General features: G+C 41.3%; 6 protein-coding genes, 1 long non-coding RNA gene and 1 pseudogene across 9 annotated transcripts in view; 2 read left to right on the top strand and 6 right to left on the bottom strand.

The window, feature by feature from the left end:
* The window catches only part of LOC130081983 (uncharacterized), a 75,444-nt gene extending 66,906 nt beyond the window's left edge, over positions 1-8,538 (top strand). The window contains exon 2 of the long non-coding RNA XR_008806730.1: positions 8,338-8,538. This is a non-coding gene — a long non-coding RNA (uncharacterized LOC130081983). The remainder of the gene's footprint in view (positions 1-8,337) is intronic.
* A 7,559-nt stretch (positions 8,539-16,097) lies between these two features.
* On the top strand, positions 16,098-24,235 carry LOC130081769 (8-oxo-dGDP phosphatase NUDT18-like; annotated as a pseudogene).
* A 6,576-nt stretch (positions 24,236-30,811) lies between these two features.
* On the bottom strand, positions 30,812-53,313 carry fhip2b (FHF complex subunit HOOK interacting protein 2B). Its single transcript, XM_056246719.1, has 17 exons — positions 53,159-53,313; positions 51,046-51,124; positions 50,677-50,843; positions 50,493-50,597; positions 49,628-49,747; positions 48,669-48,842; positions 47,054-47,250; positions 46,822-46,939; positions 38,237-38,313; positions 37,932-38,124; positions 37,685-37,854; positions 37,466-37,606; positions 35,667-35,757; positions 35,279-35,419; positions 32,044-32,184; positions 31,799-31,899; positions 30,812-31,093 (listed from the first exon to the last, which is right to left on the bottom strand). Exons 1-17 carry the CDS (start codon positions 53,207-53,209, stop codon positions 30,991-30,993), a joined length of 2,169 nt encoding a protein of 722 aa, XP_056102694.1. The 5' UTR covers positions 53,210-53,313; the 3' UTR covers positions 30,812-30,990.
* A 1,940-nt stretch (positions 53,314-55,253) lies between these two features.
* On the bottom strand, positions 55,254-158,381 carry si:dkey-220o5.5 (actin filament-associated protein 1-like 2). 3 transcript variants are annotated; one of them, XM_056246705.1, is made up of 15 exons: positions 158,128-158,381; positions 114,826-114,963; positions 104,854-104,987; positions 87,801-87,897; positions 87,341-87,552; positions 80,637-80,813; positions 78,809-78,901; positions 78,353-78,446; positions 73,061-73,275; positions 72,329-72,432; positions 72,063-72,183; positions 69,423-69,513; positions 58,406-58,575; positions 56,925-57,035; positions 55,254-56,197 (listed from the first exon to the last, which is right to left on the bottom strand). In XM_056246705.1, the coding sequence occupies exons 1-15, from the start codon at positions 158,141-158,143 to the stop codon at positions 56,171-56,173; spliced, it is 1,800 nt and encodes a 599-aa protein (XP_056102680.1). In that variant the 5' UTR covers positions 158,144-158,381; the 3' UTR covers positions 55,254-56,170. The 3 variants fall into 3 exon arrangements, with proteins under 3 accessions (XP_056102680.1, XP_056102681.1, XP_056102682.1); XM_056246706.1 differs by having other exon boundaries at positions 104,854-104,984; XM_056246707.1 differs by lacking the exon at positions 114,826-114,963.
* Positions 158,382-160,990: 2,609 nt separating this feature from the next.
* LOC130081978 (dematin-like) lies at positions 160,991-251,870 on the bottom strand. Its single transcript, XM_056246718.1, has 16 exons — positions 251,609-251,870; positions 175,240-175,299; positions 171,902-171,949; positions 171,675-171,755; positions 167,767-167,904; positions 167,177-167,221; positions 165,819-165,957; positions 165,684-165,728; positions 165,440-165,589; positions 165,003-165,139; positions 163,815-163,920; positions 163,269-163,318; positions 163,116-163,164; positions 162,046-162,104; positions 161,832-161,912; positions 160,991-161,757 (listed from the first exon to the last, which is right to left on the bottom strand). The coding sequence occupies exons 3-16, from the start codon at positions 171,914-171,916 to the stop codon at positions 161,644-161,646; spliced, it is 1,209 nt and encodes a 402-aa protein (XP_056102693.1). The 5' UTR covers positions 171,917-171,949; positions 175,240-175,299; positions 251,609-251,870; the 3' UTR covers positions 160,991-161,643.
* A 240-nt stretch (positions 251,871-252,110) lies between these two features.
* rsph14 (radial spoke head 14 homolog) lies at positions 252,111-260,522 on the bottom strand. Its single transcript, XM_056246715.1, has 6 exons — positions 260,085-260,522; positions 259,821-259,923; positions 258,680-258,798; positions 258,366-258,591; positions 258,116-258,252; positions 252,111-252,472 (listed from the first exon to the last, which is right to left on the bottom strand). Exons 1-6 carry the CDS (start codon positions 260,281-260,283, stop codon positions 252,234-252,236), a joined length of 1,023 nt encoding a protein of 340 aa, XP_056102690.1. The 5' UTR covers positions 260,284-260,522; the 3' UTR covers positions 252,111-252,233.
* An 820-nt stretch (positions 260,523-261,342) lies between these two features.
* Positions 261,343-266,166, bottom strand: LOC130081768 (dual specificity protein phosphatase 26-like). The gene is made up of 5 exons (XM_056246475.1): positions 265,968-266,166; positions 265,732-265,861; positions 263,078-263,227; positions 261,641-261,849; positions 261,343-261,552 (listed from the first exon to the last, which is right to left on the bottom strand). Exons 1-5 carry the CDS (start codon positions 266,164-266,166, stop codon positions 261,365-261,367), a joined length of 876 nt encoding a protein of 291 aa, XP_056102450.1. The 3' UTR covers positions 261,343-261,364.
* A 10,165-nt stretch (positions 266,167-276,331) lies between these two features.
* The window catches only part of bag4 (BCL2 associated athanogene 4), a 13,232-nt gene continuing 1,205 nt past the window's right edge, over positions 276,332-288,358 (bottom strand). The window contains exons 2-5 of the mRNA XM_056246714.1: positions 282,737-282,856; positions 282,457-282,648; positions 280,854-281,111; positions 276,332-278,925 (exon numbers count right to left, since the gene is read on the bottom strand). Coding sequence (XP_056102689.1) covers positions 278,446-278,925; positions 280,854-281,111; positions 282,457-282,648; positions 282,737-282,856 — 1,050 coding nt within the window. The 3' untranslated portion in view covers positions 276,332-278,445. The remainder of the gene's footprint in view (positions 278,926-280,853; positions 281,112-282,456; positions 282,649-282,736; positions 282,857-288,358) is intronic.

The raw sequence follows: 288,358 nt of genomic DNA, 5'->3' as shown, positions 1-288,358 counted from the left end.
ATCCTCAGTGTCTTGACTTCATGCTGACCGAGTTTCGTGCCGTGTGTTTGAATTCTCTAGGAGGAGTATTTCACATTCCATTGCATGTGTTTTCCAAACAACCCTTAATAGCCGACTTCCTGTTGGGCTGGGGTAAAAAGTAAGAGCATGAAGTATATATGAACCGATGAGATCTATATGTGTACTGAGTTTCATATTATTACATGCAAGCGTGTTTGATTTATGGACCAAGTGTTCAAACCACGTTCCAGGGGGCGCTGTCGAGCCCCCCTGCCACGCCCGGGTACCAGCTTCAGCCCGGCCCTGATGGCCGCGGGTTCTGAGATGTGTGCAAAGTTTCAAGAGTTTTCGAGCACGTTAAGGCCCCCAAAAGTGCCCAAAAGGTAGTAAAATAATAATAATAAATATAGCTGCGAGCAGCGATTACGGGCCCAAGCCGGTGGCACCGCAACCCCGGTTCCTTTAGTTACCTAAAGGCACCGGGGTGGCGGTGCCGCCGGCTTTGGCCCTTCATCGCTGCTCGCAGCTATATTTATATATATATATATATATATATTTATAAATATATATATATATATAAATTATATATATATATAAAATATATATATATATATATATATATATATATATATATATATATATATATATATCACTTGCCTTACCTGATTAGAACAATGAAAACACTAAAAAAATAACTAGGGAATCACTAAACCGAGAGAATTAATCTGTTTTGATGATACACTCAAATTATTACACAAGCAATTCTTTAAATTTAATGATATTCAGAACAGAACAAGAATAAAAAAAAACTATAATTAAGAAATAACCGAAATAATTGAAAGCGAAAGTGAAAGTAGGTGGTGTTTGGCTCACGTAACTCTCTCATTAGAATCAAACTGTTTCAACATTTGCGATGTATTTGGATGCTAAACTATTCTTCATTATGGGCTTTGTACTTCACTCAGGTTTCAATATGTGTGTGTGTGTGTGTGTGTGTGTGTGTGTGTGTGTGTGTGTGTGTGTGTGTGTGTGTGTGTGTGTGTGTGTGTGTGTGTGTGTGTGTGTGTGTGTGTGTGTGTGTGTGTGTGTCTGTGTGTGTGTGTGGGTGAGGTGCGGGTGCGGGTGCGGGTGCGATTGAACTGTTACACATAAAAACATACTCCGTCATTTTGTTCATAGAGGACATCATTCAAACTGCAAAGTGTTTACTTATATTTGTGTACACTCGCAATAAAACACAACAAAGTGCTTTTGTCAAACTATAAACTCTTGTCAAACTGTAACCTACAACTGTCACCCAACTAAAATCACAGGCACACACTGTCTAAAAGCAAAAAATATTTATCCAACCCCATTTAAAACAGTCTGTGGGTGCCATCTTTTGGACATTCACCATATCGCATTGATTTTCATTTATTGTCCTCAGAGCCCTAATCTGTTTATTTTTCAATTACACATTCTACATTGATTAAAAAAGAAAATTCTAATGTGTTTTTATTTTATACAGGAATAAGTTATTTATAATTCAGATGAGAATAAAGTTAGTGTTAGTTCAAATTTTAAGGAAAACAAATATATTGATCTGAAATATAGCACATTCATCTCAGGTTAAATTACCAAACATACAATCTTAATTTAATTTAAAGCAAACGATACATTTAAAATATATGGGTTGTATGCATATTTTGGAATAAAAAAAAAAGATATATATCCAAAAAGACAAGGCCTTAAACTTGAACAAGGGTTAAACTCTTGTCGCTGTAAGAGACACAATGATTCAGCATTTTGAACGAATCGATTGACTCAAAGATTCAATGACCAATCCATAAACATGTATTGTCTCATTCATGAATGACTCAGTCGTTCGAACGAATCATTTGAACGAATGAATCAATGACTCACTCATTAAGACGGTCGCCTGGCGACACCTAATGACGGTTTAGTGTTATGTTTAAAAGTATCATTCTTTCCAACTCATATTTAAAACAATCTCACATTATTTAATGCATTGTTATTTTTCAGTGTAAACGATTTAATTTGATCACCCCTACCTAGAGTAACAGCCATATAGTGTCTTATTATTCTAAATAATTGAATTTATTGATCAAATTTACAAATTAAAAATGAAAGATGAAGCATACATTTAATAAGACTAGACTAGGGGTGCCCAGCAGATATTACAATTGGCAGATTTAAATATACCATGGCCCCCCACCGTCAATTTGGTGTGTGTATAATAAAATCATTTAGTCACTACAATTAAAACTTGAACGTATTTGCTTACTAAATTGTGAGCAGAACGAAAGTTGCAGCAAAGATCAGCAACAGGAGTCAAAATTCATTAATCACGAGAGTGAAGAGCTGACTGGAAAAATTATGACGGAATATTTTGTGTAAAAGCGCCTATATAAGCGAATCTGTCATTTACTCTTTTGTTGTTGTGTTTTCCCTGAAAACCGGAAGCAATCGGTCCCCGATATGGCGCTAATTTTCAAGTGACACTAAAAAGTATGCGGCTGCACTGGAATTCATAACGGTGCGCGTCCATGGCGACGAGCGAGCAAAACAGAGCGAATGTTTTTTCATTTCTACTTCCATAGAAATTCATTCGAGCGCACTGTGAGCGCCACCACTATAAATGTCCGTGCGGACGTCCTTACTTTACTTTCACTTTTAACTTAGCGATTTAAAAGCCCCCGGTGTTACACGTCAAATAACCGGTGAGAAAATATTCTCGGAGTCACATAGGCTACCTAATATATTTAAATACAATAGGCCTACCTGATTTTGAACACAAGAGGGCAGTATAGCCCTATGTATTATTTGATATATTTATTTTTTTAACTGAATAGTGCATCCTGGCTGTTTTTAAACTTGTACATTACTCTTAAATTGAAAACAAGAATAAAATGGGTTTAGTTGTGATATTTGTATAATTTTATCTAGAAATAAATGGTGTATAATTAAATTTTTAGAAGATATGAGGCTTTTAGTGTTTATTTTTTTTTTACATGACTTTAATCCCTCGCCATAGCAAAACAATTAGAGATATTCAATAGATATTCACAATTATGCTTCTTTAATGTATTTCCATCATGTTGAAAAAGTTTGGTGGGAATAAAATAAACCACTTAAGAGGAGTGGGTAAAAATGTAGAGCCTGGTTTTGCAAAACATCCACATTAAGACAAAAATAGCCCACTTCCTGTTGGGCTGGCTTAAAGTTGTTTGGCCCGATGAGATCTATATACCGAGTTTCATAATATTACATGCAAGTGTGTTTGATTTATGGACCAAATTTTCTGACGAAGTTTATGGACCAAGTTAATTTAATTAATAAACTAATTATATAAAACTATTTTCAATGCACTACAATTCAACTGGTTATATGCCTTTACTTATTAATACAACTTATTTAAAAAATACAAGGCGTAAGACATTTATTTTCTTTTTTAATGCAGGCCAAACAACACAGCAGTCAAATGGTTAATCTAGCCCCCCTCCCCCTCCCCACACTCACAGACACACACACACACACACAGAGACGTAGGCTCAGAGAGAGAGAGAGACATAAAATGACAATTTTCAAACCAAAATATCTGACTTCCTGTTGGTTGGAGCTATTGAGTGTAAATTAGAAACTTGTCTGGCTGGAGGAGAACAATACACATACCGATTTTTATTACTGTAGATAAAATTAATCCCCCCACTTTTGACAAAAGGTGGCGCTACTGAGCCCTCAACACGCCCGTTTCTGAAACTTTGCACATGTCTACTGGCTAATAAATGAGATGTGTCTGTCGAGTTTCATGCAATTTTAAGCAATTTCAGGCATGCTAAGAGTCTCAAAAGCATAAAAAAAGAATATTAAAGTTTGATGCGTTGCCACGACAACAGTATCTAAGATATCAAGAATCCATTCACAGGTCTACATCTGCCGTGTGTTTACATTATAGCAGTGAAGTTTGAAGCAAATCGGGTTAAAATAAGAGGGTGATTTCAAAGCATTTTGAAAGTGACACACTTCCTTCTGCCAGTTGGTGGCGCTATAACTTTGACTCACAATAGTCACATCCATGTGATCGGCCTCTTACGACGAACACACTGCTGAAGTTTCATCAAGATCAGTTTATGTATGCAGAAGTTATAACACACTTCCTGTTTCCATTATTCGCCATAAATTCGTTTCCTCGCCACGGCCAAACCGTTCGAGATATGAAAAATCCCCTGGCAATTTTTCATCCTCAATGTCTTGACATCATGCTGACCGAGTTTCCTTGCGATTGGTTGAATTCTCTAGGAGGAGTATATCGAATTCCAGGGGCATACGCTTCCAAACAAACCATAATAGCCGACTTCCTGTTGGGCTGGGGTAAAAAGTAAAAGTACAAAGGATATATGAACCGATGAGATCTATATGTGTACCGAGTTTCATATTATTACATGGAAGCGTGTTTGATTTATGGACCAAGTTTTCGGACCCCGTTCCAGGGGGCGCTGTCGAGCCCCCCTGCCACGCCCGGGTACCAGCTTCAGCCCGGCCCTGATGGCCGCGGGTTCTGACCAGTGTGCAAAGTTTCAAGAGTTTTCGTGCACGTTAAGAGCCCCAAAAGTGCCCGAATAGTCGATAAAATAATAATAATAATAATAATAATAATAATAATAATAATAATAATAATAATAATCCTAAGGAAAAAAATAGGGCCTTCGCCTTTTCAAGGCTTGGGCCCTAAATATATATATATATAAATAAATAAATATAGCTGCGAGCAGCGATTACGGGCCCAAGCCGGTGGCACCGCAACCCCGGTGCCTTTAGTTACCTAAAGGCACCGGGGTGGCGGTACCACCGGCTTTGGCCCTTCATCGCTGCTCGCAGCTATATTTATTTATTTATATATATATATATATATATATATATATATATATATATATATATATATATAAAGCCGGTGGCACCGCCACCCTGGTGCCTTTAGGGTTATTGTGCACGACGTGCAAAAACGTAACCCTGCTTTGACTGTCGAAAAGAAGTGTGCTGTAGAGCTTGTATCAGTGTGGGCTCTGCAAAAGTGTGCATTGAGGGCACATGTCAACCACAAAGTATGCGAGAGCAACCTTCTGAAAGGTCAGGTCTACATCCAGGTCTACATCTGCCGTGTGTTTACATCATAGTAGTGAAGTTTGAAGCAATCAGGTGATTTCAAAGCTTTTTGAAAGTGACAGACTTCCTGCTCCAGTTGGTGGCGCTATAACCGGGGTGGCGGTGCCGCCGGCTTTGGCCCTTTCATCGCTGCTCGCAGCTATATTTATATATATATATACACACACACACACACACACATATATATATATATATATATATACATAAATATATATATATTGTTTTTTTAAGAGACAAGACAGAATATTACTTGCCTGATATGATTAGAAAAATAGTGTTTGTGTGTGTGTGTGTGTGTGTGTGTGTGGCGTAATTGAACAATGTAGACATAAAGACATACTCCGTCCTTTTGTTCATACAGGACATTATTCAAACTGCAAAGTGTTTACTTATATTTGTGTACACTCGCAATAAAACACAACATTGTGCTTTTGTCAAACTATAAACTCTTGTCAAACTGTAAACTACAACTGTCACCCAACCAAAATCTCTTACACACACACACACACACACACACACACAGTTTAAAAGCAAAAAATATCAAACAATCCTATTTAAAAACAGTCTGTGGGAGCCATCTTTTGGACATTCATCATATCGCATTGGTTTTCATTTCTTGTCATCAAACAGAGCCCTAATCTGTTTATTTTTTCAGTTACACATTCTACATTGATTAAAAAAGAAAAATCAAAGGTGTTTTTATTTTATACAGAAATAAATAATCTATCATTCAGATGAGAATAAAGTTAGTGTTAGTTCAAATTTTAAGGAAAACAAATATATGATCTGAAATGTAGCACATTCATTTATAATTCATTCAGGTTCGATTACCAAACATACAATCTTAATGTAATTTAAAGCAAACAATACATTTAAAATATATGGGTTGTATGACTATTTTTTAATATAAAAAGATATATATCCAAAAAGACAAGGCCTAAAGTTTAACAAGGGTTAAACTCTTATCACTGTAACAGACACAATCACACACACAATCACACACACACACACAAGTCAAATCACTTACATTTTAGATGCAATATTGACTTTTTTTCTGTTTCAGCAGCGAAAATAGTTAAACAAAGATCACAGCAGAACCATTGCGCATCTCACAGCAACGCGTTCTCATTACTGAATGATTCAGCATTTTGAACGAATCGGTTGACTCAAAGATTCAATGACCAATCAATCCATAAACATCTATCTCATTCATGAATGACTCAGTCGTTCAAACGAATGAATCAATGACTCGCTCATTAAGACGGTCGCCTGGCGACACCTAATGACGGTTTAGTGTTATGTTTAAAAGTATCATTCTTTCCAACGATTGTTAATTAACTCATATTTGAAACATAAGCTATATTTATATATATACATACATATACACACACATACACTAAAATAAAATAAAAACACATTTGAAACGTGTTTGCTTACTAAATTGTGAGCTGAACGAAAGTTGCAGCAAATATCAGCAACAGGAGTCAAATTTCATTAATCACGAGAGTGAAGAGCTGACTGAAAAGATGATGACGGAATAGGCTATTTTATGTAAAAACGCCTATTTAAGCGAATCTGTCATTGTACTCTTTTATTGTTGTGTTTTCCATGAAAAATAATAGACTATTGAACTCACAATTTAAGCAATCGGCCCCCGAAATTGCACTAATTTTAGTGACACTAAAAAGTATGCGGCTGCACTGGCATTCATAACGGTGCGCGTCCATGGCGACGAGCGAGCAGAACAGAGCGAACGTTTAGTTAATTTCTACTTCCATAGGAATTCATTCGAGCGCCACCATTTCAATGTCCGTGCGGACGTCCATATTATACTTTCGCTTTCAAGTTAGTGTTTTTAAACCCCCCAGCGGGAGGTTTACACAATTGGTTTACACAATCACACGTTGATTAACCGGTGGGAAAATATTCCCATAGTAACATCCCTAATATATAAATATATATAAATTCAATAGGCCTACCTGATTTTGAACACAAGAGGGCAGTATAGCACTATATATGATTTGGATTATTATTATTTTTGACTAAACAACCATTCTGGCTGTTTTTAAACTTAAAAATAATTCTTAAATTGAAAAAAAGGAATAAAATGGGTTTAGTTCTAATATTTGTATAATTTTATATAAAAATAAATGGTGTATAATTACATTTTAGAAAGATATGAGACATGCCCTGATTCTTTTTTTGACATTACTTGAATCCCTCAACCATAGCAAAACCGTTTGAGATATTCAATATCTGTTCACAATTTAGCATCTTCAATGTATTTTCATCATGTTGAAAAAGTTTGGCATGAATAAAATAAACTACTTAGGAGGAGTAGCTAAAAACTCAGAATCTGAAATCCACATTCAAACCAAAATATCTGACTTCCTGTTGGTCGTAGCTAATTACGGTAAATTAGAAAGTTGTCCGGCTCGAAGAGTACAATATACATATCGAGTTTTGTTACTGTAGATAAAACTAACCCCCCCACTTTTGTCAAAAGCATTTAGAAAGTGACACACTTCCTGCTGCCAGTTGGTGGCGCTATAACTTTGACTCACAATAGTCACATCCATGTGATCGGCCTCTTACAGCGAACACACTGTTGAAGTTTCATCAAGATCAGTTAATGTATGCAGAAGTTATAACACACTTCCTGTTTCCATTATTCGCCATAAATTCGTTTCCTCGCCACGGCCAAACCGTTCGAGATATCAAAAATCCCCTGGCAATTTTTCATCCTCAATGTTGTGAGATTGTCCGGAGAGTTGTGAGATTATGGTTTTCTAACACCTACTCCCGTGTAATGGAAATCATTATGAACATCAGCTATGCTAATTATTTCCCATCTGCCTTTCTGCTGTTATCTCGGGACGCTTGTCCCGAGAAAAATGGCGTTCGTAGGCTCCAGTTTGGTATCCTGCCTCTCACGGGGATTTCGGATGCCTCAACGCCTGTGATGAGAAGACCAACGCCTGTGAAGAGACGACTCAACGCCTGCGAAGAGACGACTCAACGCCGGCGATATGTTATCCCCTAAATATTACATGATTAACTAAATGTATTTTTTCCAGGTACTCTCTGATATGGACTTACTGTAAAGCTTCTTTAAAACCCTATGATTGTTAGCCAGAGGAGAACTGGCCCCTGACTAGCCTGGGTTCTCCCAAGGTTTTTTTCTCCATCCAATCTGATGGAGTTTTGGTTCCTTGCCACTGTCGCCTTGCTTTTGGCTTGCTTAGTTGGGGATATTTAATATTCAACAATATTATTGAACTGTGTTGTACTACTTTCATGTTATCACTGTGAAGCTGCTTTGATGCAATCTGTATTGTGAAAAGCGCTATATAAATAAATGTGACTTGACTTGAATGTCTTGACATCATGCTGACCGAGTTTCCTTACGATTGGTTGAATTCTCTAGGAGGAGTATATCGAATTCCAGGGGCATACGCTTCCAAACAAACCATAATAGCCGACTTCCTGTTGGGCTGGGGTAAAAAGTAAAAGTACAAAGGATATATGAACCGATGAGATCTATATGTGTACCGAGTTTCATATTATTACATGGAAGCGTGTTTGATTTATGGACCAAGTTTTCGGACCCCGTTCCAGGGGGCGCTGTCGAGCCCCCCTGCCACGCCCGGGTACCAGCTTCAGCCCGGCCCTGATGGCCGCGGGTTCTGACCAGTGTGCAAAGTTTCAAGAGTTTTCGTGCACGTTAAGAGCCCCAAAAGTGCCCGAATAGTCGATAAAATAATAATAATAATAATAATAATAATCCTAAGGAAAACAATAGGGCCTTCGCCTTTTCAAGGCTTGGGCCCTAATAATAATAATAATAATCCTAAGGAAAACAATAGGGCCTTCGCCTTTTCAAGGCTTGGGCCCTAATAATAATCCTAAGGAAAACAATAGGGCCTTCGCCTTTTCAAGGCTTGGGCCCTAATAATAATCCTAAGGAAAACAATAGGGCCTTCGCCTTTTCAAGGCTTGGGCCCTAATAATAATAATAATAATCCTAAGGAAAACAATAGGGCCTTCGCCTTTTCAAGGCTTGGGCCCTAATAATAATCCTAAGGAAAACAATAGGGCCTTCGCCTTTTCAAGGCTTGGGCCCTAATAATCCTAAGGAAAACAATAGGGCCTTCGCCTTTTCAAGGCTTGGGCCCTAATAATAATAATCCTAAGGAAAACAATAGGGCCTTCGCCTTTTCAAGGCTTGGGCCCTAATAATAATAATAATCCTAAGGAAAACAATAGGGCCTTCGCCTTTTCAAGGCTTGGGCCCTAATAATAATAATAATCCTTAGGAAAACAATAGGGCCTTCGCCTTTTCAAGGCTTGGGCCCTAATAATAATAATCCTAAGGAAAACAATAGGGCCTTCGCCTTTTCAAGGCTTGGGCCCTAATAATAAATAATCCTAAGGAAAACAATAGGGCCTTCGCCCTTTGGGCTTGGGCCCTAATAATCCTAAGGAAAACAATAGGGCCTTCGCCCTTTGGGCTTGGGCCCTAATAATAAATAATCCTTAGGAAAACAATAGGGCCTTCGCCTTTTCAAGGCTTGGGCCCTAAAAATGAAACGTGTTTATTTATATTCTGAATATAATGCTTCTCACAGTTTACGCGTAGTCCTCCTTAACGCACTACATGTTTTCTTTAGCTTAATATGAATGAAGAACAGGATGAAACACGAGACGTTTTAACACGTTTTTAAGGTTTTAACGTTAACGTTTTCTAGGAGAGGGAACGAGTGTTGCGTAAGCTAGCTTACGCTACGGGAAAACCTCTTTTCTCGAGAATACTGAAGCCAAAAATTATCCTTATAATTTTGTATTAATTTAAAACACATTTGCTGCAGCGAGCAGACCTAGGCAAGGAAGCGCGCACGCCTATTGGCTGCTCTGCGGCAACTGCTGCAACCTATGGAGGGACTGCTTGTGACGTAAGCACCAATGAGGGCGCTGGCCCAGCGCGAATCGTCAGTCGTCACGTCCCGCGCGAATGGGCGTGGCTTATGCCTATATAAGCCAGAGCTCGATACGATGTGCCTTGGTTTTCATCAACTGAAGCGAAACCAGATGGCAGCACAAGCATGGCAGGGTTATGCAACACTCGTTCCCTCTTCTAGAGAGAACCGAGGTTACATTAGTAACCGAGACGTTCTCTTACGAGAGTACTCTCGTGTTGCGTTAGCTAGCTTGCGCTACGGTAACCCAATTTAAAACGCCGTGCGTGCTAAAACTACCACAACACTTACCCAAGGGCGAGTGCCCTGAGCTCATATGATATGGGGATATAAAAGCCGACAGGGAATGGGCTTAACAAGAATGATATAAGGCAAACGTGGTTACCTTAAGTGAACAAGGGTGCTTAACACTGTATAACAGTCAGGGGAGGCATTAGCCTGCCTGAACTGAAACTTTGCAGTTTGCGGATGTGAGTCCGGCAGAACTGAGCAGATTAACTAGACTGATAACAATCTAGCTTGAAGAGGACCTTCCAGGTTATAGAACCTTATAAATGTAGACGGAGAGGCCCAGCCTGCCGCCATACAGATATCTTGAAGAGAAATCCCACTGGACCAGGCCCACGAAGAGGCCACGCCTCTAGTGGAATGAGCTCTGACACCCAGAGGGCAACGACGGCCCTTAGATGTATAAGCCACTGAGATAGCGTCCACTATCCACCTGGAAAGGCTATGTTTGAGGCAGCTAGACCTTTAGAGCGGCCACCAAAAGAAACAAAGAGCTGTTCTGACTGTCTGAAAGCAGCCGAACGTTCCATGTAAATTCTCAGGGCCCTAACTGGGCAAAGGAGATTCACGTCAGACTCGCTGTCAGATCCAGAGAGGGCTGACAGGGAAATGGCTTGCGCTCTGAAAGGAGTGGCAAGCACTTTGGGGACATAACCATGTCTCGGTTTGAGGATGACCTTGGAGTCATTAGGCCCAAACTCAAGGCACGACGCGCTAACAGAAAGTGTGTGTAAGTCACCCACCCGCTTGACTGAGGCGATAGCCACCAGAAAGGCGGTTTTTAACGAGAGATACTTAAGGTCCACAGAGTGTAGAGGCTCAAAAGGGGCACCCTTCGTGGCCTCTAGGACCAAGAAAAGGTCCCATACGGGAACCGAGGGGGGTCGAGGAGGGTTCATCCTTCTAGCTCCCCTGAGGAAGCGGACTACAAGGTCATTCCTACCCAGTGACTGGCCGTGCGAATGTTTGACAAACGCAGCAATAGCCGCCACATATACATTGAGCATGGATAGGGATCTACCCTTATCCAAAAGCTCCTGTAGGAAGGAGAGAACCTCTGATACCCCACAATCTTGTGGATCCAGGTTGCGAGCTGAGCACCAACCTGAGAACACTGACCACTTGGAAGCATAAAGCCGTCTAGTAGAGGGCGCTCTTGCTTGCGTAATCGTGTTTAACACCCCGTCCGGGAGATTGATGGGTTGATGGCCCACACATGCAGAGTCCAAAGCTCGGGGTGTGGGTGCCAAATCGTACCCCCGGCCTGTGAGAGGAGATCTCTCCTCAACGGGACAGGCCATGGAGCCAAGCTCTGAAGCTGCATCAGCTCCTGGAACCAAACTTGGTTCGGCCAGAACGGAGCTACTAGAAGCACAGAGGAACCGTTCTTCCTGATACGCTTGATTACCTGTGGTAACAGCGTGATCGGCGGGAAAGCATAGAGAGGGCGGCTGGGCCAGTGATGGGCCAGCGCGTCCCTATTCTTCGTGAAGCATATTTGACACTGAGCGTTGTCTTGAGACGCAAAGAGGTCGACCTCCGCTGTGCCAAAGGTGTCCCACAACAGCTGAACTGTCTGAGGGTGGAGAGACCATTCCCCTGGGGGAACGTTGTCCCTGGACAGCCTGTCTGGACCCACGTTCAGATGGCCTGGCACATGCGCCGCTCTCAGCGAGAGCAGGTTGTGCTGAACCCATACAAGGAGGCGTTCCATGATCTCAGACGCCCTGGCGATTTATGTAGGAAAGCACCGACATGTTGTCCGTGTGGACAAGGACATGGTGGCCCTTTAGAAGGGGAAGGAAGAACCGCAAGGCGTTCTCGACCGCCTTCATCTCTAGACAGTTTATGTGCAAGCTCTTCTCTTGGCTTGACCACAGGCCAAACATCGTTCTGCCCTCGTAGAGGGCGCCCCAGCCCGAATTGGAGGCGTCTGTCGAAACCACTTTCAGTTTCGAGATTAGCCCCAGGTTTACACCTGTCTGATACCAGCTGACCGCCTTCCAGGGCTCCAGAGCTGTGACACAGTTCTGAGTTACCTTGAGACGTAATCGACCGGATGCCCATGCTCGACGCGGGACCCGCGTCTTTAGCCAGTGCTGTAAAAGTGCATGCGAAGCAGGCCTAAACGAAGCCAGTGCCAGTGCATGCGAAGCAGGCCTAAACGAAGCACCGCTGAGGCTGAAGCCATGAGGCCTAGAATCCTCTGAAATCTTTTGAGAGGAGAGACATCGCCTACTTTGAATGACACCGCCAGGCACTGAATAGACAGAGCGCGCTGTGACGTCAGCCGCGCTGTCATTGACACAGAGTCCAGATCCATTCCCAGAAAAGAAGCTTTCTGTCTGGGAGATAGCGAACTCTTGGTCCAATTGACTTTGAGGCCCAGAGCCTCTAAATGGCTTAGTAATAAAGCCCTGTGTGTCATAAGTTCCACCTCTGACTGGGCCATAATTAGCCAGTCGTCCAAATAGTTCAGTATTCGCATACCCTGTTGTTTCAGGGGGGGGGGGGGGGGGTGGCGAGCGCTTCGTCCATGCACCTCGTAAATGTACGAGGTGCTAAGGACAGGCGGAACGGAAGGATGGTGTACTGGTAAGCCTGACCCTCGAAGGCGAATCTTAAAGGGATATGCACCGTGCCCCACAACTGTTTGGTTCCAATCGTTCTTCAAAATATCTTCCTTTGTGTTCAGCAGAAGAAAGAAACTCATACAGGTTTGCAACAACTTGAGGGTGAGTAAATGATGACAGAATTTTAATTTTTGGGTGGAGTATCCCTTTAAGAAAGGCCTGTGACGGGGGGCTATTTGTATCTGAAAATAAGCGTCTTTCAGATCCACTGATATAAACCAGTCCCTCGGGCGAGAATTTGCGCAAGAATTTGTCTGGTTGTAATCATTTTGAACGATCGCTTCATGAGAGCTCTGTTCAAAAGCCTGAGATCTAGAATGGGTCTGAGACCACCATCCTTTTTGGGTACCAGGAAGTAACGGCTGTAGAAACCCAACTCGCTCTGGTCTAGAGGGACGGTTTCTATTGCGTCCTTCAAGTACAGTTTCATTATCTCGGCAGATGAGATACTTTTTGATCTACTGTAGTTTCGACCCGGGCTCGAAAGCGCGGGGGGCGGCGAGCGGACTGCAGTGAATAGCCTCGTTTTATAATGTTCAGCACCCAATCTGACACGCCCGGGATAGCTTCCCATGCTTTTGCATGTATAGCTAGGGTTAGAATGGTATCTGGGTTCTGGTCGCTGTAAGCTAGGGACCCGGAGACCTGATAGGGCTGATAAATTGACACTGTGCTTGCAGTGTTTATCTGAGGCAGCACGCTGAGACCAGCAGCGGGTTGATTTACACATAACATTCTGGTCACGTGGGCCGGGGAATGATTTATGTGTGTGCGCGGCACAGAGGGCGCAGCGTTTAACAGTAAGCGTGCGTGCTGAGAAGCGGGCACCTTCTTTACACTTAAAACACAATCGGCATGAACCGCCTTTATTGAAACAGGCCCTGAATCAGTGTATCACTGAATGGGCCGTGCTTATGTGTAGGGGTGAACACTGGGATGTGGGCACATTTCCTACATCTAAAACACCTTCGGCGAGAGCCGGATAAACATGCTAATGCTCTTTTTGAGATTTATCTGGGTCGCCGAGAAAACGGCGTTTGGGTACAGGCGAACGGGTTGTGCAACTGGCTCGTTGGCTGTAGAATACACATCTCCAGTCACCGCAGCCGCGGGAACTGTGAGAGCGACACGTGCTGATTTCAAAGGCGGTCCGGCCGCAGCGGGACTCGACCTTAGCCGTCTTCCTAGAGTCAGGAAGATTTTGGTGGCACAGGATCCAGCGTGATCTTGGGCCTGGGTCCCCGAGGAGGGGGCGGCCTGCGACGGCCAGCCGAGCTCGAGCGTTGGCGCTCTCTTGGTCGATGACGCTGAGAAGCTGGCGGCGGAGGCGGCGGGGAGGCTGTTTTCCAGGCAGGCGGCTGTTTCCTAGAGCGCCCTGACGCGGAACTCGAGCATCGAGGGATGAGGTGCAGCATAGCCTGCGATGTCTTCTGGACCTCCGAGAAAGCTCAACAAACCCATCAACAGCCTGTCCGAAAAGCCCGGAAGGAGACACTGGCGCGTCAAGGAAGGAGGCTCTGTCAGTGTCCTTCATGTCTGACAGTGTCAGCCACGAATGTCTCTCGACAACGGTGAGGGACGCCATGTTCCTTCTGAAGGCCTGGGCGGCGGACTGTGGCGCTTCTCAAGTCCGTAAAGCTGTCAGGGTCCGTGCCTGCCTCGTCCAAGGAACGGAGAAGGTTGGCTTGGTAAATTTGCAGCACTGCCATAGTGTGGAGTGCTGAGGCGGCCTGGCCAGCGGCGGTGTAAGCGCGACTGACGAAGGTGGAAGTAGTTCGGCAGGCTTTAGAGGGCAAGGCGGCCTTAGAACGCCATCCAGCGGAGGGCGGGCAAAGGTGCGTTGCGATCGCTTCCTCGACCGGAGGAATGGAAACATAACCCTTGTCCTTTGCGCCGTCCACAACGGAGAGCATCGAAGAGACAGATGATCGCAGCCGGCCGAAAAAGGAGCCGTGCAGGATTTAGACAGCTCCTCGTGCAGCTCAGGGAGAAATGGGGCGGGCCTCGTGGGAGGCGCTGCGTGGCGACCAGGGAGAAAGCAGCCGTCGAGTCTGTTGGGCGAACGTTTTTTCATTTTTTGGGCGAACGTGAACTGAACGTACTGTATTACTGCCTGATGAACGTTACGGTGAACGCGTTCATTCTGGTGTCTGTGAACGCACGCTCTCTCAGTTTAACTTCGTTCAATTGGGTGCCAGATTTCTATAGAGCCTTCCAGGCGAAAACCCGGCTAAAACACGGGTAAACAGGCCTTAATATGTAGCGAAAAAACACCCAATCTGGCAACACCAACCACCAGTGTCCCACCCGGTCGCACCACGGCCGCCGCATGCGTCATCAAGACAAAAACCAGCATGTATTCGACAAAGCAGCGAGCGAGGAGGCGTCGTATGATTATTTAAATGAGTTGTATGACAAGGTCGGTGAGGATGGGAAAATTCTTACATTTCTGTGCAAACTTTGCCCGTCGATAAAATAATTGCTGTCTGTGGTTGTATATGGGCTGTGGCAATAATAATTAAAAAAAAAATAGTTTGCAGCAACATATGGAAAAAAAGAACTATGAACAAGTTCATTTTTTGAAGTATGAACTATGAACTGAACTAGTTCATTTTAAAATTTGTGAACTGAACTTGAAAATGAACTTTCCCAACACTTGCCTCGCCTAGGTCTGCTCGCTGCAGCAAATGTGTTTTAAATTAATACAAAATTATAAGGATAATTTTTGGCTTCAGTATTCTCGAGAAAAGAGGTTTTCCCGTAGCGTAAGCTAGCTTACGCAACACAAGAGTACTCTCGTGAGAGAACTAAACATAATTTGTCGGTTTCGACTTTTATTCAAAAGCCGAAACCGACTTTTTTTTTTTTTTTTTTTTTTTAAGATGTGTGTGAGGAGCGTCTGAACAGGTTTGACAGTTTGTTTGTAATTCAAAAGCCGTCCAATAGAAAAACGCTCACCACATTTAATAAATATAGGCTAGTTAAAGATCAGTACACATTATTAATACATATTATTTCTACATATGTTTAGAGCGTCTGTTTTAGGTTCGTTTCATCATGTCCCCGGAGGAGATGGTGGAGAGGGTTTTGAGAGGAGAGGGACTGGAGGTGACAGAGCTTCATTTAGTCCCTGAACAAAAGAAACCAGTCACACGAACAAACACATGTTTTGCTGTCTGTGCGGTCATCTTCAATTCCAAGGTTATGTCACAATTGTTATATAGTGCAAACATTACATCGAAAACGTCTTATGAAATCATCCTTCCAAATAATTCATTTTTAAAGATAACCCTAAAGGCTCGACCATTAGATGATAGATGTAGAATAGGCTAACTTAATACAATTCTAACCAATTGCTGTTGTAAAGTTACTTGGCATTTCTAATAGTCTATATTTTCTAATCTAGCAGATCCTTCTGTTGGTCTGCAAATTTTAAATTGATCAAACTCCTAAATTCTTAATCCTTTGTTATTTGCAATTATATCACATGCATTATTGATAAACCAGTGAATTCCAAAAGGGTTTGTTTATATTTGTGGCTTGGAGATTGTGATAGTCAAGCAGTTAAGACTATGTAGATGTTTTCTCAACTAGTCTACAATTTATTTTCTCCACCTTTAAAGCTACGCTATGTAATTTTTTTATTTTATAAAAAATAAAATGTTATTAATGAGAAAGTGCAAAAAATCAATTTTCCAAACCTTGTCTTAACTTCACCCAAATACACTTTGATAAACCTAATAATGACTTATATTTTAGAGCTGTCAGGACGGATTTTGCAGGAAATTGTGTCATGAATTATCTGTACAGAGAAAAGTAGCTCTGAGTGTGTAGCATGTAAACAAATGACTGACCATGAATCACTCAAAATGGAAAAATTACAGCTTTATTTATTTTTCCCTCCGCTCTGAATAAGATGTCGTGTATCTGTGTCTGCAGTGCCTCCAACCACATGCATCCACGTTGAAAACAATGTTCTTCAGCAAGATGCATGCAGTTTTATTTTTGAATCGCTACATATATAATATTTCGTGCTGATTGTGCATATGTCTCTTTGTTTCACAGAATGAGGTGTTGATGATTCAGGAGACAAAGGCAGTGTGTCGTGGCTCATGGTATCTCCCTGCGCAACATGACATCATGACTTTGCGTAAACATACACGCCACTTTCAAGTCAAGTGGCGTGTTATCTACACGCATTTTAAGGCTATCCGCGTGTATGTCCACGCCGAAATCTTTTGCGTGTATGTCTACGCCATTAAACGTCCGAGTGATTCCGCGTGTATGTGTACGCCGTTAAATGTCCGAGCGAAACGAAGCAAAATCTAGATCTACATCTGTGGAGCGATATTTCTTTTCCTAGGATGGTAGGAGAAGACTCATAAATGGTATTAACCCCAGTGACGGGTAGGTTTAGGGACGGGGTTGGGGTAGGTCATATATTTATATATACATAATACAGTAATATAACGTTAAGTCAAAGGCGTTGATAAACACGCTGAAAAGCGATTATGCGTGTTGATAGCACGCCAAAAATGGAAATACGAATTGGCGTGTCATACATACGCCATTTCATGAGATCAGTCTGATCGTATGGAAGATGGTGAAACTATTGTAGAAGCCCTAAAGAGAGAAGTCAAAGAGGAGGCAGGAATAGACTGTCAGCCAATCACACTGCTGCAGATTCAAGAAAAGGGGCCAAACTGGGTCCGCTTTACTTTTCTTGCCGAGAAAACTGGTTAGATATAGATATGGTGAATGTTTCATGGTTTGCTTGTCACAGTTGCTTAGTGGTTCTTTAATTGCCTCCTCTATCCACCAGGAGGCTCTCTGAAGATGCCAGAACAAGAAAACGCTGAATCACTGCAAGGTCAGTGGTACGATCGCAATTGTCTACCTCCAGATATCCGTAAACATGACATCCTCACGCTCATTGACGCTGAGATCAAATATTGTCAAAGTCAAAAAGGTTCACCGTGTTACAGCCTGTGGACTTACCCTGTGATGTCGTCTGTCAAAGGTTTCTTCTCGCATTCACCTCCAGCAAAGGTAACAGTGATGAGGACCGCTTATGGCTGTTGCAGAGCAAAAACTTCCAGTTCTCTTTCATCATCTCGTTTCGAGATCCACCTATGGGAAGGGCATCCGTACCTGACCTCTGCAGAAGCATCCAATTGCACCAAGTCTGGCTAACAGACAGAAGCGCGCAGCCAATGCCAGGTGAGGCCACACCCCCTTACCTACGGGCATATCACAGCTGGGCGCGCTGCTATTCCTCAGTTGACATTCGCTTCTCGCGATCTCTGCATTGACACAGTTCGGTTGGATTAACGTTACGCTGCTCACTTTCGAGTCTTCAGGAGGACATATCGCCAGATCAGTCTGAACGTACGATCTGGCGATATGTACGATCAGTCGTTTCTTCAGCCTATCCGCTGTGTTTTTTGCATCCGGAGCCGCCCGAGCTCTCGCTGTCCTTCACCTGCTCCTCCTTTACATGGCTGCCCGCCACGGATTTTTCCGAGTTCTTCACCGCTGGCCCACCCATGGCTATGTGACCATCTAAACAGCCGCTTCCCCCGGGGAACAGCCTATCACGATGAGCCTGCCCGGCCGCGTGTGGTGCTCTCATCGCCGCTATAAGGACCCTCTCGTTCTGCGCGGTCTGCTTGGGCTTTGGAGAACCCGGGGAATTGCGGTCATTGTAATTGCTGCCCATGTAGCTTTTACTAAGCCGGCTTTTAGTTGCACGACACAGCGCGCCGTGCTCTGCCTTTCTGACTCGGAGGAGAGACACGGTGATGATGACGCGCTACCGGGGGACTCCCGGAGCGCCACCTCTCTAAAATATTTGAGCTGACATCAGCCCAATCCGCATTCCCTGAAGAGGACATCTTCGCGGGAAAACCTCACTCTCGTTGACGAACCGGTCGGTTCCGGCGACGGGGATGACGCGGTCCTTTTAGCGTTCCCTAGGCTAGCGTTCACGCGGCTTTGCCTCCGTCCATCCTCCTGGAAGTTTGTGAGCGAGCGGCCGTTCGTCTCAACATTGTGTGGCCAGCTCCACAGAGCGCCACCGACCAGGATAGGAATATGTACGACGGGTAAACGCTGGGACCACCGCCCAGTCTGAACGGCTGGAGCGTCCCGCTAGACTGTTAACACGGTCTCACGGGCCTTGATTTGTTACGATTACGTGTTGAGGTTTTCAATTTATGCCTTCCTAGGAAGGCGGTCCCGAACGCAAGCGGCCTGCCTGTTGTTCGACCATTGGGAGTAACGTTAACTAACAGGGTCTCCCACCTACGGTCGGTTAATCCCCTCTCGTGGCTGCCCAGCCCGTATGTTAGTGGACGTTGTGTGTGTGTGTCCCCCTCCCCCCCACAACAACAAGTTACGGGGGAGGGGGCTTTCGTGGGGAAAAGTACATAGCAGTGTTACCACACCGCACGCACTTGGTTCCCCTCACCCAGTTATTAAAGGCTTCGGCCCCAGTGTTTCCCAACACAAAACACACACATTACTAAAGAACACATTTAATAAACGAATCAAATGAATTCGTGCAGATTTATATATCTGCCAGCGGCAACATAGAGAGCAAATCTCTCTGATCCCATGCATGTCGCCCTGAGTCCGTCCACAAGAGGTCGCCAATGCCTCATAAATCAACCAACTGGGCTCACACAGCTCAGTTGCGGCTGTCCAGCCGATGTGTTTTTAGTGGACGTTGTGTGTGTAAGGCCCCTGTGTTCCCCAACACAAAACACACACATAACTAAATAACACTAAAAAAAAAAAAAAAAAAAAAACGCATTAAATAAATCCGTTACAGAGAGAGTATCTCTCTCCGCGGATATTATTTTTCTGCCTGCACTTGAGACTGCCCAGTTCATGTGTTCAGGAGATATGTGTTTTTCCCACTTTTGGGGGCACCTTGTGAGGGAAAGTTCAGCACAGTGGACACCACACTATGTTTCCCTCACTCTGTCAATAAAGGCTTCGGCCCCAGTGTTTGCCCAACACAAAACACACAAAGCTACGAATCAAATGAATTCGTTTTGGAGAGAAGACCTCTCTCCGCAAAGAAAACTTCTCACTGCAGAGAGAGGAAATCCCACCAAACCTCTGCATGTCGCCTCTAGTGTTCCCACTAGATGGCGCCTTTGCATCACAAATGAACCAGCTGGGCCCATACAGCTCCGCTCCGGCCCGAGCGGGGGCGCTCGCGAGTCACAAAGCGGCTTGGCAAGCCGTTTCAGCGCCCGAGTGGGTTTTTGCGTACTGTAACCCAGGGTTACAAGCTGCAGTTTGCAATAAAACCTTCGCATTTCAACGGCGTTCTCTCTTCTCACACAGAAGAAAACGCCTCACACATTCTGAAAGAGGAAATTTCCTCCCTCCTAACAAGGCAGCGATTCAGATGGTGCCACCCAATCTGATAAACCATGGTTTTTATTCCTGGTATTTTCATGTTCCAAAAGGCGTGGCGCCCCCCCGCCCTATATTGGACCTTCGAGTGTTGAACAAACATTTGAGGAAATTCAATTTCAGAATGTGACACAAGCCTCTCTCGCCTGTGCCATAAAGCAGAACGACTGGTTCACATCAGTCGATCTGAAAGATGCTTTCTTTCACATAAGCATCTACCCTCCACACAGGAAATATCTTCGTTTCGCCTACCAAGGCGTTTGTTACGAATTCACAGTTCTTCCGTTCGGCGCAATTTGAGTCCCCGAACTTTCTGTCTGTGTGCGGAGGTGGGCGTGGCGCCCCTGAGACTATCAGGGCTGAGAATTCTGACTTACTGGCTCATCATAGCCAAATCAAAGGAGAAGGTGTCGCTGGACACCGGCCGGGTGCTCGCGCACATCACATCCCTCGGGTTCAAGGTGAATGCGAGCGAAAACAATCTGACTCCCAGTCAGAATGTCATTTTCCTGGGCTTGGAATTGAACTCAGTCTCCATGCGAGCGCGTCTCTCTCAAGAGCGCGTTCGCTCGCTGATGGACTGTCTGTCTCAGTTCAGTGAAGGGGCGAGAGTACAATATCGCACATGCCTCAGGCTGCAGGATCTCATGGCTTCATCTATCCAAGTTGTGCCATTGGTCTCCTGAGAATGAGAACGTTCACGAAATGGGTTTTGTACACTACATTTCAGCCCGATTTGCGATCTCTGCCGCTCGGTAACGATGACGCGCGCCTGCTCGGCGGCCTTGCGCCATTGGGAGAGCGAGAACTTTTACGCACGGGGAACCCCCCCTCGGGACGGTACGATGCGAAAAGTTTTGACGACAGATAAGTCCTTAACAGGCTGGGGAACCACCCAGGAAGGCAGAACGGTGAACGGTCTGTGGCTGAGCAGACTACGTTCAGCGCACATTAACTATTTAGAGCTTTTACTATTTGGAAAGCTGAATCATTTTCTGCCTTGCCTGCAGGGATATCCTGTTCTAGTACGGTGCGATAATACCACGGTAGTGGCTTATATCAACCGTCAGGGTGGCATGCGCTCGTCGAAACTCCACGCTCTAGCTTACAGGCTTTTGGTGTGGAGCAGACAGGTTTTTCTGTCATTACGCGTGACTCATGTCCCGGGCATTCGGAACAGAGGCGCGGATCTGCTATCGAGGGGAAACCCAATCCACGGGGATTGGCGTCTTCACCCGCAGATAGTGGAGAGGTTATGGATGAGATTGGACAGGCAGCCGTAGATCTTTTCGCCTCGCGTGAAAATCACCATTGTCCTATGTTCTTCTCGCTAAAGGACATGGACGCGCCCCTTGGGGCAGACGCACTGGCCCACCCATGGCCCAAAGTGCTGTTGTATGCTTTTCCTCCCCTGTGCCTGATAATTTTCACACTGGCCAGGGTGAGAGAGCACGGACTGTCTCTCATTCTGATAGCACCCAGGTGGCCCAAAGCCCCATGGCTGGCAGAGATAATCCCTCTGTTATACGCCGAGCCATGGCGCCTCCCCCCTCGCACGGACATACTGTCCCAAGCCAACGGGGAGATTTACCACCCCCACCCGGACAGGGTGGCTCTCTGGGCCTGGCCCGTGAGAGGACGAACCAAAATGCACTGGGGCTCCCGCCGCGTGTAATCGCCACTACTCAGAAGGCTAGGGCCGTTTCCACGCGATCCCTATATGGCTGTAAGTGGCAAGTGTTCGAAGGGTGGTATGATGGGCGTGGTTTCACATCTTATCAGTGCTCGGTGCCTGATATTTTGTGTTTCCTGCAAGACCTCATGGAAAGAGGCAGGTCCTTTTCCACTATTAAGGTCTACCTGGCTGCGATTTCAGCCTGTCATGTGGGTTTTGGGGCTCCACCGTCAGGCAGCACCCTCTAACCCGCAGATTTATGGAGGGTGCACGCCGCTCTTTGCTGGTCATCAGGAGATCTGTTGAATCTGTCCCAGAGTGGGACCTCTCCATGGTGCTGGAAGCGCGGTCACTGTATCCTTTTGAGCCTCTGGGGAGTATTTCCCCTTAAGCTGCTGTCCCTCAAGACAGCTTTGCTCTCGGCCTTGGCATCTGCTAAACGGGTCAGTGAGCCACATGCACTCTCGGTTCACCCCTTGTGCGCCAAATTCTCCCTAAGTGGAGATAAGGTTTTCCTTAAGCCTAACCCGGCCTTCATGCCGAAATGCTTCCCTGCGTTCACGTCGGAGGTTTTGGAGCTATCCGCTTTTCACCCCTCCACCCTTTGCCTCCCCAGAGGATCAGGGGCTGAATGCTCTGTGTCCCGTCCGTGCTCTGCAAGCATAATGGCCAGGACCAGTGCTTTCCGCAAGAGCGACCAGCTCTTTGTTTCAAGGGCTCCCCTGCACAAGGGGAGTCCCATTTCAAAGCAATGCCTCTCACATTGGCTTGTGGACGCTATACTATGGCTTAGGAAGCAAAGGGAGTGCAGCCCCAAGGGGCATCAGAGCTCATTCCACAAGGGGCTTAGCCGCCTCTTGGGCTTTGTTCAGGGGAGTGCCACTGCAGGACACCTGCTCCGCGGCCAGCTGGGCCTCTCCTCATACCTTTGAGCGTTACTACCGGTTGGATGTCACCAGAACTTCGGTGGCACACTCGGTCCTAGGGGTAGGGTCCTCTTAGCCCTTTCCCACAGCCCCGTTTGGTTAACCAACGAGGAGTGAATGGGCCGGCTGGCCATGTTCATTCTTGTCACCAAGCATTCGCATTCCTTCTTGGGTTTAGCTATGTGCATTGGTGGTGCGGGGGCCATTATCATGTATGTGTCTCATGCATGTTTCATGCCCTGCTTGTCCACAGCAGTTAGCGTGGCGGAGAACTTGCAGGGTCATGTTTGTGGGACGTGTCAGGCACCGCCTCTCTGAGGTGACCGTCCTTCTCTGGCCTTCAGAACCTCACTGTGAGTGTATTGGGCAATCGGGGAGCTGTCCATGTCTCTCCCATAGGTGGATCTCGAAACGAGATGATGAAAGAGAACAATAGGTTACTGTCGTAACCCCGGTTCTCTGAAACATCGAGTGGAGAGATCCACCAGCTTTGCCCCGCTTGCCGCACGAGAAGCGAATATACTTACTGAGGAATAGCAGCGCGCCCAGCTGTGATATGCCCGTAGGTAAGGGGGTGTGGCCTCACCTGGCATTGGCTGCGCGCTTCTGTCTGTTAGCCAGACTTGGTGCAATTGGATGCTTCTGCAGAGGTCAGGTACGGATGCTCTTCCCATAGGTGGATCTCTCCACTCGATGTTTCAGAGAACCGGGGTTACGACAGTAACCTATTGCTTCCTGTTGCGGTCTCATTCGAAGCACACATTCTCGCATTCAACCCCAAAAAACTGGTTGAGAAGTGCATGCCCTCCATTTATGAGCAGCTGAGTGTGAATACATGTGGAATTTTGGGAGTGCAGCACAATGGGAGAGTTCCTGGCAAAACTGATGGGGTATGTGTAAAAACACTCTTGTGCTATTGGAGTATAAAGAGGAAGAGGAGGAAATCGATCTTAGCAGTCCACCGAAATCAGAGAATGATTGTTTCAGATGGCATGAGGTGACCAATCAGAAGCTGAGGACCGAGATACTACGGAGGATTCAAGAAGGGTCTGTCCTGCCTGTTCAAAGCCTATGAATGAATACACTAAATAGCTTCTCTCAGCTTAGGCTTTGTGTTGTCCATCATTTAGGCGTTAGGTGTGGTTTCTATTTGTAGTGTTTATAAACTTTGTTAATGTTTTAGTAAGTGTGAAAGGAAAACGTGTTTATTGTAACAACTAATTAAATCACTGTAATATTTGCAAATTGCAAATTTCATTTGCTCTTTTTTGCAATAATTTACATACTAAATTGTGATTGGTTGTTTATTTCTTTCCATTTGTTTTGCGGTATACTGGAATTATAACAGAAGCCGTGTTATGTATTAATTTTATGCAAAGCTAAATGAAAACAAGACACACGTCAAGTGCTATACAAGTGTTTTTGACGTTGATGCCACTGTGTGTTTTCTGCAGAGCTGTTTTATAGCTAATTCAACTTTGTTTCATAATTGACAAATGTTGCAACATTTACACTGTTATTGAACCGAATTGAAGTTAATGACACTCTTGTCTTATGTAAAGCTAAAGCTTTAACGCATTGGCTATAGCTAAATTGAACTCATTTCATAATTAATGAACTTTACACAGTTATTGAACAGAACGGAACTGAACAATCACTATATATATATATATATATATATATATACACTCACCGGCCACTTTATTAGGTACCCCATGCTAGTAACGGGTTGGACCCCCTTTTGCCTTCAGAACTGCCTCAATTCTTCGTGGCATAGATTCAACAAGGTGCTGGAAGCATTCCTCAGGGAGTTTGGTCCATATTGACATGATGGCATCACACAGTTGCCGCAGATTTGTCGGCTGCACTTCCATGATGCGAATCTCCCGTTCCACCACATCCCAAAGATGCTCTATTGGGTTGAGATCTGGTGACTGTGGAGGCCATTTTAGTACAGTGAACTCATTGTCATGTTCAAGAAACCAATTTGAAATGATTAGAGCTTTGTGACATGGTGGAAGTAGCCATCAGAGGATGGGTACATGGTGGCCATAAAGGGATGGACATGGTCAGAAACAATGCTCAGGTAGGCCGTGGCATTTAAACGATGCCCAATTGGCACTAAGGGGCCTAAAGTGTGCCAGGAAAACATCCCCCACACCATTACACCACCACCACCAGCCTGCACAGTGGTAACAAGGCATGATGGTTCCATGTTCTCATTCTGTTTACGCCAAATTCTGACTCTAACATCTGAATGTCTCAACAGAAATCGAGACTCATCAGACCAGGCAACATTTTTCCAGTCTTCAACTGTTAAATTTTGGTGAGCTCTTGCAAATTGTAGCCTCTTTTTCCTATTTGTAGTGGAGATGAGTGGTACCCGGTGGAGTCTTCTGCTGTTGTAGCCCATCCGCCTCAAGGTTGTGCGTGTTGTGGCTTCACAAATGCTTTGCTGCATACCTCGGTTGTAACGAGTGGTTATTTCAGTCACTGTTGCCCTTCTATCAGCTCGAACCAGTCTGGCCATTCTCCTCTGACCTCTGGCATCAACAAGGCATTTCCGCCCACAGAACTGCCGCTCACTGGATGTTTTTTCTTTTTCGGACCATTCTCTGTAAACCCTAGAGATGGTTGTGCGTGAAAATCCCAGTAGATTAGCAGTTTCTGAAATACTCAGACCAGCCCTTCTGGCACCAACAATCATGCCACGTTCAAAGTCACTCAAATCACCTTTCTTCCCCATACTGATGCTCGGTTTGAACTGCAGGAGATTGTCTTGACCATGTCTACATGCCTAAATGCACTGAGTTGCCGCCATGTGATTGGCTGCTTAGAAATTAAGTGTTAACGAGCAGTTGGACAGGTGTACCTAATAAAGTGGCCGGTGAGTGTATATTTGACTGACTCAGAAGTTCAGCTTCAGCGCATGCAGCTCAAACAGCAGTGCATGACTAAAAACTGAATAGGGGAAGTAGTCTGGAAACACTAAAAATGACCCGAATCAAATTCCATACTTTTCCTAACTGCACAGGAACCCTGAAAGAGGAAAAAGTCATAGGAATATAATTGGAAAAAGAAGCATTACGATCAGGCAAGAGCTAGGACACGCGGAAATACGAGAAATGTTTTCTAGCGCTGGAGAGACGTTAGAGAGCAAGAAGGCCTGAAAATGGACACGGAGGTTGCTTTGTTTCGCTCGATACTAGAGCAACATTGTTTTTTTGCTGTTTCACAGAACTAAGAAATGCTGTTGTTGTTGTAGAATCATAGCTGATTCATCCATACTTGCGTGAGATGTCTGATGCACCAGCTGTTAGTGGTTGCCTGTGTAGCATAATGTGTTCGTTATTTTGGGGGCGGAGCAATGAAGGGAGGGGTGTGTTTGTTTGGGTGTCGATTTCAAACATCAACAGTGTTTCTCAGAAATCGCTAACTGTACCTTTATACAGCAGCCATATCACCCTGTAGCCCAAGACTGGTTGCCCACTGAAGCTAAGCAGGGCTGAGCCTGTTTAGTACCTGGATGGGAGACCTCCTGGGTTGCTGCTGTAGACTCGGAGCCTGCATCTACTGTCCCCCACCGAGAGTCCCGCATTCTCAGACCCCTCGTTTTTCGAACACAGCGCCTCCTGCTGTTCGAAAGATCGTATAACACCCGCACACAGAGTACAGCGCACACTTATCCAAATGCAATTAAAAACAATAGGATGCAATATTACGGTCTCCAAATAAATGATCCAATAAATATTTGCGTTCCCTGCTTAATGCATGTGCCAAAAAAAAACTCATTGTGATGGAAGGGGGATACAATTACAGATTGAACTATCTTCTGAAAAATAGTATGTGATATTATATTGCTACAATGTTTTTTTATATTTTTTTTATTCAAATTCCAACTTTTCTTTCAGTTCAACCTATAATGGTCTAATTAACATTACCATGCTAACATTACAAAATCTGTTTTTTGATATTTTGAATGCGAAGCAAAACAAATCAGAATAGACAAAACACCAATAATAAACAATTCTGTACTTTATTTAATGATCACCTAAATATCATCTTGCTGTAAAGAAAAAAGGAAGAAAAAAATGTGTTCGTGACTTTACTTTTCGTCTTCAATTCCATTAAAAAAACTAATTTATAAGTCGCTTTGCATAATCATAAAATGATATGTTGCTGGGTTCGGCAGGGGCAACTCCATCGATGTATGGTGTACCCTGGAATAGCCTACAACAGTATAGGCCCGATAGCACATGTCTTATGATGTTTCAAAAAGAAAGAAAAAAAAAGGAAAAAAGATGTTTGCAAATGTTACCTTCATGTTGCACTGCTCTGTTGAAGTGTCCCTTGAGATGTTTTTGAACTTTGGACAACTTTGTGGGTTTGAAATATATGGGGGCCGGGGCACAAAATGGGCAGTGAAAATCACTGCAGCATTTATGACATATCTACAAAAAGTCCAAGGTTAAAGGCTAACGTTAGCTATCAAAATATTTTCGGGGGGAAGAGGGCGAAAAAACATACGGCTCAAATCTTGTTACAAACTATCTTTACAAATATTAAATGGACTATTCATATGTTGTATCGATGAGCTAAATTAATTTTATTAAAAAATAAATCAAACGAGTAGGCTACTACGATTCGCTAAATAAAATTGAAGATAGCCTACTCACGTTTTGGCTTAAGTTCTTCACATGTTCTTCACATGTTTATCCGATACAATTTGATAGGAGGCGCTGTCTCGAAAAACGAGGGGTCTGAGAATGCGGGACTCTGGGTGCAGGGGGACTGTAGATGCAGGTCTCTGAGTCTGCAGCTTCATACTACTCGCTGGAGGAGGTGTTAGTGAGGTGTGAGTGCTCACCCTGTGGTATGTGTGGGTCATAACACCCAAGTGTAGTGATCGGGACACTATACTGTCAAAGACCATCGTCCTTCGGATGAGACGTTAAACCGAGGTCCTGAATCTCTGTGGTCACAAAAAATCCCAGGATGTCTTTTGAAACGAGTAGGGGTGTAACCCCGGAATCCTGGCCAAATTTGCCCAGTGGCCTCTGTCCATCATGGCCTCCTAATCATCCCCATATATATATATATATATATATATACACTAATTAGCTTCATCACTCTGTCTCCTCTCCACCAATAAGCTGGTGTGTGGTGGAAGTTTTGGCGCACTATGGCTGCCGTTGCATCATCCAGGTTTATGCTGCACATTGGTGGTGGTGGTTGAGGATATTCCTTTCCATGTAAAGTGCTTTGAGTGCCGAGAAAAGCGCTATATACACTCACCTAAAGGATTATTAGGAACACCTGTTCAATTTCTCATTAATGCAATTATCTAATCAACCAATCACATGGCAGTTGCTTCAATGCATTTAGGGGTGTGGTCCTGGTCAAGACAATCTCCTGAACTCCAAACTGAATGTCAGAATAGGAAAGAAAGGTGATTTAAGCAATTTTGAGTGTGGCATGGTTGTTGGTGCCAGACGGGCCGGTCTGAGTATTTCACAATCTGCTCAGTTACTGGGATTTTCATGCACAACCATTTCTAGGGTTTACAAAGAATGGTGTGAAAAGGGAAAAACATCCAGTATGCGGCAGTCCTGTGGGTGAAAATGCCTTGTTGATGCTAGAGGTCAGAGGAGAATGGGCCGACTCATTCAAGCTGATAGAAGAACAACTTTGACTGAAATAACCACTCGTTACAACTGAGGTATGCAGCAAAGCATTTGTGAAGCCACAACACGCACAACCTTGAGGCGGATGGGCTATACAGCAGAAGACGCCACCGGGTACCACTCATCTCCACTTGCAAATTGTAGCCTCTTTTCCCTATTTGTAGAGCTCACCAAAATTGGACAGTTGAAGACTGGAAAAATGTTGCCTGGTCTGATGAGTCTCGATTTCTGTTGAGACATTCAGATGGTAGAGTCAGAATTTGGCGTAAACAGAATGAGAACATGGGTCCATCATGCCTTGTTACCACTGTGCAGGCTGGTGGTGGTGGTGTAATAGTGTGGGGGATGTTTTCTTGGCACACTTTAGGCCCCTTAGTGCCAATTGGGCATCTTTTAAATGCCACGGCCTACCTGAGCATAGTTTCTGACCATGTCCATCCCTTTATGGCCACCATGTACCCATCCTCTGATGGCTACTTCCAGCAGGATAATGCACCATGTCACAAAGCTCGAATCATTTCAAATTGGTTTCTTGAACATGACAATGAGTTCACTGTACTAAAATGGCCCCCACAGTCACCAGATCTCAACCCAATAGAGCATCATTTGGGATGTGGTGGAACGGGAGCTTCGTGCCCTGGATGTGCAACCCACAAATCTCCATCAACTGCAAGATGCTATCCTATCAATATGGGCCAACATTTCTAAAGAATGCTTTCAGCACCTTGTTGAATCAATGCCACGTAGAATTAAGGCAGTTCTGAAGGCGAAAGGGGGTCAAACACAGTATTAGTATGGTGTTTCTAATAATCCTTTAGGTGAGTGTAAATGTAATGAATTATTATTATTATTTAACTCTGTTCAAAGAAAAATATGTCACATTATGAACTAAATAACAGGTTACATTCTGTATATTTATGGTTTTGTGTTAGTAAACACATTGATACTAGTATATGAGAACATTCGCTTTGACAAAAGCTATTTATTATTTTACCATTTACAAACTGCCTTTTACAGCAAAAATGTATATCAAGCTACATTTAGTTTCATTTAAGACCATAGAGACATTTGATACAATGAAATCTGCATGAATATTCAAGGAGTTTATTGCTGTGACAACATAAATAAGCCAGGATTGAGTACAGTCGTCACAAAAGACCTCGATAGAAGATAAAGATCTATTGAGAGTACCAGCCAATGACAAATCACAAACACACAAATCTTTGTACCTCTCCCACCCTTAGATTCAGCCATATAACATTCAGAAATAAAACAGCATTGATTATTCACGTTTAAGAGAAGTAGAGATAAATAAAATTATTTTACACACCATAATGATACACTTAAAGTCTAGTTAATATTTCAAGAGAAAAGAAAATTAGAGGGGATGTGCAATAGCTAAAAATCCATAGTGTAAGAATTCTGATCTGAGATAAGGTTTTGAATTGCATATTTGAAAGAAAAAACATTGACAGAGGGAACTGAGCGTAAACCAGGTCTCTACACCTCTATTAAACAACTGGCTTGCTGTGGAAGTCGGTGTTACCAGTGTTACACAGTGGTTGACCATACACCGATTACATTACTTGTCCACAGCGGCACTGCCCCCACTGTCATCTTGCTTTTTTATAGAGATAAAAACCATGTAGTTCAATTGGACAACGAATGCTACAATTATAAACGGAAAGCTGCAGAATCACAGCACACTGCAGCAGAAGTCAGATTTCACTTATTACATGACGAGAGTAAGGAGAGATGACTGACTGACAAGAAATCCAACCAGAAACACTCAAATTCAAAGAGGAGTGAATGTCTGGACCTAAAACTATATAATACAGTGTTTATAGTAAAACTTAAATATTGTGCGAGACAAAGTTTTTTTTTTCTATTGCTTCCACTTAAAGTGAATTGTCATCATCGTTCAGCAAGACGTGCAGCTGTGGAGAATAAGCAGCTTTGTACCTCAGACAGTGTTTGTGAAATCCAGTAGCACATGTCTGAATTTTTTTATTCTTTATTTCTTGGGCAAAAGTTAAACTGCCATCAGACAGGTTGACTGCTCCCTGAAAACAATCATTAAAAGTGACTTGCAAATCTACAAATATCGCCCCTTAACTTTGTTCTGTGCAAATCCATTTTCTCCGAATGACGGAGCCATCCAACAGATGTTGTTGGGTCATGATCCTTTGTATTGTCTTTGGTTTAAGTATCATGGATTCATTGCTCTTCTATGGGTAGTTTGACAAACGCTACGGCAGCCAGTTCCTTGCAGAACTCCTCCAGAACTATCACACCTCTCAACAGAGTCATGTGATCCACCCTGACAGAGAGAACAGACCGATACATAAAGATATTTTATCATTAAAAAGAACAACAATAACAAAACAATAAAAACATTTTGTCAGCCTAACATTTACACATTATGAATGCTTCTTAAAGGGGCAGTTCACCCAAAAATTGTCACCACTGACCCCTTTTGTCTTTCCATTTAAGGCTGGAATACACTACACAACTTTTGCCTAGATGTCTACCCCGATAGAGTCTGTAAGTTGCCCATGCTAGTTGCCGAAATCAGTCTGCAGATTTGAGTTGACGGATATCACAGAAAATCCTGTACTGTATGACAAGCACAAAGTAATTTTTTTAGCTTCAGACTGATTCCAACCATTCGTAGGATATCAAACATGTTTAATATTTTGAGCTGATTTTTAAAACGCATATCTTTTTCATTTGCGCATGTTTCTGTGTGGGTGAGTTGTGTTCACAATAACTTCTGGTAGTGTGTGATCCTCAGTCATTTAATGTATAATGACCAGTTTTTTCTTTTTGTAACCATTTACAAAGTATGTAAGTATAGCGTTTAAAATTTGTTCAGATTTTGAAAAGTTATGTAGCGACTTGCAGAGAATTCCAGTCTTAAACATATCAGCATTCAGGTTTTGTGGGGCATTATGGTGAGTCAATGATGACGAAACATACATTTTTGATGGAACTGTCCTTTTAACAGATGCAGTGACTATCTTACACAGTCTCCTCCTCCAGTCCCATCAGCTGTCTCCTGATCATCATCAGTCTGTCTGTCACATTGTGGATGTGTTGGATCCTCTGCATTAACTCCCCTATCACCTACAGGAAAACACAAAGCTCATGTTTTACAGATAAATGAGGCAGACAGGGCTGCTGTTCTGAAAGTCTGTAGCTGATACATCAGGCATCAAACTTTCATTCACAACAACATTACATACTGTCAGCTTTTAACATGGTTCTCACCCTGACTAGAGTGGAGAAGAGGGATCGTGCTCCAGGGCTCAGGCTGATGTACGGGTCCAGCAGGTACTCATGCAGATGAGGGTGAGGAAACACAGCTAATCTGGAAAGAACTGATGTCACCTGCAGGTTTAGCTCATATGGCTGGCAGAGGGAATCAAATGAAGAATTACAGAAAATGTTATTCTTATTATTCATTCTTATTTAAGATACAAAAGTTATTCAAGATCAGCGAGTGATTTTCTATTTGTCTTTTGTTATTTGATTAACATTAATAACGCAGACAGCAACAGGTACAGTATATTAGGCTGCTGTCACTTGAAGATCGAATGCATGGGCCGAATACACTGACAAACATGGTTTTCGGCCAACTGTTTACATTCACTTAAGACAAACGACTGTGTTTATGTGGATACTCCACACAATGGGCATTTTGACATAATTGTTTGTGTATTTAATTATTTCAGCGCAATAAGCCTCGAAAGAGAACTGAATTCAGGATCACCAGCTGTCTGTGTCAGTCAGCACGATTACGCATTGAGTTCTATTGTTCACAGCTTATTGCGCTTATTAACTCTTTAACATCATGCACGCCCCGCTTTTTATCTACTACGAGGGTGTATTTATATATCACAATATAAACAATACAGCAAAATCTCTAACAATTGATACTTTATATCAATGAGACAATATATATCGTCAGACCGCACAGCCCTAGTCTGGGCAATGGGGCAGGCTGACAAAGACACAAGCCTTTTCTGACCAAAAAAAACCATCCAAGCCCTGCTAAATTTCGCAAAAACATAAGCACAGATCGTTTTTCAGAAATTTAACAGACCGTTTATCCAAAAAAGAGAGTGGGAAAATTGGGAAAATATTACCATGTAAAGATGTGTCAAGCTGATAGACACCTATTCAAACAGACTGACAGCTGTAATAAAATCAAAGGGTGCTTCAACTAAGTTTTAGTTTCAGGGGAGTGCATATTTATGCAGTTAGTTATTCCAAGTTTGTTTGTTTTTTTTCACTGAAATGTGTCACTTTGGTTTTCAGTGGCTTGCATATGGTTATAATTTTTACATTAAACGTGCAAAAGTTCTGCTATGATTTTTCTTTGTTTATATCACAAAAAAACAGCTGTTTTAAGAGGGGTGTGTAGACTTTTTATATCAACTGTACACTGTGGATTATTATGCAAGTGACATATCAGTACGATTTCAGTACAATAAACATTCAGATTTTAGTTTTTCAAAGAAAGTTTGTTTTATTTCTCCATATCTTTTTAGATAACTGGTATCAATCTCAGACAGGTTTGTTAAAGTCCCCCTGTGGTGAAAATCAAGCTTTTAATGTTGTTTATATGTCTGTCTATGTGGTGTTTTTAATATGCTTTAAGACAAACCATGTCTTACAAAGTCAACACCAACAGTATTTTCTCCTTAAAACTGCAGTGAACCAAAGACAATCTCAAAAACAGGGTTTGAAATCGCTGGTGTTTCTGACGTCACAAACCATGTAACCAATCACGTCAACGTGTGATCATCAACTAATCAACTAATATCTCTGACCTGGCGTGAGTGAGTGGAGGTGGGGGTAATTTGCATATTCATAGAACCGCGTATACTAAATGAGGCAAGGGTGTAGTTACATTCAAGCTATTTTAAGGCATGACAAAAAAACTATTCAAGGAAAGAAACGTTTAAATATTTCATTTTGGTGATCAAAGATGAGTTTTAAGGGATAAAATTATTGACTACAGAGGAACTTTAAATAGTTTGCCAGGTCTACTTGGGTAAATGGAAACCCTACTTAAAGTCCCCATGAATTCAAAATTGACCATACTTACTTTGTTTGCCTAAATTGATCGTTTTGTGGTGAACAGTTCATCCATGCAAGTCAATCCACACAAAAAAATTTTTTGGCTTCGTAATCTTTAATCAAAATCTGAAATTTCCCCTCCCCTCTGCATTGGAGGACCTTCCCTGATGACGTAGGTTTGACGGTTTGGGTGTCTACTTAACATCCGTAACCACGCCCCTTCAACTGACAGTAGACAGGCTGAATGACAACACCTACTTTTCTAGATCCAATCAGGTGCTAGTTGGGGAAAAAAGCCACGCCCACTATTTTGCCTCATTTAGTATTCCGTTTCTCTCGGAAATACGTCACAACACTGGAGAAAAGTCGTTTGCAACTTCCGGTTCAAGGGGACTTTGAAGAGGTTGTTTCACATTATTAAGCAAGTCACAGTTCTCATGCATTATGGGGAGGACGAAAGATCTTTCTGAAGATGAAAAGCATGAAATGGTGCAATATTATGCAAAAGGCATGAAACCAACTAATAGTGTGTGAAAACTAAATGGAGATTATCAAACTATCATAAGATTTGTGAGTAATTTACAGCACAAGAGAACTCGATCAGATAAAGGCTTATTAAGGAGAGTTTCTATCAAAACATTTTTTAATGTATTAAAAGGACAGCTATAAAAAAAAAAACTGTTGAGCAGCAAACAGATATTTGAAGCTGCTGGTGTCTCTGGAGTCTCAAAAACCTCTCCATGCAGGCTGGCAGTTATGCGTAAAGTTGCATTTCAAACATCTCTAACCAAAGCTAAAGAAATAATTATTCTTCTGTGGCCATGGAAGACACTTTTCTTAGAATAAATTAATAATCAAAAGAGTTCGTTGGACGAACTGATTAATTGATTGTAATATTAATTTAGCCATGTCAAGTTAATCCAATTAACTGACCCAAATATTCATAATTAATCATAACTCATAAATCAAAGTTATTATTGATTATTAATATTTCCTATAGCTAAGTTCCTTACATCTGATCGAGTTGTCTTGTGCTGTAAATCACTCACAAATCTTATGATAATCTCCATTTAGTTTTCACACAATATTAGTTGTTTTCATGCCTTTTGCATAACATTGCACCATTTCATGCTTTTCATCTTCAGAAAGATCTTTCTTCCTCCCCATAATGCATGAGATCTGTGACTTGCTTAATAATGTGAAGGTTTCCATTTACCCAAGTAGCAAACTATTTAACAAACCTGTCTGAGATTGATACCAGTTATCTAAAAAGAAATAAAACAAACAAACACTTTCTTTGAAAAACTAAAATCTGAATGTTTATTGTACTGAAATCCTACTGATATGTCACTTGCATAATAATGTGGAACACAGTGAATATTCAAGTTGAGAGTGAGGGATCTTGCTGAGAATACTCTACCTGCTCTAGTATGCGTGCAATCCTGTCGAAGAGGGTTTGTAGGAAATGCCCTTCATAGAATTCTGTAGCTGGGTTGTTTTCAGTGGGTTTTGCAGAATCTGGCCAGTTCCAGTCACGTGAAAGAGCAGTACATTCGTTTAACTAGAGAGAGAGAGAGAGAGAGAGAGAGAGAGAGAGAGAGAGAGAGAGAGAGAGAGAGAGAGAGAGAGAGAGAGAGAGAGAGAGAGAGAAAGAGAGAAGGGCAGTTTTAGTGTAAGAATATTTGAAAACCAAACTTAAAAAAGCAAAAAACACAGTTGATAGTAACGCTACATTCAACTTGACTGAGTAACTTGTAACACAAACAATTTGGTTGAACTTTTATTTTGTTTTCAGTGTGCCAACTCACCAGTTTGTGCGCATCATGAACGTATGTGTCATATCCTGCTCCCTGAACAAGATGGGATGTTTTTGCCTCTTGGGGCACTAAACACAAGAAGCTAAGAAAATTAAAAACAAGTTAGAAATTCAAACAATCAATCACATGTTAGACATCCAATATATCAACCAGTCCATTTAACTGTATGATATTTGACCACTCTGAGATTATTGGCACTGTCTAAAAAACAATCTTTTTTTAATTTTATTAAAATCTTTTAATACTTTGTTTTTACATCAAAAATACAGTAAATATACAAATAATACAGTAATACAGTAAAATATTATTAATTTAAAATTACCATTTTCTATTTTAATATATTTTAGGTGGATTTAATATATATTTTAAGTATATTTTATATTTTAATAGGAAGAACAGAATTTATTTGAAATATTTTAAAATCTTTTGTAACATTATAAACGTGTCATTGCCTAATAAAATCTTTATAAAAAGAAAATCTTACTGACCCCAAACTTTTGAACAGTAGTGTGCTTGTGTGTATATATACTACACACTAAAGGGTTTTCAAACTATTTGATCTCAAGTAACCCAAAATGATGATCCCCTTCGCCCTTCCTAAATAGACAGCTCGATATTTTGATGTATACAGATCTAGCTGTGTGAGAAAAATATTAAGCATGATATAATGAAATCATGTTTCCAAGTGATTTTATATTGTCATTTTACTAATGCATTTATGATTGTTATTTACAATTGAACTAAAAATATGAATAAAATGCGTTTTTTTGAGCCTTCATAGGTTTTGTTTGAAGATCTGCTTAACTTTGTAAAAATATGTTACAATACAGAAAATCAGACTGGGGACAAACTCTTTTTTTCACAGTACTGTAGGGCAGTATGGTTATGATGCTTCTATAGCTTTTGTCCTTCAAAAATTCAGTTTTTATACAGAGCACGTGAGCGAAACAGAGCGGTTCATAATTCCGCTCTATGCCAGTGCGATCCGCTCACGGCCCAAGCGATTGCTCACTGGTGAAACGACGTTTGCTCAAATCCCGCTGCGACATGAATTTTCTCTGTACTACATGTCTTTCTCTTTGTAATGAATTTCTTTAATGCCTCTCACTTACAGTAGGCAACAGTTATAATACGCCTATTTGTGGCTTTAAAGCAATATTATAAAGTGGTATAATTAAACGTGACATGACTTGATAGTGCCAAATTGCAAACATATCCACATGGCTATGATCAGATGCTTTCTTTACTGCTGTTTATTTTTCTTGTATGTTTATTTTGTTATTGAGAGGGAAGTGCGCAGCACATATTTACATATTCATCTAAACGGCGCTCTCAGCAGCAAACCTATATACATTTCTTTGATCTGCTGAACTCGAAGGAAGATATTTTGAAGAATGTTTGCAACCAAACAGTTGATGGCCCCATTGACTTCCGTAGTATTTTTTTTTCCATACTATGGAAGTCAATGGTGCCCCACAACTGTTTCCTTCAAAATATCTTCCTCTGTGTTCAGCAGAACAAAGACATGATTACAGGTTTCGAACAACTTGAGGGTAAATGATGACAAAATTTTCATTTTTGGGTGAACTATCCCCTTTAAAACAATATTTGAACTCCATAACATTAGATCCATTGCTTATTTCACAGATTCTCAAAACAGCATATCACAAAGGGCATTCTGAGTTGAGCGAGCGGAGCAGAATCTTCAGAAAGGAGGAAACATTACCGCTCCACTCACATGCTCTGTTTTTATATTACAAAGCAAAAACTTCATTGTCTTCTAATGATACCTGTTGACGAGGTCAGCAACTTGTGTGTGCGCACTGGGTTTACGTCTTTCTCTAGCACTGGGTAGAGACAGAAGAGGCTCCTGGCCACTGAACCCACTGTCTTCATACATGTCTGTGAAAAATGGATCCTCTTCCAGCTCCCTGATAGAGAAAGAGAGTGAGTAATGAATGATGAGCCACTATGAGAAGTAAGAGAATCTGTGTTCAGTCTCTGCTCACTCGGACTCTTCCAGAACATCACTCTCGACTGCATGTCTCTCGTCCGCGGCCCCTGATCCGGACAGCCTGTAGCTGCGCTTCTCAAGATTACGCAGCACCAGATTGGTCAAGATGCTCCTGCTGGGCTTCTGTAAAAGCTCCTCGAAGAGACGCAATGTTGTAATACTGATCTAACAGGGAAAAAGACGTGTTGTAACAAAGTGATGCTCTCAAGAGTGAAAATGTATGAATCCTTTAATCTAGTTACCTCGTCTGAGATGTGGTTGCAGTGTTCAATAAGGCGGTAACGTAGAATGTGTGTATGTGTGTCCTGCTGCTTTTCACAATGTGTGTCATTGCCCAACAGAAACTGAACCAATTCCTCCAGGAGTGCAGGGGAACGTATGTGATGTACAGAACAGGACAGCAGAGCGGTGTGTACCAGGATCCCAACCTCTGACCTGGACAGCCAGAGTTTAAAAAATCAGCACCACTCTTCCTGTCATACTGCGAACTCACAATTCTCATGACAGCAGACAGCAACCTTTGAGGAAGTTTGTGTTTTCTACTCACATCTGAAGCAGATGAGGCTGGATGACTCCTTTAAGCCACTGAAGGTGAATTGCTCTCGCTAGTTCAACACCAAGTACCTAAAGGAAAAAAACATCTATAATTATGTGCAATACGTTTATAATCAACATGAGACCATTTCTATACCATAAAAAATACACTATTAAACAGCGCCAATCTGTCATATACATAACATTATAATGAGAACAATATAGAATTCTATGTGCTTCATTGCCCGTGTTTCAGCGCGTTGTTACAGGAAGAGCGCATCGACAATGGGATTAACACTTTCTGGCTAGCACGTAACTTAGTCCAAGTTCACATGCATTTGCGTCCTTTTGTGCAGATACAAGTTGTAATTAGAGCCCGACCGATATATCGGCGGGCCGATATTATCGGCCGATATTAGGCATTTTCCAAACTATCGGTATCGGCATTTATAATGGCCGATAAATGAATATTTTTAAAAATGCGGGTGCGGTGATTCATGTAAGGGTGGCGCTGCCAATAAAGCACCTAAAAGCTGTCACAAAGAACTGGCAAAAGTAATGATTATGAATACAACAAATATAGCAAGGAGACATTTTAATTGTTTATTAATAAACAAGTGTTTTCAGTCAGTGTCAGCCAAAGATGAAGTTGACGATGCTGACTCGCGATCTTCAGTGAACGCGCGAAAGAGAGAAATGCATATTTCATTCGATTACATAAGTCTGTCTGTCTTTCGTTTTGAATTGTTCTGTTTAAAAGTAGACATTTCAATATAGATATATTTCAATTCTCAGGTCTATACGCTGAGTTTCGGTTCATGAGACGAGCTCCAGTTCACCCGCAGGCGCCTCCGTGTCGAGATTATCTATCGTCTGCTATATTTACTTCTTAAATCCAGGCAATTGGTCGATGAAACATTGATTAAAATTAAGATACAATTAATACAAAACGAAATTCACTTTGAAACGAAAGGTTTTGTGCTTTCTGTTTGATGTCTATGTGAAAGTTTCAAAGCATATTTTAGTGCCGCTTTCAGAGCGCTCACGTCCGTAGTGCTGAACTGTCGCGTCTGTAACATTGTTTTTTCCTCATAAATGCGAACACGAAAAATAAAATAAAATAAAATGAATATTTTATGTAGCCTGTGGAGACTGAGAGCCAACCCTTCTTCATCCGGTGGGTAGTAGCCTACTTGTGATTTGCGCAGCGTAATTCACAGAATTGATTTCTCTGCTACCAGCCTCTGTCACGTATTGTGTGAGCTTGTGACTATTGCAAGCGCGCAGCTGAGAAGTCCTGATTATATTGTCTGCTATATTTACTTCTTATTTATTAAATCCAGGCAATTGGTTGATGAAACATTGATTAAAATGCGTGGCGCGAGCAAATCTCCGACAGTAAACTGATTCTGCTTTGTCTAGGGTAAACAGCTGTTGCGACGCGATCAATAACGGCCGCGTCCGGTGTAGACACAGTGTTAAAGCTCATTCTGCCTATAACGCTACGTTACAACATCAAGCAATATTCCAATAATTTATATAATTATAACACTTTATATAGGGCCATTTTGCATTAAGAGTAGCCTAGTTTCACATTTAGTACATTTTGCTTACTAATTATTTAAAATAGTATAAAAGTACTGTACATATGTAATTAAAAACGTTTTCATTATGATATTATTCATTTTACTTTAGTAAAAAGATCTGAGTTCTTCCTCCACTGGTAGAGATTAGAGGAATTAAGACTAAAAATAGAAGATAATAAGGTTCCCTTTCGAAGGGAACTCAACAATACGTCATCGACGTTATGGGGAACGCCTCAGGCGTGACAGGTGTCTGAAATCACTATCAAATCACGTCAATCACATTGACCGGCGACAGCCCGTGAATCATTAGCGTGAATGATTAACGTGTGACCTGGAAGTATATAAGGGCGCCTTGCAAACATGACAAATCATCTTTTCGTCTTCAGGGACTGTTTTGTCTGTAACTGCTTTGAAAATCAGGTAATTATGAAATGCTTTCAGAAGTGTGCAGACCCGTGCTCAAGATATCTGAAGCCAGGTGACACACGCGAACTGTGCATTTTTCTGTCTGGGAAGGAAGACGCGCACAGGCAGTTCTCGAGGGAACTGCCTGTACAAATTGTGATCGCGCCTGTCCCTCTTCTCGAGAGAAGAGGGTTCAGCGTCTGGATGTCACAGATGAAGCTCGCCGATCGCCTTGAGAGGGGTGTAATCCTCTCAGACGATGCGGCGGCTGACGAGAAGCTGCAATTGGATGAAGTTTTCCAAAAAAAAAAAAAAAAAAGGGAAAACTTAGTCCGGCAGCAAGCGCTCTCCTGGACAAACAGGAGATGGCTGATGAGGGTGGTAATAATAAGATATTTTCCTGTATCTTCTCAGCCACCCTGCCCCGTGTATGCTGAGCTGGTTGGTATTATAGAACGCGCCGCGGACAGGCTGCAGCTGCCGTGGCTGCTCGTTGGGGGAGAAATCGCTCGCGATGAGAGCGGTTTTTCCCCGGTCATAGAACCACCAGCTCAGGTGAGCCTTTCATTTCTTCCCGATCTCATACTGAGATCGAGAGGACATGGAAGAACCCATACTCTGCCTGTATCCACCAACATCAGCAGGCTAGTCTCGCTGATGTTGAGAGGATAGGAGAGCGTGGGTATGCGTCGATGGGAAAACAATCGACACTGAGAGCTCAAACCCTGCCAGTTGAATGGCAGAGCATACACGTCAGCGAGTCAGGCCGGTGCTAACCTGCACATAATGGTGGTGTTGCAGGTACACCAGGCCGATCTGCTGGGGGATCTCGACCAGGGGGCAGGGATGTCCCCTGAGGCGGTGGCTGAGCTGCGCCGCACCACAGATCTGGCTCTCCGGGCTACCAAGCAAACCGCTGCCGCGATCGGTCGGTCGATGGCGGTGATGGTGGCCACGGAGAGGTATCTGTGGTTAAACCTAGCTGACATCGGGGAGAAAGAAAAGACCTTTCTCCTCGATTCGCCAGTTTCGCCTTCCGAACTCTTTGGCACCTCTGTAGAAGAGGTGGTGGGGAAGTTCAGGGAGGCGAAGGCGCGCTCAGCAGCATTTAGGACATGTATACTGCTGAGGTCCGCGTCCGCACCCAGGCAGGCGGGAGAGCCTGGCCCTTCACGGTCTGAGGACCGTAGGCAGGGCCAGCGAGCCAGTGTCGCCTCTCGTGCGCCCCCTCCCTCGAGGAGCAGGTCGCAGAGGAGGCGTGACTCCCGCTACAGAAGAGATTTGAGGGAGCTTATCCAGAACAAACGCTCACAGCGTCGGTAGTGGATAACCTCCCCGGAGGGTCACGAAATCTGCCCTCTCTCTTCTGACCCCCAGGCGTTCATTACATCAGGCCTGGGGATGGGCCTATGGCCCACCTGGGCCTGGTTGGTGGAAACGCTCCTTTCAGGCATGTAAAGTGGCGGTTCCCAGGTTCATAAAGAACTGTCTGGTGAATCTTCGCCTTGCACGCCGCAGGTGAGCTGCTGGTCTTCTCAAAGAGTATTTTTTGTGATTAAAAAATAACATATTTCTCTTTACAGACCTCGTTCCCTGTATAGAGTTATGGGGCCATGTCAAGGTAATAAGGTAAGAGAACTTTATTGGATTATCAGGGCCCTGAAGTTCCCCGGTAGGTGGCCAGAACGATAACTATGTTAGACTTCGGGCTGTTAGCCACCTCAGGGTAGAGTAGTTGGTCTCTCTCTTAAAAAAATGTATTTAGAGTGTTGACTAATGCTAGAGCTTCAGATAGATCTTAAGTCCGGCCCACGGGACCGTTTGACTTTCCTGAGTATTTTCGCCCTTTGAGCTCTGTTTGGGTTTCATTAGGCTGAGCGATTCTGCAGCCTTTTGTATCGAATAATACAGATTTTATTCCTTATTAGGCTGTGGCTCCTCTGAGCCCTCAGATAGATCTATGCTTACAGGTTGGCCCTCACCAGGGCCACCTCTGTAGCTGGCTTAGGCTGTGCCAGGGATATTAGAGGCGTTCTGCTAAAATTAGCATTTCTTCCTCTGACCCTTCACTTTGTGAATGTAGGTTTTTGGCATCCCTGTATAATCAGCCTCCTCCCATGGGAGTCGTTAGGCCAAGGCCCGCCCCCTTCTCTGCATTCCGGGGTGACTAGAGTAATGCAGCGTGGTGCACAGGATGGTTAATAAGGATACAGTAGGCCTCAGTTAGGCCTCCGTGGTATATAAGTCCTTTTGAGCAGGGTTAGGCCGTCTTTCGCTTCACGAAGAAGACTGAGTGTCCTGCCCGACCCTGCCGTGCAGAACTGGCCTACGGATTTAGGCCGGCAGTATAGGCTTCACTGACTTCGCTGAGCTACTGCTCGAGCGCCGGGTTGTAGGTGGGTGGCTTTCATTCAAGCCCCACTCCCCTAGGTTGGGCACAGATACATTTCTGTCGCCCTTAGAGCCGCTGGCAGGCCCGCCCCCTGGTAACCTCAGGGTGAGGTGTGAGTATTCCCCTGTGATTCAGGGTAGGTCTGAGTACTTCACTCCCAGTTCTGTTTATCCTACCTCGCACCACTATGGCTCGGGTCTAAGCCTTCACTTCTTCTTTGGTCGAAGTACGCTCCCCTGTAGCCAGAGCATTGCCCTGAGCTGACGCCCATGCATAGATGGTAGGCCCCTGACTAACTGGGGCCTCCGTTGAGGCAGAGTGGCGTATGTTGTACTTCCCTTGTTTTTTAGGGTGCTAAGCTCTCTTGCTGAGTACACTGCCATGGGCAAAGGTGATTAGGCACCAGGATGCTGTAGGCGCTGTGTAAACAGCTTATCTGCCAACGAAGGCTGCGCCATCAGGTAGTAGGCCTCAGCAGGCCTCCTTGTACGGGCAGCCCCCAATAGGGCGCTGTAGGCCACTTCTCGAGAGAAATGGTTGGCCTTGGTGGTTCGGGCAGTTGACTCACCGGTGGGTAGTAGGCCTTAAACAGGCCTCCTCGGAGGTGAGTCCCAACGTTGTGGGACATACTTTATAGCTGCTGCAGGTAGCTAGCCGTACTAGGCCTCCTGTGGGTGGGCCCAATAGTTACGTTGGTGTAGTATGGTTCCCAACAGTGTTCCTTTGTAGGAATTGACTTGCTATTAGCTGGTAGGCCCAACCGGGCCTCCCTGATAGGCGAGTCCCCAGCTGGTTGGCCTTAACAGGCCGCCTTGGAACTGTCACCCGAACTCAGCTACCAGTTGCTATCAGGACCCCCTCGAAAACGAGATGATGCATCTCAAGGGGTTTATCCTAATAAATAAATTTGAAAATATCAGGTAGTAGGCCACTCAGGCCTCCCTGAAGGTGATTTCCCATTTAAGATGGTTATCAGGTAGTAGGCGTCAACTGGCCTCCCTGAAGGCGAATCCCCACCTACATTGGCTATCAGGTAGTAGGCCTCACCAGGCCTCCCTGGAGACAAGCCCAAGGACAGACAACTGAACAGCTAGCCTGACTTTCTATCGGGTAGCAGAAAATGCTCCCAGATATTATGGCTGTCAGGTAGTAGGCCTCACCAGGCCTCCCTGAGGGTGAGTTCCCCACGTACTATAGTTAGCGGGTAGTAGGCCTCTCTAGGCCTCCCTGCAGGTGACCACATACTGTTGCTATCAGGTAGTAGGTCTTTCTGGGCCTCCCTGATTGTGAGCTCCCAAATATTTTTTGGCTGTCAGGTAGTAGGCCTCACCAGGCCTCCCTGAAGGTGAGTTCCCACATGCTGTGATTATCAGGTAGTAGGCTCCTCCAGGCCTCCTTGAATGAGAACGGTCAGGTAGTAGGCCTCACCAGGCCTCTCTGACGATGAGTTTCCACAGGTTGTGGTTATCAGGTAGTAGGCTCCCCCAGGCCTCCCTGAGTGAGTACGGCCAGGTAGTAGGCCTCACCAGGCCTCCCTGAGGGTCCCCACATACTGTGGTTATCAGGTTGTAGGCCTCTCCAGGCCTCCCTGAGGGTCCCCACATACTGTGGTTATCAGGTTGTAGGCCTCTCCAGGCCTCCCTGTGAGTGGTTTCCTAGCGGTGCTGGGTTCAGGAGGCTAGTGGCCTCTTGCTATCATTTTCAGCTGGCCTTATCAGGCAGCTGCTGAAGGCGAGCTTGCGCCCTGGCTCGACTAAAGTGTACCAGGTGGACCATGTGCTCCCCTCACAGAGGGTCACTATGAGCACGCGGACTCCTGAGTCTGGTCAGACGGTCGTAGGCCTCTCGTGAGGCCTCCCAGTTAGATCAGCCCTTAGGCCTTCACAGGCCTCCTCAGTGTTTGAATCACAAGCACTGGGTAGATCCATGGATCGAGTAGAGAAACTCCCCTCGCTGGTAAGGGTTGGAAAGCACTTGCAGAGTCATACTCTCCGGGATATCCCGTCTCTGAGATCCAGGCCGAGTGGTTCACTGCCAGCTTCGCAGTCCCTCGGGTTGGATGCCTTACTTAAGGCAAGTGTCCAGAGACTCTGTCTTCGGACAGACAGGAAGTGGCCAGACTAAGTGTCTATGCTCTGACGCCAGGTCAGGCCGTCCTGGTGGCACTTCGGGGTGAGTACGTTCCCCTGAATAGTGACTGGCTGGGGTTCCTTCGGGTTCCCTAGCCACATTCCCTAGAAGGGACCCTTTCATTTAACCATGTTTATGGAGGTTTTCCTGCTAGGCTTATAGCTTGGGCTATGACCGTAGGGAATGCTGTCACTGACAGCCCAGTGTGACCTGAGGGTGAGTGGTTCTAGCATTTCATTTGAATTTGCTGGTTCGGACAGTTGTCACTGCCTGAGGGCATGCACTCCCCGCAGCATGGCGGAGTGGGTATTTCGTTCCCCATAACGTCGATGACGTATTGTTGAGTTCCCTTCGAAAGGGAACGTCTCAGGTTACGAATATAACCTCTGTTCCCTGAGAACAGGGAACGAGACAATACGTCTCCCTGCCATGCCTCGGGGCTTGCCTGCCGTACAGTCCCTTCAGACGATAAGGTGATTTGTCATGTTTGCAAGGCGCCCTTATATACTTCCAGGTCGCACGTTAATCATTCACGCTAATGATTCACGGGCTGTCGCCGGTCAATGTGATTGACGTGATTTGATAGTGATTTCAGACACCTGTCACGCCTGAGGCGTTCCCCATAACGTCGATGACGTATTGTTGAGTTCCCTGTTCTCAGGGAACAGAGGTTACATTCGTAACCTGAGACGTTTTGTCAGTGACACTTTTTATATATTTATTGATACAAGTTATGACTAAATTAAAAGACAAAGTCGTTAGTGAAGATTATGCAACAGTATTTAGAATATAATATAATATAACATGCAATGCAAACTAGTTTGGTTACAGCTCAACTGTATAATTCTCATTCTATCATTCCCCCTGCCTCCATTACATATCTGTGTCACACAAGTGTTTGATCACCACATTTGGGTGATCATTGCAAAACGTGTTTATAAAATATATTTATTCTGTTTATACTGTGTAAAGTACCCATCAAAAGTTTGTACACACCAATAGGAAAGTGTCCAAACTTTTGACTGGTATACTGTACTATAATACACATAAATAATATTGCTACTGTATTATAATATACACATAAATAATATCGGCCGATATATCGGTATCAGGCTTTTTTTACTCCCTAATATCGGTATCGGCATCGGCCCCCAAAAATCCATATCGGTCGGGCTCTAGTTGTAATGTTACGTTTATGTTGTGTATCTAGGATTGCTGATTAATCTCATTTAGGATGTGTCATATAGAACAGGCTTCAATTTACTGGTGTTCATTCGCTCTTCAGCTTCACCTCATGCTGCTACTCCTTTTAGATGTTTCTTTTTCTAAAACATTGATTCATTATTGATAATATAGCAGTGTTATTTTATGTAGCTAGTCATATTTTAATATTTTGATAGAAATGTTCATTTCATAATTTTATCAACATTCATTTTAGTAACAGTTTTTTAATTAAAATATTTTCATGATCACCATGATGGACAAACCCCACCCCCGAGTACTCGTTTTTGAGACCTATCAGTAATCGAAATGAAAAATTGACAAAAATGCCCATCCCTAGACTTTTTTCGTATATAATAAATAACTTGCGCCTCAGAGCACAAACGGAACGCCATAAACACGGTCATGTTATCTTGCTTTCGGAGTCATTTTGATGACAGTCTTTGACTAAGGCATGTCAGAATGACCAAAACAACATTTCAGATGCTGTGCAATGAGATCAGTCCACTGGTTAGTCACGTTATGTCAACTCATCGGTCACATGAATTTTTTGATGCGGATCAAGGAATTTATTTGGTAAATGTGTTTCCATCATAGTTTCTGCACGTTTTCTTATCGGATAAAAATGTAAAAAATGTATTAATTGAGTGCATACTTTTTTTTGAGCATTTTTTTTTCACACATATTTTTTATCTTGCCATTTCCATCCACAATTTTTTTTGCGATATCCCGAAATGCGCATACAAATACAGTAGGTGGATGGAAACATTGCTAATGATTTTATTCAGGTCATATTTCAAGCTAATGCAGTTGTACAGATAAAATACACACATGGTCAACACAAAATTAATGATTTTGTCAAACCCTTGGTGCTTCTTTGATGAGCTCATTGCAGTAGTCCAAAAAGCAGAAGAACCTGTGGACGTTCTCACTGCCAGGAAACGACGGGCTCTCCACTGTACTGTCCTGTGTGAACTGAGTCCTGCAAAACCAACAACAGATCCTCAGATCCTCAATAAATGTTTAGAATAAGAAGATAAGACACATGGCTACAAATGAAATATAAACAATTTAGCACTTCATAACAGACACACACCTCCACTGTACACTGGAGTAGCTGTGGATGTCTGCAGGGTCGAGCGATGAGGGTATGAGGCAGTAAAGTTCAGTCAGTCTCTGAGCGAGGAGGTGACACAGTGGAGTTCTCTCAGCCAGAAGATGTCCAGTGTCTTCCTGTGGTAAACTGACCAGCAGCAGCAAACTCTCCATGGATCTGAGCACAACATGACTTTTCTAAGAGAGAGGGAAAGGTAAACACTAAATTGGCCAGTTATCTATTTATTAAACATTTAAAAGAAAGACAAATCCTCTCCAAATACAGATTAAGTGACCATGATCTAGAGATAGAGAGAGGAAGACATAGACAAACATGGACAGAGAGAGAGCAGAGGATCTGTAGACACTGTGATCTACAGCACATAGAGGACGAGGAACACTTTCTGCTCTTCTGTTCCAAATATACTAATATAAGAGAAACTTTTCTGCCCAGATTTGAAACCTTGATTCCATCATTCTTTGAACTGAGTGACACTGAAAAAATGTCCTTCTTACTCTGAGAAAATGATAGTACAGCTGCACTAGCGGCTAAAAATGTGTTAGCTATTCACAACGCCAGAGACAGCTAATTCTCTTGAGACCCACTGTATTTATTCATTTATTAGGATAGATTGTGTTTATTTATCTATTTATTTCTATGCCACATATGACATGATCTATACATATATGTTTTGTTTGTTTGTTTGTTTTATTATTTATATAATATGTTGATGCTTTGGCATGCTAATAAAGCTAATTTGAAATGAAAAAAAAATGAAAGGGAGTCTCATTGAAAACAATGATTCTGAATGTAAAGTTGACTGAGCTTTATGGCCCGTTCACACCAAGTCTGATCCAATAAATGGCACAAAAGTTTACCAATTAGATTTTACACAAAAAAGTTAAATTCATTGGCTTTAATGCTCAACACATCAATGAACCATAAACTGTATTTTTACAAATATGTTGGAAACAATTGTACTGGTTATTGTCTATTGTGGGTCTATATTATTATTTTTGAGGGTCTACTGAGTGTACAAATTTTTCATCATATGTTGAATGGTTAATTTTATCTCAAAAATTGGTGACTCTACTAAATATGCAGTTCAAATGTTAAAAATGGTGCTTTAAACTGTAAAAAAAAAAAGAAGAAAAAAAGAAGCAATTTAGCACGTAATTTATGTTTAGCAAGTTTTTTGTTTTGTTTTTGAACAAACCAAGGGACCACAATGCAATGCTGGGGGTCCACATAATATTTAACACAATGTATTCATTACCAAATTAATATTACAATTGTGAAATTATTTCATCCTATTTTTAAACTAAAAGCTAAGACCTAGTTTTTAGTCCTAGCTTTTAGTTTTTAACAGTAGAGTAGTTTTATGGAAAACTTTCATTATTAAGTGTTAAAAACACTTCTCCTAGAAATGTAAATATTTATTTCTTTTTCAGTAAATGTATTCAGCTACACCATAAGGATGTAATTGTAATGCATTGTGCCTTTTTTAAATTAACTTTAAAACTTGGTGTGAATCAGCCTTTGGGGTACCTCTCCCCAGTCATGCATTCGGTTTAGTTACACATCCAATCCGTCTTGTGTTTTCATGATGAATCACCTCAGTTTTCCCCAGGTGAATGAGTACAGGGATAATGCCTGTGGCTTCCTGAGGTGAGCTGGAGGAGGCAGAACTGGTAGGAGACGGTGGGGAGGGAGCGGTCTCAGGACTGGAGCCCTTCTCCACAGCCTCATCAGAAGGAGAACTGGACTTCTTCTGAGAGTCTTTGGTAATCTTTGTGATAGAAATGTGGGTGTTTGTTATCACTTTTAAAGCAACACTATGGAACTTTTCAACCTTCATAATATATTTCCAAGACCCTTGTGATGGTACATCGACTTACAATAGGTTAAATGACACGTCTGCCATAGCCTGACGTGGTCTGTATCGCTTTTACTCGCACTATGTAACTTCGGGTTTCGGGTAGTAACCCGAGCACAAAAAGAACTACAAAACTCGACTGCTTTACGGCATACGTCACTTCCCCCACCACTTCCTCAAATTGTCTATGGCCATTGCAGACATCCCAAGTCTATAGCGTCTCCCTGATGCCCGCAAATTAGTTCAAATCTGCCGGAATCTAGAGCGCGCATGCGAGACAGAACATACTGCGCGCATAACATACGAGCACAGAGAGGGAGCGAGCACAGAGAGGGAGAGAGCGAGAGACCTTGCGAGTGTGCCTCACGAAAGCTAGTCAACCCGCCACAACCCCCCCCAACGTCAACAATCCAGTCACCAATATATACCTCCCTGAAATGACTTCTTGCAGGTTGGGATGTATGCCATTGTTGATTCCAAAGCCGGTGCTGGATAAACAGCGAGCGTGCGCGTGCGACAGTAGGCTGCGGTAAGCTAAATTATTTACGACAGCGGTAATGGACAATTCCGCTTCCAACCTGTAGGGCGACCGCTGAGGAAAAGTTCCTTGGTGTTGCTTTAAGATTCACAATCTAAATCAGATTCAAACTGAACCACAGTCAACACACTAGTGTCAGAAGACATAATGAAGAAAGTACCTCAAGGATATAGTTGAGGACATAAGGGTCTTTTTTGACTCGAGTGCAAACAGCAAGGAGAAACTGAGACTCCTCTTTTTCCGTCTGTGAATCAGGGAGTCCACACAGATGGATCAGTTTCTATAACAGAGAGTGACAAGAGGGAATAAATTAGACATTATTTTCCACATCAGAGAGTGTAATGCAACCTAATTTCCATTGAAATATTGGATGCTTCATCTCATAATAATTTCCTAAATGTGGTGAATGTATTGCTCTCCAAATGTTAAAAATCAACACACTGGCTTTAATGGAAAAAAATCATGGTGCTTAAATGTGTACAAAATTAAAACGTAAAAAAAAAAAAAAAAATCTAATTATTTTTCATTTCTTGATTGTTTTAATGTCCACTTAATGATATAAAAGCTAAAGCAATCTTCCACCTAAAAGATTCTGCCATTATTTACTTCCGCTACTGTTCAAAAGTTTGGAGTCAGTCATTTATAATGTTACGACAGATTTCTACTTCAAATAAATGCTGTTCTTTTGACAGCAGAAATATCATTCAGCAGTTTTTTTCAATATTGATAATAAGAAATATTTCTTGATCATCCAATCAGCATATTAGAATGATCTTTTTCAATAATAATATTATTTATGATATGAATAATAATAGTAATAATACTTTTTTCACAATAGTTTTTTTTCTTATGGTAAGCATTTCAAAACTTCTTTTGAAAACATTTAAAAACAGTTTGTATTTTTTTTTTTTTTATCTCGTTGTCCCAAACCCACATTTATGTTTAATGTTTTTTATAGGACAATGTTTTATAAAACTTGTCGCAGTTCTTTTCCATACAATAACAGTTCCTACTGACCTACTTACCTGTACGGGCCGATAGACATTGATTAAATGCAGCACAGGTTTCGTGATCTGGCTCAGGACTTTAGAGAAAAACAGCATCACTTGTTGACTCATGCCAGGAGGATACTGTACAAATGAAGCAATATTTCAGTTTTTTGCAGCTTTAAATATTTTTAATCTGTGTCTTGAGTCTGTGTCCTCATACCTGTGCTTTTCCCAGCGTGCAAAGTGTCTCTAGTATTTTGTGCTGGAGCAGATACTCCATGCAGGGACCCGTTTCCTCTCCTTGCTGTTTCTCCTCATACACCAGGATGTCCAGCATCTGTCTGAGCCTCCAAGGGATGTCTGTGTGCTTCACCGGACGAGACTCATCTATGTACAAGAGACAAACATGCAATTGAAACTTTCGTTTAACTATTTTACCTTTCCTCTTAATGTATTTTTCTTTTCTCTTTTTCTCCAATGATCTAAGATTGAAGCATGGCATAATTTTTAGTTTAAAACACTGTTTGTTATAAACACTCAAATACATGAGTAAGCTACTGCTTAATTTGATTTACACTTATAGTTTTACCTGAAGTTTCAATGTAATAGTTGGTTATTGCTTTCCAGTGATCCACAAAAGAGTCCTGCAGGTTTATCGAAGGCTCCCTCTATAAGAATCAGAACAGGATCAACAGTATTATTACTGCAATTACACTTTCATTACTGTCATTAAAGGGTTAGTTCACCCAAAAATGAAAATTATGTCATTAATGACTCACCCTCATGTCGTTCCAAGCCCGTAAGACCTCTGTTCATCTTCGGAACACAGTTTAAGATATTTTAGATTTAGTCCGAGAGTTTTCTGTCCCTCCATTGAAAATGTATACACGGTATACTGTCCTTGTCCAGTAAGGAAATAAAGACATCATCAAAGTAGTCCATGTGACATCAGTGGGTTAGTTAGAATGTTTTGAAGCATCGAAAATAAATTTTGGTCCAAAAATAACAAAAACTACTACTTTATTCAGCATTGTATTGTCTTCCGGTTCTGTTGTCAAGCTGCGTTCACGAGTCCGCAGTGACGCTGATGACGTAAGACGCTGCTGACGTGTTATCTGGTGTGTCTGTGTATTCGGGTTCAAATAAATATGGCTGGGCAAAAAAATGCAAGTCTTCCTCTGTGTCGAAATCCTTAGACATGTTTGCGAAGATTGTTTTGTTTACAGCGGATATACACCAGATAACACGTCAGCAGCGTCTTACGTCAGCAGCGTCACTGCGGACTCGTGAACGCGGATTGACAACAGAACCGGAAGAGAATACAATGCTGAATAAAGTCGTAGTTTTTGTTATTTTTGGACCAAAATGTTTTTTCGATGCTTCAAAAAATTCTAACTAACCCACTGATGTCACATGGACTACTTTGATGATGTCTTTATTTCCTTTCTGGACAAGGACAGTATACCGTACATACATTTTCAATGGAGGGACAGAAAGCTCTCGGACTAAATCTAAAATATCTTAAACTGTGTTCCGAAGATGAACGGAGGTCTTACAGGCTTGGAACGACATGAGGGTGAGTCATTAATGACATAATTTTCATTTTTGGGTGAACTAACCCTTTAATTGTATATGATCATTTAACACTGATTTCCTGTAAATGCATAATCCTTAACATAAAAACGTCTTAAATAGTAATAAGCAGAGGACAAGGACAAATTCATAATTTTATTTTACATACAACTACCATTCAAATGTTTGACAATTATTATTTATTTTTTTCATATTTCCAAAAGAAAAATCTATTTTAATACATTTTAAAATGTAATTTATTTCTGTGATGGCAAAGTTGAATTTCCAGCACTCCAGTCTTCAAAATCATTCCATTTGCTGCTCAAGAAACATTTTATATTATTATCAATGTTTCAATATTTTATGCATTATTATCAATTGATGATCAATATTTTGTGGAAACTGTGATAGTTTTTGTTTTAAGATTCTTTGATAAATAGAAAGTTCAAAAGAACAGTATTTATTTGAAATATAAATATTTTGTAACATTATAAATGTATTTACTGTCACTTTTGAACAATTTCAAAATCCCCCAAATTTGTTAAAGTTATGCCACTTGGTTTGATATTTTATTATAATGCCGATACCAATGCATTTTAAATGTGGCTTACGTCTTCAAATATGATGTACTTATGTATATGCAATGCATGCATGCTGTCAACCTTTTTTTTTAAGGTTCTGAGGACGTTTTTCTCCTGTCAGAAACTTGTCCAGACCCGCGGGTGCATATCTGCACCTTCCACGTGAACACATTTTAGACAAACCCAAAAGTGTATGGCGATCAAAGAAAAACTCACATAAATATCTACTTATATCCATGGACTTAATAAATAATAAAATACAGCAAATCAACGCAATCTATTGATTAGTGTACACTGTACAGTACTCAACTTCTGTAGCACACAAGCTAAACTGAAGACAATGCATATCTTCATATAAAACACTGAAATGCGTGACAACACGTTGACAGTCTAACGTTACCAAATTTCGTTTATGTACAGAAACGTTTATAACACTTTTATAAAGTTTTACAGTATCGCGCAACATGTGTCTCGAGATTTGTTTTCTATACTAGCTCGGCTAAGCTAACAGGCTAGTTTGAAAATATTCAAAAGTCAATGTTTACTTACTGTTTCCAAAGCCTGCTGCAGAAAAGCCGTCACTTTATTAAACACGTCCATGGCTGGATCCCAGCAGATCTTATTAAATTCTACATAACGTTTTGGTCATTTTTATATCGTTATTTAGTGCTAGTGTAGTTTGTAAACATTGTTTATGTGGCTGCTTAGCTGAGTTTTACTATCTGCTTCCAGTGGCGAACACTGACCCCCACTGTCATGACTGTCACAGTGTGACTGAAACTTTCTCAAAAATCAGAAATTACTAAAGTCATTACTAAAAACATATCGATTTTAATTTTCAATTTATATTGTATTTATCTCCATATTAGATATAATTAAAAAGTCCACTGCAGAAACTTTTATAAACAACACTGATATTTGAAAAGCTTAATCCAGGGGTCAACAAACTCGGTCCTGGAGGGCCACTGTCCTGACTCCTGCCTTAATTCTAATTCCACAAGGGTTTTAAAGAAATTTCACGAATAAATAATAAGTTATTTAAAAATGTATTATTTAAAAAAACTTTACTTGTAGATAAAATAATATTACTGAAGAAAAAAAAGGAGATTTTTTTTTTGAAAGAAAAAGTCATTTAAAAGACTAAACTTTCATGACTATGTTTCTCAATACACTTATGTACACTTTTAAAATGTGGACTTTGTAATAATTCTTTAAAGTACATTTTAAATTAAGTTTTAATAATCTTTTTTCATGCATATAAGTACAATAATTTTGACATGTTTACTAACATACTAAAGCAGATGTTAAGTAGCCCACTTGATTATGAAATTAACTGTGATGTGTTATTCAATATTAAATTTAAAGTTGAAGTAATTAAAGAAAAATGTAAGAAATTAAAAGTATGATGTATAAGAAATTAGATTATATTTTAGTTTACATTAAAGGATTAGTTCACTTTTAAAAAAACTTTTGCTGATAATTTACTCACCCCCATGTCATCCAAGATGTCCATGTCTTTCTTTCTTCAGTCGAAAAGAAATTAAGGTTTTTGATGAAAACATTCCAGGATTTTTCTCCATATAATGCACTTTGCTGGGCACCAAACGGTTCAAGGTCCAAAAGACAGTTTCAGTGCAAACTGCAAACTGTTCAAAGGGCTTTAAACGATTCCAGACGATGAATAATGGTCTTATCAAGCAAAACGATCGGTCATTTCAAAAATAAATAACAAAGTTTAAGTTTAATAATGTCAAATGCTCGCCTTGCTCTGTTCTGTGATGCACGTTCGTGACTCTCCTGTTCGAACTCGTTCATCAAAATGAACAAATCTTTTTTCGAGTCATTTGGTTCATTTAACGAACGAAATTAACGAATTGACTCGGAAAAAGATTCGTTCATTTTGATGAACGAGTTCGAACAGGAGAGTCACACAGAACAGAGCAAGGCGAGCGTTTGAGCTTATAAAACTTAAACTTTGTGATTTCTTTTTTAAATGAGCGATCGTTTCGCTTGATAAGACCCTTATTCATCGTCTGGTGTCGTTTAAAGCCATTTGAACAGTTTGCAGTTTGCACTGAAACTGTCTTTTGGACCTTGAACCGTTTGGTGCCCAGCAAAGTGCATTATATGGAGAAAAATCCTGGAATGTTTTCATCAAAAACCTTAATTTCTTTTCGACTGAAGAAAGAAAGACATGGACATCTTGGATGACATGGGGGTGAGTAAATTATCAGCAAAAGTTTTTTTTTAAAGTGAACTAATCCTTTAAGGCTTGTCAGTACATACAGCAAACATTATTTCAAAAACAATAAAAGATATAAAGATGTGTCAAATAAAAGTTTAACTAGTTGCATTTAATATGTTAAGACTATCTCTAGAAAATAATTTCTTTTTTTTATTTCTTTTTTTATTAAATGGTCACCTGTTTTTAACTTGTATTTAGTTTGGATTACTTCTTTCACAGAAAAAAGGTCCTCACTGTTACATTAACCTTGAATGAAATCATCAGAACGCACAAGTGTCACTTTTTTTGCCACATTATGGCAACCATACATAATACAATGTCATACCATTTTACATCAAATTTACTTGACTGTATCTCGAGAAAACAAGCAGACAAAAAAGAAGGACAAGGACAAGTGAAGAAATTATGCTTTATCCAGCATTGCTTTATTTATTGTACAAATACTATGCTCATTAGTGGTGTTTTTGTTCTCCACAGTTATCATTTGTACAGCAACATTAGGCCATTCTATCATAAACAAGTTACCAAACTATACAGAAAAACCTTCCCTAAAGTGGGATCAATACCAGCAAAATCTCTTCAGCTGTAATGACAAATCAATGCTTCATAAAAACATGGATAAAAAAACGTGGTTATGGTACATTATTAAAAAAAGCTCAACACATAATACACTGCGTGTGCACTGATATAAACTGTACAAATGTCGATAAATTACCACAGATTTGTGAGTCTTGTAAAAAATAAAAAATAAAGAGGTAATTACTCTTCAATAATCAATAATCATTTAGCTATAATCATATTGTGTTTGATCTTCACACTGACGATTCCTGATTTTGACCACGACAATGCCTTCCTGAAAACTGCAAACACAGTTTAGGTTGAGTTCAAGTGCAAAGTGATTTACATAAGGATAAATATTGTGCTATGATGATAAACGTAAAAATCCACTTTATTTAAATGTGCCATTCTATACACATAGTTATTCTACCTGAAATGTTGGTGTCAAAGTTATCTTACATGTCTAAAGAAAAGTACATCAGCATCATCTCAACAAACATTTACTAGAAATGTAAAAAATATTTTGTAGTTGCTCCCTATTGATGTGAAGATGAAAGTTTGTATATGAACAGAATCTGGAGCTAAAGAGTTTGTTTGATTTTGGTTATTTTCCTAACAGTACCAAGGACCCCAAAAAATAACAAAGAACTTTAAAAATCCAAACCACTGCATGATCCACATGCTTGGAAAGAATATTATTTTCAGTGCAATAATATACTGACAATATGAGGGGAATGTGGGAGAGTCTTCTCTTCATGTCAACCTGAAGCTTTGGTTTCCCACTCCTACAAAAACAAACAAAAAGAGGTTAAGGGTCATAGCAGTGTTATTTTACTATTATGTATATACTATAATAGTTTTTGTAAATATTTTGAATTAGCTTTTATTTTTTATTTTCGGTAATATTAATTTTAGTAAATTTTTAGTAATTTTGTTGTGTTGTGCTTTTGTCATTGTTCTTAGGTTTTTTTTGTCCTGCCAAATGGATTAATCGCGATAAATCGCATCTAACAAAAGTTTGTAAATATATAATATATTTGTTTGTGTATGTGTGTACCGGTGTATATATATATATATATATATATATACTGTATATGTGTGTGTGTGTATACATACATACATACAGTACATACACACACACACGTATGTTAGATGCGATTAATCAATTTGAAAGACATTTTTTAATATTACTGTTTAGGTTTCATTTATTTTTATTTCAGTTTTAGTTGTTATTTATTAAACTTCAATTAACAAACATTTTTTTTAGATAACAATAATAACCTCCTTTTCTGAGGAGAATTATGTGTTGGTCTTGATCATGTAATTTATGACTCTTGCGTGGAACACAAAATATATTTAGCAGAATGTTTTTGTCCATATAATGAAGGTCAAAATTCTTTAAAGTGAGAGGCTGGTGTTAGTTGTCAGTTCATCTACTGAGTCATCGGGAAATCAAAACCAATCAACAAATCCATGTGGGAGGCTGTGCAGTGTGCTCATGCTGAATCTTACCTTCCTCCTCTGGAAGACCCTGCCATGCTCGATAAACAGGGCAGATGGAGCTTTCTTTAGGGTGCTTTTTGCTGACGCAGTTCTCCTCAAGAGTGGGGTCAGAAAGCCCCCCTTTGAGAGAAATAGAAAAACAGAGGAGAGTGTTCAAGACATTTCCTTTTATAGGGTAAAATGGTCAAATATCCTAAATGACTCAAACAAGAGTCATAGCTGCATCTAAAAACATTTAAAAGTCAGCAGACTCCTCCATTGAGGAACCACTCATCATTGTTTGATAAAGTAGGGTGTAATGGTTAAAACAGCTCTTATCTGTGCGTTATTCTCTGCTCCTCTGGGAGGAAGTGGCTCCCAATCCAACCCACTGTAATTACTGAACTCACAACAGCAGCGACAACTGACAAACAGAGCACCAAACAAGACTAGCCAGAAAAAAAAATGACATCAAAAAACACCTGAAAATGGCCCAAAATTAAACGTCCTCATCTTAGTCTCATGTTTTTGATCTTACAAATCAAAATTAACTTCTTGCAAAGTGTTGCAGTTACACAATCCAAAATACAGGTGGCAGTGTAGCACTTCAACTTCAGCAGTTCAGTCATTCTAGCCAGACCCAATGCCACTTTAAAAGGCTCCTATCAGACCTTACAAATAATACTATGGTATTATCATGTTTTCTGGGCATGTATTAAGATTACTGTGTTTTTCCTGACATTACCATGGTGCAAAAGGGTACTGTGGCAGCACCCGCGATAATGTCGTCAGATGATGTCGTCAGATGCAAATGCAAATACAAGGATTTAGTTAACTAAAACAAAAACCTTTTTTTGTTACTTGAATAAAATAAACGTTAATGGAAATAAAATAAATATTTAAAAAAGTTTCTCATTTCCATCTACTTTAACTTGATGTACAAAAATAACTAAAAGTAAAACCAAAATAAAAATGAATAAAATCTACATAGAAATGTTGAAAATGTCAAAAATGACAAAAAAAACAAAACAAAATTACATACATTTTAAGTAAAATTAAAATGGAACATTTAAAACTAAAAACCAATTAAAAAATAATAATAATAATAATAATAATAAAAACTATAATAGTATCTCAATGGTACAAAATAACACTGATATATATATATATATTTTTTTTATATATATATATATATATATATTTTTTATATTGAATTTACATGGTATTCCAAGAATAACAAGGTACTGTCATGGTATATGTAAAAAAACAACAACAACAAAAAAACATGGTATTACTGGTAATTACTGGTAAATTACACAGTAATACCGTACAGTTCTTGTAAGTATGGATTTCCTTAAAATGTCTTGGAGTACCAAATACCATGATGCATGAATATGGTAATCATCCAGTACCGTGATATAATATATCAAAGTTCCATGGTATTATAATCTGATATCATCACTGTATCATGGTATTGCTACAGTGCTTTTATTGTAAAGGACAGTTGTTACCTGTGCTCGTTCAGTGCAGAAAGCAAGGGACCGTCTGAAGGAATTCCGTTTAGCTGGCTTGGTCCCCACGCTCACGAGGTTGATCTCTGACCCTGCTCGTAACTGCACACGACTCTTTCCTGTCAGGTCCAGCTTCTGCACACCCCTTTCATTCTCAAACACTTTTGTACCTAAAACAAACACACAGGGGATTGGTAAGCTTTTGTAATGTTTTGAAAGTCTCTTATGCTCATCAACCCTGCAATTATTTGATTACAAAATACTGTGACACATTATTACAATTTAAAATAACTATTTTCTATTTTCATATATTTTAAAATTTAATTTATTTCTGTGATGATAAAGCGAAATTTGCAACATCCATTACTCCAGTCTTCAGTGTCACATGATCTTTCAGCCGATTTGCTGCTCAAGAAACATTTCTTACTATCATCAATGTTAAAAACAGAAATATTTTGTAACATTTTAAATGTCTTTACTGTCAATTTTGATCAATTTAATGCATTCTTGCTGAATAAAAGTGTTTATTATTTAAAAGAAAATATCTCACTGACCCCAAAATTTTAAATGGTAGTGTATGTAATGATGATGAATGTAATTTTTTGTATAATAAATTAGGAGGCCTGGACTGTAAAATGTATCCCTTAAAGTTTCTCTGTAGGTGATTCTCTGCAGAAACATTTTTTGTTATGCTGGTTGAAAGTCTCCTCATATCATAGCAATCAGTATGGTAAGCGGTCTAAATGTATTTTTTTATAATTATATGTCGTCTGTGTAAGGCGTAGGGCCATTGAATGTTCGTTCAAACGTTGCATTCAGTCCGAACGGTCCTATAGCATGTGTTCCCTGTCGGGCCATGTACAAAACTTACTGCATCTAATTCCGTTTTTAAAAATGTGTTTATGTTTGGTATTGTAGTATTGTTACTAACTGTATTATAAAGTTTTCTCACCGGTGAATAATACATAATGTATTGCAGTAACGTTGTCTCTGGTCTTCTGGGCTGTGCAGCGGTCATGCTTTCAGGAGGCATGGCTTTGGACGGCGATTTGCAGGGAGGGTGGGACTTACGCTTTTAGTGCTATCAGGCTAAAGTCAGCATTTTCCCAGATGTCCTACTGCACCTTTAAAACTAACCTTTGATCACCAAAATTACATATTTAAAAGTTTTTTCCACAAATTTTTTTTTGTCATACCTTAAAATAGCTTGAATGTAACTCTACACCCCTGCCTCATTTAGTATACGCGGTTCTATGAATATGCAAAGGAGCCCTGTTTCCAGTGACTCACACCAGCTTAGATATCCACTAGTTGACGATCACACGGTGATGTGATTGGTTACAAGGTAGTTTGTGACGTCAGAAACACCAGCGATTTCAAATCGCGTTGTTGAGACTGTCTTTGGTTCACTGCAGTTCCCTTTCGAGCCGGTCTCTCGACACTGTGTCACCGTTAGGTGGCGCTATGGGGTTATCCCTCCTTCTTCGAATCTACTGAAGCTAGCGGCGGCGCTTCTGCCTGGCCGATGCCCTTCAGGAGCAGCACTGCGCGAGTCCGTCTGAACAAAAGAAATGTCAAGAATCCTTCAAAAGGACAATAGTGCGTTGCTTGCCCTTCCTCAGAGCCAGCCAGAATCATGATTTCCCCGTTGCCCACGACGCGCACAGTTCACAGTTGCTCACAGTTGTTGTTGCTACGGCTGCTGACGCTGTGTTTATGTGCATAGTCTGCATACTGATATGTGATTACTGCTGTTATGTTGCCCTGTATTATTCAGTGCAACTTGCTATTCTGATCTGACTGTGTCTGTTCACAGTTGTTGCTGCAACGGCTGTTGATGCTGTGCTTATGTACATACGGATATGTGATTACTGCTGTTATGCTGCCCTGTATTCAGTGCAGCCTGATATTCTAGCTCAGTGTTTCTCAACCAGTGGGTCGTTGTTCGTTCTATAGAGGGTCGCGAGACTTTCTCTGTGTTAACCGGCACAGCCAATAAGTGGGCTTCACAAAAGGCTCATTGCAACAGGCTACGTTTACATGCAACCAAACCCAAATAATCCGTTAGTAAACGCATTGACGGTTCAATCGGACTAAAAAGCCTTCATGTAAACACCTTAATCGATCCGATTGAGCTCGATCCGAATAAAATTTCAATTCGATTGAAAGAGGTGGTTTATTCATTTTCTAATCCAACTGGGAGGACATAAACACTTGATCGGATTGAAAACCGAAACTAAAGGACTGCGCATAGCATAATGATGTATGACGCGCTGAACGAGCTGTTCTTCCTTTTGAGTAAAGTGTCGTATAAATGAGCGTACCATCATTCTAAAATTCTCCTTTCACTCAGCGTCTGTGAAGTGGAGCAGGACAACGTCCCACCAGTCCTTGTTTCAGACTCTCATTCACAGACGACTGGTTTTGGGTGCTGGGCATTTTTACTGCGTGATAAATAAGCAGCACGGCACAACGGTTCATGCTCATTGTCTCCAAATTATGACCAGCAATGGATAAATATTAAGTCTGCTGTTTAAAACAAATAAAGAACCAATGTAAGAGAATAGTTAGTATGCGCAAACAGCGGGAAACTCAGGTATATTCGTGCAGTGTGCGCATGTCAAAAAAATATAATTCGATCTGAATCTTGTGACAAACGCGCACATTAACCCGATCACGTTTAGCGTTCATGTAAACACTATTCAGATTCATCAATCGGAATGAATTCAGTCCGATTGAAACAAAAGTTGTGCATGTAAACGTAGCCGATCCTCCAACGAATCGTAGGCTATTTTCATTCATTGGATTCAAACCAACTCGCAGATTGTGCAACGAAGTTTCTCTTCCCATTTAGCACTAGCCTACTATCTTTGTGAGTCGGGATTTTCAACAGTGACTGCAACGAAAACAAAAAGCAGGAATAGGCTGACAACAGTTATTTGTGTGCGACACTACGAGTCACACTTTTCCAAATTCCACCGCGTCTGGATATGATCTCAAGGCTGTCACATTAACGTGAGTAAAAAAATCAGTTTGCCTCATCTGCCTAATTATTGAAAATGTTTGTGTGTTTTCATGATTATCATTAATTATAATAAGCATATAGGCCTACGGTGCCTAGATCTGAAGAGGAATTTCAGTTATTGATTTATTTAGTGGGTCATATGACTGGCATACAAAAGAAAAGTGGGTCGCAGTAGGCAAAAGGTTGAGAAACCCTGTTCTAGCTGATATGCAAATTCGTGTGTACTTGAGCTGAGCAACTCATTGGTCTGGCCCTGCCTATCAGCTGAGAGCACTCCTACAGGAACGACGCTGTTGGCTGTTGTTCTACTCTGTGATTGGTGTAGCCCTGGCCCGGTATCTTCGGTCTGATCTTCACCTCTCGCACGGCGGGATTGATTTTGTTCCCGCAGCGTCAAGCTGACGCAATACTGAAGTGACTATGCTATGCTATACCGCTACTTACGCTGGTGCTACGCTATTCTCGCCTTCTATGTTGTCGCCTTCACTGTACACCCTGGCACTGACGCCGGCCATAGCCCTCATGATGCACTGACTATACTGCTGTTCCCAACGCTATGTATCTCTGCGCTCGCTCTACGTGACTGTTATCTAGCCATGCCTCAGCCCCTTGCATAGAGCCTGAGCCAGCTACGAATCCAGAGAACGATCGTGGCCGTAAGGCCGCCTTTTGTATTCAGAACCTAGTTGCCTTTGAGCAATTACTGTTCTGTTGTGCGGCGTGACAGCTGTAAGACCCTCTTTTACACCGCATGTTCTGGCTGTGCAGAGGAAGACGGCTGAGTAAGCACTGGAGTGTGTGAAAGGCTTCGTGGCCATGCCCCTCTCCGGCGTGTGTTTCAACTAGGTATAGACCGATGTGCAGTACCACTGCTTGCACTATTAGCTACTGAATATGTAGCTGATGCATTCACAACACAGTCTTCTGTTTTCCATTGTTGGTGCTACGGCTGTAGCTATCGTAAGAGCTGGTTTGAACGCCCGAATGAACGCCCATCAAATTAACGAACAATGTGTACATTCATGAATGTTGAGTGCGGTTATCTCCCCTCTACATGAGTGGAGCGCGCATTCTGGGTGATCGACTGATCATAGTTCATTCAGAGAGTGTATTAATCCATCTCATCTTCTGCTTCCCAGATAAGTAGAACTGGGCCTTGTTGGCAGAGTATTTTGCTATGCTCTCACTGACATGATGAAGATAGCGAGACTACCAGCCCTCTAATGTCTCTTCTCACGTCCCTGCTTGCTGCGGGCGTCAGGAACAGTTAAAGCCTGTGTGTCAGGTTCATTCCGCTGTGCAGTGCACTAAGTCGGAGATGTTTATTGAACATGCTTTCAAGTGGACACATCGGGACAGACCCTCACACAGAGTTGGCCAAGGGACTGGATTATATCAATGTGCCTGAAATATATCTGTTTTTGGTCAGACAGCCCCTATCAGTGGCCTTGTCTTTTGCAAGAGTACTTGGACGGCGACTGTACAGTACTTGGACGGCCCCTTCTACATGGCCGATTCGTGCTGGGCACTCTGGTCAGTTCTGTGATTAAATGTCTCCTCACTCATATCGTGATGTTGCCTTGCATGAGGATTAAATCTACAACGCGAACTGACTTTGTGGGTGTTGTCAAAAAGGTCATGTGACTATTATGACAGTTGTTTACGCCCCTGCTAGTGGTGTTTAACTATGTTGTTTAGCCGTTCGCAGTCTGTTGCTACAGGCGCACACACTGCTGCCTTCAGCGCAAATGGTCACCCTCGTGGGCTGTATATGTGCGCATTCATGCTGTAAAAGCACAGACAAAGAATCTGTCATCATTATGGTTTCCTTTCAGTCGTTCACTTTCAACGTAGTTGATGTCGACTGAATGGGATGACGCTTAGGGAGCCTGTCATCTTCGAGTACTGTTAAAATGAGCCAATGCACATTGGTGTGCGAGATTTGCCTCTGGATGCACGCACCAGTTGTCTTTCGCTTCGGAGCCTATCGGTGTCGATGTCTCTGAAGAGTGTTGAAGTTTTCAACGAGCGAGTGTGTCGGTGTTCTTCTGGAAGACTCTCCCAGTGCTGGTGGTTCTTTAGCGAGATTGCAGCGGTGATCGCGAGCTTCTGAGCTCTCAACTGCTGTTTTAACAGCATCATTTCTGTGTGTTTGTTGGTGGTTGGTTAGAGGGCAAAGAAGTGAGTGCTTTACTGTTTCAGTTCACTGTTCAGTGTTGGCACAGTCATTCCCCTGTGTGCTCCGGCACTGGTGATGTGTCCCATTTCCTGAAAGAGCAACACGGGTGCGTTTGCATCTTTTTTAAGATGTCATTCCATCCGTGCGTTTCTGGATGCGGTCGTTCCCTGTCACAATGGTTGCAACACGTGTTTGAAAAAAAAAATATATATATACAGAACGCTGAAGCAGCTTTTGCGGATAGTTCATGTTCTCATTGTGAGAACATGACTATCGCGGTGTTGAGATCGAGACTCTCCTTCATGCGTGAAGGTGGAGTCCCCATTACCACGGCGCCGTGTGGGGATGGGTGATCAGAGGATCATAGTGAGGCTTCCCCGCCCAGTAACCAATCCCTGTGGGCCCCTCACTCCTCTATCACACCGCAGCCGGTGGAGCCCGCCGTTGGTCCCTCTGTAATGGACCGAGCAGCCATTTCATTTGGGGCCCTTCCAGAGGACAGGATGCCAATTGCAGCATCGGAGGTGAGCTGACCTCTGGAAATGATGACTTGGCTGCGTTATCTCCCTCTGGGAGTGTAACGTTGCCTGAGCCAGATCCAGAAATGTCAGCTATGCTGAAAAGTGCCGCTGACACTGCTGGGCTCGAGTGGAATCCTCCACCGTGTCCCAAACAGTCTCGGTTGGATGATTGGTAATGATCCAGGTGGCAAGCGTAAGGCCAAGCATCTCTGACGCAGGCCACCCAGGGATGGGGGAACAAGCTCTTCAGATGGTTACTGTTCCGCCCCTGGCTCTCCAGCGGTACCCGACTCAAAAGAAAGAGCAAATTCTGTTCCTGGGTCCCAAGAGGGCCAGACTGGAGGTGTGTGACCCTGTAAAGCCTTGCACCCAGCCCCCTCTTGTATCACCAGCCGGAAGCTGGGCGTGGTTCGAGGACCAGGTCACGCCTTCTCACGCACCCCCTGCCGTCACGTGGAGACAGGTAAGTGTTGTGCACCACACTCAGACCCCGCTTTGGGCCACCTTTGGGCCTTCCGAGCCGGGTCCCTGTCCTCCACCTCGCTGCCCCATTCCGGGTACGTCTGTGGTACCTCTGGTTCCCTGGCCAAAGAGAGAGTATAGCTCCTGCCTAGGCGTTGAAACAGAGTGCCTCGCTGACAGATGCTTTAGAGCTGCGGGCTGGGCGACACCTATCACGTTCGCTAGAAAAATAGCCTACGTGTCGAACCTCTGCTTCCCGTGGGCTCCCTTCTTATGAAGCCAGTTTCACTGTAAGCCCGGTTCGATGTGTCGGCTTGCTGCGCCATTACCCTTATATGGACTGGATACGTGCGCAATTCTTGCTCCAGTAGAGTTCCTCTTTAGCCGAACCCTGTCGAGTTCCTCCATACCTTTCGGCTACAGACGTGGCGGAGCGTCCGAAGCCAGGCCTTTCACTCGTATGCACTGGTGGAACCTGTGTTAGGCTGGGTCCATATGTTGTGATTCCTACAGCGATGTGTATTCTTCCACGGAACGCTTTCCCAGTGGTCTTGTGGAACAGCAGTGACTTCCCTGGCCTAAGCCCTGTCCCATTTCCACCTCAAATAATGCGGGGGGATCAGAAGGCTTTTGTGTAGACGTAATCCCTTCGCCACTATTGCTGGACCACCACTGACTCCAGGCTCCGCTCGGTTCCTCAGCGAAAAACAACTGGTGTGTGCATCCACTTCCGTATTTATACCCGCGCCGCGTGGCTTAGTGTGAGATGTAAATGAGCATTGGCTCGTTTTAACAGTAGTCGAAAATGACAGGCTCCCTAACCATGATCCCATTCATTCACCTTGCATATTGCTATGGCCTATATGGTGTTATAACCTGGATGTTCCTTGCAATGCATGTATTGTCAGTAATGGCACCAGTACTTCTGCTGCCTTCGGGTTTCATCTGCATGGTGTTACCATGCTTGTATTATGTTCATGACAGCACCAGCATCGCCGCTGCAGCGGGCATCAGTACTAGGGGTTGGCACAACCTCAGCCATTATCCGCTCTGCGATGTGTTTGCAGTGGCCCATGCTTGAGCAACTTGCTCTTATAGCAGCTATGCTGCTGAGCTTATAGGTCTCCGTTGTATGGAGTTCTTTTAGCTTTCAATAGCTTGGCATGCTGCCGATCTGGACCTTCGCTATCAACACGGCGGTATTTTATAGTGCAACCTAATGGTTAGGTAGTCGAGTCAAGAGACCGACTCGAAAGGGAACGTCTCCGGTTACCTAGCATAACCTCGGTTCCCTGAGAGGAGGGAACGAGACACTGTGTACGCTGCCATGTTACATATCTCAGAGTCTTTGTCGGCCACGCTCTGCTTCAGTCCAAGATTCTGAGGCAATGGCACTCAGCGCCACCCTATAGTGCAGGGGAGCCCGCCTCTATTTTGCGCGCTTGAACGCCATTGGCGGGTGAATTCTCGCCTATGAGATGAGGGCCCTGTCCCAATATCCGCACTTGCGCCCTTGTGCCCCTCAATGCGCGTTCTCGCTAAGGAGTGCAAGACCGTAGGGTGTCCCGATCCTCTAATAGTGTTCCCCAGGGGTGATCATAAGGGCACTTACTGCACCCCTTTCGCAAGTGCGCATCAGACCTCACTTTGCTAGGGGATATTACCCAGAATCCTTGTAGTGTTGTGACGTTTCGAACAGCTAACCAATGGGGGTGCTGTTCAGGAGCGGAGACTCCGAAGATAAAGGAAGACGGTGTGTTGAAGTGTTTTTCAAGGCCGCGAATTTTTAAAAATATTAGAGTTATTGTGTCACGAAATGTAGTTTTAAAAGTTTTTCAGGCGAGAATATAGTTGTTTAAAGCTCAAATCTGTGGTTTATTTATAAAGATAGCGCCTATTTAAAAATTTTATCTGACGTTTTCGGAGTTCCAGGTGATCACCGGGCGCTCAGCGCTCATGTACCCCGCCTGGAACAGCCTTACCTCGGCTAGTCATTCTGACGTTTCCCGCGGGCTCTGTGTCTAGTGGTTAAACATGAGCTATAAATCGGCTTGTGTATATCTAACGGGCGATCTTTGGTCTCATTAATCTATGATTTGTTCCCTGGCAAATCGTTTTGGCTGAGGGCAAAGTGAAGTTTCATAACTTTATATATTTTAGGCTATTTAACTGAAACGTTGTAACGTTAGCCTGTTGACTTATGTTTGACTGAATCTTTTAACTTGCTTTATTTCTTGACTTATATAGCTTCTTATACTTTTTAGGCTACTTATACTTTAATAATGGCTATTATTGATCAATAAAACTGAAATTTAACAAAAAGAGACAGGGTTGTGTCATTTTAGTTCTTATAGCCTATGTAAGACTATTTTAATATATAGCCTATATATAATATATCACCAACACGTCATGTATTTTTTCATGTATGGGATGGGAAGAATGTCATATATCAATTTCCATAATAACATAATTAAAATTGCATTTCGAATCGCTGTGAATACGGTAAGGCAGTATAAGCTCAGGTAAACCTCAATCACAATTTATCTTATCACAATTTATCTTAGCCAAAAACTGTTTTAATATTAATAACATTAACAGAATGGTTGGTAGCTAAGAGTAAAAAAATATATTATTTTTTTCATTCAAAGGATTGTGTCATGTTACAGCTATTATAAGCAGCACACACATTAGCCAAATGAACGGTGTTTGCTCTCCTGATCACAACAGAAGTGACGTAGATTGTGACGTGTGCAAAACTGTCCCAATTTTGCTCTTCGAAGCTTCGGGCCCTTGCGCACTTACTCCGCTAAGTGCACTTTCAACAAGTGTCCACTTCGAGGAAGACCTAAGGGCATAGTGTGGGTATTGGGACAGGGCCTTCATAAGGCTTCAGTAGATTCAAAGAAGGTGGGATAACCCCATTGCGCCACCTAACGGTGATGCAGTGTCTCGTTCCCTCCTCTCAGGGAACCGAAGTTACCTTAGGTAACCGGAGACGATTTAAGGAGAAAATACTCAGCAATGGTGTTGACTTATGAATTTGCATATGGTTTTTCATAAAGCTTTAAATAAAACAAGCACTATTTACTTAAAATGAGGATGTGTGGGGTTTCGAAAAAACTAACCAATAATATGAATTACATGAACAATTTCAATGAAGGGCTGTGTGAGATGTGAGATGTGATGTGTAAAAAAAATTAAGATCAATTTAATTGTGAGCAGAATATTTATATTGTGTGTACTGTGTAATTTCCAATTAAGCTGTTATTTTGTGCGATTCCACCACAGAATTTAAAACACTATACACCATTTGAGATGTGGTGGAAATTAGACTTCATAACCTTCATAAAAAAATTTATTTTATTGAATTTTCTTCTGAAACATGTCAACTGCTGAGCAGTGTTAGTAGGCAAACCATTTGAGTATGAAAAGCATTTTAAGAGTTTTTCTAAAAAAAAAAAATTTCTTATTTTCTAAAAGGTACTGTATGATTATTCATCGTCTTGTAGATGTTCATTCACTTTTCTACTTTTTACCTAGTCTTATACTCCCTGAGTACAGAATGTTATGGAAAGTTGGGTTCAAAAAGAAAACATGATATTCTCATGGTTTTGACTGAAGAATCTTAAAGGATGAGTGTGTGCACACGCATGCCACAATGCTACAACCCTGCACTGTGACCAAAACCACAAGGGAGAAAAAACGCCAGCCGCCACTGATCCCTACCAAAATGGGAGCACAAGAGTGTTGCCTTCCTCTGCTGAAACAGTCCAGAAACACAGTCTAAACCTCACCTCACATGCCCTATAGTACACACTATAAAACACACAGTGCTCACACACTGACGTATTCTAAACACAGCTCCAACACTACCATTCAAAACTTTAAGTGTAAGTAAAAGTTTTTTTTTTTTTAATGAATACTTTCTTGTGACAAGGATGTATTCAATTGATTTATAATATTACAAAAGATTTCTATTTCTACTCATCAAAGAATCCTGAAAAAAGTATCATGGTTGAGAAAAACAGCACTGTAAATCGGTCCATAATCAGGATCTAATAAAATTCAAAGAAGTCTGATCAAAGCCAATAGAAACACCACTTTGCACAATTTGCACAATAAAATATCCGAGCATCTAAACATTCCTTAAGAATGTAATGTTAAAGTGATTTATACAGTCACACTGGCCAGTCACACTGGCCTTATTAAGCAAATAAAACAAGTGAAAAGCACAAAATTATGCTCTGGGATGTTATGCATATCCATAAACCATGAGCATGGAAAGTTGAGCTTTGAGCTTTCAGCCACCATAAAATTATTTAGTACTGTTAAAATTAAAAGCAGATGCCTCTGAATTGTCAAGTATTTGCCATTGACGAGTGAGTGATGGGTTAGGACAGGAGAGCTGTATATATGTCTTAATCATATGTTTTGTGCACAAGTGGGAAATATCCTGTCCTATAGGCAATACAGGCGGTCGTCTAGAGATGGTCTATAAATGTAGATCATAACTTCCAATCCATTTGCATCTCTCATTTTATTGACCAAATGCATTAATGTATTCTTAAAGATTTTTATGAGAGAAAAATGACCTGGAAAGACTGATTATAAGTGACGATGCTGATCTGCTTAAAGCAATGAGGTTAGAGTGAAAAAAAATGACTTTTACAACAATTTGGTGACAGAATGAGTGGGACTAGGCAATGAGAGTAGAAAATGGGATAAAATGAAAGAGAACTATAAATGTACAGTTTATTTTAATCTTAATGCGTTTCCTTTCTTAAAAAGTGCAACTCAGGATTAGGGGCTGGAGTAATACGACTGACTCACTGTGGTTGCTGAAGATTTCATTATTGCTGTAGTTGGCAGAATCCTTGGATGACACCAATTCTCCATTTCCACTAGTGTAGGGTTTCTGAAACTGACAAATGGATGGAACAGATGAATAAGTTAGTTTGTCAGAGTAGCAGTGAACAAGCAACGACTGTCCATGAATTAAAAAAGGCAACATCAAATCAAAATGTACCCTATTTACTATCGTAGTGCACATTGTGAACAATTATGCAATAACGCATGTTATTTAAAATGTTTGTCTTTGTAATCTTTAATCAAAATGTGTTAACTTACTCTGAAATCATTTTCCTTTTTATGGCTGATGTCACCAAGCTCTCTTTTTTTTCAACCCCACACACACATGGTATTGGGCTGATAAATGGCAGATATTAAAATTCTATACTATTTTTTGTTGATATAAATAATATTAACAATACAAAAGTAAAAACTAAACTACAAGTGAATTTAATGCTTCACAAGATTATACATAACAGTATGAAAAATGGAATTTCATTTCCTAAACATTACATTTAACAGTGTTATTAAATTATTAATTTTCAAATAATAACTTTAAATGATTGTTAGATGACAGTAAATGTAATCTTAATGTACAAATATGGAGAAAATTAGCATGATAATTAAATATAGAGTATCAGCTGATATAAATCCAATATTGACTGATACTGATATAGTACAAAACCTGTAATATCGGATGCTAATGAACACGGTACCAATTGTGCGTTAACACGTACAGTTTCATTCACAAGTTTGGGATCAGTACTAATTTTTTATGTTTTTGAATTAAGTCTCTTATGTCTCTTATCACCAAGGCAACATTTATTTAATCAATATACAGTAAAAACAAAAATATTGTGGAATATAATTACAAATTAAAATAACTATTTTCAGTTTTAATATTTTAAGAAGTAATTTATTCCTGTGATGGCAAAGCTGTATTTTCAGCAACCATTACTCCAGTGTTTAAGAAATCCTTCAGAAATCATTCTAATATGCTGATTTGGTGCTCAAGAAACATTTCTTATTATTATCGATGTTCAAAACATAAGCTTTATAGTATTTTGTGGAAACCATGATACATTTTTAAAACATCTTTGATAAATAGAAAGTTAAAAAGAATAGCATTTATTTGAAATAGTACTCTTTTGTAACACTATAAATGTATTTAACGTTACTTTTTATCAATTGAAAGCATTCTTGCTGAATATTAATTTCTTTAAAAAAGAAACTCTTTGACATCAAACTTCTGAATGGTAGTGTACAACCAATTTTATTTTGTTGATTTAAAAAAAAAAGCCTAAACACATTGCATAATTAGTGATATGTAACTTTTAGGGCCGGGACTTGATTAAAAAAATTAATCTAATTAATTAGAGGCTTTGTAATTAATTAATCGAAATGAATCGCATTTTAATCGCATAAATATTTGACCTGAGAACAGTGAGAAGTAATTTTTTTCACATGGATTTTTAGTATACCATTGAATAATGACTGCATACATAAGCTTAAGCAACAAGTCCAGCAGACCAGTGCAATTTTTGCCATTAAGTGTAGCAATAGCATATTGCTACACTAGACTAATAGCAATAGCGAATTCCTTGTTGCATAGCTTGCACACAACCATGCTCTTATCGACGCTTCCATCCGTTCGTTTTTTGTAACAACATTTCCCAGCCACCGGCCAACCAAAGCGATCTCGTCAGCTTCCAAGGGGGTAATCCATCGACCGGAAGTTGAAGTCGGCCGGGTGCCGCCATCTTGTAGCAGAACTTCACTTGCGTTAGCATTTCCATTGACTCCCATTCATTTTGGCGTCACTTTGACAGCGAATAACTTTACATCTGAGGCGTTTAAAGACTCCATTTTTCCATTATTTATTTCTAAAGAAACACGACAATGTATAAAAGGCTCCATTACCTTCTATGTTACGTTATGGCCCCGTAGAAACAGATTTAGTAAAAATAGGCTAACGATTGCGTCATAACCACTCGACTCTCTGTCGCGCTGTACAGAAATTACCGTATAGACAGAAGTAGAAACTCGCGCGCAATCGAGCTCATGGACAGCTAATACTCACGATCTCCGGCTCTGCAAGTTTCGGAAGGGAATGATTCAGATTCCTCTTGGCACAGCTACTAGAAGATTAACGTCTGTCAGACAGGTTGCTCACGTCATCAAGCTTAGTTTGAGTCGGTTTGAGTCTGCGCGTCAGGAACGGAAGTGCTCAAAAATCGCTAAAAAATGGGCTTCAACGGTCTCAACTGAGTTCCAATGAGATGGTTCTGTCCATTTCTTTTACTGTCTATGTCAGCTTCTTCGTCATGAACGCTAGTTGGTGCGCCAGTATAATCGGTCCGCCGAAACTCATCCAGTGAGAAACGTTCCGCGGTGCAAAAATAAGTGCGATTAAAAATAATTTTTTGTGTAATTAATTAACGCGTTAAAGTGTGTAATTAATTAATCTTAATTAACGCGTTAAAGTCCCGGCCCTAGTAACTTTACTAAACTGCAAACAGCTTGCTCAAATCAGATAATTTTTTTTTTTTTTACTCTGGTTACATAGGTCACATACACTTCTTTCTTCAACTGTCTTTTTAACACCCCTCTGCTGGACCGTACCATGTGCTCCAGTATGGATGAGTTTGAATAGATGGGCTGAGAGTGGATTCCACCACACAGCTGCTGAAAGGGGTCGTCCATGTACATGTTTGAGGTGGGGAACTTGCGGCTTTTCAGACCACTGAGGAACAGAGGAAACAGAAGAATGGAAAGAGGATGCGGAAAGAATGTAAGTACTTTTATGAGTGTGTGTGTTGCTCAGTGATTCATGCTTGGTTCATATGGAATGCTGGCAGCAGACAGACAGCATGTGAGTGTGTGTGTACCTCAGTGACTCGTGGCTGGTGTGTTGATATGGAGAACCAGCTACAGTGGAACTCCCATCCTGCAGGAGCTGAACCCACTGCTCTTTATCATCTGCACAATTTGCCTGCACGTTCATACATGTAGAATAACATACAGTAATTCATAAGACAGTGATAACAGTTTAAAACAACAAGAAATCAAAATAGACCATATTTACTTTCATTTTAATATCCCTGCCCTTTATAAGTAGGCCTACTGTTGCAGTACTATGGTACAGTGATGGTATCAGATGGTGATACTGTGGTAATTTTATATATACCAAGGTACATGCATACAAGAACATGGTACCACCATGATACCATGTAAAAAACAAAACAAAAAAACAATAAAAGCACTATGGTACTTTTTGGTATTGTTTAAAACCATGGCATGTGTAAAAAACATGGCATTGCCATGGTACCATGCCCTAAATATCTACGATTACACTTTATTTTAAGGTGTCCGTGTTACAGTGTAATTATGCATTTAAGTACTGTGTAATAATAATGAACTACACGTACTTACTATACGGTTAGGGTTATGATTGGGGTTTGGTTTAGGTTAGTTGCATGTAATAATGGATAATTTATAGTTCTTACCAAATCTACTTTAAATGACTAAAACTAAAACTGGAATAAAAATCAATTAAAGAAATTCCTAAATATTAAGATTTAAAAAAAATTATACAAGCGAATATTGAATCATTATTGTACCTCTAGTACAGCCACCTGGTCTCCGTGCTGTGTTATAGTAATGCGGTAAGCATGTGCTGTATCCGGGCCGGGACGGACCTCACTCCCTCTGAGCTGAACCGTGTATTGAGGGGTCTGTTCTGACTCCTCATCTCGATACATCTTCAGAACCCCGTCCTCCACGCGACACCACAGACTCTGCCACTGACAGTTCATCAGCACGTTCAGGAAGGCCGCTGAGGACAGTGAACAAAGAGTTAATACACGTTACCTGTGCCTGATAATAATTTGTGTTCATGGTATATTTGTGTGTTGCTCATTACATTTCAAATTGTGACCTTGGTTGTTCTTAAAGTTGGCGTGTTAAATTTGACCAATGTTTAAAACTTTATACTATTTCAGCTGAAAAGCAGAGACAACTATTAGTAAGCCACTCTCTTACAAAAAAGAGGGTTATTAGTGTGATATTTGTATACTTCTTTTAAACTTAAGAAATATAACAGCATACATTCAGTCTACTTTTTATGTAACAAACAAGTACACAGAAAAGTCTTCATGTATTTGGCCTATACTTGTTCTTATGATATACTTGATATTTTGATTGAGATATACTTATGAAAGTATAATTATTTTAAAGTAATTAAAAAAAAATAGTGCCCCTATTATGGATTTTTGAAAATGACCTTTCATGTAGTGTGTAACACAGCTCTAAGTGAATGAAAACATCCTGCAAAGTTTTAAATCTGAAAGTGCACCGTATATAAAGTTATTGTGGTGTCTGCGCGCGCAATAAGTGGGCGGGCAATACGCTAATGTTTTTTCTTGACGTCACAACGAAACGGCTTATGACTCGTTTGAAAAACGATTCATTTCATTGACTCAGAGTCGACTCTTACTTTTGAAAGACGGAAAACTTGAACCTCAAACACTGCAGCTGATTCCTGTGGATACTGGACAGCATCATGTCGAGAAGACGTGCTTTACAATGTGACGGTAAAGCCAGTTTCTTTTCCACTGCCCAAGGATGAGCATGTGAAGAATCAATGGTTAAAAATCATCTTTACCACGATACCACAACAGTATAATCCTAAACTTTTGCTGTGTTCCCTTTATTTTACTGACGACTGCTTCTCAAATCTCGGAGTTCAATGCAGGATTCGCAAACCCCTTGCTCTTGAAAGATGGTGTTCAAAAAGTTTTGAGTTTGATATTGTGTTACATATTGTGTATATTGATACAGCTGGTCTCCTGCTAACTGGTTAACTCACATTATTACTGTCTGACTGAAATACTTCTGCTAACCAGCTGTGGGCCACTATTACCTAAAACTGTGTCTATTAATGCAGATTGTCTGTCGTTCTCACTACTTTGAGGAGAGATTAAGCATGGAGCAAGATTTGTTTTACCAACGTTTATGTTACATCAGTCATTCACGCTAGAGCTCAGCTAATGTATGCACTGTTATTGATACAGTTTCCACATGTTCACCGCAATAAATTAGAAAAATACTCGGTAAATAAATAAGTACAAGTAAAAAAATCGGTTTGTTGATGGAAATGTACTTGTTAATGCTTATGGTGAGGAATTACAGTTGCAACATCTCATAATGTACCTCAAACTGAGTAGCTTATCACTGAGAAACGTCCTGCTCGAGTTGTCCTTGCGATGGAGGTTCAGGTTGAAGAACTAGTTCTTCCAGTGTTTTATCATTGGACTCGCGCTCGGATTGATATGGTAAAATGGACGTCATTGTTCGTTACTGTTTAGTTTACGGTGTAGGAAGCCTCAGGACAAGCAGATCTGACGTTGTTATGGCAATGGGCGTTTTTGTTTTCGACACGCTCTGTACACGGTAGACCAATCACAACAGACTGAGCTGTCTGGCCAATCAGAGCAAAGTAGCTTGCGGAAAGGAGGGATTTAGAGAGATGGATTCATCTGACGAGTCTTTTGAGAATCATTGAAAATGTGGTGATGTGCAAATGTATTTTATGAGAAAATGAAACAGTTTTTTTTACTTTTGATGCATGTAAACCAACAGTAGGAGACTCCAAAACAACATTAGGAAACTTTAAAATAGCATAATAGGGGCACTTTAAGTATGGTTGGCTTGTTTAGAGTATCCTACACTTTTTCACACATAATGGCTTCTCTGAGGTAGTACTCCAGCACATGTTTTGTGCTGGAGTACAAAACATGTACTCCAGCACAAACGTAGACAATGTAGACAATATAACATTGTCTACATGTTATATAGACAATACTATCTTTTAAACTTACATGTTCAAATTTAGAGTAACCAGTCAGCTCTGGGGTTGAATAGTTTAGAGAAAATAGTGCAGTACACTGGTGGAACTGAATCTGATCTTCACAGTGCTCTCAATACACACAGAAACAGATAAACATTTGGCTGATTTAATTGACAATTCTTCAAAGATGTCAGAGTATTGTAAAAGACTGGCATCTAGTATAAACCGTTATCAGAATAAATAATTGTACATCTCATCATAAAACTACAAGTATGATGTTAGGTTCATGTAAAGTAAACTACCAATATGCTGGAGTATATAGCTAATAAACTATCAGTAGTTCACATTATAGTTGCCACATACAAGAACAATTAAGACTTAAACTAGTTGTAGTTGTAGGGTTGGGAATTGGATACTTAAGGTCAGGAGTCAGATATTTGTTACAAAATTAAAATTTTGATTACTGTGTGCACATTTTAATGTGATTTTAAACCATGCAAGCACAAGAAGACGCGAAAGAGAACAGCACAGTTTTCTTAGGCTACTTTTTAAATTGTTGCTGTAAGTCATTAATTTGTTTGATATCTTAATATTTGACTTTTTTTTTTTTTTTTTTACCTTATTGGAATCGAAACTGGGAATCAATAAGAATTGTTTAAGCCTCCTGACTAGCACAACACAATGTGATGTATGTTTGGTTCTTCACACTACTAGAAGGTATGGTGGTTCTGTCTATTTCCCAACCAATTGCAGATGGAGGGAGTGTTCAGAAGAACATGCTTGAAAACAATTCAAACAATTTTTGTCATTCTGTTTGCTAGGGGTGCAGAAATTACACACTTTAGATAAAATAATAAAATAAACGTCCGAGTCTATAATCAAAGTATGCTTGTACAAACACAAATAAACAAATAAACTTGTATGAAAGTTTCCCTTTCAAGTTGTTTGTGGAGACACGTGAAGTAGACATCTACACGTCTCTAATCAGTGAGCGCACGTTTCCAATAACAAAACATTAAAACATTACTCAGCAAGTGGTAAGTCGTAGCCACTTCCAAGTTTCAACTAAACTTTTGATCTTCCCCAAAATCTAATTAGCTTATTTATTTTTTATAAAATAAATAGCTTTTCCTGTTTCCTTCATAAACAAATACGCTCTCTGCTTACATTAATGCTGAGCCACTATCAGAAAGTTCACCCAAATATTTAAAATCAAACTTCTGAGTTCACTGCTGTGGTTGTCACCCCAATGTCAAAGGTGACAATAAAATCTCACAGGAATCCATCCATAGACAATGACACAGTGTGGAAAACACCCAGCCTGTGTCCTGTACGGCATGCAGTGAATTTAGCCCCTAATGAATAACACCAAAACGAGTGAACAATGGCACAGTTGTGCTAATAGAAGGGCTAGCAACATATGCAGACCACATAATGGGTATAAAGCATATGTTATTGGTAGACTTCTTTAATTAGAAACAGCATTAGGTTGCGGAAAGACAACAAAGAACTGTGGGAAATGCAGACATTAAACAATGAAATCAAAACCGACCCTATTTACATTCTTACATGATACAATTTTTACATGATAACGGTTTCGTTTTCAAAAACGTGCACTTTGAAACCCGTTTCAAAGTTTGCGTTCTCAAGCCACCAAAACGCCGCTGTCGTGTAAATGAATGGCTTTAACGCATTAAAGGTTTTCAGTTGAAAACGATGTTGTGGAAATGCCCCTAAATTAATAACTAATGATTATTACAATGGAAATGAATCAACGCTGAACTTAACGGTACTTAAACTGGACACTGAATTTCTTCTAGAGCTGCTGTACAGTCAAAACAATCTTTGTTGCATTCATTTCCTGTTATCATTGTAAAGCTGCTTTGCAACAATCTGTATTGTAAAAAGAGCTATATTAATAAAGGTGACTTGACTTGACTTAACATTTTATCTTGATTTTATAGTGAATGATTTATCAGTGCACTTTATTCAAAACTAAAAAAAAAGTTGCATAATTTTTCATCAAAATGTAATAACACATCGCAACCTTGGTAGGCTGGCATGCATAAAGTCGTGATGTAACGGAAGTAGCAAAGATCTTTTCTTCCGCAATGCGAAGCAAATCCGAATGAAACGGTTGTTGAATGAATGGGCAATCAAAATGTAATAACTTGACCCCCCTTTGAAACAACTTTCCTTTATGGCTGACATCACCAAGCTTTTGGTTTATTTACCAAGACAGTCCACTCATATTACTATGAATTGGAGAAATTGCAACACGCAATGTGGTGGAATAAGTCTTGCCTTCAAAATATAACAGCCAATCGCCAATTGGTAATTTTGATTAAAGGCAACGTATGTTACATAATATAGACAAATATTACTAATATTTAACCCGTCCGTAATATTGCTGCAGAAAGAATCAAGCTTTTAGGGTTATTCATGGTCTGTTGTAGTAATTTGTTAATTCTTTACACTTTAAATTTTCCTTTTAATGTTCGATGGTTGAAGGGTGAGTACAATAATGACACTTCATTCTTCCCAGTTTTAAACAAAAAAGCTTATTATTGCTTATTAAGAGCGAGCCTTTCACTGATTGCTTACAGTTTAGCGGAAGTTACTCCCATAATTCGCGCAAAGCATCATTGGGGCATAGGAAAAAGGTGGATAGTATGTAGCATGAATGCAATCCGGACTTACTAGATCCGTCATGTTGTCATTGTCATTTGGCACTGGCGTTCACAAATCTAATTCCTGTAGCTTCATGGGATATTAAAGTGTCCATTGGATGCACACATCAGAATATTGACAGAAGTAGTAGGTCATCCGGGTACTTTTCTCCTACTGTTTTTATGAATACTGTGAATTCAAACATATTTCTCATCTCACATACTGTTTTTCACCTACTATATATTAGGGAAGTGCGTGATTTCGGATGCAGAGAAGCTCTCTTATTTTTAAACCCTTCCCCTTCAAACACTTGGTTCCATTATGGTACGAAACACCCCCTTTTCATCATCCAACTAACTCCTTTGTGTTTCCAAACGCAAGTGTGTCTGCTCACCTCTGTCTTTGTCTTTAATCTCCACACTGCTAATTGTAGATGGAAGACTTGAGATTTTCTCTTCATCCGAGTCTGTATGGAGGACAGTACTTGACTACAGAGAGAAAGAGAGATTGTAAGAACTCGTTAATTGACATAAGCAAGTACAAAATACAAAATATTCTCCAACACAGGTAAGGCAGTCCTTACCAAATCTACAAATTGGCTTAATATGGAACACAAGACTTTGCTAATCAGTTTAGTTCATGGCTCAAGCCAGCAAAACATTCATGAAAGAGACTCTGGAATGGACGTGAGGGAAAGGTCTCCAGATGAATAACCACCAAGCTAATTCAGTAACATCTCTTTCAGAGAAATGAAGTAATGCTGTTACTCTCTCGCTGTGTCCATCACATTGATAATGTTGTTAACATAGAGAACAGGACCTGGCATGGTGTCAGTGAGTGTGTAATTTACCCTGCAAGAGTCCAGCCTCTCGCTCCTCAGGATGGATGAGGAGCTTTGGGATTCAGGCTCGTAATAAGAGGAGCCGCTCACTTCTTCTATAATCTACAAATGAGACAAACAGAAAACAAGTTAGTTAAAGTTACAGTTTAAAGTTGGCATGAAATGAAAACTCCCCCTATGTATTTTCAAAATGCATCTTATAGATCTTATTGTGAACAATTCATCTGTGCATGTTTAATTTTTTAAAGACTTTTGACCCTCGTAATGTTTCATCAAAACATCATAACTGGACCTTCCGGTGAAATGACAGACATCTCTCTGGTGATGTATGCAGGGACCTGCAATCACTTCGTTTGCTTAAACCCCACCCTCACATTCATCTGCCTTCACTTTTGAGTGGAACGGCCACATCGCCCTACATTTGGTCTTTGGTACACTCACCGACCACTTTATTAGGTATACCTTGCTAGTACCGGGTTGGACCCCCTTTTGCCTTCAGAACTGCCTTAATTTTCATGGCATTGATTCAACAAGGTGCTGGAAATATTCCTCAGAGATTTTGGTCCATATTGGCATGGCAGCATCACGCAGTAGATTTGTCGGCTGCACAGTGCACATCCATGACATGAATCTCCCGTTCCACCACATACCAAAGGTGCTCTATTGGATTAAGATCTGGTGACTTTGGAGGCCATTTAAGTATAGTGAATAATAATATTTTGTTACATTTATTTAGCGCTTTTCTCTGCACTCAAAGCACTTTACATGGACGGTGGGAATCTCCTCAACCACCACCAATGTGCAGCATAAACCTGGATGATAAGATGGCAGCCACAGTGCACCAGAACTTCCACCACACACCAGCTTAATGGTGGAGAGGAGATGAGTGAACTCATTGTCATGTTCAAGAAACTAGTTTTAGATGATTTGAGCTTCTGTAGCCGTCAGAAGATAGGTACACTGTGGTTATACAATAAGGAAATATCCCCCACACCATTACACCACCAGCCTAAACCATTAATACAAGGCAGAATTAGTCCATGCTTTCATGTTGTTTAGGCCAAATTCAGACCCTACCATCTGAATGTTAAAGCAGAAATTGAGACACATCAAATTGAGACCAGGTGACGTTTTTCCAATCTTCTATTGTCCAATTTTGGTGAGCCTGTGCGAATTGTAGCCACGGTTTCCTGTTCTTAGCTGACAGGAGTGGCACCCAGTGTGTGTCTTCTGCTGCTGTAGCCAATCTGCTTCAAGATTCGACATGTTGTGTGTTCAGAGATGCTCTTCTGCAGACCTCAGTTGTAACGAGTGGCTATTTGAGTTACTGTTGCCTTTCTATCAGCTCGAACCAGTCTGGCCATTCTCCTTTGACCTCTGGCATCAACAAGGCCTTTTCACACATAGAACTGCCACCCACTGGTAAAGATATTTTATCTTTTCAGACCATTCTCTGTAAACCCTACAGATGGTTGTTTGTGAAAATCCCAGTAGATCAGCAGTTTCTGAAATACTCAGACCAGCCCATCTGCCACCAACAACCATGCCACATTCAAAGTCACTAAAATCACCTTTCTTCCCCATTCTGATGCTCAGTTTTGAACTTCATCAGATCATCTTGATTCTTGACCATGTCTACATACCTAAATGCATTGAGTTGCCGCCATGTGATTGGCTGATTAGATATTTGCGTTAACAAGCAGTTGAACAGGTGTACCTAATAAAGTGTTTGGTGAGTGTACGTCACAATATGGAGGAAAAGATCTGTCGCTACTTCTGTTTCATTGCAACTTTAAGTTTAATGAAAATGTAAGTCTAAGTTTAGACTTGGTCAGACCTTCCTCCACTCTTCGGCCTGCGTGCTGCTCTGGAAGCCCAAGTTGACTGTGTCGGCACCGGCCACCACCTTCAGCTCGTGCTGCATCTTTTTGCTGTGTTTAGATTTGAAGACCACGTAGCAACCCGTGAGGTTTAGCTCCAGCAGAGGGTGTAAGTCTTTAGCACACTTAAAACACTGCCAGGGAAAAATGTATGTATTACATACAGAACAGTTACTAACAACATTCAGTTCTTTGTAAAGATGTAAAAAAATTAATGCAATGTTTTAAGACACTTAACTGCATGTTATTTACAATTAAATGAAAATGTATTGTAGTTGTAATTAGTTGCAATTATAAATGCAATGAGTTGAACTCTAAAAGGCTTATTTGATAGCCTGACTACGTCAGACTTCGTACTTCCGCTCAATTTCAGTTCACTTCTGTACTCAGTCTGAGATAGCGACCTATCTCTCAGTTTTCCTCCGGCCTGAAAACAGCCGGCCAATCAACGAACAGAGGGCGGGCTGAGAGCCGTGACGTAGACGCTAAGCGGCGAATTTAAGATTGTATTTTAGGTTAGGGAAATCGAAAACGACTGCGGATATGGAGATACGGGATGCAATTCGCTCTGTTGTGGAGAATATTCCCGGCATTTGCAAACTGAAGCCCGAACAAGAAGAGTGTTTGTGAGGTGATGTTTAAGTTGGAGAGAGAGGTGATTGCGTTATGTGATTGGCTTACGGGTAACCAATGATTTTATACTTCAGACAAGCGCACACCCCCCTGCGAGAAAGAAAACACTTTTCAATTATGCCATTCCAGACTCTGTCTACGACGCAAAGCGAAGTAGCAGAGTTTGGTATTACCAGGCTACTTATTTGACCCACTTAACTAAGATTTACATAATGTACTTATGTATTTATGTACTGACAAGCATTAATGTTAAACTACAAATACGCACTACACATTTAGAATATCTGACAGATGGATTCGACTAACTCTGGTTAGGTTAGTAACTTTTTTCGGTCAGAATCCGAAGTGCAGATCCATCCAACACTCTAATGGCTAATATTGCCCACAACCCATTGCGCTGTTGGACGAGGATTCGAGAACTACAAACACGAGTAAAAAGTGTTAAAAAACTACATACATGGAGGATGTGCGAGTCCGGCGGTTATGTAGAGAGGTTTAGATAAAGGGGTTTGAGTGATTAATTATCAGTATCTAACCTGATGTAAAATGTATTTATTCAATGTTGTCCACATTATATTTCATCTGCAGCAGCATTGTGAACTTTTGTAAAGATATGTTTAGCCATTAACTTTTAAATGCATCATTAAAAGCGTACATACTATTAGGGCGTAGTATAAGAAGGCAAATTGGGACACAGCATATAACTAATGAAGATGGATGCTGCGTCCCAATTCGCATACTATCCGTCCTAAATAGTATTCGAAAATAGAATTAGTATGTCCCAAATCGTAGTATGTTGAAATGAGTGTTCCAAAGAGACCCGGATGGTCTACTATATCCGGTCAGAATCCGAAGTGCAGATCGATGCACACTCTAACGGCTGATATTGCCCACAACCCATCGCGCGTTGGACAAGGATTCGGTTAGAACTACAAACACGAGTGAAAAGTGTTAAAAAAAACTACAGACATGGGTCCATGAGACGCGAGTCCGGCGGTTGTGTAGAGAGGTTTAGATAAAGGGGTTTGAGTGATTAATTATCAGTATCTAACCTGACGAAAATGTATTTATTCAATGTTGGCTAGATTTTATTTCATCTGCAGCAGCATTGTGAACTTTTGTAAAGATACGTTTAGCCATTAACTTTTAAATGCATCATTACATTCAAATTGCAAAGGAGAGTGTTACTGTCACGATCTGCTCCAAGACACGAAGATGAGATCCAAATGCAGCTCATTTATTGTGGGCAATCCAGAGGCGTAAACCAAAGTACAGGCAAGGGTCATACACAGACAGGCAGTCCAAAACAGAGAAACAAAGAAACAAACAAAACAGGCAGGGACCAGAGGCAAGAGAGTAATCCAGGGAACAGGGCAAGATATCCAAAACCAAGAGACAAGAAAACCATGAGAATGCTCAGAAATGCAGTGTAACACTTAAACAAGACTTCGCGGTGAGTGAATGAATGAACATGGTATAAATAGACAGACTAACAGGATGATGAGACAGGTGAATGCAATCAGTGAATGAGGTACAGGTGAATGTGATCAGTGATAAGTGATGGTGAGTCCGGGCAGTGAGTTATGGGAAATGTAGTTTGTGAGTGATAATAGTCTTATCTGGAGTGCCCTCTGGTGGCTCTCAAGGGCACTCCAGCTGGTGACCGTTACAGTTACATCCGCATGAAAGACCCACGACTGGCAGATGAACGTGCTACATTTCTCTCCGAAATGGTAAGAAATTATATTAGATTGAATGGAGGATTTTAACTGTGACGAGATGATTGACAGGGCAGTTTACGGTGATAGGATGCACGCGGCAGATCTGTCCGTTAAAGATGGCGAAGTAGTATGTCCACTGATCTATATAGAATGACATTATATAGATCAGTGAGTATGTCCCAAAGCTTGCCTACTCTTTTGCTACACACTCAAAAGTATGTACTTTTTCTTCACAAAAAGAGTACATACTTTTAGGGCGTAGTATAAGTAGGCGAATTGGGACGCAGCGGGAGTCTTCATTAGTTATATGCTGCGTCCCAATTCGCCTACTTATACTCCGTTCTCAGAGCCGGTGTTCAACTTCTCAGCGCTGTCAAAATAAAAGTCTGGTATGGTGTCAAAATAAAAGTTCCACTTTCAACACATCAGCCAAACAAAAAACTTATCGGCCGATGCCAAAACTTAACAAATGCCAAATATCGGCAGATATATCAGCCATGGTGATATATCAGTCGACGACTAGTAATTTGTGGGTGGGACATGTCGATATTGTCCCCACCACTTTTCGAAACATCAGTTGACTAGCAGAATATTAGACTAGCAGAATACATTTCATTCGTTAAATTAGTGGCGATATGGTGCTGGAATGTGTTGTTTTTTAAATCATGCTGAGTGTCCGTTGTGTACGTTGTTGCTGTAATCAGACTCTCTATTCATTCAGGTGAAATCACAAAACAAAATGCACACAAATATGTCACTGCTCTTGATATACAATCACTGATGAACATCTTTGGTTTTAATGAGAAGGAGAAAAAAACCTATACGAGGGCGGATTAGAACCTAGAACCTCTGATACACTTAACAAAAGTTCTACCACCAGACCATAAGGGCAAACAAGAAGCTAAAGCGTATTTATGTATTTATTCAAACTCAAATTGTTCTATCCAGACTGGACTATTGTAATGCTCTCTTGGCAGGCCTTCCAGCTTGCACTGTCAAACCTCTGCAACTGATCCAGAATGCAGCAGCGAGAGTGGTCTTTAACGAGCATGTCACATCTCTCATCAACTTGCACTAGCCATTTGCATTAAATTCAAGGCACTGCTGTTTACCTACAGAACAACCACTGGCTCTGCACCCCTGTACCTAAACTCACTACTTCAGACTTGTTTGCCCTCAGAAGCTTGCGTTCTGCAAGTTCTGCATCACTTTCACGGACCTTTACCTTGACTATTCCCTGCTGGTAGAATAAATTGCCTAACTCCACCCATTTTCAATAAACTGCTTAATACTTGAACCATTAATACCAACTCTTTGTTTGTACTGTAAACTTCACTTGTTGCTTCTATTGTTCTCTTAATTTGCAAATCACTTTGGATAAAATGTAATTGTAAATATATAAAATAAAAACAGCAACATTACAGTATAATATAGCAATTGCCTTTAAATGTGGATATTTTTACATATTCTAAATCAGGGATGGGCAACTTCGGTCCTTGAGGGCCACTATTCTGCAAAGTTTTGCTCCAACCCTAATCAAACACACCTGATCCATCTAAACAATGTCTTCAGGATTACTAGAAAGCTACAGGCAGGTGAGATTTCTTTTATTTATCAGGGTTGGAGCTAAACTCTGCAGGACAGTGGCCCTCCAGGACCCATCCCTGTTCTAAATTAATCATTTAGGTATCTTGACAATGTTTCTGTAAAATAACTAATACTGTAAATGTGCAGGTTCCTTTGATTGAAAGTATGTATTCTGTACTTATACATTTAGTTAATTTAACAGAAATTGTCTAACAGAAAAAAGTACTTAATTTAGAGATTGGTCAAATAAGTTGTGAGATTGGATCTGTAAAAATAAAGATTAAACTTAGTTATTGTACACAGAAAAACTATTTTAAAAGAAAATGACTGTAGATAATTTTTTTTATTATAAAAAACTTTATAAAAACCTAAATTTAAAGTTTGACCTAAAAGTAAGTTGTTTTCAATGTAATTTGACATTATTTATCAGTTTTCCACGGTTTAATAAGCATTTATCAACAGTGATACGTATGATGTAATTTCATTCATTTTGACTGCAAAATCTATTCTGTATTTTTACTGTTTTTGCAAGTAATTTTGTGAAATGGCTGTAATTTAACTGAATCCATTTGGAAACTTTTCTGCCAGACTTTTTACAGTTTTTATTTTTTACAGTGTGGATTAAAACTATGGATTTCTTGATTTTAATCGATTCTCATTTTGAAGAACCGATAACGATTCTTAAATCAAAATAATCAATCTTTCAGTCTCTACTGTTTTCAGTTGATGAATGAACAAAGCTTTGTAGCGTACCTCCCATCCAATAAATCGCAAAAAGCTTTGTGCTTTGTTACGTCTGATATGAAACAAAGTCACAGCTTTCAAATTCTGTCAATTTTATTAATAAATTCAAACAATAAATACCGTTTTGGAGCTCTTTAATGTGGTGTGACAGATCACTCTAGCGCCTCAGTTCAAGTGAAGCGGCAGCGCGAAGCTCACGTGAACTGACCATCTCTTTCACATTACTACTAGTTACAGCATGAAATAAACAAGAATGAACATCAGAAGGTATGTTGAAAGATACAGTACAACTTACCAAAATCCGTATATAGTCAGATGTAATTGCTCAATCAGTGTTTTAACCGCAGAAAGACGTCAATAATTGCTTACGGCTTGAAAATAATGTCATGTAATGTTATATTTACCTCAGAAAAGCCATTTCAAACTCATTAGTCGGCTAAAAAAATTAACTCTATGTGAACTATATTGCATGTTCATTGTATTTAAACCTGTTCTTCGATATCTAATTTATTTTTGAATAAATCCATCATGTTTTTATGACAACCACCATTTAAATGTTTATATTTAAATATATATATATATATATATATATATATATATAAGTATAAAATTATTAAACATAATTAAGTCATAAAAGTTTGTCATAAAAGTTTGTCATAAAAAATGTACTATTACAATGCCATTATTCAGTCCCTCCAGAAAAACGCGATTATGCGATCGCTGAATTCAATGCAAAATCAGCCAAAGTCCGCATATTTATGCGGGGGTCGCATTTTTTCAAATACTCCGCAATTTCGCCGCATAAATTGCTGATTTCCGCGCAAAATATGCGGGGCTTGCATGATTTCATAATCCCCGCATTTTCGTCGCAAAAAAGTCACATATATCTTAGCAGAAAGTTGGAAAATGTTGCGTTTGCTTCACACAAGAGCAGCCACTTCCCCCTGTTGCCATGGGAACGCTATGAAGTGACGTAATTACGCGACGTGAACATCATTGAAAAGCTGTAAAACAGGAGCACACTTTATTTTAAAATATTTCATTTATTCATTTTTACTGAAGTTGTAGCATATTCCTCTAGTAAAGCTACAGAACTTGTTTGACTCAGCAATGTTTTGTAAGTTTGATGTGTTTATTAAGGTCTTGTAACGCGTTGTGTCGGGAAGAAAAATAGGGATAGCTCACAGCTGAAGTGATTGCAGAGGCCAGACAGACTCACGGAGGCGATTGGCATCTCACAACTCGCACTTTATTCGCAAATCGAACTCGTAACTGTCTGTCACACGTTCTACCGTCCACGTCGTTACTTAATAAACAAAATAAGATAAAAGAAGTAGCATCAAACAGAAATTACCCGCACACATGGGGTGTTCGAGGCGCATGGCACATATAATACTGCAGACAGTTAGACAGGGAGCGCGCAGCTCTTAAAGGGGCCACACCTTATTTCCACTTGTTACAGTCTGAAATAAAACAAGATGAGAAATTAAATATTTCCAGCACTTTCTGTGATGTAGTATGCTTGCTTATCATAGGAAGTAATAAGAAAGGACTCTTTACATTAAGGTAGTAGCCTGGTGAGAACAGGGTGTTGGGGGAATCACTTTTTTTTCCTCGCAGTTTTTGCAAGTTCCCGCAATTTTTGCAAGTTCCCGCAATTTTTGCAAGTTCCCGCAAATTTTGCAAGTTCCCGCAATTTCATCGCAAAAAATTGCATAAATATCCCGCATATTCAATCGCATTTTTAAAGAAAACAGGCCGCGTAATCAAGGATTTTTGCCCGCAACAATCACAAAAAAAACTCCGCGTTTTTCTGGAAGGACTGATTATTATAAAAATGTCCTTATGTGCAGTTAGTAAGCAGCCTAAAATCAGTTAGTTTTAACCTTGGGATATGCTTGCGTTAACAAAATAGCAAAGCAGTTTTGGAATAGAAGCTTATTTTTAAATGTATGAAACCTGACTGAGGCTCTTACCAGTAGTGAGTCGTGCTTAATAATGAAGAGCTGGCGGGTCCACTGACCCAACCACTTCTTCCTCCAAAGGTATCCGCAAATGCGTGACTCTGGCACGGGTCTTAAGCAGGGTTGAGAGGAGCTCCACTGGATGTAGTGAGCTCTGTCCTTCACAAACTCGTCCTCCTCTTCACCGTACGACTCGTAGTGACTGCTGTCTGAGTCCACTTTATCTGAGGCAAAGATGGGGATTTTAGCATAAAAAAGTTTTTAATCTCACATGTGTCAGTTGTTTTATTAAACTGTTGTCTCTTGTACCGTGTAATAAAGTAAGTCATGCAGGTTTGGAATGACATGAAGGTAAGTAAATGACAACTATCACTTTAAAAATGAACCGCTATAGCAGCTGCTTTAAATTTGTGATAATCATTGTAATATTCAGCTATTTGCCTTATAGTAGTCGGCTGCATGCCACACTGACCTGTAGTCTGACTGGCCGGGACAAACGGTTCTGCCTCCTCGTAACAGTCATCCTCCTCTAAACACGGGGGGTGTTGGGGGACAGCAGAACTCATAGACTGAAGACACACACACACAAAGAAAAGCACATAAGATGTATTTTCCATGTTCAACACCACGTTAAATATCTAATCAGCCGTTCACATGGCAGCTCAATGCATTTAGGCATGTAGACATGGTCAGGACGATCTCCAGAAGTTCAAAATGAGTATCCGAGTGTGGAATAAATGAGACGGTAAGTGATATTGATTGTGGCATGGTTGTTGGTGCCAGACGGGCTGGTCTGAGTATTTACCAGTAGACTGGTAGGGTTAGAATAAGTTGACAAGTTTCAAATTTACTTATAGTCAGTTGAATGACTGTTAGGGGACCATCACAATAAAGTGTTAGCAGATATTAAGCAAACAGTCTACAAATACTCTAATGAGAGTTAGTTGACATACTGTAGGTGCAACGTTACTTAAAGTCAACAGAATGTTCAAAAGGGACCATCAAAATAAAGTGTTACCATATATATATACATATATCTATGTATATATATATATATATATATATATATATATAGCGGCAAAGCCACAGTGAAGACCACACAACCAAAATCGTGACCCTGATCAATCACAGCTCACATGAGCTGCTCACGGCAACCACAAAGCTATAAATGACAACAGCACAGCTGGCCAGCGTGATCACCTGAATGTGCACATGAGAGGCACTGTATCTGAGGTTTACAGAGTGGAAAACAAAATTGAGCTGAAACGTATGGAGCTTAAATCCCAGAGTTTAAGTACAGCTCTGCATTTAAAGGAAGAGAAAGAGAGAGACTACGTTTTTAGTTGTACTAAGGGTCAGTCAGTCCACAGTTTTTATGAGAGCATGGTGCAGACTGTTCTGGAGGAGCACAGCTGAAGGACAATGGCTGTGGTCTGCAATGGGGTCAGTAATTTGTAGTCGGACATTGAGGGCAAATCAGTGGCACTGAAACAAAGCCTTCTGGGAGTTGAAAACAAAAAGGCAAAAGTAGACAGCAGTGTACTCTTCAAGTTGACGTAATTCCCATGTGCCTTAACTTTGTTTTTCAAGATTCAATAAGAGTTTTCCTTAGGACGTGCATTGCTATAACCTCCAAAACTAAAGAAAATAACAAAAAAAGAAAAGTTAAGTGTACTTACAATATGAGCATTTTTAAAATACAATTTTAAAATTGCTTGTAACGCTTGTAACCTGCAGAAAATTAACATCAACAAAAGACTAAAACGGACTGATTTGAAGCAAGTGGGTTAATTTACCCTTTTATATCCCATCTTCATTTTTGTGTCTCTACGTTGGAATGTGGATGTGTGACTCAAGAATTTCAGAATGTTAATTAAGTGTTTCTTCTGTTTTATCTCTTGCATATTTTCATTCTTTCTGTTTACCCCCTCGCGCTCTTGGGGGGAGGCGTGGTGGAGTTTGAGAGCACAGCGTGTACAGCTCTGGGGATCAGATACATATCTGTGAATGAAAGATGAAAGGGGTTTTTGTGTGTTCACGTGTATGTGAGAGGACCAGGAGATAGAGGCCCAGAAAGAAATGTAGATGTTAAATTGGAAAACAAGTAAGAAGTGCCAAAAGCTAATGGATCAAAAAAAAGATAAGAACCAAGTACGTAGATAACTTTGACTTTAAAGAGTGAGTAAAACAACTATTCCCTGAAAATCCATCATTGTAGATTGTGTGCAGAATGTGTACAGTATGTTTGTAGTAGTAGAAAAAAACACACAAAAAAACGTTGTGGCTCTTTTATGATGCGTAGCTGAGGCAGAAAGGGTCCTGAATGCTCACTAAGCCTGTAAACATTTACTGCACACTCCATGTTTACCTCCTTTAATTTGAACAACTCTAAAGATCTTAATTAAATGAAAAGAGCTTCTACTGTTATCACACAAGCAAACACACATTAAAACATGCAGGTCATTTTAACCTTGTCAAATTGAGCTTATGTTACCTCATGAAGCACAAGAGGAACCAATCTAAGCCTGTAAAACACCTCACCTCTTACTAACCCCCATAGACACACACCAACTCCTTTTACGCAAGGATTACTGAAAGAATGACACACAACTAACACATGATCCGTACCTCGGAGGCCCTCTAAAGAGTGCTAAGAAAGACCTATTAACTTATGTTGTAGTCAATGTATGCTTTTCCCTGTGAGCTTTTTGTTTTTCTATATATTTTTTTCCCCAGTTGGATACGTAGTTTTACTTTTACATTTAGATTAAAGGGGTCATATAATGGTACATGCACTTTTTCAAGTTGATTGTACTGAAATGTGTGTTGGCAGTGCCTGTACACAACCATCATATAATGATAAAAATCCATCCAGTGTTTTTGTTTTAATCTCCTTATATGTTTTCCCCTGCCTCAAATCAAGCCGTTCGACCGTGTGACGTCACACGGTCGGACGCCCCTCCCGCGATTGTTGATTGACAGCCGTGTTTCAACACAGACCCGCCCTCGCTCGTGAGCCAGCTGTCAATCATAGTCTGCACGGACCGGCGCGGTCATTGTTGATATGCTGGAGCACTGTCTATGAGCAGAATGGCGTCTAAGCGATTGTGGTGTTCTGTTCTTGGGTGTAATAACGAACACAGCAGTCATTTTAATGTTCCTAAATCCGAACCGCTGAAGACGCAGTGGCTGAGTTTTGTTTTCGAAGGGAATATTCCCCACGAGCAACGTCAATGCGTTCATGTTTGCGCGAATCATTTCTCAGCAGACTGCTTTATAAACGAGGGTCAGTATAAAGCTGGTTTTGCTAAGAAGCTGCTCCTGAATAAAGGATCGGTACCAGCTATTCGTGTTCCTGCTGAACCTCTTGAACAACTGAAGTGAGTGTAACGTTTTATTAACCTTTATATTAATATTTATATCTTTGCAAATCGCTTGCCCGCTTCACGATGAATGAGTCTAAGGTTTACACTCAGGGTACATTACGGCATGTTTTCTATGTACGACGTTCTCAATATAATTCATAATCCCACGTTTATAATGAACAACGCGTTATGGTTATTGTGTTACAAACGTGTACGCACAGAACAGAGGGGCGGAGTGAGCACAGCTCATGATCATTTAAAGTCATATGCACTGAAACGGCGTGCTGAAAACAGAGCTGTTTTTGACCAGGTAAAATAACTGTTTTCTTACAATACTAATGAGAATTTTTAATTAAAGTATATTACAAACTTTTAATTTAGACCCTAAAGAATCATATTAGCTTGTACAAAAATGGCATTATATGACCCCTTTAATGAAGTCTTTTATAACACTGTAATAATTTAATAACACCGTTAAATGTAATCTTTAGCATATTTCTAAATGTATATACATTTTTCATATTGTACATTTCATTATTGTCACGATTATGTTCAGTTTTAGTTTTTTTTCTCTTTTCTTTCTCCCTGCCTGTCAGTTTCGTTATTAGTTACTATGGTTACATTTGATTTGTCATTCTGTTCAGATGTGCGTGATTAATTACCTTTCTTTGTCTCTTGTATTTAAGCTTGTGTGTTTCTGTTCTTAGTTGTCCGGTCTCGTCAATGTTTAACGGTTGTTGCTTTGCCTATTTTCATCTTTGTTACTCTATGGGGATTATTAATTAAAGACTTTTGACTTTCATCATCTTCGTCGTGTATTCTATACAACCAAGTGGAGGTGCCAATATTTGTAAAAATCTGTGTTTTCAAGACAAAAATTGTGTTACTACAGAAAACACTATTATGTTCCAAAAAGCTGTGTACAAGTAAAGATACACAACATATCCTTTCATTTAAGTCCAAAATGAAAGGATTGTTGCTTTCGAAATCTAATAATTTTAGCTCATTTTCATGAATGGTGCCAATAATTTTGGAATTGGCTGTACAGTATATTTATTATATATTTATATCTATTTGTTGCATTATATTATAAGACCAGGAACATGTATTAAGAAAATAGGGTAAGGAAAATTAAATATGATCACAGTAGATTTTATGCTAACTTCAAGAGCTACTCTGTACGATTCACAAATAAGGATAAATCAAGACTTTGATGATTTTTTCCTGGTCATTATCAGTACATACTCTAAGCCCCCTCACATGCCCAGTGGCCGTAACATTGAAATCATCCATAGATGCCCAATCTGTGGGCTCAATGTGCTCATGCTTACAGGACTGAGACCATCTGGTTGGCATGGAAACCCAAAGGTTTTGGCGCACACTTGGCTGGTGACCTCATCGCTCCCACACCTCCCAGGAGATCCTCCTTGCACCATTCGACTTCCTTCCCCTCTGAGCGGTTGTCCTATCAGTCCATCTCTCTATCACTCCATCATTGTCCTCTATCACGTAGACAGCAATAATTATCCTCCCAAAGTCCACTTCCTCCCTTCTTCTTCCCTTCTAGCCAATCACATTGCAGAGTTGAGGCACCGAGAAGGGCCTCTCATTTAAACATGGCATTTCCTGTTAAAGATATGGCCCGTCCCCCTCACTTCCTCCCCCTCAATCTTTTTCAAACAAGCTTTTGATTTTGCTCAGGGTTCTGGGATTAGGTGAACTTCCTATTGCACTTAATTGCCATGATCTAGAAATGTCCACACTGGGTTGTTAGAAGAAAACAGTAGAGAGAATAAAGTGATGTCATTAGAGGAACATTTCACCTAAAAATTTAAATTGCCATTATTTGCTCTCCCTCAAGACATTTCAAACCTGCCTGCTGTTATTTTGTCAGTGAAATAAAAAGTGAGAAATTATAAAGAATCTTTACGCATTACATTTAGCATACAATTACATTTCATAGTCATCATGGTTGTCAAGAAATGAAAAAAAGGAGAGGGGGGGGGGGGGGGGGGGGGCAATAAATAGTCTGCATGACTTGTAAATTATATTCCAAGTATATATTCCAAATTATATTCTGAAATCATACAATAGCTTGAGAAGAACATTCTAGTGTACAATAGTAATATATTTCTGTCATAATTTCTTCAATCAAACTTCCATTCCATTTACTGTCCAGCAACAGGGAAGATTTTCAGTCAAAAACAACGTAAACATCAGTCTGTCGTAGGGCTTTAGAGGACTCCAAATACTGTGCATGCGGGTCTCTTTTTGAGATTGACATCCTAACAATGGGTTTAATGGGTTTCTTTATAGATCCCCAGGGTTCGTGACTCAATTTTAAAGAACCCTTTATGCCAAAAACATTCTATGTAAGGAGAAATATCTTAAATGATTGCATTATACTTTTATATTTAACGGGTTATTTAAATTTGAGTGATAATGTTTACGAGCTGTTTAATTAATTTTTATTTCAAAAATAAAAAAATGAATTAACACAAAATTAGGGTGCTATCACACTGGCAGCTTTGTTCTAAACAGGGCACGGCTTGCATGAAAAATTGGTAATGTAAAAGCTGTCATGCGGACCTGTGAGCGTACTGTGGTACCTAACCCGAGACTACCTGTAGGAGGAGGTCTGAGCTAGGTTGCAGTGGAACTGTGGCTTGATTCACGTGAATGTGAAGCAAATCGAACTCGGGTCCACACTTGTTTAGACGATGTCATTGATTCAACAAAACACATGTACAGTGGTGATGATTTACCTTGGATGTAATTTTCATGTTATCACTGTGAAGCTGCTTTGATACAATCTTTATTGTAAAAAGTGCTATATAAATCAAGGTGACTTGACTGTACATGTGAGTGAGAGTGAGTATAGTGTAATAGTGCAGAATGAGTGCAATCTTAGCGGCAAATGAATGGCTCGCAATCAGCTCTCTCCTCAAAAGAATCTGTTTGAAAACGGCAGAAATGCAACACATACAGTAGATGCAAGTGTCGATCACTCTGCTGCGCCTAATAGAACCAAATTAATCATTAAAAAAACATGATAAACTGGCCAGCATTTTGTTTTCTACAACCCCAAATCCAGAAAAGTTGGGACATTTTTTGGGACATGCAATAAAATCAAGAATCTGTGATTTATTAATTCTCTTCAACCTTTAATTAACTGACAAAAGTACAAAGACAAGATTTTCTAAGTTTTCACTGACCAAGCCTATTTTGTAAATATAAGCACATTTTGATTTTGATGGCTGCAACACACTCCAAAAAAGGCAAGCCAGTCAAGCACATCTCTTCTACGGTGTAGTGTCTAAGAAACCACTTTGTAGAACGTGCAGAATGAGGCCTGGCATTGTCTTGCTTCCCAGGAAAGATGTCATCTTGATGCCATTAAATATCTCTGTACAATCCCAATATACACCTTCACATCAATGGCTATGTTTACATGCAACCAAATAATCCGTTTGTAATCGGACTGACGGCTCAATCGGCCTGAAAAGCCTTCATGTAAACACCTTAAACGCTCCGATTGAGCTCGACCCGAATTAAATTTCGATCGGATTGAAAGGGGTGGTTTATTCCTTTTCTAATCCGATCGAGAGAACATGTAAACCCTTGATCAGATTGAAAACCGAAACTGGAATGGACTGCGCATGTATAATGACGTCGAAATGGCGTAATGACGTATGATGCCTGGAACGCTCTGCTGTCAGTCATTCTAGAGCCCAGAGAACTCGCCGGCATCTCTGCATAGAACTGATGTATAGATTTCTCCTTGCGTAAGAGAGATTCAAATGCCATTTTTTGATGCAGCGTCAGACTGTTAAGTGAAAAAGGTTTTCCAAAGTACTCCTGAGCACATCTGGCTATATTTAACAGAGTAGCATGACGGTTTCTCATGCAATGCCATCTGAAGGCTCAAAGGTCATGCACATTCTTGCCCTAGAGTACATGTAATGAGATTTCTCTGGATTCCCTGAATCTTTTCACAATATTATGAATGGTAGAAGGTGAAAGACCTAAATTATTTGCAATTCTCTAACGATATTTGGCAGAAAGTGATGAGCCATGACCCATCTTAGACTGAGATAATCCTTTTACACTCCATCATGATACCCTCACCTATTACCAGTTTACCTACTTATTGTGGACTGTTTCAAAATAGTTTCACTTGGATATTCTATAAGCTTTTCACTCTTATTTTGCCTCTGTCCCAACTTTTTTGGAGTGTGTTGCAGCCATCAAAATCAAAATGTGCTTATACAAAATACACTTTAGTTGGTCAGTGAAAACTTTGAAAACCTTTTCTTTGTACTTTTGTCATTTAAATAAAGGTTAAAGAGAATTAACAAATCACAGATTCTTGATTTTATTGCATTTTATATTTATGGTATAAATAACATCTAACACTACTTACATTTCTATAGGAATCAAAGCAACGGGGAATTTCACGTGAGGGCAGAAGATTTCCGCACACAGATTTCACTGTTGGTCACACAAATGTTGTGCTTCATGCATCGCTACACTATCAACAATAGACAACTGGACATTTGTTACTGTCAAAATGTCAAATTTTGTTAACACCTTAACTGCTCTAGCCATGAGTGAGTTTTCATAGCGGTTCTTCTTCCAGCTCTGCTCTTCTCTTTTAGTACTTCCCGTCCCTGTTGTTTATATGTGATTGCCCACTTGAAAGACCTCGGTTATGAGGCAAGATTTGACCTCTGACCTCATGCCCTGCACAACCCTTGGGTGAGATGAAGGGGCAAGACCACAGTGAGGCTACGCTGAAGCTGGGAGATACTCATCAGGTGGCCACAACACAAGCTTTGGTCCAACCCCGACGCTCTGGGCCTCGTAACCACTAGTGTGCAGCCTGCCCATCTGCCCTGTTATTATGGCCATAGAGCTAGTGTTTCTTAAAATACACATCACAGTGCAAGTACACACTGTAATGAGCCCTGGAGTATACATTACAACACCATCAAACACTAGTGTACTCTAAAATACACATCACGGCACATACACACACCATTATGTTTTTAGGGTACTCATTACATTATACATCTATATCCCTTATACTGTATGTCTATGTCAAACATATTGAGGCACACCACACATAACAGTTGGGAACATTGCCCCGGAGCCTCGTCACAGGAAGGGACCACTAAGGACCTCAAAAGTACAGGGTACTTATTGGGCCAGGGGAAAAGCATTACAATTTAGTCCCAGGCCCCATTAATTTTACCATGCTCTAAAAATACTTCAAAAGTGACAGTAAATGCATTTATAATGTTACAAAAGATTATTTTCTTTTGAAAGTCCTATTCATCAAAGAATCCTGTAAAAAAACAAATCGACCATTTCCACAAAAATATCAATCAGCATATTTGTTTTCAACATTGATAATTATAAGAAATGTTTTTTGAGCAGCAAATCAGCATATTAGAATTATTTCTGAAATAATGGCTGATGAAAATTCAGCTTTGCCTTCACAGGAATATTTTAAATTGTAATTATTAAATGTTTTATTGTTTTACTGTATCAAAAAAATGCAGCATGTTGACTATGAGACTTTATGGAAGCTTGTTTCCGCCACAGAATGAAAAATAAAAAAGGTAATTGCGACTTTTTATCTCACAATTCTGCCTTTTTTTCTCACAATTGCGAGTTTACATCTCACAATTCTGACTTTATTTCTCAGAATTGCGAGATATAAAGTCAGAATTGCATGATATAAAGTCGCAATTGCGTGTTATAAAGTCAGAATTGCGAGATATAAAGTCAGAATTGATTGATATAAAGTCGCAATTGCGTGTTATAAAGTCAGAAATGCATGATATAAAGTCGCAATTGCGTGTTGTATGGTCGATTTGTTTGTTTCAGAATTGTGAGATATAAACTATTCTGAGGGAAAAAAAGTCAGTCTTTTTTTTCCTTAGAATTGGCCTGATAACTCGCAATTGCGAGTTTATATCTCACAATCCTGAGAAAAGATGTCAGAATCTCGAGATATAAACTCGCAATTATGTGTTATAAAGTCAGAATTGCGAGATGTAAACTCGCAATTGTGAGAAAAAAAGTCAGAATTGTGAGATAAAAAGTCTCAATTCTGTCTTTTTTCTCGCAATGGCGACTTTATTTCTCATAATTCCGACTTTATATCTCGCAATTGCGACTTTATTTCTCAGAATTGCGACTTTATATTTCGCAATTGCAACTTTATTTCTCACAATTCTGACTTCATATCTCGCAATTGTGAGATAAAAAGTCGCAATTATTATTATTATTTTTTATTCAGTGGCGGAAACATAAGACTCCATAAGGCTCATAAGGCTTCCATAAGACTTCTTTCAAAAATGTACATATATATTTTTTTTAACTGTACATTTTCCGTTATTTATTTATATAGAAATGATATATATTGTCTATTGTCCGATATGTTCAGATCACATGTCAAAGTCCAAGACCACTGTCATATTGGCCCAAAGCAACAAACAAAAAATTACAGTTAAAAGTGGAAAAATTATCCATTGAGGTAAAAGCTGTAGATGCTGGTTGCGACAGTACTAATTAACTAAATTCTGTTTTCTTCATTTTTTTAAAACTATGTATCATGCTGCAATTTGTAATAAAGTTAAAATAAAAATAAAATAAAGTTTGCGCACAACACAATTCCCTACTCTTACAACTAATTAAAATTAATTTCACTCATAATTTGGAGGTGGATTCTGTCCTTGAAGCAAGTACTGCTATCGTTGTTTTTTAACCATGAATCACTCGGGGAAGAACTGGAATGTTATTTTTTATTTCTTGTAAATCTGAATTATATTTGTAACGGTCTCATTCTGTTTTGGTTTTGTTTTCATTCTGTTCCCTCTTACAGTTTGCCTGTTAGTTTCCCTAGTTACTTATTAGTTTCACATCTGTTTCTAATTCTGTTAATTACCTTTCCCTGTGTATTTAAACCCTGAGTTCTGTCAGTTCCTTGTTCAGTATCGTTTGAGTTAACGTGGTTTTGTATTTCTGTCATATATCCTGAGTGTTAGTATGGTTAAATAAAGCGTTTCTTTGAATCTTTTACGTTGTGCTCATATCATGTGGGATCATATTTACATTTTACATTTATGCGTTTGGCAGACGCTTTCCACGTTATGTTGTGCTCATATCATGTGGGATCATATTTACATTTTACATTTATGCATTTGGCAGACGCTTTGTAGATGCAATTGGCATTTATGCATTTGGCAGATGCAATGTAAGCAACTTACATTCCATTTCAAGGTACACATATACATTCTTATCAGTTCTTGCTTTCCCTAGGGAATCGAACCCATGACCTTGGCGTAGCAAGCGCCAACACTCTACTGTTTCAGCTACAGGAAAGCCTGTAAGTATCTCCTTACTACCAGTACATGCCATCATTATAATGCATTATGTGATTCAAATATCCCCACATACACATAAAACAGCTTTTAATGCCTGGCAGTGGATGTCCATTTTTTAGACAATGTTGGCATATGTCACAATGTTGTTTTGCAAGGTCAAACAACATATGAGAAAAAAAAAATATTTGTAAATTTGTAATATATAGCTACCCAGACACTAATAACACTTTTGCTGTTGAACTCTTTCATTCACCAAGGCCTGTAGTTGGCTGCTTATGAATGAGACTTCAAAGTTACGTTGAAACTACATTATCATAGATTTTCTATGATAAATTAATAGTTCTAGTCCTGGATGCTGGTTGATCCATACAGTGTTTCATCAGTGTTATATTAAATGATAAAGTAACAGGTTAGACTCCTCCTCAACATTAAATGCTAGAATGAGATAGGCTAGTACAGTAAGTCTGTATGGCTACATCATAAATCTTTGTACCCTTGAAGTGAGTGCAAAAATACTATTAAAATGTATTTAGGAAATATGAAATATTAAAAATCATTACAGGTCCTTCTAAAAAAATTAGCATATTGTGATAAAGTTAATTATTTTCCATAATGTAATGATAAAAATTAAACTTTCATATATTTTAGATTCATTGCACACCAACTGAAATATTTCAGGTCTTTTATTGTTTTAATACTGATGATTTTGGCATACAGCCAGTGGTGGAGAAAGTACTGAATCTCAGTACTTAAGTAAAAGTACAAATAACCTGTTACATGTGTGTCCTGAGTTTCCCCCCGTCACTGTGTATTTGGTTTATTCCTGTGTCTCAGTTTTCCCGCTCCTCGTTAGTTCTCAGTTCCTTCACCTGTGTCTAGTTAATTTGCCCCAGCTGTGTCTTGTTCCCCTTTCTGTTCTCTGTGTATGTAAACCCTGTGTTCTCCTTCACTCCTGGTCGGTTCTCGTTTATGTAAGATGTGTGTATCCTCTGTCTGTTTTCCTGCCTGTACCAGTTTGATTTATTAGTAAAGTATATTGTTTTTGGAAATCCTGATCTCCTCGTGCTTCCTGCCTACACACACCGTAACATAACCAGAGACATATTTACTTTAGTGAAAGTAGAAGTACCACAATGACAACCCTACTTAAGTAAAAAGTAAAAAGTACCTGATTTTAAATGTACTTTAAGTATTAAAAGTACTTGCATAACAATTTATTATCTTAATGTCTATATTCTAATGATTAATAAAACAGTTAATCCTAACTCATTCAACCTAATAATCCTATAATGATGTTCAATAATGATGGAAAAGCTGTTATTTTTTACGTTTTTGTCACCATTTCTGAACAAGCTTGCAATTAGGCAATATGCACATCAAGCTTAATTTGACGGGGTTTGGCTTTAAACGCGATTAATTTATGGCGTAATTCTGAACCTCTTGGCTTGCCATACTAATCCTAACCAAACGTATAATAGGCTACACACGCACCCCACACCACTACTAAACCGCGTATCCTATGCACATAAAAACAAATTTCCGCGTACAAATTCCACGATAAACACACCGCGTGCTATAGAGACGCATTTAGTGTGATCGGGTTGATATGGCAACCAAACTTCACTGGTGAGACAAACGTGCAACGAACGGACGGTCAGGATGACGTTTTGGCAGGGGAAAACTGATCAGAAAATGTAACGAAATTGTAACAGAACGTTGTAGAAATGTAGTGGAGTAGAAAGTATAATAATTGCTGCAAAATGTAACGAAGTAAAAGTAATAAGTATGCACTATTGATTCTACTTAAGTAAAGTAAAGATATGTGAAAAAATGTACTTAAGTAAAGTAACGAAGTATTTGTACTTCGTTACATTCCACCACTGCATACAGCTCATGAAAACCCAAAATTCCTATCTCAAAAAATTAGCATATCATGAAAAGGGTCTCTAAACGAGCTATTAACCTAATCATCTGAATCAACTAATTAACTCTAAACACCTGCAAAAGATTCCTGAGGCTTTTAAAAACTCCCAGCCTGTTTCATTACTCAAAACCGCAATCATGGGTAAGACTGCCGACCTGACTGCTGTCCAGAAGGCCATCATTGACACCCTCAAGCAAGAGGGTAAGACACAGAAAGAAATTTCTGAACAAATAGGCTGTTCCCAGAGTGCTGTATCAAGGCATCTCAGTGGGAAGTCTGTGGGAAGGAAAAAGTGTGGCAAAAAACGCTGCACAACGAGAAGAGGTGACCGGACCCTGAGGAAGATTGTGGAGAAGGACCGATTCCAGACCTTGGGGGACCTGCGGAAGCAGTGGACTGAGTCTGGAGTAGAAACATCCAGAGCCACCGTGCACAGGCGTGTGCAGGAAATGGGCTACAGGTGCCGCATTCCCCAGGTCAAGCCACTTTTGAACCAGAAACAGCGGCAGAAGCGCCTGACCTGGGCTACAGAGAAGCAGCACTGGACTGTTTGCTCAGTTTTGCATGTCATTCGGAAATCAAGGTGCCAGAGTCTGGAGGAAGACTGGGGAGAAGGAAATGCCAAAATGCCTGAAGTCCAGTGTCAAGTACCCACAGTCAGTGATGGTCTGGGGTGCCATGTCAGCTGCTGGTGTTGGTGCACTGTGTTTTATCAAGGGCAGGGTCAATGCAGCAAGCTATCAGTAGATTTTGGAGCACTTCATGCTTCCATCTGCTGAAAAGCTTTATGAAGATTTCATTTTTCAGCACGACCTGGCACCTGCTCACAGTGCCAAAACCACTGGTAAATGGTTTACTGACCATGGTATTACTGTGCTCAATTGGCCTGCCAACTCTCCTGACCTGAACCCCATAGAGAATCTGTGGGATATTGTGAAGAGAAAGTTGAGAGACGCAAGACCCAACACTCTGGATGAGCTTAAGGCCGCTATCGAAGCATCCTGGGCCTCCATAACACCTCAGCAGTGCCACAGGCTGATTGCCTCCATGCCACGCCGCATTGAAGCAGTCATTTCTGCAAAAGGATTCCCGACCAAGTATTGACTATTGAGTGCATAACTGAACATAATTATTTGAAGGTTGACTTTTTTTTTTTTGTATTAAAAACACTTATTTTATTGGTCGGATGAAATATGCTAATTTTTTGAGACAGGAATTTTGGGTTTTCATGAGCTGTATGCCAAAATCATCAGTATTAAAACAATAAAAGACCTGAAATATTTCAGTTGGTGTGCAATGAATCTAAAATATATGAAAGTTTAATTTTTATCATTACATTATGGAAAATAATGAACTTTATCACAATATGCTAATTTTTTGAGAAGGACCTGTATATTAACTGACTTTTCCATTAATGCAATATAGTGGTTTGCATTATGAACAAATTAGCATTATATGATTGATTTACCACAAAACATAATGCCACAATCCTCAGTCACCAGACAAGTCACTTCTGCACTGCATTTCCCATGATCCTTCCTGGCTCCCACCTGCACACTCTCCTCAATCATCCACACCTGCCATCAATCACCTTCATCAGCTCCACTCCATTTAAGCCTGTTTCACACACTCATCAGCATCTGGTCTCATCATTCTACCCTGAACACAAACCTGACTACTAACCTGTGGATACTTACCTGTGTATACTTACCTGTGTGATTCTGTCTCGAACTGTCCAGTCTTCTGTCTTCCTCAGTCTTCCTCGGTCTTCAGTGATCATCTCATCTTCAATCCAGCCAGCCTTCCAGTCACCTGTCATCTCTGCCTGCAAACAAACATTAGCCTGGCAGTATCTTCTCAACTATCTACTTTCCAGTTACTCACCTGTGTTTCTCAAACTCTGTTTGGATTTTTACCTTTGTCTGCATTCTTCTGTTCTATGACAGAAGACCAGACCTAAAATGGATTATGCTGCTCGATTTACAGTTGTGGCTCGTGAAAGCCTGGACTTTGTTATTTTTACTGAGAAAATTTTTTTCTTGCCGTCACCAGCTAGCCTGGTCCCACCACTCTCGTAAATTTCATTTGTACAGAGAGTCTGTCCTTGCTCCATTGAAAAGCGTTAACTTCCTTGAAGGCGGGTACTCTGTTGAATTATTGGATCTGCCCAGAGCCACTCTGGATCTGCCATTACCAATCTCTGACATTTGGTCGTGATGTATGACGACTCAAACCACTCAAACTAGCGTACAACATCAACGTCATCGTTCTCAGCCACTCCCTCTGTTTGCTCATTGGACCGGTAAAAAAATTGACCGGAGAAAACCAAAGAAAACACCACAATCCCAGACGTAGTACTAAAGGAAAATGAAAATTGAGCGGAAGTACGTAGGAGGGTGGAGCCAGGCTAGTCATCAGCCCCTTTGACGATGAGAACCTGAAATCACTGTTCTGGATCGGGGTGAATTACCATCACCCTGTAGACCACCTCTGGGCTGAACCGGAGGGATGCTATTATCCACTGTCTGGAGAGTGTCTACCTCCGATCCAGAACACAGCTGGACACAGAGCCCATTCCACCACCATCGACTACGGAGGAAACGTGTGAGCCCCCCTCAGACAGAGATCTACCACGCGACGCGTCAGCCAGTGCCCGAAGATAAGAGGTCAGCATGGACCCTCGCCCCGGAAGAGGAGCCCCCTGGTGAGTCTGACCAGGGGTGTGAGCCCATGACATGATTGGCTGATGGTATTTTGGTGGATTTTGAGACTGAGGACTGGCTGATTGACTTCAGTGAGGAGGTATTCTCCCCCACTCTATCCCACCCCATTTTGAAATTTTCATCGCTGTTTCTAGACAGCACAGACACCTGCATGGACAATGTATTGTTATCTTCAACCCTGTCTAGCCTTCATCTGTCTCCTGCTCAGCCAGTCCTCCAGCCCCGCCTCTGCTGGAGGTTGTCAGCCCTTCGCCATCTCCTGCATTGCCAAGCACTCAGGTCGAGCTTCAGGTCCTGCAACCACCATCAGCGCCTGAGCTGATAGATCCACTGGCTCCGCCTCTGGCCTCAGATCGTCTCGCCCTGTCGGTTCCACTTTGGGTCCTCTCACCTTCGTCTCTACCAGACACCCTAGGCCTTTTGACTCCCCCAGGTTCACCTCTGCCACAGACTTGCGGATCTTCTGCTACGCTCCATTACTCCACCCCTATGGCTGCAGCAGGCTCCTCCTTCCCCTCGGGTACGCCTCGGTCCTCACACTGGCATCGCCTCAGTCCTCGGGCAGTCTGGCTCCTCAGATCATTGTCGCCTCGGCCTCCTGTGCCAGCAATGTCGCTCTTCTCTGTCTGCGCCCTGGGATCCGTGCCTTCGACTCTGGGTCTGTGCCTTCAGGCAACCTCATCATCATCGCTGCCAGGGTCTCGTCGTCAGGCTGTCACCATTACTCCGACACCTGCTATCAGCATCCCTTCGCCTACTCCTCTTAGCATTCCTGCACCATCTCCACGGCCTCCTCCTAAGCCTCCAGCTTTACCTCATCAAGCTGTGAGGTCACGCCTTCTGGGAAGGGGGGAGTACTGTCACAATCCTCAGTAACCAGACAACTCACTTCTGCACTACATTTCCCATGATCCTTCCTGGCTCCTACCTGCACACTCTCTTCAATCATCCACACCTACCATCAATCACCTTCATCAGCTCCACTCCATTTAAGCCTGCTTCACACACTCATCAGCATCTGATCTCATCACTCTACCCTAAACACGAACCCGACTACCAACCTGTGTAATTCCATCTAGAACTGTCCAGTCTTCTGTTCTCCTCAGTCTTCACTGGTCATCTCGTCTTCAATCCACCCAGCCTTCCAGTTACCTTACAGTGAGGTGTGTATCTCAAAAACCATTGGATTTTACCATTGTCTGCATTCTTCTGTTCCATGACACAATGCTTTCATCTCTGATTTTTAAAATAATTATTATTAAATAATGAAATTGGACAAGTTCAGAACAGATTCATTTTCTGCAACATTTTTTGTGTGTGAATTTGAATGTGCTCAAAGGGTTGTGGGTGACTAGAGGGCGCATAGGATATGTGATGCATTCTTCAAAATAAGCCAAATGAAGGACGCGAAACGAAGGCTGCCTTCCAAGGATACTTCAAATTGAGATGTGCTTTGACGTCACTTGATGACTTGGCAGCCTTGATATGCACCCTGTCTAGGACACAGCCTTCTGATTGAGAAGCCACCATAGAGAATAACTAAACTGTTGAATAAAATGATGCTTTCATAAATAACAAATTGTCCTTAAGTAGTAACTGTTTAAAAAAAAAAAAGTTTTCATTAATTGAAATAAAGCTGAAAAAAATTAAATGTAAATAATTAAATAAAACGCTTAAACTTAAAAGAAATAAAATAAGTTAAAGTACTACAACTGAAATAAAAAAAAGAAAGCTAAATAGAAAACTCAAACAAAAATTTGAATGTAGGGCTAGTGGTGGTTGAGTAGGAGGAGCTGGCTGAAAAATAAAGTAAGGCTAGTGACGTGACTGTAGCAGTTATTACATTGTGATGAAAGGTTAATAAGACATTTTTTTGGAAAACTGACTATGAACAGATAAATGGTGCACAATAAGACTCTGAGGAAAGAGTAAGTAAACAGGGTCCATACCAACTCAAATAATATTTGCTTGTATGTAATATTGGCTTTCAAACAAAACAAAAATCTTTCTTTGATGAGCAAGTACTTAAAGCTGTAACATGCTATTTAGAGCTCATACCATGTCAATAAATCTTTCAGAGTGTTATATCAAATCATGGAGTCATAAGGGCTGGACTCACTCCTTGCTGCAGTCGTTCAGTAGAGGTGACTGAAATGGGTTCCTCTGTCAAATGAGCCTCAGCGGTGGTGCTTTCCCTGAGATCACTGGGGCCTCCAGAGGGACAGTTCATAATCATGTACTCTGCATCCTCTGCTGAACATATAAACACATACAATTTTAATATATTATAAACATTCATAAAATTGTAAGAACCCAAAACCCAAAGTGGAGCTATAAACTGAAGTATGAAGAGGTTAGACATCCACAACAGAAGTCATTTACATATAAAAGTCTTAAGATATGGTGGTAAAGATGACCTTTTTATATAGGTTATATGAGAGTAGCGGTCTTCGAATTTAACATCTGTCCTCCCAATCTTACCATGACCTTCCACTGACTCTCAGTAAAGGTAAAGTTCAGCCAATCACAACAGCTGTAGGTGGATCTGCAGTGTTTCCAGACAGATATGGAAAAAAACTGTATAAAACATGACAGCTTTGTTGGAGCTGTGCTGCAGTGATAGCGCACATATGGGACGTTTAAAGTCCCCCTGTGGTGAAAATCAAGCTTTTAATATTGTTTATACACTCACCTAAAGGATTATTAGGAACACCATACTAATACTGTGTTTGACCCTCTTTCGCCTTCAGAACTGCCTTAATTCTACGTGGCATTGATTCAACAAGGTGCTGAAAGCATTCTTTAGAAATGTTGGCCCATATTGATAGGATAGCATCTTGCAGTTGATGGAGATTTGTGGGATGCACAAAGCTCCCGTTCCACCACATCCCAAAGATGCTCTATTGGGTTGAGATCTGGTGACTGTGGGGGCCATTTTAGTACAGTGAACTCATTTTCATGTTCAAGAAACCAATTTGAAATGATTCAAGCTTTGTGACACAGTGCATTATCCTGCTGGAAGTAGCCATCAGAGGATGGGTACATGGTGGCCATAAAGGGATGGACATGGTCAGAAACTATGCTCAGGTAGGCCGTGGCATTTAAACGATGCCCAATTGGCACTAAGGGGCCTAAAGTGTGCCAAGAAAACATCCCCCACACCATTACACCACCACCACCACCAGCCTGCACAGTGGTAACAAGGCATGATGGATCCATGTTCTCATTCTGTTTACGCCAAATTCTGACTCTACAATCTGAATGTCTCAACAGAAATCGAGACTCATCAGACTAGGCAACATTTTTCCAGTCTTCAACTGTCCAATTTTGGTGAGCTCTTGCAAATTGTAGCCTCTTTTTCCTATTTGTAGTGGAGATGAGTGGTACCCGGTGGGGTCTTCTGCTGTTGTAGTCCATCCGCCTCAAGGTTGTGCGTGTTGTGGCTTCACAAATGCTTTGCTGCATACCTCGGTTGTAACGAGTGGTTATTTCAGTCAAAGTTGCTCTTCTATCAGCTTGAATCAGTCGGCCCATTCTCCTCTGACCTCTAGCATCAACAAGGCATTTTCGCCCACAGGACTGCCGCATACTGGATGTTTTTCCCTTTTCACACCATTCTTTGTAAACCCTAGAAATGGTTGTGCGTGAAAATCCCAGTAACTGAGCAGATTGTGAAATACTCCCTAAATGCATTGAAGCAACTGCCATGTGATTGGTTGATTAGATAATTGCATTAATGAGAAATTGAACAGGTGTTCCTAATAATCCTTTAGGTGAGTGTATGTTTATGTGGTGTTTTTAATATGCTTTAAGACAAACCATGAGCAAAGTCACAAGTCAACACCATTGTCTCAAAAACGTGGTTTGAAATCGCCAATGTTCCTTATGTCACAAACTGCAAATTGTAACCAATCACGTCAACGTGCATTAAATATGCTACAAAGCAGGGAGTCTCAAGAGAAGCCAGATTATTCCGGTTTATTTTTCTGTTGATAAGAAAAATCGTGTACATTTAGCTATATAACGGGTGAATTATGTATATGATGTATAGTACGATGTTATGATGAACGATATGCCTTTCTCCACTGACTTTCTATGATGTTCTCTTACGAGGTTCTCTCGTACTGTGTAATATCTTACGCTAGGGGAAAACCTCTTTTCCTCGAGATATTGAAGCCAAAAAATTATCCTTAATTTTGAATTATTGTAAAACGCGTTGCAGCAGCATACAGACATAGGCAGGCGGCTCAGCGTGCCTATTGGCTGTCCTGCGGCAACTGCAGCAGCCTATCGAGAGCGGCCCTTTGGTGACGGTCCAATGGGGGCGCTTCGTGCCCATCGTGTCACGCTCGCGCCCAAAGGGGCGTGGTCTAGCCCTATAAAGATAGCTTGATGGGCTGATCTCACTGATTTTTCATCTCTTCAGCGAAGCTCTGCATCGCTGGATCCTGAGTGAAGAAGCCGCGCCGTTGAAAAAGCCTTCTGCAGGACGAGCCATCTTCTGAAGCCGCTGGCCTCATCTCGCCGCCTTCAGTCGCCGCTTCCTGCTACGCTATCCGGCGTCTATATATCCTTTTACACTCTGCTCACTGTGTGTTCGCCCCCGCGACTCACTTACTAAAAGAGCTGCGTCTTTTTAAAGATGCCGAGCCGCACTCAGCGACGGGGACCGCCTCATCTGCGTTTCCTGCCTGAGAGAGGAGCATGTAGCACTCGCGCTCGCTGAGGGCGGCTGACCTCACTCCGAGCTATTGCCTATGGTGACTCTGAGGACTCGCCTGGCATATTTCTCCGAGTCTGCACTCCCGCCCGCTGTAGTGCTGCGCCGTAAAGCGGCGTACTCAGCGGGTCCCCGAGCCTTCTCCAGCCCGTGAAAGCTCGCCGGTTCGCCCGCGAGTTTTCACCAGCTTCACTCGAGTCGCTCACTGACGGACAACGGCCGCCGCGCGCCGCCGTTTTCGCCATTTGTGACGAAGAGATAGCTGCATCTGTTGAGAAGGCCAGCTGAGCCGCTAGCTTTCTTTACTTTATAAGAAAGCTACCCCGCCCCCACCCCCCGTGGGTATGCGTCACCGGCGAAATAGGGAAAGAGTGTGTTTTAGTCCCGCCGAGGCCGGACAATCTCCATTTCTCAAACATTTCCCAGCTCCTCTTAGTTGAGCGGCTGAAAATGTCAATATTGCAGCAATGAGCCTGTTGTATAACACGCACACCTGCAACATATGCCGACACCCTAAACTGTGACGCTCCCTTATCTGCTCGAGCTAATTTAAGCTTACGTTGTTTCCCCCCTGTGGCGAAACACAAAGCTGTTCGCGAGGGAGACCCGTGTTCGATCCTGGCTCTCGCAGCAGTTAAGAAATTTAGTCTCGCCACGGCCAGACTTCCTTTTCGCTTGTTCAGTTCCAAGAAAATGCGACTGTTCCAGTGTAATTTGCAGTAAACAAGCCGGTACCACGGCCCGCTTGCCTGCACGCAAATGCCGTTTCCATGGCGACCCAGAAAAATCATAAGCAGTGTATTTTCTGGTATTCCGGCCACAGCCGATAGTGTTATGAGTGTAATACAATGCCCACAGCCCAGTGTTCATTTCTGCACACAAACACAGCCCGTCACGGTACAGGTCTCGCACAAATGAAATCGACGCATGTCAATTGTGCATTGAATGTAGTGAATGTGCCCACGACCCAGTGCCCACAAACACTACACACTACATGTACCATGGTTTCTGAAAAATGAAACCAACACACATACAGTCAGCTCAGGCCGACGGTGTTTTCCAGTGCAGTGAATGTGCACGCTACTCCGCGCCCACATTCACCCACAGACATGTTAAGCCCCACGGGGCTCGCCCCGCTAGCTCTCTCACAGCAAACTGCTATAATGAAAGCGAGCACGGCCAGGCTGCACGCCATTTCAGGCGCGCCCCCCGCCTCACTCACTGTAAACACAGTGCCCATGTTACAGCGCACGAAAGCTCCCGTGTCGTCACTATGTTACGATCAGAGCCCAAAACCCATTCTACCCCTAGCCATTCACGCAAACGCGTGGGGACAGCTCCCGGGGTTTCGAATTGGGTGCTGAACATTATAAAAAGAGGCTATATGCAGTTCGCTCGACGCCCTCGCCGCAGCACGGCGCGCGTCGAATCTACGGTGAAAACAGAAGTAGCACACCTACTTCGAGCCGAAATAGCGACCTTATTGAGCAAAGGGGCAATAGAGCCTTTATCTCAAGCTCAGAGCGAAGGGGGCCTGTACAGCAGATATTTTCTGGTACCGAAAAAAGACGGGGGTCTCAGACCCATTCTAGATCTAAGAAACTGAACAAAGCGCTTATGTAACGCCAGTTCAGAATGCTTACAACCAAGAAAATCCTCGCGCAGATTTGCCAAGGGGACTGGTTTATGTCGATCGATCTGAAGGATGCTTATTTCCAGATACAAATAGCGTCACGTCACAGGCGATTTTTGAGATTCGCCTTCAAGGGCCAGGCATATCAATACACAGTCCTACCGTTCGACCTGTCTCTTGCACCCCGTACATTCACGATGTGCATGAACGCGGCGCTCGCACCCCTGAAACTTCAGGGCATGCGAGTTTTGAACTACTTGGACGATTGGCTGATTCTAGCTCGATCTCAGTCAGAGCTCATAGAACACAGGACCGTGTTACTCGAACACCTCGAGAAACTGGGTCTCACAGTCAATTGGGCGAAAAGCTCGCTGGTCCCCAGTCAGAAAATAATTTTCCTGGGCACAGAGCCGAACTCCAGAGCGCAGAATAGACATTCAGCGCTCCACGAAATCCTTCCGCTGCAGCGCTTTAGTCCCGCTCAGGAGGTTTCAGAGAATGCTGGGCTTGATGGCCTCAGCATCTTCAGTACTTCAGCTGGGCCTGCTTCACATGCGCCAGCTGCAGTTTTGGCTCAAAGCACGAGTACCACCTCGAGCTTGGGCTTCCGATCTGCTTCGGGTCAATCAGGAATGTGTCACAGCCCTGAAACCTTGGAGAGCGACCGACTGGTACCAGTCTGGTGTAAACCTGGGGACTTCCTCGAGTGTACAGGTGGTGTCCACGGACGCCTCCACCTCGGGATGGGGAGCGCTGCACGAGGGCAGACCGTTCTTCGGCCTATGGTCAGAACGAGAAAAGCTCCTTCACATAAACTGTCTGGAAATGTTGGCAGTCGACAACGCGCTGAGGCGCTTCTGTCCCCGAATAAAGGGCTACCACGTCTTAGTCCGCTCGGACAACATGTCGGTGGTATCCTACATAAATCGCATTTTCAGACTGACAGAGCGCATTCTGGTCTGGGCTCAGCACAATCTGCGCTCACTGAGAGCAGCACACGTGCCTGGCCTCCTGAATTTGGGGCCAGACAGACTGTCCAGAAACAATATACCAGCTGGGGAATGGTCTCTGCACCCGCAGATAATCCTCCTGCTGTGGGAGAAGTTCGGCAGAGCACAGGTAGACCTATTCGCGTCCCAGGAGAACGCTCACTGCCCAAAATTCTTCTCAAAGAGCAAGGATGCACTGGCCCTCGTCCGGCCCAGCTGCCCGCTCTAGGCTTTTCCCCCAGTTTCGCTCCTGCCTCAAGTGTTGGAACGAATCAGGGAAACCAGATGCTCTGTGCTCCTTGTGGCTCCGCTCTGGACGAACCAGGAATGGTTCCCAGTCCTAATGCAGCTGACGAGCACTGCCCCATGGCCGAGTCCGACGAGGAAAGACCTCCTCTCTCAGGCCATGGGCTCAATTTGGCATCCTCACCCGGAAAGGTGGGCCCTGCACGCATGGGCCATCAACCGGTACCTGCAAACCTCCCCGAGGGAGTGCTAAACACCATCACGCAGGCCAGAGCACCGTCTACCAGACGTCTCTATGCCTCTAAGTGGTCAGTGTTTGTTAACTGGTGCAAAACCCGAGGTTTTCCACCCACAAGCAGCGGGGTAACGGAGGTACTTTCCTTCCTTCAAGAGCTACTGGATAAGGGCAGGTCCCCATCCACGCTCAAAGTCTATGTGGCGGCCATAGCAGCGTTTACAAAACCTGCGTCTGGCCCGTCACTGTGGAAAAATTATCTGGTCATTCGTTTCCTAAAAGGAGCTAAGAGGATGAATCCTCCCAGACCCCCATCTATCCCCATGTGGGACCTTTCCATGGTGCTAGAAGCCCTGAAAGGATCCCCATTCGAGCCAATCCAGACATCGGATATGAAACACTTGTCTTTCAAAACAGTGTTTCTCATGGCTCTTGCGTCAGTAAAATGCATAGGGGATCTGCAAGCGCTCTCAATAAGCGCAACGTGTCTGGAATTTGGGCCTAACGACTCAAAAGTCATACTCAAACCAAGACACGGATACGTGCCTAAATCCCTCAACACCCAGGGATACCCTTTAGGGCCCAGGTTATCTCCCTGTCTGCCCTACCGGTTCATAATGAGGAGGAAAGCACAGGCCTCCTTTGCCCAGTAAGGGCATTAAAGGCCTACGTATCTCGCTCGTCTGTTTTCAGACAGTCTGAGCAGCTTTTCGTTTCATTTAGCGGTCGCGCTAAGGGCCTAGCCGCTTCGAAACAGACCCTATCCAGATGGACAGTTGATACCATAGCAATGGCATACACTACAAAGGGACTTGAGTGCCCTTTAGGTGTTAGAGCACACTCCACCAGAGGCATGGCCTCATCGTGGGCGTGGTCTAGTGGGATCTCTTTACAAGATATCTGTATGGCGGCAGGCTGGGCCTCCCCGTCTACATTTTTAAGGTTTTATAACCTAGAAGTTCCCGCCTTACAAGCCAAATTGCTGTCGGTTTAAAAGTCAAGTACCACCTGCCCCGTCGTTTCGGCGCAGAGTACTGCACTCGCTTGAGCACCGCTCAACGGGCAGTGAGTTTTTTCCCAAGGGAAAATAATGCCCGTACTATCACTCAGTACAGGCCGAAGTTTTTCTCTTCACCCTGACTGTGTGTGACACTATTATAATGAATAGCCTTTCTTGTGGCTAAATTATTTGAGAATGATGCTGCTAGCCTCTCTTCTCGGACTCTCTGTGAGTTCATGGTGATTATGCACTATATGCGCCCCGGGCACTTGCCCCTTGGGACTTTGGTGTTGGATCCCTACATGCACAGCGTTTTGCATAGTGTTCCCCTAGCGTAAGATATTACGCAGTACGAGAGAACCTCTCGTAAGAGAACGTACTCGGTTACTAACGTAACCTGAGTTCTCTCTAGAAGAGGGAACGAGTACTGCGTATCTTGCCGTGCCTGCTACGAGCTGGTTCGCTTCGGTGATGAAAAACCAGTGAGATCAGCCCATCGAGCTATCTTTATAGGGCTAGACCACGCCCCTTTGGGCGCGAGCGTGACACGATGGGTGCGAAGCGCCCCCATTGGACCGTCACCAAAGGGCCGCTCTCGATAGGCTGCTGCAGTTGCCACAGGACAGCCAATAGGCACGCTGAGCCGCCTGCCTTTGTCTGTATGCTGCTGCAACGCGTTTTGCAATAATTCAAAATTAAGGATAATTTTTTGGCTTCAATATCTCGAGGAAAAGAGGTTTTCCCCTAGCGTAAGATATTACGCAGTACTCGTTCCCTCTTCTAGAGAGAACTGAGGTTACGTTAGTAACCGAGTACGTTTCTAAGGATGCTGATTTTTAGAAGGCAGCTGTCTGACTCTGAGATGGCGAACGGTAACATGGTTTGTTTAACATTAGCAACACATTATAAGCTGTTTGATAACATAGTCAAGCAGCAAAAGGCTGATCATATTAATTACAGTTATGTGTCTGACATTGTAGAGAGCGATATATAAAACACATTACCATTCTGATACATCAACTTGTAGACGAGCCTGTTTAATTCACTCTTTCACCACTTCTTCTGAATCAGTTTCTGGTTCAAACATATATGGCTGAATTGAACCAGTATTTCCATATTTATGGGTCTGCATATACTAAATTAAGCAAGGGTGTAGAGTTACATTCAAGCTATTTTAAGGCATGAATACATTTTTTCACATGAAAAAAAGTTTAAATATGTCATTTTGGTGATCAAAGATGAGTTTTAAAGGGTCATGAAACCCTAAACCACATTTTCTGAGATTTTAACAGAGGTATGTGTGTTGAACAACATTGAAGACAATGTTAGCATCTGTTAGATTTCATAGTAGGGCGAAAATGGTTAAATTTTAGTTTTTTCCAGCTATTTTCGTCTTCCGGGTTTAAAATCTTCATCGCAGGCTGTGACGTGGCAGTGCACAGTGTAGTGCGTTGATGACTCATCGGTCTCTCATAATTATTAATGAGACTGAATTTTTATATCCTATGAGAAGACACGGTCTCTTAATTATTCATGACACCACGTGGATCTTTCCACAGACATGTCAAACTGTGATATCGCGTAACGTTAGTAAAGGAGAGAGACCATCATGGGACGCAAGTGCCGCAAACATTTTACCCGAGAGAGCTTCGAGAATTGGAGAATGGTGGACTTCGGCCTTGTCGATGACCAATGCAAGTTACGTCTTGCGAGTAATGCGGTACCAAGTCCTGAGGACTTTTCTATCCCTTCAGAGTGTGTGTCTAAAATGTAACCCTGGTCATTTTACTTGCCTTTTGTTAAATAAGCGGTCGTTATGAACATTTTAGATATTTCGATAATATATCAATTGTATGCTTAATGCGGGAGACTTGTGAATGTGTAGTGTTGACGTGCGGGCTGGGCGACACCGTGTTGTGTGTGTGTGTGTGTGTGTACGTGCAGGCAGGCGAGCCTGCGAAATGATTCGGGGTCAGAGAGAGAAGCGGTAGGATGTGTGTTTGGACGAACAACTGAAAACTCTGAGATTATTGTTCATTATTGATCGTACATTGTACAGAGGTCAAAATTATTGTACAAATACGATAATTATCGTACATCTGGCAACACTGCTGGCTGATGACAGTTCCCCCTCTCCCCTGCCGTGCCACACCCACTCCCTCCCTTCTTCTCACAGCCATCCACGCCCATTTAAGTTGCATTTTTCAAAAAGATTATGAGCTAGACTTGAGCTGATAGAGGGGGGTTTCATGACCCTTTAAGGGATAAAATTATTGACTACAGGGGGACTTTAACAAAAAAGCACTCTGTACGGTGGAATTTAATCAGTCTGCAACTGTCAATGTTTTGCTACATGGACTACAGACCTTATTGCTTCCTGGATTCTTTTGTTTCTTTGTTTCTTTTGGTTTAGTTTATAGATGAGTTTTTATTTTGTAAATAAACCCAGCATTTGAGTTCATCTCCTGTCTAGACTTATTCTGCGACATTACTGGTTTTACTGTAATTTTGATCAAATTAATACAGCCTTGGTGAGCGTAAAGGTCCTTGCACACTGAGTCAGAAATTTTCGTGTGCGTTTTTTCGTATTCGTCATTCGGTGGCCCTGAATTGTCAGAACACCTCTCAAAATGCTTGCTACGGATGTGAAAAACGCAGAAAATCAAACCCAATCCGAATTTTTTTATGACGAACTAAAGTTTCTGAGGAAGTGTGTAAACGCGATTAACGGCCCTTGCACACTGAGTCCAAAATTCGCGTCTGAAATTTTCGCACGTTAAAAAATAAATACGACCTCACGTTATGTCAATCACAATTAAGGCCCTTGCACACTGAGTCCGAAATTTTCGTATGCGTTTTTTTGCACGTTAAAAAATAAATACGACCTCACGTTATGTCAATCACAATTAAGGCCCTTGCACACTGAGTCCGAAATTTTCGTGTGCGTTTTTTCGCACGTTAAAAAATAAATACGACCTCACGTTATGTCAATCACAATTAAGGCCCTTGCATACTGAGTCCGAAATTTTCATATGTGTTTTTTCGTATTCGTGATTCGGTGGCTCTGAATTGTCAAAACACCACTCAAACACCATTCAAACTGCTTGCTACAGATGCGAAAAACGCAGAAAATGGAACCCAAAAAAGGGCCTTTAGAGTCTTCTTGCAAAAACATGAAAAAATCTTTCCTACTTCAAACAATGGAACGGCAGTGTATACTTACATATACAGTCACACATTTACTTCATATAACCAACCAAGTATTTACCTGGTGTGTCCTTGTGGTCCTGTAGTTTATATAGCAGCTCTGAGATGGATTTTTTCTGGGCCTGAGCAATATAACTGAGATTCTCACTGTCCAGAACCAGCAAGAACGCCTGCAGGTCCGAAACCAGCCGAGCCAGCACTACAAAATCAAAGAAAACATACACATGTATCATCAATAAACACAATTAAATGATTTTTCACATTTTTCATAATTAAAAAAATAACAGCTTGATTGGAAATTTTTCTGTCTTCATAGTCTCATATCTCAAGCACTGAGACTGACACTGTTTATGATTATTTGATGTTTAACTATGCAACGTGATGATTTTTAAATTGTAGTAATATTTGATGGGTATATGATGGATTTTTATTTGTTTTAGATTGAAAGTCTGTACCTGGGACCAAGGTAAAACAATAAAATCTATACATAAAAGACTTTTGAAATTCAGTTAGCAAAAACAGATGATGAAGGCTTGAAGAAAAGTTAACTATCTGCCTGACTAACCTGTTATAACTACAGTTCAATCTTTTCAGGAGAGATCAGTGTTTGATTAATTAAACCACAATAGTAAACAGGCTCAGTTTTCAGATTTTTAATCATTCTTTCAACAGCTGATTTTATGACCGAAGTGGAGGGCTCCTAAACTGCTGGTTTATTTACACTCTAAGTCTAAGCTGAATAAGTGTGTTCTATATTGCTTTGAATTATTTACTAAAGTGACTTTATAACAATGTTAGAGTTTATTCCTGCAGCCGAACCCATTCATCACATTAGACTAATATCCACACAAACATCAGCACATGTGCCCCTACACTGAAGTTCTACCTTTACTGTGGACCTAAATAATTATTTAATATTGAATTAAATACATTTCTCCCATCCTGAATAGCTGAAATTGTGAAATCATGCTGTGCTATTTGGTGACTTGAGAAGGAAAAGAGGCCTTTACCTGTTTTATAATGGTTTAAAGTGAAGTCTGCACTCTGTCTTATCCTTATTATGTTGGCTACAGACAAACAGGCCACTGTTCAAGCCCTCACCACAGTAAACATACAGAGACTCCACACACTGTGTATATTACACAGAGACACATCAGTGGGCCTTTGTGCTGCAGTCAATCCTCTCTCACTCTTTCTCACATATTTTAAAGCATTAAACGTCAGCACATAACTTATTCTGAATAGGGACCATGAACCACCTAGGGACCTGACCCACCTAGCAACCACATAGCAACATGTTAAAAAACACTCAGACCAACTACAACCTTTTGCACAGGTAAGTGTCACTCATATTTTCTTCAGAAAATATAAAAACCTAGTTGCATACCCCTGCTCAACCATCTTTCTCTCTTGTGAAAAAGAAGTATACTTAATGGTATTGAATGTGCACTTGTAGTGTACTTCAAATCTTTTTTTTTTAACTATAGTGGCAGATAATATAATATTAATGAAAGAAAATGTCACTTAAGTGTACAGTTACACTTTCATGACTATGTTTCTTAACGCACTTAAGTAAAAAGTGCACTTTGTAATAATGTCAAACTAAAAGTTTGAATAATATTGTTTTAATAAGCCTAAGTCGTGTTATAGTGGACTTATTTGAAGTAGACTTAGAAGTGTTTTGATGTGTTGATCTTACTTTGATGTGTTGAATAACATATTAAAGCATCTGTAAAGTACTTGATTTATAACTTGACGTTACTTTTAAAGTTAATATAAAATAATTGCAACCTCAACATAACAAATGTGTAAATAAAAAAATACATGACATTCAATTTTCAATAGAAATTACATTAAAGTATATTTTAGGTAACCATAAATGCTTGGCAGTACATACAGCACTACATTTTAACCATATTTCAAAGACAATATAAGTAATAATGAAATAACATATGAAGATGTACTTAAAGGGTTAGTTCACCCAAAAATGAAAATTCTGTCAGTATTTACTCACCCTCATGTTGTTCCAACCCCGTAAGACCTTCGTTCATCTTCGGAACACGAATTAAGATATTTTTGATGAAATCTGAGAGCTGGATCACTCCTCCATACTAGTCCATAGGCTTCTTCAGGGATTGAACTTGCCGACCTCGAAAGGTTATTAAAGACATCGTTAAAATAGTCCAAGTGACTACAGTGGCTCAATCTTAAGTTTATCAAGTGACGAGAATACTTTTTGTGCGCAAAAAAAACTAAAATAACGACTTTATTTCAACTATTCATTTCCTTCTCTGTGGGCCTCGAGTCAGTTCACTAGTGTAATAGCGTAAGCTTCTGTTGTTGTACGTCACACGCATCACGCACATGACCAGCGTCGGCCAATAGGGAGCCTACGTGTGACGTAGCTCTACGGAATCACACTACGTTAACTGACTAGAGGCCTAAAGAGAAGGAAATGAATAGTTGAAATAAAGTCGTTATTTTTGTTTGTTTTTGCGCACAAAAAGTATTCTCGTCGCTTGATAAACTTAAGATTGAGCCACTGTAGTCACTTGGACTATTTTAACGATGTCTTTAATAACTTTTCGAGGCCGGCAAGTTCAATCCCTGAAGAAGCCTATGGACTAGTATGGAGGAGTGATCCAGCTCTCAGATTTAATCAAAAATATCTTAAATGAAAGCGTAAGCGTAAGTTCTACCAGAAAGACTCCATTGCACGTCACTTATTTATAATTCCACGCAACCAATCACAGCTCGACATTGAATATAAAAGACTGATCCTACCGTTCCATGTTGTTGCCCGCAGGTGTCGTAGCAAAGTTTTCGATGCCAATTACGTTTCCATTCAGTTCGCAGAAACAGGCGCTGGCGTTCACTTACTCGCGTTTCGATACCAAACATAACAACACAAGTCACATCGTTGATTTCGATCTCAGCAACTTTCGCGATGCGCGAGTGCGACACACTTGTGTAAGAAACAAACGTGGCAGCTTTAAATCTCATGAGAGTCGATCTCCACTCAGTGTTTTTCAAAAAGTTCCCCTTTTACCACGATTAAACTTCATTCAGGTAAGTATATTAACTTGCTACTCTTCTGTTCCCTTCAAGACGTGAAGTTCAAATGTGGTGATGTGGTAGCTTTAAAATAACTGCCGATACTGCAGTCTGCAACGCAACATACTGCAACGCTTTAAACAGTAAACAGTGGGCCGAATAGCTCATTGAAATGGTAAGTGTATGCAAAGATTCACGTAACGTTAACTACATCGTCACGCACTCACGGCCAGTTGCAAAATACTATCAACTGGGTTGCTGAATAGAATTTAATCAAGCTTAAGAGTAACTTTGTTATTAAATCGCATATGTATATGCCATATATTACAGCTCGCGCTCCTCATCTGCTCACTCACCATTGTGAGAGACGAGACGAATTGCTTTCCATCTTAAAGGAGCAGTACCTATTAAGGCTATTCAACTTGTTTTACGCCCTTCTCTGAATTTGTTATTGTTCCGGTAATGCATTTATGGAGATGTTTTTTCAATCACTTCCCGAGCGCCGGAAAGATCTCGACTTATACCTTGATGATTGCAGACTTCAACTAATAAAAGGGGGCACACTATTTAATCTCAGCTCGTTTTCTGTAAATAAACTATCTCTTATTCGATCATAAATCAACAGCAATTAATAGTAAAAAAAAAATATATATATATATATATAAATATATATTATAATAATACATATAGCCATGTTTTAACAGCGTGCATGGCTCATGCATCCAAGAAAAAGCGTTTCTAACCGTGTTTTACAGGTTATTTGATCAGGGGAATTCGCATCTGTTTCAAAACATTTTAATTTGGCTCGTGGCTTGTCTATTTCCGATTTACGTCTTTCTCCCACCTTTTAAATGTATTTAAGTTTTCGAAAACAGATTCTTCTGGAGTCTCTGGCGTTGTTATATCTAAAGTCTATAATTCCTATTGCCCCTGTACTTCTTTGGTCATATCTCAAAGCATGACCACACTTCAATACTCCCTTTTTTTCATATAAGCGAACGGTCTTCCAATGACAAAGCACTGGTTTTGAACTCATGTAGCTTCCTCCTTAATTCTCCGGTCTTTCTCCACATATATACACTGGGTATTCCTTTCGTATCGGAGCCACAACAACAGTAGCCGAATGCAGCGTTCCCGACTCCCCTATCCAAATGCTTGGCAGATGGTCGTCCACAGCATACAAGACCTACATCAGATCCGACACGTATGTTCTACTAAATGCTCAACAAGCCCTCTCAACCGACATTCGAGGTAAATTTCTTCGCTAGCTACTGGTGGTGGTTAACAATCCATACATCTATCATACGTCCGCTTTTCACTGCTAATCTGTTTAGTTACACGCAGTCAATCGTGGCTTTCTTTATTTCGTTCTTTACCATCAACTCATCCCATAATTGATTAATGAAGAATAGCTTTGAAAATACCATAATAACAACGCTCCAAGGCTATTCGTATCCTTGCTTGCTTATGTCTATCGTAACTTTCGGTTCTGATTGCTGCAATATTTTTAAGCCTATCACAGCTTCTGAAATTCTACGATTACTGCCATTTTATGACCAATCTTGGGCTATTTCATTATGTTATCGAAGCTTTCGACTTGATTTCGTTCTCGACGCACGAATTCTGCCTATCGAGGCATAACTTGCGTGAGCTTTCACGATCGTAATACAAAGCCAAATATTTCATGGCTGATCGCGGGCTTCGTTCATAAATGCATATCGTAGCTTTCCTGGTTGAATCATCTTAACGTTATATCTCTGCCTATTGTGGCTCCTCGGAAAAGTCTTCCTGGCTTCAGCCTTTATCATAATAAAAATAAGGTCAATCATGGACCTATTTTATGAATACTGGTATTGTTTCTTGGCTAAACATAGCCTATTATATTAATGCTATCGAAGCATTCGACTAATCTCAGTTCCGATGCATGAACTCAGCCAATCGAGGCATCAGCCTATCTAGGCTTCACTATTAAACAAGCTTTCATGATCGTACTCTAAGCCAAATATTTCATGGTCGATCGCGGCCTTCGTTCATAAACGCATATCGTAGCTTTGCTGATTGTAATTATCTTAATGTCATTTCTATGCCTCATGGCTCCTCTGAAAAGTCGCCTTGGCTTCAGCTTTTTATCATCATATGTAAGGTCAATCATGGACCTATTTTACGATCACTGGTAATGTTTCATTGCTAAACGAAGCCTATTACATTAATGCTATCGAAGCCTTCGACTAATCTCAGTTCTGATGCATGAACTCGGCCATATCGGGGCATCGGCCTATCGGGGCATCGGCCTATCGGGGCATCGGCCTATCGCGGCATCGGCCTATCGAGGCATCGGTCTATCGAGGCATCACTATCGAATAAGCTTTCATGATTGGAACCCTAAAGACAATTATTTCATGGCCGATCGCGGCCTTCGTTCATACATGCATATCGTAGCTTTCCTGGTTGAATCATCTTAACGTTATATCTCTGCCTATTGTGGCTCCTCGGAAAAGTGTCCCTGGCTTCAGCCTTTATCATAATAAATATAAGGTCAATCATGGACCTATTTTACGAATACTGGTATCGTTACATGGCTAAACGTAGCCTATTACATTAATGCTATCGAAGCTTTCGACTAATCTCAGTTCTGATGCATGAACTCGGCCATATCGAGGCATCGGCCTATCGAGGCATCGGCCTATCGAGGCATCGGCCTATCGAGGCATCGGCCTATCGAACAAGCTTTCATGATTGGAACCCTAAAGAGAAATATTTCATGGCCGATCGCGGCCTTCGTTCATAAATGCATATCGTAGCTTTCCTGGTTGTAATCATCTTAATGTCATATCAATGCCTTTCGTGGCTCCTCTGAAAAGTCGCCCTGGCTTCAGCTTTTTATCATTATATATATATAAGGTCAATCATGGACCTATTTTACGATCACTGGTAATGTTCCATTGCTAAACGAAGCCTATTACAATAATGCTATCGAAGCCTTCGACTAATCTCAGTTCCGATGCATGAACTCGGCCATATCGTGGCATCGGCCTATCGTGGCATCGGCCTATCGAGGCATCGGCCTATCGAGGCATCGCTATCGAACAAGCTTTAAGGATTGGAACCCTAAAGACAAATATTTCATGGCTGATCGCGGCCTTTGTTCATAAATGCATATCGTAGCTTCCTGGTTGTAATCATCTTAATGTGATATCTATGCCTATCATGGCTCCTCGGTAAAGTCTCCCTGGCTTCAGCCTTTATCATTATAAATATAAAGTCAATCATGGACCTATTTTTCGATTACTGGTATTGCGTCATGGCTAAACGTAGCCTATTACAGTAATGCTATCGAAGCTTTCGACTTATCTCGATCTGATGCATGAACTCAGCCTATCGAGGCATCAGCCTATCAAAGCATCACTATTGAACAATCTTTCATGATTGTACTCTAAGCCAACTTTTTTCATGGCCGATCGCAGCCTTCGTTCATAAACTCAAATCGTAGCTTTCCCGATTGTAATCATCTCAATGTCTTATCTCTGCCTCTCGTGCCTCCTCGGAAAGTCGACCTGGCAACTGCCCTCATCATTTATAAATATGTGGTTAATCACGGACCTATTTTACAATCACTGTGATCGTTTCATGGCTATACGTAGCCTATTACATTTATGCTATCGAGCTTTCAACTAATCTCGGTTCCGATACATGAACTCAGCCTACCGAGACATTACAATTGACCGAGCTTTCATGACTGTACGTTAAAGCAAATATTTTGCGCGTATCGTAGCTTCCCTGATAGCAGTTATGCCAATGTGTCATCTCTGCCTTTCGTGGCTCCTCGGGAAGTCGCCTGGCGACAGCCTCATTATTTATAAATGTAAGGTCAATTACGGACCTATTTTTAAAGAAAGACGAGGGCTGGTGCATATGCTATTTAACTTTGCTTTTATTTATTTTCTCCCTATATTCATACCCAGGATGAATGCATCTTAAAATCTCAGCCTATCGAGGCTTCATTTAAAATCTCCATCAAGTTTTGGGGGGAGATGTGGCTTCTGTTCATATTCAGAAGATGAGAATTTCAGCTCACATATAGTGACATTCCCAATTTCGATCTTTTAAAGCTTCTTATCAATTATCTTTATCTCAGTATATCTCATAGGTTTAATCTTTCACACACGGTTCTGACGCATGAACTAAGCCTATCGAGGCACCAGCATGAACTAAGCCTATCGAGGCACCAGCCTATTGAGGTATCAGCCTATCGAGGCATCAGCCTATCGAGGCATTAGCCAATCGTGGCTCATTTCATAAACACATATTACATTTAATCTCGGTTCCGACGTATGGACTAAGCCTATCGAGGCATCAGCCTATCGAGGCATTAGCCTACTGTGGCCTCAGACAATCGTGTCTTATTTCATAAACACATATTACATTTAAATCTCGGTTCTGTCGCATGAACTAAGCCTATAGAGCCATCAGCCTATCGAGGCTTAATGAACAGTTTTAATGATTACTTAAAGCCTACTATCATGGGCAGTCGAGGCTTTCGTATGTATCTTAATAACTCAGCCTATCAAGGCTTCGTTAAAATTCCCATTTCAAGTTTTGCGGCCAGACGCGGCTTCGTTCACGTTTAAAAATAAGCTCTGCCCATATAGAGTGACATTCCTACTCTCGATCTTGCTGAAGTCTCTTATAAGTTATCTTATCTCAGAACATATCCTAGTTTTAATCTTTTACGCTCAGTACCTGACTTTAAGATAAGCAATTAAAAGTCGTCTTATTGTCTTCCCTATTTATTAATCCTACTGTATGCCTTTCAGAATCCTCATAGGTATGTATGGAATTCATCGCATTTTCCTTACTTTTTGGGGGTAGGCTCCGCCCCTGCCTCTAACATCAGGCAGGACCTACAAGCTAACCTTCAGACCCTGACGGAGGACGAGGCCTACGCCAAAGAACTCAGAGACGGAGCTTGTCGAGCATCTACCTTTATTTTCGTCTGTAAACTCCTTTCACAAAATAAATTCTATTTATTTGAGAACTCTTCTGAGTCTTTATGGTAGAAATGAAAGCGTAAGCGTAAGTTCTACCAGAAAGACTCCATTGCACGTCACTTATTTATAATTCCACGCAACCAATCACAGCTCGACATTGAATATAAAAGACTGATCCTACCGTTCCATGTCGTTGCCTGCAGGTGTCGTAGCAAAGTTTTCCCCCATCCTCCCCACCACCACCAGGATGGCTCCCGTCCACTCGTCGGGGGGTAGGCTCCGCCCCTGCCTCTAACATCAGGCAGGACCTACAAGCTAACCTTCAGACCCTGACGGAGGACGAGGCCTACGCCAAAGAACTCAGAGACGGAGCTTGTCGAGCATCTACCTTTATTTTCGTCTGTAAACTCCTTTCACAAAATAAATTCTATTTATTTGAGAACTCTTCTGAGTCTTTATGGTAGAATTCGTGTTCCGAAGATGAACGAAGGTCTTAAGGGGTTGGAACAACATGAGGGTGAGTAAATACTGACAGAATTTTCGTTTTTGGGTGAACTAACCCTTTAAGTCCTAATTAAGTGGGTCAGAAAAGCACTCTAAAGTATATTATTTCCATATACTCTTTTTAATGTATGCCTTTTTAATTTTGTTTTATTTTTTTATTTTATTAAAGTGTATCAAAAGAGTGTTAAAGGAGTCATAATGTAGTATTAACTTTGATACCCACGCTCTATTATAGTCATTTCATGCCCTTCTAAAAAAGAAAAATTGAAAAAAAATAAACACAGAGCTCGTTTGACCCTTATTTCTGAATGCATTATTGTCTCGCGAGATCTGATGCGAGGTTTTGGCTGTCGTGGACGGTCATTTTAATAATGCAAATGAGGGGCGCGTTGATTGGTGGCAGGAAGGAGGGGGCTTGACACCGCAGGTAACTTCAGCATATCATTCCAAAAAGAGATCATGGCGCAAGTTGTGAATGAACCCGACCTGGCCGCGACCTAAGGGATTCAACCGTATATGTTTGAGCCAGACTCTGAACCAGAGCTGGAAACGGAAGAGGAACAACAGTCAATTGAAGGACGTCTACATCAACATGTCTCTGAATGGTAAAGACAATTTTTTTGACTGGGACATACATTAACATCAGTAACGAGCTAAAACGTTTTTTTGCTATTTTCTCCCACATAAGTTTAGCTTTTATTTAATGTAGATTACATTAACGGAGATGTAGTCTACTTTATTTTCAGCTTACAGTGGTTATAGAGATTAACGTTTGCTATAATGTGTTGTTTTTGCCTTTTTTGACGTTGTGGTTTTTTAGATATTTAATAATTTTCATCTGCAGACATGTAACGTTATGTTTTTCTTTGTTTATTAATTCTTGACTGTTTTTTAAATTTATCTATCCTTATCTATTATATAAAAAAATCAATAGGCCTACAATGATATGTTGTCATTGTTATATTATATACGATTATATTAAATAATAGCTAACGTTACTGTAGTGTAAAACAAAGTGGAAAGATGTGGCTAGCATTCGTAGAGTCCATTCCCCGTGTTTACATCACATACATTAACCGCATTAGTAGTTAGCTGCTGTTTGTTACACAAAATATAGTAATAAAAACACAGTCTTACCGTTTCAAATTCAGGCAAGTCCCTGATTGTTGGAATGGCACCTTTTTCCAAACGTAGCTTCGATGCAAACTTCGCCTGATATTGCCCCAAATTTGTAAAAGATTCTTTTGTGAAATGTTTAGCGCAGACACCTAACGTTGAGCAAGTTGAGATGGTTGTTGGAACAGCGTCATTAAAAATAAATTTCATCCACTTGTCCCTTGTAGTTTGGTCAGTTTTGGGTAAAGAAAAAACATTAGAATGTGGATTACAGTCAACCACAGAGCAACTCACGTGTGCACTACGTTTCTGCATCTTTCTTGTCTGAATATGATGGGGAGAGGGGCAGGGCGGGCCTCCTCTGCGGTGTCCATATATGGTATATCCGGCCCCGTCTTGACGTCAAGCCGGGGGAGAAATTGAAATCTCGTATTTGAGTGCGCGTGCACGTTGGCTATTTTAAGAACCCTGGGGTAAACAAACGCTTCACTTTTGAATATCGGCATCCCGGCCAATGTATAATCGTTAGTCAATCATAACATACATTGATTCTCATGGAAAAGTGAAAATTGCACATTATGACTCCTTTAAATCGTAAGGTCAGATATTCCTAGTCCGTCACAATGCGGCAATTTGATCTCTGGTGAAAAACCTCAACACAGGCCAGCTGTTGTGATAGAGCTGAATGGTCCTTTGACAAGCACTCTGTAGGGAACCCCATAAAGACCTACGTAAAGCCTTTGAAACACATGGGTAGTGTTATTTCACTACTCGTTTTAAAATAGAAGTTTTCAGTCAATCAATCTAGTTTGAAACCGCAAACTTAACACATATACACATAAAAAATGTAGTTTTCTTCTAGGAAAAAGTTTGATGACAATTTTTTTAAAGGTAATCATTATTGTGATTATCCTGAGATAATCAGATAATCCTTTTGTAGCAAAGGCTACTACGTTAGAATTATGATACAATAGCTGGATAATTGTCTAGTATGTTTTTGGCTAAGCTAACAAACTAATCAGTTAATGTTATACTAAAGTAGCAGGTTAATCGGCTGATATTAAAGCAAGTGGGCCTTGTTATTTGTTTTCCTCTATAACAAGAAGTCTAATAACTCTTTCTCAATTGCGGCATTAAATATTACACTAGAAGAATTGCGACTAAGCAAGTGCTCTCCAGCGCTTGTGTGATTTACACAAGAGGGAGAAGAAAAGTGTAAACGCTGTTCCTTATCTGAGGCAGAGCTTTTATCATTTGCCAGAGAAAAGATCAATGGATCCAAGAGGTGCTGTTTCAAAGAATGTCCCTTTTTAGTCTTTTTTCAATCAAATCTCATTGAAACCTACAGAAAATCAGCAGCTTTGACAATCAATGACAACGGTCATTACTAATACTACGGTAAGTACTACGGTAAGTTTAAAAAAATAATACGGTAAGTTTATGTGAATAAAACAGAGTTCCTTTTAGACCAAGGTTGGTCAATTTAAACACAAATCAAAAACCAAAATGCACTGCAATAATTTGACAAACTCCTGAGCTTGAACAGAAACTGAACTTACAGTCTATCTATGCAAACCACTGCTCTCAGTTAGCACTGTATGTTTTCCCAAATAGGATACCAGAGTTGAGCATCTTGATTGTGTCTATTCAGAACTCAATCCCATGCATGTCTGCAGGGTGCAGTGGTGGTTTAGAGCTCCAGCTGTGGCTACATCTCCAGGGAGTAAACATCTGAATTCCCATGGGTTTATACAGGGTCATGGGCGAGTACTAGTAGACATCTAACAATGCCTCAGCAGCCTTATTAAAAACAAACATTTCAAGAACATTAAAAAAAGCTATGAGAATGCAGTAAATCCCACCACAACTCACTTAATTTTCTCAGATTGAGAAAAAAAAGAAAAAGGAAGAGAGCTCTATCGACAACCACTGATATGCAAGCTTAGATGGAATCTGTTGACTTGCTTTTATTGCACAGACTTGAGGGAAAACTGTACAGGATTGGCATTTTTATTATGTGAATGGGTCAAATCACAAAAACGAGTGTGCAAGATAAAATATATTTTTAAAAATCTCAACAAAAGTTTAAATTTGATTAATTGTCATGAAATGTTATGTGGAGTAAACATCAAGTAAAAGATAATGCATATTTTCTTTATACATCTTAATTTTTTATATTATTTTCAAAAAAGGTTTTAAATGTAAGGCCAAACTTTAATTATTATAATTATAACATAATTATATCCAAGATTTTGGATAGTCACACCATATGGTATATTGTCAGAGACTAATTGACCATGACACAGTCATGAGAGTCTGCAGGGGTCCTCCCTATGATATAATTTCCTTTTTTCTCCATATTTCTCTTCGTTGGTTGCACCACATGACAATTATTGGTGGACAATAAAATTGCTCCCAAGATGGAGCCTTATGGAACCCCATTGGGGCAAGCAAGGTTAAATAGTGAGGAATTAAATAGAACCTTCAAAAAATTACAATTTATTAAAACCTCATAAATACTCTACAGCTTTTCTGCACTTGGGTTCTGTTCTCCACACTTGACAGAACGAAGCAGCCAGAATTGCTCAGGAGCTCCATGACAAAGTAGTCTCAGCCTCAGACGTCACGCCCACGGAACGTTGGCTAAACGTCTGATGCATATGGTACACTTAACTGGAAACACTTCAGGAATGTCGAAGTCGTCATCTGATTGGTTGAATTTTATCGGATTTCCGGGGGGTGCGAGTGTCGCGTTTATTTTCGGTCTGCCGGGAAACAAAGCGCAGACGTGTGATTGCGGAAGAAAAACTGTTGTGTTTACATGAGTGACAATGAGCATTTATCAAGATCAGCTAAACGTAGGATTCTCAAAAGTATGCGAGGTTCACGGCGTAGACTCTTTAAGAGATGTCCAGGAGTTTTGTTTGAGGCACTTAGTGGAGACAAAAAGAAATATTTTAGCCTGTTTGCCGACGGGATTTGGGAAGAGTATTATTTTCCAAGCCTGGCCGACCCTTTGTCAGCATTTATAAGGATTCCCAGCAGATCCAACTTTACTAGTTGTGTGTCCCCTCCTATCTATTACATAGCTGTCAACCCTCCCGTTTTTCCGGGTTTCTCGCGTATTTTAGCTCTTTTCCGGCTGTCTTCCCGTTTTATTATTTTCCCGTAAAATATCCCGTATTTTTACGCTCTGATTGTGTGAGACGTACATGCTCGGGCAGATTCGGCTTGAAGTCGTTCATCCTCGGATGCGGCGCCGCGCGCGCTGTTACAAAAAAAGCTGTGCACACAGCCAAGCGAAATGGGGTCTTGCCGGTCTTGCGCACCCAACGCGTAATCTTTGCCGCGCTCGTGCGGACGCGTCAAGTATAAACAATTATACTCCGTGTCAGCGCGCGCTTTGATCGGTAAAGGAGCACTGACCTCTCCCTAATCATCTCCAGCAGCCCCCGAAGCACCACGTACCGTTTCCCTCGTAAACTGATATTAGTATTTAAACATTCTCTGATAAAAAATGACACACTTTCTCTAATACACACACACACTGTCTCTTTCTCTCTCACTCATTTGTAGTTATAAACTCTTTAGACTTTTAATGATTAGTGCTTTATTTTTTAGTTTGTGGTGGGTAAGAAAAATTCCCTTATTTTGGGGATGGATTCCGGGAAATCTCCCTTATATTCAATGTTCAATGTTGACAGCTATGATCTATTATGGAAGATCAAGTGAAATACCTAACTGTGAAGGGGATATCAGCCGCGTTTGCGGGCAAACATGAAACAACAGACGCTGACATCGCAGCTGGCCGATTCAGTATTGTGTTCGGTTTTCTTCTCCTCCTTTGATTTTCTATGCTGACTGACTTGTTGCACGCCGGTCTGTTGTTGTGGGGACATTTCCACGTGACGCTGAACGAAACGAACTGTAATTGGTTGTTTGACATGTCGGTCAAACGGCCTTATGGGCGGGCCTCGGCCAAAGAAAGCTGCTATGAGTTCCAGACCTTCAGCCGTCAGTCTGAAGGTCTGGCTACGCGAGACTAATGACAAAGCATCAAAGCTGTGCAATGGTGATACTAAAGAGTTGGTCACGCCGCTGGGGTTGATGCATATGAAACCGCTTCAGTATTGGCTTCAGGCTTGAGTCCTGAGATGGGCATGGTGCCACGGCCATGTGGCTATTACGCCGATCTGTCGTCGCACTTTCAGCCCTTGGTCGGACCTTGCATTTCTTCAGGCAGGAGTTTCCCTAGAACGAGTGTCCAGACGTGTTGTTGTTACAACAGATGCTTCCAAGACAGGCTGGGGCGCTGAATCCAACACATACAACCAGTTTCGTTTCGCATCTTGGGTAATAACAGGTAAAACTCTGACAACTCTGACTTATCTGTAGTGAGTTTGGTGGAGGAACTCACTAATAGGCCCATTATTTGTGGTATGCCCCTTTCAGGTGAGCCCTTGTAATATGGCGATGTGCTCCATATGTAGTGATTCCTTAACAGTGATCCAATATTATGTATTCTTCCACAGTTTGGTTTCCCTATCATCTAACCCAGTCCCTTCCCCTGGACAGAGCCCGCTCTGTCGCCAGTTCCTGTGGCCGGTAGTCTCTCCCTTGTCAGGTAGAACCCACCACAGGGAGGTGAGTCCATAGGATGTACTTTCCACTAACCTCCCCTTTGGGTAGGATGTGGTCTCCGTAGTGTTCCATTCAATAGAGAAGGAGAATGCTTCCCAGCATTAACAACCAGGTGGAAAAAAAATCCATTTTGGAAAAAAACAAACAGAAGAGGCTGGAGTGAAGAGGTAAAGGGGTCCTCCTGATATGGGGAGACCTGAGGTCATTTACCCAAGCGGAGGCTTTTCTCTGCATCTGCACCGCCAAGTCTCATGACACAGTTCTGTAGTTTGGGAGTGTAGTATAGGGACACCTAGTGTCTGTATTTCAACACAATGTCGAAAGTGACCGACAGAAAGGGAACATCTAGGTTAGTGTAACCCTCATTCCCTGATGGAGGGGAACCCTCGTCCTTCCTGCCACAACTCTGAACTGCCACTGAAGTGGTTGAGATGCCGTCTCGGCTCCTCAGCACAAACCTGAATGTGTGGAGCACGCTGGCATCCTTATATGTCTGGGGTAGTGGCCAGACATGCAAATTCCACTTCCAACTTCATTGGACTGTTCTAAATACGTCAGAGGTGTTTGGGGCTCCCAAGAGTGACCCCTAGTGTCAGTATTTGACACAACGCCTTCGTTCCGACCATCAGGGAATGGGGTTACACTAGTAACTGAGACGATTTTGTAGTCACAAATGAATGCAAACAACAAATAAATGCAAAAAAAAGAAGGCGGGGAATGAACAGCTCACAGTTAAACATTATATGGAAAATACCAGAAATCTGTGTTTCTTAAAAAAATTGGGGCTGTAAAGAAGATGGCAAATATCACTGTGGCGAGCAGGACGAGGCAGAGGGTCGTGAGAAAGCAGCTCGACTTATACTTTCATTTTTGTATTTTTTTTTTATTTTTTTTATTAAACTTGTGAAATGTTCGCTGGCCTCCTTCCCATAACAACTGAACTGCGTCACACTGGTGCCGAAACCCGGGAAGAAGGAGACGGGAACCGGCGAACTTTTCACAAGTTTAATAATATAAAATAAAACAAAAACAAAAACGAAAGTTTAAGCCAGCAGCCCCTCGCGGACGACTGCTCCCCACACAAACCAGAAACAAAACTCAACATAAGTTCAGGCCTGTTCCTCTCTCGCTCTTCACTGTCGTCGCTCCTCCTTTATGCCTCGCTCCGCTCTCTCACGGCCCTCGGCCTCGTCCTGCTCGCCACAGTCACTTACATAGTAAGCAGTGCCGATCCTGACCTCCCTGGGGCCCTAAGCTAAATTCTGCTAAGGGGCCCTCTACCTGACCCGTGAAGCCGTGAGCTATGTAAACCATTTGCCATTGCCACAGTCACACCTGACACTTCAGTTCTCCCAATACAATCCTCCCTCCTTTAAACCAAACAGTCAAAGAATAAGTACAATAATATAGAACAGAATGATATTTATTGAATAGAGTATTTTCTATAGAATATTAAGATAACAAGTGAATATTGTGTTGCAGATATCAATAATCCCTGTGAGTGATGACATCATTGAAATCAAGAATTAACTTTTGTACAAGTGAACATGTAATTCCTGATATCAGAAATAGACATTGGTAGATAAAAATGTAACTAAGGGGCCCTACTAGTAAAAAATAATCAAGAATTCACATTGCAAATAGTAAAAAAAAAAAATTAATTCTTGATATAAAAAATGCATAAACTGTGAATGAATAAAAGCTAAAATGGCTTGCCATATGTTAAAGGTTTGTTTTAGTATGCATGTTGAAGCAATTCTTGATTTATGGTTATTATTTACTGAGGGATGTGCATCCATATTGACCAGTATGTCCAGCTAATCAACATTTTAAATTCAATATAGCCTATAAATCAATAGTCAATCAATGTCAAATTGTCAATACATTGCTTTCCATCTTGCATAAGCAGTTGTTTAGAGTTTTTAACTACACATTGACTGAGACTAGATAATCAGTGTCTTGTTTTAAAAGTATGTATAATGTGTAATTTGATGAGGAGTGTCATCATTCAGGCCCAAATATTGTAGGCTACAGTATGTCTGGTCTCTCTCCACATATATTTCTGCTTGAAAAATGCGCGTTTCATTTCGTGCACGCGCATATGAACGTATGATAACACACGCGACGCGGTTATCTTTTCCGAGCCGTTGCACTTTAAAAAACACAATAGAAATGCACATAAACTTAACTTTACTTTGCTGACATCAAACTTGGAGAGGAGAGAACACAAGTTTACCTGATTGTTGTTTCCGCAATTCACTCATGTTTTTCCCCCCTCTTTTTGTGACCAGAAGGATAGTTTCGCTTCATTTTGTCATTGATGTTGTAAACATTAATTGACGCGCTATATGACACGAGGGGGAGGCGGGGCCTTGAGTAATTTGCGGGGCCCTACGCAGCTTGCGTAGTGAGCGTATAGGGCGGATCGGCTCTGATAGTAAGCACCTATTCCAAAAACCTTCCTGTAAAAATGTATGAGACTTCTGTTTTCATTTATTGAAAACACTGACCTTCAGATGTGACAGAGCTGGCGATGGAGTGCTAACAGTAAAGTCATTATGCAAACAGAGCTCCAGCCAGATGTCAATAGCTGCCTGTGGCGAAGGCCCTCTGTCCTTCAGATTGTCATTCTCAAGGTCTCAGTCTTCACACTAGCCTCTTTTCTTCTCCAAACTCCCCCATGTCTCACTGCCACACGATTGGGAACTTTGGAAAGCAATGTGTAGCCTTAATCTGACTATTATGTATGTGATATTTTCACATTTAAATGACATTTGATTCCTTTGATATTCCACTGTTTCTCGTAGACTTGAGCCAATAACAACTGTTCGCTAAGAAGTTGCCCCACCCATTCTCACTTTGTGGAGGAACTGTAAAATGTGTGGAGGATAAATATTGAGCATTGTCATAACAACGTTTCAAAGGTCAAAGCATCCAGCTACTGGCTTCCGTCGAAGTCAAACACACACAAACCCGTATCCTTTATCTCTTTGAGGTTCTAATAAACCTTTCTTTCTAAAGTCCTTTCTTCTAACCGAATTTTCCTTTAAGCACACTACTGTACCTTGCTTTAACTGGGCCCACCTAAAGAGGAAAATCCTTGGATTGATGATGTGTCTAACTGTACCTTTACATTAGTCATTGCTGCCGTGGCATCTCAAACACTCAACATTTTTTCCAACAAGGTTTCACAAACCTTGGGACAAGGCCAAATTATTTTCTTTGGTAATCTACTGTCTGTGCACACTAAAAAGACACAATGATACTTAACATTATAGAAAGTGATGCTGAACATTTTTATATCCATTTCATATAAACCTTCATGAACGGTTTGACAAGGTAAATTACTATACACTTGAACTCTGTAATTTCATTATCTCTATATTTAACCTTCCCTCTCCATAGGGCTGTCACTTTACGTTCGAAAATCGATTGCACAATCGATCGGACCAACCAACACAAGTATCGAAAACGAAAATAGGGAATCGATTTTAACGGCCTTCGATCGGAGCGCGTCCAGCTCGTCACGACACGCCCGCAGCGAACGCGCGTCACACAGACACTGCAGGCTCTGACAAACACACATAACAGCAAACTATACTTCTGCATAATGTCTCTTTTTACAACAAAAATGTGAATTCTGCCGGTATTCAGACAGTCTCATGCATACAGATACAGATTCGGCCTACAATCGCCTACGTAGGCGAAATTTGTTTGACATTTCTAATCGTAAACACAGCCATGTTGAAGCCTGCAGTAATGTTTTTCATTGATGTTATGGCAGTCCACTCTGCTTATTGTTTTTCGAGAATCTTGCACTCCTGTTTGTCATTGTGCACGAAACTTCATGCCAATAAATCATCAGAAATATTGCTGACTTGTGCGCGTCTCAAGCACACTCTTTACGTTCGTCCTAATGCCTGTTAGTTGTCCGTGGATTTGCCTATATTTGGCGCTGAAAATGTAAACGTCTTTAGACATGGAAAATCGATTTTACAATCGATTCAATGAACATTTATGTCTCAAAAATCGATCAGGATTTTTTCACAAAAGTGACAGCCCTACCTCTCCATAACCTAACCCAAAAGAAAAAATAGTTTCATTCTGCAAGTTAAACTTTGAGCATTTGCTTGTAAGTCTCTTTTTATTGATATTACAGTATAAATTCATTTTCGACCAAATACATCTTTACATTACCAAAAAGTTTTGCATTCTACAGATTTTTTGTTAATCAATATGAAATAAAAGTCCTTCATCGTATGTTCTCACACAACAGTGGCTGCATTCATATTAAATGTAAATACATAACCACTTCTAAGTCACGTTCTATGAGGGGGTGAGGCCACCCTCTGCATATGACTCATTAGCAAAACTAATGCCCCGAAGCACATGGGCGTCATCAACATTTCGGAAATGCTTCAAACACCCACTTCGTGTGTTTGTGTTGCTGAGGACACAGATAGACATTTTGCATTCGTGGCCAAAATGGTTCAAAAGGGTGTATAACCTCTGGTCAACTGATTTGACCACTTGTTGACAGTTGACCCTTTTGTCTGACACAATAGAAAGTCTGTCTGAAAAGAAAAATGAATGAATTCTCAAGCAGATGTCAATGGTAGTATGCTAGTTCTCAGTGGGATCAAAAGGTGTCACAACCAGAGGTCACGTTGACCGAATTATTTTTTAGCAGTGACTGAAAAATCTAAAGCCAACAATCATTTTGACAGATTACACTGAGGGTGATCTATTGTAACTGTAATTCCCACCCCTGCCCAGTCCAAGTTATATTTATAAAGTTATAATAATAACTTTATAATTACATAATTATGTTTGTACTACATGTACCCTTCTCCAGAGTTCATTTTTCACATTTATGGTCACAGAATGGCTTTTCTGAGGTTAATAAAATAACAAGGTAGAAAAGGCATCATTAAAGAAATCCAGTGCCTCTTTATTTTATGAACCTTAATTTTATGAAGCGAAGCAAGTGCTTTGTTTGCGCAAACAAAAACATTATTTACCACTTTATTTACAAAGTATTCATTTCCAACGTGCGTTCACGCAACAACGTCTGCTCTCGCGTCAACACAACATGTATGCGTCGTGGTACTCTTGTAAACGTGCGTCGGAGATATTATTTTGTAAATATTTTAGTAAATTATGGTTATGTTTTTTTTTTCTCAAACAAAGCACTCGCACCGCTTCATAAAACTGAGGATAAACCATTGGAGTCACATGGATAACTTTTTTTTGATGTCTTTACTACCTGGGGCTTACTTACACTTGAAAGTGGTAGGTGAGTAGCTGTCAATGGAGGGACAGGTTTAGGGTTAGGGGATAGAATATGAGTTTGTACTGTATAAAAATCATTATGTCTATGGAAAGTCCCCATAAAATATGGAAACCCAACATGCGTGTGTGTGTGCGTGCACTGGCATCATTTTGTCTTAAAGGTGGTGTCAGGATTATGTTCTAGTCGGTTTAGTTTCCTTTGTGTTTCATTTTCATTCTGTTTTCTTGTTCTGCTTTGCCAGAGTTCTGTTTGCTACTTAGTTCCCTTAGTTACTGATTACACTCACTTGTTGTTCATTTAGTTACCTCATTACTCCCTAGCTGTGTTCAAAATCATACCCTCATTCACTATTCCCTACATCAGTCCACTAATATTGTCCACTTGAAGGAGTGAATTAAAACGAGTGAATTCGGACACTGTGCGCCGGAAGGGCTGCCGCTTTTGCACAGTTTGTATTGTTTAATAATTATTTGAAAATTAGCAAACTCCAGTAGTAAGATGAAAAGATTTATCTTGAACTCATGTAACTGTCATGTAAACTATGTGTAAACCTTAAACAATATAATAATCAATTAAAAAGGAATTTATACCTTTATGATATTACACTGTACCCACATTGGACCAGCAGTTTGGAAAATGGATGGATGGATGGATGATTTAGCTGCGGTCGCAGCATTAGCTTTTAGCTTTTGTTGAGACATTCAGTGCGACTCTCACAGTGCATTATGGGTATTCTCTAGCCCTTGAGCATTTATCAGTTGTTATTGTGCTCGTTTACACTCGATGTTCGATACACTTGCACTATTGGGATTGAATGAGTGCACTCGATAATGTCCACTATGGCTTCGGACACCACTACCAATGGCTGTCACCTCAAATAGTGTCCAAATGCAAAATTCACTTTTACGAGGTGTTTGAATAAAAATGTGTGTCTGCAGTGTGTGTACACAACCACCCTATACTGGTAAAAATCCACCCATTCCTTTTTTTTTATCCCCATAAATCATAAGCACTGTGTCTCAGAATAAAGGGTATGCATTGACGTCACTTTCCACCCGGAGCATCCCCCTCAGCTGGACTGACTGGCAAAAGAGCCTGCTGCATGACTGGATTTAAAAGGGGAAACTGAGAAAACACGAGTAAAATTAACGATTATCATTTAAACTAAAGGTTGGATTCGATATAGAGAATCAGGAGTTACGTCACAATGGTTTCACTTCGCGTTGCATTTCGGGAAGGCGCCGCCATCTTGGAAGGATTGACGTACGATCCGCATTGACGGGAATTTCCGATCTGTCCGCTTACACAGCAGGTGCAAATGCACACATCATACAAAGAATGATTCATATAAAGAATTATTTACACATATGAATGAGGCCTGAAAGCGCAATGACTGAGCTCTCGCAGTTTACAGGTTTGTGGGTTTGTAAGTCTTGCACCCAGCCGCAGCAGAATTGTTCATAAGCTTCTAATGACTTAAAGCTTCTGAACTCTTGCATTGTGTAGGCACTGATACCATAAACCAGGTAATTGACTATGTCAGGGTATGTGTAAAGCGGTAGTGCTTCTGGGTCTTTCGTCCATTCTGTAGCTGGCAGGTCGTACGGGTCCATGTTGTTGATGTCAAGCAGTTTCTCTAGGGTGTATTCACACCAGGAAAGTCCGATAGTTCACTTGCTTTGGTCCGGACCAAAGAATTTTTTTTTTTTTTTTTTGGTACGGTTCGCTTTCACACTGCTCTTTTTGCAAGTGAACCAAAATTTGTAAACAAAACGTGTGCTAAGGTCGTCCATTCATTGGACAAGGATTCTCAAGTAGGGAAATCAGGAAGTGCAAAAAAGGCTCAGCATGGAGATATTTCGTACTGCAATATTTGTTATTTGACTAATTTTGTGTTATTCTGTACAAACGCAATATGAAGAAACTGCGCAGAAGACGGATAAGGTATAAAGTTTTCATTCATAGAGAGTGGGGCTATGTTCACACATTCAAATAATGAGATTCTTATTGTATATACTGCTAACAAGTGCTGTCAATGTTAACGCTTGCGATTAAGTTTGTCCAGTTTAACGCAGCGTCATCCTTGTATTGTAACTATCGTTACATTATATGAACTGCAAAAGCTTTTTTTTGCATATGCGCGATTAGACTAAAGAGAACGCTCTGTATGTGAATGTCCTGATGCACACACTCATTCATTCATTCCATTCCAATGACACACACACGGCGCGCAGAAAGACGCGCAACAGTATTGTGTGGCCAGACAGCGCGCCGGAATGGAATTCTCTTTCGCACTTGAACAACAATAACACAAACCATTATGCCAAAATCTCCGACTACGGAAGTCTGTTAACTCAAAGCCGCAGTGCTTTCTTGCAATTGGGTCGGTTCATGTTCACACCGTAAACGAACCGTACCAGAGTTCGTTTGGAACCGTACCGAGACCACCTCTTCAGCTGGGTCTCGGTTCGGTTGTTTGGTCCGCACCCGAGTTCGATTGCTGTATTCACACCTGCCCAAAAGGTCCGCACCAAAGGGGGAAACGAACTAGAGTTCGATTCAATCGAACCAAACAAGGCAGGTGTGAATACACCCTAAATAACGCTGCCTGGCGTTGTTATTTAGTCTTTCCCGATAGAGCCCCTTTTCTTTAGCTTCCTCCTTCTCCAGGCATTTATTCCCAAGAAACTGCGGCGTATCGCAAAAATGCAAACAAATATCAAACTGCTCTCTCTGTCGCTGTTTCTCTCGGTCTCACTGTCGAAGTAACCATGGCAACGGATAGCGTATCCTTCCAAGATGGCGGCGCCTTCCCGAAATGCAAAGTGGAGTGAAACGTGTGACGTCACATTCTTATTCTCTATAGTGTTCCTTACAACTTACCAAAGACCCAGTGGTCCATGGATATTGACATGCAGCCAGGAATCTTGTTTCCTGAGATTTATATGTGCCTGATTTCGACGCCAGGGAAATACATAAAGCAAATTTGTCTGTGAACGGTTTATATAAATACAGTATAGGTAGGTCTAAATCCGGGTGATCACTTAATATCAATGTTATATATATTTTTACATCGTCCAGCCCTAAAACTTGTATAGTTTTTTGTCAGTGTTTAAAGCACTTAAAGTCCGTAGCTTTTTTGGGTAAAAAATGATCTAAAATACATATTTGATTAAATACATAACCAGCCAGTGTTCAAAACTATCTACTTGCCTTAGATCGATTCAAAGCGGTAAGCTTGTAATAATGTTTTTAATTCCAGTGGTACTGGTGGATTTCCGCGGGAGATTCGAGCATGTCTTTGCATCATTACGTCACATCTGTACACATAAAGAAGGAGTCTCGGCTAGTAGGCTATATTGCGTGTGAGGATGCTGGAGGTGGAGATTTATAGCCTTTTCTCACAGCACTTGATATAATTAAACTTATCAATTTGATGGCAGATCCAGAAAGGTTCAAACGACAATCACCAGTGACAACTAGAGACTCACCCGCTGTAAAATGCAAAAGACTTCGTTCGGACTTCGGAGTGGCAACAGAAAAAAAGAGACTGCAACCGGACCCATGCGAAAACAAGGATAATATCGGAAAGACATTACATGTAGTCACGCAATGCTTGCTGACGTTAACATAAACAATTTGAGAACATAGTATAATTTGCACGGTTTTGCGTGATATGATAACTTATAAGCAATTGTTAGATTTAATCAGCGCGATTTACTGCAATGTCAGAACCAGAACAAAGGTGGATGTTTCTTACTAGTTCAGATGACATTTTCCGGTGAAAATTCTTATGTTGGTCATACTTCCAAAAAGAATAATCTGTGATTCTGCATGACAGTCTCCACATCGGCGCGGTGACTGACAGCTGCACAGCACACTCTCCTCAAACACTGTGTTCATCCGCGCTGTGCCGTGTCGAGGGTGTTGAAGTACAACTCACGTAAAGTTGATAATTCTGCGAATGACTGCAATTGCAGATTTCGAACAGAGATGGCGACAAAGAGGAAAAACGCCGGACTGCAGCTTTAAAAAAATATCCAATTATGCAGAATATACAATGGTAAATATTTAATTGATGATTTGTCAATACAATATATAACAATACAATATATAGGGTATGATTTTATCCCAAAATTCAGCATATTGACAAAATAATAAACTACAAATCCTCCTTTCACTGCCTGGAGTCCAGTTGTTTCTATGAATTGCAGTGATCCATTTGCTTCTCTTTTCTTTAGCTTTCGGCAGTCTGTAAAAAATATACCTAGATTTCTTGTCAAATGTTTTAATACAGTCAATCGCAAAACTCTTTCCCATTTTAGATGTGTTTTGTGTGTTTTTCACGGCATTCATGCTGAAAACGTACTCGGTTACTAACGTTACCTCGGTTCTCTCTAAAAGAGGGAACGAGTACTGTGTAATATCTTACGCTAGGGGAAAACTTATTTTCCACGAGATATTGAAGCCAAAAATTATCCTTAATTTTGAATTAATGTAAAATGCGTTGCGGCAGCATACAGACATAGGCAAGGCGGCTTGCGTGCCTATTGGCTGTCCTGCGGCAACTGCAGCAGCCTATCGAGAGAGGCCCATGGTGACGTCAGATCCAATAAGGGCGCTTCGCGCCCACTACGTCACCTCCCGCCAAAGCGGACGTGCCTGGGCCTATAAATAGAGCTCGATGGGCTTTTTATAATCTGGTTTTTCATCGCCGAAGCGAACCAGAGCGTGTTGCAGGCACGGTAGAGGTCTTCTCGGGTCCTAAAAACTGTACCCGACCCGAATCGACCCGAATCACTACTTACCCGAACCCGACGTGCATAAATTATTTTTTTAAAGAAAAACCCGACCCGAGACAGACCCGATAAAATTAGACCCGAGTCCGACCCGACCTGACGCCATTTCCTTTAGAACCCGACTGGACCCGAACGTAAACGGCATTTACATTGTGCACAGCCTGCAGCCCTGCGTTTCTCAAAAATGCACTTAACATACACTCACCGGCCACTTTATTAGGTACACCTGTCCAACTGCTCGTTAACACTTAATTTCTAAGCAGCCAATCACATGGCGGCAACTCAGTGCATTTAGGCATGTAGACATGGTCAAGACAATCTCCTGCAGTTCAAACCGAGCATCAGTATGGGGAAGAAAGGTGATTTGAGTGACTTTGAACGTGGCATGATTGTTGGTGCCAGAAGGGCTGGTCTGAGTATTTCAGAAACTGCTAATCTACTGGGATTTTCACGCACAACCATCTCTAGGGTTTACAGAGAATGGTCCGAAAAAGAAAAAACATCCAGTGAGCAGCAGTTCTGTGGGCGGAAATGCCTTGTTGATGCCAGAGGTCAGAGGAGAATGGCCAGACTGGTTCGAGCTGATAGAAGGGCAACAGTGACTCAAATAACCACCCGTTACAACCAAGGTGGGCAGAAGAGCATCTCTGAACGCACAGTACGTCGAACTTTGAGGCAGATGGGCTACAACAGCAGAAGACCCCACCGGGTACCACTCATCTCCACTACAAATAGGAAAAAGAGGCTACAATTTGCAAGAGCTCACCAAAATTGGACAGTTGAAGACTGGAAAAATGTTGCCTGGTCTGATGAGTCTCGATTTCTGTTGAGACATTCAGATGGTAGAGTCAGAATTTGGCGTAAACAGAATGAGAACATGGATCCATCATGCCTTGTTACCACTGAGCAGGCTGGTGGTGGTGGTGTAATGGTGTGGGGGATGTTTTCTTGGCACACTTTAGGCCCCTTAGTGCCAATTGGGCATCGTTTAAATGCCACGGCCTACCTGAGCATTGTTTCTGACCATGTCCATCCCTTTATGGCCACCATGTACCCATCCTCTGATGGCTACTTCCAGCAGGATAATGCACCATGGCACAAAGCTCGAATCATTTCAAATTGGTTTTCTTGAACATGACAATGAGTTCACTGTACTAAAATGGCCTCCACAGTCACCAGATCTCAATCCAATAGAGCATCTTTGGGATGTGGTGGAACAGGAGATTCGCATCATGGATGTGCAGCCGACAAATCTGCGGCAACTGTGTGATGCCATCATGTCAATATGGACCAAACTCCCTGAGGAATGCTTCCAGCACCTTGTTGAATCTATGCCACGAAGAATTGAGGCAGTTCTGAAGGCAAAAGGGGGTCCAACCCGTTACTAGCATGGGGTACCTAATAAAGTGGCCGGTGAGTGTAGACGCGCAAGTGTAAGCGTGCTGAAGTGCTAAAATGTCAATCACACATCACTGTAACCCATTACGTCCTATAAAATTTGGCATAATGTTATTTACCGGACCATACGATGATTAGAACCACCATTCGTTTTCCCTGACATTTTTCTCAATGTCTGTTATCGCCTCCATGCTTTTCTGACAGTGTCGCGTATTTTTAAAATTGATTGACAGGCCTGGCTAAACGACAATTCAAATACTGGCATTTAGTCAAACATCCATCCACATGATGGCGCACTAGTTCTTCTTGGCAAAGGGAGGGGTTGGTTTATGGGGAGCGAGCAACCGTGCTTATGCTTATAGCCCATTTGCACGTAGAAGCGCGGATTCGCTCTCTCACTTAGAAAAAGTGAGAGAACGGTGTCATAGAGTTGTTTTAAATACTGCAATTTTCTTAAATGCCCAACATAGTTTAAAAGAATTCGGGTCTTCTCGGGTCCATTTGGTAAAGGCATATTTATTTTAAATTACCCGAGACCCGAGGCCACTAATACCGAACCCGACCCGTGTCCGAGACACTCGTCGGAGTTTTGGACCCGAACCCGCTCGGGTCTCGGGTCGGACCTCGGGTTTTCGGATCCAAGTGGACCCGTGAAGACCTCTAAGGCACGGCAAAGATACGCAGTATTCGTTCCCTCTTCTAGCTCTCTAGAAGAGGGAACGAATACTGCGTATCTTTGCCGTACTCGGAGAACGTACTCGGTTACTAACGTAACCTCAGTTCTCTAACTGAGGTTACGTTAGTAACCGAGTACGTTCTCTTACGAGAGGTTCTCTCGTACTGCGTAATATCTTACGCTAGGGGACCACAGTGTAAAACGCTGTGCGTTCTGGGATCCAACACCAAAGTCCCAAGGGCAGGTGCCCGGGGCTCATATAGTGCATAATCACCAGGGAAAGAGAAGAGAGGCTAGAAGCGTCATTCCCAATAAGTTAGCATCCTAAGGGAGCTAATCACATCAACAGTGTTCCACACAGTCAGGGGGAAAATGTTCGGCCTGAACTGTGTAACGGTATGGGTCTTACTTTTGCCCATGGAGTAATTTTATCGATCAGCGAGCGGTGCTCAAGCGGTTGTAGTATTCTGAGCCGAAGCAACGGGGCAGACAATACTGATTTTAGACCGAAAGTAGTTTAGCCTGTAAGGCGGGAACCTCTAGGTTATAAAACCTTATAAATGTAGACGGGGAGGCCCAGCCTGCCGCCATACAGATATCCTGCAAGGTAATCCCGCTAGACCAAGCCCACGACGAGGCCATGCCTCTTGTGGAGTGCACTCTAACACCTAAAGGACACTTCAAGCCTTTAGACGTGTATGCCAGCGCTATGGCATCAACTATCCATCTGGATAGGCTCTGTTTCGATGCGGCTAGTCCCTTAGCACGTCCGCTGAACGAAACGAAGAGCTGCTCAGTCTGTCTGAAAACAGAGGAGCGAGACACATAAGCTCTTAATGCCCTGACAGGGCAAAGGAAGCTCGCGTCCTTTTCCTTGTTGTAAACCGGCAGGGCAGACAGGGAAATAACCTGAGCCCTGAACGGTGTGTTGAGGGATTTAGGCACGTATCCGTGTTTTGGTTTGAGTATGACTTTCGAGTCATTTGGCCCAAATTCCATACACGTCGTGCTTACTGAGAGCGCTTGTAAATCCCCTATGCGCTTCACTGAAGCAAGAGCCATAAGAAACACTGTCTTGAATGACAGATGTTTCATGTCCGACAAATGGATTGGCTCGTACGGGGCACCGTTCATGACTTCCAAAACCGTGGAAAGGTCCCACATGGGGACTGAGGGGGGTCTGGAAGGATTCAGCCTCTTAGCTCCTTTAAGGAAGCGGATGACCAGATCGTTCTTCCCCAGTGACTGGCCAGTTGCGGGTTTTGTAAATGCTGCTATGGCCGCCACATAAACTTTGAGCGTGGATGGGGTTCTGCCCTTATCCAGTAGCTCTTGAAGGAAGGAGAGAACTTCCATAACCCCACAGTCTAGGGGTGAAAAGCCTCGGGCTTTGCACCAGCCAGAAAACACAGACCATTTTGAGGTCTAGTAGATGGCGCTCTAGCCTGCGTGATCATGTTTAACCCTCTGGGGTCCAAGGTGTTTTTGGGGTCCTTGAGATGTTTTGACATACTCTGACTTGTGCTTTTTTCAGTTGCTTATAAACAAATCACTGGCAAAGGTGTAATTACACTCTATTTAGCACAAACAGGGCTACCATAATATGTTATCAACATGTATGTCTACCTAGATGTTGTCGCCTAGAGTTTTTTCTTCAAAATGATCTGAAAATCATCCTGCCTTGTCATTCACAAAAAACAATAGATTGGTTTAAATTTAAAAATGACACTTTTTGTTTGGAAAGGCAATATGCGCAGGGGTGTGACCTGCTGTGATTCACACCTGAGAAGACAATGGGCCCGCATAATAGGGATGTCCCGATACCACTTTTTCACTTCCGATACCGATACCGATGCCGCAGCTTTGGCTTTTGCCGATACCGATATTAATCCGATATTTTTATTTTATTCTTAAACTAATAAAAAATATAGCAATTTTCTCAATTAGCCACCTAAAATATACCTCCTATATAGTCCACAACAACAGTTGATTATGAAAGATTGCCACCCTTTATTCAAACACTACAAAAAAATAAAGAAATATATAAATGAAAGAAAATACAGATACTTCAGTACTTAAAGCTAGCTAGCTACCAACAGATTTAAAGTTAAAACAATTTAAACAGCAGCATTCTACATTGTAAATACCAGTACAGTTTTTGTTTTTTAAATCAAGTAGAATTTCTATAACTGTGTTAAACTGATTATCACTCTTGTGTGTGTTAAACACAAACTACTTAATACAGACAGCTTCATTATAAAGATAAACAACAAATCCCCAAAATATATGATCATAATCTATGACAAAAATGCTATTATAAACTAGATTAGTGGATAATACACATTGCTCTTCTTATTGTTGTAAAATACATTCATGAAAAACAAGGGTAACAAAAATGAAAAAGATAATTATTTTAGATATAGCTAAATCTGCTATAAAATTGAGACATGTTTTAAGTGTATTGCACAGCTATTTAATGAGGCAGCAACATTAATAATTATTAATGTTAATAAGCTTTAATTGTGTCACTGCATTATGATATGAAAGGCTTCAATACAGTGCGGCACAAAGCGCGTATGCGCATCCCGAGCGGAGAATGATGCGCTTGAAGCCACGTGGAGTTACAACACGCAGCGCGTCGAGTCCGCTTTGAAAAGTTCAAAGCACAACGGAGATACATATTGATGGACAGTGTATTATACAGTATCTATCTATGCAATCGTTTATTGAGCCTTTTCTTTTAACAGTTTTAAATTTTAGTTACTGTGCGCGTGAAGAACAATTATAGTGCTCTGACTCTAGTGTTGTGATCAAACCCTATGGATCAAACCGACAGCGTCCGACACCCGGTAGAGAGTAACCCCGGATTTCCACCAACTGCAGAATGGCTGGGGATCGGCTCCGCTGCGCGTCGGATCCGTGCTCCGCCGTCCTTCAATACCTACCAGATACGGATTTGTTGCGGAACGGGTGCGGCCATGACTGACAGCTGAAGTCACGAGGACACACGATATCTCGCGAATTTACGTTTAATCGCGCGATATAACAGGATGTACTTTCTATAAACAGAACCACAAAACCAGCAACAGTTTGTTTCCATCCAGAGGAGTACAGGGGAAACAACTATGTGCTGACCTGCTGATCTCCCTTTTTTGTGGAGATTATTGTGATTCTAATACTATATTTATAATTAAATATAATCAACTTATAAAATGCTAAATGTTTATTTGGGTTCCTTTTTGAATGTATTGGGAAAGTAGTAGGCTGTGTAAATAAAGTTAACTATTGTTCTTGTTGGAAAAGTGAAAACTATATTTTTATTTTGGAAATTACCGGATGTTTTATTTAGTTTCTGCTCGACTTCCTGCGGCGCTCTCCGGCATCCGGCAAAAATAGAAACTCTGCGTATCTTCTCCGGAGGGCTGCGGGACGCCGGAGTCGGAACGCAGCCGTTCCGCAGTCAGTGAAAATGCACACATTGACTTTAATGGAAACCTATTGACTCCGCCGCCGTTCCTGAGCGGATCCGCAGCCGTTCCGCAGTTGGTGGAAATTGGGGGTAACACGATTGAGTTACAGCAATAAAGTCCAGCAAGATAAAGTTGTTATATGCGAAAACATAGACCTTTATCTTACAGATCAAGTATTAACATTGAATCATCTTGAAGATAGTTTCATCATTGACTGTAACCGAACGCGACGCGCTGTTTGAATGCTGAATGGAGAATGACTGACAGCCGCGAGAGGGAAAAGTTTACGTGATCTTGAATTTAATGACTTAAATATTATTTTCTCTCTCACATAATGGCTTCAGAACACTTATAATAAAATGCACGAAAACGTTATGGTACTTTAGAATGTTTTAGTGCCTTTTGTGGGGCTTAACAATAACACATAATAGTATACCCACAATATCGGATTTGGATCGGCCTCGTCTGATCGATGTCTGATCGATACCCGATCCCGCAGTATCGGAGCCGATACCGATCCTGAGTATCGGATCGGGACATCCCTACCGCATAATGAGCGCATAATGGTGCTGCATACTAATGACCCTTTCATTCAGGTGTGTCACTGAGCCACAAGAATGCAATGACAATATATATATATATATGTGCCTATATAATACAAAATTGGTTCACAGTTCCAATTATTTATTTATTTTTCAAATTGTGCTTGCAAATTGTATAATATCAAATGTAAACATTTCTAGTAATTGTGCAGTTAATTCTCATACTGTTTTTACAGAAAGTTTGGGAATATATCCCAAATGTGTCACTAATAAAACACAATACAAATAATTTAAAGAGGAGGCTTATATTGAGCTTTTAAGATTTACCTAAGATTTATTTATATGTAGCCTACATATATTTTTGCTATTTTAATAAAAAGGTTACAATTACAACAACAATTAAAATTTTAACTATATTTCAAATGTAATCTTTCTTTGTATATACTAAAGTATACATTTTGTCATACATATTTCACAGTTGCGGATTAATTAGTTTGAATATAGCCTACAATCGAACAAACACTATAATAACATCTTAGCAAACAAGCTTATTTGATGTGGCAGTATTTTACAGTAAAAACGACATCTTGTCTTTCATATGTAACATATCGTTTTTATGATTAGGACATATAAATGTTAATTTGCAGTTTAATACGTTGCTTATACAAAAATATTTTATTTCAACATATTTCAGTCGATTTTTACTCATCTCAGTATTGGAATATAGTTAGGTAAAAGCTGTTCATTCATTCACACACAAAAATGCGATTCATATTCAAACAGTCTTTTTGTTTACAGACACTATTTCATATCGCGATTAGAACAAAGCACTTGAAAATAAAAAATTTACCTATTCCTCAGCTGGATCCGTTGCTCCTCCAAATGAAACTACCTGCACTTCTGAGGTAATTTTTTCCAGGATTATTATTAAGATAGTATTATTCCTCACAGCGTCGTAAATATGAGTCTCTTTCGGTGGGTTATCCAGCTGATGTGTGGGCGTGGATCGCCTCAGCGCATTTGTGTTTGAATAGAGCGCGCGCTCCGTGGGCGTGGTCAAATTAACTTTAATGACCTGAGACGAGAACGACTATCATCTCTCTCTTTTCGTACAGATTACATAAAATGAGAAAATTTGTTTTTTATATAAATTACTTCATTTAAAAGAAGATAATTCAGGCTTCATGCCTGTGTGCCTGTATACCTGTTTGACTGAGTATTTGCAGAGTTACAGTTAATTTTTCGGACGCGTTTCAGAATGGACTTCACTGACAGAGAGCCAAATCAGGCCCTTGGCCTGAGAGAGGAGGTCTTTCCTCGTCAGTATTGGCCATGGGGCAGAGCTTGTCAGCTGCATCAGAACTGGGAACCAAGCCTGGTTTTTCCAGAGCGGAGCCACAAGTAGCACTGAGCATCCATTTTCCTGATTCGTTCCAATACCTGAGTCAGGAGCGAGATGGGGAAAAGCATAGAGCGGGCAGCGGGGCCAGACGTGGGCCAGCGCATCCCTGCTCTTCGAGAAAAACTTCGGACAGTGAGCGTTTTCTTGGGACGCAAACAGGTCTACCTGCGCTCTGCCGAATGTCTCCCACAGCAGTAGGACCGTCTGCGGGTGCAGAGACCATTCTCCTGCTGGAACATTGTTTCTGGACAGTCTGTCTGGTCCCAAATTCAGGTGACCAGGCACATGTGCTGCTCTCAATGAGCGCAGATTGTGCTGAGCCCAGACCAGGAGGCGTTCTGTCAGCCTGTAAATGTTTCGGGACCTGACGCCACCCTGGCGATTTATGTAGGCCACCACTGACATGTTGTCCGAGCGGACCAAGACGTGGGGACCTTTTATTCAGGGACAAAAAGCGCCTCAGCGCGTTGTTGACTGCCATCATTTCTAGACAGGTTATGTGTAGGAGCTTCTCCCGTTCTGACCACTGGCCAAAGAACAGTCTGCCCTCAAGCAGCGCTCCCCATCCCGAGGTGGAGGCATCCGTGGACACCACTTTCACACTCGAGGAAGTCCCCAGGTTTACACCTGACTGGAACCAGTCGATTGCTCTCCAAGGTTACAGAGCTGTGACGCATTTCTGATCGACCTTGAGGCAAAACAGACCGGAGCCCCATGCCCGAGGTGGTACTCGCGCTTTTAGCCATACTGCAGCGTGTGCATGCGAAGCAGACCCAACTGGAGTACTGATGATGCTGAGGCCATGAGACCCAGCATTTTCTGAAACCTTTTGAGCGGGACTATAGTGCCGCAGCGGAAGGATTTTGTGATGCGCTGAATGTTCAGTCTGCGCTCTGGCAACAGTCGCGCTGTCATAGACAGCGAGTTCAGTTCTGTGCCCAGAAAAGATATTCTCTGACTGGGAGACAGCGAACTTTTCGCCCAATTGACTGAGACCTAGATTCTCAAGATGTTCGAGTAATATGGTCCTGTGTTCTATGAGCTCTGAGTGTGATCGAGCTAGAATCAGCCAATCGTCCAAGTAGTTCAAAACTCGCATGCCCCGAAGTTTCAGGGGTGCAAGAGCCGTGTCCATGCACATTGTAAATGTACGTGGTGCTAGGGACAGGCCGAACGGTAGGACTGTGTATTGATATGCCTGGCTCTCAAAGGCGAATCTCAAGAATCGCCTGTGACGTGACACTATTTGTATTTGGAAATACGCGTCCTTCAGATCTGTTGACATAAACCAGTCCCCTTGGCAAATCTGCGCGAGGATGTTCCTGGTTGTGAGCATTCTGAACTGGCGTTTCACAAGCACTTTGTTCAGCTGTCTTAGATCTAGAATGGGTCTGAGACCCCTGTCTTTTTTCGGTACCAGAAAATATCTGCTGTATAGGCCCCCTTCGCTCTGAGCTTGAGATAAAGGCTCTATTGCCCCTTTGCTCAATAGTTTCGCTATTTCGGCTCGAAAAAGATGGGCTACTTCGGTTTTTACCGTAGTTTCGACCCACGCCGTGTAGCGGCGGGGACGTTGAGCGAACTGCAGCGAATAGCCTCTTTTTATAATGTTCAGCACCCATTCTGATACCCCGGGAAGCTTTGCCCACGCATTTGCATGAATAGCTAGGGGTAGAATGAGAACTGGGCTCTGGCCGCAACGAAGTGGCGACAGGAGAGCTTTGGTGTGCTGTAACATAAACACTGTGCTTGCAGCGTTTGAGGCGGGGGGCGCGCCGATCGCGGCGGGCAGCCTGGCCACGCTCGATTCCCTTATAGCAGTTTGCTGAGAGAGAGTGAGCGGGGCAAGCCCCGTGGGGCTTAACATGTCTGTGAGTGAATGTGGGTGCGGGACAGCGGGCACATTTACTGCACTGAAAACACCATCGGCGTGAGCTGACTGTATGTGTGTTGGTTTCGTTTTTACAGAAACCGTGGGACATGCAGTGTGTAGTGTTTGTGGGCACTGGGTTGTGGGCACATTCACTACATTTAATGCACAATCGACATGAATCGATTTTATTTGTGCGAGCCCTGTACTGTGGCGGGCTGTGTTTGTGTGTAGAAATGAACACTGGGCTGTGGGCATTTTTATTACACTCATAACACCATCGGCTGTGGCCGGAATACCAGAAATTACACTGCTTATGTGGCGAACCGGCGAGCTTTCACGGGCTGGAGAAGGCTCTGGGACCCGCTGAGTACGGCACTTTTTACGGCGCGGCACTATAGCGGGTGGAAGTGCAGACTCTGAGAAAAATGCCAGCCGAGTCCTCAGAGTCACCAGGGCAATAGCTCGCAATGATGGCAGCCGCCGCCAGCAAGCGCGAGTGCTGCATGATCCTTACCCAGGCAGGAAACGCAGATGAAATGGCGGTTCCCGTCGCTGAGTGCGGCTCGGCACGAGCCACAGAAACGAGGCATCTTTAAAAAGACGCTGCTATTTTAGATAAAGAGAGAGAGTGTGAGTCGCAGTGGCGAACACACACTTGGCAGAGTAAAAGGATATAAACGCCGGAAAGCGTAGCAGGTATGGCGACTGAAGGCGGCGAGATGAAGGCCAGCATCTTCAGATGCAAGGCTCGTCCCGCAGAAAGATTTTCTCAGATGGCGCGGCTTCTTCACTCCGGATCCAGCAATGCGTGAGCTTCACTGAAGAGATGAAAAATCAGATTATATCACCCCATCGAGCTCTATTTATAGGCCCAGGCACGCCCGCTTTGGCGGGAGGTGACGCAGTGGGCGTGAAGCGCCCCCATTGGATCTGACGTCACCAAGGGCCTCTCTCGATAGGCTGCTGCAGTTGCCGCAGGACAGCCAATAGGCACGCGAGCCGCCTTGCCTATGTCTGTATGCTGCCGCAACGCGTTTTACATTAATTCAAAATTAAGGATAATTTTTGTCTTCAATATCTCATAGAAAAGAAGTTTTCCCCTAGCGTAAGATATTACGCAGTACGAGAGAACCTCTCGTAAGAGAACCAATGCTACCGCTCAGTCCGCTTGCTACCAATGCTACCGCTTTTGCCACTCAGTGGGCGTAACCGCAGCAACTCCGGCCGACGGTGACGTCACGCGCATACCCTCTATAAGCCGTTTCTATGCAATGTGATGTCACATTCCACAGGCCCTCCCATGACTGCTGACGGACTCAACCTATTAGTATAGACCCAGTCCTGAGTGAGCTGTACACAGTCCGCCATGTTTATCTCCTCGCCAGAGCATTTAACAGCAGCATTCAAGTAAGAAATGTATTCTTATTAAAACTCCTAAAGTTATTCAATCAAGAGCAGTGATTTTCTGTTTTTCTTTTGTTGTTTGGTCCATATTAACAGAAAAAAAGAAGCGTGAAGTACGCACACTGAAAATAGCTCCTCCAAACAAATTGTATTGATAACGCAACGTTTAGACCATCAGGTCTTCATCAGGCACAGTACCCATGCGGAATAAAAAACAACTCTTTATAGAAATCACTGTGACATAATACAAGTCAGAGAAAAGGAAAAAAAGAAAAATATATATACACTATATTGCCAAAAGTATTGGGACACCCCTCCGAATCATTGAATTCAGGTGTTCCAATCACTTCCATGGTCACAGTTTTATAAAATCAAGCACCTAGGCATGCAGACTGCTTCTACAAACATTTGTGAAAGAATGGAAAAGCCTTCCCAGAAGAGTTGAAGCTGTTATAGCTGCAAAGGGTGGGCCAACTCCATATTAAACCCTACGAATCAGGAATGGGATGTCATTAAAGTTCATGTGGATGTAAAGGCAGACGTCCCAAAACTTTTGGCAATATAGTGTACATATACACTCACCTAAAGGATTATTAGGAACACCTGTTCAATTTCTCATCTAATCAACCAATCACATGGCAGTTGCTTCAATGCATTTAGGGGTGTGGTCCTGGTCAAGACAATCTCCTGAACTCCAAACTGAATGTCAGAATGGGAAAGAAAGGTGATTTAAGCAATTTTGAGCGTGGCATGGTTGTTGGTGCCAGACGGGCCGGTCTGAGTATTTCACAATCTGCTCAGTTACAGGGATTTTCACGCACAACCAATTTTTCCCTTTTCAATGGTGTGAAAAGTGAAAAACATCCAGTATGCGGCAGTCCTGTGGGCGAAAATGCCTTGTTGATGCTAGAGGTCAGAGGAGAATGGGCAGACTGATTCAAGCTGATAGAAGAGCAACTTTGACTGAAATAACCACTCGTTACGACCGAGGTATGCAGCAAAGCATTTGTGAAGCCACAACACGCACAACCTTGAGGCGGATGGGCTACAACAGCAGAAGACCCCACCGGGTACCACTCATCTCCACTACAAATAGGAAAAAGAGGCTACAATTTGCAAGAGCTCACCAAAATTGGACAGTTGAAGACTGGAAAAATGTTGCCTGGTCTGATGAGTCTCGATTTCTGTTGAGACATTCAGATGGTAGAGTCAGAATTTGGGGTAAACAGAATGAGAACATGGATCCATCATGCCTTGTTACCACTGTGCAGGCTGGTGGTGGTGGTGTAATGGTGTGGGGGATGTTTTCTTGGCACACTTTAGGCCCCTTAGTGCCAATTGGGCATCGTTTAAATGCCACGGCCTACCTGAGCATTGTTTCTGACTATGTCCATCCCTTTATGGCCACCATGTACCCATCCTCTGATGGCTACTTCCAGCAGGATAATGCACCCTATGTCACAAAGCTCGAATCATTTCAAATTGGTTTCTTGAACATGACAATGAGTTCACTGTGCTAAAATGGCCCCCACAGTCACCAGATCTCAACCCGGGATTTGGGATGTGGTGGAACGGGAGCTTCGTGCCCTGGATGTGCATCCCACAAATCTCCATCAAATGCAAGATGCTATCCTATCAATATGGGCCAACATTTCTAAAGAAAGCTTTCAGCACCTTGTTGAATCAATGCCACGTAAAATTAAGGCAGTTCTGAAGGCGAACGGGGGTCAAACACAGTATTAGTATGGTGTTCCTAATAATCCTTTAGGTGAGTGTATATATATATATATATATATATACACTCACCGGCCACTTTATTAGGTACCCCATGCTAGTAACGGGTTGGACCCCCTTTTGCCTTCAGAACTGCCTCAATTCTTCGTGGCATAGATTCAACAAGGTGCTGGAAGCATTCCTCAGGGAGTTTGGTCCATATTGACATGATGGCATCACACAGTTGCCGCAGATTTGTCGGCTGCACATCCATGATGCGAATCTCCCGTTCCACCACATCCCAAAGATGCTCTATTGGGTTGAGATCTGGTGACTGTGGAGGCCATTTTAGTACAGTGAACTCATTGTCATGTTCAAGAAACCAATTTGAAATGATTAGAGCTTTGTGACATGGTGGAAGTAGCCATCAGAGGATGGGTACATGGTGGCCATAAAGGGATGGACATGGTCAGAAACAATGCTAAGGTAGGCCGTGGCATTTAAACGATGCCCAATTGGCACTAAGGGGCCTAAAGTGTGCCAGGAAAACATCCCCCACACCATTACACCACCACCACCAGCCTGCACAGTGGTAACAAGGCATGATGGTTCCATGTTCTCATTCTGTTTACGCCAAATTCTGACTCTAACATCTGAATGTCTCAACAGAAATCGAGACTCATCAGACCAGGCAACATTTTTCCAGTCTTCAACTGTTCAATTTTGGTGAGCTCTTGCAAATTGTAGCCTCTTTTTCCTATTTGTAGTGGAGATGAGTGGTACCCGGTGGAGTCTTCTGCTGTTGTAGCCCATCCGCCTCAAGGTTGTGCGTGTTGTGGCTTCACAAATGCTTTGCTGCATACCTCGGTTGTAACGAGTGGTTATTTCAGTCACTGTTGCCCTTCTATCAGCTCGAACCAGTCTGGCCATTCTCCTCTGACCTCTGGCATCAACAAGGCATTTCCGCCCACAGAACTGCCGCTCACTGGATGTTTTTTCTTTTTCGGACCATTCTCTGTAAACCCTAGAGATGGTTGTGCGTGAAAATCCCAGTAGATTAGCAGTTTCTGAAATACTCAGACCAGCCCTTCTGGCACCAACAATCATGCCACGTTCAAAGTCACTCAAATCAACTTTCTTCCCCATACTGATGCTCGGTTTGAACTGCAGGAGATTGTCTTGACCATGTCTACATGCCTAAATGCACTGAGTTGCCGCCATGTGATTGGCTGCTTAGAAATTAAGTGTTAACGAGCAGTTGGACAGGTGTACCTAATAAAGTGGCCGGTGAGTGTATATATAAATGTATCGTCACATGACTAAACACAGATCTATTATTCACATAAAATTTCTTTACTTGCTGTTTACGTTCACAGACATAACCGACAGTGTTTATGTGAACTTTGTGTGTTTTTGACATAACCTTGTGTGTATTTGACAGTTTAAGCACAAAAAGACGTGAAAGAGAACTTAGTTTAATACTCACGGGACACGCTATCTGACATCCAGCTTTCTGTGTGTGTGATTTTTCCTTCCACTAAAAACAACATATTATAAATGATCTACAGTATGTGGTATTTTGAGCTGAAACTTTACAGACACATTCTGGGGACACCTGAGACTTGTATTACATCTTGTAAAAGTTGGCATAATAGGTCCCCTTTGTGTATTTAAGCCCTTTGTTTCCTCAGTTCATTGTTCTGTGTCGTTTCAGTTTGTGTGGTGGTCTATATTTTTTGTCTTTTAAGATTTGTGATTAAAGACTTCTTTTGGATATTCCTATTCGTCGTGTTTAATACAACCACCACTTGTGATAGAACACTGAACCAAAGATTTGTTTTAGTGCCGTTTTTTTCTTTTTCTTTTTTTAAAGTATGGACTTACCAACTTTCCGTCGCTCTATATGGAGCAGGGGCAACGGAACCTCGAGGACGACACTACACTGGCATGCCTTTCCAGACCGCTCCCTGTGCTTTTTTTACCAGCCTGAACGAGCGCACAGAGGCAGAGTTTGTGGAGTAGGTGCTGGTGTATAACGGATCTCCGTTCACCATCTGCCCCGCTGAGGAGGACATCACAAGCCCCACTCTGGACCCAGAGCTCAGCCGCTGCCTCCCACACCCTGCACAGAACCTATTGCCAGAGCCCACCGCAGACATGGAGCCGCCAGGTCAGCGCCAGAAAGAGTGACTGAGCCAACCAGCTCCCTGGAGCACGAGTCCAACGCAGAGTCTGACCAGATGTCCTGACCAAGTCTCCAGTGTCTCTGCTGGTTCCACCCAGCTCCAAGTCTCCTGTGTCTCCTCTGGTCCCGCCCAGCTCCAAGTCTCCTGTGTTTCCAAAGATCCTGCCCAGCCACTCTCTCCCACCCCCTCCGCCTATAACAGCCAGTTCCTCGGCCTCGTCTCCGCTGGTTCCCTTCAGTCCCTTGACTCTTCCTATGACAGTCTCCAGCTCCGCCTTGGCAAGAGGATCCCCTAGTTACGCCTCCAGCCACCGAGCCCGTCACTCCACCTCGGCTTGTCGACCAGTTGGCTCCATCTTGGCTCCTCTGTCCCTCGGCTCCACCTGGGACCCTCGTCCTCGCGGTTTCACCAGGCTCCCTCGTCCCTCCAGGTCTGCCTTGGTCAGTCGTTACTCTGCCTATGCCTCATACTTCTGTGCCTTCAGTTGTGCTTCGTTCCTCCACCCCTTCGGCTACGTCAGGCTCCATCTTGGTCCTCAATCACACCGGCTCCGCCTCAGTCCTCTTGCACCCAGGCTGAAAAATGTGGCTGCATGCGTGGAACGCGCACTATACTTTGGGCTTTAGGGTGTGGTTAGACCAAGCGGCAACCTCCCTGTCTCTCTCTTGAAACCAACACGGAAGTGAATTAAACTGCAATTCATCTACTGACCGCTAGAGGCAGGCTGCAAAAGTGAGTCAAATCTGCATCTCCCCCATGTTAAAATGCTCAACTTTACAGCAGAAAAAAAACATGTTTACAGCCTGGAGCAAAAAGTGGTTTTGGTCTTTATAGCTTATTTTGCCCTTCATGACAACTGTGAGGGGGGTGATTTTTTTTTTACAACTCATCCGTTTAAATTATATTAAGCCTGCATAATTAAGGGCGTAGCCACTTGAGTGACAGGTGGATTGCGGCTCCTGTCACTGTCGCACGTGAGGCTGTAGTGTGTGTGTGTCTGTGTAAGCGTCCCAGCCGTCCAGATAGAAAATATGTGGAAAAGTTCAAAAGTGTACCTACCTATGTACCAGACTCGATGGCAGAAGCACGCGATGCAATATTTTCGACAAGATAATTGCTGCCAAGACCGGCAACACGATAAATCTGATAAGGCACTGAAAAGCGCACCGAATACACTTCTGTGATAAAGTTTATCCGTCTTCGACTGCAAGAACTGGAGCGCGTCACAAATGAACCGAAACTCGGCGTATATATTTTACTTGCCTCACAGACATGACGAATAGGCCTATAGACGGTTAAAATATGTCTACTTTTAAACGAAACAATTAGAAATAAATAGTTTGATTATGTAGGCCTAATCCCAATCCTAATGTTGTTAAAACGGATTTCATAAAATTGGTATCGAAAAATGCATCGTTCAGGAACTGGTATCGAAGTCAAGGTATCGGTATCAAAAATTTTGTTATGATACCCAGCCCTACACTTGAATGAGCGCGGATTTCTAGTGCATTTACTTCAACTTCTGAGGTAATATCTTTGGTTTAACCCATTTGAGAAATTGAGAGGCGGCCAAAATCAGATATTAAAATGGACTGAATAAAGCTCTTTACGAACTTGACGTGCGATGCCATGCTGACTGACATGTATGCGCATGAATCACTGTCACACGCACAAGCTCAGAGCAATATTGTAAGTTACTGCATGATAATACATTTTTATAGCAGAATAATAATACATCACGATACACAGTCTCACTTTTAGTTACGTCTTTTAACTATTGTAATATTTCGAAGGGCAAAACATGAACTTTAACTATTGGCTTTACTTCTTCAATCAGCTGTCACTTTAACGCGAGGCCAGTAGCATATAGCATTAGCACCTCAGCTCCACCCACGTCCCGCCTCTTTACCCATTTTAATTTATCCGGTAGTGACGAGAGGTGACGCGCTGCCAAGATGGAGACAGCCGGCCCCGCACACTTTAGGCTTCAAAAAACGCTCTTCAGAAACCTACGGGTGACGTCACGGACACTACGTCCATATTTTTTTTTACAGTCTATGGGTTAGACCTTAGGTCACGAGAGGGGGAGCTGGACGTCAAGCTCCGCCCATTGTCTCTGCAGTGAACAGCCTCTCTGTGCAGCAGTGGTTGTACAGTAGGCATATAGAGTCATTGCATTTATTTGAACCAGCCGACCATTAAGCGAGTCCAGAAATGTATATGTTGCTAAAGCCATCTTCTAAGTCAAGTATGCAGCAACATTATTCAAGTAAAAATATTTCTTTGTACTCAAACTGTGATTTCTGTAATATAGAACTACATTTTTACAGCTAATCAATCCTTACCCTGTCATTAAACCTTTAAAATGTAGCATGTCATGGGAAAAGTATTAGAAAAGCACCACATCCATTTATAAATGTACAGTATATATACCGTCATTTATTTTACCTAAACATAATTTTCATGTAATCTAATGATTTCATGTAATTTGTGTGCTTATTTCTATTCAGGAGAGTGACATATTTGATCTAAATGTGTAAATGCAAAGCATTCTGTGTACTTCATCACTTTAATCAGATTGCGTATATGTACAGTCCAAAATGTGCACACATACTTTTGATGTTTATTGTTTATAAATCCCGAGATGTGTCTTATAGATCACGCCAGTCTGGTCACCCCAAATGTATTTTGTGTTAAATGTATTACATTGTGTTACATGTCAGATTGGGATTTTCCTTTGCGTTGTAATCCTTCCACACTATTTTTTTCAATGGATTAAAAAACAAAATGGTAGGGACAAAATCGATTTTGGCAAAAAGTGGTGGTGAGTGGGAAACTATCCTAACGGCAAATTACGTCTATGTGTGTGTTTGTGTGGGAGGTCACATTCTTGTTTTGACCGATAGTGACAGAACAGGGAAGAGGAAAAAGGCTTGTTGGAAAAAAAACTGCATGACCAGTCTAAATGAGATATATCATTATATATTTCTGTATTTGTTCTAAAAACGGCAAAAAAGGTGTTTAACCAAAAAAGCGGAAATCTTTTTAAAATCAAAGCTTTTGCCTCAAAATAATAATAAGCAGTAATATTTACATACACGACTATTCAAACTTTGGGGTCAGTAAGATTTGTTTTGGCTGTAATGGCTGCGGAAAATTCAGAATTACAGGAATTTAAAATATATTTAACAAAGTTATTTTAAATTGCAATAACAATTCACAATATTAATATTTTATAATAAACACTGTTCTTGTAACTGACATTTAAATCTGTCTTAAGCTCTCATACAACAAATAAATTGACATTAATATTATTGCAAAATGTACCAAGTTATTTAATTTTATATCAGAAACATCTATCATTTTTCAATATTTAGCTAATTTTTTAATATCTTCCAACTCCAGCCAAAAACTTTCACTATAGAAAAATGTCAGGAAAAAATTGCATAGAAGCTGAACAGTAATATCTATGATGTCAGTTTTTTTCCCCAGCACTTTTTTTTTTTTCAGAAACAGAAAGGAGCACAGAAGGAGGTGGAGAAGCTCATTTGCTCCTGTCAGACTTCACACTACACCGCCGCTGGTGAAATTAGCACAGCTCTCTGACCTTTACTTAAACAAACCAAGAAACTCGCTCCTCTCCTGAGATTTAATTCATGGCGGCGTGACTGATGGGGGAAGCTGTAGGAGTATTACTGACATTCCAGAACAATGATCAAATCTGCACGACTACAACAACACTAACTGCAATTACAAGAAATCAACTAAATTCAGCACCTCTCTGAGATTTGAAAGAGCTGCTGAGATGTGTTCAGAAATGGATGATTTTTTACACTGGTGGTGTAGGTTTGCGGATGGTAGTGGAAAAAGGTTGTTGGTTTGAATCCCAGTGGGACTGATTTATTTAACCAAGACATTTAGGCACTTTAATTCACTAAGCCACTTTGTATAAAAGATTTAACTGCATTAAAAAAAAGTTAATGATACTGGACACAGACTTGTGACTTCTGCTGCTGACTTGTGTGAGCTGCTATTCAATATGATTACTAATTACATAGTGATTGGTATTATCCACGGACAGTAGCCTAAGCAACTTAGGATCTTGCTCGATATCTCAAATGCCGTGCCAATGCCACTGCACGTCAACTGACTCCCCAGTTACAGTAACACCAAAAAAAGTTGTTTCATATGGAAAATACATGTCTGAATGATATGTGGATCTGATGTGGCCCATGAAGCTTTCACAGTTACAGCACTCAAGACTCTCATACACACCACAGACTGACGTGACAACAGTGAAATACCTTTTTGCTTGTCCATCGCTGGAAATGATCAAAGCGTTCAAGTGAAATGTTCTCGGTCGCTTCCAGAGTTCATCGCTGAGTCTGTTCCTGGATGTGTAAACGAAGTCAAAGTGAATTTAAGTGCAATTTCGAAGTGAATCAAGGGAGAGTTGCGGGTTAGGCGACAGTCAAACGAAGATAACAGCAAAACTGTCGGAACAAGCGGCTACATTGTCAACATCCACTCCACATCTCTATCACTGAACTCTCCGCCTTCAGCTGTGCGTCTGAAATCCTCTAATGTACAGTAGCTCAACAGCCCCACCTACGCTCTCAATGCGGACAATAGTGGAAATTACAAAATAACCTGTATATGGTTAGCTACTAGTGAATAGTAAATGATTTACCTATGCGAGGAAGTAAATGTTAATTTCATTTATAAAGAGAAACATTAGGTTCGCTCCCAAAACTTTACGTTTCTTCACTTTAGAATCCAAACAAATCCACAGCTATGTTAAGATTACTGCCAAAAACCAGACACAAAACGATGTTAAAATCATAAGCTTTATTGAACTGAATTAATTCAAATGATCTGTTAAAATCATTAGTAAGCCACTTACAAATCAAAATAATAAAACAACAATACCATTGATAAAGTCACAACAATGTACACTCACTTTACTAAATCCATTTTATTTTTTCATTCATCACACTTTCACATAAAAAAGGAAAAGAAGAAATTCACTATTCATGAAGTAGAGAAAGATCAATGTTATGTTAATATTTGGGACATTTTTCACATGAAAATTGTCATATGCATGTAGGTCTACGTGTGGTTAAAAAGAGCTTATTTTCTCACTGTGAAAACATTCAACCTTTTAAGTGTATATGAGTGAATGCTTTAGGATGAAGTATGAGTGCTTTACTGCAAAATATTCCTAGCAAAAAGTATTTCATAAAGATGGCCTGACTTCTGAAGCCACAAATATTTTCAGACCAGAAAAACAACTTTAAACTGTCAAAAAAAAAAGAAAAAGAAAAGATTGATAAGTAGCACAATTTCATGATTATTGTGAAGTGTAAATCGGGTGTCAGATTGTGTTCACATAAAATAAGTTATCATAATACCATTGGTTTGTTAATAGGCAAAAAGCTAAGAATAGCTCTCACATATTTCTTTTTGAGTGCTTCTAAAAAACTGAATGTGGAATGTCTATTTTTGTACTTCTACATTCTCAAGTTGATATGTGTTGCTTTTTAGTGATTGTTTTGCTCTTACTACATTTCCATTCTGTAGGTACAAACTCTAGGCAAAAAGCATGCACTCTATCTAAGCACTTCATTTGGTCATTGGAGTAATAAAAGCATAGTAATTTCATGTGCTCAGAGATCGACACATAATATGTCATCAGAAGTGGGCAAGAAGAATATATGAACTACAGGGATCTGTGCCATTTAGATTTTTAGATTTGTTAACTCTTCCATATAATTATAATTAATATAGTTAATTCATTAACATAATCATGTATACTTTCTTTGTTGCAAAATCTGGACTAATAAAAAACATCTCTGCTGTGTGAATGTGTTGATTTTTAAAAAATTGCAGTTCAGTAAATTCATCTTCCTGTTTTTCCAATTTAGCATCCTGTGAGTCGTGACCAATTCAATTCAAATTCACACTCATGAACTGAAAGGGAGCCAGTTAAATACTGTAAATCAGAAAGCAAAAACCAGGGTTGTAAAATCAAACCATCAGGCAAGCAGCAACCATCAGGTGTTAACGTATGAAATCCCTTTATTTCCTAACCTATCCTTATCCAATAAAACAGGAGCACTGTAAAAAAAAGAAAAAGAAAATTCCAACCAAAAAGAACAAAAGAGGATAGAACCAAAACAGTAAAGGTGCTTTACAAGGCAATAGCAGCAAAATGGGGAAGAGGGAGCGAAAAAGATGTAATAATAGAGGGACCGAGTGAAACTGTTCGATCAATACATCTTGTGGAAGAGGAGAAGTATTGATCACACTCACAATTCACAATGCCTCATCATTGAAGAAAAGCAGGATACATTTGCCATGCAGGATTCATACGCTCATATCCAATATTTAGTAAACTCTCACTAATGTACAGTAGCTCTCTTTGGAACAGCAAACTTTCACTCTGTATCATCCGCTGTTGCCATGGGAATTGTTGCTATATGTGTGTATCGTACCGCTGGTATTTGCACTGGTATTAAGGTATTATATTGTTTGTGTTAAGGTGTAAAAAATGAGGGTGTGCAATATGTGCATCTCTAGTCCCTAGTATAAATTGTACTAATTTCCGAACTATCAACAATAGCTGCTTTGCTTAATTCAAATATCCAGACACTTTAAAAAAATATGGGTCAATGACAAATAAGACTATAAAGTATAATAAATGGTAAGGTAAATGGTTTTATGGTTGATACGTGGTTTTTATATGTGGCTTTTAAAAATGACTAAAAAATGATTGACTAAAAAATTTCATATTTCTTACAAATACTATGAATTAATTATAGAAATATCATGATTTATTCATTCATAAATATAATGACGATTTTGGGAAGTCGCACCACATGACATTTTACAACCATACTAACTGAACTAACCTTACCGCATCATACAAAGGTCAAATTATTTAAAATTTTAAGAACCTTATCAACCTCTATAATATCATTTCCTGTTTTATGTTTTTTCTGCATGGTGGTTGTACTTTAATTTAGCAGACAAAACTTTTTTAAATATTGATAAACAGTAAAGCAGTTTTTTTTTAAATATTGGATATCTTTCTAATAAATAATAATAAAAGATTATGCAAACCTACTTCAGGTTTTCATGTTTAGTATTTCATTCTTTTCATTTGACTTCATTATATCGGTACAGTCGTATCACCCTGACATTTTTACTGTATGCTCCCCAAAAAACATGCTCATCATAGAAGAGGAGTATTGAAGTCACTGCATGTATGAATCACATTTTTTAATGTATTTTAATAAATGAATACATTTGGGGGGCAAAATGAGCGTTATGTCACTGACCCATATTCTGAAGGCTTGGTAATTCATACTTAGCACATAAAGGCTGAAAAGTGTGGCAGTGACTTTATAGTGAATGAAACTCACAGGTTCCTGCTGGTCCATCTGAACTTCTGAATTTGGTCTACTCAAATAACTAGTGCGATTCATATCGGCTTCATGTGTACTGCTAGCTTTCATGTCTGTGTGTATCATTTCAGCTTTATAAAGCACACAGAGAGGAACCTCAGTGAAGTCCTGACAGTAGCTGCAACTAGAAAAAGAGGCAACATCAATGACTCAGACATGATTGTTAGCTGCAATCAGATATGGGGCTTATCAAACGATAAGGATAACTGATTTTTTTTTTTTTTTGCTGGCTCCATAATCACATTCCTTATATCACATTCCTCATCTTTCCTTAACTTACATCGCTTGTACTGTTTTCACAAGTGGAAGTGCAGATGTGTGACAGTGTTTGTAAAAGAACGCATTTCTCTACTATTAGAAGAGAGAGACTTTCTTTTTCAGGTCGTTCCTCTTCCAAAGGGAGAGCCGGTCAAATTCCTCAATGGACATTCCAAAGACATTCCGGAATTCCTCAGTTGACAGGTGCCTCTGGAGAGAGAGGTTCAATGGTCAACCTTTGTTCCCAACAGAACTGTTAAATAATGAGCAAAAACAATGTTTACCTCCAGTCTTGTCCTGTCTACACCAGGTGGGAGTTTGTTTCTGCCTCTGTGGGTCACAATGAGCATCTCATGTGGGTAAATCTGCCAAACGAACACATAGATAGTGCAAACACATAATTAATGAACTTTGACCATGAGCAAGCAGTCACTTAGCAACAATACGTACAAGAGCTCTGATGAATCCCAAACACTCTTGATTAGTTGGCATTTTTACCTTTTGTTCCAGCATAATAGGGAGTGAATTCCCTCTGTCTATCCTTCTGCTTTGGGCATCTCCATTCTATAAAAGAGAGAAGACCACTGTAAGCCTATCATAACCACAACTGTGATTTGTGCAATTATTACAAAAATCTGATTGTAAAAAAAAAAAAAAAAAAAAAAAATTCTTCTGAGACTGAAGGTTGCAAAGCTTGACTACCAAGATCTTTAAAAATATCAGAAATGCTGATAATGCTATTGGCAATTTACAATGAACAGCTTGTTTTGCAGTTTTCCTTATTTCAAGCTGGTTTAAAAAAAGTGTCTGCTAAATGAACTAACTTAACCTGTAATTTAGTCTGTTTTAGCTGTTAAGAATATACATTTATTTGGTTACACTTTATTTTAATGCAAATTGTTACACACCTGGAAATCTGTAAAGAGAGAGAGAGAGAGAGAGAGAGAGAGAGAGAGAGAGAGATTATAATACAATGAGCAAGAGGTATAAAAACATGACAACGATCTCTCCTATTCAATTCATTTTTATTTCTATTTCTTTTTAAAAAGTTGAGAATAGATTACAACAAAGCAGAATAGAATACAATAGGATAGAATCGAATAATGACTCCATGCACTCTAATTAAAGTGTAAATAAACATGATAAAAATTACTTTACTATTTAAAACAGAATAAAATGATGACTCTTAATATAATATATTGTATAAATTATAATATTAAAATAATAATATATAATAAAATAAATAAATAATAATAAAATATATAGAAACCAGTGCTCGTAATACTCGGAAAATGCCCTGCTATTTAGAATAGAAGAGAAATTTAAGTCTAAATTCTGGCACTCTAAATTTCTCAACGATTTATAATATAATATAATATAATATAATATAATATAATATAATATAATATAATATAATATAATATAATATAATATGATATAATATAATATAATAGAATTATGCCTCTTGATACTGAAACTCTGATTGAAGAGTAAATAAACATGACAAAAAAGACAAAATTTACTCTTACAAAAGAATAGAATAGAAATATCGTAATGCCAAAACTTACTTAGACTCCCTTTATCACTGTTTGAAGAGGAGAATTCAGCAGACTGCAGCTGTAACACATAAACACAAGACAATTATATCAGTGTAATTAAGGATGGCTCCTTAATGGTAATTAATTAAAGCTGACATATCAAATCAGATTTTATTTTCTCACCCTAGTAAGCCCAGTCTTAGTGTTGGAAGGAAATGAGGGGGATTTGGAGGCTGTGTAAAAGAAAAGAAACATGTTAATGCACTGGCACAAATAGCATCCAAATACTCATCATATAAAAAGTATTGGATGCAGTACATTTCTTCAACCAGAAGAGGTCACTACAAGGTCAACCTTTTAACTGGAATCACAACCATTTTCAGTGACAGAATTCAGAGTGTAATGCAATAATGAAATTGTTCGAAAAGAGTTCTCTAGACTCTGACCTTTCCCATAGAGACCTATAAACTCTAATCTGATTCAAATCATTGGTTTGTCATCCATAAGCTCTGACTGCAGGTGGAAAGACTGACTCAGATGTCCTCTAGAATAGACACAACAGCTGCTGTTAATAATGCTGCTTATCTCTACGTATCATTGCTCTGTTCTTCCTTAATATCCCCGCAAGGACAAGGATTTCAGATATTGCCTATCTTTGTGGAGACATTTTGTCCCTATAAAGATAGGGAAATAAGGACCCCACACACATACACACACATTCAAATATACCCAGATGCATGGGTGTCCTGTCGGGCAGGGACCGCGTTTTCCTGTGGACAGGGGCCGATCTCTCGATCTCCTCCTTTAGTATCAATTTTCCTAGATTAGACTGAATCTGTGACAAAGAGAGAGAGTGAGAGATGAAGAGGGAGTTTGGGGGGTGAGATGGAAACTGAAACAATATACTCAGGCTGAGAGACTGAATTGATCAGCATGGCTCTCTGTTTCGACAGGAAAGGCAAGAATCCCTAAAGATTTGTCCTTCATTTGAAACCAACTATGGCTTTTACTTGAAGGTCGACTGAGACAAAAGATCTTACAAATAAGAACCAACCCAATAATCTTTTAGCCTCAGTTTCTAAAGAAAATAAGGTTTAAGAAGAACTGTTAATACAGGAAAGAAAGTTAAAATTTAAATGAGTGTATAAGGTGTGTATTTTAGGTAGTGTGGCTGGTCACTATTCATTTTAAAGATTCTCTCAATTTTGAATTACGTTTTTGATGAGTTTGTAGTGTGAGATATTTTTTAAAATATACAAATAGGACATAAAGACTGCATGTACGATACTACCTTTCAAACTTTTGGGGTCGGTAAGACTTTTTAATATTTTTAATTCTCTTATGCTCAGTATACTCTTATGCTCAGTATAAACAGCAATGTGATAAAATATTATTACAATTTAAATAAAATGATTTTTACTTTAATACAATTAAAAATGTAATGTATTCCTGTGATGGCAAAGCTGAATTTTCAGCAGTCTTCAGTGTCACACGGTCCTTCAGAAATGATTCTAATACACTAACTTCTTATTATTCTCAATGTTGAAAACTGTTGTGCTACTTTATGTTTTTGTGGAAAATCAAAATCAGGATTCTTTGATAAAATGGAAAGTTAAAAAGAACAGCATTTATTTTAAATAGATTTTCTATGAAACCTTAAAAATGTCTTTATTGTCATCTTTGTTGACTTTTTTGTTTCGCTGATTTAAATTGAATTGTTTTAGTTGATTTAATGCAAACTTGCGGAACAAAAGTATATATTTATGAAAAATAAAATAAGAAAAGAATTAGAAAAAAGCCATTTAAAATAGTTTAACTGTAAAACTGCAGGACTAAAAAAGTAAATAAAAAAATAATAAAAAAAGAACAGACACTGTATTTCTTTGAATAAGAAAATTTGACAAGATAATTTTACACCTTGTTAAGCTCTTGCTTCTGCATTTTCCGAAGTCTCCACATGTCTTCAGACAGATCATTGTCATCATACTTATCATCCTCCTCACCCTCCTCTCCCTCAGCTGTCTTGGATGCTATATTCTTTCTCCGCTCTGTCTCTGTTGCACAAACACAAGAATATGGGATGAAGAGTGTAAGAACGAGTAGATGAACGAATACTACCACCACGTCATAAAACTGTCCCGACACCAAATACTACTTACATTTGCATGTACTGTTAGTGTTCTAAAATATCAATATGTAGACAGAAGGCATTTTGATCATTTAGAGGCCGTAGAAATTTGCGTATCAAATATAATACAGTAAGCTTTATAGGGCTAACTGAACTGCAGTTGGTGTTTCTCCTACAATTCCTTAAGAGAACCAAAAAAAAATGAGATAGCGTGAGAGTGTATTACCTATAACAGCTAGTGAGGGTGGACAGGGCCAGTATTCTGTCTCTATCTTAGAGGGCTGGTTGGGGTCTGGAGGCTGGGCGGCAGGAAACTTCGATGACTCGATGATTAAATCCTCCATGTGTTTAGAGTGCGGAACAGCTGATGAGACATCTACATCCATTCAAATACACATACATATACTCAATATGCTCAAGAAAATCATTTACAGTGAATCTGACATAAGAGCAGAACTGATATTTCATACCTTGTTTATATATAGGCGGCTTCTTGAACATGTTGCTTCCGTTGTCTGGAGGGAAAAATGATGGTGGATTAGTTGTAGTGTGTGATGTTCCCTGAGGTTTCATTGCTGTGTTTGTGAGGGGCTGTAGTACCGAACCTGGCCTGTGGAAGTGCTGTTGCTGATGTGGGACTTTTGTGCTGACGGTGATGCTTTTACTCAGCTGTGTTGAGGCAGGAGAGGAGCTGCCCGATGACTTCGGCTCTGACCAATCCCGCACGTCCTTTGATAGACTGTTCTACAATTACACGTAGAAGGACGGTGTGATTAAGAATCATGCAGACAGATTCTAAAGCAGATCATAAAATAGTTTGATCTTTGAACAAATATCTGCTGCAATGGTGGTTTATTGCTTCAATATTGAGTTTTTAAAAAGAACAAATCTGATGTTATCAACAGTGTTCTTCTTTCAAAAACTTTATTTCATTTCATATTTTGTTTGATTTATATGTGTGGTATACGTATTTAGCAACACCTTGAGCATATTCGAATTTGTCAAGGTAATAAAAAATACAATTATTAAAAATGTAACTTCTATTGAATCTACATGCCAAGTGGTGACAGTGGTGTCTTGCGGGCTGAATTCCAACTAAAGCTATTTAAAACAGCATTTTTCTAATTCTTGAATAATTATTATATACAGTATACACATAAACTCACATTAATTGAGATACTTTTAAAAATGTACAAATTAATTTGTCACAAAATTATTATAAGACTATTTAAATGAATCAATTAAGTTCTACATTTACACAATCATTCAAATATTTGGGGCAATATTAATATTAATATTTTTATATTTTTAAAATAAATCAATACTTTTATTCAGAAAGGACACTAAATTGATCAAAAGTGTCAGTAAAGACATTTAAATAATTAAAAGATTTCTTCAAATAAATGCTATTTTTATTACTTTCTATTTATCAAATAATCCTGAAAAAAGTGTTACCATTTCCACAAAAATATTAAACAGCAGAAACTTTTTTCATCAGAATATTAGAATGATTTCATGTGGCACTGAAGACTGGATTAATGGCTGCTGAAAATTCAGCTTTGCCATCACAGGAATAAATAACATTTTAAATATATTAAAAAGGGAAGTTTTTTTTAAATTGTAATACTATTTCATAATATTACTGTTATTACTGTATTTCTGATTAAATAAATGCAGCCTTGGTGAGCATAAGAGACTTCTTTCAAAACCATTTAAAAATCTCATCGACTCCAAACTTTTGAACAGTAGTGTACATAATTTGTAACCTAAATGTCTATGTTATTTGTGAATCACCCTGTTTTTATTACACAACAATTCTAATCTGATTGGACAAGCCTCATAACAAGAGTGCTGCTAAAATATAAACAGCATATAAACATGCCATTCAGTTGACAGATATTAGGCTGCATATGACTTATTTGTGATTTTAACCTCACACACAGACATGTACTACACAACTTACCTCTGGAGATGGAGGAGGGGAGATAGAGCGAGGAGATAATGACCTCTAGAGAGAGAAAAAAGAGAGAGAGAGAGAGGTCAGTTGTTGGCAGTAAGTGAGATATCTAGGCATTTCCACAGACAGGTTTACAGAGTTAATGAAGCGTAAAGCTTCCATCACAGGGAAACAAAAAGGAAATTACTGTGGGAGAGCCGAACTAACATGACGTGTGTGTGTGTGTGTGTGTGTGTGTGTGTGTGTGTGTGTGTGTGTGTGTGTACTGATCTCTGTCCAGGCACTCTGATGGGGAGACACCACATTCATCAGGAAACTAACCAGTAAACACATCACACATGCTGACAGACAGACATGTAAGGTGTGCCAAGAAAATCCCAGTAGATCAGCAGTTTCTAAAATACTCAGACCAGCCCGTCTGCCACCAACAACCATGCCACATTCAAAGTCACTTAAATCACCTTTCTTCCCCATTCTGATACTCTGATGCTTTAGCAGATCGTCTTGAACATGTCTACATGCCTAAATGCATTGAGTTGCTGTCATGTAGATTAGATTAGATATTTGCGTTATTGAACAGGTATATATATACATACCTCTGAGCGATCCATTGGTGAATAGCTGAAGTGGGGCTCATACATCATCAGGTCAGGCCTCTCAATGTCTAGAATGGCCTTGTCTTTAGGTATAGCTGCTAGATCCTTATACCCAATCACTTGATTGTCCATTTTGGCCTGTTGAAATCCAAAATATGAAAGGAATTGGGGAAATTATTGGCAACCTCATAGACATTAGGTACAGTATATCTCAATCAGCTCCCTAGCTCCCTAGGTGAATCATATTGTGAACAAGAATTAGGCACTGGTAAGGACAGTAAGAAACTTGGGTCACTGATGATGACAGGACAACATCCTTATTGTATAACGTTTCTACTAGAACTTATGAATGAATAGCAGAACTGATATTTTTCTGACAATTTTTAAAAAAAATGTTATTTAAAGTACATTAGGATAAATACTTTGATTGTTACATTTTCCAACATTTCAGCCGTAAATTAATTTGAAATGTTAGCTATATTATGTTGAGTACCTGAATAGCAATGTATGTTTGCTGAAATATAATTAAATAATGGTTTGTTTTTTCAAAACATCTATTGCATGTCATTATGTGTTGTAAGATGGCTCGCATGATATTTGTTTCGTGCCGAGTGAAATTAATGTACTATATTTTAGTTTGATGTTTAAAAAAAAAATATATATATATATATATATATATATTGTATTTTTAGGGACTTTTATGGTACTACATTTTTAAATATTTAATTAAATATTTATGCTGTAGTTCCATTCCATCTATTTATCACCTGTAAACTATTTTCTGAGCATAGACCTAAAATTTAAATTAAACTTAAACTCATAAATATTGAATGCTTTGAGAAACAGACTTAAGTTTGGTCTCTTTTTAAGACACTTGGCAGATTATTGCTGATGTCAGAGTTGTTTAGTTTTATTGTGTTTTGGTTTCGTTTTTCCTGTACCCGTTTTGCCTGTGTTCCCAGTCAATGTTAGGCCCTGTCCCAATACCCGCACTTGCGCCCTTGTGCCCCTCAATGCGCGTTCTCGCTAAGGGGTGCAAGACCGTAGGGTGTCCCGATCCTCTAATAGTGTTCTCCAGGGGTGATCATAAGGGCACTTAATGCACCCCTTTCGCAAGTGCGCATCAGACCTCACTTTGCTGTGGGATATTACCCAGAATCCTTGTAGTGTTGTGACGTTTCGAACAGCTAACCAATGGGGGAGAATGGTTGCTATGGTGCTGTTCGGGAGCGGAAACTCCGAAGATAAAGGAAGCCGGTATGGTGAAGTGTTTTTCAAGGCCGCGAAATTTAAAAATATTAGTGTTATCGTGTCACGAAATGTAGTTTTAAGAGTTTTTCAGTCGAGAATATAGTTGTTTAAAGCTCAAATCTGTGGTTTGTTTATAAAGATAGCGCCTATTTAAAATTTTGATCTGACTTTTTCGGAGTTCCAGGGATCAGCGGGCGCACAGCGCTCATGTACCCCGCCTGGAACAGCCTTAACTCGGCTAGTCATTCTGACGTTTCCCGCGGGCTCTGTGTCTAGTGGTTAAACATGAGCTATAAATCGGCTTGTGTATATCTAACGGGCGATCTTTGGTCTCATTAATCTATGATTTGTTCCCTGGCAAATCGTTTTGGCTGAGGGCAAAGTGAAGTTTCATAACTTTATATATTTATGCTATTTAACTTTAACGTTGTAACGTTAGCCTGTTGACTTATGTTTGACTGAATCTTTTAACTTGCTTTATTTCTTGACTTATATAGCTTCTTATACTTTTTAGGCTACTTATAATTTAATAATGGCTATTATTGATCAATAAAACTGAAATTTAACAAAAAGAGACAGGGTTGTGTCATTTTATTTCATATAGCCTATGTAAGACTTTTAATATAGCCTTAGCCTATATATAATATATCACCAACACGTCATGTATTTTTTCATGTATGGGATGGGAAGAATTTCATATATCAATTTCCATAATAACATAATTAAAATTGCATTTCGAATCGCTGTGAATACGGTAAGGCAGTATAAGCTCAGGTAAACCCCAATCACAATTTATCTTAGCCAAAAACTGTTTTAATATTAATAACATTAACAGAAAGGTTGGTAGCTAAGAGTAAAAAAAAGATTATTTTTTTCATTCAAAGGATTGTGTCATGTTACAGCTATTATAAGCAGCACACACATTAGCCAAATGAATGGTGTTTGCTCTCCTGATCACAACAGAAGTGACGTGTGCAAAACTGTCCCAATTCTGCTCTTCACAGCTTTGGGCCCTTGCGCACTTACTCCGCTAAGTGCACTTTCAACAAGTGTCCACTTCCAGGAAGGCCTTAGGGCTCAAGTGAGAATTGGGACTGGGCCTTAGTTTCCTGGTTGTTAATTAGGATACACACCTGTTCCCTGTTCTGTTGATTATCCTCCCTTATGTATTTAAACCCCCAGTTCTCCCAATTCTTTGTGCGCTCTTGTTGTTAAAGTTAATTTTTTTCTGTGTTTTTGAGTATTGCAGTTAAAGTCTGTTTATGCTTAAAGGGTTAGTTCACCCAAAAATGAAAATTCTGTCAGTAATTACTCACCCTCATGTTGTTCCAACCCCGTAAGATTTTCGTTCATCTTTGGAACACAAATTAAGATATTTTTGATGAAATCTGAGAGCTAATTTAATTATCTGTCATCTGACATTTTCCAAAACATGTTTTACGCTAAAACTGAGAAAATAAAAGCCATAAATCTAAACAAGCTGTGTTCCAAATTTGAGGTTGATATAGCAAAAAAAAAAGAGCTTCAGTAAGATTTTGTTTGGCACCGTATCAAACGTTTAGTACCAAACTAGATTTGGTTTTCCATAGATTTTCAATGCGGCCATTTTTGACTGTGAGGACTACAAGTGAGACTATTTTTTTGTAGGACCATTTAAAGGAGAACTCCGGCGCAAAATGAACCTTTGGTCTAATTACACATTGTTACCTAGTCAACCGTTATCTGAGATTTGTTTTCATGATTATCGAATGTAAATAGTTTTATCTCTAAAAACAGTTTAGCCTATAAAGCTAGTATAACTTTGAAATACAGCCTTTACCAGTCGATCTACGAACGCCGATCCAAGCCTGCTGTTCGCGCTCACCTTATCATTCTCACCAGCGCACTTGGATCGGCGTTCGTAGATCGACTGGTAAAGGCTGTATTTCAAAGATGGCTTCTGCCTGTATACACGAAGTTGACTGTATGTTTAAAATATCTTCTTATTAAACTGTCTGTACACTTACAAAGTTCTCAATGCTTCGGTTTGAAGGTAGGGACCCTCATTATGCTACCGTGTTAGTGTGGGTCTATTTTCAGCCTTGTTAGTGGTATTAACAAGCAATTTTTATTTGTCATTACACTATGCCCAATATACTAGCGTTATACTAGCTTTATAGGCTAAACTGTTTTTAGAGATATAAAACTATTTACATTCGATAATCATGAAAACAAATCTCAGATAACGGTTGACTAGGTAACAATGTGTAATTAGACCAAAGGTTCATTTTGCGCCGGAGTTCTCCTTTAATGTACATCATGTACATGATTTTTTTTCTGTTCACACAGCAGTGCCAAAACCTTTTACAAGTTTCGTACTATTCCAATGAAGTAAAAAAACTAAATGTAAAAGTTTTCGGTCAAAAATGACTGAAGAGCACCAGAGAGTTAAAATGGCCGACTCCCTGATCAGTGCCCTGACTACTGAACTAAGGAGCTGATTGAGATGCACCCATAAACATACTATGAAAATCTATCTTTTGCTTTGAAAGAACTTCATTAGTTGTTGCACCTAGTTATGTGTGGGCCTTGTTATGTTTATTCTTACAGTAGGCCTATGCAGTAACATCTGGAAAGCGTGCAGAGAATTATATCTCAGCATGCACTACTATACATACCACTATAGTGACTGCTGGGGTTCCAGGACCACCTCCTGCACGTAGAGAACAAACAGTGCCCGGGGAGGTACTGGCCGATTGCTGTTCACATACACACAGGTCAAAGGTCAAACATTTCATTAATCTTTTTATTTGTTTTATAATTATCAATTATCTTATTTTATTATGAACAAATAGGAAATCTACATAAAACCAAATCTGATATAAAACCGTTTGCTTTTAATCACCTTATGCAGCATCATTTTGAAAGAGAAAGCGCTCCCTTTATGAGGTCACTGTGGAAAGAGAAGAAATTGTGGATGAGAACAAGGCTTTAGATGGATGTCAATGGCCTCTAAAAGACTCAAAGCAGATGTACGCCAAGTTAGATTATGTGTATAATGCTTTTCACAATACACATTGTTTCAAAACAGCTTTACAGAAAATGATTCTGTTAATATTTATAATATCTTAATATCTTTACATTTTAATATGGTTTACATTTTGTGATGATACAAGAAATCAAACAGTTATGCAAGCATACTGTATGTATGCAGATATATAATGTAAGTATATCTGACTTTATATATAGAGATAATAGTTTACATTTTGTGATTATATCACTTAGCCGAGATTTGTGTGACCAGGATTGATTTACAGATGCTTTCCAACATCACCTTCACCAACTTTAAGTCAAAAGAACCTAGTAGTTTGCAGAAAGTTGCTAATACACACAAAGTACAGAAAAGTCAGCAGTGTAAGGACCTTAAAACCTTCTGCAGTCAAAAGACTATGAGCACAATGACAGTGTTTCTCTGGGCTTTTCTGATGGATCGCAATACAAAAGCTTTATTCTAGCACCCTGTGAGTCTTTTGTATTCTACTGAAAAGAACACATTTCTTAAAACCCTGCAGCATGCCTGTACAATAAAACACTGCTAAAAAATAAAGGAAGCAACTGGATGGTTCATATCAGAAATACAGATAAATATGCTCATGGAGATCTTGTCGAGCCATCTTAATGGTTCCCAAAATGGAGCCAGCCAGACCCTGTCAGTGTGATGGTTTTTAAGATGGACAGAGGTCTGAATGGATTTCTGAGGCTAATGTATTCAATTAAGAGCTCAGTGAGCGATCTTGGCTGTATGGTGGGTTTTAGGTTAGGTCTGTTCTGGATTTGACAAAGAAAAAAAAACAATGCATAGTCAAGGAAACCAATAGGAAAGAAATATCACAAATAATATCTCTTTTGTATCACAATTGATTCTCCATATATTCAACAATGTCTCAGACTGATATGTCATTTTCTTGTTACTTGTAACTATGCCATTTCTGAATATCTTTAAGCTGTTTTCCTCAGCAAGGCATATGTATATCAAACTAATTAATGTCATAAACTAACCAATTATCAGGAAATTCGTTCTTAATGCATACAGTCAATTTCATTTTAGGGTAAAAAACAAACAAACAAAATGCTTTAAAAAGCTCTAAATATTTACATATTACAGCACTGCTAAAAAGTCTAAATATCTTACGTAACTTTCCTTCTCATGTAAATGTATGTAGTTCTACAGATCTGAGATATTTTCACTTGAAAACAACCCAAAAATACTTATCAAGAAAATTGTTGCACATTTATCCTTACTATTTCAACACTATCTAAATTAATTTTAGGACAAGGAAACCTGAGACAAAATAATACTTAAATAAAACAATGGTGAACTTCAATGGTCAGTTCATTCTTAGAAGGGAGGGGTTACAATGTGAACATAGGTGGACATCAATGACATGCGGAGTCCCACAAGGCTCAATTCTTGCACCACTCATGTTCAGCTGTCCCACTGCCAAATTGCTTACCACAGTTATGAAGATCAGACACCCAGATCTACTTAGCTCTATCGCCTAATGACTAATGAAATGAACAGCTGGATGTGCCAAACCTTTCTTCAGTTAAACAAAGACAAAACTGAAGTCATTGCATTTGGAGAGAAAGATACCTTGACACAATGGGGTCAAAAAAACAAAACATCAAGTCAGGAATCTTGGTGTGATTTTGGAGTCGACCCTTATTTTCAGTAGTCATGTCAAAGCAATAAAAAAATCCCCATACTATCATCTCAAATACAGTTCAGGAATTATAAGTTTTGTTTCCAGTCAACACTTACAGAAATTAATTCATGCTTTTATCCCCAGAAGGGTGGAGTATTTTAATGGACTCCTCACTGGCCTTCCCAAAAAGACCATAAGACAGCTGAAGCTCATACGCTGCTGTCAGGATTCTGAGCATGTAGAACCAGAAAATATGAACATGTGTCCTTCTAATAAAAAACAAAATGGCGGCGTGCAGCAGTTCAGCTACCGGCAATTGGCGTAACGTTACTTACTAAATTAGGTATAGTGAGGTACAGTTTGACTGAACTTCTTCAACTTGGTGTTCCCAGCATGGTGGTTAAACCAGAGTTAAAAGCAATGTTGGGCAGAATGCGGCTCTTGAGGACAGCGGTCTGGAGGAGCAGGTCATACCAGCTGAGGGGAAAGCGGAAGCGGTGTGCACGGATGCAGAAGAGAGGTAAGCGGACTGGCTTGCTAGCTAGGCTAAAGGTTAAAGAACCAAGGGTTCACTCAAAGCACGGCGAGTCCACTTTATAGTTATTACTGTGTGCCTCCCATAGCTGGAATCAGCTTCCAGAGATCAGATGTGCTTCAACAGTAGTCACATTCAATTCAGACTCAGACTTATTGCACTTTATTTTATCCTTTTTTTTATTCTTTTGATTCTAACTGTTTTAATACATTTTAAATTAAGGTTTAATCAATGTGTTCTCCTGTAATTGTTGTGATTATTTTATGATTCTTAAAAAAATATTTTTTATGTAAAGCACTTTGAATTACTACTGTGTATGAAATGTGCTACATAAATAAACTTGCCTTGCCCTCAATAAAACAAACCTTAACTCCATTAGGGTCTTCAAAACCATGTTTACTTTGGAAAGGGAGCAAGAAAACAAGGAGATACAGATTCAGAAGTGTACAAGGAGAAAAAAAAGTAGCGGTCAGGGGTGGCAGAGAAGGGGGGAGGGCAGATAAATAGAAAGGATAGAGACGATGGATAAAGAGAGATGGACGGTTGGGGGAGGGATGTGATGGAGATAGAGAGAGATGATAAAACACATTACATCCCTGCCGTCAGCACAGACGGATAGCGTGACAGACGACTGTGCCTCCCTTCCCCCATTTAACCAGGAACTATGTCAAGTGTAAGCTACAAATCCTGTCAGCTGTCTTAAAATGAGTAAAGTCAGGGTTAGCACTGAGACTGAGGATTAGCGTGAGGAACTAAAAGTCCAGAAAATTACAGGAAAAACATATTTACAGCCCACTCAAATTTTATTTTTTTGCTTCATTAAAATTAGCTAATATGACACAAAGATTATTGTGTGCAATCAGTTTCTATTTGCAAAATTCATTTTAAGGGATAGTTAATCCCAAAAATGAAAATTCTGCCACCATTTACACCCTCATGAACTTTTTTTTTTTTTTTTTTAATGCTTTTTTAGATGTGATGAATAGAACAGTGACATCTTACCTCAGGGGGTGAAAAGGTTCATGACACACATTTACAGGGTCTCCTCGCCCAAGACCATTCCTGAAACACCCAAATACAGGATTTCATTACTCATCATGACATGACAGTTGAACATCAAGTAAATAGTACTGTTCAGTGCAAAGAATTCAGAGTACTTTACAAATGCATTTGAAATATATTTTTCAGCATGATAAAGCTGCTTATTCTAGTAGTCCATAAAAAAAAAGCGAGGTAAACATTCTGTGACAGCCAATAAATGTGACGGAGAATGACAGTGCTCTCTAAAGTGCTTCCTCTTCAAGCAGTGTCTCTGAGTTATTGATCTACAGGCTGAGCTTCTGAATTCACAAAAGTCAAAATCACTCAATTATTCATGCCTCAATGAACTCTGGCCTTGAACTGGAATGTGGATCTCCCAAAAAGAAAAATATGTAGCTCATATTTAATTCAGACCACTAAATAATAATAATAATACATTTTATTTATAATGTGCTTTTCTTATACCCAAAGCACTACAAGAAGTACAGTACAAAAGTGCATCCGTAAAAGAAAATCCAATTCAAAGAAAATCGTGGTACATTCATAATTTAATTTCCAGCAAACAGTCAGAAAGTGTTGTCGAGATACCTGTAATATTAGTTCCCTTTCGTTGTCACTCCGAGTTCCGTCGGATGACGACGAATGGGGTTTCGCTTAGAAAGCCTATCGACTTCGAGTATACAAAACGAGCCAATGGCAAACAAATGCCATGGGTCTGCGGAATTTGCATGGCGCAACTCCGCCCCACCTCGTGGGGATAAAAGGAGAAAGCCGGCAATATGCAGATATGTTTTTGCTTCGGAGCCAAGATGTTCTCTTCACTCCTGCAGTCTATTCTCTGACTATCTTCGAGAATCTTCAAGACGAGCAGCTTCCAGTCGGTGTTGGTGTGATGGCGTGTTCCAGCGAGTTTCACATTCCTGCCTGCTGATCTGAACAGCTGTGTGCTTCTCCCTGGGCGCTTCAGCACTGCTGCAAGCTTTTCTCACACAAAAAGAGCGTGCACGCGGCGCGTCTTTTTAAAGACGATCTGCCCGTGCATTTCTGAGTGCGGTAGTCTGATAGATTCAGCTGATGGGCACGAGCGCTGTTTTGACGTGTTTGGGCTTCGATCACGTTCGAACAGCGCTCGCGGATGCGTCACGTTCTCTAAAGGGAACATGACCATCGCAATGTAACGGTCAAGACTCAATGAGCTCAACTGAGTGAGAGTCCCCTCATCCACACCCCGATCTATTTTCTCCACGTGAGAGAATACTTTGGCTGGTGGCCAGGGTGACCTGAGATGGCCGGTGTGGAACTAAACCGCCGATTAATATCCGTGGTCCACACCCCTCTCTTTAACATTGCAACCCGCGCGGTTCTGAATGAGTTAGCTGGTCAGAGCCGCGTCCAGAGGACGCCGGCGGGCCGGCATCTCATTCAGTTCCCCGGCTGATGAAATCATGTCTATCGCCGCGTCACAAGGTGAGCTGGAGTCCTTTGGAAGTGAGGGCTCGTCTATGTTGCCACTCTCGGGTGTGCAACATAGCGAGTCTGATCCAGAGTTGACAGCTATGCTTCCCGGGCCGCCGCGAGTATCGGGCATGTGTGGATTACTCTGCCATGTCTCGAGCACTCAAGGCTGATGATTGGTTTTGGGGAGGCGAACCCAAAATCCTTTCTACCCGGATGTGCATGAAGAGGTTATGAGATCGTGAGAGTCTCCTTTGACTTTCGCGACTGCTCAGCAGCCTCTTCCACCTTCTCTGCCCTCGAGAGGCCGCGGCCATGGGTACACTGGGGTTCCCCCCGTGGAGTGTTCTGTGGCAGCACGTCTGTGCCCCCACAGCGCCTCCACCTGGCGTGGCGACCCTAAGCACCCCTCCAATGCCTGTAGGTATTTTGTCTACTCCGGTGGCAAAGACCTATAGAGCAGCGGACAGGCTGCCGTCTCACTGCATGTTATTGCCATCCTTCGGGGTGCTCAATGACATGCACGAGGGTAGGGCTGATTCAGGGCTCATCTAAGAGACTGCCTGCCGCCACCGACCTCGCTCTACGAGTGACGAAGGTGACCGCACGCTCCCTGGGTCAGGTGATGTCCACTGGGTTAACCTGGTTGATATGCGCGAGGCTGAGCGAACCCGCTTCCTCAACTCCCCCATATCCCAGGCTGGCCCTTCGGCGGCGCGGCCGAGGACTCTGCCCAACAGTTCTCGGCCGCCCAGAAGCAGACTGAGGCTACCAAACACGTTCTGACCCCGCGGCCAGCTGCTGCCGCCGGCTCAGACGCCTCAGTCAGCTTGCCGCCGAACGCGCCCTCCTGCGACTTTTGCCCCCTCCCGCCCGGCCCCAGCAGCTCCGGGCCGCGCCGTGGAGGTGGTCGCAGGAAAGCGCCCCAGCCCGTACCAGCCCCGCAGCCTGCCAAATGCCGGGCAAAGCGGCGCTCCCGTTACGGGCAGCTCAGAGATGGGTTGCAGTTCTCCAGGAGGTGGTTGCAGGGCCACTCCTTTCCCCGGTGGAGGGCCGGGGGAGAACCTCTTTTTCCAGAGAGCTGACTTCCCATCTCTAAGCACACAGAGTTCTCGGACGACACGGTGCGCCGCCCCCGGGCCGTGCACCCCTCGTCCTCCTCTGTCCCAGAGCCGGATGACAGTGCGCGCCGTCCCCGGACCGTGCCGCTCTCATCCTCCTCTGTCGCCAGACCCCTGGCAGAGTAGACCCCCGTGGAACGTTCGTCCTTCCCTGGTCTCCTCTGTCAGGACGCGGTCTATGACTGTACCCCCCACACCAGGCAGCTATGCCGTCCACGTCTGGGTCAGCCATACCGCCTCGCTGCTCCACCGACGGGAAGTCTGTGGTTTGCGTGACCCCGCTGGTACAGTCCTTGGGAGCCTGGCTAGAGCTTCCCAACCTGTCCCGCTGGGTCGCACGATCGATCAGGCTCGGCTACGCGATTCAGTTCGCGCGGTCTCCTCCCCGCTTCAGGGGAGTCCGCTCCACTATGGTCGGTGGCAATGCCCCTATCATGAGAGCGGAGGTTGCTACCCTGCTGGCGAAGGGTGCGATCGAGACTGTCCCTCCAGCCGAAATGAGGACCGGCTTCTACAGTCCGTACTTCATTGTCCCGAAGAAAACCGGTGGGTTACGGCCAATCCTGGACCTGCGCGTTCTGAACCGCTCCCTTCACAGGCTGCCGTTCAAGATGCTCACCGCCAAACGCGTTTTCGAATGTGTGCGGCACCAGGATTGGTTTGCAGCGATCGACCTGAAGGACGCCTACTTTCATGTCTCCATCCTCCCTCGACACAGACCGTTCCTGCGGTTTGCTTTCGAGGGGCAGGCATATCAGTACGCAGTTCTCCCATTCGGGCTAGCCCTGTCTCCTCGCGTCTTCACGAAGGTCGTCGAGGCAGCCCTTGTTCCCCTCCGGGAACACGGGGTTCGCATTCTGAATTACCTCGACGACTGGCTAATTCTAGCTCACTCTCGAGATCAGCTTTGCGAACACAGGGACTTGGTGCTCCGCCATGTAGCCCGTCTGGGCCTTCGGGTCAACTGGGAGAAGAGCAAACTTTGCCCCTGCAGAGGATCTCTTTTCTCGATATGGAGATTGACTCGGTCGCCATGTCCGCGCAGCTTACGAGTGAGCGCCCGCAGTCACTGCTGACTTGCCTGAAACAGTTCGAGGGCAAGAGTGCGGTTCCACTGAAACTTTTTCAGAGGCTCCTGGGGCATATGGCATCTGTAGCCGCGGCAACGCCGCTCGGATTGCTTCATATGAGACCGCTTCAGCTCTGGCTTCGCGACCGAGTCCCGAGGTGGGCATGGCAACACGGCACCCTCCGAGTACCAGTTACTCCGACCTGCCATCAGACCTTCACCCCGTGGTCGAACCTCAGTTTTCTACGGGCCGGAGTGCCCCTGGAACGAGCTTCCCGGCATATTGTTGTAACGACAGATGCCTCTACCACGGGCTGGGGTGCCATGTGCAATGGACGTGCTGCCGCGGGCTCCTGGACAGGACCCCACCGCCTATGGCACGTCAATTGCTTCGAGTTGCTGGCTGTACCGCTCGCCCTGCGCCGCTTCCGAGCCGTGCTGAGGGACCAGCATGTACTAGTCCGTTCAGACAATACCGCGACCGTAGCGTACATCATCCGTCAAGGTGGTCTGCGCTCCCGCCGTATGTCGCAACTCGCCCGCCACCTCCTCTTATGGAGTCAGAAGCATCTGAGGTCGCTTCGTGCCATTTATATCCCCGGAGCCCTGAACTGTGCAGCCGACGAGCTCTCACGGCTTCAGCCCCTCCCGGGAGATTGGCGACTCCATCCCCAGTCGGTTCAGCTGATTTGGGACCAGTTCGGGGACGCACAGATAGATCTGTTTGCCTCTCACGACTCGACCCATTGCGCCCTGTATTATTCCCTGACGCTCGGCACGCTCGGCACGGATGCACTGGCGCACAGCTGGCCGCAGGGCCGCAAATATGCGTTTCCCCCAGTGAGCCTTCTTGCGCAATTCCTGCGCAAGGTCAGGGAGGACGAGGAGCAGGTCACTCTGGTCGCGCCGTACTGGCCCACCCGGACCTGGTTCTCCGAACTCATACTCCTCGCGACAGCACCTCCTTGGCCGATTCCTCTGAGGAAGGACCTCCTTTCTCAGGGACGGGGCACCCTGTGGCACCCTCGTCCCGATCTTTGGAACCTCCACGTGTGGCTCCTGGACGGGACGAGGTAGGTTTGAGTACCCTACCACCAGCAGTGGTGGCTACCATCACTTCCGCTAGAGCGTCGTCCACGAGACACGTCTATGCGTTGAAGTGGAACCTCTTCGTCAACTGGTGCTCTTCTCACCGAGAAGACCCCCGGAGATGTTCGATCAGTGTTCTGCTTTCCTTTTTTCAAGAAGGGTTGGAGCGAAGGCTGTCTCCCTCCACCCTCAAGGTCTATGTCGCCGCTATTGCCGCACATCATGACCCGATAGAAGGTAAGTCGGTGGGGAAGCATGACCTGATCATCAGGTTCCTGAGGGGAGCGAGGAGACTGAATCCTCCTCGCCCTCCTCTCGTACCCTCTTGGGACCTCGCAGTGGTCTTAACTGCCCTGCGCAGCGCTCCCTTTGAGCCTTTGCAGTCAGTCGAGCTTAACTTCCTGTCAATGAAGACAGCGCTTCTGACTGCATTGGCCTCCATCAAGAGGGTAGGGGACCTGCACGCATTCTCCGTTGACGAAGCGTGCTTGGAATTCGGGCCGGGTGGCTCTCACGTGATCCTGAGACCCCGGCCTGGATATGTGCCCAAGGTTCCTACCACTCCCTTCCGGGACCAGGTGGTGAACCTGCAAGCGCTGCCCCCGGAGGAGGCAGACCCAGCCTTGGCACTGCTCTGTCCAGTACGTGCTCTTCGCATCTATGTAGACAGAACGCAGTGTTTCAGGACCTCAGACCAGCTCTTTGTCTGTTATTGTGGGAAGCTGAAGGGAAAGGCTCTCTCCAAGCAAAGGTTGTCTCACTGGATAGTGGACGCCATTGCTTTGGCATACCAGCAGCAAGGTCGACCGTGCCCCCTTGGTGTGACCGCACACTCCACCCGGAGTGTGGCGTCCTCTTGGGCTTTAGCGCATGGCGCCTCGCTAACAGACATCTGCAGAGCTGCAGGCTGGGCGACACCTAACACATTCGCCAGATTTTACAATCTCCGAGTGGAGCCAGTCTCCTCCCGTGTACTGTCTTTTTCAAGCTAACATGGGATTCGTTAGGTGTCTTCGCTTGCTCGCCATGCCACTCCACGGACTGGATACGTGCGATATTCTCCTCAGGTGAGCTTCCCCGAAAGCCCTGAGCTCCTCCAGCACTGCTGACGCTGGCGCCAGTGTCTATTGCCTGCGCGTCGGCTAGGTGCTTTCCGTGTGCATGGTACCTCCTCTGAGCTACCCCCACATGTGTATTTCCACTGTAAGCCTCTTTGAGCATGTGTCTTTCCCTCGGCAAGCCACCTTGCCACCCCTGGGGTTGAAATATTCCACCTGCGGCTGGACACCCCAGTGATTCCCCATATGCATCCCTCGGGTCATATGTGTATTTTTAAGTCCCCCCCTCTGGGTTGGCAGTAATTGCATACTTCCCTAAAAGATCTGGGATATGCTCCCCAGTGTACCTTGGTATTCCTGTGTTAAATAGGAGTCCTTCGTCCGTGCTAGTCTCACGACAGGGATCTCAGATTTACGCAGGGCACTGGAAGACAGCTGAGAAGTGGCGTGATTAGACTGGTATCCCCATTCGTCGTCATCCGACGGAACTCGGAGTGACAACGAAAGGGAACGTCTCGGTTACGGATGTAACCCTCGTTCCCTGAGTAGGGAACGGAGACGTTCCGTCTGCCTGCCACTTCCGCTGTACCGCTGGAACAGCCGAGTTCAGTCTTGGCTCCTCAGCGAAGAAACATATCTGCATATTGCCGGCTTTCTCCTTTTATCCCCACGAGGTGGGGCGGAGTTGCGCCATGCAAATTCCGCAGACCCATGGCATTTGTTTGCCATTGGCTCGTTTTGTATACTCGAAGTCGATAGGCTTTCTAAGCGAAACCCCATTCGTCGTCATCCGACGGAACGTCTCCGTTCCCTACTCAGGGAACGAGGGTTACATCCGTAACCGAGACGTTTCCGTGCTAATATAGATTTTGGTATCATCAGCATGAAAGTGGAACTCCAAAACATGCTTTCTAATAAATACAAGGAATGCAAAAAGTGCTGCAAGGGGTGTAACTTCAGCATCTCTGTGCTCTTTGGGTGTAGGGATGGTTCCGCTCATGAGAAAAAACAATCCAAGGCACTCGACTGATTTGTTTTTAGAAAAATATAAAACGCACAAGCTACGGCACACCTAACTAGGTGATCGTCGTGTGACTAATTGATTGCTATTTAAAAGAACTGATTGTGTTTGTCACTCACACCCTGATGAAGGCGTAAGTGTGCCGTTGCTTGTCATCTGTTTTTTAAAATCTAAGGCATGAAAGAATAAAGGCGTTTTATATTTTTCTAAAAACAAATCACTCGAGTGCCTTGGATTGTTTTTTCTTACATGCTTTCTAATAATCTGCCCTAGAGGAAGCATGTAAATGTTAAAAAGTATTGGGCCAAGGACAGACCCCTGAGGAACACCATGACATACCTGTCCGACGTTAGATTTATTGTTTTCTAAAACAACAAACTGTGTACGATCACTAAGGTAAGATTTAAACTGGTGTGTTATTTTTTTTTAAATTATTTTATTGTTTTATTTAATATGGACCATGCATATTCATGAACATTGTTGTATAAAAATACACCATGTAAATATGCTAGAATTAGTAAAAAATAACTACTTTTCATCTGCAGTCCCTAGGCCGGTAACATAAAACTAACATAAAGACAGCCAACAATCATACAGCATTCATTCACTATAACAAAACAATATTGTATACATTGACAACAATATACATTGACAAAACAAAAAAACATCAAAACAAAAATTTATGATATACATGATGACAAAGACATTGTTCATCTACCTCTATGCTGCATTTAATTTAACAGTAAAAATGTATGGGTGATAAACGTGTGACAGGTAAAAATGAGTACATCTCTGGTTTTCTAGGAGCCACTGTTTTAAGTGAGGTTTAAAGGTGTTGAATGTAGGACACTCTCTTATTGGGAGGGACAAGCTATTCCAGAGTTTACCGCCTATTATTGAAAATACGTTTTGTCCAAAAGTGGTGCATCTAAATGGTATCACATAGTCCCCTTTTACAGAGGCCCGTGCACTACCTCCGCTTTCAAGTCTTTGGAAAAATAACTGATTGTGTTTATCACTCACACCCTGATGAAAGCTCATTGGCCGCAACGTATAAGTGTGCCGTTGCTGGTCAAATGTTTTTAAAATCTAAGCCATGAAAGAATAAAGGCGTTTTATATTTTTCTAAAAACAAATCACTCGAGTGCCTTGGATTGTTTTTTCTTACATGCTTTCTAATAATCTGCCCTAGAGGAAGCATGTAAATGTTAAAAAGTATTGGGCCAAGGACAGACCCCTGAGGAACACCATGACATACCTGTCCGACGTTAGATTTATTGTTTTCTAAAACAACAAATTGTGTACGCTCAGTAAGGTAAGATTTAAACTGGTGTGTTTTTATTTTTTTTATTGTTTAATTTAATAGGGACCATGCATATTCATGAACATTGTTGTATAAAAATACACCATGTAAATATGCCATAATTAGTAAAAATAACTACTTTTTATCTGCAGTCCCTAGGCCGGTAACATAAAACTAACATAAAGACAGCCAACAATCAAAATTATGTAACACTTTACATACCAAACAAGCACTTGAAACGTTTAAAATTGTCAGAGCTTAAAAATGTAGGCTATGTCTCTCTAAAATATCACAATGGTGAAATGACAATGCCTTTTTATCAAAAGTTTTTATGGCTTTCTTAAATAGAGATTCAATGCTTTTAAGAGTAGATATGCTAGCTAATGACCAATTTATAAAACAATACTCAATATGTGAAAAAATCATAGTATGTAAGAACAACTTGGCAGCTTTGGTGTCAAGAAATGGCCTAACTTGTTTAAAATTCTGAAAAATGAATTTAACTTTATTTGCCACCTTTTTACATGACGTTTGAATGTTAGGGTTGAGTCAAATATGACTCCTAAATACTTGAATTCATTAACAATATCTAGCTCATGTCCTCTAAGGAACACAATAGAATGCGACACCTTCATATTTCGTTTGGTAAATGCCATACATATTGTTTTTTTTGGTGTTTAGGTAGAGACATGACTTAGTAAGCAGTCGTCAATGTGCGCCATTGATAACACAAGAATGATTAACACAAGAAATGCATGATTTCTTGTGAAATGCATGATTGATTGTTCAGGAAGCAGCAGACAAGCGGTGTCTTAAAGGTAAGTTGCTAACTAGTTACCAGTGCGGTGGTGGCATGAGTCTGTTGAATGGTGATTTAACGCTAAGTTACGTTGTCATCTGGTGATATGCAATGCTATAGTAAATAAACAATGTCCCTGTCTTTTACTCTCACAACTAGCTTATCATACTCGTTTGCTACATTAGCTAGCTAGCCATTTTATACCTTGTCAGTTGAGTGGAAACTAAGGTGTGTGCACATCTTACACCTGTAAAAGTTCTTCTTTTGGGCGCAAACACGCATATCTATGGACTGAACACATGATGTGCATGTGCGCGCCATCTGCGTTTGTTTGTTGCCATCGTGGGTTTGCGTTTTTGAGGTTTGTGCAAAGATAACGGATAATCGTTTGCACCTTCGAACCTATTTCAGGGAGTGCGTTCTCGAGACACCAGGCACTGTTTTGTGCGGATGGGCGGCCGGAGCGCGTTAAGAGTTTTTCTGTTAGGGCCAAGGATGCACGATCACCACGATGATATCGGGACAACATCGGTATGGCCGATAAAAGCTTAAAATGACCACCATCGGCATCAGCAGATATGAATATTACTGCCGATGAGCCTTGCCGATAGGGTGGCGTGTCCTATGCGCACGTGATGACCGTGAACGAAGCATGAGCGCCAGCAACTTAAACTTCCAACTAGGGGTGTGCGTCTCACGGTGTGCGTCTCACTATTAAAATGTCTCCACGATCTGCTTTTGAAGAAAAATCATATTATCGAGCATTCTATCAGTTAAATTCTGGCGCTTTCATCTCAACATACTGTACAACGCGACGTACATTCACATCACATCACATCACATGTAAACGCAGAGGTAGAGTTACACTCACGTGACACTGCAATTCACAAAAGTTCATTATTTGCATGTGCGTCAAAGTCTTGCTAGTTAAACATGTCATTCACGTGCTGATGTGCTGTTCTAACATGCGCTTTTCTGAGTGCGTAAGTTACACCCGACGCTCACAGGAACTAAAAGCCTGTCACAGCGCCTGCATACTGGACTAAGTTATCTTTCGAGTCTTATTGCGCTAATACTGTCAAATACACACAAGGTTTATATAAACAAAGTTGGTTATGTCTAAAGTGAAAGCAAACAGAGAAAATCTGCTTGTCAAATGTGTGTATACAAAAGTTTACGCGCCAAATCATGGGCGGCGCCATAACTCTACACAAATGCACTTAATTTCCCGCCGGAAGTGGTTTGCACAGCGTCTGCCGGTGTAAACACAGCCATTAAGATGCAGCTTGGGAACACGGTTCTACTACTTTGACTGGAGATGGCGTTACTATCCCCCACCCAAATTCAGTGCAGACCTGGGAGGATAACATGACGACGTGGCCCAGCATAATGTACAGCAAGATTTGCTCCTACTTCGTGCAATCCATGGCAATAGATGGAAAAGCAATGGACAATCTGAAAGCCTCCGAGGCATATCAATATCTGCACAGCAACAAAGTCGGTTGTGTCATGTCATACGAACATGATCGTTTTGTTTATCTGAAAGCAAATGTAGAGCCTAGCCTTATTTAGATCATGCCAACAGATGTCCGTTGTTTACATAATGCACAATTTACATTATCTCTTTATGCTGTGCAATATATCAGTGTGCCTGTACTGTTTGAGTGAAAATAAAGTTTGATGTAGTTTCATTTAATTTAATTATTGCACTGAACTATGATCATGAAAGATAGGCCTAATGTTCCTTACTGTACGTTCACACATGCAGCTTGGGAACACGGTTCTACTACTTTGACTGGAGATGGCGTTACTAGAATTCAGTGCAGAACTGGGAGGATAACATGACGACGTGGCCCAGCATAACGTACAGCAAGATTTGCTCCCACTTCGTGCAATCCATGGCAATAGATGGAAAAGCAATGGACAATCTGAAAGCATTTGAATTGTTTATTAAAAAACTAGTGTTTTCTGTCAGTTTTCGGTTAATTTATGAGACGCGCTCCAGTTCACGCGCCGGCGCCTCCGTGTCCTAATTATATTGTCTACTATATTTGCTTCTTATTTATTAATCCAGGCCATTTGTTGATTAAACATTGATTAAAATGAAGATATAATTTATACAAAACGAAATTCACTTCAACAAGAAAGATTGCGTATTTAATCCTAACAGGTATTAAAAAGTAAAATACAAAAGCAGCCCACACAATTACATCACTATGAAAATTTTCATATATAATATTAAAAAATACAATGCATACAGTATTTGTTGTGTTTATCTGTATTTAATGAACATCATGGCTGGGTGTTGGTAGACAGGAACACAAGGCAAGATTCTAAACCTCACAAGGCACTCTCAGCCAGGTCCTTGATTCCGAGTCGGTATCAGGCTTGCGAAAAAGTGTAAACAATGGAGCGCATGGACATTGCCTCTTCGTAACTGGATTGTGGTCGTAGCACTCTCTATCTAACCACTCCTTTCAGGTGCTTTCTCGAGTGTTTGCAACCAACTACCCCGAACCACTTTTCCCGAACCACTTTTCTTCATGTTGTAATTGTTATATCATTTGTCACTGCGATATCAGTGCTTTGTCGGCACAACGGAGCTAGCTAGCAAAACAAACCCAGCCCGCCAGAACGGAAGTGGATTGCATCGACGGGAGGAGTTTAGGACGTAGAGCGGAAACGGCTCAAAAACTTGTGTATTGTGTATATTAGACGCGTTGCGTGCAGCTCTTAAAGAGACAGTAATAATATGCTGCCGCTTGTCCTCAAAGAGATACTGCACCCAGAAATAAAAATTCTGTCATTGTTTACTCACTCTAATGTTGTTCCAAACCTGTATTCATTTCTTTCTTGTACTTAAATATACTATGGTATATTTATATATATATATTTATATACTAAATATATACTATACACTGGAGTACAGCAACTGTTTGGTTAGCCACATTCTTCCAAATAACTTTTATTTTCATTTTCAACAGAAGAAAGAAATTGATTTGGGTTTAAAACAACTTGAGAGAGTAAATGATCACTCACTGCTCTTGACTGAGAACTTTAATAGAAGCTTTATTAAGCTTTTTTTGCACTTAAAAAAAAATACAAAAATATCGGTATTGGCATCGGGCAAAATTAGTTTGAAAATATCGGCATATTGAATATCGGCCAAAATCCAATATCGTGCATCCCTATTACAGTTTTTCTCGATTGCTTAAACACTATAACCAGGCTTTTGAACTAAAATTTCAAAACCATAATGCCATTTATCAAAAAGCACACCCATTTCACTGAACTATGAACACTATTACCCTGTTTTGACACATTAGTCAGATTTGTTGAACTGTCACAGCAAAACTCTACACACAAATCCCTTCATTTCTTATTGCCTACACCACGTGGTCATTTAGAAAGCACTAGCATTCAAAATTGTTCACTCAAGTCAGCACAGCTTCAGCTCAGTTAGCACACAATTACCCAGGTGAAAACACTAAGAGTCAAAATTGAACACACATCAGTCAGATCCTTCAATAGATAGATAAAAGGTTATACAATCAGTTTACTGAGTTTTGGAACAATGGATCCACAGAGAAATTAAGCAATATGTCGAGGAGGGAGAGGAAGAGGAGGAGGATGAGGAGGAGGAAGAGGAGGAGGAGGAAGATGAGGAGGATGAGGAGGAGGAAAAGGAAGAGGAGGAGGAGGAGGGGGAGGAAGAGGAGGAGGGAGAGGAAGAGGAGGAGGAAGAGGAACAGGAGGAGGAAGAGGAATAGGAGGAGGAAGAGGAGGAGGAGGAGGAGGAGAAGAAGGAGGAGGAGGAAGAGGCGGAGGAAAAGGAGGAGGAAGAGGAGGAGGAAGAGGAACAGGAGGAGGAAGAGGAATAGGAGGAGGAAGAGGAGGAGAAGAAGGAGGAGGAGGAAGAGGCGGAGGAGGAGGAGGAGGAAGGGCAAGGGCAAGAAGACAAGCAGTCTTGGATGAAATTCAAGCCACTTTAGTTGGCCATGTCCTTGTCCATGGTATGACTGTGAGGGAGGCTGGGCAACGAGTACAGACAAATTTGAGTCGCTTCACCGTCGCCTCCATCATCAGAACCAGTCCTTCAGGAAGGTGTGGTGGCAAACAAATTTATATCACTGAATAAGAGACAAACATTTCCAATTGTCTTTGATGAGGTTTATGTTCTTGCAAAGAAAAGGCCAGCAGTCGTACAGTCACACAGAGCGGCTGCAGAGTGTGACAGTGAAGGGAGGGCATCCTTTCTCCTTTATAGTCTTGACTCCCAGAATGTTATCTTTCTAGGCCAATGATGGTATTTCAACCATATGTGGAACATTCTTAGACTTGTTCATCATATTGTATCCTTGAGTGGAGGCATACCAACACTCTTTACCATTCCAATACAATTCCAGATTTGAATAAGGTTTGTGTGTGCTCTTTTACTGTCATATGATGCTCACACACATCTTACGTACGAGTAGGAGAGAGGGGAAAAAAAAGATGGGGGGGAGGGAGGGCGGGGGACCACAAGCAACATGAATTACCAGTTTTGGAAATGTTGTTTTGAATTTATAGCACCAGTGTGTAAGACTATGTTGTAGTGTGTGTATTTCTGAGGGCTTGTGTGTCCTGTCTGAGGGCAAAGTTTGGTTTTTCAGCAAGAGTGAATGGTTTTGAGTGTAGAGCTTCATTTTGACCTGAAAATAGGATGTTTGGGGAATTGGGTGAGACGTTATGGATTTGTGTTTACTGTTTTGAGAATACGAGGCATAGGTTCAAGAAATGTGTTTAAGCAATCGAGAAAAACTGTAATAACTAATGATCTTCGCAACGGAAGTGAATCAATCAAAACTAAATTTAGCTGGACAATAACTTTATCCTAATGCTGCTGTAAAGCCTAAACAATCTTTTACGGTAATTTCTATTATAACAGTAAACCTGCTTTGAAACAATCCATACTGTTAAAAGCGCTTTATAAATGAAGGTGACTTGACTTAACTTCAGTAATGGCCTCAGTGGCCATAACAGGGCAGGCAGGGAGTTTTAGGACGAACGTTGTGGTCGTAAAAGGACAGGCAGTGAGTTCTAGGGTGACCTCTGTGGTCATGTCAGGGCAGACAGAGTTCATGAGCGAACGCCGCACCCTCGGGAGTAGCTGGAGTTGTCGCCACTGCCTCAGGAGGAGCTTGAGTGGACACCGCCGCCTCGGAAGAAGCTGGAGATTTGTGTGCAGCCCAAACACAAACAGTAGGATCGTGACTGCCATTACTGAAAACGCAGCCGATGGTGGTAGGAACTCCGGGACCACCGAAATTGGGACCACCAGACTCAAATGCGCTGAAACCACTGGACTAGGGTGCGCTAGACTAGGGGATGTTGGCACCGCTGGGATACCAGCTGCTGTCACTGACATCAGCGGTGGGTACGCCACATTGGATGCCAGTCTCGAACACCTAGCTTTGGTAGCTTAAGGTGCAGCGTTCATAATGGCCGGAAACTCTGGCGTGACGTCCATGACGGCTGAAGACTCTGGCGTGGCATCCATGACGTGAAGAGGCTCAGGCTTAGGATTGGTGGCCATGACGTAGAGAGGCTCATGCTTGGCGGCCATGACATTAACAGGCCCTGGCGTGGCAGGCATAACATGAACAGGCTCTGGCATGCTGGCTGTTCAGTTAAGTTCAGTTCATCTTTATTCATTTCCTGAAGGCAATTTGGTTGCAGCATACACATAAGACAAAGTCACACACACACACAATACAAAAAAAGTTTCCATCCTAAAAAAGAATTTACTTAAGAATAGTACTGAGGTCTTAATGCCACAGACAGTAACTCAATGTCTTTTGTGCACACTCTCTCCTTAACGGACACAGATTTGCACCAGTTCTCTCTAATATACAAACATACCCCACCTCCTTGTGCTTTACCGGTTACCGTCACATCCCGGTCGATTCAATTCAATTCAATTCAAATAACTTTATTTATCCGTTAGGAACTTCATTCGTGCTGAGCATCAATGCGTGTACGGTTCCACAAACACAGCACAATATATCACACACAATTCTATATAAATAATAAGTAATAACTAAAGCTTGCAAAGTACAATAAATACATGATAAATAGGCAGTAAACATTAAAAAGGTTGCATTAAAAATAGATAGATAAATAAAGAAAGATAAATCACAAATCCGCACACACGGACATACACCTTGGTGAATAAATGTAATAATAATAATAATAATAATTCATTACATTTATATAGCGCTTTTCTAGTTACTCAAAGCGCTTCACATGGAAGGGGGAATCTCCTCAACCACCACCAATGTGCAGCATCCACTTGGATGATGCGACGGCAGCCATAGTGCGCCAGAACGCTCACCACACACCAGCTTACTGGTGGAGAGGAGACAGAGTGATGAAGCCAATCAGTGTATATATATATGGGGATTATTAGGAGGCCATGATGGACAGAGGCCACTGGGTCAACCATTCATCAACCATTCATGTTTCTAATGGATGTGGGCACAAAATTTGTCATGGCTCTGTTGGTCCTGAATATGAGTGATCTGTATCTCTGGCCTGAGGGTAGAAGACTATACTGGGTGTGCAGTGTGTGAGTGGTGTCTGAGGCTATTTGTGTTCCTTTTATTTTTGTCCTCCTGTTATAAATACTGATAAGTGGTTCCTTCACCTGTCCGATTATTTTACTACGATGATTTTGTTTAGTGTGTTGCGATGGATGTTGGATAGTGATCCAAACCAGGCTGATAGATTGAAGGTTATTACAGACTCAATGAAGCATTTGTAAAAAGCTATCAGGACTGACTGATGAACCTGAAGTCTACGGAGCTTCCTTAAGAAAAAGAGGTGCTGCTGACACTTAGAGAAAATGTTTTCACTGTTTAGTTGGAAGGTAAGTTTGTGATCAAGTATTGTCCCGAGGTATCTATATGATTCAACCCTTTCTATTGGCTGGTTGTTGACTAACAGAGTGGGGATGATGAAAACATCTTTGCGGAAGTCAACAACCAGAAGACAGTTCTGCTAGCACCACTCCGCAAAAATGTCCATCTCAGTCTGTAACTCTCGTAGTGAATTAGTGGTGTCCATGATCACAGTGTCGTCGGAATATTTAGTGTACAGTATATTATACCTGGGTTATTGCTCCTGCAGTCATTAGTGTATAGTGTATACAGAACCGGTGATATTACAGAGCCTTGTGGGGCTCCAGTGGAGACTACCTTAGACGAAATCCGAAATCATCCAGTCATAGGTTAGAATCTGAATCCCCTTCGGAGAGCCAAGTCTCCGTGAACGCCATCACGCAAATGTTCCTGTAATCATGCTAGAATTTCACCATAGCTTGAAGCTCATCCGTCTTTTTCCGTAGAGATAGCACATTTGCCAACATACATGTAATTGTAGAAAGAGGAATTTTAGAAAGACTTAGATTTTTCAGTCTCTGACGAACACCTCCTTTTTGTCCTCTCTTCCAAATTTTAAATGTTGAGTCCTTTTGTCCAGAGCGATTTTATTTTAGCTTGAAAGGTGAAAAACTTCCCAAATCAGTATAGCCACATTCCACGCTGTTGGGCTTATGCCATTGTAAAAGAAACTCCTGGGAGTATTAAATTCTTGACGACTCCTGAGGTGATTCGAACACACACAGACTCAAAGTCAATAAAACAATTACTAGGGATGCACGATATAGGATTTTGCCCGATATTCGATATGCCGATATTTTCAGACTAATTTTGCCCGATGCTGATACCGATATATTTGTGTGTTTTTTTTAAGTGCAAAAAAAGCTTATTAAAGCTTCTATTAAAGTTCTCAGTCAAGAGCAGTGAGTGATTTCCTCTTTGTGTTTTGTTGTTTTATTAACATTAACGAGATAGTTCTCCCCAAAATTTAAATTGTCATAATTTACTCTCTCAAGTTTCTTTCTTCTGTTGAAATTATAAAAGTTATTTGGAAGAATGTGGCTAACCAAACAGTTGCTGTACTTCAGTGACTTCCATAGTATATTTAAGCACAAGAAAGAAATGAATACAGGTTTGGAACAACATTAGAGTGAGTAAATAATGACAGAATTTTTATTTCTGGGTGCAGTATCTCTTTAAGGACAAGCGGCAGCATATTATACTGTCTCTTTAAGAACTGCACGTGACGCGTCTAATATACACGCATTTGACAAGCAGATTTTCTCTGTTTGCTTTCACTTTAGACATAGCCAACTTTGTTTATGTAAACCGTGTGTGTATTTGACAGTATCAGCGCAATAAGACTCGAAAGATTAGGCCAGTATGCAGACTCTGTGACAGGCTTTTAGTTCCTGTGAGCGTCGGGTGTAACGCGCTCAGAAAAGCGGATGTTAGAACAGCGCATCAGCACGTGAATGATATATTTACCTAGCAAGACTTTGACGCACATGCAAATAATGAACTTTTGTGAATTGCGGTGTCCCGTGACCGTGAGTGTAACTCTACCTCTGCGTTTACATGTGATGTGATGTGAATGTACGTCGCGTTGTACAGTATGTTGAGATGAAGGCGCCAGAATTGAACTGATAGAATGCACGATACTATGATTTTTCTTCAAAAGCAGATCGTGGAGACATTTTAATCGTCCACGATCAAAAACCGTGAGACGCACACCCCTAGTTGGAAGTTTAAGTTGCTGGCGCTCATGCTTCGTTCGCGTCACATGTGCATAGGAAACACGCCACCCTATCGGCAAGGCTCATCGGCAGAAATATTCATATCGGCCGATGCCGATCATTTTAAGCTTTTATCGGCCGATACCGATGTTGTCCCGATATTATCGTGCATCCCTAACAATTACCCCCATTTTCTCCATTTAGCCTACTCCTTTTTAAGTTCTTTAGGAAGGTATGGGACAAATCTCTGCGTCCAACAGTGTTGAGGAAAAAATAAAAGTTATTTTAAAGTTTCCTAATGTTGTTTGGAGTCTCCTACAACATGCATCAATGGTCAAAAAACGGTTTCATTTTCTCATAATATACATTTGCAAATGACTCGTCAGATGAATCAATCTCTCTAAATCCCTCCTTTCCGCAAGCTACTCTGCTCTGATTGGCCAGACAACTCAGTCTGTTGTGATTGTTGTGTTGCGCACGTCGAAAACAAAAATGACCAATTTCCATAACAACATCAGCTGTCCTGAGGCTTCCTACACCGTAAACTAAACACAGTAACGAACAATGACGTCGATTTTACCATATCAATCCAAGCGAGAGTCCGATGATGAAACATTGAAAGAACTAGTTCTTCAACCCGAACCTCCATCGCAAGGGCAACTCGAGCAGGACGTTTCTCAGTGATAAGCTACTCAGTTTGAGGTACATTATGAGATGTTGCAACTGTAATTCCTCACCATCAGCATTAACAAGTGCATGTCCATCAACAAATCGATTATTTTTACCTGTACTTATTTATTTACAGAGTATTTTTCTAATTTATTGTGTGAACATGTGGAAACTGTATCAATAAAAGTGCATACATTAGCCGAGCTCTAGCGTGAATGACTGATGAAACATAAACGTTGGTAAATCAAATCTTGCACCATGCTTAATCTTTCCTCAAAGTAGTGAGAACGACAGACAATCTGCATTAATAGACACAGTTTTAGGTAATAGTGGCCCACAACTGATTAGCAGAAGTATTTCAGTTAAAGGGTTAGTTCACCCAAAAATGAAAATTAAGTCATTAATTACTCACCCCCATGCTGTACCAACCCCGTAAGACCTTCGTTCATCTTCGGAACACAAATGAAGATATTTTTTATTAAATCTGAGAGGTGGATCGCTGCTACATAGGCTGCCTAAGGGAATGACACTTGACGGCCCAGAAAGTCATTAAAGAAAATGTTTAAATATTTCATGTGCCTACAGTGGCTCCACTATAAGTTTATCAAGCGACGAGAATACTTTTTGTGCGGAAAACAAAACAAAAATAACGACTTTATTCGAGTATTCCATTGCTTCCTTGTGGGCCTGAGACGAGAGTTCAAGAGATTTCCAGGACGCATGCGCGAGAACTGACATTCTTCTTCTACTACTATGTACAGCACGCGTCTTCCTCTGCTTGTAAGACGCGCACTGTGTAGTAGAAGAAGAATGTCAGTTCTCGCACATGCGTCCTGGAAATGTAATGTTTTGTCTGAAGTTCCCTGATTTCACCACTAGATGGCATTATTTCTACCCAGTTTATGTTTCCTTAATTAATTGGTTGTCATACTCTCACCTGTGTTGAATTACACCTAATGATAAACCCTATTTAAGGCTTCACTGCATTTTGGTTTTTGTTCAGTCCTGATGTCAGCCAAAGTGTTGTCATTTCTAAGAACTTTTGGATTTGAGATGTTGCCTTCTGTTCTGCTCTGGGAAAGTATGTTTTTGTAACCTTTTTTTGTGGACTTCTGATTTTTGCCTCTCTGGACTTATGTTTGAGAAGATATTTTTTCTGGCTGGATTACCCTTTGTGTTTTGCCTCTCAAGGAGAGTTGTTTTTTGTTTTTTCCATCGGAAGTAAAGTGCCAAATATTAAACTAAGACTTTTTGACTGTCCTTTTGTCCTCTGCATTTGGGTTAAACCACCACCAGTAGTGAAGGGGTTAGTGTCAAGGACACACACACCGGAGACCCGAGTTCGATCCCCAGCTGGATCATAACAGTAGGACTGAACCATGGATATTAACCCAGCAGAGGAAACCCAACCCCTGAGTAATGCAGAACGCATCTTAGCTGCTGTTCCAAGCCAGGCAGCCACCATGGAACGACATGAACAAGTCCTTGCACAACAGGAACATGCCATATCAAAACTTAGTCAAGCTGTTACAGAGATCCTACAGCATCTTCAAACCTTTTCAAGCCCACAGCAGGATGCTGATTCTCAACCCCCGACACAATCAGCACTCCCCAGCACCGCTACTAGCCACTCTAAGATTCATCTGCCTCACCCTGAAAGGTATGCTGGAGGTCCTGGTGGTTGTAAAGGCTTTCTTACCCAGTGCTCATTGAACTTTGAATTGCAACCTAATAAGTTTCCAACATCACGTAGCAAGGTGGCCTATATCATTACTCTTTTATCCGGGAAAGCCCTAGCCTGGGCCACTGCATTGTGGGAGCAGTCTCCACAACCAACGATTTGCTCAAATTACACTCGTTTTATTGAGGAGATGAGGCGTGTGTTTGACCATCCGGTAAGGGGACGTGAGGCAGCTAGCCGTCTCCTTCAGCTATCCCAAGGTACTCAAAGCGTTGCGGAGTTAGCAGTGGAATTTCGAACTCTATCTAAGGAGAGTGGCTGGAATCAGGAGGCTTTGACTGTTGCTTTCAATAGAGCTCTTTCTGAGGAACTTAAGGATGAATTGGCGGCCAGAGACCCTGCAACAGACCTAGATTCCTTGATTGATATGGCTATTCGATTAGATAATCGTCTTCGAGAGAGGCGTAGGGAGCATACAGAGTCTTCTAGATTTGTTCCCGTTCAACATCCTGCAGTTCTGCCTTTGCCTCCTGATCACCCTGTCCCGTCTGTAACCTACACCGAGGAACCCATGCAGCTGGGCTGATCACGGCTTTCCATGTCAGAGCGAAACCGCAGATTCAAGGAAAAATGCTGCCTGTATTGTGGCGAACCTGGCCACTTTCGAATTTCCTGTCCAATCCTTTCGGGTAAAGCCAACTCTCGTCCAGTAAAGGGAGGACTGTGATGAGAGAGATTACCCCTCCCAACTCAGCATCTTCTGGGGTTCTCTTGTTTGACCACCTTCTATGGAATGATCAGTCACATTCCCTAAAGGCCTTTGTGGATTCTGGAGCTGCTGGAAGCTTTATGGATTTGGAAATTGCCAGACATCTTCAGGTACCACTGATCAACCTGGACGACCCACTGACCATCACGGCCCTGGATGGTAGACCCCTTGGTTCTGGTCGGGTGAGTCTAAGCACTATTCCTGTACATCTCCGGGTTGGGGGTCACCAAGAAACTATACAGTTTTATGTAATAAAGTCACAAGAATTTCCTTTAATCCTTGGTTTTCCCTGGCTTGTTCTCCATAACCCCCATATAGATTGGTCCTCTGGTAACATTGTCAAATGGGGGCCTAATTGTGATAACTCGTGTCTCTCTACTTCACCTCTTGAGATTGTCTCTCCCAACTTAAGTCAGGCTACCCATGGGCTGTTAAGGACTAATCGGCAGTTATCTGAGACACCTCCAGAATTATCCAGTGTTCCTCCTGATTATGCAGACCTTCTAGACGTGTTCAGCAAGAAGGCGGCCTTGTCCTTACCTCCCCACAGACCTTATGATTGCGCAATCGACTTGCTTCCTGGAATGTGCCCTCCAAGGGGAGACTGTTTTCCCTTTCATCACCAGAGAGGAAGGCCATGGAGGACTATATCCATGAGGCCCTGAAATCTGGCCTGATACGTCCCTCGACTTCACCAGCAGGAGCTGGGTTCTTCTTTGTCGCTAAGAAGGATGGGGGGCTCCGACCCCGTATTGATTACAGGAGTCTCAATAAGATCACCATAAAGAATCGTTATCCTCTTCCACTAATGTCTACTGCCTTTGAGTTGCTTCAGGGGGCAACTGTATTCACTAAACTGGACCTTCGCAATGCTTATCATCTGGTCCGTATCCGCGCTGGGGATGAATGGAAGACTGCTTTTAATACGCCCACAGGCCACTATGAGTATAAGGTCATGCCCTTCGGTTTGGTAAATGCTCGTGAAGTATTTCAAGATTTGATTAATGATGTGTTAAGAGACATGCTGAATAGATTTGTGTTTGTATATCTGGATGATATTCTTATCTTTTCCAAGAACCTGCAGGAGCACGTTCAGCAAGTTCGTCTAGTCCTCCAGCAACTTCTGAAGAACCATCTGTTCGTCAAACTTGAGAAGAGTGAGTTCCATGTTCAAAAGGTATCCTTTCTGGGCTTCATAGTATCTAATGGTCACATCCAGATGGACCCTGCCAAAACCAAAGCGGTTAAGGATTGGCCTCAACCCACCTCCATCAAGCAGGTACAGCGTTTTCTTGGCTTTTCCAATTTTTATCATAAGTTCATACGAAATTTCAGTGCCATTGCTACTCCACTTACGACTCTCACTAGGAAGAATGTTAAGGGCTTTCAGTGGACAGACGATGCTGAAAAGGCGTTCTGCAAGTTAAAGGATAGATTTATTTCAGCGCCTATCCTTACTATCCCAGATCCTGAGCTGCCCTTCATAGTCGAGGTGGATGCCTCTGAGGTAGGGGTCGGAGCTGTACTCTCCCAGCGGGCCAGAAAAGACAACAGGTTGCATCCTTGTGCTTTCTTTTCACACAAGCTCTCTTCTACGGAGAGAAATTATGATATTGGTAACAGGGAGTTATTAGCTGTTAAGCTAGCATTGGAGGAATGGAGGCACTGGTTGGAAGGGGCCAAACATCCCTTTGTTGTATGGACTGACCACAAGAACCTAGCTTATATCCAGGATGCCAAGAGACTGAACTCTCGCCAGGCCCGATGGGCTCTATTCTTTAATCGCTTTGACTTTGTTCTCTCCTATCGACCAGGATCTAAGAATCAAAAGCCTGATGCCCTCTCCAGGCATTTTGACCCACCCAACATGGTGTCAACCCCAGTGATGATCGTCCCCACGTCCAAAATCCTGGCTCCAGTTAGATGGGGAATAGAGACCAGGGTTAGAAGAGCACAGCAGCAGGAAGCTGACCCAGGTAATGGACCACCTGGTCGTCTTTTTGTACCTAAGAGTGTGCGCACTGATGTTTTGCAGTGGGGACATGCCTCATCGATCACATGCCACCCAGGAGTCAGTAGGAGTCTTGAGTTCATTTGCAGACGCTTCTGGTGGCCAAGGATCGCTGATGATGTTAAATCCTTTGTTGCTGCCTGCCCGGTTTGGGCCCAGCATAAAGATTCCAGCATAAAGATTCTCGTCCACAAGGTCTTCTGCTACCCCTCCCCATTCCCGCCCGTCCTTGGTCACACATTTCTATGGACTTTGTAACGGGTAACGGGTCTACCACTCTCCCAAGGTAACAAAGTGATTTTGGTGGTTGTGGATAGATTTTCAAAAGCTTGCCACCTTATAGCACTGCCAAAACTTCCTTCGGCTCCACAGACTGCCGAGATTGTATTGGAGCATGTTTTTAGGTTGCATGGCTTTCCCCAAGATGTGGTTTCAGACCGTGGCCCTCAGTTTGCATCTAGGTTCTGGAGGGCCTTCTGCCAGCTCATTGGTGCTTCAGCCAGTCTGTCATCTGGATTTAATCCCCAGTCGAATGGACAGACTGAAAGAACTAACCAAGAGATTGAGACAACCTTGAGATGCCTAGCCTCAACCAACCCAACGTCATGGAGCAAACACTTGATATGGGCAGAATTTGCCCATAATACTCTTCGCCATTCCTCAACGGGTATGTCACCTTTTGAATGTCAGTTTGGCTATCAACCTCCTTTATTCTCTGAGCAGGAGTCTGAGGTGGGAGTTCCGGCGGCCCAACATCTGGTTCAACGCTGCCACAGAGTGTGGAGTAAGGCCCGAGCTGCACTTTTGAAGACTTCACGGCTGCACCATCTCTTTGTCCAGGGCAGAAAGTCTGGCTGTCTAGCAAGAACATTCCCCTTAAAGTTGAAGCACGCAAACTGGCTCCCAGATTCATAGGCCCCTTCAAGGTTTTAAGGAAAGTAAACCCTGTTTCCTACCGTCTCCTACTTCCCAAGTCTTTGCGCATACATCCCACCTTTCATGTTTCATGCTTAAAACCTGTCAAGTACAGTCCTCTGTCTCCTGCCACCAGGTCAACCCCAGCTCCACAGATCATTGATGGCCAACCTGCATACATGGTCAAGCAGATACTGGACACTCGGCTGGTTCGTGGTAAACGGCAGTTTCTAGTGGACTGGGAAGGATATGGGCCAGAGGAACGGTCTTGGGTCCCTACTCGCCAGATCCTGGACAAGAGTTTGATTAGAGACTTTCAACGTCCTCACTCTACCCAAGCCTTTGGGAACGTCGGGAGCCGTTCCTAAAAGAGGGTTCTGTAATGTTTTGTCTGAAGTTCCCTGATTTCACCACTAGATGGCATTATTTCTACCCAGTTTATGTTTCCTTAATTAATTGGTTGTCATACTCTCACCTGTGTTGAATTACACCTAATGATAAACCCTATTTAAGGCTTCACTGCATTTTGGTTTTTGTTCAGTCCTGATGTCAGCCAAAGTGTTGTCATTTCTAAGAACTTTTGGATTTGAGATGTTGCCTTCTGTTCTGCTCTGGGAAAGTATGTTTTTGTAACCCTTTTTGTGGACTTCTGATTTTTGCCTCTCTGGACTTATGTTTGAGAAGATATTTTTTCTGGCTGGATTACCCTTTGTGTTTTGCCTCTCAAGGAGAGTTGTTTTTTGTTTTTTCCATCGGAAGTAAAGTGCCAAATATTAAACTCAGACTTTTTGACTGTCCTTTTGTCCTCTGCATTTGGGTTAAACCACCACCAGTAGTGAAGGGGTTAGTGTCAAGGACACACACACACCGGAGACCCGAGTTCGATCCCCAGCTGGATCATAACAGGAAATCTCTTGAACTCTCATCTCAGGCCCACAAGGAAGCAATGGAATACTCGAATAAAGTCGTTATTTTTGTTTTGTTTTCCGCACAAAAAGTATTCTCGTCGCTTGATAAACTTATAGTGGAGCCACTGTAGGCACATGAAATATTTAAACATTTTCTTTAATGACTTTCTGGGCCGTCAAGTGTCATTCCCTTAGGCAGCCTATGTAGCAGTGATCCACCTCTCAGATTTAATAAAAAATATCTTCATTTGTGTTCCGAAGATGAACGAAGGTCTTACGGGGTTGGTACAGCATGGGGGTGAGTACTTAATGACTTAATTTTCATTTTTGGGTGAACTAACCCTTTAAGACAGTAATAATGTGAGTTAACCAGTTAGCAGGAGAGCAACACAATATAAAACTCGAAACTAAGTATTTTGAACACCATCTTTCAAGAGCAAGCGGTTTGTGAAACCTACATTGAACTCAGAGGTTTAAGAAGCAGTCATCAGTAAAATAAAGGGAACACAGCAAAAGTTTAGGATTATACTGTTGTGGTATCGTGGGAAAGATGAATTTTAACCACTGATTCTTCACATGCTCATCCTTGGGCAGTGAAAAAAAACTGGCTTTACCGTCACATTGTAGAGCACGTCTTCTAGACATGATGCTGTCCAGTATCCACAGGAATCAGCTGCAGTGTTTGAGGTTCAAGTTTTCCCTGGTGTCTGCACGCGCAATAAGTGGGCGGGCAATACGCTAATGTTTCGTCTTGACATCACAACGAAACGGCTTATGACTCGTTTGAAAAACGATTAATTTCATTGACTCAGAGTCGACTCTTACTTTTAAAAGACAATAACTTATACGGTGCACTTTCAAATTTTAAACTTTGCAGGATGTTTTCATTCACTTAGAGATGTTACACACTACATGAAAGGTCATTTTCAAAAATCCATAATAGGGGCACTTAAAAAAAAAGGAAACAACAAAGCACAAACAAAGCACACCGACACCTGCAGCTGCGAGTCGCCGCGTGCGCATGCGCATCCGCCTAGTCTCTACCTAGTCTACGCGCAGGAACTGCTCAGCAAAAGTGCATAGTCAATATACTCCATCAAAGTTCAGCTGAACTACGGCAGAGACTATTTATATAGAGACATGCCACTTCCTCAATCCTTAATACAAATAGGGAAAACCCGTAACGCCAAAGATGGCGGTTGTATGCACATGTCCCGCTGGAAAGCCAATCGTCTGCTTTTAACAGTCAAGCCGGGAAACATTTAAGCCTATCGTCTGGTTCCACTGACGCATGCGCACAGTTGAGGTTTGCGACAGCGCAAAATACGTTACTGTTTGAAAAGGCGGCAGATTTGATATGCAGTGTATTTGTGAGTTGTGTAAATATCAGACATCAGAAGTCTCCCGCAGATTGATAGTGGCTCCCTGATGCCCGCAAATTAGTTCAAATCTCCCGGAATCTAGAGCGAGCGAGCAAGAGCTCGCACATACTGTGCTTCAAACTGTGTAGCGCGCGCACGACAGAGGGAGAGAACCCTTGCGCATGCGTAGTAAAAGTATAACCTGTGGGGAAAAAGGCGTTTTAAACCTTATTTTGGGGCAAAGTCATCAAACTTTTTCAGCGATTTTTATCATATTTTACTGCTGTTTCTATACATGCAGTTTTAATGTCCCGGTGACCAGTGAAACTGCAGTTCTGACTCTCTGCCCATTCATTTAGATAGGAGCCTAGTCTTGTTAGTCCGAAATAGCTGCCCGGAGGCGTTGCCAAGATGGCGGCCGAGTGGCATGACTTGCCTAAAAGGACTTTGACTACGGTTTGTACTATTTTTGATTTTTCGAAGCAAAAATAGTTGTTTTTTTCGAGCTGCACAAAGGGTTTCTTTGTGCAGCTCGGGTGTCACTTGCTTCTTTGATTGGTTAATCATAATATGAATATTTACATGTGTAGTTTTGTGCATGTTCAATTTCAGTATTAATCCCAGTTCACAAGCACTTTAACTGACCATTCCACAATAATCATAATTTATTTTTATTCCTACATGAGCCTTGTCTATGAACTCATAGGTTTAGGGCTTAGGCAAACGTTTTTGTGAATAAGGCTGCATGTGTTGATCGAAGCAGATCCCTAAAAACTGCTACTGTACAACACTTACAGTACACAATTCAATTTATGAATTTGTATTTTTTATTATTTTTTTATACATTTCACGAGTTCGCACTTACAAATAAGTCAGATAGAATAAATGCGTATTTGGCGTGCTGTCCGAGGAGAGGGCTCCGGGTTAGGTATTCGGCCCGAACCCAGAGTACTCGCCCCGTATTCCTGGCTGTGAAAGAATAAGCCAAGAGTGAGGAGTCGGGGTAGTGGAGGGATGCTGAAACTGTCAAGGAATGTTAGGTGAGTCGACAGAGTGAATATACAGGTGAAACTCGAAAAATTAGAATATCATGCAAAAGTTCATTTATTTCAGTAATTCAACTTAAAATGTGAAACTAATATATTATATAGACTCATTACATGCAAAGTGAGATATTTCAAGCCTTTATTTGTTATAATTTTGATGATTATGGCTTACAGCTTATGAAAACCCCAAATTCAAAATAAGAATATTGTGAAAAGGTTTTCATAAGCTGTAAGCCATAATCATCACAATTATAACAAATAAAGGCTTGAAATATCTCACTTTGCATGTAATGAGTATATATAATATATTAGTTTCACCTTTTAAGTTGAATTACTGAAATAAATTAACTTTTGCACAATATTCAAAATTTTCGAGTTTCACCTGTATATATGCTTCCTCTCGTGCTGATGGGATAGACATGATAATTGTTTGATGACAAGTTGATTGCAATGATTGTTTGAACGTGCTCCTCCCGAACTTTGTTAATAAAACATCATTTATTCACCTTTATTCACATTTATTAATACATTATGTAAGTAATGACATGTGAAAGACTATTATTTATATAGATTAAATATTTGTATTGCCTTATGGTTTTCATAACACAAACTGAATTATTATTTGAAACAATAAAAAATGGCTGGGTCATCTGGGACGCAATATGCAGATTTTCCACCTTTTGACCACAAGATGTCATTAGTGTGCACAGTGTTGTAAAGCTCAGAGTAATGAATCATTTTTTTGATACAGTTGAGGGGAAAGCCTCAATGCTTCGCAAAGATCAATTTCACCATCACTAATCCAAATACCAGTACAAAAGAACCAAAGACGACTTGAATTTACTATGACTATGACCAGAACTTAAAACTGGACTAGACATGGACTCACCAAACAGTGGTTACACAAACAAAGCTAGACAAGAGACAAAGGGAACATGAGGGCTGTATACACAAGGACTAATGACAAACAAGAAACACATGTGAGCAATCAATCAATGAACCAATAAGAACAAGACACAACATGAACAGGGGAAGCACATAACATGATCACATGAGGGCAAGGAAGTCACATGACAAGAAACCAAGAAACATGACTATGAACATTTCAAAAGAAAAAAGATATAAAGACAAACAAAACAGAAACCAATGTGACAATCATGCACAATTAAAAATCAAATGTTGGCTGCTAAATATATCCTGATTATGGAGATTTCAGGGTAGGATCTTTAGTCAGTTTACATTCACCCAGAAAACCCATAGCAGCAGCATGGTAATGTACTAAAACCCACTTAGAATGCATTGGCAACTGCCCTGGCAACCACCAACAGCTCCGTTGCAAGTTTGCACATTCATGTGCACATATGTTTCTGATTTCTCTTGAGGATCCTGACATGTTTGGACCCCTCTTCCCAATATACTCGTGTTTCTTCTCACACAAGAATCAGGCCCACTACCTCATAAACGAGGAGGCAAAAATGAAGGTTCCCTTTCGAGGGAACTCTACACTGCGTCGAGAATCGACACTTTGGGGACGCTCCCTAAGAGGACGTGCCTCTGAAGTATGAATGAAACTAATCCAATCCTGATTGGTGTTGCGTCGTGACGTAACATGTGACGGCTTACCCGGAAGTATAAAAGTGACGCTGTCACAACACACTAGCTTTCGCTCTTCAGCAAGCGCTCTCTGTGAAACTGTCTGTCTTATTTGGTGTTGTTTGTCTGTGACAAAGCTCTACATATGGCGAGTGAACATTACACTAGTGTGTGTACCCCTGCCCTGTATATCTCACGGGCGGGGACACGCATCAGTTGTGTGTGTATAGTTATAGGAGCGCAGCACACACAGGCAGCTCTCGAGAGGGCTGCCTGTGAACACTGTGAAGCACTTCCTAATAGAGTGCTGCCCTCCCGCTCGGCTATAGTATTTTCTGATGATGGCCAGGCTCGCAATCCCTGCGATTCGGCTCCCGCGTCTGTTGAGGCGGCGCGGCGGCTTGGATCGCGGGGATCGCAGAAGGATCTCGCGGATGAGAAACGAGACTGCTGAGGCACTTTTTCGTTCATCATCTGCTGATTCTATAACACTCGTTCATGACGCAGAAGCCCGCGATGCGGTTTCTTCTGCCCGTGACGAGTGCATGTTGCTCGAGCTATCTGTTTCTGAGGAAGTAGATTATGCTCAGCATTGGGAACGAGCAACATGAGTCACACTCGCCGGCTCATGTTTCTGCTTATGTAGAGCTTTTGGAGGTTGTGATGAATATATGTATATATATATATATATATGTTAGCTGGCCACAAAATAAGCAGGATGATCCTTGTCAAAGCAAAAAGAGCTAGACGAGAGATTCCTGTAGCACTATTCACAACCTCAGCGCCGGGCTAACTGTGTTTTTCCCCAAATCTTCATAAAGAGATAGAAACTCTCCTGGGAAAAACCCCACTCTTTTTCATATCTCATCACATTCATTAAATGATTATTTGAATGTGGTGGGTGTAAGAGAGGCGGGTTATGGCAAGGAGCTGTAAATGGAGGAAGCTTTAGTGAGCTATCTTTCTCCTGATGTGGCATCTTCGCTTAAAGTCCCGGCGCTGCCCAACAATCGTGCAGGGACACCTCTGCACTGGTTGGCTGGGCTTATATGGCGGTTGGTCAGGCTGGTACGTTCCTGTACTCTAAGACGATTTTGCAGGCGTACCATGGCACTAAACGTACCATAGCTTATTGTAGCAGTTATGATGGCTTTGAAGAGACATCAGTGGCTAAATTTGTCTGGGATAAAAAAAGGGAAAGACAAATATTTTCTGCTGAACGCTCCGCTATCACCTTCTGGCCTGTTCTCCGACGCTGTAACTTCAATCGTCGACAGGTTTATAAAAAAAATATATATATAATATATATATATATATATATATATATATATATATATATTGTCCCGCCGTTTTGAACGTTTCGGGCTACATCGATTTCCAGCGAACGCACACCGTGGCGTTCACCCCAAGAGTTGAATGAATGAATGAATGAATGAATGAATGAATGAGGCATTTATATAGCGCTTTCATGTGTACTACTGTACACCCAAAGCGCTTTACAATCATATCAGGGGTTCTCTCCTCAACCAGCACCAGTGTGCAGCATCCACTTGGATGATGCGACGGCAGCCACAGTACAACGGCGCCAGTGCGCTCACCACACACCAGCTATAGTTGGAGAGGAGAGAGAGTAATAGAGCCAATTCAGTGGATGGGGATTATTAGGAGGCCATGATTGGCAAGGGCCAATGGGTGGAATGTGGCCAGGGCACCGGGGTTACACCCCTACTCTTTACGAGAAGTGCCATGGGATTTTTAATGACCACAGAGAGTCAGGGCCTCAGTTTAACGTCTCATCCGAAGGACGGTGCTCTTTGACAGTATAGTGTCCCCATCACTATACTGGGGCGTTAGGACCCACAGACCACAGGGTGAGCACCCCCTGCTGGCCTCACTAACACCTTTCCCAACAGCAACCTGGTTTTCTCAGGAGGTCTCCCATCCAGGTACTAACCAGGCTCAGCCCTGCTTAGCTTCAGTGGGCAACCAGTCTTGGGCTACAGGGTGATATGGCTGCTGGCTGACCAGAGCTTGCAACCAGGCACCGACTATGGTCACAAAATTTTTCTAGACTTTTTCCTGCCGGTCATCTGCTTCAGGAAGTCGAGAATAGTGCTCGAGAAACACCCGAGGCCGGTCTCAAGGGGCTGGTTCCCTTAGTAGATTTTGTAGAATGGCAACGCCTTCCAATTATCTATATGGGTCCTGAATATTTTTAAATATGGGTACAGACTGCAGTTCGGATACCGACCTCCCAAGTTTGTTGGGGTCGTACCGACCGCAGTGGTTCCAGAACAGGCTCGGGTTATGGAACAAGAGGTACAGACTCTACTGAAGTTAAGGGGCCATGGAGAGTGTTCCCCTACCAGACAGGAAGCCCAGGTTTTACAGCCGGTACTTTTTAGTTCCAAAGGAGGATGGTGGACTGAGGCCAATTTTAGATCTAAGGCTATTGACTTGTTCTTTGAGGAGATCCAGGTTCAAAATGCTTACAATTTCCATTATCGGAAACCAAATCAGATCCGAGGACTGGTTTGGCATGGTAGATCTAAAAGTTGGGGCTGTCCACTCAGTTGCAGGGCAACCGATGTTGTTCTTGCAGCGGGGCCCGGAAACGATGTGCCCGCTGTATATGACGCTTCGGGCCACATCATTTTCCAGCGAACGCACTCTGCGTCGTTTTTCCTCGAAAAATAAAAAACGAGCATCAGTTATGGTCACGAAAACCGTATCGACTACAGCCTGTCGGTCTTCCGCTTCAGGCAGTCGAGAAGGGTGCTCAAAAACCACCAGAGGCCAGTCTCGAGAGGCTGCTTCTCTTAGATCGGGTTCTTCCGTTCGGCCTAGCACTCTCTCCCCGCATGTTCATGTGTAGGCATATGGATGCGACTCTGGCTCCACTGAGGCTTCAGGGCATCCGTGTACTGAATTACTTCGACGACTGGCTCTTATTGGCCCAGTCTCGAGGAATGGCAGTTCGGCATTGAGGTGTCGTCCTTGGCCAGAATTAGAATCGGGGGTTGAGACTCAACACTAAGAAAAATGTGTTGGACCCAGCTCAAAGACTGCTCTTCTGGGCATGAAATGGAATTCGGTTACAATGCGGGCACGTCAGGGCCGGCCCGTGGCATAGGCGGTATAGGCAAATGCTAAGGGCGCCACCACTCAATAGGGGCGCCAAAATGAGTGAACGCGTGATTTTTTTTATTTGTTTACTAATACTATTTTAAAACCATTAATTCGAAATACTACAAAATAAAGCAAAACAACTCCACAAAAACTTAACTAAGTCCCCCGACTCCGGTCCAGCGGATCAATCTTCCCCCGCCCAGCGAGTGCTTGAAGTGCGCCAGAAACAGAGCGCGCGCGATCAGTTTACTGTTGGTCATTTGTTGTGTAGCGTCGCCCCTCGCCGCATCCAATGTAGACAGCATTGCTTTCGTTTGAGGGCGCTTAACACACTCAAGCACTAGAAACGGGCCTGGCAGCTCGCGCCAGCTCGAGACACGGTAAAAGTTTCCTCATTGTGACGGATGGCCGAATTTTCATGACACATTTAAATTAGCATTATAGCCTGCGATAGATACAGTGCCAAAGAGAAGAGGCTACAAGGGGATAAAGACAGAGGTAAAGTGATGTAATGAATGAACAGTTTATCTAATTGCATAGTAGTAAGATACTATAATTTAATGGCAGTTATTTTTACCTTATAACTTTATGCTAACAGTAGTTCTAAGTTCTTCAGAGCCCCCAGACAATGCGATTTGTAACAATCATGTCAGTCTTTTTTAGAAGCATTTACTATCACTTTTATTAATTAATGTTTTACTATACAGTTGTGCAGTTTTGAGGGGGATATATGGCATTTTTTAAAATTTATTTGCCAAAATTATTAACGATATTTATAGGCTACAGGTTTGTTATGTTTTATGTAAAATTCACATTAAAGAAGACATTTCGCAGTTTCATTTATGTTGAAAATATGAACCGTGCCATAATTTAGTGGAAGATTGCTGCCATCAACTCCCAAACAAACACTTTTGCTAGTGCTCAATGAATGAATGACATTTGGACGATGACATCACTGTTTTATCCAGAGCAAGCTATATATAAATTAGATAAATTAATATTTTTTTACAACAAAATAAACCATCACTGAACATACTTAAGCTTGATTATGACACTATTTTCTTCTAGATCTGCTGTACAGGAGAAGCAAACTTTGTTGCATTATTTTCCTGTTATCACTGTAAAGCTGCCTTGAAATAATCTGTATTGTAGGCTAAAAAGCGCTATATAAAAATAAAGGGGACTTGACATGAATGCTAGATGTAATGCTCTTGCTATATATATATATATATATATACATATATATATGTCTAAATAATCACCAACACAATGATGGGGTGAAATGGGCTGTAATGCATGGGGCACCAGGTAAAATCTTGCCTAGGGCAGCAAATTGGTCAGGGCCGGCCCTGGGGCACGTATGTCTCCCGCTCGTATCGAATCCATCCTGGCCATCACTGTAAAGCAGTTTCAAAGACTGCTGGGCCTCATGATAGCGGCATCCAACATTATACATTTGGGCCTTCTACACATGAGGCCCCTTTCAGTGGTGGCTGAGAGCCAAGAGTTTTTTCCCTCAAGGGGAATCTGTTCCGTATAATCAGAGTTACGCGCAGATGCCTTCGTTCTCTGGTAATTTGGAAGAAACCTTGGTTCCTATCCCAAGGGCCAGTGCTGGGAGCGTCATGTCGCCGGAAAACCGTTTAGACAGTCGCCTCCCTCACTGGTTGGGGCGCGGTCATGGACGGGCGCTTTGCCAGGGGTCTGTGGCAGGACCATCATCATTCTTGGCACATAAACTGTCTAGAGATGATGGCTGTGTTTAGGGCTTTGAGGAGCTGCCTCCCAGACACAGTGATGGGAATAACGGCGTTATAAATAACGTCGTTACTAACGGCATTACTTTTTCCAGTAACGAGCAATCTAATTGATTACTCTTCTCATCTTAATAACGCCGTTCCCGTTACTGCCAAAAAATGCGGCGCGTTACTATAACTGATGAAGCTGGTTTTTTTTTTCATCAGACCAACTAGATCTCTGAGCGAGAGGCAAATACTTTTTTTACTGTTCTTCCTTGGTTAGTGGGCAGAGCACGAGACAAGCGCATAAATGCTGACGACTGAGGTAGAGTAAAATGTCATTGTAAGCCAATCAGATGTAGAGTTGGGCGGGTGTTCGAAAGCACGCATAGTAGTAGGCATTCGGCACTTTTGACTCAGCTCACTGAAAAGAGCCGGCTCTTTTGGCTCACAAACGGCTCTTTAAATGACTTTGACTATAATATTTAACATTTTTTTTACATAATTATTTAATTTCTATAGGCTAAATTTGTAAAAATAGAGTCGGCTCTTCAGATATGCGAGCCAGCTCCCGACGTTCACCTAAAAGAGCCGGCTCTTAGAGTCGCCTCATTCGCGAATCGCGAACGACCCATCAAAAGCTCATTCGCGAACGAGTCGATCCATCATCACTAACGGCTAACGCTCATGAATTGCGAACGACCCATCATAACGCATAGTCGGACAGGACAGGACACACAATGAACAACACAAGCAAGCCAGTCAGTCAACGAGAGACAGGTATGGCGACGAGCTTAACAAGCTTAATTTAATTTTGCCCAGTTGTGGCCTGTTGAGGGGCAATAAATATCAAAAGTTCCAAAACATCTATTGTGTTATTTGCATTGATCCACTATATAAACATAATATCTACATGGCATTTGATTGGAGGCTAGTCTCACTTTGTCCCACAGCAACATTTTTTTTTTTAGATGTGTGTACAATGTTTCATGTTTCTGTTAATAATGTATTGTATTTAGTGTCCATTTCATTATAATATTCAGATTTATCATAAATAATTGAACATGTATTGTAAGTTCCGTTAAAGAGGGGTAGAGGTGGGGTCACATTTGAGCATTTAAAATTTAATTTTACTTGAAAGTAACGCAATAGTTACTTTCTTAAGTAACTAGTTACTTTTAAAATTTGTAACTGAGTAACTAATTTAGTTACTTTTTGGAAGTAGTAACTAGTAACTGTAACTAATTACTTTTTAAAAGTAACTTGCCCAACACTGCCCAGACATCAAAGGTTACCATGTCTTAGTACGATCTGACAATACGTCAGTGGTAGCCTATCTGAACCGACAAGGGGGACTCAGATCGCGCCCTCTGTGCAGACTGGCGCATCAGATTATTCTTTGGTCCCAGGGGAAAATACTGTCTATCAGAGCAATGTATATTCCGAGGGTTCAGAAATCAGGGAGCAGACATCCTGTCGAGGCAGGGGCTGAGGCCTGGGGAATGGAGACTTCATCCAGGTGTGGTGAAGTTGATATGGGAGAGGTTTTGGACCAATGGAAGTGGATCTATTTGCGTCTCGAGAGACGTCCCACTGTCCACTTTGGTTCTACCTCTCACATCCAGCCCCACCGGGCTTGGATGCCATGGTACAGGCCTGGCCGAGGCTTTGCCTGTACGCATTTCCCCCGATCGCTCTGCTCCCGGGAGTCCTGGAGAGGGTCCGTCAAGAGGGCATCAGTCTACTTCTGGTTGCCCCAATGTGGCCGACCCGAGTATGGTTTTCAGGCATAATATCACTCCTGATAGCTCCGCCATGGAGGGCACAATCTTCCACCCTCGCCCGGAGCTGTGGAAGCTGTGGGTCTGGCCTCTGAGGGGGTTTAGTACCTAAATGCTGGTCTATCAGCCGGGGTGGTTGAAACCATACTTAGCTCTAGGGCCCCATCTACTAGGAGATTATATGGCCTCAAGTGGAATGTGTTTGTCACTTGGTGTAGAGAACATGAGTTAGATCCAGTCAACTGCCCGGTGGCTTCAGTTCTGGAATTTCTTCAAGATCGTTTCTCTGCGGGTCTCTCCCCTTCCACGCTTAAGATATACGTGGCTGCCATTGCGGCTTTCCACTCACCTTTAAGTGATGGGCCTCTGGGGAGGCACCAGTTGGTCATTCGTTTTCTCCGTGGTACTCGGAGGATGAGACCGGCAACCAGGTCCAGGGTTCCTGCCTGGGACCTGGCGATGGTTCTTGAAGGGTTATCCCTCGCCCCCTTCGAACCTTTGCAGTCGGCTTCGCCTAAGGACTTAACGCTAAAAGTGGTATTTCTCTTGGCTATTACCTCACTTAAGAGGGTGGGAGATCTCCAAGCCCTGGCAGTGACACCAGCTTGCTTGGAGTTTGCCCCTGGCAGAGTGAAGGCCTTTTTGCACCCGAGTCCGGGCTACGTGCCTAAAGTTCCAACTAATACGGCTCGATCTACAGTCCTTCAGGCATTACATCCTCCACCTCATGTGTCGGCAGAAGAAGAGAAGCTTCATTTGCTCTGCCCCGTCAGAGCTTTGAGCGTGTACCTTGAGAGGTCCTCTTCTTGGAGAAGGTCGGACCAATTATTAGTATGTTTTGGGTCACCTAAGAAGGGGCTCCCGGCATCCAAGCAAACTATTAGTAATTGGATTGTTCAGGCTATTACTGAGGCTTACAAGGTGCGCGACTTGCCTTCACCTTTAGCCGTGAGGGCTCATTCAACTAGAGGCATGGCTTCCTCTAGGGCCCTTATTTCGGGAGTACCTCTACAGGAGATCTGTGAGGCAGCCGGTTGGGCTACTCCACAGACTTTTATTAGGTTTTACAGTCTCCACCTTCCTAGTACGCCTGGCGCACACATGCTCAGTCCTTGCTGAGTGCCTAAACAGTTTCACTCCGGGACAGGCCTATTCGGTGCGTGGCCTACTGGGCATTCGTTCCCCAAAGTGTCGATTCTCGACGCAGTGTAGAGTTCCCTCGAAAGGGAACGTCTCGGGTTATGACTATAACCCTTGTTCCCTGAGAAGGGAACGAGACACTGCGTCGTTCTGCCACGCCCCTTGAGGCCTTAGAGCGTCTTGCTTCATCGCGAGGCTAGTGTGTGTTGTGACAGCGTCACTTTTATACTTCCGGGTAAGCCGTCACATGTTACGTCACGACGCAACACCAATCAGGATTGGATTAGTTTCATTCATACTTCAGAGGCGCACGCTTAGGGAGCGTCCCCAAAGTGTCGATTCTCGACGCAGTGTCGTTCTCAGGGAACAAGGGTTATAGTCATAACCCGAGACGTTCTCTGTGCTTGTGTGTAGTGTAGTTTGTGACCACAAACTTAGTCATAACTATCTTAGTCTTAATTATAGTAATTATTATTGGTCTAATATTCCTAGAAATAGCTTTCTGTTAGCATTCCTGTTCATCTCAGTGGAAATTGTTAATATATAATACTTTCAACACAGACCTACCATGTTCTGTATTGAATACTTTTAATGTGGCAAAGGAGAAAATTAATAATAATAATCATTGTCGAGCATATTAAATATCATCAGCAAACAATTTACCAATAATTTGAAAACTGAAGTAATGATGCTGAAAATTCAGCTTTGCCATCACTGTAATAAATTACAGTTTCAAATATATTAAAATAAAAAACAGTTATTTTAAATTGTAATAATATTTCACAATATTACTGATTTTACTGTATTTTTTATTAAAGGACAAGTTCGGTATTTTACACTTAAAGCCCTTTCAAGTGTCGTTTCTGATGAAATAGAACGGTTAAGATTAAAATTTAGACAGATGCTGCTGTCCCGAGAAATTTCGGTTTCTTCCTAAAACGCATTAAACTTTAGTTTACAAAGACGTGAAACTAACCGAGTGGTCAGGGGTGTTCACTGATATGCTCACACAAAAATCGCTGCAAAAGATGCTTTACAACAGGTTTTATCGTAGTTTTTGTCCAAGTCAAGTCAAATGGAGTTGTTCATGCCCATGTCTACTGTTTGACGGCGCGTGCACACCAGTCTATGGCACACACTGGCGCGGCGCGAGCGGAGCAAACCGAGCGTTTTCAGTTCATTCTTATGGAAGTTGAGCTTGGCTCACACAAGATCAAGTTTCATGAATGAAGTGAAAACACTCGCTAGCTTCACGCCAGTGTGTGCTCGCTGCTATTGTGCCTGTAAAGCGAGGTTCACAACTTCACAGTAGGCTATACAGTAAACGCGCCCTGCTGTTTAAAACGTGAATCGCGATTCGTTTAACATTTCAACCGACTTGAATCGTCACACATTTTTATCGATTTTCAACCGGTTGCGAGTGAATCGTTACATCCCTACCTGTTACCCATGTACTTACTATGTACTTATTATAGTAATTAATTACTGGGTAATAACTAGGTACTAACCCTGAACCTACCCCTAAACCTACCCTTAACCCATGTACTTACCTTATATTAGCCAGTACTTTCTAGGTAAGTACACTGTAAGTACAGTACTGTACTGACATTTTTTTTATTATCATTTCACAGACATAAAGCGAATTATACAATTCTGCAGTTATGAAACAATCTTAATATAACAGGCATTGTACTGGGATGTATATAATAACATGAGAGTAATTAGATGTGTTATTTGGCTTTATACTCAATGACTCCTTTTTAGAACATTTTATCAAGATTTGGCTTGAAACAATTGTGGTTAAGTAATTTTACAAAATACAATTTGTTCTCTGGCTGAGTTCCACTTTACTTTGAATATGTGTCACACCAGGATCAAAGCAGCTTACGAACCAACCAGCTCTCACCCCCTACTAGCACAAAATCTTCAGTATGCTCATCAACATTACTAACTGCTTCTCTGTTAAAACTTCAAGGATGCAATTTAAGACATAAAAAATAATTCTGAGTGAAACAGAAATAATTTCAGTGGGACCAGATTTCAAGTGGTCTATGATATTATCGGTTCATTTCGCCCCACCTCTGTGGCCTCTGTCAATATAAAATGGGGAAAAGGCCAATAGAAGCATGTGTCTCTGTACAGATTGACTAAATTCAGCCTTGTTCAGATGTGTGGATTGCAAAGTGTCGTTTGCCATAGCAACAGATCCAATGTTACACAATACATTAGGAATAGGAAGAGGGCGAGAGGTCTGGCTGGCTTAATGTGGGAGATGCTGCAGGATATTTTTAGGCTTCTTGTGTTCTTCCTCCTCTCTTGAACTGCAAGTGATTCGAGAAGGATGCAGAAGAGGAAGGTACAGGATACACACCAAACTGCGTGTTTTTGCTGTGTGCATACAGTATTTATCTGTTTTTGGGTGACTACTGACAACTCTATACTTGTGTGTTGCTATCATAAATATGTCACCACATGAATGTAAAGATAAGCACGTCTTCCCCATGATTCACATATATCCAATGGCCTACATGGATAGATGTAGATAGATTCAATGACTCTACATAGTTTATTCACTGTTGCACAACGGTTTCCTGTCTGCCTGAGTGGATTGCGTTTGTGGCTTCGTATAGCTTTTTAACCTAAACCGATTTCGCTAGTACAACGCGCTAGCATTTCGGTAGCCTTTTAACCTGCCATCCGTGCTTACCGTCTTTTTTCTTGACCGCCCTCATGCCTTTTACGAGTCCATCAAACAACTGTGGTGCTGATCAGTCAAAAAACAGGGTGAGTCATGTCATCTTCTCCTGTTGTCACTTGCACTGCCTGCCACATGTATAGCATAGCCTTCTCTGTCAGCGACGAGGGTTTCAAATGTCATAAATGCAGGGAGATAGTCAGGCTGACGGATAAGATTTTAGAACTAGAGACACCCATCCAAACTTCAATCAAGGATAGTAAGAATGCAAGGGCTTTAGATACTGCTTTGGATCTGACTAGCTTAACGAACCCTGTACATTGTTTGGTTATGGTTGTAGAGCCCGTGTAGCAGGGCAACTGGGTGAATGTAAGACGGCATAGTCACAGGACAAAACACTGCTGGTTCCTGCACACTTTTGAAAGTCAAATGTAAGGCTTTTTAAGACCTTTTTAAGACCTGAAGAAATCAAAATTAATACCATACATTAGGGCTGTGCAGTATTGACAAAAAAATATCTTGATATTTTCAACGTTTTGTTGATAATAATTAGATGATATTTTACTGATTGTGTTTTTGTGCTGGTGCCATGGCTGGTTTAGGTCTGTTGTTGACAGCTGACTCACGAAGATATTCATATTTTTCATATTCTATGCAGTGGTCAGTTCACAGCAGTGACAGAAATTAATATTTTAATTAAGGGGCAATATTTGCCACCTTAAATAGATTTTTTCAGGGGTATTTTCACCTATATATGAAGAGTTCAGATGCAAAAGCCTCTAAGTGCCATTTGAAATTTTCTTCTAGAATGATCATTTTTATCAAGCTTGTATATTTAAGTTCAGTAATTTCACTCAAATGACAATTAATAGGTAATCTTCATTGCCATTTAAGTGAAATTACTGAACTTAAATATACAAGCTTGATAAAATGATCATTCTAGAAGAAAATTTCAAATGGCACTTAGAGGCTTTTGCATCTGAACTCTTCATATGGACATTTTTTCTAAACTTATTTAGAGTTATGCATCACCTTTAATGTCAAATACTATCATTCAAATTAAATTATACAGTAATTATACAATAATACTTAATTATATAATAATCATACAGTACCACTGTTACCAGTCAAATTAGATCATTCAATCAAAATCCATCTTTGCAGTGCAGAGGTGACAGAAGCGGCATTAATATATTTACACTCCATTTACAACTGCATAAATAAAGCTATGAGATATATATTTTTAAATCAATATTCAATATTTAAATATGAAATGATTTCTAATTTTAAAATTTTATTTAAAGGGTACTTTAAATATGAAACCGCAGCGGCAAATCACTGTCTTAATAAGTGAGTTGAGGGAGTCATTCATTCAACCGATTCGTTCAAACGGCTGATTCATTCGGGAAAGAAGCAAGTGATTCGTTCAAAACGCGGATTTCAGTCAAGAAATCATCGCTGTGTTGCATTGAGACTCTGCTACGGTTTCATTTTGAAATTATAGTCGGCGAAATAAAGGGAAAACAAACAATATTGACAATATTGTGTCTAAAAAGTAACTCAATGTTAACTTATTGTTAATTTAACTGTTGTACAACATAAATATCACACTTGGAATTGTGCATGGGAAAACAGCACTCTTGCTGATGTGATATTCTAATATAAGAACATAATATGATATAAATATAAGACAAAAACTAATTTGGGGACATAACAGTTACACTGCACACATCACGCAGTGAAAGCACGAGACAAATGCGATGTCAGCTCGCAGTGCCTCGTACATCGTTAAAACAATGATTACAATAATAGACAATAGACATCGCACACCATACGCACATAAAGAATGAACTTACAACTGAACTGACATTTACGACCTTTCTTCTCTTTCTCTCCTCTCGCGTACAGGAGACAGTTATGCTGCCGCGACTCGCGAGTGACGCGAAATGTCACGTGAACTAGCAAATCCAATCCACAAAGATAGAATAATAAATAAATAAAAATACGTACGCTAATTAGATAGTTTTAATTTGGAAATCTTTTAGATATGTCTAAGTCAAAGTGTCATCTAAAATTGAAGACCTTTCATAAGTAAAAATAAGACTTTATAAGACTTTTTATGGCCTTAAATTTTAAAAATCTAATTTAAGACTTTTTAAGACTTTTTAAGGATCCGCGGGAACCCTGTGCTCTTCCATTCCGATAACAACATCAAACAGGTTCTCTCCACTCAGTGACGCACCCACTGAGAATCCTGTTGAAAGTCCCCTAGTTATTGGCGATTCTATTACACGGAATGTAAAAATAGACACCAGCCACCAGAGTTGGATATCGTTTGGGATTTTTTCAATACCTGTGCCAAATTGATACTTTTAAAATGGTACTGGTGCCTAAACGGTGCCTGAACTGATACTTAAAAAAAAAAGAGCCTCAAAACGATGGTGAATAACATTAAAGAACGGTGAATGTTATTTTTTATTGGAAAAAAATAAAATAAAAAATTTGTAAAATTCAATATATTAAAATTATAAAGTAAATATATAAATATAAGTAGTCTAAATACAAAACAGAACAAATTTACATAACAAATTCACAATAAAACCTAAGCCACCTAACACAAATAAAATAATTTAACACTAAATAACACTACACTACTAATAACAGCAAAGAAGTCTGTATTCTTGGTATGCTATAGGCCTAAACCAGCTTCAAATTTCAGCAATTCTTTTCACATTTTTTGCCTTCTCTGGCAAAATACGACACCTCTCCTGACTTATTGCATGTCCTGCACAAGGTGTGCGTTATTTTAGAATGCATCACCTTAAATGCCGTGACACGAGCCCCCTCGTGGAAGAACGCCGTCATTTACAACTGTGGCAATGAGCACTCAGGGTCAACTGAAGGCTGGATTTTCAAAAGTATGTGAAGTTCTATTTTTGCTCTATTATTGGAGTAAACTTCCACAACGTTCTTGAATAATTAATTTATTAGATGTACGCCGGTCTGTTATTGTAGGGACATCGACTTTACATTTTCACATTAAACATGACGCGGAACAAAACGAAGTGTGATTGGTTGCATGACATGTCAGTCAGTCTTTGGCTGATATTTTTACTCTTATGGGCCTTTCACACAGGACGCGGAAAGCGCTGCGCTGCGCTATGAAACCCATTCATTTCAATGGCTTGCGCCGCGCGAAGACGTTTTGTTGCTGCGTCGAGCAAAGCGCAAGCACAGCGGTGCGCACCATTGACTTGCTCGCGCGCACGCCGCGGTCAAAGTTCAAAATAGTTTAACTTTTGCCGCTGCGCTCTGTGACGATTATCAGCGCGGCCAATAGAAACGGGACATCCAAACAAACACGGAAATCAAAATGGATGAACGGCTAGTACTGTGTGTATCGGAATTTCCTGAGCTCTATGATACAAGTTTGAGGTCGTATAGGGACATCGGCAGAAAAGCGGTGTCATGGAGACATATCTCCATTCAAGTTGGCATGTCAGGTGTGTTTTAATATATATATATAATTTGTTATTTTGTGTCAGCTTTAATGTTTGAATAAATGTTTTATTCTAAAAAAGAACTGAGCTCATGATTCGTGTGTTGATTTCGATGTTATATGTGTGTGTGTGTGTGTATATATATATATATATATATATAATAAATAGAACTCCCGCTTAAAAGGTTTTTGAAAACTCCGCCTACTTTGCTCTGGCATAGCGCAGCGCAAATCGCGTTGTATCTGAAGGGCAACGCTGAACCCAGCGGCCAGCGCAGCGCAGCACAGCCCATTCCGCGTCCTGTGTGAAAGCCCCTTCAAATACATGTAAGTGAATGTGTTTTGTCATTTAAGAAACCTTTATAATGATCATGATTCATGTTAGTTGATCTATAGAAACCTTTATAATGATCATGATTCATGTTAGTTGATCTATAACGCACAATGGGCGCCATGTTAGTAGGCCTACGCACCACAGTTCAGAGAATTATATTCAGCTTTAGGCCTACAACACATCAATTCATCCACTTCTCCTGAAATACATTAAAGTAAGTGGCTGGTGAAGTGTGAGAAGAATAGAGTAAATTTTATAGTTACCTACACAATGTTAATCTAAACACGTCATCAATTTCGGTACCCAAACCTACCAGCCACCATAGTCACATGTTTGCCAGGAGCCAGAGCGCCTGACATCAAAGCAAATTTAAAAGTGCTGGCTAATGCTAATCATAAATCCTCTAAGATTATTATTCAAGTCGGCACTAATGATGTCTGACTTCGCCAGTCGGAGATCACTAAAATTAACATTAAAGAGGTGTGTGAACTCGCAAGTACGATGTCAGGCACTGTAATTTGCTCTGGCCCCCTTCCTGTTCGCCGGAGTGATGAGATACTTAGCAGGCTGTCCTCACTCAAGTGCAGAATAACATAGGGTTCATAGACAATTGGAATAGTTTTTGGGGCAGACCTGACCTGTTGAAAAGAGATGGTATTCATCCCTCCTGGGGTGGTGTAGCTCTTCTCTCTAGTAATATGGCACATAGTCTTAGAGATGAACCTTGACCAACTGGAGCCCAGGTCAGGAAGCAGACAGACTGGATAAACCAACCGTTTGCTAGCTGTATTATGTCACAGAAGTCAGATAAATCCCAACACATAGAGACACTTTCATCAAGATATCATCACATAGAAACTGTGTCTTTTCCCCGAATAATTAATAACAAAAAATTCTTAAACCCATTTAAGGGTAAAAATTTAATTGACGTTCAACAAATAAAAAACGGATATAATACAGATAAACAAATAATAAAGCTCGGGTTACTGAATATACAATCCCTTTCTTCAAAAGCACTTATTGTGAATGATATGATTACAGATCATAAACTAGATGTGCTAGGTTGGCTAAAACCTGGCTAAAACTAGACAATTACATTACTTTAAATGAGTCCACCCCCCAAGATTATTGTTATAAACACGAGCCTCGTCTGAAAGGCAAAGGGGGAGATCTGCCCTACAAAGGCAAAAGACCTTAACTCACCAGAGTGTGAAACTGAGAAAAATGACTTTAAAGTTTTTTTGTTGTCCAGCCAATTGTATGATAGGTAGGACAATGAAAATTTGCCAAGTAGTTGTCATAATGAATATATTTATCTACATTAAAAAATATTTAGCTCAAACTTGACCTTTGACCCCTATTCGGAAGTTACTGTATTCTGCCTTTGCATTATCTGCAAAACAATAATGGGTCATACAAAGGCAAAATACCTTAACTTCTAATTTATTGACCATTTTGCCTTTTATCACTCTATACAAACATTTCTATGATAACAACGATAGCCTTAAAATAACATTTAGTAAGTTCTGTCTAGTAAGGGTTAATATTACATCAATAGTTACAAAATATTACAAAATAAAAAAATTATGAGAAAGACCTTAACTCGCTAGAGTTTGGAACTGAGAAAAATGACTTTAAAGATTTTCAGTTGTCCCTCCAAATTAATTATAGGTAGGACACTGTAAATCTGGCAATTAGATGTTTTAGTAATAAAAATTATCTACATAAAAAATCTTGAGCTCAAACTTGACTTTTGACCACTATTTTAAAGTTACTGTACACTCTGCCTTTGCATTGTCAGCAAAAAGTGAGAAGTCATGCCAAGGCAAAAGGCAGTAACTTCCACATTATCAATATTTGGTTGCTGATCACCATTAACAAAATCATTATAGTAACACCTGTATAAAATCTAGTGATCATGGCATTTATTTTGTATGATTTACACTTATAGACATCTACTTATTACTACCCTGTGCTTTGGTTGCATTCTGGTGGCATTATTAATACATGAGACATGGCAAAATACCTCCATAGCGGTAAGATCTTCAATTGGTACCGAGTGGCATAAGACTTGATAAACGCGCGTTCAAAATGATCACGATAAAACAGGTCCTCGCGCACATTCGACCCGGGGACTCGTTTATAGTATATTCGTGTTCGAAGGTGTCATGCTCCTCGTACGTTCACGAAAAGTACGAAGTACGAACGCAGTGCTTTCCATCTTGAGACTCGGTGGGGAGCGCGCTCTGGACTACCTAGACGACTAATGCATTTATAGCACAACCTTCTGTGTTCTGCGTCTTTTCAGTAGCGGTGGTTTCAGCTGTCTGCCCTATTATTGTGCAGTGCACTTCGCTCGTCCCGCGGATTTATTCCGGACAGTGTGATTGTAGGTACAACCCGCTTGTAACAGCTTGTCTGATGTTGTATGCACCAACAATTCTTGCTGCATTATGTTGTATGCACCAATATACCGTTGTTGCTTCATTATTATCACTCTGTGATATATTAGTCGCGCGTCGGCTCGACCGTGTTCAGGGCGGAGCTGAAGGCGCCGGCGAAGTTTTGGCACTCTGCCAGCTAGATGCATGATTGTTTCAACCCGATCTGGGTGAGGCGGGGATTTAGTTCTTTGTTGTATTCACCTGCTACGGCGTGTGTAACATTTTTTTCTGTCAACTCTGCATATATCATTCGCGATGGATAGCCTATCGCACGTTTTTCATATGGAGCGGGTTCAGACCATACTAAATGTTCTGACCGCATTTGTGCTGGACAAAGCTCTGAGGACATCAGAAGTTACAGGGACTGATGGCAGCTGTACAAAGTACACAGGCTACATCGTAATTTCGGAGATTTTAATGAAGAGCAAAACAAAGGCAGAACACCGTACAATCTGAAAGGTAGCATATTTGATAGAACCCCAGCACCGTAACTTCATATTGACGCGCGGCTAAACAAAGGCAGAGTACCGTAACTCAAAATGAGGGTTCCAAAACAAAGCCAAAGAGCGGTAACTGGTGTTACGGTGTTCTGCCTTGGTTTCTCACGGGCTTTTGGAAGTTACTGTTAAGACAACCCATTATTTTCTCGAAAAAACGACGGAATTGACTCAAGATACTTATCCACATGATAAAGGGGGTCTTGAATGTGCCAAAAATATAAAAAACTAATTTACGACCAAACACGAAGTTACGGTCTTTTGCCTTTGCACGGCAGAGATGATGTTGTAATTTACAGTAATATCTTCGGTAGAGGTCGACGATTGATCGGACGGCCGATTAATCAGGCTGATTTTTGGCATTTTTTAATTAATTGGCATCGGCCTATTGTGCTGTAAATTAGGCCGATTAATAGGCAGTTGCAATCTACGAGCAGCTAAACATTGTTGTGGAACACGTGACGCTGCCGCGGGTACCAAAACCTGGTAACGAGTCCAGCGGCTAAATTATTATAGTAGCCTGCGTTGTATAGATAAGGTCCTACGTAATCAATTCTGTTTCTGTACCGGAGAATTTCTCTCCCTCTGAGGCTGCATGTGAGACAGAGCAACTCACACCGTGCCTAGTTCACACACAGCTTTAGCCAGTCACGGTTCTACGGATGAGGGTCACCCTCAAAAGAGCACCCTTAGATGATAATGTAATAATATATTGGCAAAACAGATTTGGCAAAGGCTCCCGTGCATTTGTGTTTGCACTCTGGAGAACGTCAAATTAATCTATTTTCAACGTGTTTTTGCAGCAGTGAGCAATGTAGCCAATCACAGACATAGTTGTAGATTTCTTGAACGCAATGGCCAATCAGAGGTGTTTAATGGTGCGTTCACGTGCTATGGTAATTATGGTAAATACCAAAAGCCGACATGGAAAATGCACATGAACACCCCCTCATGTGGTATTTTCCACTGGGCAACTCGTAGAATATTTTGATGCACGAGTTGCCGAGATGAGATTACCTTTGACCTTTTCAAAATGGCGGAGAGCAACGCAAGAGTTGTGAAGGGTAAAAATATGTACTATTCATGATCTAGAAAATATACAGCATATTATTTACCGTTTGAGTTTTGATAAATAATTTTCTTGCTGTAGCAGATGACTTAAGCAATCTAAAATAGTTTTAGCTAAATAACAGGTCTGGATCTCCATCTTTTTACCACATTACGACAACAAAAGCACTTGAACGCAACACACTGGTAAATACCTGTAACGAGGAGGCAGTGGCGTGAGGATCCATATGCAGCTTTATTAAAACAGAATGCAAGTCAAACAGGCAGAGTTCAATCACAGGCTTCAAGCACAATGTAGATAAGGCAGAATCAAAGTCAGAGTTCAGGCTGAAGATCAGGGCAGGTGACAAACACACAGGGTAACCAAATGACAAGGCAGATGCAATCAGAATAGGCAGGCGGCAAAGAATCAGAGTCCAGTAAACAGTCCAGGTCATACACGGGAAATCACACACGGAATAAACGCTTAGAAATGTTTGCATGGCAAGACAAGACTTCGCAATGAGGAAGCTGAGAGAACAGTTTAAATAGAGAAAGTCAATGGGAAACACCTGTGAGTCAAATCAGCCACAGGTACGGGGTATATGGGAAATGCAGTCCAAAGAGTTAGTACTCAGGAGATGGTGACCTCTGGTGGTGAGCGGAGGGAGCCACAGAGGCTGCATTCGTGACAGAGCCCCTCCCCTGTGAGCGGCTCCTGACGCGAGGAGGCAAACGACGCCGGGGTCTTCCTCGAGATCTTGGGGCAGGTTTGTCCGGGTGATCTCTGTGGAAATCAGTAGTGAGTGAAGGGTCTAGAACATCATTAGCATTGATCCAGGATCTCTCCTCTGGACCGTATCCCTCCCAGTCCACGAGGTACTGGAGGAACCTGCCCCGACGACGAGAGTCCAGGATTTCATGGACCCGGTAAGCCTCCTGACCGTCGATGATGATGGGGGGAGCTCTCTGGTCACCAGCCTCATCTAGGACCTCCTCTCCACTCGGACCATCGGCGGGTTTAAGCAAGGAGACATGAAAGGTGGGTGAGATACGGTAATGGTCAGGTAAGGCTAATCTAAATGAAACTGGAGTGATTTGTCTAATGATTTTGAAAGGACCCACGTACCTGGGACTGAGCTTCTTGCAGGGTAACCGGAGCCGTATGTCACGGGTGGACAACCAAACCCATTGCCCTGGTTGGTAGTTGGGATTGGTTCGCCGATGACGATTGGCCTGTCCTCTGGTGCGATGCACTGCTCTTTGTAGATGGACATGAGCATTGTTCCACGTCTCCTCACTGCGTTGTAACCATGAATTAATTGCAGGTAAGTCCGAGGGTTCTCCAGACCATGGAAACAATGGGGGTTGAAAGCCTAGGATGCACTGGAAGGGGGTGAGCCCTGTAGATGGCTTGCGGAGTGAATTTTGAGCGTACTCTGCCCATAACAGATAGCGACTCCAGTCGAACTGGTTCTTCTGGCAATATGAGTGAAGGAAGCGGGTGAGTTCCTGGTTTAATCTCTCCACTTGACCGTTGGCTTCAGGATGATATCCGGATGTTAGGCTGACCTTAATGTTCAGTAGCTGACAGAAAGCGGACCAGACTCGGGAGGTGAACTGCGGACCCCGATCAGAGACTATATCCTCCGGTAGACCATAGAATCTAAATACATTATTGCAGAGGACTTCAGCAGTTTCCAGGGCAGTGGGAAGTTTGGGAAGAGGTATCAGTCTGCAGGCTTTAGAGAAACGATCAATTACCGTTAGAATGGTAGTGTGGCCCTGAGAGAGTGGTAGGTCCGTCACGAAGTCGATGGCGATGTGTGACCATGGTCTTTGTGGGATGGGTAATGGATGAAGAAGGTCGGCAGGTAATTGACGCGGAGATTTGGAGGTATTGCAGATGGTGCAATTTTGAATGAACGTGATGGTGTCCGTTCTTATAGAAGACCACCAGAACTTGTTGTTGAGGAGTTGTACTGTAGCCGCTATACCTGGATGCCCGGAACTAGGGTTATTGTGTACCATTTGTATTACTCTCTGTCTTAGGGCCAGTGGAACGTACATTAGGTTGGGTGGGGTTTCAGCCGGTGGTGGCTCGATGACCTGGGCTTCTGCGATTTCGGTTAGTATGTCCCACTGCACAGGTGCGAGAATGATAGTGGATGGAATGATGGGTTCTTGATCTGGCGATAGGAGGTCTGACTCATGAAGTCGAGAGAGAGCATCCGCCTTGGTATTTTGAGAGCCTGGACGATAAGTAACTCTGAAATCGAATCTGGTGAAAAAGAGTGACCATCTGGCTTGTCGATGATTGAGTCGTTTGGCTGATTTCAGATATTCTAGGTTGCGATGATCAGTGAGAACAGTGAACGGATGTTTAGCCCCTTGCAGCCAGTGACGCCACTCCTCGAATGCTGCCTTCATTGCGAGAAGTTTGCGGTTGCCAACGTCATAATTCTGCTCGGTAGAGTTCAATTTACGGGAGAAGAACGCACAGGGGAAAAGCTTGGGAGGTTCCCCCTGGTGTTGTGAAAGCACTGCCCCAATGCCTGTGCTTGAAGCATCTACTTCCACTATGAATTCACGTTCGGGATCGGGATGGTGCAGGATGGGAGCGGACGTGAATTTCTCTCTTAGTGAACGGAACGGTGCTATAGCTGCTGAGGACCAGGTTAGTCGTTGGGTTCCCTTTTTGATCATGGATGTCATAGGAGCAGCGATACTGCTGAAGTTACGGATAAACCGCCGATAAAAATTGGCAAAACCTAAGAAGCGTTGTAGTTCCTTGAGAGTAGTAGGTTGGGGCCAGTGAACTACCGCCTGTACCTTCTTCTCGTCCATGGCGACCCCTCCCGAGCTAATCACATACCCGAGGAAGGAGATGGTCTCTTGGTGGAACTCGCACTTCTCTGCCTTGGCATACAATTGGTGTTGAATGAGACGTTTCAGAACCGCTCTGACCTGTTTAACGTGCTCCTCATAAGTCTCAGAGTAAATGAGGATGTCATCAATATAAACAATTACACTTTGGTTCAGCATGTCTCTGAAAACGTCGTTAATGAAAGCCTGAAACACGGAAGGACTATTGGACAGGCCGAACGGCATAACAAGATATTCGTAGTGCCCCGTCGTGGTGGAGAATGCGGTCTTCCACTCGTCCCCTTCACGAATGCGGATGAGATTATAGGCACAGCGAAGATCCAGTTTGGTGAAATATCTTGCTTGTCTGAGTTGTTCGAGAGCTGCAGGGACGAGAGGTAGAGGATAACGGAACTTGGTTGTGATGTCGTTGAGAGATCGATAGTCGATACAGGGATGAAGACCTCCATCTTTCTTCTTGACGAAGAAGAAGCCTGCTGATGCGGGTGACGTGGAGGGACGAATGAAACCTTTGACGAGTTCCTCCTGAATGTAGGATCTCATAGCCTCTGCTTCGGGTTGTGACAGCGGAAAGACTCTGCCCTTGGGAGGTTGTGCTCCTGGGAGAAGATCTATGGCACAGTCACTGGCTCGGTGAGGAGGTAAATGTGATGCTTTCACTTTGCTGAATGCCTCAGCTAGATCCTGATAGACACTGAGAAGTGGCTCTGTTAAGGAAGTCTCGCTCCCCTTCTTGACGGGCAAGTTGTGAAGACAGTTGTGAAGACAGAAGTCTGACCATTGAGTGATTTGCTTCTTAGTCCAGGAGATAGAGGGGTTGTGCAGCTCCAGCCATGGAAGTCTGAGGATGATGGGATTTTATGGTGATTGAAAAACAAACAGACGGATGGTTTCAGTGTGGAGGACTCCAGTGCTCAACTGCAGATCTTCAGTGGTGAATTTGATACGACCGGAGCCCAGAGGTCGGCCATCTAGCGCTGCGACTGCCAAGTGAGAGTCATAGGGAACAAGGGGAATATTGTTATTTTTCGCAAAAGACATATCGATGAAGTTTCCTGCAGCCCCAGAGTCAATCAATGCTACGGTCTCAACGACCCTCCCATTTATCTCCAGAGTGACTGCAATCTCTAAACTAGTAGTGGATTTGGGAATTGAACTCACCACAGTGGGATTGCGGGATGGACGAGTAGGACAGGTTGCTCTTAAATGTCCCGGTAATCCACAGTACAAACATAGGCTCTGTCGAATGCGTCTCTCTCTCTCCTCCTCGCTGATGCGTGTTAAGCCAATTTGCATGGGTTCTACGTCTGAGTTAACTGTTGCAAGTGTCATGGAGGAAGTGGACAGACGGTTAGTGCGACGAGATCGAAGGAGATTGTCGATCTTGATGGAAAGCTCGATGTATTGCTCCAGTGATCTCCCCTCGTCACGACAGGCAAGTTCAGACTGCAACTCCATAGACAAGCCTTTACGGTAGTGGAGCTTGAGAGGATCGTCTGGCCACCCCGTCTGAGCTGCGAGAGTGCGAAATGATAAAGCATAATCCGCCGCCGAACCCCTTCCTTGCCGGAGGGATAGCAATTGCTCACCCGCCTCCTTTCCTCCAACGGAGTGCTCAAACACCTCCTTGAAGCGTTGAATAAAATCCCTAAATGAAGGGAAGGTTGGTCTATCCTCTCTCCATACTGCAGTAGCCCAATCCAACGCTCTCCCCATGAGAAGCGAACACACAAATGCAATGCGGTTCTCATCTGCAGGGTACAACATGGGTTGTTGACTGACAAATAGAACATTGAAGTAAGAATCCCTTACATCGGTCTGGAGATCCATCAAATTTTTCTGGGAAGGCGAGACGAGGACTGGAGGTGTTGGGAATAGCCTGTGCCTGAGGCGGAGTGGGGGGTGGAACAGGCTCGCTGGGTACTTGGAGCTGAAGTGATTGTAATGCCTTTACCAGATCTTCAGTAACCGAAGTCAATCGGTTGAGCTGTTGCTGGTGTGTGGCCAGGACCGATGCTTGAGCAGTGACCTCTGTGGTGAAGTGGTAGAATGCTGCTGGATCGAGATCTGGCGAAGTCTTCTGTAACGAGGAGGCAGTGGCGTGAGGATCCATATGCAGCTTTATTAAAACAGAATGCAAGTCAAACAGGCAGAGTTCAATCACAGGCTTCAAGCACAATGTAGATAAGGCAGAATCAAAGTCAGAGTTCAGGCTGAAGATCAGGGCAGGTGACAAACACACAGGGTAACCAAATGACAAGGCAGATGCAATCAGAATAGGCAGGCGGCAAAGAATCAGAGTCCAGTAAACAGTCCAGGTCATACACGGGAAATCACACACGGAATAAACGCTTAGAAATGTTTGCATGGCAAGACAAGACTTCGCAATGAGGAAGCTGAGAGAACAGTTTAAATAGAGAAAGTCAATGGGAAACACCTGTGAGTCAAATCAGCCACAGGTACGGGGTATATGGGAAATGCAGTCCAAAGAGTTAGTACTGAGGAGATGGTGACCTCTGGTGGTGAGCGGAGGGAGCCACAGAGGCTGCATTCGTGACAGAACCAGTTCACAAGTGGAAAATATCATATTTTCCATAGCACGTGAACGCACCATAAGTTAGTCAAGAGTCTCACCGCTCAAAACGCCTGAGTTTTTATTCAGTGCTGCTGAGTTATGCAGACTCGCGAATCCTCTCATTAACAGACACGATGCAAGTAAGAGATTTATTGTGCATAGACCCTATACCGACTAAGCTACTAAAAGAGATACTTCCAGAGGTCATAAATACTCTTCTTAATATCATTACCGTAATTCCTCAAATAAAGGCCGGGGCCTTTATTTACCTGAACTGCAGATGGTAGCCGGCTTTTATTTGAAGCAGGCTTTTATTAGAGGCAGGCCTTTATTTCTAATTCGCGATCCCCGCCCGCCCGCCAGCCAAGTTTCCATGGTGACGCGTCATGCTTGGCACGTGTTCACCACAGCCAAAATAGCGCTATATGACAGATGTAGCGCTTTTATTTCTAAATATTAACAAACTTGCTTACCATGTCATCAACTATCTTCTATTCTGACTCTCAAATCCGTGTAAGTGAGTTTGTTTTGTCGTTTAAAACCCTTTATAAATGATCTTGATCTGTAACGTGAGATGGGCACCGCAGTTCGGAGATTCCTGTTGTATTTGTTAAGTTACAGCGCGTGAATTCTTCAGTTTCTCCCGAAATACATGAAAGTAAGTGGCCGGTGAACTGGGAGAAGAATAGAGTAAACTTTATAGTTACTTACACTGTGTATCTGATATGAATAAAACACGTCGCCAAATATATTTGAATGGATTGTTATTGCTGCTTCCATAGACACCATTGTGTATTTTACAAACTATAAATTTATTGTTTTGCTATAAATCATATCTATTTAAATGTCTGAAACCTAAAATAAACATGTGGTTAAAAACACTTAATAGTTGTGATATATGACAAGCGCTGAGCGCGTCCGTCTTTGAGTGTACATTCATTTAAAGTGTACCTATTCACACTATTTTTTCCCCGGCCTTAATTTGAGACCGGCCTTTATTTGTCCGCGTTGAACACGCCCCCGGCCACTATCAGAGGCCCGGCGTTTATTTGAATACCGGTCTTTATTTGAGGAATTACGGTAATTCATCTTTGTCATTAGAATTTATACTGAAAACTTTTAAGCTGGCTATTATTAAACCACTTATTAAAAAACACAACTTGAATTAGGTCCCACAGAATTAGTCAATTACAGGACAATTTCAAATCTACCTTTTCTACCAAAGATACTAGAAAAGGCAGTATCCTAACAGCTCTGTTCCTTTTTAAAAAGAAAAAAGGTCTCTGAGATGATTTTCAATCAGGATTTAGACCGAATCATAGTACCGACTACTGAGACTGAGATACAAATGATTTGCTCTTATCATCTGATTGTGTTTGTATCTCTCTGTTAGTGTTACTGGATCTTAGTGGTGCATTTGATACTATCGACCAAAACATTCTTTTGAATAGACTCAAATATTATGTTGACAATAGTGGAATTGCATTGGCATGGTTTAAATCATACTTATCTGACCGTTTGATCAGTTTGTAGCTGTAAATGAAGAGATTTCATACAGATCACAAGTTCAGTATGGAGTACCGCAAGGCTCAGTACTAGGACCGTTGCTTTTCACCCTGTACATGCTACCCTTGGGAGATATCATTAGGAAGTATGGCATTAGATGATACTCAGCTCTATATCTATTCGCATTCCGACGAAACCTACCAGTTCACAAAATTAACGGAATGCATAGCTGATTTAAAAAAAAAGGATGATGTAATTTCCTACTACTTAATTCTGAAAAAACTGTTTCTAATTATTGGACCAAAAAACCCTGCACGTAGGCTACTAACCTAGAATACTGTCTAACACTTGATGGCTGCTCTGTTAATTCTTCGTCGTCAGTTAGGAACCTGGATGTGCTCTTTAATACCAATATTTCATTTGAAAGTATTTTACAGATTTGCAGAAGATCAATATGGCACCCTTTTATTTTATACTTTTTGCAACCTCCTCTTGCCAAGATAACAGCTCTGAGTCTTCTCTTATAATGCCTGATGAGTTTGGGGAACAACTGACAACATAATGAAATTAAGTTGTGGAAAATATTCAAAAATTGGGTTGCATTTGAATGAATTAAACTGAACAAGAGGCTAAAATAATTTTTTGTGAATTAAATCCATTTTTTTTATACCGAACATCCATTTTTCACACATAATGTGCCGCTTAAATTCATTTGAAAACAACTGTATTAGTGTTTTATTATTCATTTATTTAGACAAAATACAGTGTAGAATTTTAATATCAACCATTTATCCGTTATTGGCCAAAAAATAATTAAAAATAATTATTGGTATTAGACATAATTTTAAATCTTTGCATCCCTTCACAAGCACACTAATTATTAATATGTTTTTTAAATGTATAGAGACTTGTATAGCACACATTTAATCTGATCAAGGCCGAAAATTAGAAACAATGCTCTTAATGCCAGTAGGTAGAGGACCAGGTTTTGAATGCATTTTTAACAATTAATATTTGCAGACAGAAGGCCGTGTGTGGGCCTGGTTTTGTGAAGGGCAATTCTCTCTCTCTCTCTCTCTGTCTCTCTCTCTCTCTCTCTCTCTCTCTCTCTCTCTCTCTCTCTCTCTCTCTCTCTCTCTCTCTCTCTCTCTCTCTCTCTCACACACACACACACACACACACACACACACACACACACACACACACACACACACACACACACACACACACACATACACCCACACACACACATAATGTGAGGGATTAAGTGTTTTGAGCCCAGCCATTGTGCTGTTGCCCATGGGCGGCACACTGCACAGATTTATTGGATGATGCCTGGGTGTTTAAATCTATGTGTTCATGAGCATGTTGTTATTGTGTGTATATGTTTGAAAACCCATTTAAATATAATTTTCAATTCAAGTACAGCTGCTTTAAGTATGTTGTCAATAATGTTGGTATGTGGGCGTTTTGCTTTAAAAACCAAAACTGAAACATGAGTGCAGATTTGAAAGCTAATGGCCTCACTGATGAATGTTTATGGAAGCATCCATTTTGGCTTTATTGTGTTAGGATGCTGTACTGGCAGCATGGCAGGGCATAAAACACTGAAACACATTACAGATCTCCGGCCAACAGCACCATGGAATCCTGGTACAACTATAACAACCAGAAAAGAATTACCTTATGGAAAGAAAGAGCCTTATTTAAAGAAACAGCTGCAGTTAAGAAGGTTAATATACACTGTGTATAGTAGGCTATATCTACTCCAGTGTGTGGAACTACTGGTACTACTGGTAGATCATTGTGATAAATGTTTGTACAGAAATCGAGCACAGCGTCAGTTCAGACAGGCCACGTAGGCATAGGCTGCGATCAGCTGACGCGGTCAGCTGTCAAATCGCTCCAACCACTACCGTTCTCCTATTAGACCGGAAGGATATACGCGGCACTTCCGCCTGGGAAATATGCTTAAACTGCTCACAACCCCCAAAGACCACTATAAGTATCAAGTATTTTACTGTGCACCTTTTGGCTGTCGTCTTCTTTGTTTCAGATTATCAAGGGTTTCAAGTTCTAGAGTCACGGACATCATCGTGAGAGACACACCCTTCCTCATAGCAAGCTACAGCATAGACGTCCTGGACTTCACTGATACATCTACATGTTAAACCACGGCTTAAAGACATTACTAACTGTCTTAATCATCTGTATATTGCTCAAGCCGATTGTTCCATAGGGGGGTTAATGCTAAAGCTACGTATGTCATTAATTATGGAGCAAGAACCCCCATAAGGAACCATATCACCAAAGATAAATTGTGTTCAATAAACTCAAGTAAACTTGCCAAAGTGGTCTCGTCTGAAGTACTATATGATTTGTGTATTCTAATATGCTGCACTCTAAAAGTATTGGGCTCTTTAAAGGGATACTTCACCTCTGGAAAGATGAATGTGTATTTAAAATAGGTCATTTATGTAGAAGAAATGTATAATTATTTTTGAATTTGGAGCTTTCTAGACTGAGAAAAGCCAGAAAATGTATTTTTAGCTTATGTGGATGAAAGACAACAACTCCCAGAATGCACTTGCTTCGCTGCCCTAGGAGGCCACGCCTACCGGTAAAAGAGCGCAGTAGTTAAACAACAAGTCTAGGCTACTAGTGAGTCTCCGTGATGAGTCTGCCCGGGATTTCGAGATCGCCCAAAATGTCTGGGATTCGGCTTTTGTGTTCTACAGTCGCCATTAATTATGTTTACTGTGGCGAGCAGGACGAGGCTAGGGCCGCCCGCGGGAGAACGGCGGGAGGCCGGTGCCGTGATTACCGATGAGCGACACCTGTGAGACGCACCGGTCTCGTATCTCTCACGGAGGAGCAGGAATTTTCTTAGCAATGTTAAAACGCACATCGACCGATCACTTGTTTAGCGTTCATGTAAACACTACATTCAGATTCACCAATCGGAATGAATTCAGTTAGATTGAAACAAAAGGTGTGCATGTAAACAATTAATGGCGACTGCAGAAATCAAAAGCTGAATCTCGGACATCGACGGCCGGACATGTCCGGGAGAAATAGGATGGTAACCCCTACTACTCAGCTTTCTCCACAGAACAAGAGCCTGCTAGCTTAGCTTCCAAAAAAGATGGCTGACACTATGTGTACATTCTGTGAGTGAGATCCCACCCTCTATGGGCAGGTTGAGAACATGCGGGACAGCCCCTACTACTGGCTGTAGTCTTTAGCCTCTGGCCAAAAAATCCTCCGATGACGCAAAATGACGATTTTTGCGTCATCAGAGGATTTTTTCCAGACAAAAAATACATAAATCTCTCGTTTTAGGGGGATAAGAGGGTGGAAAGCACGGTAATTTAAAAATACTACAGGTTTTCTACTAATACAAAGTAGTGCTATTAATGCTAAATCCTGAAGTATCCCTTTAAGAACGTCCTTGGCCCCTCTGTGCGCATTCTTAACTGAACTATGTTCGCATGTAATGTGTCATGTTTGTGACTCTGTTAATAAAATATCATTGCATTCACATTTGGCGGTCACTGTGTTAATTTATGGGACAAACAACATGGTGTCAGAAGACGGCACAGATTTTTCTCCTGTGAGTGAACTTTGTAGAAAACAGAGACTGCTCGTGAAATTTTTCTCAAGACCACGCAGTGAGTGACAACGGCGGACTGTTTTAAAAGACCAGACCCGCTCACTTTTGATGGAAATATCGGTGACAAAGAGTATGACATTTTGACATAGCTAAACAAAGAACAGAACAACATGATTCACCAACCATAACCAATTGCAGAAATTGTAGAAATTATAATGCAGCACAGAAATGCCCAGCTTTTGGACAACAATGTTATAACTGCAAGAAAATGAATCATTACAAGAAATGTTGTAAAGCACGTAGTCAGTTTGGTCAGAAGAAATTTAACCACAGGAAAGCGGTACATGAACTCGACATAGAAAATTGACCATGACCCTGATCATGATGACACCTTTTATGTTGATGGCATGGAATTTGACAAGTGCCCTCACATCCCAGAGCTGTTAACCGTCACATGCCAGAGTTGGAAGAGGGATTTGTGACTTAACACATAAACAAAACTCCAATTGAGGTGAAAGTTGACACCGGGGCAAAATGCAACGTAATGTCACAAAAACCTTTCGAACAAATTGCCAACAATGAATGGCCAGAGACGCAATCAAAGACACCTAACCTTGTAGCTTATAGTGGAAGTAAAATCAAAACAAAACGCTTTGTCACATAATTGCAGTGTGGGCAAAATTATCATTCTTCTTGGTGGATCAAGATTTGTGCATGGCTTGACATGGGGATCGTTACAATCAGCACGGGTGTGCATCATGTCAGTATGGACGGCAGTACTGAAGACATTCTTACCGAGTACAAATAATTATTTACCACAACCTCGTATTCCATGACAGTGGACCCCAGCGTGTTAAAGCGGCGCAGGACCGCATACAGAGCCTAAGCATCATAACAACAGTCTCAGAACCGACAGATTGGGTCTCGTCCATGGTGGTTATACACAAAAAGGTCAGACAAGAAATCAGGCTGTGTATCATCAACCCAAAAGATCTTAACACTGCCTTAAAAAGACCCCATCACCCTAAGCGCAGAGTACAGGAAGTAGCGTCCCAGAACTCTTTCTGGCATATTCACCCACAAGTCCTCCATGATGACCACATTCAGCACTCCATTTGGGCACTGTAGATTTCTTCATATGCCATTCAGCATAAACTCCGCAAACGAGGTGTTCCAGCGCTCAATGGAGCAGTTGTTTTCAGGATACCCCTGTGCAATTATTGTCGGTGACATAGCAATCGGAGCGTAGCAACGCTACTGAACATGACATTATTCTAAGAAATTGTGTTAAACAAAGCATGTGAGGTCAAACTCAAGCTAAACCCAGTTAAATGCAAATGTTGCCAAGTAAAGGCCTAAAAGCCGATCCTTCCATAACAAAAGCAATCTCTGAGATGCCAGCCCTCAAGGATGTCCCTGCATTACAGTGTTTCCTTGGAATGGCAAATTATCTGGGGAAATTTATCCCAAACTTCACCGACATTGCCACGCCCCCCAGAAAGCTGACACACAAAGATCAAACGGATGGTGTTGGTACCAGCAGCACCAACAAGCGTTTGACACCCTCAAGTCATTCTTGTCCACCCCACCTGTCTTATCATACCATAATGTAAAGAAGCAAGTTACACTAACCTGTGATGCCTCATGCTTCGGGCTTGGTGCTGCATGCATGCAGGAGGGCAAACCAGTTGCGTATGCATCTTGCACACTCACAGACACAGAGACACGGTACGCTCAGATAGAAAAAGGTCTGCTAGCCCCCGTATTTGCCTGTACTAAGTTCAGAGACTGTGTATGGGAAACCTACACTCGTTGAGATGAACCACCAGCCACTGGTGACCATTCTGAAGAAACCAATCCACACAGCTCCTGCACGACTACAGAGGATGATGCTCAGGTTACAGTGCTACGATGTCACCCTGGTGTACAAGAAGGCTAAGCACATGTATCTAGCAGGCACCGTATCTCGAGCTCCAAACATAGAAGTCCCTCCAGACACTGAAAGGTCACATTTGAGGACATGTCTGTCAATTACATCTCCATTCTCCACTGCTCGACTGGAGGAACTTAGAAAGCATAAGGCGGAGGATGAAGTGTTACAGGCTCTCACCACTGTGATCCAATGAGGTTGGCCAATTAAAGAACATAGCGTGTGGCCCACTGTGGGTTGAAGTGGTTTCAATTGTTCTGTAAAATAACTTCGCAGAGATCTTTGATGCCAGAAATATTAGACTATATTAACAAACAAAGCCTAGCATCTCCTGCAGGGGATCACTCCCTCCAGCAGGAGATCCCTTCCTCCTGCAGGCGATCACTCCTGAACAGTGCCCAGCTTGTCACATATATACATACATCCTTTTCCAAAGATGGTCATACACTTATAGATAGTTTTGGGTGAAGGTCTTGTACCATGTGACTTCTCAGAATAGAATTGACATTCAGGGTCTTTTTACAGAAGGTCTTGCAGCTTTCAAAGTCACCTAGACAGAGTCCTTTCAGAGGACTCATACAAGAAATAATTGTGTATTCTTATAAGGCTAAATTTCTTGTTTTCTGAATAATAAAATCTTCAACAGGGTCCATACCTTCCCTACACAGATGAGCTAGCTGTGGAAAATGGAATATTGATGAAAGGCAAAACAGTCATTCCTCACTCATCCCAGAGAAAATACATCAGCATAGACCACAGAGTACACCCTGGTCTGACGCTACCAAGCACAGAGCAAGAGGTATCATTTTCTGCCCAACGATGTCAGCTATCACAGAGGAACTCCTCTCGTGCTCAGTCTGCAACAGCACAAAGCCATATCAACAGAAAGAACCACTAAAACCATACCCAGTTCCAGACCTGCCTTGGTCTACTGTGGCAACAGATATGGATGGCCAAAATGATCTAGTGCTTGTGGACTCATATTCGGGTTGGTATGCAATTGACCTTCTCTGCGACATCATGTCACCAGCTGAGGTGTAAAGTCCAGGGTTCAGAAAGTAAAAGTCCTTGCATATGTTTATTCCACCCATGAAGTCAGCCAGCTGATTTCACTAATTAGTTATATCTCCTGGCTGAAAAACTGTGCTAATTAGCAAATCCACGTGACTGGAACAAAATACTGAGGAGGACTTTTACTTTCTGAACCTAGACTTTACACCTCTGGTCACCAGTAGTCCAGAGTTCCCACAGTCGAATGGCCTGGCAGAAAGAGCGGTTCGCAGCGCAAAACAGCTGATGAAGAAATCTCACAGAGATGGCACGGATGTATTCCTTAACCTCCTAAACCTGAGAAACATTCCCCGTGAAGTTGAGTTTCCCTGCGCAACGCCTGTTGTCACAACAGACACGGTCAGCCATTCCTGTTAATTCTAGACTGTTGGAACCAGCCCCCAAACATGCCCAGCAAGTAGGATTGGGTACCGAAACGCGGTGCCGATAGGGAACCGGTTCCGACGTAAACGGTAGTAACCAGACCGAATAAGAACGAAAATTTCGGTGCCTGATTTCTGAATCTTTTTCTTCCTGCATACAGACATCATCTTGAGATTTGTTTCTGTTTTCGTTCAGTTCACGAGTTCACGCTTTCAAATAAGTCAGATAGTATGGTATGCGTATTTGGCGTGCTGTCCGAGGAGAGGGCTCCGGGCTCGGTATTTGGCCCAAACCCAGAGTACTCCCCCCGTATTCCTGACTGTGGTAGGAACAAGCCAAGAGTGTTGAGTCGGGGTGGTGGAGGGATGCTGAAAAACTGTCGAGGAATGTAGGTGAGTCGACTGAGTGAATATATGCTTCCTCTCATGCTAAAAGGATGGACGTGGTAATTGTTGATGACGAGTTGATTGGATTGATTATTTGAACGTGCTCCTCCCGAACTTTGTTTAATGAAACATCGTTTATTCACTGCAATGGATACATTGCTATAATGAAAGTCATTCATATTCTTAATTGTTTATCTAGTTAATGCCATACCCCAATATTGATCATTGTTAAATATGTTTACTTTCTTTCTTTGATAGGAAGTTTCAGCTAAAGGAAGGGGATGTAGATCATTGTGATAAATGATCTGTATGGAATAGGGATGCACCGAATATTCGGCCACTGAAAATTTTCGGCCGAAAATGGCCCAAAAGTAGCCTGGGAAAACCCAGACAACTTCCGGCAAATTTAGATTTGCTCTGAAAGTTAGTCTGGCAAAGAGCTCATTCAAGCCCATTTCCAATCCGTCGAAATCGGGGCACCAATCAAAAACGTTGGGGCGGGCTTTACACGATGACGACAGCGCTGGGATTTTGAAGCAGATTTTGTAGCCTACATTACAAAGATGGATGCCGCCGTCGAACATCACTTGTTCGAATTAGCTATCGCGTCTGTTTTAAGCGATTTGAACGTTTCCTTTTTGTTAAAAACCGAGCAAAAAACAACACTCGGAGATGTTTCTCCACCGCTCTGCATACGTCATCTCCTTCATCGCTCTGATTGGTTTTAGGTCTATCCGCGACGTCCGTTGGTGACGCCACCTCTGGAAATTATTTGACTATGACGCTTTGCCAGACCATAACTCAGTTACAACTGAGAATGGTCTGGTTTTAACCAGGCTAGCCCAAAAGGGCATTTTCGGTTTTCGGCCGAAAGACTTTTATCACCGAAACAATACGGCCGAAATGTTGTGATGACGCAAACAGAAACCACGACTTGCACGTGCTTGTCTGAAGCAACATGTCTGCGGTGTGAACGTATTTCAGTATATCTGAGAAAGACCCACGGACAGCGATTTGCAAAACATGTAATGCCGAAATTTCAAGAGAGGGTGCATCTGCAAAGACTTTCTCCATTGTCAGGTTTAATTTATCACCTGAAATCCAAACATTCCGATCGCTACGCTGAATATGAGAGGAACGCGGCACAGAAAAGAAAAACGCCTTTGAGCACGTTTTTGAAAAGGCAAGGAAGTTTCCCAGTGATGGTGTCAAGGTAAAGGGCATTACACAAAAGATTATGGAATTCATTGCCTTAGATGATCAGCCATTCTTTGTCGTAGAAGATGTGGGATTTCGTAGGCTGATCGAGCACATTGAGCCCCGTTATGTCATGCCGAGCAGACGACATTTCTCAGAGGTGTGTTTACCTGAGCTGTTTAATGTTGTTGCAACTCACGTCCATGAGCATATAGCTGCAGATATTTCAGAAATCAGTTTCACGACAGACATATGGAGCTCAGACGTCAGCATTACCAGTATGCTCAAACTAACCACACAATTAGAGATGCACCGATTGATCGGCTGGTGACCGGAATCGGCCGATTTTCACGTGATCGGCCATGATCGGCGACCGGCCGGTCAGTCTGACATATGCCGATTTTATGCCGGTCAAATGCACTCGGGCGCCGCATGATTAACACTTTGCGCAACATCAGCATCACACGTGCTCACGGAACGCACATGTAGGAAACCTCGTGAATTACGCCGTTTCACACCGCAAGCGTGAGCAACGGGGTTTTTTTTCTTCGGCGTGCATGTTAATCAATGAGTGGATCCACACCCGGAGCGGGAGCAGCGCGTGAGCGTCGAGCAGGAGCGTCGCGTGAGGAGCAGTGAAGCGCGGGTTTCGGCGCCGAGTCTATTCTGCTCGCGCTCAATTAAAGTGAAAGCACACTTTTGATGGACAAAATAAATATGATTTCACCCAAAAAGTGCCCAAAATGCATAGAATTTGCATGTCTGGTGTGTTTTAACAAGAACTGCAGTAGCCTAGGCTGTCAGAAAAGAAAATTAAGACTAAAAAATATTTATACAAAATGTACCCATTTAAACTTGTTTTTATTATTTCCCAATCGTTTCCCTGCACATGCTCCACTTGTCCTGTTTAGCCTGGCTGGACATGTATCAGAGAGAAGAACTGTTTGAGAAATATAACTTGCCATTGATGTACAAGTGATTGCAATAGGCCTGTGTGTGTGTGTGTGTGTGTGTGTGTGTGTGTGTGTGTGTGTGTGTTGAGAAATATATACTGCAAGGGTATATTTAATTTATTTTTATTTGTTATTTATATATTATTTTATTAGAAAAGTTTAGTTTGCTAAATATATACATTTTAGTTGGATATTGGATGTGAAAAGAAAGAAATGGTTCTTCCATAACACTACACTTTAGATGTGTGTGGATTTCCCACACCAGGAGTAATTTATATAGTGTTCTATTAAAGAGAAGATAGAAAATAAATATTTGTGTGTGCTGTAAAGTGGTTTAAAAAAAGGAAATCGGAATCGGCTAAAATCGGTATCGGCAGGTTAAACTCAAGAAAAATCGGAAATCGGAATCGGCCTAGAAAATTGTAATCGGTGCATCTCTTGGATCGACGCTGATTTCCAGCTGCAAAAGATTCTGCTCCATTCACAAGAGTTTCGAGGGTCACATACAGCAGCAACCATTTCTGATGCATTCGTCAATATGTTCGGTGACAATGCAAGAAATATGACAAAAGCGATAGAAGACAGCCAGCTGAAGGGAATACGGTGCATGGCCCACACACTACATCTGGCTGTGAATGAGGGAGGGTTGTCTCAACGCAGCGTAAGAGACGTACTGGCTATAGGCAGAAGAATTGTTTTCTCAGCTGGCCTATTCCCGCTAGCAGTCTATGCAAGATCAGTTTGGAACACCAATAAAACGGTTCCAGCAAGACTTCACACCAGTGGGTCTTAATAGAGAACATTCTCTCTCTTCTTGCCCCCTTTGAGTAGCTAATTAAAGAGATCAGCTCCTCTGATATATCTGTAGCGGACGTTATTCCTATAATTGCAGCACTAAAGCGTCTCTTAGAGTCTGTCAGCACACGTTTCACTGAGATCTATTCAGATCCTCTGCAATTCATCGCGACTGTACTTGATCTGCGTTATAAAGACCATTACTTGGATGCGAAAATAAAGCGGAGAACCCGCGTGGAGACGGAGCAGCGAACGGAGCAGCGCCCAGCGCAGGAGAAGGAGATCAGAGCGCAGAAAAAAAGACTCGTCTCTCTGCACCAGATGAGGGGCATGCACCCTCGTTGTCTGATATGTTCAGTGAAATCCTGCAAGAAAGTGCCTCAAATAATAATAATAGGTAGGCTATTCTGACTACTATATATGTGACTATCAGATTGTAGCCATATTTCTGCTAGATATTTTTTTTTATTTGATAAAAAAATTTATTTATGCACTGGCCCTATTTAAAGCTCCAGTCGGCAAGTCTGGCAGATTGAGTGGATTTAGGAAAATTTTGAATGTTTACAACTCTCATGCCCCTCCCCCACTATCAACGGATACCCTCCCACCCAGTTCATGCTCGTCAGTGCGTGTGCACCAGATTTTCAGTGAACGCCAGGGCTCTCAAGTGTCACGCATTGAGCGTGACAGTCACTCATTTCGGTCTTTTGTCACGCTCTCCCGCCACACATTGTATTTCTCACGCTGAAAAACTATTTGTAATATATTTAATATGCCGCAGCGCCCAAAACTCTGGCCGCGCCGCTCTCACTGTGGAACCGGCATGAATCAAGCGCGTTTCCTCTGGTGTTGTTCGTCGAGCTACACAATAGCCAATCAGAAAATAGCACTATTGTATCTGGGTAAGATTTAACGCAACAACCAATGACAAAAATGTATCCAACCCCCCGTCGGCTGGGTGTCACTCTTACCTGTCTTCAAAACTTGAGAGCCCTGGAACGCGCCCGTCTCATCAGCATCCATCAACACCATGGAGTATTTGGAGGTATGCTGTCCTGGCTAATCTACCGATAGATTGCAATTGCTAACGTCATTTATACTCTAAATGAGCTTACTTGATTTTCAGCCATCACTCTTCGTTACTGCGCGAACTTCCGCGAACTTCAGGCGTGTGCATGTGATTGTAACGTGCGCGAGGGGTGGCGTGTGCCCGATCTGTGATTGACAGTCAGATCTCACACCCCCCTGCGCTGATTGGACATGATGAACCGGGAGCTGTGGATTTTTGCAAAACAAATAACAAGCTCCAGGTGGAGTTAGAAGCTCGGGTTTTTTTCTAAAACCACTTTATTTATGTTGTTCTGTCAGATTATAGTGTCGATTTCACTGAATATGATCAAAAAAAATTTGCCGACGGCAGCTTTAAATACACTCTCTCAAATCTTTCTCAAATGTCAGGCAGATGACAAGCTCAACCGCTCAACAGCTAGATGGTTATCTGTCTGAAGTTCCCATCCCCAGAAGTGATAACCCTCTTGCCTACTGGAGTAGTAATCACGGCCGCTTTCCTGACCTGGCAAAATGGCACGCAAGTACTTGTCTGCTCTGTGCACAAGCACTGACAGCGAGAGACTGTTCAGTGCAGCAGCTCATGTTCTCGATGAGAAAAGGAACAGACTTCACTGTGATAAAGCAGAGAAGCTACTCTTCATCAAGAAAAACCTGCCACTTTACCTCAAGAAGTAGAATGGGCTTGTCTAGTGTTTAAATATTTATTATCCACTTTGCACATCAGCAATTCTTGGTGCATTTGTTAAGTTCTACTGATAACATATGGGCTATGGCAGTCTTTGTTTTGATACACTATTATGTTGAAGGCCTACAGAGAAAATATTGTTGTATCTTCTTTAAGCAGTTGCACTTGTTCTGAATGCACTTTCTTGTAGTAGTCCTACAGAGAAAAATTTAAAATGCACTTGACCTAAATGCACTTCGTTTTTATGAGAGAACATTTAATTTTAAAACCTTTCTGCAGGCCAGTACATTATTATTTAATGTACACATGAGTGGGGTCAAGTTTTGAATTTTATTTTATACTGTGCATTGTTGCAATGTGCTAAATAAATATTTGCATAATTTGTAATTGATTTATTCTTTGAAACTTTAATATTAATTTATGCAATTGCAATGCCTTGATTTTAGTAAAGTTAGTACACAGTCATAGCCATAAATTAAATGGTACTAATAATTGGCATAATTTCTTTCGGTGTTTTGGTTTTTGGCCTTGGTTTCCTCTTTTTCGGTTTGCGGTTTCGGCCAAGAATTTTCATTTCGGTGCATCCCTAGTATAGAAGTACAATAATGTGTATTTTAATTTGCTGCACTCTGTGTTGGTGTGCTGGGTGCATAGGGTTGGGTGTGTGAGGCTCTTTAAAGGGGTCATATAATGCCATTTTTGTACAAGCTAATATGATTCTTTGGGGTCTAAATTAAAAGTTTGTAATATACTTTAATTAAAAATTCTCATTAGTATTGTAAGAAAACACTTATTTTACCTGGTCAAAAACAGCTCTGTTTTCAGCACGCCGTTTCAGTGCATATGACTTTAAATGATCATGAGCTTTGCTGACTCCGCCTCTCTGTTCTGTGTGTACACCAGAGCTCTGGCGTACACCATTTGTAACTCAATAACCATAACGCGTTGTTCAGTATAAACGTGGGATTATGAATTATATTGAGAACGTCATACTACATAGAAAACATGCCGTAATGTACCCTGAGTGTAAACCTTAGACGCATTCATTGTGAAGCGTGCAGCTAGCGATTTGCAAAGATTAATATATTAATATAAAGTTTAATAAAACGTTACACTCACTTCCGTTCTTCTGGAGATTCAGCAGGAACACGAATATCTGGTACCGATCCATTTTTCATGAGCAGCAGCTTAGCAAATCCAGCTTTATACTGATCCTCGTCTATAAAGCAGTCTGGTGAGAAATGATTCGCGCAAACATGAACGCATTGACGTTGCTCGTGGGGAATATTCCCTTCGAAAACAAACACAGCCACTGCGTCTTCAGCGGTTCGGATTTAGGAACATTAAAATGACTGCTGTGTTCGTTATTACACCCAAGAACAGAACACCACAATCGCTTAGACGCCATTCTGCTCATAGACAGTGCTCCAGCATATCAACAATGACCGCGCCGGTCCGCGCAGACTATGATTGACAGCTCTCTCATGGAGCTGATCTCACCCGCGAGGGCGGGTCTGTGTTGAGACGCTCCTGTCAATCAACAATCGTGGGAGGGGCTTCCGAGCGTGTGACGTCACACGGTCGAACGGCTCGATTTGAGGCAGGGGAAAACATATAAGGAGATTAAAACAAAACCACTGGATGGATTTTTATCATTATATGATGGTTGTGTACAGACACTGCCAACACACATTTCAGTACAATCAACTTGTAAAAGTGCATGCACCATTATATGACCCCTTTAAGAACGTCCTTGTGCGCATGTACTTAACCCTCTACTGCACGCATTATTATGCAATCATGGAAAAAATTTTTACAGTGTTTTTTTATATATAAAATAGACTCAAATTAACATTTCTTTTTTTTTTTTTTTTTTTTTTTTTTTTGGGAGGGGTACTTTTGGGTACGTTGCCATATGGCAACATTGTGCGACAATGGAACAGCCTGATGCGTTTTCTCCCAAAATGATATGAAATTCATAGATGATTACAGACCTGTCTTTTAGAAATGAAATTGTTTTTATTATTTAAAATGTTTTCAAGAGCTTTGTGTACAAAATATGAAACTAATTTTCAAAGTATTATTTCAACAATATTTACAAAACATCTGACGCAAACTCATAAGAACTGTTCAAGTGAAACTACTCAATGTGAAACGATTATTTCAACAACATTTACAAAACATCTGACGCAAACTCATAAGAACTGTTCAAGTGAAACTACTCGATGTGAAACGCCTTAAAGCAGTTGTTCTCTCCGTTAAAGGTGGGGTATGTGATTTTCTTTTTTGACCATTTTTTCAAAATCACTTGAAATCCTATTCCTAACCCACTTACAGCCACTGAGTTAGAAGCACTGACATGAAAATTAAAAAATTTAATCATCTGTGGAACGGGCAGGACTCGAAAAACTCCAGCCAATCATTTCCAAGACCACCTAGAATCATTGGACAGTAAGTGCGTCAATCAAACGGTCGTACCATACCCCCCTCCCCCCATGCCCCTCTTCGAATGGGTGGAGTCAGGGCCAGTGTTGGAGGAAAGAAGGTAGGACCTTTTGAGTTGTGTATTTTCAAAATCTGCCGGCCGTTTTGCAAATCACTTACCCCACCTTTAAGGCAGAGGTGCACCGTGCACTTAGAGCAAACCCCTCTGACGATGCCCTTGCAGCCAGGATTCTTGCACCTTCCTTTTGGTGCACCCATCTCTGGCCAGTGATCAAAGCGGTCAAGACGGATATATATTTTACTTTTATACTTTACTTTTACTTTACTTTATAAATATATACAAATATATATAAATATATGAGTAGAATACAACCATCCAACTATATCAGTGCATCCATACATTGTCATTCATACAAAGCTACTCTGCATTAGCATGGGCAAAATATTGTTCCATTACCGCACAATGTTGCCATATGGCAACATACCTATTTTATTAAATAAAAAGGTAATATAAGTATCAAAACAATGTAACAATGATTGAAAAAAGATTAGAACTTATCCCAGATGCTTGATGTATTTTTTTATTCCGAAGAAATATGAAAAAAATGAGGAAAATCTTCACATATACACGAGCACTTTTTCAGCAGCTGGAGTCATCAAAAGTGTGTGAAAAGAATGAAGTTGCAAGGGTGTGTGTAGTGTCGTGATGTCATCAAAGCATATCATTGGTTACCACCGGGTTCTATTATTAATTTAAGATCAATCAGAGCTCATGTTTATTTTCAAATTTCAAGAAATGTCCAAAGAAAGGGTATGTTGCCATATGGCAACACTGTGCAGTAGAGGGTTAACACACGTAAACTATGTTAACGAAATGTATTGTGTTTGTGACACGAGCTCTGTTAATAAAATATCATTGCATTCATTGCTTTTAACTTGATCGCCGCATTTTTAGAATGAAGTGTCATGCACGAAATCCTGCCAAAGGCCCAAGACGTGAATGCAAATGTTAAAAAAATGGCTTCCTAGCGCATGTCTAGAAAAACAATGAATTAAGAAGAATGGAAAAAATGTGTTCTGTGTAAACGGCCCCTTAGAACATGTTTTTTTGTTTGTTTTGTTTTTTCAAAATTGCACGCCGCAAGGTACTGGAGTGAAAAAAAAAACCTGCAAGGTCCACAAACTTGTTTTTTAAAAGTTGAACAGCTTTTAACTTTAGAGCTGCGTTTTTAGATATTAACACAGAAAAACAGTACAATGCAAAATGTGTTGTGTGTGAATGGCCCAACTCCACTCCATTACTAATTCTATAATGTCACAATGTAGCTAGCAACGAAGGCTGGTTCTGAGAACTTACTGGAGTAATGCCAGTTACTCTGTCTGTTATTGCTCCACTAATGAAAATAATTCCAAACAAAGCCACAGCAAAACCACTGCAACACTCAAGAGTGGTATTTTGATCCTGAATGAATCAGACTTTTAAGCCAGTTGGTTGAATGAATGAATCAATGACTCACTTATATAGACAGTCACTTGTCGCCACCTACTGGTATGACAAAGCAACTTGCAGAAAGAGTCACTGAAAAATCCCCACTTTTGATACCAGTCATATTGTGTGATGGTAGCAGTGCACGATGAAAACAAGGAAGATCTCAATAATAGTATTTATTAAGCTAAACAAAACTCAGAAACACTGGAAAAATCACAGAAGCAAAATAACACAATGCATCAACAAGAATCGACCAGGAAGGCTTAAATACAATGGGCTTAAATTCACTGAGCAAACAAAGAGAGCCATCTAACTGATGATGAAATTGACATCAGCATCAGTTATTTAAAAATCAATTAGTTGACCAATAAATTCTACATAACAACCAGCCACAGAAATTAAAATGAATCAATTGCTTATTTGCATTTGAATTACCTAAAATGACCTCTTAGTAAACCCATTTCTAAAAACCTGTAAAATAAAATTTACATGGAAATTTAAAATTAATCTTTTACTGAAGTCCCAAATCAGGCTGGCTACACCAGCTTAGATAGCTAGCCTATATCCGATAACTTTCTGGAAGTTATAACATAAATCATGTTGTCACATGAGGCTTCATAACGTGTTTGTCTCTATTTGCTGCCTGTCATTTTCAGGCTATCCTCCAAAACAGATCCTTGCGTTTCATCTCAGAGAGAAACACACTTATCTCAGTTCAGCAAAAACACATGACCAGCAAGCTGCTGTGAAAGATAAGAGAGGATATAGTGTGACCTGCTCACACACTCTCTCTCCCACACAGTCAGGAGACATGCTGTATGCCTAAAGTCAGTTTCATAGAAATAAATGCACAAATGTATCTTACTTTTATATAAAACTTGTGACCCTTTGCTTGATTATTTTAACATGACCTTCTTGTTGGACCACTGGTCAACAAATTCTCTGTAGCAGGTGATGGCCACAGGCAGAGGTGTAGCTTTAGTTTAACTGAGGCGAATGCTATCTAATGAACTTACACATGTATAACATTGAGACAAACCATCACTTTCCTAAACACCTGTTTACGCTGTAAAATGTTCCTGATTTATCATAATATTTGCAGTCTTGAAGTTTGGCAAAGTGAGTTCACAATGGCTGCTCCATGAAAGTTTACCCAAGGGCCTTTTGGTGCTTTTTAACCCCACACTAAGCAGTTAAAGGGTTAGTTCACCCCAAAATGAAAATTATGTCAGTAATTACTCACCCTCATGTTGTACGTTCCAACCCCGTAAGACTTTCGTTCATCTTCGGAACACAAATTAAGATGTTTTTGATTAAATCTGAGAGCTGGATCACTCCTCCATAGGCTTCTTAAGGGATCGAAACTGGCCGGCCCAAAAGTTATGAAAGACATCGTTAAAATAGTCCAAGTGACTACAGTGGCTCAATCTTAAGTTTATCAAGCGACGAGAATACTTTTTGTGCGCAAAAATAACGACTTTATTCAACTATTCATTTCCTTCTCTGTTGGCCTCGAGATTTCACGTAGTGGAACTGCGCAACGGTTCTGTGTTGTACGTCACACGCAGGCTCACTATTGGCCGACGCTGGTCATGTGTGTGATGCGTGTGACGTACAAACTAGAAGCTTTGCGCAGTTTCACTACGTGAAATCTCGAGGCCAACAGAGAAGGCCTCGAGAAATCTCGAGGCCAACTTCTGTTTTTTTTTTTTACCTTTTGAAGGGCTTAATCAGGGGCCGGTTTCACAAAGATACTTTGAATATGGCTTAGATATAGTAGATAGTCAGACTTCAGATAGACATCTAAATCAGACCATTGCACAAAGCACTTAAGACTCTGACTATCTTAAGTAGGACTACACTGCAATGCATTCTGGGTAAAATAAGACACTTTTCAAAACAAAAAACATGGCGGATCGAGTAAGCGCATTGAACCGCTCAGTGCAGTTTACCCCAGCGGAAAATATGAGTTTGTTGGAGTATAACAGTTACAAGGATATTTTACTTGGGAAATTTAGTGGAGAATGTAGTAACAAGAAGAAACGTTTAATTTGGAAAAAGATTGCTACGACAGTGTCAGCGTTAATCCGACCGTTGTGCGGAGCATTAAAGACGTACAGAAAAGATACAAAAACATGGTACAAGATGCCAAAAAATAAATATTTAAGAGGAAATATCCAAAAACGGGAGGAGGACCCCAAAAGAAACTTAAAGACACCACTGAAATGGTGATGAATATAAATGGAACTCGCTCATGGGGTTTTCTCTCTATAGCCCCCCCTCCCATCCTATCTGCCGTCCCTAAACTCAAGCGTTTGCCACCATTTCTCTACTTTCCACAAGCAGGAATCATCATCCACCTCTTCAGGAATCAATCTATCTCTCGCAGCCTATTACACCAGGCTAAAGCTTGACACTCCTAATAAACGGTCAATCAAATCTGAATGAGGACGCCAATAATCCAGTCAAGAAATGCTCAAATCAATTCTTGAAATGCTTATCATTACTGAATATTGTAATTGAACACTTAAAAAAACAATTATGAATGGAATAATCAACTATACAATCTTTTGCCTTCACTTATCCATCAACATACTCACATTCCCTTTGTCCACCTCTCTTATCCCTATACATTCATCCCTGCACAGATCAGATTGCAATGGTTGGTCACATTTTAATTAAAATCCTCTAGAAGGGTCCTATGTAATCCCTCCCTGGTTAAGAAGCTTGAAGAGCGAGTACAAAAGACTACACATAAATCTTTGCTTTATTATGTCCTAAGGCTGTAATCAAATCCATCCGGTGAACTTGTCAAGAAGGCTCATGTCTCTTCAAACAAATCTTAGACTTCATCTAACACCAAACACTGTTTACACTAAACAAACACACTATTTATGCAATATCCCAGCACCAGATCATACTTGTTAAAAAGTATAAAGTTTGTCGTCATGACAACCTGTTGCCATGGTCCACGGTGGTCCCTGTTTTAATGAGAGTGACAATGTAATACACCTTTATGTGTCCCTAGAATAAAATTGCTTTGCATTCCGATCCATGACTCATGAATATGTATTTCACATAAAAACAAGCCTGTTTTTCAACACCTACTGATTCAGCCTCACAGTACGTAAAGGGCTTATTGTCTGTGATTGATAGTGGGTTTCAGAGATGTCTTTAATAAGCGGTAAGAAGCTGGTTGATGAATCATCACACAGCAGATGGATGCTTTTGAGCAAACAGATGGCCTGCTACATGAGGTCAATTAATCCACAGATCTCCATTATATTGGCCACATACCTTCATCCTCTCAAAGGTATGGATGTCAGGTGCATTACATAATCTGAAATGTGGGTGTTTGATAAAGTGATATATAAATAGATATGTTCAAGCAGATGTCTGCTTAGAAGAGCTTAGGTAGACTTTGAGGAGTAGTTGGTATTAAGGGCCATCGGCTAATTGGATTCAGAAACCTCTTACAAAGAGAGTTTACTGTATGTATATTATTACACATCAACTACTGATAATTAAGATCTCTCGTAATCAGGGGTTTGACGGTCTCTTAGTAATTAACATCCGCATATTCCTCTGAGATTTCAGTCGAAATTTAAAACAACTCTACAACTAGGATCTGGCTCAAAATTGTTGATGAGCCTTACAGTATGAATTTTGCTGTTGACTGGACACAACTAAAAACAAACAACTGTATGCAGGGATTAAAGTGAAAAAAATTCTTCTGACTGAAATTTTTTTCAGGCCAAGTCATATTCCTGTAACTTTATTTAAATAGTCGAGACCAATAGCGTTTTAAGGGAAGATGTTTAAAACCGATCTAATATTGAGTAATTTAAAAGCTATTTTAATCTATGAAAAACAATTACTTATCCTGACAAATAATCAACCATCTACATAACTTTTCAGTGCATGTTTTTATTTATCTTATGAGACCAAACAATGCTAAACTATATTAATATGTGCCATGGCAAATTGTTTTGGCTGAGGGCAAAGTGAAGTTTTATAACTGTATTATGTAGGCTATATTTAACTTTAACTTTGTAGCCTATTACAGAGCTGACTTATGTTTAATTGAATTGTTTGCTTTATTTCTCATTGTATAGCTTATTATAGCCTATCTATTAGGCTACTACTTTTGAACGGGATATTAGCATTAAAACTGACATTTAACAAAAAAGAGACATGGTTGTGTAATTTTATATATTCTAAAATATATAAAATATTATATTACTATGCATTCTCTTCACTGTATGTGTACGCATAATACAATAAAACGATACAACCCTGTCTGTTTGTTAAATGTCAGTTTTAATGATAAATAATGTTTCATATTTTTAAAATGAAAACAAAAAGAAGCAGGTTTGTGTTTTAGCTATATTTCGTGTTGTTATAACTATATGATAAATCAATGTGCGTTGCCTGAACCACATTTGTGTGGCCATTTATATGTTTATGATAATAATTATGTTCATTTATAAAAGAAAAGAGGCACAGTGGTGTTGATGAAAAAAGGCAGAGTTGATAACCGGAGTAGCCGCGTGCTGAGTGACGCGATCAAGAACGCGCTGTTAGCAGCGTCCTCTCGTCCTCGGGAGTTTGTTCTCCTGAGTCGAACTTGGCAAGTCCGAACTACCAAGGACGCAAGTCCGAAGTTTGCATACTTGGTATTGAGAAACGACCAATATTGACCCGCGTTCTGTTTTCTATCATGGGATCGCAGCAAACGAGCTGTAGCCTCGCCTGACAAGATTGAGTGAACAGGGTCCAGGGAGCAGTTTTTCCGTGAGCGGGAATTGAAAAACCGGAGTGGACCATGAGCAAAGTGATTACAGAATGCTTAGAGTGGAGAGAGGAACCTGCTTTTGCTCCACTCCAGGCTTTATCACATCCCTCCTCAGCAGGGTGAATACGCATCATCTTTCCTTAATTTAAGACCTATTCAAACTAAAATTAAGACATTTATCACACTGTTTGCGAAATGAAAGCCTATTTACGGCCTTAAAATTATGAAAAGTTAATTTAAGACATAAGGACAGACGGGAACCCTGCAATTGACGGATATCCGTCATAGACTCGCTGCAATTAACGGAAATCCGTCGTAGCGACGGAGAACTTTAATCCCTGTGTATGCAAACATATATTACTATTTACAAAAAGCAGGATGTAAAATGGTTGAGAATATTCTAAAAGATTTTTCTGAGCTCCTAACGTCAATTATTTAAGAGCACTACTTTTTGAACGGCAAGTAAATTTCTAGTAATCTAATAGTGACAGTAGCTATATACATATATATTTTTAATTTAAGTAGCTATTTATTATATACTTGTACTTATTTCAATAGTGACTAATATCTATTGAAATTATTCACTAATACTTATTCCAATGGTGACATGTAGGCTACCTATTCCATAGGAATCAGTGGGTCAGACACCAACATTCACTTTTGAGTATTAAATAATCCTAAAAGAACTAGAATCTTTTTCAGTTTCACTAGTATCTGTTCAATTGAAACTTTTGCTGCGATTCATTATCCTTGTAACAAGTAACAAAATATGTATTCACAACACAATTTGGCTAATATTTTAACTTATATTTAACAAATATAAGTATTTGTTTATATCATTAGTCGTTAACTATTCACATAGTTACTAATATCTGTTCCATTTTATTTTAGAAGTAACTGAATAGACATTAGCACATAGCTATTACAGACTAGTGTAGCAGATTCCTATTGTTACAATACAATTTTTGTGGGACAATAATATGTAAAGTAATTCTAGGAACAAATTTTTCTGTCTCATAAACAAGCACTAGCTTTGAATAAATATGTGTAAGTAAGTAGGCCTACACGTCCTAGTAAAAGTAAAGCTTGAATATAGGCTATACTAGCAACGTTTTGAGTTACTAGCATAATGAATAAAACTGGAATAGACACCAGCAAAAAAAAAGAAAAGAAAAAATGCATACTAGTCAGAACCAAGTTTAAAGTATATTAGCCAAATTGGGAATACGTATTTTGTTACTGGTTACAACAGGATAATGAATCGCAGCAAAAGTCTAGTGAACAGATAGTGAAACTGAGAAAGATTCTAGTTATTTTAGGATTATTTAATAACAACATACACATAACCCAAGCGCTAGTAATAACAAAACCAGATTAAAGTGTTCAACGGCTTGCCATAGGCACCTGTTCTCCGTCTCTATAGCCTGTGTTATGTAAAAGCATCGCATCATCCACTGCCATAATCTCGCCGACTGCATCAATCCTGTGGCGATTTGTGATTTTAGGTTGTCGAATAACCAGACACATCACCTTATATAATAACGTACACTTGCTCTGTTTTCCTTTAATATTACTGTTCGACTTATAAGTAACATATACGATATTTTTATAGATATGCTAGAGTAACAGACCGGTGGCACTCGTGGCGGAATCGCGGTTCAATCCCGTAGAATTTCTTGCGCTGACCAAAATAATTTTACTAGAATTTATTCAATAAGACACTATGTGTGAAGTATAAACTTACCTATCCAGCAAATGTGATCCAAAAATATACAGCCTGCACCCCGCACTTCTCCCTGCGATATAATCCTCCCGTTTAATTCTACAAAAATAAATATGACTTTCTAGAACGGAGCAGGCGCGTACCCTGTATTGGCTCGGACTGGTTGGATGCCAACAACCAGCCACCAATATTTATCTGTCGTGACTCCGCATGTCGTGTGACAGATAGCGAGAACGTGCTCGCTGCCGTTGACCGCTGGTTCAATCCATTCGCCGCACCGAGGGGTATTCCGAAAACATGACACTGCACATTTACACTACACTGGGATAAAACCACACCAAAACAATATTACATAGTTGGCCTTCCGATACATGTTTATCTCGTTTAGACTTTATCAATTCATATTTATAAAGCATTTCAGTTAAACACGCAAATTAAAATATTTGCTGTGCAGCTTATCTATAAAAGATTTTGCATTTTGAATAAACATAACGTCACATCCTTCAGAATTCTTAATTATTATTTTTATTCTGTTCTTTTAACTTAATATTCATGACATTTTCTTAAATTAGTGTGTTTTAAGTGGTTAATTATTGAATTTTATTTACATCAGGTCTGGCTTATATCAGGAGAACTCTTGTTTTCCTCATGGCTTCCAGGAGATGACTTCAATGGCAGTGGAGGCAGCTCTCTGGATGATGGAGTTAGGGTGTGCGAGTCTAGACTTCAGCAGAGGCACATGCTCCAGCATCTGTGCCCGGGCCCTAGGAACCTCTGCCAGGACTGTAAGGGCACGGAGGGCATTGGCACACACGGCTATATTCTCACTCACCACCAGCCGCATCAGAGGGGCGATGGCACCTGCGTCCAGTGCCTCGGACTTACCTATAAACAGGCAGAAAATAAGATCTTGGATGTATAATCTAATACAGGGGTTTTCAAGTGAGTGTTAAGGGGTCAGCAGGAAAGTTCAGAGAAAAAATTGTGTAAAAATACATTTAAAAAAAATTATAACAAAAAAAACCCTAACAAAAAAAATGATTACAATAATTGAAATCTACAGAATTTGATATTACCACATGCTTCTATAATTTCTTAGAAATTATAATTATTTTATTCAATAGTCAACACCGTTTCTTCTTGGGTTTATGATCTAAATTTACTTTGATGGTGAGTAGAAAAAAGCTATGTAATAGAAAATAAATATTCTGTCATGATTCTGCCTTAGTATTCTTGATTTTCCTAGTCGTGAGGCAGGATCATGACAGAATCATGTTTTATGTACAAGCGCATGGTCTGTTATTTGGACCATGTGCTTGTGTTGTCTCGTCTCGTTACCCCGCCCCCTTGTTATCCTCGTCTTGTGATTATTGTCTAGTCAGTTTCACCTGTCCTCGTCATTAGTGTTCCCTATTTAATCCTCTTGTATCTGCTGTCTTTGGTCGGTTCATTGTGATTGTTATCTGAGTGTTAATCTTTGTCAAACCTTTGTCAGAGTCTGTGAGTATCTTGTCAAGAGTTTTAGTCCTGTTGTGCTATTGCCTGTAAAGGTTATTTGTGTCCCTATAGTTATCTGTCTCAGTCTAGTTAGTCTTCATAGTCCTGTCTTGTTTTGCCCCCTCGTGGGCTTTGTTTTCCCGGTTATTTGTTTTAATAAATCGTGTTGCCTTGACTACTGTCTGCTATTGGGTTCATCCTTCCTCACCCTCATAACAGAATGAACCGACCAATACAGAACCCAGCGGACAGTATGTCCTCGCCTGTCAATTGCCAGTCGGACCCTAAGGATTGGTGGTACCAGGCCATCGCTGACGCAAAGAGGGGCAAACTCCCGATTCCCGCCCAGGGACAGCGATCGGTAAGGGAGTATGCTCGGGTCGCGAATGAAAGGAGGTTTTTCTTACCAGAACTCCTCCTTAACCGCTACCTCGTCGCAGGTCTCAACTCCCCTCCACCCCTGGCTGAACGGGAGGAGCTGGTGACCCGTCCGTTCACGGAGATGGTGGATCGTTTATCGCGGAGAGAGTCATAAGCACCCTCGAGCTCACCATCACCCAAGGTGTCAGTGATCCCGGAGGGTCGTGTTATAGGCGTCGCGACGCTTGGGGACCAGGCTGGCTCCCTCACGACTCCCGAGGTTTCATCCACACCCGCAAGTCTCCGTGGAAAACGAGGGAGACGGATTTCCTGGGAGTCTGCTTCGGAGTCTTCAGCGACGGAGTCTTCCCTGCCTGAGACAGCCCTCCCACTTCCAGTCATGGACCCTGCTGCGCTTCTCCTGCCGATCTCCAGTCCAGCTGTGACATCAGCTCCGCGTCCCAGAAGGAAGAGGAGGAAGGGGCCCTCTTGTCCTCCGTCTCTGTCTTCCCATGAGCCCGCTCCAGCAAGCGCCGTCCATGAGCCCGCTCCAGCAAGCGCCGTCCATGAGCCCGCTCCAGCAAGCGCCGTCCATGAGCCCGCTCCAGCAAGCGCCGTCCATGAGCCCGCTCCAGCAAGCGCCGCCCTAGAGGCCGCTCCAGCAAGCGCCGTCCCAGAGCCCGCCTCAGCAAGCGCCGTCCCAGAGCCCGCTGAGAGAGTTGCGGCCGATCTAGCCGCTAAGGAGGTTCTGCGAGCAGTTTCAGCTCGTCAGGAGATGCCTGTCATCATTGCGGCCAAGACCCTTTCCGATTACCTGTCTCGTCTCGTCGCTATTCTTGAACCCCCTGTCTGTCCTGCCTTGTCCTCAGCTCCCAAGCCTGTCTCTGTGAGCGCTGCACCTGATCCTATCCCGGTGAGCGCTGCACCCGAGCCTGCCGCTGTCATTGCTGCACCCTGTCCTGCCCCTTTGCCTGCTATGTCTCACGTCAGGAGTCCCGGTTCCGCATCCTCTGTGTCCTCGTCTGAATCTGTTGCTGCTAATTCCCGGTCTGTTTCCCCGTTCGTCCCTGTCTCCACCAGCCCCCGGACTGTTTCCCCGTTTGTCCCTGTCTCCACTAGTCCCCGGACTGTTTCACCGTTCGTTCCTGTCTCCACTTGTCCCCGGACTGTTTCCCCTGTCACCATTAAACCCCGGACTGTTTCTCCCAAGACCTCTACTCATGTGTCCCCGTCCAAGCCTGCCCGGAGTTCTCGTCCTCAGCCCTCCTCCCGTGGAACCAAGACCCCCAGTCCTCCCATCCACCCTGGACCTCCCCCCATGAACTCTGTGTTTCCTCCACCTCCTTTGCCTTGTATGTTGTTTTTGATTTTTCACCCTAACCCTGTTATTGTTTATTCCTGTTTGCCATTGTTAGTGTTTTCCATGTTTTGTTGGTTCGTGTCTTTGTCACAGTCTGTCATGTCCCGTGTTTAATGTCCCCTTGAGGAGCGTCTGGTAGCCGCTCCTTAAGGTGGGGGTTCTGTCATGATTCTGCCTTAGTATTCTTGATTTTCCTAGTCGTGAGGCAGGATCATGACAGAATCATGTTTTATGTACAAGCGCATGGTCTGTTATTTGGACCATGTGCTTGTGTTGTCTCGTCTCGTTACCCCGCCCCCTTGTTATCCTCGTCTTGTGATTTATTGTCTAGTCAGTTTCACCTGTCCTCGTCATTAGTGTTCCCTATTTAATCCTCTTGTATCTGCTGTCTTTGGTCGGTTCATTGTGATTGTTATCTGAGTGTTAATCCTTGTCAAACCTTTGTGAGATTCTGTGAGTATCTTGTCAAGAGTTTTAGTCCTGTTGTGCTATTGCCTGTAAAGGTTATTTGTGTCCCTATAGTTATCTGTCTTAGTCTAGTTAGTCTTCATAGTCCTGTCTTGTTTTGCCCCCTCGTGGGCTTTGTTTTCCCGGTTATTTGTTTAATAAATCGTGTTGCCTTGACTACTGTCTGCTATTGGGTTCATCCTTCCTCACCCTCATAACATATTCTCCAGATAATTGTTCACACTATCTGTGGAACTGGAAAAACTGAGACATCTGTTCAAGGAAGGGTTGACATCAATTTGAGACATAGGTCTAGGTAAACTTTTCAGATTTTCTAGATACATTGTTTTCATTATGTATTTTTGCAATTGGTTGTTATTTAATCTTATTTGAAAGCCACTCCCTTTTGTAAAGGTTCTTTTAAAATTCTGTTTGCCTGAGAAACATTTGATATCTAATAAGACCTTTAAGTTGGCCGAAACGTCATTGGTTTAAAGAAATTAAATCGGTTATGTTTGTAGAGTGAGTGTTGCACCTTTTTCTAGAGTTTGAAATTATTACTTTTTTAGTTCCCTCTTTAGTTCCCTTTCCCATATCTCTACAGTTGGTTGAGCCCTGCTTTTCAATTTGTGTTTTTCACTGTATAAAAAGGTCTCTATACTCAAATGTATTGCTGCCTTTAACCTGTTAACCTTCACCAGTGCGTGGGCGCTCTGAAGCGTTTTTTTTTTAAATAGTTCAAAGTTACTATCATATTTAATGTTATTAACTTGACAAACTATACATCATTAAAACGATATAAGACTCAAGTTTCAGTATTTGACCACTATTGTATTCTGAGAAACTTATAGTGACAGCTATGTCTTAATTTGTGTCAGGAGTTATGAAATTAAAAAATGAGTCGTTACCTTTAATATGAATTATGAGCGTCAGCTGGTCTCATTCAGAAAAAACTCCCGTGCGATCGTCATGACAGTGCTTGACAAAACAACGTCCATCAGGGCTTTTAGCTCAAACATGTGCAGATTTGGAGAAATATTGATAGATTCTCATAAGTTTACATCAGATTTCTATAGACAGGAATAATATTTATTGAATTTATACCCAAATGCGTCGATGTAATCATTTTGAGCGCTGGATTCGCTGATGTACTGTGTTATCCATTCATACTGAAGTCTGAGGGCGCTGTTTGCACAGTAAAGTCCATATATGGATCACATGAAGAAGAGCCATAATCATGTGACATTCAGGAAGTCCTGACACAACAAAGCTATCAGAGATCGCTGTAAAGTGCAGATAAAGATGTTTTGAAGACAATAAACATGATTGCAATGATATTTGATTTACCTGTGTTCTTCGAGTCATGTCAGGTATTTTCATAATAATAGATTATATGTATAATGTAATGCTAATCGAGATAGACTTTCAAATTGTGCAGAATACAATAAAATAATATATTTTCTATCTGATTTTTTTATCTGAAGCCAAATCAGATTACAGAAAGTTATTTAAAACACTCGACTTGCGCTGTAAAGTAAGTTTGGAGCACAAACATAGTTTTATTCTCATAAATTGTCGTGTATTGATGGTGTGCTAAGCTAACATGCTAGCTAGTACTGAGCACCTGCTACCTAACTTCGATGTAATTTTTATGATTTTTTTTCTAAATAAGAATGCTTACTAAAATGTTTCGTTTTTCAAAAAGGGCATTTGATACAGTTTCACTGTGAAGTGAGAACTTTTATAAAATAAATGAGGGATTGAAACAGTGTGAATTGCTAGTCGTTAGTGATTATAATGCAGACAAAAGAAAAGCATATTTAGAGCAATAAACAGGCTGGAGAGGTGTGAATATGTGCAGGGGAGACTGACACTGAATGGGGCTCGTTTTTGCATCACAAAACAATAGAGGCAATAGACTGAATAGATGCTTATAAGATGACAATAAACACCAGTCTAATCAAAATAAAGTCATATGACATGATCTTGAAAAACATTGAACTAAATACAGAGTTTTAGACTTATCATCTTCAGATTTTAAATATAACATGGTCAGACATGTGGCTTTAGCTGCAGTGCATTTCTAGATTGCTACAATGCCAACTTCAATTTTATTTTCATGAAGATGTTTCATAAAAATAAATGTATAATAATTTTACAAAACTTTGAAGCTATTTATAACTATTTTTTTTTCATTATGACAATAATTAATTCTACATTTACAATAAACTTCCAGGTGTCAGCTTTCAAATGAGATCTTACTTGTGCTTTTAGTACAAAGGGTTCATGAACTGTATCTGTTTCGGTTTGGGAATGCCATATCTGGGGATTTTTCAAAAATGGGGTTGCAGGTTAACAGGTTCCCTCGCAAGTGGACCATATTCGTGAGTCTGGGGCATCAAAGAGTCTGAAAACCCCTGATCTAAATTATGTGCATAACTAACATCAACACCATTTAGAGGTTTTAAAGGGATGGTTCACCCAAAAATTAATTATCTGTTATCATTTACTCACCCTCATGTTGTTCCAAACCTGTATGACTTTTACTCTTCTTCTTCAGAAAATATTTTGAAGAATGCTGGTAACCAAAAAGTTTTGGTGGCCATTGACTTCCATTATATGGACAATAAAAAAAAAATGAAAAAGACATTTCTCAAAATATCTATTAACATTCCACAGAATAAAGAACAAAGTCATAGAGGTTTGAGGCAACATGATGGTGAATAGATTATGACAGAATTTTCATTTTGGGGTGAACTATCCCGGTGTTTTCAGATGACATAACAGATGTTGAAGTGTTTCTAACTTCATTCACTGATTGACTAAAAAATTACAAACATCCACAAAGTTGATTTTGTGCTGACCCTTAGTGATAACAGCTGTGTTCATAATGGTCCCTGCAGCATTAGCGACAACCCCTTGGTCCTCATCTGACAGCAGCTTGACCAACATGGGCAGAAGATCCTCCTCACACACCTTCATCTTCCCATCTGCAGGCACACTAAGAACAGGAGAGATATTCAAGGGTTTCTTTTTTTACCTGGTCTCTGTACTCTAATGAATGACCATAGTGAACTTAACCCAAACTAGATTGCTGGGTGCCATGCTGCCTACCTGATTCCCACTAAGGCAGATGTGGCTGCCTGGCGGATGGCGGGGGACGGGTGAGACAGCTGATCTTTCAGGACCGGGATCACATCACTCTCCAGTGCAGGCAGGGCATTCACACTCACACAGGAGCTTAATGTGGAGAGAATTAAAGCACGGATGTTCTCTTCTTCATCGGAGACCTTCAGCACCAATCTGGGCACCAGGCCCATACACACCATAAATACTGCTCCTGTAGAGAATATAACAGAGGACTCTTCAAATGAAAAGCTTCGGCAATAAATTTACTGTGAAACAGAAGTATAAGAAACAATAGTCACCTGAGGGAAATTCAGCGATCCTGTTGAGTGCCAGGTGCACATTTTTACGACAGGCATTCTCAGGGTCCTCTAACAGGTTTGCAAGGGGACCCACAATGTCAAATTTCAAAAAGGCATCTCTGTGTGAACACAATTACATTTAGCCAAATTGCCAAAATGCCTTGTGTTGCAAGTATTTCAGTCGTGTTTTAAAAATTTCACATCCATTCTTGTGATATTAAATATTCAATTTTTAAAGTGTTGGACACTAAAATATCCTTTGATCAGAAATAACTGTTACTGGAAATAACAATCCTTTCTTGATATTTTATTATTAAAATATTTTTGAAGAAGTCTCTTCTGCTCACCAACACTGCGATTATTTGATCAAAAATACAGTAAATGCAGTAATATTGTGAATTTTTTTTTTTTTACAATTTAAAATAACTGTTTCATATTTTAATGTATTTTCAATTGTAATATATTCTTGTGATGCAAAGCTGAATTTTCAGTATCATTACTCACTACATTATTCTAAAATGCTTAGTACTCAAGAAAAATGTATTATTGTTATCGATGAAAACAGTTGTGCTGATTAATATTTTTGTGGAAACCATGATAATAATGAATAAAGTTTCAGGATTGATGAACAGAAAGCTCAAAAGAACATGCACTTATTTAAAATATATTTATTTTGAAATATTATGTTTTTAGTTTCAATTTAATTTAAATTTACCGTCAATTTATCAATTTAATGTGTCCTTGTTGAATAAAAGTATTAAAAGTATCTTTAAAAAAAACCTTTGTGATCCAAACTTTTGAACGGTAGTTAATTACATTTTAGCTGTAAAATAGTTATACTTTTACCTATTTTATTTTTGTAAAAATGATGTAAAGACCTAACATCTAATTAAATTATAAATATTCTACATATAATATAAATATACCTAAATAGGTATTAGTCACTGTCGTTGAATCCTGTTAAGGATCCACTTACTCTGTAACAATTTAACATAGAAAATATATATTTATATAACTTGTATATATATAATAATGTATATAAAAAACACATAGGCTACAGGGCCAAGCACATTCACATGCCAAAAGCTTACACAAACTAGAACACAAGAAAAATATGCCCACGGACTCTTGTATGACTCACCTTCCCAAGCTGTGTGAAGCAAGCACATAAAGCACTTCAGTAGTTTTGACCCTGACTAAGTTATCCTCATCTTGCAGCAAAACCTTGAGTCTTTCCATACATCCTATGATGAGGTCAAGAAATGTTATGGTTGACACCGGGGCATAAAACAAAGTGTGTGGTATCTTCAAAAAGTTTGAATTAATGCACACATTTCTAGTTATAACGTTCGCTTCTATATAATCATATATTTATGGACAAAAAGGTTATTAAATATGTGTTTACCACTGAGAATGGCTTCATATGCGCGCTCGTGGTCATGGACGAGTTCGCAGAGTGCAGCGAGCGCCCTCTGCCGGGTAAACAGCTCGACGTCCTGCAGCTCCATGATCAGCTTTGGAAGCGCCCAGTTCCCGAAAGCTACCGGCGCTTGTGTCGGGTCAATATGCGGCGGGGGCTGTTCGGTTGTTTGCGGACTTGCCATCTTCGTCGACAGGGTGATTCAAATGGGATTTCGTTAAATGTGTTTACATATCAAAAAGTTATTTGTTTCAACGGCCGACTCAAGATTGCAGGATTTTTGAGGGTTCATCATGTCATTATATATTCAAAATGTAAAACAAGTATTCCTAATTTATTTGCATGTTCAAAATCAGAAGTGTTAAAGATAATATTACCTTATTCGCTGGTTATAATAACGTCCTCTGCGCTTTTCCCCCCTTGTATAGTTAGGTTGCTATGGTAACTACGGAATTAACGCATCGCTCTTTTTCAAGTAGTAACGTAAACTCCGTAATTCTCTGTACTATCACTGAAAATATTCGGTGTTCAAGACCTCTATCACTTTTATGGCATAGTCTTCTTTTAGGCTTCGCTGCATATTTAATTAATCTACTTATATTTTTTAACTTATAAACAAATTTCATATTTATACATGCAAGTTTACTAATTAAAAACCCAACTTTGTGGTTTTGACTGAAGAAAGGCTGTACAGACAGTAAAAGACTCTGAAAAAAAACCTATAAAAACGTTTGTGAGCTCTACAATGTATTTATTTGATTTTTATATGTTTATTTATTTGGTAACACTTTACAATAAGGTTGCATTAGTTAACTTCTTAATTAATGTTAACTTCAACATTTACTAATACATTATTGAAATCAAAAGTTGTATTTGTGATGAGACCTTATTGTAAAGTGTTACCATCTATATTATGTAGATGGTTTTCTCTTTTTTCTTTTCTTTTTTATGTTTGTTCATATGTTGAATATTTGTTTTTTTGTTCAATATTTGCATTTGAACTTAAGTGTATGTGTGCATGTGCATCTATTCAGTAAAAAAAAAAAAAGCAAGAGAGATAAAAAGTTGTTAGGTGTGTTAATTTTAATACGTTCATTTAAACTTTATTTTAATGGAAAAGACCCGTACAAAGCAGGAAAATTGACCGAATACATTTCAAATGAACAAGCTGCACAAAGTTACTGCCCTAAAAATATTAAAACCCACATTGATGCATATTTCTTCTCTCCCTCGATTTTCATTTTAACTAATGGCGATAGTGTGTCTTAGGCATATAATTGAATGTGAAGGTTGATCAGTTGTCTGAGGAAGCCTGGGTTGGGGTAGATGCCTCTTCTTTCTTTTACCTTCTTGATTGCCTCTGTCAGCGTCATGTTTTGTTTTAGCATGAGATATGCCAAAACTATAGTTGCAGACCGACTCACTCCAACTTGACAGTGAACCAGGATTTTGCCTTTGATTAAAAAATATTTGAGTTTAATGGTAGTTGCTTATTTCTTCTAAGGTAGACTGGGTTAGGTTTTGTACACACAACCACTTACCTCCCTCTTCCAGTGCTGTATGTATAAACTCAGCCCCATTGTTAAAGTGGGCACTCATGTCATACATGGGTGAATCATATGCGCATATGCCCATGTACGTGATGCCCATGCCATCATAAATCTCGCCATCATGTCTGGAGCTGTGGGCGCAGTTCAGGACATGGGTGAATTGCATACTTCTCAGCTCTGCGCAATTCACAGCTATACCCCTAACGAAGAGAAAATGCATATTTATTATCTTTGTGATTTTGAATATTCTAATTTTAAAGTTTTGGACACTCTAAAATGTTCTTTGGGCAGAAAGATAATTTTCTTTCTAGAAATAACAATGACTATGTTAAACGCTTAAAAGACAGGGCGGGACACAACAGCTACTCTCCTTTTTTTTAAATAGCCAGTAGCGTTTCGTTTATATTACAGCTCGGCCAGAGCCGTTGAGCTCGGTAAAGTCGCAGTTTCCTCCTAATCTCTAACCGTTTCACCTCCAAATCTCCTTCATATCGCTTTAAAATATAGCATTCTGGGCAGGATTCAAATGGGTCTGATACGTTTTGTCTTCTGTGCCGACTCACGCATATGATCCGCTCTGTGCTATCATGTCTCTGGACTGAAGCAGACTGTGCGGGCTGTGGCAGTTCGCATGACACTAACGTGAAATCATTAGACTTCATTCACCCCAATGGAAAGCATATTTACACTGTCTGAATTGTTCCATATTCCCTATGTAGTGCACTATGTGCCATTTACCATGTAGAAAATAGTAAATGTGTGAACAAGTTGCCAATTTTAGCCGCAGCTTCAGTGTCTATTTGGGGGCGGGATGCAGATTCTAGAGAGCATTTGATTGGGCAGAAAATCTGACGAGAAGCTGAAGTGCAGAGTGATGTCATCAAAATCAGGCAAAAAAATTCATGGGGACTTCTTTTTGGAAAGAATCTAATCAAAGCAAGTTTTTGTATAAATCTTCTTTTATTTATTGGAAAGTTGTATATTCATAAATGTAAATATACAAAAAAGATTACCCTGGTTTAACATCTTCAAACAAGAACTGAATTTGTATTTAAATACAATCTGACTAATAAGAAAGCTATAAAAACATCTAGAATTTACGCCATGTTTAATATTCTTTGGTAATATGCTTTTATTAATTTTTGTGCCCTCCCCCTTTTTTTCTTTTACATTTCTTGAGAAATATTTTTCAATAGGCTAATTAGGCTCTTGTTGAACATTGATAGCTTGTTTATTGTCTAAAAGTGTGTTTCTGTGTTATTTTATCCTCTGTTTGTTAAAATTTGAATAAAAAACTACATAACTTGACTAAAAAACTTTTCAACTAGCCTACAGTAGAAACTACAGAAGTGTATATTTAATTTTAATACAGTTATATAAAGCTACATGAGTCAATTGGAGAAACGGGAAAAATTGCAGTCTGCTTACATGTCCCCTATGTAAAGATGGGGCCAGACTTCATCTGCGTCGTTAATGATGATGGTTTTTCCTGGATATAGAAGATCATCAACTCCCTTCATCGCTAAAGCGGGAGAGGTGAAATCAATTGAACTTGAAGTACCTTGTGAATATTTCGACCTGAAACATACGGAGCCCCTAAAAGGTCATGGTGAAGGGAAAAAATAGGCAAAAAATAGGAAAAATTATTTCTCACATTTGATCCGTGACCACAGCAATTTCAACGGGAATTTAATCCCATAATAAACACCCTCTCAAGTCAAAATTTTAATGCGATGAGCTCGTAATCACGACATCTGAAGTGGGAAGTAGGAAATTTCCAATAGCCCGTGAAGGCAGCATAAATGCCCATTAACAACTTCAAATCTCATACTACGGAGCCCCTGGCCTTGGGACATGGTGGTGGAAAAAAATATGAGAAGTCAATGCGTTGTCTCTCAAATGTTTTGCAAAAACTTTTGCATGCTGCCGAGAAACTTTGCGTACGCTCGAACACAAAGTTTCTTGGAGAAACGCAAAAAGCATTGACATTATTTTGCCTACAAACTTTTTTCCCACCACCTTGAAAGAACAAACTCGGTAGGACGCGAGGACACAGAACGCATCTTTGTGAGAATTGAGATGTGCTGCGATCTTGTTGCTGAACTGACTGTCATAGCATATTATAAGTAGCAGCTAATGCACAATAAATACAACATAACATCACAAACAAGTGTCATAACCTATTAAAACATTTCTTTCATATTATTATAGACATTATTTTCCTGCATGTATTTGTGAAAATGAGTATGTTTAATGTTACCTATGCTTTATTAATGTTAAAGGGATACTCTACTGGTTTTTCATATTAAACTATGTTATTCCCTTAATAATAAGTCGGCAGAATACCATAGCAAGTGCTTGGGAGCACTTCGACTCGGCGCAGTAATATCATCTCTCGTGAAAAGTCCGCTCTTGTTGAAATGAGAGGGAGGAGGAGAGGGAGCGGGGGGAGAGCACTTTTCATGAGAGATGATATTACTACGCCGAGTCGAAGTGCTCCCAAGCACTTGCTATGGTATTCTGCCATACAATATAGTTATCCATTTTACACGCTTAGAAAAGCGCAACGTTTTATTTTGTGTCACCGTCCTAGGTCGAGTTACACTACTCGTGTAACTGTATTTAAATAGGGAAAACGTGGAGGTGTTTGGTCGCTTCTCTTCTGGGCACGTATTGAATGAACAGGGCTGAGATAAGATCTAACAAAGTTTCGCCGCAAGACAGCGATTTAGTGCACGCACTGAGACGAGAGAGGTATGTATCAACTCGTCTTTGTTAAGGGAATAACATAGTTTAATATGAAAAACCAGTAGAGTATCCCTTTAAGATTTTTTTTAATATGCCAATAAAAATACTGCCGGCTCTCTTGAAGTCTTTATCACTTTATTAAAATTAAGCAAAAGAAACGGACACGTTTACTTTCTCAAGCTGTCACGTATTTGTGAGCTTGATGCGGGATTCGCGGGAATCTCTTAAGTAAGAACGAGAAGATTAAAGCTTACAGGCTTCCGTACGTCGACTGCCTGCACCATCTTCTGGGATTTCTAATATCAAGAACACATCCGGGTACTTTCATTCATCCTCTGTACTTGCATTCTTGTGAATTGGAATTTAACCTCGATGGTGGTTGATGAGGTAGTATGAGAACACAAGGACGCAAGATCACTAAAGAACGCATATCGAGAAACAGTCAATGCATAGCAACGCTTCCCCTTCTAAAAAAAAACTGGCCAATTGTCACGAATAAGCAAATCGCCTGAAAATACTGACGAGCCTAGGGGCAGTATAAAATGCGGAGGAGAGACAATTGCGTCAGAATCAAACTGAACGCTGCACAGCTGATCGAGGGGCGAACATGGCGGCCTACGCAATGTCTCGTTCCCGCCTCTCAGGGAACTGAGGTTACAACAGTAACTGGAGACGTTCCCTTTCGAGAGTGGTCACTTCAACATTGAGTAGCAATTTTGAGGGAACTGTATACAATCCCGCCGTCAGAGTGGCGAAGATCAGCCCGTAGAAACAGGGCTAAAGTTACACCAAACAAGCAGTAGAACAGTACACAATTCAACCAATAGGGACGCCACTGGGAGTGCTCACAGCTGATAGGTGGAGCTAGACCAATGAACAGCCAGCTTAGGTACACCAAAATTAGCATATCGGATCAGCTCAAGCGAGCGGGCTACAATGAATACAGGGCAGAACAACAACAGTAAGCACATATGAATGTACATGGGCATACACAGTGTGTCCAGAAGCAGTCTTAGTAAGAAAACCCAAGCAATAAGTGAGGTTATTCACTCACCGAAAGCACTTGAGACACCAAGGACAGCACATCCAACTTGTAAAACTTGCCGAAAGTGTTCTGTGAAGACCAGCCAGCCACAAACCATACAGTATATCCCGATAAGACGTGCCTTTAGATCAGGCCCATGAAGAGAAGATAGCCCTCGTTGAGTGAGCTCTGATGCTGAGGGGGCATTCATATCCCTGGCTCGCATAAGCCAAAGCGATAGCGTCGACTATCCAAGAGAGACCCTCTGCTTAGAAACTACATGTCCTTTAGTACAGCCACCGTAGCAAACCAAGAGCTGGTCCGACTGTCTAAAAAAGTGGAGGTGAAGGCCTTGTGATCAAGGTGGGGGGCTGAGGAAGGCCACAGATGCACGGCGACGGTCTCCTCGATGGGGGGCATGCGCACGTAGTCGTGGGCTTCTGCTCCGTCCACATGGGAGAAGATGGCCTGCGTAGAAGCGTGGTCGCGCACCGACTTGGGTGCAGACCACGACTTCACCACGTGCTAGTGGACATCAGGAAAAACCGGGGTCTTCCTCCTCGAAGCAGCCTGGCGGCGGCTTACTCCTGGTGGGCTCTTCCAGAGCACTCCATGCGAGGTCGAGCTCCTTAACAGCCTTGTCAAAGACTCTGGCGAGCTCCTCTTGGAGGTCTGTGGGGCCTTCTGTGTCAGGGTGGTCCCGCTCCGACGTTGCCCAGTCCTTTTCTGATGCCGAGATGGACATGGAGTCTTCTTCTCCGCGACGTAGGGAGGGGGACGAAGGCTCTCGTCAGAAAAGAGGACTGGGTAATGAGCAATGAACGAGGAATGTTCTTCCGAGTCCTCAGGACGCGCTGCGGTAGGTCGGCTCAGTGCCCACAGTTGGACTTGGTGAAAGCAGCCTCAGCAAGGGCCAGGCCCAGGCAGGTGGTGCAGTAGGCGGTGCAGTACTCATGTGGGTCCGCCGGGCCAATGGGGCCCACGTAAAGTAGGCAGAAGGAAGCCATCGGATGCGGTAAATAAGTATATGTTGTCGTCTTCTTCAGTTGCGTCTTCAGCGATGGCAGCGTGGAGTAAAAGATTCTGACGCAATTGTCGCTCCTCCGCATTTTATACTGCCCCTAGGCTCATCAGTATTTGCATGCGATTTGCATATTAGCGTCAATTGGCCAGTTTTTTTACTGCTGTTATCCTATAAGGTTTCAGGAATTTGGAGAAGGGGAAGAGTTCAGCGTTGCTACACAATGGCTGAAATGACCACTCTCGAAAGGGAACTCATCTGTCTGTAGTATTAATAATCCTGAAGACTGATTAGCAGGTTCAGGTGTGTTTGATTAGGGTTGGAGCTAAACTCTGCACTCCAGGACCGACATTGCCCATCCATGTTATAGATTAAATATAAAAGTAAAGTGGCCAGTAAGTGGTGGCAAGTTACTGTCTTTACGAGTGAGTCATTCATTCAAACGTCTCGTTTAAATCAGGAATTCATTAATTCACGCTGTTCTGCTGTGGCAATGTTTGGAACTCTTTTCGTCAAAATCATGCAAAAAGAAAAAATATTCTCAATATTGTGTTTGAAACTCACTCAATTTTTTTTTACTTATTGTTATATTGATTTATAATACAAAAGCTAAAACATCTACAATCACTCTAATATTGGGGAAAACACTATTGCAATAAACTCTAATATTGGGGAAAACACGTGGTATTGTTGTGGCATTGCTTAACTGTATAATTTTATATCAGTGCTACACAAAATGTGATGAAATTTATAAAACCATAAAGCAAGCATATATTATTATTATAGTATAAATACAAAAAAAAATGTAACAGTAATAGCCATAACAGGTATCGACGAGCCACGCACACATAAGAGTGGTGTTGTGAGGCCGGTGCATAGGCCAGTGCATGGTGGCAGCTGTGTCTCAGGGTGCCAGGTTCAGTGGGAGGCGCTGTCACAGAGTCAGCCACACCGTCACAGCCCCAATCATCACTCAATCACCAAGACCCGCCCACTTGCTCACAATCACCAGAGTACTGACTCGCAGCACCTGCACTCCCTCATCAACACACCCTCTATGCATCTAGCGGCTGGAATGAGACGGCCCTGTTGACAGCCTTTCGCCAGGTTCTGAACCCGGAAGTGCGCCACCAGATGGTCATTTATGATGACACCGTCGGTTTGGAGAGTTTCATTCAGAAAGCTGTGCGTATCTCTCAACGTCACTCATTGGATCATCCCGCATCCTCCTTCATCTGTCGCCCTTCCAGCACCAGAACCCATGCAGGTAGACACTTACCATCTGTCCAACGCTGAGCGTCAAAGAAGACTAACACAGCACTTGTGTCTGTATTGTGGGGGAGAAGGTCATATCATCACCAATTGCCCGATACGACCACCACGCCCAGCGGTGAGTACCATCCAGTTTCTGCCCAAAGTTGCATCTCTCACTCCTTTCCAAATTCTAACCCCAAAATTTCTCGTTTCAGCGCAAGCGCTCATCAACTCCGGGTCTGCAGGGAACTTCATCTCTCATCAACTTCTCCAAAGACTCAACCTCCAGAGGAAACGCTGCTCACAAGAATTAGCCATTTACACCATCCTCGGCAAGCCGCTGGGCCGTGGTCGTGTCCGCCACTTCTCCCCTACAGTCACGCTATGTGTCGGCTGCCTGCATGAGGAGAAGATCTCGTTCTTGGTGCTGGAAGGATCCACCGCTGACATCATCCTGGGACTACCTGAATCGACTACCGGGCCCTTAACGCACAGACTGTTAAATACAGTTATCCTCTTCCTCTGGTCCCTGCCTCATTGGAACAGCTCCGTGGGGCTTGCATCTTCTCCAAGCTGGACCTGCGGAGCGCCTATAACCTCATTCAGATACGTGAGGGTGATGAATGGAAGATGGCGTTCATCACTCCGGCAGGCCACTACGAGTACCAGGTAATGCCGTATGGCCTGTCCAACCCACAACTAGCCCGTTGGGCGCTATTTTTCACACGGTTCGATTTCACCGTAACCTACCGACCCGGTACCAAGAATTGCAAGGCGGATGCCTTATCCCGTCTGTATCATCCTGAACCTGAATCCTGTCCTCCAAAACCAGTTCTCCCTCCAGTCATGGTAGTCAGCCCAATCCAATGGTCCCTCGATGATCAGATCCTCCAAGCCTCCGCCGGGAGGTCCTGAGGGACGGTTGTATGTGCCATCCGCCTGCCGTCTATCCCTCACACACCTCTCCGGGCTCTGGACACCCAGGCAGCCAGCGAACCCTCTCACTCCTACAGGATCGCTACTGGTGGCCCAACATGGCCCAGGATATCTCCCGATAGGCAAGGCAAGGCAAGGCAAGTTTATTTATATAGCACATTTCATACACAATGGTAATTCAAAGTGCTTTACATAGGAGGAAATAATTAAAACAGTTTAGAATAAAAAATAAAGTACAGTAAAAACAGTCGGACGAACATTGGCACAGTGCTCATTCAGTAAATGCATAGCTAAACAGATGTGTTTTGAGTCTGGCTTTGAATGTGACTACTGTAGGAGCACATCTGATCTCTTCTGAAAGCTGGTTCCAGCTGCGGCTGGCATAGTAGCTAAAAGCAGACTCTCCTTGCTTAGAGTGAACCCTTGGTATTTCTAACTGATGTGATCCTAATGATCTGAGTGATCTGTTGGGTTTATATTCAGTGAGCATATCTGCAATAAATTGAGGTCCTAGCCCATTGAATGATTTATATACCAGTAATAATACTTTAAAATCAATCCTAAATGTAACTGGGAGCCAGTGTAAAGACCTGAGGACTGGTGTGATATGTTCAAATTTTCTGGTTCTGCTCAGAATCCTGGCAGCAGCGTTCTGTATAAGCTGCAACTGTCTTATGGTCTTTTTAGGAAGGGCAGTGAGGAGTCCATTACAATAATCCACCCTGCTGGTGATGAAAGCATGCACAAGTTTCTCTAAGTCTTGACTGGAAACAAAGCATCTAATTCTTGCAATATTTTTCAAATGATAGTATGCTGATTTAGTTATTGCTTTGACATGACTACTGAAACTAAGGTCTGACTCTAGAGACACACCAAGATTCCTGACTTGATTTTTAGTTGTTAGACCCCTAGCGTCAAGGTATGCATTCACCTTGAGAACTTCATCTTTGTTTCAAAACGCAATGATTTCAGTTTTGTCTTTGTTTAACTGAAGAAAGTTTAGGCACATCCAACCGTTTACTTCATCAATGCATTGGCACAGGGAGTCAATGGGGCTGTAGTCGTTATGCGATAAGGCTAAGTAGAGCTGTGTGTCGTCTGCATAGCTGTGGTAAGAGATTCGGTGTTTTCTCATTATTTGGCTCATTGGGAGCATGTACAGGTTGAATAGGAGTAGTGCAAGAATTGAGCCTTGAGGGACTCCGCATGTCATGGGTGTCCACTCAGACTTATGGTCTCCTATACTCACATAATAACCCCTCCCTTCTAAGTATGACCTGAACCATTTTAGGACTATCCCAGAAAGCCCCACCCAGTTTTCCAGCCTGTCAAGAAGTATGTTGTGATCGACAGTGTCAAATGCAGCACTGAGGTCGAGTAGTACCAGCACTGATAATTTGCCTGTATCAGTTTTTAAGCGAATATCGTTTATTATCTTTATGAGAGCTGTCTCTGTGCTGTGATGCGATCGGAAACCAGATTGAAAATTGTCAAAGTATCCATTCAAGCTTAGGAATTTGTTCAGCTGATTGAAGACAACTTTTTCAATGATCTTGCCTAGTATGAAAGGAAGATTTGAGATCGGTCTATAATTGCTTAAGATGGTCTTATCCAGATTGCTCTTTTTCAGGAGGGGCTTGACAACTGCAGTTTTCAGGGAGTTTGGAAAACTCCCAGAGAGAAGTGAGGCATTTACCACTTCTAGAAGATCTGCTTCTAAGCTGTTTAACACACTTTTGACAAAAAGATGTGGGAAGTGTGTCAAGGGTGCAGGTTGATGTTTTAAGGTGCTGTACGGTTTCTTCCGAAATTTTGCCATCAATTTCTTCGAAAACAGACATAGTAACTACTTTCTCAGGGTGTATTCACACCAGGAAAGTCCGATAGTTCACTTGCTTTGGTACGGACCAAATATTTTTTTTTTGGTACGGTTCGCTTTCACACTGCTCTTTTTGCAAGTGAACCAAAATTTGTAAACAAAACCACACGTGTGCTAAGGTCGTCCATTCATTGGACAAGGATTCTCAAATAGGGAAATCAGGAAGTGCAAAAAAGGCTCAGCATGGAGATATTTCGTACTGCAATATTTGTTATTTTACTAATTTTGTGTTATTCTGTACAAACACAATATGAAGAAACTGCGCAGAAGACGGATAAGGTATAACGTTTTCATTCATAGAGAGGGGCTATGTTCACACATTCAAATAATGATATTCTTATTGTATATACTGCTAACAAGTGCTGTCAATGTTAACGCTTGCGATTAAGTTTGTCCAGTTTAACGCAGCATCATCCTTGTATTGTAACTATCGTTACATTATATGAACTGCAAAAGCTTTTTTTTGCATCTATGCGCGATTAGACTAAAGAGAACGCTCTGTATGTGAATGTCCTGATGCACACACTCATTCATTCATTCCATTCCAATGATGCACACACGACGTGCAGAAAGACGCGCAACAGTATCGTGTGGCCAGACAGCGCGCCGGAATGGAATTCTCTTTCGCACTTGAACAACAATAACACAAACCATTATGCCAAAATCTCCGACTACGGAAGCCTGTTAACTCAAAGGCGCAGTGCTTTCTTGCAATTGGGTCGGTTCATGTTCACACTGTAAACGAACCGTACCAGAGTTCGTTTGGAACCGTACCGAGACCACCTCTTCAGCTGGGTCTCGGTTCGGTTGTTTGGTCCGCACCCGAGTTCGATTGCTGTATTCACACCTGCCCAAAAGGTCCGCACCAAGGGGGGAAACGAACTAGAGTTCGATTCAATCGAACCAAACAAGGCAGGTGTGAATACACCATCAGGTAGTGGTCTGATCTGTTTGACCCCAGCGCAACTCAAGGATGAGCTGATCACCTTTCTGATATTATTGATTTTCTCAGAGAAGAAAGAAGCAAACTCACGGCACTTGATGTCTGAGAGCATTTCACTAGGAATCTGGCTTGGGGAGTTTGTCAGTCTCTCTACAGTAGCAAAAAGAGTGCGTGTGTTGTTTAAGTTGCTGTTTATAATATTCGAGAAGAAAGTCTGTCTAGCTTTGCCTAGTTCCATATTAAAAGCATGAATGCTGTCTTTGTAGATGTTATAATGGACTACAAGTTTTGTCTTCCGCCACATGCGCTCTGCTCTTCTGCATTGTCTTTTCATGTTTTGCACAGCTGTTGAGTTTCTCCAAGGTGCTTTTTTTCTACCACTATTCTTCCTGACTTTCACAGGAGCAATATCATCAATTACACTTTTAATTTTTGAGTTAAACGATTCAAGGAGAAAATCAACAGAGTCAGCAGATATGCTTGGTTTTAAAGATATAGCCTTCATAAATTGCACACTAATGTTCTCATTTAAGCATCTCTTCTTGACAGACACAGATCTAGCTTCAATGGCAGGAGAGATCAGTATATCAAAGAAAATACAGAAATGATAAGACAGTGCTACATCCTTGATAACAATCGATGAGATGTTTAGACCCTTACTGATAAGTAAATCTAGAGTGTTTCCACGATTATGTGTGGGTCCATGTACATGCTGAGTCAGATCAAAAGTTTTGAAAACAGTTTTGATTTCTTTTGCCATATTGGTTTCTGCATTATCTATGTGAATGTTAAAATCTCCAGCAATGGCAAAACAGTCAAACTCAGAGGAAATTGTTGATAACAGTTCTGTAAAGTCCTCAGCAAAGGCTGGAGAGTATTTTGGAGGCCTGTAAATAATGATAAGTAAAATACGTGGAGCACCTTTTAACACAATACCCAGATATTCGAAAAACGGGTAATTCCAAAATGATATTTGCTTACATTGATAGACATCTTTAAAAAGAGCAGCTAAGCCGCTGCCTCTCTTTCCCGCTCTGCAAACACTCATAAAAGTAAAGTTAGGAGGGGATGTTTCATTGAGAACTGTTGCACTGCAGCTGTCTTCTAGCCAAGTTTCATTTAGAAACATAAAGTCCAGGTTGTATGTGGTTATTAAATCGTTGACTAGAAGTGATTCATTTTTAAGTGAGCGGATGTTTAAAAGTGCTAACTTAACAGTCTTACTTTTTGTCCCCATAGCGATCTTAGTTTGGCGTGTGATAGGCACCAGATTAGATGGGTTTGCTGTATGGCTTTTGAAGGCCTTAGATTTTCTATCATGTAATTGAACAGCACTAGAGAAAGATACAGGGACACTGGGTTCCCGCTTGTTTTGTAAACATTTAAGAAAGTTACTGTTATCATAGCGGGGACCCGACACATATCACTGAGAGTTGGTATCAGTTCACCGCGAGCCGCTGGAGGATGGTTAGGGCCCTGGCGCTGTGGCAGAGGCCGAAGAGCTCTCACAGGAGGAGGAGGAGGGCGAGCTGGGCCCGCAGGCTTTGGTGGTTGTGGGGCCTGCCGTTTTTTGGTTGACATCTGGGGGCTTTGCAGCAAAAGAGTGGGATAGTTTGGTTCCAGCATACACCAGTTGTTCCATTTTCTCTGAGAAGCACAAAAGTGGAGTTGCTGGAGAGAGGGATAACGTGTCTGGTGAGAGGGGCTGTTGTTCTGGTGTTATCGGAGGTTGTAATATGCTGTCCTGTATTCCCAGAAAGTCGTCCTTGGGTGCTGAATCTTCTAGCAGTTCTAGTATGTCACAGTCTGTTTGTGGTGAGCTCTGTGGGCAGGGCTCAGCTGAGATTGTGTCCGTGAGCAGAGGTTGTTGTGGCTGAGTGGTGTTATCATTGTCCTTGTGATGTGTCGGCCGCATGTCCATTCAGGTGCAGAAGTGAAGTCCTGTGGTCATTCATACTGTGTCCAGGTGTGTGTGTGCCATTCAGGTTGAGTGGATTGGCACACACTGCAGAAGGATGATGGAGGGAGAAGTAGATATTGTCCTTTAGCACTCTTGAGCCAAGTTTGTTTGGGTGGAGCCCATCCTGTTGAAACAGTTGCCTCTGACTCCAGAAAAGATTGAAGTTGTCAATGAAGTTCACTCCTTTTATATTGCAGGTTTTTTGCAACCATGTGTTAAGCCCAAGCAACCGTGAAAACCTGTTTGTTCCTCTTGCTGGGAGTGGTCCACTGATGAATGTCTGAACTTTCAGTCTTTTAAGTGTTTCAAAAAGTTCCTTGAAATCCTTCTTAAGGAGTTCTGAGCTCTTTATGAATATCATTCTTCCCCACATGAACAATGAGTCGATTTGCAGTCTTATGTTTCATCAGAATGTTCTGAAGTTCCCTGTTTACATCAGAAGTCGTTGCTTGTGGAAGGCAGCATGTAGTTGTGTCCCTGCTAATAATGTTTCTGATTATCGAGTCACCCACTATCAGAGTCCTGGGCTCGGCTGCGCTCTGAGCTGAGTGCCGCTGTCTGCTCGACCTTGAGCGCCAGTTAGCATTAGTGTTAGCTACTGGCTTATTCATTCTGTGTTCGATCACATTCATCCCATTCAGGGATTCCTCATTCATTAATACTTCAAATCTGTTCTCAAGATGTATAGGCGGTGGTAGGAGACCAGTGTTTGCAATCCTTGTCAGAGCCGTATCTGAGGTAGAGGATGCTACTGCGGCAAGGTGTGATGCTCGTGACAATCTGATGTCTCGAGTGCCTTTGGGTCTCGCTCCCTGTTTGTGCCATCGATTTGTAAGTCGATCGGCTTGTTTCTCTACACTTAGTATGGCCTGTATTGGAGCACTAGATTCATGGGACTCACCGGCTGTATGCTGAGGGCGTCCATGATGAAGCTCTGTTGTGTGTTCCGTCTGGTTTGGTGGTCCCACAAGTAACTTTGTTTCAAGAACTGCAATCCTTTGTAAAAGTCTCTGGCAGTTAGTGCAGCAAGTAGATTCCAGAAGAGGCATTTTCTCTTATCCTTATGAATGTAGGCAGTTGTGTTTTCTCTTCCCCGGAATGTAAGCTTTCAGTGGGAGGCTGGTCGGAGAAAAGAATTCTGCTTTTTTCTAGTAATCAAGCGTTTGAGCACTGTGCTGATTTGCTGAAGTTAAAATTAGGTGATAAAAGGAAATAAAATATAAAAATATAAACGATAGAGCAATAAAAAATATAAAAGCGATAGAGCAAAGCGCGGAGCAGTAAGCAAGAGCGTCCGAACAGTAGCTGAGCAGGAAGTTGTTCAGGTGGACATATATCGGTGACAGGTCGAGTTGCAGGCACACATACAATATAACTGTGTCCTGCCACGGAAGGATTTTACCCCAGCTCGGAAATTGCCAGCTGACAGTTGTCTTCCCCTGTACAAGTGAGCATCAGTAGCCATGAGTCGCATATGGAGTAACATCAACTCCCCTCTTCGATTGATTAGCTAGAGGAGGAGCTGTCAACCTATAACTAGTGGACCATTGGTGACACTTAAACACGCCCTAATTTACATGAAACTCAAACTGCAATATTTGGAAGAGCAAGCGCTGAACGTGGAAAGAAGAGCAAAGGGAAAGAAGAGCAAAGAGAAAAACAGCACAAGTACAAAAGAGCATAATATCAGCAGAAAATGTTAGAGAGCACAAAGTAATAAAACCAAGGAAAACAACTTTAAAGAAGAACAAATAAACATAATTTTAAGATTTGTGCAATATAATTTGTAATGTGTTTAAAGTTTTGGTTCATGCTTGTTATTTTTTAAAAAGCGCTTTTAATTTTTTTTTCACGCTTTTAATATTTTATCCTGACCATGTTGTTTACTGTTCTGATCATTTTTCATTTTTTTTTTTTTTTCAGTTTGTGCAATATATATTTTTACATGTGCTTTTAAATGTTTTATTCATTGCTTATTATTTTTTGATCCGTGACCACAATACTTTCGGCGGGAATTTGATCCCATAGGTTCTTGTCCAATTTTTTAACTAGGAAACTAGTAGCATCTAATAAGGGCTATTTACGATAATTCCGATAGCACGCAAAGGCAACATTAGTTGTCCACTGCTTTTTGTAATATTAGCCTCGAAGTTGTTCCGATTGAAGTTAAGAGCACGAGAATACGCCTGTTAAAGTTATTCAAACTGTCAATTAATTTCTGCATGAATAAAAGCCGTGTTTTGAATTTCAGTGCAGGTAACGTTAGTTATTATTTTAGGGACCTGGATATCTTTCAAATTGGGCCTGCGCATTCACACCAGAACATGTTCATGCAATCAATGTAACAATATACTGTATCTATCTTCTATATGATTTAAAGACAGATTTCAATTGATTTAATCAACAGTAACTTAGCTGCTACTTATTACAACAATATGCACAAAACCTTTTAAGGCGATGCAGGAAATAACTGTAATTTCAACATTGACATGAATTAATAAATTGTGGACACATCACATAAGTTGGTTATTAAAATGGGCCACTGCAAGAAATATAAAGATTATAGAGTAGTTTTTCAATTAAGAAATATAAAGTAAACTGACTTACATTGTTAAAATGTTCACCATTCAAAATGTCGTTATTGTAAAATTTGAATGTATACCACTGAGTGATAAGTGATGTATACTGAACTGTTATTGGTCTTCTTACAATTATTTGCATACTGAATTGTGATTGGTCTTCCAGTTCTGTATAAAATCAGCATGTGGTAAAAAGCGGCTCTAAAGGTGTGGTGAGAATATTTTGTTCAATTGAGCTACTATAGTGAAGCTTTTAATAAATATTAATAAATTCATATTGTTTACAGTAAAGTTGTCATGAGCCTCATGAGCCAATGAAACAATATGACACAATAATATGAATGTCCTGATTTTTAATATGAGAGACCCTACTGTCAGTTGACCTTTATTCAGTCCTACAACATTATGGAGTAACAGCCCCTGCTTGTGTTCAAAATCATGCATTACATTGGGGACTTCAGCAGGCAGGTTTTTGGTCCTTATTTGGGAACTGAGTTTTCAATATATTCGTTATACAAATATACTTTTCTTTTCTTTTTTTCGTGTAAAGATTAATCTAATAACCAATTTCAGGTATATATGAGATCATTTACAGAGAGAGAGAACGGAAAACACATACAATAAAGATAAACATGGAATCCGAGACTTCATGCAGAGCTCAGTTGATTTGCAGTTTTTTGTATTTGAGATACTTCTCTGCTGTGGTATGAAAAAGCACCTGCTGATATTATGGCACTGTTTTTCCTGGTTACAAAACAGACATAAGATCCTTGTGGTAGAAGGAAGACCTGTTGGACGGTCCGTGATGTCAGTGACTTTGGTGCAAAGTATTAGATGTAGTGAATTTAAAGGGAACTTTTATTCCATAGAGAAGTCCTGATGGTCTGTCCATAATCCGCATCCCCACTCCAGTCATTCAAATAGAAACTGTATATTATTCCTTTATGTCTTTTTAAAAAAGGTCCCCTGTTTGACTGTAAACAGGCCTGCAGATCAGCCATGTCAATGGCTGCTGCCACCTGAACACTGACGCAGATGTATCCATTGCATCAGTTACAAATCAATAGTCTCACAAAGAAAAAGAAACAAACAATACCAAAAAGTCCTCCGAACTGCAGGATGTAAGCAATAGTGTTAACACAATGGCCTGTACTAAATGGTGAACTGAGATGCAGGCGCGTCGAACTGGTGCATTGAGATGCAGGTCTATTGAACATTTTAGAAACCCCATGAAATGGTTTGATGAATGCATTTTTTATCAAACTAAAACAAATTCAAATGGCTCTTCTTTTTATAAAATGGCCTAGTTTACATCACAGCCTTGTAAATCATGATTTGCTACTCGATATTGCTTGTTAGAGGCAGGTGATACTGAAGGGTTGTCAACTTTTAGCAGTACATTAGCATGTAGATGGTCTCAAAGCTAACTGACATGTGTAAAACCCACCAAATGGCCATTTTAATTTAAAAGGCTCTTTAAACTTCAGATGTAGGCCTGGACAAATAGCGGGGAACTATGCAGTGATGGCAGTGAAAACTGGTCTAAAGTCCATCCAGGTTGTGGGTTTGTAACACTCAGTTTGGACAAGATAGACCAATGATTGTGTACGAAAACTAGCGTGTGTAATCAGATAAGGTCACATTTACAGTTGCTCTGCAAAATTTTGCCAGTGACATCAAACCATTTCAATTGGAATCCGCACAATCGGGAGTTTTGCATAAGGGCGGAAAATTTCCCCCCGCAATATATTCCACACAAATTTACCAGGTTGACTTCTGTGTGAGTGGTATTTCGTGCATATATCACTTTTAACAATTGAAAATTGACCTTCGTGAAAAGAACACATTTTCACGAAGAAGGTGACAATGAAACAAATGAAGAAACTAATACAAAACAAAAAGAAAATGGGTGAAATTACATGGATTAAGAGCGAGTTACCAAAAACTGACCTTCCTTTATTTATTAATCAATTATATTACAATAAAATCATGAATGTATTGGTATAATAACAGTGCTAAACAATGTTTCAAGTACAAAATGAGAAATGGAGGCTTTTTTTTTTTTAATGAAAAGTTGTGCTACCAAAAAGCCCTGGAAAAAAATGTGGTTGAATTAGCTGTTTTATCCCTTCTATCTAAATAGGAAAAAAATCTTAAATCCGGTTTATGCAATGAGACTTGTTTAATTGAGCTTAATCTGACATGAGCAGATGTTAGACTGCTGGATGGCAGAAGGCTGGTTCGAGTATGGCACTGCAATGATTAGGACATTTTGCGCCTGTATTTCGATTAATACATTACCATCATTAGGATTCATGACCCAAAAACACCACAAATTTAATGCAACTAACTGGCAAACACTGAAAATCATATTCTCTGATCATGAGAAAAGATCATTAAAAAGAAAACGCAACAAAAGAACATCCAGAACCATCATCAATCCACCCTGTTATTAAAAAGCCTTTCTCTCAAGGCGGTCTAAGATGGCCTGGATCCTCTTAACGGCCTCTTTGCGAGCCTGTCGAACGACTTCCTGCCCGTTGGTCTCTACCGAATCCAATTCCAGCAGCTCTTTTGTCAAAAGTTCCTCCAGGTACCGGTAGCTCTTTTCCGTCTTTTTCCCCACAAACTCGTCCACGTCCTCTTGGAGGAGCTGAACTCTGGCCATAATCAGTTGAACTCGAGCCAGGCCGGGATTATCACTGAACGGGGCCGGGGTGGGGCGGGAAGACGTTGGAGGTTGTTCATTCTGGGCTGGTTTGGTCTCAGGTCCTGCACCTCCAGAGGGACCCTTGTTGTAGATCTGAGGTGGAGCGCTGAACTGGGCTGGTTTGGGCGGCGGTGGAGTTGGGTTTGGAGTGCTGGCACGTGGTTTGGAGCCTGGAGGCTGGTTTCGAGGGTGCATATGAGGCTGGCTGTGATATGGTGGATCCTAAGAGACAGATATTCATTTAGATATAAATAAATTCTCAATATTACACAATATACCAATTCTAAAACCACAAAGCGGGTTTTGTATGTGTTAAGTCTGAAAATCACAACCCGTTTTTTCTAACCGTGCATACTCTGAATGCTCAACTCACACATGCACATTGATTATTCTTCTTTTTTTTTCACTCAGTTGGTCCACAAAGTGGCAACACTGGTCTGGGCCGTTGTTTTACAGTCGACAAACATCAAACAACTTAATGGACAACAACAATAGACTCCATTTGTGTGAGGGGGTTAAGAGAAACCTGCAAATCCACTTTAAATAAGTAGAAAGGCATTTTTATTACTTATAACTTCTAAGAGAAATAGCACAGACCCTGGACAAGGATAAAACCTTCTAGTGCACACGTGTCTAAGACTTTCGCTGTCCACGTAAGTTAAGCATTCGCTTCAAAACTGAAGTATACTTTGGGTTTTTGGTCAGGAAATTCAAGAGGTAGTCTTTTTTGAACAACTAAAAGTCTGAAATTAAGATTCCCATGATTTGTACACTTTCATTCCTTGCAGGAAAAGGGCAATTGCTTTTAAAATAAGACTACACAACAAACATAGTCCCCCGCAACGAGTATTAAATATGCTGCCGTCTATGTTTGTGAGTTGAAAACAGGAAATCAAAGTGTTGTGATGTACAGTAACATATTCTGATAGTGGGAGAGTTGAGCGGTCTTATGTAATCAGCTTTGGGAGAGAAGAAGGGTTACATGAGGTGAACCCAGTCTCTTAACTGTTAAATAAGCCTTCCCACTTCGTGTTTGCCAAAGTGCCAGTCAGTACATTTACCTGCACTTTAGAAGTATATCTGGCAGGCTGAAGCAATAATTTGTCTTAAAATATCATGCAAGTGTTTTTGTCCAACTAAAATCTGAGTAACACATTTAGATGTGATTTTGGCCTCGCCCTGTGCTTGCTCTGAAAGACAGAGTTGACGCGCAATGTGTATTAATCACTCAATATTCAAATGCACATTGGACACTATCATGTACACTAGGACATAATGAACACTGCAGCTCGACAACACAAAAACTTGCTTTGGCTCGATTATAACCTTGCATGTAATAGAACTTAATGTCTTTAAATTCAGCATGATTCAGAAGACAAACATTAAGATGCCAACCTGAAATATTGTAATTTCTATGACCTACCTACGAGTTTTTAATAGTTCACCAAAAATGATTACTAATTATAAATGATTAGTCATTACTAACCCTCATGTTGTTCCCAACCTGCATGCCACTTTATTTTTCCAGTGAAACACAATTGTCATTTTTGGGTGAACTATTACTAAATAAAGAATAATCCTATGATTTAAAGATGTGATGGAGCGGAAATAGCAAGATATCTTTTGTCCTGCACTGTGACGTACATCGGAGTTTAACGGATAAATGCAAAAAGAAAAAGATCTGAATGCGACCTTGCAGTCAACAACAAAAACGGGCCGGAGTAAGCAGACTGTAGTTCCCTTCCCAGGACTCAATTTACCATTGTTTATACCAACATAGTATTTTTTCTATAATACTGATTCCATGATGATTTATGTAAAGCACATTTCAGACACAACCATATTTAAAACAATTTTCAATAATTTTTCCTCAACACCTTCACGTCAAAGTTGAACGTCTTTTGACTTATGACCTTTAACACCAGTGCTAGTTGCCTAGAAACAACAAAGGGAAGAGGCAGAAAGAGGTGCTCTATTTCATTTTACTTAAAGAGTCACAATCATCTTAAGGAAAAAGCATCAAATATTATTACATTTGCTTTGGCTGTTCAAATTTGGAAACCTTATTCAGCGACAGAACATTTGTGATATAACTTTTATTCTACTACTAAAGTGAACATGAATACATGTTTGTAAACCATCACAAATACCTTGTGTTCATATGGAGGCGGTGCGGGTCCTTGCCACGGCGGGGGGTGAGGTGGTCGTACATGGTTGCCATAGGGGCCATGGGGTGTCTGGGTATTGGATGGCCACTGCTGTTGGGGCGGTGTAGGCCCATACCCTCCAGAGTGGGACCAGGCCTCATGCTGGGCTCTTGAGAGCATGGGCTGCTGGTTGGGGTAGGGGGCATTCGGAGGGCATCCTTCTCCATAGTGTGGGTAAGATCCTGCTGGGTAGCCAGGAGCCTAAGAGGAAAAAGAAGACCAGAAAGAACTATAAGAATGATAGATAATTTTTCAGGTGGTGCAATCAAAACCGAGAGATTTTCTATAGAGGTCAATAAGTCTCTTAAAATATTAGATAATATGAGATGGTTAGTTCATTTTGTAAAATTGGTGTGACTCCCAAAAACTTAATGACATTTATGAATTAATTCACGATATTTGTTAAAAATACTTAACTAAAAATTATATTTAAAAACAATTAGAAAATAATGATCAAAATGTGTACACCCATGTTATTTTAGTATTATTTATGGTATTTAGCAATATTTTGAATTTAGCTTTTTTCATTTTCATTTTAGTTTAAGTTTAAGTAACGTGTTTTTTAATATTTCTATTTATCTTTCATTTATTTTTATTTCAGAATTTCAGTTAGTTACCAAGGCAACATTTCTCATTTTTGTTTACATTAAGTTTTTAATTTAATGTAATAATAATAATGCCAAATAATTCCAAAAATGCATTTTTAATAGTTTTAGTTAACAATAACATAGCTGGTAGGGGCAATATGTAAAAAATCGTATCAATAATCACCTTACGAAAATTCTGTGATATCCGATTATTTGTTCTACCCAAGCGGAGACAACACTGCCAATATACACCATAAACACACAACATGTTCAGTTTGACTGAACTTTATCTAATGATAGCTTGTGATTCTCTTATTTTATTTTAATTATTGAAACGGTAAAGGTTTGTTTTTTCTTTTATTAGTTAGTGCTTAAACTAACAGAAAACATTAGCTTTGCTGTTATGTTGGTGTTGCTAATAATTTCCACTCTGTTCTTATCGAATTTGTGTTTGAAATGAATTTTGTTTTGTGAAGAAAACTGTTAAAGAAAATGTCTTGAATAAAATGGGCTTATTTTGTTCACAAGGTCTGATGTTTCTCGTTTTTCTTTTTGGCATTATCGCCTGAGTAGACATTTCGTTCTGAGAAGTTTAATGTCCTTAATTTATAAAGATGTCCTTAAACTTTATGCTATTATGCATTTGGTATTTGTCATGCATGTCTAAAATCAGGGATTAAAAACAAATTGAGCAAGAAGTTTTTTTTCTTTTTGTCTTTGAGTTCCGAGTTCTCCTTAGGCCAGTTATAACTAAATGAAAATTACTTTATTTATTTAGAAACAGATGTCATTTAAAAATGTTATTTGTGTATTTTAAATGCCAAGAACTTTGCACACGTGTTCCCTTTACTAGATCTTTCTTTACCATGGAAACTATTATTTGCAATCGATTCAGAAATGTGCTTGGTGCAAAACCAAACTTACGTTCATATATTATGTTTATATTTAACTGAATTTACCCCTTGGCAGTGAGGTACAGGGTAAGGGGGAGGAGCCGAGCCCCTCGCATTTTGTTCAGGGCAGGTCTGGCTGTGATACTGAGGTGGTCTTGAAGGAACCTGGTCACTGCAGTAGAATGGATTGGAAGGATGTAGCATACTCGTGGAGTATTGCCCTGGATTGTACACCCCATTGGGATAAGCTGACATTGCCTGAAAAGGGCACAGCAGAGTGAAGTGGGATAAGTCTGCTGTGTATTCGACTGACAGAGGGTGTTGCATAAGAATGAAGTGGCATTACCTGGTGATTATATGATGCCTGTCCGTTGACCTCTGTTCCAGGGGGGTACGAGTTGCTGTAAGGTCCGGCTGTGTGTGACTGTGGGTACCAATAATTTGAGTAGCCAGGATACTGAGATTCCTAAAATAAAAAAAGAGTACATGCAGATACAGTTATAGATGTGGTCAGACAAAATATTAGTGTGCCCCTATTATGCTATTTTAAAAGGGTCCTCATTTTGTTTTGGAGGAACAATAGGTTTAGATCTCCTACAATAGGTTTACATGCATCTAACATCAAAGAACACAAGTTTAACAAGTTAAAATTATTAATTAACAAGTTAATTAAGTTTTTGTCACCATTTTTGAACAAGTTTATAATTTGGCCATATACACAACAAGCTCACATTATATCTTGAGGTTTTCTTTGAGCTGAAAACATTAAACAATGTATAAACAAAAAATACACAGAACAAAAGCATTTAAACTCAAGCAGAGCAAAAAATAATATGCTAATAAAGTGCTTAGGATTTATCATTGATTCACTGCAGTTATGGCCAGCAATGCAACATGCAGCAATATTTGAAAAGTATTTTTCGAATAATTATTACAGATCAAATATTCGTAAATTCGACTATTTGTGCACACCACTACACAGAAGATGTGTACTTAAATTATTTTGAAACAAATTGCATAAAAACAAAAAATTCTGAATAACTAAATAAATGTTTTATCTCAGTATTACTCTTCTTAATTGCTTAATTTACCTAACTTAATATACAGCTGTACACTACTTTACCTTTATTAGAGTGCAGAAGTGATGACGTCACTTTGTAGGACAACTCGGAAGCTAGCGGCGCATGGGTTCCCTCGATCGAAAAGCTATGCATTTTCCCCATAGACTTTTGGAAAATCGCAAAAAATAAGATCTGTGTCACGTTTTGTCTATCAAGATAATCTTTACAAGTTAATCCAAAATTTATACATTTTGAAGCCTATATAAAGTTTTTAAAAAACACAAGCAGACACAATAAAGTTTAAAAAACCACAAGCAGGTTATAACTGTGTGTTCTATGTCATAGATCAAAACGTGAAAATATTTAGAGGCTTTGTTCACCACAGACCTTATTTCAGGCGATTTAGCAAAAACCCCTTCAAAAATCCCATAGACTTTAGAGCGAGGGAACCGGGAGTGCTAAAATGCTAACTCACTTCCGCGTTTTGGCCTACAGAGTGACGAGTTGCTGTTGTGACGTTACGATCGTGTTGCATTGTGGTCTTTGGATCTGGTTGAAGTGTACATATGAGTAGACTTGCTCCCTCGGTCAAAATCAAGGGGTCTAGGGGAAGTTTGCGAGTATATGTCTAAAAGTGGAGTTAAATGCAGTCTTATGCCAGGTACAGACTACACAATATTTTTGTCTTGTTACGATAGTCACTGTGTCAAGATTATACGATTTTGACTTCTAAATTCTTGTCGTGTCATGGACAAGAAACATGTCAGACTACACGTTGCTTCCCAACTAATCATCGTTTACCGTCTTTAATGACGTACATGATGTCATCGAGTAGGCGGAACTAGTGACTAATGCTGCGTTCCAGGCAGGTTTTTGAGCACGTAAATCACGACTTCAAACCACGACTCACGACTTTGTAGCGTTCCAGGACAGTCACGCCAAACTACCTGAGCGCAATATACATACTTATTGTTTCAGACACATAACATTGTAATACATAATCGTGTGTGTATTATTATTATATTATTATTAATTTGACTGCAACGTTATATTGTCCTAAAGTGTATTCTCACCGTGTACCGCCTGCAGAAACACTGCATCTGTAGTGGCTGCCATTGTTGTTTTGTATGGTTTGTATGGCTATGTGACGTCAGACCTCGTAACTGGGAGTACATCGATCTAGTACGAGTTCACGGGTGGGAAGTCACGGGTTTGACTGCCGTTCCAGTGCACTTTCACGGGTATAAGGTTGGAAAAACACGGGCTACAGGTTGCCTGGAACGCGGCATGACTTCCAGAAACAAGAGTGTAAACGAACTACAGAAGCGGCATGTTAACTTAGTGCTAAATCCAGTTCTTACCGGGTTGCTGAAGCACTATCATTCGCCAGCATATATGTTTTTTCACTCTGTCGTGGTAGTCACTTGAGGAAATGTCATAAAAGCAGGATTATTGTTGCCATAGCTCCACGAACCTTTCCTCCATTGCATAATTCCACCTAACAGCACCAATACTGTCACCTCTCTTTCGTTTCGTCAAGTTTGAAAGCGGTATACGGAAGAGCTTCTGTGCTACTATTGGTCAACTTCACAGATGTGACAGAACCCGTCGTGGAGGATCAGGAATAAAAAGTATGGCAGACGCGGCATCAGTTGTTGTCCACTATGACACACTATATATGAGATGAAACGATCAATTCTTGCGTCCCGTAGCCCATTATCGTTTACGAATCACCAAGACACCCTACGTCAAACAGATCGTGCCAAAATCGGGATGATAGCGTGTAGTCTGAACCCGGCATTACAGTGTCTGAGTAGTTGTACACTTCAGCTTACAGGTCAAAGTAGTTGTTTGCGGGCAATCAATGAAGACCATATGTTGGTATTATGAAAATTTGTTACAAACCTACGTACTTTATTAAAACTTTATTTATAGCGCACTTTTTCATGCAAAGAGGTCACTACAGTGGAAAGCTGTTCAAAAAGCCTTTTCTTGCATTTTTGCATGGGTTTTGATGGCATAGTTGCACATCAATCTCTACAGGAGACCTGGTGCATCATCCTATACACTGCCACTGTGGCGAGCAGCACAAGGCCGAGGGCCGTGAGAGAGCGGCGCGAGGCCGGTGGCGTGATTGCTGATGAGCGACACCAGTGTTGCCAGATTGGAAATATCCAAGTATCGTACCAGAAGCTCAAAATTATCGTATTTGGAAGAAAATTATCGTTCACGAGTCAAACGGACAGGACACAGCCATTTAGACAAGTGAGGTTGACTGGATTGTTGACGGGGGGTGGGTGGGTTGACTGGATTGTTGACGGGGGGGGGATGGGGGGTTCATGACGCAGGGTCTCTCGCTCTCTACCGTGCTCTCTCACCTTCACTTTCTCCTCACAATCATGACGTAGATCCACAGCTAGATCAATGAGTATTAACCGAGAAACACTATGATTACAATGACCTCCGATTGAAGTGTCACAAAATTCTGAAATTATCGTACATTATGCGATTTTTTTCATTATTGATCGTACATCGTACAGAGGTCAAAATGATCGTACAAATACGATAATTATCGTACATCTGGCAACACTGAGCGTCACCGGCCTCGCGCCGCTCTCTCACTGCCCACGGCCTTATCCTGCTCGCCACAGCCACCAAGTGGCAAGCCGTTGTGTGTTGATATTTTTCCATCCAAACAAGATGGCCAATGGCCAGTCAGAAATGCCAAGTTGCTCTGGAATATCCACACATGCCTTCTATCCTAGGAGACTCTTGCAGGTAAAAAAAAAATTCTAGCATCAAGCAATATCAAATCACATTTAAATTTTTCAAGTATTGATTTTAGATTGGGAGAAAATTCTGATTAATCATCTGTCCACTATAGTGGACCTCATGCATCATGGCTATATTTCAGCTACAATACTATTACTACTGTGACTGTTGTTTTTGAAAATACTTAATCTGCAGTAACTTTTTTTGACTGTAAATAAATCTATTTGTGTTATTAGAATGTAATTTGCATTAACATCAAAAAATAATGTGATTACTTGTATGTGACTTGTAATGCATTACTTTACTCATTACATCAAAAAAGTAATCTGATTATGTAATGCACAGTACTTTTAATGCATTACTTTACTAGTAACATCAAAAAGTAATCTGATTATGTAATGCACATTACTTTTAATGAATTACTTTACTCGTTAGATCAAGAAGTAATCTGATTACGTAAATGCATGTTGTTGCATGTAATACATTACTTTACTTGTAACATCAAAAAAGTAATCTGATTGTGTTATCCATGTTACTTGCCCCAACACTGCTCATTTCAGATGAGATTGAAAACACCTGATCACTAGGTTTTTTCGTAGGAGAGCTATGTTAGAAAATGTGTCCATTTTTAACATAATCAGAATTATCAGCTAATAAGGGTAAATTGATATACTCTAGTACACTGGAGGGAGCATCTGAGTTGGGTTTCCACAGTTGTACCTTGACAGTAGAGATCTCTGATGGAATCACGTCCTCATGTTCTGATATCAAAGATACACGAAGTTCAACTTGTATGAAGTTCATTTGCCTTTGCAATATTTCGCATTAATATTTTTTGTATATATTTTATAGTGTTCACGTGATTTTTTATTTATTGTATTGATTGGTTTGTTAAATACACACAATATTGCTGTGTTATTATTACTCTATTATGTTTAATATAGTATCTCTTCAATTTAAACCATAAACGCATGCTGTGTCCACTCAAGTGGACTTCTGAAAATGTCTTTGAGAAATATGTGTAAATAATAATAATAATAATAATTTATCTTTTACATGCCCTAAGAACAATAAAAACACATAGGAAAAAAATCCTGACTGAGGTTATCATAATTCATGCATGAAAGGGTTAAAACTTTGCAGACGTTTTGTCACATGCTTGTTTAAAAAAATGTTTTATCCATCGTAATTGGTTAGGGAGAGAGTAATCGGTCTTGTGACTCCAGTCAAATTAAATCGCGCATAGAAAAATAATTACCACAACACAGTAGATTGTGCTAACTGCTATTAATCATGGCTGCTGTGGAAGCATCAATTCAATACAGATATCAGCATTTATAATAAATCATATTAAAAGTTTGTGATGTATCAGTTAAAGAGATTCATATGAAAGAATATTTTTTATTATTATTATTATACAGGCCAATTAATAGATATTTAGATACCAAAGGGATGTTCTAATGACAATACTCTTCATAAAAAACATAATTATGTATTCTAAGCATTATTTTTGTGGATTTTAGGGTTACCCTGACTCCAAAATCCCAGCAAACCCTGGTCATCAGCTGCCCAAAATAATATATTTGCCTATTTTAGTGCATTAGGAGAGGTTAACTGTTTGATAATATTAATGATTCTCATTTCTTTATCAGAAAATGCTAAAACTGACACTGTTGAGAAATTGCCTATCTCTCTCTTTTTTAACCCATCTCTGGTGTGTGATGCTGAACTCTCACATGAGGGTTTTTGTATTCTTTGCACTGTTCTGAACGTTGGTATTTTATGAGGAACAATAGCTGCTCTGTGTTCACAACTGATTTTAAATCTAATCTTTTCATGCATTATGATTCAAAATGGTGATGAGTGTACTGAAAATAACTTTTTAATCTTTTCATCTCTATAATGGTTTTTCCGTATTGTTTGGGGAAAAGATAAATTTTATCAGAGATAAGTGATGTATTTGGAAAAGTTGTCAGCAAAAAATAAAGCAGTTTGAGGCTATAGATATTCTTCATTCTTACTGACAAACAGCAAAGGATAATGTGAATTACAGTATCAGTGTTTTCTACATTTTTAAATTGCAGTGAACAGTGTTTATTATTCACAATCACTACTCATGAGTACTTTTACATAAT

The sequence above is a fragment of the Rhinichthys klamathensis genome, unplaced genomic scaffold, assembly GCF_029890125.1.
Source record: "Rhinichthys klamathensis goyatoka isolate OS25496 unplaced genomic scaffold, OSU_Roscu_1.1 h1tg000040l_1, whole genome shotgun sequence".
Lineage (NCBI taxonomy): Eukaryota > Metazoa > Chordata > Actinopteri > Cypriniformes > Leuciscidae > Rhinichthys > Rhinichthys klamathensis.
The sequence above is the reverse complement of the archived record's forward strand: the minus strand, read 5'-3'. Positions and strand labels throughout refer to the sequence as shown.

Excerpts from the sequence above, each read along its gene's own strand:
- LOC130081978 (XM_056246718.1), bottom strand. Across the intron at positions 165,729-165,818 it reads ACAGCACTTCCACAGGCCAG|ACAACGGAAGCAACATGTTC; the intron begins GTTCGGTACTAC and ends TTTTCCCTCCAG. Across the intron at positions 165,140-165,439 it reads ACCCTCACTAGCTGTTATAG|AGACAGAGCGGAGAAAGAAT; the intron begins GTAATACACTCT and ends TTTGTGCAACAG.
- LOC130081768 (XM_056246475.1), bottom strand. The coding sequence starts at position 266,166 with ATGTCCATCTCGGCATCAGAAAAGGACTGGGCAACGTCGGAGCGGGAC. Across the intron at positions 265,862-265,967 it reads CTTCGAGGAGGAAGACCCCG|AAGCCCACGACTACGTGCGC; the intron begins GTTTTTCCTGAT and ends TGGACGGAGCAG. Across the intron at positions 263,228-265,731 it reads GACAGTCGGACCAGCTCTTG|GTCGAAATATTCACAAGGTA; the intron begins GTTTGCTACGGT and ends CGTATGTTTCAG.
- rsph14 (XM_056246715.1), bottom strand. The coding sequence starts at position 260,283 with ATGGCAAGTCCGCAAACAACCGAACAGCCCCCGCCGCATATTGACCCG. Across the intron at positions 259,924-260,084 it reads ATATGAAGCCATTCTCAGTG|GATGTATGGAAAGACTCAAG; the intron begins GTAAACACATAT and ends ACCTCATCATAG. Across the intron at positions 258,799-259,820 it reads GCTTCACACAGCTTGGGAAG|AGATGCCTTTTTGAAATTTG; the intron begins GTGAGTCATACA and ends GTGTTCACACAG.
- fhip2b (XM_056246719.1), bottom strand. The coding sequence starts at position 53,209 with ATGGACGTGTTTAATAAAGTGACGGCTTTTCTGCAGCAGGCTTTGGAA. Across the intron at positions 48,843-49,627 it reads TCCTCAACTATATCCTTGAG|ATTACCAAAGACTCTCAGAA; the intron begins GTACTTTCTTCA and ends TCTATCACAAAG. Across the intron at positions 31,094-31,798 it reads GGACTGGAGGAGGAGACTGT|GGTGGATCACATGACTCTGT; the intron begins GTAAGATAGTCA and ends TCTCTCTGTCAG.
- si:dkey-220o5.5 (XM_056246705.1), bottom strand. Across the intron at positions 87,898-104,853 it reads CTGAACGACTGCAGCAAGGA|TCTATGAGTTCTGCTGTCCC; the intron begins GTGAGTCCAGCC and ends GTGTGTCTTCAG. Across the intron at positions 72,184-72,328 it reads ACCAGCCACGAGTCACTGAG|TGGTCTGAAAAGCCGCAAGT; the intron begins GTACACACACAC and ends TCTGTTCCTCAG.